Below are 288358 nucleotides of genomic sequence, written 5' to 3' on the forward strand. Positions count from 1 at the left end.
CTGGGCACTGCTGGGAGTGTTAGGCACCCACCCCTCCTGTGTCTGGGCACTGCTGGGAGGACTCTGCACCCACCCCTCCTGTCTCTGGGCACTGCTGGGAGGACTCTGCACCCACCCCTCCTGTGTCTGGGCACTTCTGGGAGTGATAGGCACACACCCCTCCTGTGTCTGGGCACTGCTGGGAGGACTCTGCACACACCCCTCCTGTCTCTGGGCACTGCTGGGAGCACTCTGCACACACCCCTCCTGTCTCTGGGCACTGCTGGGAGGACTCTGCACACACCCCTCCTGTCTCTGGGCACTGCTGGGAGGACTCTGCACCCACCCCTCCTGTGTCTGGGCACTGCTGGGAGTGTTAGGCACCCACCCCTCCTGTGTCTGGGCACTGCTGGGAGGACTCTGCACCCACCCCTCCTGTCTCTGGGCACTGCTGGGAGGACTCTGCACCCACCCCTCCTGTGTCTGGGCACTGCTGGGAGTGATAGGCACACACCCCTCCTGTGTCTGGGCACTGCTGGGAGGACTCTGCACACACCCCTCCTGTCTCTGGGCACTGCTGGGAGCACTCTGCACACACCCCTCCTGTCTCTGGGCACTGCTGGGAGGACTCTGCACACACCCCTCCTGTGACTGGGCACTACTGGGAGTGTTAGGCACCCACCCCTCCTGTGTCTGGGCACTGCTGGGAGGACTCTGCACCCACCCCTCCTGTCTCTGGGCACTGCTGGGAGGACTCTGCACCCACCCCTCCTGTGTCTGGGCACTGCTGGGAGGGTTAGGCACCCACCCCTCCTGTGTCTGGGCACTGCTGGGAGGACTCTGCACCCACCCCTCCTGTCTCTGGGCACTGCTGGGAGGACTCTGCACCCACCCTCCTGTGTCTGGGCACTGCTGGGAGTGATAGGCACACACCCCTCCTGTGTCTGGGCACTGCTGGGAGGACTCTGCACACACCCCTCCTGTCTCTGGGCACTGCTGGGAGCACTCTGCACACACCCCTCCTGTCTCTGGGCACTGCTGGGAGGACCCTGCACACACCCCTCCTGTCTCTGGGCACTGCTGGGAGGACTCTGCACACACCCCTCCTATTTCACAATATGTACGCTTAGAACATACACGTGTGTGGGTTCGCTCCATGCATACGAGGTGGGGGTACGTGTCGTACATACACGGTTGGGGTGGGGGTACGCTCCATGCATACGGGGTGGGGTTACGGTCCAGACGTACACTATTGGCATGGGCGGTACGCTCCATACGTCCGCGGGTGAGGGTACGGGTCGTACTTACACTGTTGGGGGTACGCTCCATGCATACGCGGGTGGGGTTACGGTCCGTACGTACACTGTTGGGGTGGGGGGTACGCTCCATACGTACGCGGGTGGGGGTACGGGTCGTACTTACACTGTTGGGGTGGGGGTACGCTCCATGCATACGCGGGTGGGGTTACGGTCCGTACGCACACTGTTGGCATGGGGGTACGCTCCATGCGTACGCGGGTGAGGGTACGGGTCGTACTTACACTGTTGGGGTGGGGGGTACGCTCCATACGTACGCGGGTGGGGGTACGGGTCGTACTTACACTGTTGGGGTGGGGGTACGCTCCATGCATACGCGGGTGGGGTTACGGTCCGTACGTACACTGTTGGCATGGGGGTACGCTCCATGTGTACGCGGGTGAGGGTACGGGTCGTACTTACACTGTTGGGGTGGGGGGTACGCTCCATACATACGCGGGTGGGGGTACGGGTCGTACTTACACTGTTGGGCTGGGGGTACGCTCCATGCATACGCGGGTGGGGTTACGGTCCGTACGTACACTGTTGGCATGGGGGGTACGCTCCATGCGTACGCGGGTGAGGGTACGGGTCGTACTTACACTGTTGGGGTGGGGGTACACTCCATACATACGCGGGTGGGGGTATGGGTCATACTTACACTGTTGGGGTGGGGGTACGTTCCATGCATATGCGGGTGGGGTTACGGTCCGTACGTACACTGTTGGCATGGGGGTATGCTCCATGCGTACGCGGGTGAGGGTACGGGTCGTACTTACACTGTTGGGGTAGGGGGTACGCTCCATGCATACGCGGGTGAGGGTACGGGTCGTACTTACACTGTTGGGGTGGGGGGTAGGCTCCATGCATACGCGGGTGGGGTTACGGTCCATACGTACGCTGTTGGCATGGGGGGTACGCTCCATGCATACGCTGGTGAGGGTACGGGTCGTACTTACACTGTTGGGGTGGGGGGGTACGCTCCATACGTACGCGGGTGGGTGTACGGGTCGTACTTACACTGTTTGGGTGGGGGTACGCTCCATGCATACGCGGGTGGGGTTACGGTCCGTACGTACACTGTTGGCATGGGGGGTACACTCCATGCGTACGCGGGTGAGGGTACGGGTTGTACTTACACTGTTGGGGTGGGGGGTACGCTCCATACGTACGCGGGTGGGGGTACGGGTCGTACTTACACTGTTGGGGTGGGGGTACGCTCCATGCATACGCGGGTGGGGTTACGGTCCGTAAGTACACTGTTGGCATGGGGGTACGCTCCATGCGTACGCGGGTGAGGGTACGGGTCGTACTTACACTGTTGGGGTGGGGGGTACGCTCCATACGTACCCGGGTGGGGGTACGGGTCGTACTTACACTGTTGGGGTGGGGGTACGCTCCATGCATACGCGGGTGGGGTTACGGTCCGTACGTACACCGTTGGCATGGGGGGTACACTCCATGCGTACGCGGGTGAGGGTACGGGTCGTACTTACACTGTTGGGGTAGGGGGTACGCTCCATGCATACATGGGTGAGGGTACGGGTCGTACTTACACTGTTGGGGTGGGGGGTAGGCTCCATGCATACGCGGGTGGGGTTACGGTCCGTACGTACACTGTTGGCATGGGGGTACGCTCCATGTGTACGCGGGTGAGGGTACGGGTCGTACTTACACTGTTGGGGTGGGGGGTACGCTCCATACGTACGCGGGTGGGGGTACGGGTCGTACTTACACTGTTGGGGTGGGGGTACGCTCCATGCATACGCGGGTGGGGTTACGGTCCGTACGTACACTGTTGGCATGGGGGTACGCTCCATGCATACGCGGGTGGGGTTACGGTCCGTACGTACACTGTTGGCATGGGGGGTACGCTCCATGCATACGCGGGTGGGGGTACGGTCCGTACATACCCGTACCCATGCTGTGGAATGCTTGTGCGGGCCGTACCCAGGCCTTTGCCACGTGGGTACGAGCCGTCCCGCCATTGTTGGGGTGACGTAGGTGTGGGCGTGGTACGACTCGTACCCACGCTCTTAAGGCGTGGGTACGGGACGTACCTGTATTGTTGTGTTGCCGGTTCGCGTCGTCAAGAACTTCCGTTGTGGCGGTGGCTGACTTAGCTGGACACGCCCCCACCCCCTCGTAGTGACCAGGGCCTGAGGGTCAGGTATGTCCAGGGCATGTGTGCTGTGTGACTTTGGTGGGGGTTTTGTGGCCTGCCCCTGGTCCTGCCACCCCCCCCCTTTCCCCCCTCCCTTTGTTGTTCTAACCTTCTGCGGCATCTGCGTCGGAACCTGTAGAGGAGGTCGACTGCTATGAGGGCCGGGATGACACGTAGGTTCGGGTCCAAGTCTGTCCGTCGCGTACAGGTACTCCTTGTTCGCGTCGTCCTGTCTGTCCGTCGCGTACAGGTCCCCCTTGTTCGCGTCGTCCTGATTTCCCGGCAGTTTTTGGCAGCTGGAAAATATTCACCGTGCGGGATGACGTCGGTGCGAATCGTGATTCCTGGTTTGTGAATGGCAGGCTGCGTGCGTCCCGACGTCACGTCGGCGCTTTCCCGGATCGCATTTGTACGTTTATTTTCGTCGGTCGGTGTTTTTTACGATTCATACGGAAATAGTGTTTCCGTGCGAATCGTAATTCCATGTTTGTAAAGTTTTACAACCGGGTACGAGTCGGACGGAGAAAACGCTCCGACCGACGGTTCGTACCCGGTTTTTCCAGGATTGTAATCGGCACCTTATTGTATTGCGAAATGTATGTTTTAATTTTTTTTAATAGTTAAATGTTTTAATTAATTATAGAATGGTTATTTTATTATTTTACATTATTGATATATGTATATATTTTATTTTTATATAATTTAAAAGTTTAAAAATTAAATAAAGATAATAGTTAATAAAATATTTTAAAGTAAATATATGTATAAATTACTGTTTGTGTGTTTATATTTCTTAAATTAAGCTTATTTTCATATTTAGTTAAAATATATATTACATTAAATTAATTTTGTTAAATATTATATTAATATTTTATATATTTAACATTTAGCAGCCGATTCCGATCCTGGAAAAATTTCCCCCGTCCGAATTGTATCCGAATTTTTTTCCGTACGAATCGTACAAGTAGCGTACAAACTGCCAAGTACGATTCGCATGGGAAAAACTCCATATGAATCACATCGGGAAAATTTCCCCACACGTCCTCGGGTCGGAAATTGTGTCCGACACATCCCCGGACGATTTACCGTACGAATCGGAAAAATGAAGTCCGACCGCGCAAGTACGATCACTCCCGTCCTTTCGATTTCACAACTGTATGGAAAAAACACCGTACGGACCGAACTCCCATAGCAACCATGGAGACATGTGCCCGCATACGCGCCGAACCCCCACATGTGTATGCATGGAGCGTACCCCCACCCATGTATGCATGGAGCGTACCAACTCCCCACCCGTGTATGTACGGACCGTACCCACACCCCACCCGTGTATGTACGGACCGTACCCCCACCCGTGTATGTACGGACCATACGCCCACCCCACCCATGTATGTACGGACCGTACCCACACCCCACCCGTGTATGTACAGACCGTACCCCCACCCCACCAGTGTATGTACGGACCGTACCCCCACCCGTGTATGTACAGACCGTACCCCCACCCCACCAGTGCATGTACGGACCGTACCCCCACCCGTGTATGTACGGACCGTACCCCCACCCGTATATGCATGGAGCGTACCAGCTCCCCACCCGTGTATGTACAGACCGTACCCCCACCCGTGTATGTACGGACCGTACCCCCACCCCACCAGTGTATGTACGGGCCGTACCCCCACCCATGTATGTACGGACCGTACCCCCACCCGTGTATGCATGGAGCGTACCAACTCCCCACCCGTGTATGTACAGACCGTACCCCCACCCGTGTATGTACGGACCGTACCCCCACCCCACCCGTGTATGTACGGACCGTACCCCCACCCGTGTATGTACGGACCATACCCCCTCCCCACCAGTGTATGTACGGACCGTACCCCCACCCCACCAGTGTATGTACGGACCGTACCCCCACCCGTGTATGCATGGAGCGTACCAACTCCCCACCCGTGTATGTACGGACCGGACCCCCACCCGTGGATGTACGGACCGTACCCCCACCCCACCAGTGTATGTACGGACCATACCCCCACCCGTGTATGTACAGACTGTACCCCCACCCGTGTATGCATGGAGCGTACCAACTCCCCACCCGTGTATGTACAGACCGTACCCCCACCCATGTATGTACGGACCGTACCCCCACCCCACCAGTGTATGTATGGACCGTACCCCCACCCATGTATGTACGGACCGTACCCCCACCCCACCAGTGTATGTACGGACCGTACCCCCACCCGTGTATGTACGGACCGTACCCCCACCCATGTATGCATGGAGCGTACCAACTCCCCACCCGTGTATGTACGGACCGTACCCCCACCCGTGTATGTACGGACCGTACCCCCACCCCACCCGTGTATGTACGGACCGTACCCCCACCCCACCAGTGTATGTACGGACCGTACCCCCACCCCACCAGTGTATGTACGGACCGTACCCCCACCCGTGTATGCATGGAGCGTACCAACTCCCCACCCGTGTATGTACAGACCGTACCCCCACCTGTGTATGTACGGACCGTACCCCCACCCCACCAGTGTATGTACGGACCGTACCCCCACCCGTGTATGTACGTACCGTACCCCCACCCGTGTATGCATGGAGCGTACCAACTCCCCACCCGTGTATGAATGGAGCGTACCCCCACCCGTGTATGTACGGACCGTACCCACACCCCACCAGTGTATGTATGGAGCGTACCCCCACCCATGTATGTACGGACCGTACCCCCACCCGTGTGTGTACGGACCGTACCCATACCTCACCAGTGTAACCCTACACCCAGCCCCCCCTGTATGTATGGTGCGAAACACCACCACCGATGGACGGTGCGGACCAACACCCTGCCCGTGTTCGTACGCACCCTAGCCCAGGCCCACACACCAGCACCCTCACCCAACATCGCGCATGTACGAGTCGTACTAAGCCATAGCAAAGGACAGCACTGTACAACAACATGGCCCATGTACGCACCGTACAGACGCAAAAAACACTCGTACTGAACCAGGACAAACCAAAAAAACACAAGGAGAGTCAATTCGAGGCACACAACACCACAAAACATATCCAACAAGGCCAAATACATCCTATACACTGACCTGCAACTGACAAACAGATAAACAGAGGCCCAAACCACTACCACTCCTTATAACACACCCACCCAAAGTTCAAACACAGACACACCCACAAATGGACCAATAAAAAGGCCCAGCACACACAAACCATGATCCTTTGCAACAGATCCCCTACTGCCAGACCACAGAGACAACGCACTGCACCATACTACATACATCAATACACCTTACACTTGCACTCCTTCACACAACCACCATCACAAACACACCCTCATCACATTCACACACACACACCTGCACAACCACACTCACACACCCACAACCATCCACACCCACACCCCCACAACCATCCACACCCCACACCATGCCCACTAACAAGAATCCAAAGTTCACAAAGGAGGAGCTGGAGGTCCTTGTCGACGAAATCGTCAGAGTCGAGCCACAGCTCTTTGGAACATTGGTCAGACGGACCAGCATATCCGAAAAATCTGCCATGTGGGAGAGGATAGTCAATTCCGTGAATGCTGTTGGGGCCACCAGAAGGACCAGGCATGAGTGCCAAGCCAGGTGGTACGATCTGCGGAAGACGGTCCGCTGCAAAATAACAGATGACCACAACCAGGCCAACATCACTGGAGGAGGTCCGTCCCGCAGACCGGTACACTACCATCCCTGGGAGGAGAAGGTGATGGCCACGCTGCCGCCGGTGGGAGTAGACGGAGTAGAAGGAGTCCGAGAGCCTGGTGAGTACACAAACAACTCACCTCACATGGGGGGAACGCCATATACAACCCAAATACCAATCATGCACGCAACCCCCCCAAAGCCAGCACCGTACACAACCACACTCCAAAAACACACACATGCCACTAGCGCCTCCATGCCCCAAGCAAGGCCATGCCAAGTCACAGGCCACACAAAACACCAACACAAGACAGGATGTCCCCGATGCCGGGAGGGTGGGCCTCAAAACTAACATAGAGCAACTCTGAAGCACACAACAATGCCCTCAGCCCATATGGCTTAGGGCACAGCCATACAAACAGTGTGTCCCCACACAGTACTGTTTTGCATGCTAATGGTGGCCGCGTTGCAGGACGACATGGGTATGAAGGCACAATTTGCACATAACAGCAGCTAATGAAAATGCATCACACTGAAAGAGTGTCAGCACACACCGCCACAGCAGCAGCGCTCAGACACTCCGCCCAATGGGTGCCGGCAGAGAAGAAACAAACCCACATGAACAAGCCAATGGCCTTTGAAAGACCTGCAATCTGTGTGTGCCCAGGAAGCTGGGCTGAGGTGACAAAGGGTGACACACAGAGGGAGGGAGAGGGGCAGAGAGAGGGACAGAGACAGAGGTGGACACAGGGAGACAGACAGAGGGAGGGAGGAGGCTGACAGAGGGAGGGAGAAAGGGAGGCGGACAGAGGGAGGAGGCTGACAGAGGGAGGGAGAAAGGGAGACGGACAGAAGGAGGAGGCTGACAGAGGGAGGGAGAAAGGGAGACGGACAGAGGGAGGAGGCTGACAGAGGGAGGGAGAAAGGGAGACAGAGGGAGACGGACAGAGGGAGGAGGCTGACAGAGGGAGGGAGAATGGGAGACAGAGGGAGACCAAATCACCCTTCGGTGGTGTGGCCATGTCCGATCGTCAGCAGGTGGACTGTGTGCATGTAGACAAGGTTTGGCACTGCGTGAACCCCCCCTTCAACCTTTGATAAACACTGGGCCATGTGTCAATCTGTGCACGAGTACATCCGTGCTGCAGGCACAAACAGAACCTTACACCCAGTATACCCACCCACTGTGTTTGTCAGAACCCTGTCACAAATTTTTAAGTTACCTACCTGCATTCTCAAATAGCATGGAAAAAACACCATTTGGCCACGTACAGTGCAACACGTAAGGCGGCTCTGCATGGCTTGCTACGCCCGCTCACTACACTGCTGACTGCGTTCACAAAAGATGCATCAAGTAAGATTGTGTCACACATAGGTAAAGTGTCGAAAGCTGTGGCCAAGGGACATACCCATGCACAAGTGCACTGTGAGAGGAATGCTCGCCAAATCCAACCACCCAGAGGAACTGTGCCTAATCAAAAATGAATGAACATGGATGTCGCATGTAACACAATCAACACTGTCTCTCTCACACACAGGTCAACGTCGTCGATTTCCCCCCAACACTGGGGGGGAAGACTCACAGGACCAGGCTCTGCGTGAAGAGGACCCCACCGGCAGCGACGACTCTCACCACTCCGTGGATGACCCAGACCAACCTGGCCCCTCTGGTGTCCAACCACCTGCAGCACCTGCGTCAGGTACAGCTGTGCCAACCACCACCCCCATTCCTGCCACATCCCAGGAGACACCCAGGAGCCCTGCCCGCACACAACAACACAGCCAGTCTGTCCAGGAGGGACAAGGTGCTCCGGGCACCCAGGAGGAGGCAGGCGACACCGCAAATGCCATCCCTCAGGGGTCCCGGAGACCCGATGTGCCCACAACGGCACGCCAGGCGCAAGTGGGCAGGGGTGGTGGGAGTGGAGGACAGCGGAGGCGCGAACCTAACCAGTTGGCTCAGGAACCGGTAATGTCAAACGTCCACAACATCCTGGACGCATACCGGCGTGACTCCAGAGGCATCGACCAGGTAGTGGAGACCCTCAATGAGATGAAGACCCTGCAGGTCGAGCATCATGCCAGTCATCTACAACACCATGGACGGATGGAGGCAAGACTGGCTGAGCTCCTGGCGGTGCACAGGGACGTGAGCCAATCACTCTGTCAGATCGCCCAAAGCCTGGCAAACCCTCCCTGTGCCACCAGGCGTAGGCCAGCACCAGAAACAGGGAGGGAGGAGAAGGAGGATTCATCTGACGGAGCGTCCCTAGCATCGTCAAGGCCTGCTTCTGAGGGTCCCCGCAGGAAGGTGGGTCGTCCACGCAAAAGACCGTGAGAGTCAGCGGAACATCACCATCTCCCAGGTCACCTGGCCTGGCACCTGGCCCTCTGGCCCAACAGCAGCACAGCAGCAACTGACATTCTCTGCCACATGGCCTTGCTGGTCACTGTCTGACCAATGTTGACAAAGACTGTGGCACAGACTCTGATGACTTTCAATGGCAGGATACCAACTCCCCCTGTGAACTTTGGATTCTACACTCCCGCCAAGCACCTCTTGTCACACCCCCAAACACGTACCCCAGCACTAATAAAATTCATCACAATCACAAGATGATGCCGTCAGTTTGCATTATTCCACTACATGTGTGTGTTGTAAAGTCAAACCATGCCTGATTTCAGAAGTAACTCCAAACATCCATACCCTGGGGTCTGAGTCTGGCACAGGACACACATGGGTCACAATGTACCATCCAAGACAGACATGGAGCATCATACTCACCCGTGATGGGCCCAACCAGCTGAGGGGGTGCCCGCACAACTGTGCCTACAGACCTATTTAGAAGAGCAACAGTCATGCGCTGAGGTCAGGGATCATGTGGAGTGTCCTGGGGTGGGAGTCCCAGGTATGTGTAGACACGTGGCAGAACCATGTCCTGCATGCTTGAGTCAGGTGGATGTGGAGAATGGTGGGCCAGCCAAGGTTGGATGCATGGAGATGGCACAATTGGGTGTTGGATCACAGTGCCACAAGGTTGTGTTGTGGTTGTGGGCTGCATCCTGAGTGTGTGCGTGGATTGAGAAGGTCATCCTGCAGCTGGCAGTGATCCACTCCCCCCATCTCTGTTGGACGTTGATGTGGCCTGGTCGCCGGATGTAGTAGCAGAGCTGTGCAGATGCACCCTGGATGTGGACAAGTATCATGGGATTTCTAGTGCACATGTCCGTAGAGTGCAGGGTAGGATTAGACACGGATGTCGTAGTTGACCTGGAGGATGGTCTCCCTCTTGCCTTGAGGTTGATGGAACTGGGGATCTTGTGCGTAATGCAGAGTGTGCTGCCGCATGAGGCACAGATGCTGCTGATCAGCATAGCACATGTCAGCAAGCAATCCATGATGAACACCAGCTCGTTTGCGTGGACACTGGGTGCCCTTGCTGCAGGGCCTGCAGCAGCATGCGCCATGTCAAGAAAACAATGCCACAAGTAGCACACAAAGACAAGGATCTCAGGAAGGAACTATGCAAAAGGTGTATGTCAAGGAAGGAATGTCTAGTTCAACATGGCACACACACACACAATGGATTCACATGCAGCACAGTGGCCATCGTGGAGACTGACATGCCACAATACCTACACAGCCATGGACATCATGCACAATACAGAATCTAATCCCTGACAAACAGCTTGCATCTTGCTACTCTACACATAGACTCATATGCACCATCTCTGAGAACAATGCCAGACATGCCGCATGCACAGTGGCAACAGACCACCATTGACAGAGATGAGGCACCTTGGAGGCAGAGGGACACCTTTATTACTCATGTGTGTCGGAATGCTAATGCAACTCTGTCAACACATACACAGGTCATGTGGATGAACACGTGGGACCAACACTGGCACCCCCCTTACCACCACAGATGCTGGAAATCCATGGCACTGGCAGACAAGTGACGGGTTACAGCTAAACACCCCCTGCTGCTCACGGAGAGGCTGCTATACACCATTGAGCCCCTAATGGGGAATTCACACACCATGTCAACCCGGTGCAACCCGTATGTTTCCGAGGGCAGTGTTACACACATTGATGGCTCCATCACAATCCACAATCCCATTACAGATGACTGTCACCAAGTCTGACCATCAATTCAGGTGAATTCAGCTCTATGTCATGTGCCCCATGGTGATTCTACATGTATGTAAAGTATCCAAACATGAACAGGAGCAGTGCACACACATTCAAAACAAATACCACTCCCAAAAAGCCGTGCTGCATCCCTTACCCGAAGGAGATTTTCGAACTTGTCCGTGCATGTAACGCTGATTCAGCACATGTTGCTGTGTTCATGAGGAATAGCAGGAGCACAACAATGCCACCAGCAGACAGCATGCACAAGTACCTGTGGATGGGAGACACTCCAGAAGTCAGCCAAAAGAAGCACATCCGCATGCATGTGCATGTACTCGACACGTATAAGATTGTCAACATGCTAGGTGACAATGATGACTCTGGAAAAACATTCTTCTATTGCACCATCACTCGAGTGACACATCCAAACACACCTCTGACTCACTTGGCAGACATGCAGATGGACACACACATTGCAACACTTGCCACACACGGCCCAATGCGTGCACACTCAGACACTGGAACTCACCACTAAGCAAAGAAGTTGCGTATGAGCCGACTCCGCATGTCCTCTACCGCCTCCTCCTCCTTGACCAAGCCCTTCATCCTCCACGGGTGGATGGTCCTGCTCATCTGGATCCAGGATGAGTGGCACAGCTTTCTCCACTGCCATGTTGTGCAGCATGCAGCACACGAGGAATATCTTGCAGACCTTCTCCGGTGCATATGGGAGTGCGCCACCGGTCTTGTGGAGGCAACGGAATCGGCTATTCAGGAGGCCAAACGTCCTCTCTATCACTCGCCTGGTCCGCCCATGGGCGTTGTTGTAGCGGTGATCGGCAGCCGTGCTGGGGTTGCGGAGAGGCGTGATCAGCCATGGCATGTTGGGATAGCCAGCGTCCCCTACATGGAAACATCATGGACAAGAGTGGGTCAGGAGAAGCAGTAAAACAGGAAGATGACGTTAAATACAGGACTGCCAAAGTATACCCACCAACAATACATGCTCGTTCGTTGCGCAGCTGCAGCATCATTTCAGGCACCCTGCTACGCCTCATGATGTAGGCATCGTGTGCTGATCCTGGAAAACGAGCACAGACATGTGAAATCACCATGTTGGCAAGACACACCACAAGGGCATTGATGGAGTGGTAATGCTTGCTGTTCCTATACGCTACCTCCTGTGTCTGTGGTGGTACCAAAGCCACATGTGTTCCATCTATGGACCCAATGACATGGGGCATCCCTCCCAGGGCATAGAACTCACACTTGACACCTGTCAACTGCTCAGGAGTTGGGAATTTTATGAACTCATCCAGGTGATCCAACATGGCCTCTAAAAAATCATACAGAACACGGCTGAACATGGTTTGGGACATGCCACCGACATGGGCAATGGTATGTTGAAAGGTACCCGTGGCAAAGAAATGTAGGGCTGCCATCACCTTCATCTTGGGTGTCAGTGCAGTAGGATACCTGTGTAGCGGTTGGAGGTGTGGTGTCAGCCGTGTCGTCAAGTCCTCAATCAAACGTTGGGGGAAGCGGTAGCGGCGTATACAGTCATGTTCCCTCAGGTCAGCCAAGTCCGGAATTGCTCGAGGGAGAGGCGGAGCCCTGCAGTGAATTAGAAGGGACAACGAAGAGTGAGTACAGTACACCACCAATGTCAATGTACTGAGCACATGCTCAACAGGCAATACACATATGCTACATACAGAGTCAGGTCTGTGCAATATGCCCTGGACACGTATGCCAGGCATGTGACACTCCTACCAAGAGCCAGCTACAAACGATGATTCTCAACCTCAATATGCCATGCCATGAAACTAGCTGTGGGCCAGTGTAAGTGAGCAGGCAGACGCATTACAGGAGTTACAGACATCCAAATATGTGCAGAAGAAGGATGTTTATTGTACAGACAGGTTGCGGAACACTAGAGGCACAGGTCACATGTCATAGAATAAGGACAGACCACACACCTTGCTATGAAGGATTACATGTCAAGACTGATCACACATACATTGATAGTATGCAGATATGTCCTTGTTTTGAAACTCCATGTCGATGCTTACATACACACCTTACGTCGGATTACACATGTGTGCTGGTGTGCGTAACAGTATGCCATGCCCATCTACACACAGACACATGTTGGTTGCAGCAACTGCAGATGCATTTGACCAAACACCTACAGCAAACCTATGGGAACACATGACACACACATGACATAGCTACAGCGTGCAACGCGGGCATTCACTTGTCAGGGTTAACATTCCGTGTACCTGGCATCAGGGGACATTTGCGGGTGTCGGTGACTGTGCCATGCCAGTGACGCATGGCCCACCAAGTCTGTACTACATGCACACATGTCAAAGGAGTGAAGGGGATGTGTGGCACATAGGGCACCATCACACGTGACATGTGTACACAGCTCATCATACTTTAATTAGCTTCGCCAGCACTCCCATAGTGATAGGGACCCTACACACGCGTGTACGGTCTGTATCACTATGGCGTACGCATTCGCCAGCACTCCCATAGTGATAGGGACCCTACACACGCGTGTACGGTCCGTATCACTATGGCGTACGCATTTGCCAGCACTCCCATAGTGATAGGGACTCTACACATGCGTGTATGGTCCATATCACTATGGCGTACGCATTCGCCAGCACTCCCATAGTGATAGGGACCCTACACACGCGTGTACGGTCCGTATCACTGCATTTGGGGTGCCCTAGGGCCATGGAACGGACCGTACCTGTGTGTAAATCTTGAAATAACATAGGGGACACATGAGGGACAAGTATAAGGGCCTAAATGCATGCTGGTTGTCATGGAGACCGAGTTTAAAGTTTGAATTATTGCATCAGGTGGCCAGCAGAAGTCGGTTGGAAACAATATACTTTGTTGCAAAGTGGTTGTTGACTTGACATCATGCTCAATTTTTAAACCATGCAAAGCCACTCACTGGGGTAGGTTTACAGGGATTGGAGGAAACGTAGGATGCTAATGTGACTGACCAATCACTCTGTACTCCTGTGAATGAAACAGGCTAGCAAGGCAGATATAAGGCAGCCAGGTCCCATGAGAGAGCACTTGCCTGCACATCCTTTCATTCCACAACACTGCTGCTGCTTGTGATTCCTCTGGCACCATGTCCAGGTCTGTGGAGAGGGCCCAGCCATTCACCATGGAGGAGAACATTGCGTTGGTGGATGTCATCCTCCCACAGTACACCATGCTGTATGGTCAACCAGGGGAGCAGAAGAGTGCAGACTCCACTAGTTTAGACTGTGCCCCTGTTTTGTGACTTCTGGCATTGTGTCCCTGTGTGACAGACATGCAATGTTGTTTGGAGTGGGTCACAGGGTGGGGAAGGCCTCATGTCTCCCATGCAGAGCATGCTGGTGTTCCTGTGTGCACTCCTGCTCTCGTGTGCACTCGTGGTCTGGTGCCACCCACCTGGAAAAAAGCCGTGGTCAAGGCTCTTCTAAAAAAATCTAACCTTGACGCAGCTGAGCTGGCCAATTTTAGGCCCATTTCTCTGTTGCCAGGTCTCAGCAAAATTGCTGAGAAACTTGCTAACCATCGACTGTCCAACTTTCTTGAGTCAAATGGTCTGCTCCGAGACTCGCAGACCGGCTTCCGTCCCGGCCATGGCACCGACACGGCCCTCCTGGCGGTCGTTGAGGAATCGAGGCGCATCTTAGATTCGGGAGGATCAGTGGCAGTGATCCTCCTGGATCTGAGTGCGGCATTCGACACCGTTGACCACCAGGTGTTGACCCAACGGCTGTCAAAGGTGGGTGTGGCAGGTGTCGCCCTGAAATGGCTCTGCTCATTTCTGGAAGACCGTTCCTATCAGGTCTGGGAAGGAAGCAACAAGTCTCCATCTATTTCTCTCCAGTGGGGGGTGCCGCAGGGCTCGTCCTTGAGCCCGACATTATTCAATGTCTATATGGCCCCCCTGGAGGATGTGGTGACCCCTTATAACATCAAAATCATCAGCTATGCTGATGATACTCAGCTTGTGGTCGCCCTTCCTCAACTGGTGGAGAACCCTGACTTGTTGTACGCATGTCTGGCGGACGTCCACACCTGGATGAGCAGTTCAGCCCTGAAGCTGAACGGCTCTAAAACAGAGATCATGCTGCTTGGAAACAAAGTGCCACCACTGTCACCTTCATGTTGGCCAAGCTGTATGGGTGACTTTCCAACCATGAAAGAGGAGATCAAGAGCTTAGGAGTCTGGCTGGAGCAAGATCTTTCCCTCAGAACTCACGCCAAAAGAACTGCGGGAGTCTGTTTTGCCCTGCTGCGGGCTGCGCGGAAAATCCTTCCGCTTCTTCCTTTTCCATCAAGGAAGTTGTTGATTCAGGGTTTGATAACATCTCGCCTTGATTACAGCAACAGTCTGTTTCTGGGAGCCCCTGAATCGACTTTTAACAAGCTTCAGCAGGTGCAAAACGCGGCAGCTAGACTCCTTATGGGTATCCCCCGAACAGAATCCGCCAGACCCGCTCTCAAGGCACTGCACTGGTTACCGGTGCGGGAGAGAGTACAGTTCAAGGCACTGTCCATCGCCCATAAAACATTCCAGGGCGGCGGGCCTCCTCTTTTAGGGAGCCTGGTAGTACCCTATAAAGCGAATAGAGCACTGAGGTCTGACCAGAGGTGTCTGCTCCAGGTCCCGAGAGTAAAAAGATCACGCACGGGAGGGAGGCGATTCTCTGTGCATACAGCAATGCTCTGGAACTCCCTCCCATTAAAACTCCGAGCTGAGACCTGTACCCTGCGTTTTCGCAGAGGCTTGAAAACACATCTGTTTCCCCTGTGAGTCGCTATCTTTATTCCATGGTCCCACGGTTGATGCACTGTTCATAGCGCCGGGATGCCCCAGGGTAGCTGTGCGCTTTATAAGTCTTAATAATAATAATAATAATAATAACTCCTCACTTGCATTGTGCTTACTGTGACAATCAATGCATGGTGCATGCCACATTCTGCCTGGCTACTCCTCCTGGGAATGTTGTTGCTACAGTCCTGATGTGATTCTGTGGTCCCCCCAGTGTGACAGGTGACAGTACCCATAGATGTGTGTTTGTTTAGTGTACCTGTGCTGTGAGTGTACAAATGATGTGTTCGACCCCTGGACATTGGTGTGTGTGTAAGTCCCCTGTCATGTGGGTGAGTGCATATGGGGAGTGTTGCACACCAGCTGCATGAGGGATGGATATACCCTGCCCATGTGATGTGAGCAGGGAGCAGTGCTGTGTGACTGCGGTGCTGAGCCAGCCCCACACCTGTGACACCCCCCAGTCCAGTGGCACATGGGCAGAGTGAGGTTTGTACCCGCAGTTGGCAATGGCAGGTGATTGTCCTGTGCCTGTGTGTGTCTGTGTACTCTGCTGAGGTAGCGTCAGTGGGCTGGGACACGTGACTGCTTTGAGGTGTTGTACATAATCCTTGTGTAGCTTGTGATGCACAGTGTGATCCAGGATCATTGATTGTGTGGCACCCCTCATGCCACCTGTGTACCTTCAATGCCACTTAGTGCATTTTGCCTTCCACAGTGGATGATGTCCCTATGACAAATGTGCAATGAGTTGCCTGCATACCATGGCCTGTTCCAAGAAGACAATTTGATAATATGTGTGTCTCTGTGTCATTGCTCAGTGGAAATTAAAGTATTCTCACTTTTGCATCCTCACAGGTAGGCGTCCATGCCAAGGGTGAGATATGGAAGCCGTCAGTGCCGTGGGGAATACGGAGGCTCGGAAGCGGCGCCTAGCCCAGGTGAGGAAACGCTGGCAGGATATCCGGTGCTGGACGAGGAGGATTGCACGGGTCCTGCTGGGGGACTCACCTGAGAGCCGGAAGAACCGTGGGCGCCGGCGTCTGACCCACATCCAGAAGCGTGTGCTGGCGGTGGTCTTCCCCGACTTGGATAGGCGCTTACTGGAGAAGCAGCAGCAGGAAGGGGGTAGGTACATGTGTGTTTGTTGTGTCTCACCAGCTTTTGGTAGTGCGCAGTTGCATGGATACACTGCCAGGGTTTACATGCGCAGTGCATAACCAGTTCCCCAAAGTAAACCGGTGCTGTTCTTCCTCCCTTCCCCTCCTTGCCATGTGTTCCCTGGTCTGTGTGTAGTCACTCTTGCACAAGGTAATCTAGGCTGGCAGTAAATCCAAGTGCCCAATGCTTGCAGCATCATGTGTGGGGGTGGAGTGTGACAGGTTTTGGTACCTTGGCTGTGCCCTGGCCAGTTCAGTCATTGTGGGGTCCATGTCAGTTGGCACTGATGCTGAGTCCCAACATAGGAGTGTGTCTTTAAAGTGTACTGCCTTCCAGCATGCATGTCCAATGTTGTGCCCTCTGACATGATGTCCATGAGTGGGATTAATGCATAGTGCAGGGACGGTTGCTTCAGTTGCAGTCATATCCATCCAGGACCATGGAGGTGTGTGGCCACTACCCTGCACTGGGGCACCTTTTCCTAGGTATCATGTGTGTCATCCAACTATGTGGACATTTTCTGTGTCTTCGGCATAGGTTGGGCTCTGTGGCATTGTACCCTGGCCTCATCTGTATTGACGTAAACTGTGCTACATGTGTCCACTGTTCTGTGTGACCCAATTTTGCTTGTGCATACTCACAGTGGGCAGTGCCTGTGTGTCTTGGAACGACAATCTGATGATGGTTGATTGTCAATGATATATGTGGACAGGCGCACCAGGGGTAGTTTGTGTACAATCAGGATTTAGTGCAGGCCATGTGTTTTTATCCCAGAGTAAGAGGTGTAAGTACTTCCTCTGTCACAATCACATTGTCTCAGGTAGGGGGTGCTTTGTGCGGGCAAGGCCTACATGTCCAAATCTGAAGTCCCCCTGCTAGGTCTGGCCTGTGTGTGATGTTTGTCTGGACATACACTCAAGGTGCAGTGACCCAGTCATGTTGTGCATGTTTTTATGTATTGGCTTTGCAGCATGTGCAAAAAGTTAATAGACATGGTTCCTGCTCATCCCTTTTTTGTCAACGCTGTGTGGTACAGATGCTGTGCACGATTGTCCCCAGAGCCTGGCTCCTCTGTCCTATTTGATGACAAGTAATTTGCTGTTGGGTCATGCTCTCCATTGTTTCTCAGTGGCATGGTGGGTCAACCAGCTGGGTGTTGCAGATGTTACTCATGTTGCTTTTCAGGTTATGCACTGTGACCTATGTCGATTTGACTCATGTGACATATGTATACAGGTGTCTGATCATTTCCTGTCTCTTCACCTTGCCCACAGCATCGTCGGGGGACTCCGAGGGAGACACTGGCACGGACCGTGAGGAGGGAGCAGGCACCAGTGGCAGCAGTGCTGTCTTGTCTGGCACATCAAGTGGCACGAAGGCCCAGGGGAGTGAGGCGGAGGACCTGTCCAGTTACACCACCGACTATGACGCTGACGGGTGCGAGGCTGAGCTCCCAGAGGGGGCGGAGGCTGCTCCCACAGCTGACAGCAGCCCTCGATCTCTACCCGCCCCCTCGATTCCCATCACCGGCCTCCCACTTGCTCTGGTCCCTTCCTGCCGTGCTAGGTCACCACGTGTCTCCTTCTTGCCAGGCACCGCACCCCCTGCCCCTGTCTCCACTGCTGCCGCCAATGCCGAGTCTGGACATCCTGCGCCAGTTGCAGGTTGGTCAGACTGCGATGCTTAATGTCCTCCATCGCCACACATGAGTGCTCACCCAGATGGAGGCATACATGGAGGGCATCTCAGCTGCGCAGTCTGACCAACGGCAGTTGCTGAGGTCCATTGACTCGACACTGACTGCAGCAGTGGGTCTCCTGCAGCGCTACGTCCCCCCCCCTACCCCTGCAGCATCCACACTTCCCACTCCCATGCCTGTCCAAAGCACACCCAGACGTAGCCATGCACGCACCCCACCAGACAAAGGCACCACACCACCAGGGACGGCCAAGCGCACACCTCCTCTCACGCACACACAGGGGGAAGTAGGCACACCCACTGGGTCGGGGGGCAAACGTAAGACACGCAGCCACAGTGGGAGTCCACATTCATCCCAACCCACTGCCTCCAAATCCACTCCCCTCAGCTCTCCTGGCCAGGATTCCACCAAAGACTTCTTTATGGCCGCTCTGTCCCTGAGCCCCAAAGTGACACCATCCCGCAAGCGGTCAAAGGAGTCCCCGGTCAGGGTGGTTGTGTCCCCCCCCCCCTGTCCACACCCTCCCCCAGTGGCGCTGCGACCCATCCCTCCGACGCCCCCCCCTCCTTGGGGCCTGTGGTTCCTTCGGGTGCAGGGGAGAAGCTGGGGGACCTTGCAACCGTGTGCAGCGCCATTCTGACCTCCACCTTTGGCACTGCCCCACCCCCTGTGGTGGAGTCCTCCGTCCCTGCACCCACAACACCTACCCTTGCACCTCCAGTCCCTGCGGTGCCTGGTCCTTCCCCCCCACATGATGCCCCCCCTTCTGTGGATGAAATGGACATGTGTACTGTGCAGGCAAGTTAAGGGAAACACGTCCCGATGTGTACCCCTCCAGGACTTTGCTGATGGCCTGGCCCATGGGCCTTGTAAATAGTGGACATTTATACCAATTTATTTTGACTGCTGAATAAAGCATTTTGTTTTTTTTTTGCACACTACTGCTTTTCTGGTATTGCTGTTGGTGGTGCTGCTCCATGTTTGGGGTGGGGATAATGTGTTAGGTGTCTGGCAAATGTAGTGGTGTGCTGCTCATGGGATGGACCCTGGTATCTGTGTGCCATCATAAGGTATTTGCAGAATAACTTTGTTCATGTATGCTCTTACTGCATGGTGACATTGTCCCAAGGTGTGTCCCTTCCTCTGTGGACCCTGACATCTTCCCTGCAGGGTGTTTCCTAAATGTTGTGCTGAGCTGTGTCTACATATCCTTGGTGTATGACGGATCCTTTCTACTTTGGCCATGCATGCTGGGCAATGTCTCCACCTGCATCATTTGTGGCATCCTTGGTGGTCACTGTACTTGTGTGTGGAGTATATTGAAGTTACTTCATGTGGACATGTTCCCTTTTACACACTATGCATGTGTGTACTCCCAGCCTCGCACACATGTTACGTGTTCTGCAGGGTCTTTGAGCACCTGACTGACTATTGTGGGCATTGTATCTGTGGGTACTGCACCCTTTTTTTCCATGGGCACTGCTGGGAGGACTCTGCACCCACCCCTCCTGCGTCTGGGCACTGCTGAGAGGACTCTGCACACACCCCTCCTGTGTCTGGGCACTGCTGGGAGGACTCTGCACACACCCCTCCTGTGTCTGGGCACTGCTAGGAGGACTCTGCACACACCCCTCCTGTGTCTGGGCACTGCTGGGAGTGATAGGCACCCACCCCTCCTGTGTCTGGGCACTGCTGGGAGGACTCTGCACACACCCCTCCTGTGTCTGGGCACTGCTGGGAGTGATAGGCACCCACCCCTCCTGTGTCTGGGCACTGCTGGGAGTGATAGGCACCCACCCCTCCTGTGTCTGGGCACTGCTGGGAGGACTCTGCACACACCCCTCCTGTGTCTGGGCACTGCTGGGAGTGATAGGCACCCACCCCTCCTATGTCTGGGCACTGCTTGGAGGACTCTGCACCCACCCCTCCTGCGTCTGGGCACTGCTGGGAGGACTCTGCACACACCCCTCCAGTGTCTGGGCACTGCTGGGAGGACTCTGCACACACCCCTCCTGTGTCTGGGCACTGCTGGGAGTGATAGGCACCCACCCCTCCTGTGTCTGGGCACTGCTGGGAGGACTCTGCACACACCCCTCCTGTGTCTGGGCACTGCTGGGAGTGATAGGCACCCACCCCTCCTGTGTCTGGGCACTGCTTGGAGGACTCTGCACAAACCCCTCCTGCGTCTGGGCACCGCTGGGAGGACTCTGCACACAGCCCTCCTGTGTCTGGGCACTGCTGGGAGGACTCTGCACACACCCCTCCTGTGTCTGGGCACTGCTGGGAGTGATAGGCACCCACCCCTCCTGTGTCTGGGCACTGCTGGGAGGACTCTGCACCCACCCCTCCTGAGTCTGGGCACTGCTGGGAGGACTCTGCACACACCCCTCCTGTGTCTGGGCACTGCTGGGAGTGATAGGCACCCACCCCTCCTGTGTCTGGGCACTGCTGGGAGGACTCTGCACCCACCCCTCCTGCGTCTGGGCACTGGTGGGGGGACTCTGCACACACCCCTCCTATGTCTGGGCATGTACGGTCGGGACATACACGGGTGTGGGTACGCCCCGTACATACACTGGTGGGGTGTGGGTACGCTCCATTCATACACGGGTGGGGGTACGCTCCATTCATACACGGGTGGGGGTACGCTCCGTACATTCACGTACCCACGATTTGCAGGCCTGGGTACGTACCGTACCCATGCCTTCAGAGCGTGGGTATGTGTCGTACCACGCCCACCACTACGTCACCCCAACAATGGCGGTACGGCCCGTACCCACGTTCTAAAGGCCTGGGTACGGGCCGTACCAGCATTGTTGGGGTGATGTAGGGGTTGGGTACGGTGCGGACCCCTACGGCACACCAACAATGCTGGTACGGCCCGTACCCAGGCCTTTAGAACGTGGGTACGGGCCGTACCGCCATTGTTGGAGTGACGTAGGGGTACGCGTGGTACGACCCGTACCCACGCTCTCAAGGCCTGGGTACGATGCGGACCCCTACGGCACCCCCACAATGGTGGTATGTACCGTACCCACATTCCAAAGGCCTGGGTACGGGCCGTACCAGCATTGTTGGGGTGATGTAGGGGTACGCGTGGTACGACCCGTACCCACGCTCTGAAGGGCTGGGTACGGTGCGTACCCCTACGGCACCCCATTGGGGGTCTGCACCGTACCCAGGCCTTCCGAGCATGGGTACGGGTCGTACCACGCGTACCCCTACATCACCCCAACAATGCTGGTACGGCCCGTACCCAGGCCTTTAGAACGTGGGTACGGTCCGAGCCACCATTGTTGGGGTGACGTAGTGGTGGGCGTGGTACGACCCGTACCTACGGTCTTAAGGCCTGGGTACGGTACGTACCGGTATTGTTGTGTTGCCGGTTCGCGTCAACGTCCACTTCTGTTGTGGCGGACGCTTGCGTTGCTGGACACGCCCCCACCCCCTCGAGGTGACCAGGTCCTGCAGCTCAGGTTTGTCCAGGGCATGTGTAATTTGTGACTTGGGTGGGGGTTATGTGTCCTGCCCCTGCCCCCCCCTTTGCCCCTGGGTGTTATTCTGACCTTCTGCGGCGTCTGCGTCCGTGCCTGTAGAGCAGGTGGACTGCTATGACGGCTGGGATGACACATAGGTTCGGGTCCATGGCTGTCCGTCGCGTACAGGTGCTCCTTGTGCGCGTCGTCCTGGTTTCCCGGCAGTTTTTGGCAGGCGGAGAATTTTATCCGTGCGGGGTGACGTCGGTGCGGATCGTACTTCCTGGTTCGTGAACCGCAGGCTGAATGCGTCCCGACGTCACGTCGGCGCTGTCTCGGATCACATTGGTATGTATTTTTTCATCAGTCGGTGTTTTTTACGATTCGTACGGAAATGGTGTTTCCGTGGGAATCGTACTTGCATGTTTGTAATGTTTATTTCCCGGGTACGAGTCGGACGGAGAAAATGCTCCGACCGACGGTTCGTACCCGGTTTCTCCAGGATCCGAATCGGCACCATATTATTTTATTTTATTTATTTTTTTAATAGATGATTTTTACATCTATATTTTTAACTTCGCTATTTTTGATTCAATATTTTTTTACTTGCTTGTTAAGGTATTGGAGTCAATATTTTTGTAGTCGATATTATTTTTTCGATATTCAGACATCGATGATTTTAGCATGGATGTTCTGTCAGTGAACCATAGAAAACTTTACAGAATATATCATGACTGTTATGATTTATTGGCTAGTATGTAACTTTTACATGTTTTGGTTATTTTCTTTATTTGTAGGAGGAAAATGGAAAACAGAAATTGTGAACAAGAAAACCACCATGTGAGAAAATATTTAGAGGTGAAAAGGAAGTCTTGTCTTGAAAAAACATGAAATACTTACGTTGCGGAAAGGGAGGTTAAAACTATTAATTAGAGAATGATAATGTTTGTATTGCATAGTGGGGCATTTGTGATCTTGCACAAGCTTGTGCTGTGTAGGTATACAAAGCAGCAATAATGAGCTTTGTTAAGAGAAGCACGATTGTTGTCTTTTTCAGCTGTGAGTACCTAAGCAGGCACAGTGTATCTAGGTTGAAAAGATGTGAAAGGACATGAAAAGCTCTATAGTTCAGCAGCACAAGCTAACTCTGTTCGAGCTAGCTTTTGTGAACTCTTTTTAAAAAACTGTACACAGGAGACACCTTGCTTAGACTTTTTTGCTAGGTGGCGTCAAACCAAAAAACTGCCATACAAAAGACTTTTTGCCAGGCTGAGGTGACTGAGGTGGTGTAGCTACAGCGGGCTGCTCATGTTAATGTGATAAAGACATTATAAATTAGTAATGCTGTTTTTTTTGTTTGTTTTATAATTGGTTATATAGGTTATTATTATAGTTGGTGTTGTACTTTTGTAATGTTGACAAATACTTTTTTGTAAAGAAAAAAGTTTAAAGTTACTACTGATATTTTTTTTAATAGTTGTTATAGATTTGAATATTATTACAGTATTGTATTGTTGACTAAAACTGGCACCTCCTTCAGGGAGTGCAGAAGTGCTGCTGCATGTATATATTTGATTGTATGATAGAAAAATGCATGCCTCAGCAAAGCATGCCTACACCACGCTGTCTCAACCACCAGCGCGTCTTTACTACGCATGCCTAAAATGTCATTGTAAAGGCATGACTGGTCAAGGCATATGTGGTAAAGCTCACACCCCAACACCCCTGAGCCCTAAAAACTGGCCCGAGAACTGCAATCTCTCCATCTCATCCAAAAACACTACCCAGACCCCCTGCCCTGAGCCCTAAAAACCGGCCCCTAGCCCTGCAATGCTCCCCACCCCAGCCTAAAAACCTACCCCAAACCCTGTCCCCGCCCTGATTCCTAAAAGGGCCCCAGTCCAAAAAACGACCCAGGCCCATATCCCCCCGCCCTAAGCCCTAAAAGGGCGCCAGCCCAATAAACTACCATGACCCCAGCCCCTGTCCTGAGCTCTAAAACGGTTCCAGACCAAAAAACGACCCAACCCCTGCCCCCCCCAAACTAAGCCCTAAAACGGCCCTCAGGCCAAAAAACTACCCCAACTCCTGCACTCCATTCTGAGTCCTAAAACGGCCCCCAGCCCTGAAAACTGCCCCTTCCCCCACCTTGAGCCCTAAACTACCTCCCCTAAAACTTCCCCCTCCCTACTGAAAAATACCCCCCTCCTCCCCCAAGCCCTACTTACAAAGCCGCATCCAGGTCCTTCCTCTCCAAATCCTTCCTCTTCCTCTCCCTGCCCACCTGGTCTCTGGAACTAGACTGCTGACCGCTGACTGCCTTAACAATGCATCTGCATGATTCAGGCATATACATTGTTAAGAGCAAGCGGTGTTCCACTTGCGTAGTAACCACATGCGTGGCTTATCCCGTGTGGTTAATGCCGTTTCCCATGTATATATATTTGGAGACTGTATGACACTGACAGGGAGTGGGCTTGACTTTGAATTTCCTGTCCATTTAACATGGCTATCACTTGAAGCCTAAGTTGGAAACTCATGGGACAGGTTGTGTTGCCCCCGAGGGATTTGGTGTTTCACTTTGCTTAATCTGTGACTATTGGAGCATCACGATTGATTTAAAATTGAGTCTGTCTAAATGTTTGTCACATGCAATTATGTTCAACAAGGACTTGGTAAATTTGCCGAAGTTTGACACATCATGAAAAGGGACATTATGGGACATGTAGTCCCTATGGGATACTAGTCGTAACGTTGAGGCCGCTATTTTAGTTTTGAGAGTGCAGATTATAGTTTTCCAGCCTCTAATGATGTATATCAGTCTCATGTTTCATTCCCCCCAAAGCATGTATCATATGTATATGTGTTGGCACAATCGGGTAGTCAGATTCGGTTTCCGGGCATGTATGAAAGGGCGAGGGTTACGGACTTAACCCGCAAGTTATTTCAAGCCACAATCTATCAATTTTGGTGAATGTTGTCTCTCTCAAGGTTACAAGTGTTACACGCAGCATGTTTTATTTTATTGTATTGCATTCTATTTGGTTTGCATTTCCTGAAGGGGTTTCGCCATACAATGGATTTTATTTTTATTGTTCCCCTAGCATCAAAGTTTTAAAATACGAGCTGGCGATATTTTCTGTGTGCATTATAGAGGTTTGGATATATCATAAAGGACTATGTGGTCAATGTGGTTGCACTATGCATTCAATTTGTATTATTGCTTTGAGTGACTACATTATTCACTTACCATTTATACTGTTCTGTATGTTATGGTATCTTCCTAACATTCCAATATGGATTGAGATGTGTTTTAGGTGTAACACTGTACATTGGATTAACCTCGTCTATATATGTGAAATGCCTTTTATGTCCATTACTGTGATGGGGTATATATTTCTTAGTGTTAATGGCGCTCGCCAGATTGAGAAAGGCTGCTGTGACAGCCGAAACGCGTCTCTTCAGTAGTGGGGGACGTGGGAGGACCGATGAAATGAAAGAAGCTTTTACCTTACAGCCCTCGTGTGCGTGCCTTCTTCCAGTGTGGAGTAGGAGTTGGTTTGGATATATATACGTATATATATATATATATACGTATATATACCAGGAGTCAAAATTAACCACATTATTAATGGAGGATGCAGGGTAAAATACAGCAAAGTGCCCCGCCAAGCTTAAAGTCCAGCCCAATACGTTTCATGCTTGCGCACTTCCTCATGGGCTCAGGGCAAGATTACGCCAGTTATATCCAGCACCAAATCAACGATGTCTTGTACCCCGCCCAAATAGGCGTGGCCAGCCCCGTGGCCTTCTGGTACTCGTGGTGCTTTCGATGTCCCTCTAGTGAGTCGTCGCGCCACACTCCTCAAAATATCAAAAATAAAATGCCAAGTCGGTTGCCGGGTACTGTCGCTGCTCTCACCCGTCCGTTTATACCTCCATCTGTCTCCCCGTCCTTTCATCTGCAACGTCATGTTGGTGCTGCTGCAGGGCTGCAGAATGCAACAGAGCTCCTACCGCGGCTCAGGCGGTGCCGCTAATAATCCAAAACACAGTTTGCCTGGAATGGAAGGGCCCATACGAGGAGTCAAAATTCACCACTTTATTAATGGAGGTTGCAGGGTAAAATACAGCAAAGTGCCCTGCCAAGCTTAAAGTCCAGCCAAACGCGTTTCATGCTTGCGCACTTCCTCATGGGCTCAGGGCAAGACGAGTGCGGGCAACGGCAGTTATATCCAGCACCAAATCAACAATGACTTGAACCCCGCCCAAATAGGCGTGGCCACCCCGTGGCCCTCTGCTACTCGTGGTGCTTGCGATGTCCCTCCAGTGAGTCGTCATGCCACACTCCTCAAAATATCAAAAATAAAATCCCAAGTGGGTTGCTGGGTACTGTCGCTGCTCTCACCCGTCCGTTTATACCTCGATCGGTCTCCCCGTCCTTTCATCTGCAATGTCATGTTGGTGCTGCTGCAGGGCTGCAGAATGCAACAGAGCTCCTCCCACGGCTCAGGCGGTGCCGCTAACAATCCAAAACACAGTTTGCCTGGAATGGAAGGGCCCATACGAGGAGTCAAAATTCACCACATTATTAATGGAGGATGTAGGGTAAAATACAGCAAAGCGCCCCGCCAAGCTTAAAGTCCAGCCCAACGTGTTTCATGCTTGCGCACTTCCTCATGGGCTCAGGGCAAGATTACGAGTGCGTTTTTTTTTTCTCTTCATGTGCCGTCCCCTCTCAGCACCGTGCATAGCAGCTAAATTATAATGCTGCCAAAGGGGGAATGAAAAGTTTTTAGTTATACCCTATGCTCTTTTCTCTCATGAATGGGAAGATAGGATGCCAATGTCTCCTCCACCATTTTTTCCTGACTAATACTGCACGCTGAGTGGAAAATGCGTGCTGGAAAGTGTCTTCTCCTCATGGCTATGCACTAAATACGTAATTTTCTTTTTTAAAACCTGGAGGGAGCACCTATAATGTTTATCCATATGCTTTTGGTTGATTCTTCATACTAAAGGACCTTTTGAACATTGCTTCATTCTTCTTCTAGTTACTGAAGTATTTTAACGTAGTGCATCCGTTCAATACAACCCTTGTTACTTGCCTGTGGATGGTCATTCTGCCTGCCTTTTTCTCCTTTGTTGTATGGGCCTGACTCGCCCTTTTGTTGTGCTCTCCTCTCCTCACCAAACCACATCAAGATGGCGAGTGACCCCCATTCCTCCTCTAGCTCATCCTCTTCAAGCACTAAACCAAAGAGACATAAGAATGATCCACCTTCTCCTATACTTTCCTCGCAAAATCCTGTTCTTGATTTCATTTTGGAGGAAGTACGTGGTCTCCAACCTTTTATGTCTGCGACTAACGAAAAGTTAAAACAATTGAAGAACATTGGATTGTTATGGAAGGAAAGGTGATGGAACTTGAACAACGTGTTGGTAACCTCCAGGATGTTTCTACCAAAATTCCTTTATTGGAACAAGAGATTCACAAACTTAAACTACATACTGAAGATTTGGAAAATCGTAATCGTAGGAACAATCTTTGCCTCTATGGTCTGCCGGAAAATATTGAAGGTCCAGATATGTTATCCTTTTTGAAGAGATTTCTGCCTGATCTCTTAGATCTTCATTCCTCAACTCCACTCAACATACAGCGTGCTCATCATCTGGGTCGTCTTCAGCTTAATTCAAATAAACCACGTGGTATCATAATGCTATTTCTGGAATTTACTGAATTGATGCATGTCTTGAAGGCGGTTAAATCCAAACGTCATCTTTCCTGGTCAGGTCACAATATTTTTATTTCTCAGGATGTCTCTAATGCAATGAATGCCCATCGCAAGGTATTTTTAACTCTCCGACCCCAGTTGAGACGCCTGAACATCCAATATGGCATTCTCCACCCTTGCCTTTGCAAAATCACACATGAAAAAAGATCACGTTCTTTCGACGATCCTTCTAAACTGATACTCTTCACTCAATAGTATTTCTTCTCGTACTATGGAAAACTAATGTTTTAGCCTCACCTTAGTTCTAATGGTTCTCTGGTTGTTGTTGATCTTATAATTGTATTTATTATTCTATCTAATATTAGCTCCTCTTTTAAACTATTCAGATGCCTTCAAATGTTATTTTTCTTTCTTTCTTCTTTTATTATTCCCTCAAATGTTTTCTCTTCACTCTTTTCTTCCTATTACTGTCTCTCATTTACTTATTTCTGAGGCTTATTGTTATTATTTATTTACTCGTACCGCTGTCTTTGCTTTTGTCGTCACCTTCACCCCTTCCGTCTTGTTGCTTGTTTATCTTCAGATCTGGATTCTTTTCCTTGATCTGCTTACTTTCCTCATTTTTCTGTTTTTCTCTCTTTACTCTCTTTCTCTCTTCTTCTATCATCCTATTGTCTTTTTACTTTTTTTTCACGGTGCATTTTCATCACCAATTTTTTGTCTTTATAAATGTCTTTCATTATATTTCTTTTAGGACTTATCTTTCTTTAATATGTTGATTAATACTTGTGCCTATTAGTGTTATTTGCCGTTGTACATTTTGTTTTTTGTATTTATCTAATAAGTGGTGTTTTTTTGTTTCCAGTTGTTCTCCTGTAGTGTATCATCTCCATTCATGTCCTGTCCTCCCTTCCCTCCACTATGGGGCCGATTCCGATCTGGGTCGGAAAGCTCTCCGACCGAGCCGGATCCGGAGTGTTTTCCGGCCGAGCCGGAGTCCTGCAGCCCAACCAAGCGAGTACGATGCGGCCGTATGCTGCCGGACTCGGCTCGGTCAGACTCCCATAGAAGTCAATGGGAGCCGTTCGTACGAAGCGTACATGGGCTCCCATTGACTGAAAGGGTACGTCTCGCACAAGGGCGTCCCCTACAGTGGGTACGCCTTGGTGCCATCCGCACCGTACATGCCTGTGTTGGGGAGACCCTTGGGTCTCCCCCTGTGTCCGAGTCGTAGGGCTGTGGGTGACAGGGGGTCTGCAGCGGACCCCCAAAAGCAACTTCCCGTACGTTTTGTGAGCCGGACACTCCGGCTCGCACCAGCTGTCCGACGCGTGCATCGTACTGGCTCGGTCGTAAATCGCATCCATTGCACGCCACGGTTAGCTTACGGCCGAGACGTACGGAGCGGTTCGGACCCGGGAACGTCTCGGTCAGTAAATTTCACGTAGCTCGCATCGTACTTGCCTGCTCGTACAGCTGTACGAGTCGGGCGGAAAACACACGTACGGCTCGTAGTTTTTCCGGCTGGATCGTGTTCGGCGCCCTTCCGACCGGGATCGGAATCGGCCCCTATGTGTAATGTTGTTACGTGGAATGTTCATGGTCTTGGAAACCCCATCAAAAGACAAAAGATTTTTTTACGTACGAATCGTACAAGTACCGTACAAACGGTGAAGTACGATTCGTACGGGAAAAATACATACGAATCGCCTTGGGAAACGTCTACGAGACGTCCCCGGACAGTTTTACGTAGGAGTCGTAAAACTGAAGTCCGAGCGCACAAGTCCGATCCGTACCGGCGTTCCGAATGCACAAGCGTATGGAAAACGTCCCGCACGTAGCGAACTGTGTACGACCCCTACCCCGGGTACACTTGTGCCCGGGGTACGAGTCGTACGGCCCCCCCGGCCCCCAGCCCCGTATGTACACGCCGTTCCCCGTGCCCCGTATGTACGCGTCATACCCCCAACCCCGTATGTGTGCGCCGTACCCCCAGCCCCCCCATATGTACACGCCGTACCCCCAGCCCCATATGTACGTGCCATACCCCCAGCCCCCCGTATGTATGCATAGTACCCCCAGCCCCGTATGTACGCGCCGTACCCCCAGCCCCATATGTACGCGTCGTAGCCCCAGCCCCGTATGTACGCACCGTACCCCCAGCCCCCCCATATGTACGCGCCGTACCCCCAGCCCCGTATGTACACGCCGTACCCCAGCGCGTACATACGGGGGGCTGGGGGTACGGCGCGTACACTCCAAATTCATTCTTGGCCTGATGCATTGCGGAGCAGTCTGCTCCCTACTCATAGGCGCATTAAATGTCCACAGTATATTACCTTGACATTTGGCAGTATTAACACAACAAACGGAGACAACATCAATTGCCGTATTTTCAAAATCATCTTTATTTTACGTTAGCCATATATATGTATACAGTAAGAAAGTGGATTATTAGTTGCGAGGGATGGGAGTCGTTCTCAAGCAATAGATCCACAACTTTCCTTTACTGGGAACCAAGTACCCCCTTATGGCACTTGACTCAGAGATCGACAAGACCTGCAGAATCCCATTAAGTTCTGTGGCTTAATCTAAATAATGTACTCGCCTACATCGAACTTGTATGTCTGCACAATGAGTACAAATTTCTTTGAACTGGATACGTCACATCACAAAATGGCGGCCGCACTATACAAGTGTTTGATTAAAGCAAGCTTATTTTCTGTCAACCCGCCTTCGTCAAATACAATTTTAGAAACTGAATTTAATTTCCTGACTAGCATCTATTGGCAAACTTGCCTTATTATACTAATCAATGTTTTCAGGAAAAATTGATTGCTTCTAACCACTCCCAACTGAATGGTAACCTGCTTCAAAATGGCATAATAACTTTCTCTGCAGGTTTAGCAGCCTCAGTCTGATCTCAAGAGGTGTACCATCAGGCTTACAAATATGTTTTTTTAGTTTCACTTTTTGGTATACTTGGTAGTTGCAATGGCAAATCATTTACACGAATGTTCTCCTTGAGACTGAAACATAAGCAACTCAACTTTAGTAATACACCTTGCAATTGTATATGTGGTTTGAACATGGCACATAAAACCAATTTGACCAACTAAGAGCAATTGATTAACTTATGATACACTATTATAGGATATGACTTGCCCTGCTTGACTTGGGTAAGATGTCTGCATGATAACTAATTAACCAGATACTAGGCAGAATGGCAGTGATCAATAGACTTAAATACTCTCGATTCCAAGTCACATCAACCTAGCACACAGTTAGGGTATTTTGGTACATTTTCAAGGGACGAGTACACAGTATAGGTTCACATTAAGGCAACGCATGAATCTACAAAAGAAATAATTAGCATCACAGAACTAACTGAACCCAAGTACAATAAGGACACAACATACCTTGCAATACTACATTTGTCTTTATCCCACAAATCCAATATGCCTGAAAAAGAGACTATAACCAATCTCAAATGATCCAAGGTGGAACCGCCCAACCCTGATTTGCCAATCTAAGGGAAACATACATTAACAATACAATGGATGTGATCTTAGAAAAACTAGCAGAAGTACATGACCTTGCCAAATCAATGAAAATCAACACTGATTTCATACAACTATAAATATTGGCTATAAGAGCAGATATGAGACATATAGTAAAATCGCCAAAGCTGAGGACAGAACCAGCACCCTTGAGGACTCTGAAATTAAAATAAATAAAATGCCACCAATGCCACAAAACTCCCACACCAGCAAGGAGAAAGTCGGGATTTGGAGGATAGGAATTGCAGAGGGAACCTTAGAGTCTTCAGAATTCAAGAGGAAACAGAAGACTCTGCAGGTTTGTGCATTACATTCCTGAAAAAAATGGACCCCACAAGTAACCAGCTTCCGCTTCAAGAAAGAGCTAGAAATGGAAATAACACACCAGGATCCATTTCAAACACTGAAGAATAAAAGAAACCCTAGACCAATCATCTGTAAACCCTTACGATACCAACATACTAAAAGGAGTTTTGAATACATGAAGAAAAACAATTATATAAATTGAAATGGCTCTAAAGGTTTCATATCTTAAGACCATTCCATATCAATAGTAGACATAACAAAGAGCTTCATAACCTTCAGGGTGAAGCTAAAAAGTATGAACATACAATTTTCTTTTCCAGGTCCTAGAGTCCAAGGAGTATACCGAGATGAAACTTCAGATCTAAAACTAAAATGTAGTACAACTTAGGTGCTGATTCTGATCCGGGTCGGAAAGCACTCCGACCGAGTCGGATCCGGAGTGTTTTCCGACCGAGCCGGACCCTTACAGTCCGACCGAGCGAGTACGATGCGCACGTATGCTGTCGGACTCGGTTCGGTCGGACTCCCATAGAAGTCAATGGGAGCCAGTTGTACGACGCGTACATACGCTCTCATTGACTGAATGGGTACGTCTCGAATAAGTGCGCCCCCTACAGTGGGTACGTGTCGGTGCCATCCGCGCCGTACATGCCTGTGTGGGGGAGACCCATGGGTCTCCCCCTGTGTGCAAGCCGTACGGCTGCGGCTGTCGGGGAGTCTGACGTGGACCCCCGAAGTCCGACTCCGGGAGCTTTTGTGAGCCGGACACTTCGACTCGGTCGAGCTGTCCGATTCGAACATCGTACTTGTTTGGTCGAGAATCGTCTCCATTGCGCGCGTCGGTTTGCGTACGACCGAGTCGAACGGATCGGGTCGGAGCCGGGAACGAGTCGGTCGGAGAGTTTGCGCATCCTCGCATCATACTTCGTCGTCCGGACCCGTGTACGGATCGGTCGGAAAAGAAGCATCAGAAACGGATCCACTACGGCCGAACCCGATTCGGTCCCTTCCAACCGAGATTGGAATCGGCCCCTTAATCTCTAAACAAAAGATGTTATTAAATTTCTCTTGGAAATTTCACACCCTACATAATAGGTCATACAGCTGCGTAACTAATTTAGCAATTTTATTAACAATTGCTACATATTCTAACGTAGATGTCACCTTTTGCAGCGATAACAGTTTTTTCTAATGACCTTCCAACAGGTATTGTTCTGGCCAATGTTTAAACTATAAATCCAAGAGGCCCCATTTTCAGTAACTTTATTTTACATTCTAATTTTACCCTAAGTAATAAGCTAACAACCCTCAGAACGCTAGTTTTATAGCCTTACACCTTTTCTATCAACATGGTGAGGACACCTTTAGCGTTGCGTATAAGTAGAAGAGAAGTAGATTGTGTTTGTTCTGGTTTAAGTTATAGATCTGAGTTTAATTTTCACATATGAGGTGATGCTTGCTATGAACATAGTTGATGTTTATTTGACGGTTTACTCTCATGGGACTGAGTTGGCTCCCTACATCGCCATTCCCATAAGGCATACTTTGGGGAGGGTAGGGATGGGAGGCTGGGAACTGTGGATTTTGTGGGAATATGTTTTGTTTTTATAGCTCTGTTTTTCAGATTATCCTTTGTCCCTCTCAGGCATGAAGGAAAGCACAAACACATCTGATGGGTTCAGGGACATACTCCCCCGTGCATTAGAAGTAAGGCTCAATTCTTTGTTGCAAATGTTTATAAATAATGATGTCCACAACAAAAAATAACTTAAATATTATACCCTTAACCACAACAGCATGAACCATCCTTTTAAAAAGAAAAATACATGGACTACTTCTGTAAACTAAAAGGAGACATAGTTATGCTTCAAGAGACAAAAATTGAGTCAAATTTTTCAATGATGTTATATATTCTCCCTAAAACAATCAACATAATGAAGCAATCATCATATTTTAATGAATTTCAAAGATTAACCTGATTACTACCTCTATAGATGAGGAAGGCAGGAGGTTTATTAGCAAACTCCACAAAGCGGGTACAGATATTTTTGTGATTAATATTTATGCCCAAATAAAAACCACCCTACTTTCTGGGCCAATTTGCAAAAGAAAAAAAAAAGCAATTTCAGAAGATACTTTAATAATTTTAGGTGGTGATTTTAATCTTTCTATGGATTGCACAATTGGCAGACAATCCAACTGCAACACCGCCCACCAACAGCGCATAAAGAAATGAAGAAGTTGTGTAAAAAATGTAACCTAATGGATTTCTGGAGATTACTGATGTGTGAGAATTAATGGAAAACCAAAACTGAGAAATCACATTGAAGGAAACCAAATCATGAAAAACCAATTTTAAGAAAAGACAATTTGAAGAAAATACAAACAAATCAAAAATGAAAGGAAAGATTTAAAGGAAAGATAATTTTAAGGAAAAATCAAAAAATTCTAATAAAGCAATAAACTTGGGTGGAGTTTAGGACTACTGTGGAGTTCAGGGAAGGGTAATGTTTAGGGTAATATGGGGTTCTTAGGGGTCAAGAATAATTGGCGTTCATCATAGAAAGGGGTTTTTAGGGTTCAGAAATGGGTGGAGCGTAGGGGTGGTGAGTGGTTTTTAGGGTTCACAGATGAGTGGTGTTTAGGTGTGTGAGGTGTTTTTAACGTTTCAGGGATGGTTGGAATGTAAGAGTGTTGAGGGGTTTTAGGGTACATGGATGAGTGGAGTTTAAGGCTGGTAGCACCTGGGGTGGTGAAGAGTTTTTAGGGTTCAGGATGGGGTGGAGTTTAGGGTGGTGAGGGTTTTTTTAAGGATTCAGGGATGGATGGAGTTGAGATGTAGAAAGGAGCTTTTAGGGTTCAGGGATGAGCAGTTTAGGGTGAAGATTAATTCTTATGGGTCGTGGATGGCTGGTGTTTAAGGGCAGTGAGGGATTTATAGGGTTCGGGGATGGGTGGAGTTTGGGTATGCTGAGGTGCTTAAATGGGTTTTGGATGGGTGGGAATTAGGCATAGAAAGGGGTTATTAGGGATAAGGAATGAGTGGAGTTGTGGTAGTGAGTGATTTCATGGTTCAGGGATGGTGGGTTTTTGGGGTAGAAAGGGCGTTTATGCTTCAGGGATGAGTGCAGTTTAGGTGTGTGATTGGTTTTAGGAGACAGGGATTGATGGTGTTTAGAGTTTGTGAGGTGTCGGCGATGGATGATGTTTGAGTGTGGTGATGGGTCAGCAAATTAAAAGTATCTGAAGTAATTGTTTGACAACAGAAAAGATATAAATATGAAATAATGTCCCCTGAAATAAATATCTCCGTCAAAGCTTTTTCTGAACGTAAGACCTGCAACCATTGCATTTACACTTAAAAAATAAGCATTAATTTCCCTTACATACCGTAAGTTATACAATAACATACCAGACCCCTCTCATACTCTCAGGGACAAATGGCAGGCAGACTTGGGACAGATCGAGGCTGATGACTGGCAAACTGCCCTGATGTCCCCAAGAGAGGTGACCATAAGCTATCGTTTTCGGCTGATCCAACTAAAGGTTTTGCATAGAACATACCACACCGGGGTGACCTTAGCTAAAATAGGAACCAGACAGGATGCACTTTGCCTGCGTGGATGTAATCAAATAGCCACATTTTATCATATACTATGGGACTGCCCACTGATCCGACACTAATGGGAGAGGGCTACAGAGAAGCTACAAGATGTGCTAGGAAAACCACTCACTTTAACACCTTTACTGGGGATTCTGAATGTATGGGACGTGACTGACCTAACGGACACAGAACAACAATTAACTACCGTGGGGTACACATTAGTGAAAAGGGCCATTGCTATGAAATGGGGGGCAGTAGAACGTCCACTGATAATAGGGTGGGTGGCGGAAATGGGACAGATGTATGGTAACTGAAAAAGAGGTCTGCAAATCTAGAGGCTGTCCTAAAAAGTGGGACAAAAAATGGGCTGCCTGGAATAAATATCGGGGAGAATTGTGTATTTCACCAACGGTAGAACTGGAAATGTCAAAAAGGGGGGCCACAGAACTGTAATGTTGGATTGAAATACTGTGCACGGAATTGTTTATTTCTAATTCTGTAAAGGAATGTATATTGCTGTGATTCTTCAGAAACAAAATGGACAAGTACTTGGGAAGGTAACTTGGAGCAAAGTTTTTCGCTGTCACCTGTTGTAAATTGATGAAAGAGAATAAACAACTGTTGTAAGAAACCCCTCACCCACCTACCTAGTAGGTGGCATGCTTCATCATCGGGGCCCAACTGGATTGCCTAATGCAACCCAGCTGTGCTACAACGCCTGATTTACAGCGGAGCAGGTTGTTAAGTGGAAGGAGAGTGACTTAATATGTGACGTGGAACTATGTGATAAAAATGTCTCTGAGAAATGCCCTTTTGACAACCGTTATTTATTACAAGGGTCCCAGGACATAAGTAAAAATATAATCGGGATCTCTACTGAGGTTTGTTATTAGCCTTGGTGTCCCTTAATAATGAGGTCTACTAGTTTCAGCCTTCAGATGGTTCTTGAGGCTTTCTTCAGGACCAAAAAATTAGAGAGTGGCCTAAAAATAGGGGAGGCCACATGTGATGTGAAATATCCGCACACACCCTAAAGTGTGCTGTGAGTGAGTGCCGCTATACCTATACACAATGCTCAAGCGGACCCGATCGGTTGTGTATAGGTATAGCGGACCTAACCCCCTGGTCAAACGGTCCAGAGGGGACGTTACTAACCAATCGGATACCAGAGGCATAACGACCTCATATTCTCAGTACTCCCAACAAAGGGCTTGGTGAGTAATCATCGCTAACCACTACACTCACAGCACACTTTAGGGTGTGTGCTGATATTTCACATCACATGTGGCCTCCCCTATTTTTAGGCCACTCTCTAATTTTTTGGTCCTGAAGAAAGCCTCAAGAACCATCTGAAGGCTGAAACTAGTAGACCTCATTATTAAGGGAACAAACCTCAGTAGAGATCCCGATTATATTTTTACTTATGTCCTGGGACCCTTGTATTAAATAACGGTTGTCAAAAGGGCATTTCTCAGAGACATTTTTATCACATAGTTCCACGTCACATATTAAGTCACTCTCCTTCCACTTAACAACCTGCTCCGCTGTAAATCAGGCGTTGTAGCACAGCTGGGTTGCATTAGGCAATCCAGTTGGGCCCCGATGATGAAGCATGCCACCTACTAGGTAGGTGGGTGAGGGGTTTCTTACAACAGTTGTTTATTCTCTTTCATCAATTTACAACAGGTGATAGCGAAAAACCTTTGCTCCAAGTTACCTTTCCAAGTACTTGTCCATTTTGTTTCTGAAAATTCATTGGGGAAAAGGAAAAGTTACCCTTTTTTTCCTCGCTCTCTCTTTGTTTACATTTATTGCTGTGATTCTGCATGTGACAAAATTCAAGTTAATAAAATTATTATATGAAAATTTTAAAAAGCATTCAAAAGTCAATTTCAACCAAAAATCCATTCTATGAAAAGTTTTCTTAAAAAAGGTAAATGTCATTTATACTGAAAATTTCCATGAAACAGTTTAGATGAAATGGTTTCTCAGTAATGGTATTGCATGAAATAGTTTTTCTCTAAAATCACAAATAACTGGAGATTACATCAACCGAACACAAGGAAATACACTTTTTATCCCGTCCCCACACAACTCCTATTCTAGAATTGACTATATTCAAATCTCTAATAACTACATACACACTGTAGACCAGACAACAATAGAACCAAGATATATATCAGACCTCTCTTGCATATCTTTATCCATAACAGGTATACTGGCTAAAGTGAAATCTAAAACACCGAGACTGAATGATGAAATTCTAGCTATGCCTGAAAACATTGAAGCACTTAATATAGCTATTGAAGATTATTTAAACGATAACTTCAATCCTGACTTTTTGCCTCTATTTAGGTGAGAAGTTCTTAGAGTCATAATTAGAGGTAAATTGATTTGTATCAGATCAAAAATAAACAAATCAACAAATGACAACTTGCTTATATTAGAAAAAGAGATTAAACACCTAGAAGTCCTACACATCAGTTCTAGAGATAATACATGTCTTTACCTACTCTCAGAAAATATGAATTTGATAAAATTATAAGCACAAGGTCAGGTATATGGCTCAACAAATAGGAAAAACCTTAAAATGTGTGAGTCAAATAAAGCAGGAAAAATGCTGGTGTAATACTTAAAATTCAAACAAAGTAATAATGTAATCATATCTAATAAAGACAAATCAGGGACAACTTCAACAAAAACACGATCACAGAGACATTCAAAGATTTCTCTCAAGGGCTGTACTCAAATAAACTCAGAGTCACAGTAGGTGGCTGTGCAAAGTACTTAAAAAAGCTGAACCTCCTGACATTATCAAAAGAAAACAGAGCAAAGCTTAATTTCCCAATCTCAATCTTAGAGATTGTGGAGGTCATTAAAAAATTAAAAGAAGGGAACACTCCGGGTCCTGTTGGGTACTGCACTCAGTCCTGTTCTCTAAACAAATCTGCTCACATTAAGTGAAAACCCACTTCATTCTTTTGATCAATTTGCAAGCTCAGGGAAGGTTTGCAGTATTCCAGCAGAAGCAATAATGACGGGCATTCCAATGCAAGATAAGGATCCTACGCTCACTAAACATTACAGACCAATTTCCCTCATAAACCTGGACTGTAAGATTTCAAAAATGTCAGTGAAAAGGCTGGACTGTGTCTTACATCACCTTTTTACCCAATTCAGGTAGAGTGTCTAAAAAACTGTGAGCCTTATTTACAACAAAGTGACTCACCGTGGTGCCGCAAGCCATTTTGCTGCGCTGTACTGAGTCACTTACAAAGCACAGGGATGTGTCACATCTACAATGATATGACGGATCCCTGTGCTCCCACCTGCGCTGGTACACAGTTGGCTGCCATGTGCCAACACAGGCACCGTTGCACCATGGTACGAGGATGCTTGCGTAGCGGGGAGATCGTTTTTGTGCAGGAACAGTCACCTTCCTGTACAAAAAACAATCATGAGAGGTGATTTCCTCTTTCTATGCGTGTTGCATTCTGCAACATGCATAGAAAGAGGAAAAAACATGCCTCCCTACAGCTTCCCTGGGGAGGCGTAGCATACTGACGCATTTCCAGGTTTACGAATTCTCGTAAATCTGGAAATGCGGCAGAAGTCATAGGTGTTGCATGGGAACACCCACAGCTATGCCCATGGCATGATCTCTTTCAAGCAAAGTGCTTAGTGTAAAGAGGCCGTATATACAACGACATAAAAAGCCATGCAGGGTAGCTTTACGTGTCCTTGTAAATATGGAGCAGCAAGATGCGAAATTGGTGCGTCACAAAAAGTGACACACCGACAGCGCAAGCGGCTTGTAAATAAGCCCCTGTATTTCAAGTGGTAACACTAGATTGTTATGTACCGCAATGAATAACGTACTATCTTTTCCTTTACAGTGGCCTTTGCTATAGATGCTGAAAAAGCATTTGGCAATGTTCCCTGGATTTTCATCAAAACAACTATTCAAAAGTTTGATCTAGGTAAAAATGTCATTAAAATTGTTATGTTTCTTTTTGCAGAACTTAAAGCAAACATTAGAGCAGCAGGAAATATTTTAGACCCATTCAACTTGGGACAGGGGATGCAACAAGGACGTTCCCTCTCCCTAGCACTATGCTTACTGGCTTTGGAGCCGTTATTGGAGAAATATAATAGTTAAAAACATTGTGGATGTCAAATTCAATCACTTAATGAGAAAAGCCGTGGCCTATGCGGACAATATTTTAGTGATCACTGAGGAAACTGGACAATCAATTAAAGCCCTAATGAATACTATTGATGACTTTGCATTGGTATCACGGTACAAACTTAATAGAGATAAATCGGAGGTAAATCGATAAATCAGAAGTAAAGCCTTTAAATCCTTTTGCAATAAAAGAAGTAGGAGGTGGTTATGGTTTGTCCTGGCAACCTAAACATCTAAAATATTTAGGCATTGAATTTGAGGATAACCTGCTAGATACCATAAAACACAATGATTTAATAATGCGTCCAAAGATAACAGAAGTCCTTGAGGGATGGTCATCCAAGTTCCTTTCATGAATGGGCAGAATAGAAACAATAAAAATGATGGCAAACCCTAAAATCAATTACTTTAATAAGTGTGGTCTCATTGGTTCTATCAGAAGACTTACTACTAAAACTAGATAAAGCACTTAATACATTCCAGGGGCAGAATAAACACTAGAATCTCCTTGAAAAATTAAGACTACCTAACACATTATAGGGAGTTAATCTACCACATAAAAAAAATAACAAATCAGCCTTACTCTTCAAGCATGATGGATTACCCAGCCAGTTGACTACTACCCTTAATGGATAAAATTTTTACATTCATTGCTCAACCCCCTGTGCTCACGCTCATCTCACCATACACAAAATGTACTGATCTCATTTGAAGTTTACTATGGATAATATGAAAGCCGCTATTCTAAGGATAGATGCTAAACTGATACTAAATTGATTAATTCAAACACGCTTCCAACTGGCGTAACTCAAAAAACAAACTAGAAGGCACCTCCCCTCACTGGCTACCCTGGTCATCCCGAGGGATCCTTTTGTTAAACACACCTAGGTAACAGTAATAATTGAATAACTTTTGCGAACTTACCAGACTCACACCACTTAAACAACATTGGATTGTATACGTTCCTAAAAATAACATGCTAAACAAACTCAAAAACTGCAATCATGATCCCTCCATTCTCAGATTTAAATGTAAAATCAACATGCCTTAGCACAAACTAAATCCATGATTTTACATAGAACTTTCTGAACACCCCAGCGTCTCTATAAACTGGAACACAAAGGAAGCCCCGCCTGCTGGAATTGTAAAACAAACATTTGAGACCTACCACATGTTTTTTACTCTTCACTCCTAGTTTTTTACTGGCCTCAGATCTATAATGTAGTTATTTGACTCAAAACATGCAGGCAGCAAAATAGTTCACTTTTAAAATCACTGGCCCTACTGACCATAAAATTAAACAAGCATTTACAATGCATTAGGTCTCCCATTTGCGAGAGTTAGACCTATTGTCGTTGTAAATGTTTTCCATGTATGTGTTTTGGAGTGGAGTTGATGTATGTGGTGTGTAGTGCAAGTATGTAGTATGGTGTGCAGTGGAATTATGTGGATAGTAATTATGTGTTATTTAGGGGCCGATTCTGATCCGGGTCGGAAAGCACTCCGACCTAGTCGGATCCGGAGGGTTTTCTGACCGAGCCGGACCCCTACAGTCCGACCGAGTGAGTACGATGCGCACGTATGCTGTCGGACTCGGTTCGGTCGGACTCCCATAGAAGTCAATGGGAGCCAGTTGTACGACGCGTAAATGTCCTTCCATTGACTGAATGGGTACGTCTCAAACAAGTGCGCCCCCTACAGTGGGTACGCGTTGGTGCCATCTGCACCGTACATGCCTGTGTTGGGGAGACCCATAGGTCTCCCCCTGCGTCCGAGTCGTAGGGCTGCGGGTGTCAGGGGGTCCGACGCAGACCCCCGAAGTCTGACTCCGGGAGCTTTTGCGAGCCGGACACTCCGGCTCGCACAGGCTTTCCGACGCGTGCATCGTACTGGCTCGGTTGTAAATCGCATCCATTGCACGCCACGGTTAGCTTCGGACCGAGACGTACGGAGCGGTTCGGACCCGGAAACGACACGGTCGGTGAATCTCACGTAGCTCGCATCGTACTTGCTCGCTCGTACAGCTGTACGAGTCGGCCGGAAAACACGCGTACGGCTCGTAGTTTTTCCGGCCGGATCGCGTTCGGTGCCCTTCCGACCCGGATCGGAATCGGCCCCTTAGTGTATAGGAGTTATATGTAGTGGGATTGTGTGTTATGGAGATTAATTATGTGGTATGATATTTTGTGTTGTTGTGTGTTATGTAGTGGAGTTTAATTATGTGGTGTGCCGTTGAATTGTTTGGTGTGATGTGGAATTATGTAGCGTGTATTGTATGTATGTGGTGTGTTATGTAATAGTGTTGCTGATTTGTTTTGTGTGGTTTCTTGTTGAATTGTGTGGTGTGTGATGGAAATGTGTTGAGTTGATTTGTGTGGCTTGGAACTGTGTGGTGTTGAGTGAAATTATGCTAATTTGAATTATGTGTCATGATGTGGAGAATGTATGTGGATTGTGGCTATATGGTATAGATTAGTTTTATGTGGGGGTATTTATGTGACAGTGAGTAGAATGTTGTTATGTGGAGTTGAATGAAGTTGTACTAAGTGGCATTTTGTGTAGTGTCATTATGCTTTTTTTGCCTATTGTATTTGTAGTTACGAAATCAAGACTGTAGCACCCACCAGTGCATTGACTCTGTATCTTTCAGGGCTCTGCAGTAGTAGCAACATTCCAAGTTGAGGAATCAAGAAGCAGACATATTTCAGATGAACTGTCCTACCTGTGATGTCTAAACTGTACATGGTCTGTGTAGGAGAAGAAAACAACGAGTGACTGCCACTAATTGAGAAAGAAGAGATCACTGTACAGGATGTTTGTTATGATAAATTATCTTGTTAATTCTGTGCTCTCATGTAGTCACAGCTGTGAAACAAAACTGTGGGCATGCAGACACATAAAGCCGGGGACACAACTATTCCTCAGTGGCAGTGGTACTGAACTACAGTACAATCTCTGCCACACTACAAGTGGGGGAGGCACAGATGTAAACTGGTTGTGTGCCATTTAACGGTGGATCCAATGTTCAATTGGATCCACTGTTCCATGCCATTCCAGCCGGTCATTGCCGGGGTGGAGGTGGGGGGGCACCAGCACTTACTTTTGTGGACCGGAGCAAGATACAGAAAAACAAACCATGTGGAAAGAGGGAGGAAGACAAAGAAGGAAAACCGTTACAAAGGGAGAAAGCAGAGACCTGAACGAGTGAGATAAAAAGACAGAGGGTGTATGATGGATTAAAGAGACTGAGGACCACCAGCCATGGTACTCAGCGTGCAACATTTAATTGCAAAGGCCACAGGCTTCTGAGGAGAGCTTCAGGAACAGCATTCTCCGATTTGCAAATTAACCACTGGGTGGCACGTTGAACTAGACCAGGATGTTCATCAACGAGCACTCTGCGTGCTGATACTGTTGAGCTTATGTTAATTGTACTAGAGGCTGAACTACAACTCCCAGAATGCAACATGCTCTTTGTTTAAGAGCCAGCGGAAGAGACAGTGTCACATGGCAAGAGATCAGATGGCTGCTATGGTGATGAATGGATGGTACGAGTTAAGCAGAAGCAAGACATTCTCTCTGGCTATCCCGCCCTAGCCCCCTTTGAGCGGTATACAAAGGTTACTCTTTTGATAACACAGGGGTGTACCTGCAGCCTCCCTGTGCTGTAGAATGTGGCAGATGGGTATCTGACCAGGATCCTCTCCCTCAGCAGGTTACTGCCATAGGCGAAGTACAGGAGGTATCCCTGGCCATGGCACAGACCAGCAGCCAAAGGGTTGGAAGAAAGGAGTTGTTTGCACCCATATCCATGTCCGCAGGCCCGACGGTGCACAGTGCCACCAGGCTGAGGAACAACAGAAGAAGCATCGTAGATGCGCATGCATATAACCTGGGTCCCATCTGCCCTGCGACTGAAGTGTGACTCAAGGACTGTGACGAAGCACGAAGGCCATGCCCCCTGAAACTGCAGTGCAGGCCCAGAGATGGCATGAGCCAGCTTCTTTAAAAAACTGACAAAGCGACGACAATATGGACGACTTGCTGGGAGCAGGGCCCGCCTCTGACTGCAGAGCTCCCAAACACCGATGCTGAGTTAACGTTTGAACAGAGAAATAACGATTCCCATTTGAACACGTTTGCTGCCTTCCTCCTAAATAGTCCTTGTTTAATTCACCTAAAATGCAAATGGAACTCTCACTCTGTCAGACAGAAAACCCCATTGTGCTGTTAATTATATCATTGCGCATGACGTGCATCCGCCATCTTAAATTGGTGGAATATTAATTACAAATCATAACGGTAGAGATTTTCCTAGTGTATTTTCAGTGTGTGGTCACAATTTTCTTTGCATGGCAGCAGCGGGGGGGGGGGATAAGCACCCTTGTGCACAGCAAATGTAATCAGAGAAGAACATAATTTACAGCCCAGCTGCAACCCGAGAACTCTGGTCAAATGCCCACAGTGAAACATGAGAAGGCACTAAAATACAATTAGTCCCCAGAGGAACACATAAAAGGAGACAGTACTTGGCCGGTGCTCCATGGCAGGAAAGAGGAAACACAAAGGAGGGAAAAGAGGAAGGATTGCCCAGTAGTAAGCAAGCATTGTCTCTTTCCACTTTGGAGTATCCAAGTTCTGACATTTGAACCCATCACCAAGAAACATAATTCTTATTACGCTATGTCATGAATATGTATGTTCTAAAATATTCTGTCATTGACAATATTCAAATCACTCCTTGTGTTCTCTGCTTTGTCTTATTACAGACGGTTACTATGTATTAAAATATAATATAATTTATTGAACAAAAAAAACCTGTAAGGCAATATCTGCATCAGGTTAACAAAGAATATAAAGAAAGGATGTTCATATTTTAATGTTCAAAGTTGTTTGACCAAATGATATATAATTAAACGTCAAATTAGAAAAAGAAAGACCAACAATGTCCACAAGATGGTAGCATTGGACAGGAAAATGTCTTGGTGCTGATCTTTAAAATGCTATAATTCTAGTGAAATTGTGATAGCGACGCCAGAGTGCTAGTAAATAAATAACCCTGGTGGAGACACAAGCGTGAGCCCGGGTGTGTGTTTTTTCAGAAGATACTCCAAGTTGAACCCTTGTCAGACATTATTTGTGCCCGGTGATTGGCTCTAATTGTGAGCAGGCTTTTTCAAAACGTATTTACTTTCTATCACACAGTGGGTTATATTAACTGGTTCTGATCGTCTGCCTTTTAATTTGTTGGCGCTGTATTTGTATCTCACTATGCCTGCGGCCTGTTCCTTGGCTGATTATCTCGGTGCGTTACCGCAAATCTACTGTGGTGGACACCTACCACTAAACTATGGGGAAAAACACAAAATGAGTGTGCTAGAAAACGCCTTTCTGTTTACACGTGTTAGCTAAATTTCTACATTTTAATTAGACACATGGATGCCGTGTCTTGGATGTTTTAAGATGTCTACGCTGCACCTTAAAACATAAGTACCAGGAAACCACAATATTTGCACTGTGACTAGAAGAGAGAACTTGCGCTTTTCCTGTAATATTGCATGTATTTGCAGGGACTGTGCTTCCAATAATGTTCGGAGTAAAGCAGCAGTCGAGAGCGCCACCTTCTGTTGGATTCTTGAAACATACACAATACGCCCATGTACTGATTTATGGCATTAGGAGCAACCGTATGGTTAGAGTAACAGAGCGAATTCGAGCTGGCAGTTGAGTGCAGCACAGTGCAAACTTTATTACACTGGGCTTTACCTCCTCTCCAAAAACTACTACTATCTCACTTCATGTTTGAAGTTTCATTCCACCTCCTATGGAATGCTCGTGGTTCAATGTGCGATGGCCTATTTTACAACTAAAGTTCATTTAATCATCACATATTGGCTATTGTGTGGTTGTGTCACACATACATGCATTGTCTACAATAAACATCCCTTTTTGATATGTTTTTCGCTACAGGGCGTTTTTTTAGTCAGAAATCGTCTGCGAGCCACACACGTACTCATCTACGAAAATTAAAGATGGGCTAGCCACTGAAAAGCTGGAGCCAGGTGTAATGGATGCTTAACCCCGCCCCAGCGGTAGAAACATGCCCCGTAAATGCACCCTGCTTATCCTCTGCCCAGGCGTGGCCAGAGGCTGTATAATAAACGGGCAGGGACCGCTGGTGGTGTTCCGGCCCACACTCAGCAACCTGTGTGTGTCTGTGTTCCTTGGCTGGCATCGCCACACTTAGGCCGCAGCACGTGGGCCCTGTAATCGAACACTGAGCCCCTGTTGTGTTTCAACTTTATGGGCCCAGCATGCACATGGGCCATCAGCTCTAATAATATAGATAGACCAGGCATAACGTAGTGGGTGCGAGCCGGAAGTCCTGTGCGACCTCCGCTCCTTTATTTAAGCTCTCTGGCCAGAGAGTGATACAATGTGTGGGGTTCCTTCCGGTGGGGGTCACTGGCCTAACAAACCACTAGACCGCTACATCCCATCCCAAATCGGATTGTAACAAAACGTTCTCATAGCTCAACATGCGAATTCTGCAAGTCTCTGGTTCGGCCTGGGATTAGGCCGGAGATCATACCTCTGTGGTTTTACGCGTTGGCTAGCAGCTGGGCTGCTTGTCTCAGGGCATCCCGAGCTGGGTGTTGGTTCATCTTCGGGCTCCCGACGAGCTGGCGCAGTGTCTCTTCCGGCTCCTTCTGTCGGGTGGGGGTGAAACTCTTCTTGGTAGGTGTCGCTACTTGCCCGTTGGTGGCCAGCCGGCACATCAACCTCTGGGGCTTGGACCCTTTTGAACCACAACACGTTCCGAGTGATGGTCTCTCCTCCCTTCTCTGCCGTAACCGCGGTTCCTCAGGTCTTCGTTACAGTCCATAGACCCCGGTTCATACGCGGTGCGGAATTTGCCTCCGCTCCAGCGGTTTCTTACCAACACCGTGTGTCCTTGTATGATTACTCGGAGACGGGCCCTCCTCTTTCTACTGGCTTTATCATTGGTTGATGATCTGCGATCTTGCGTGCTTTCTGGGTCATAGGGCTTTGGTGCCCAGTTATCAGCCATGGGTAGAGCGTCTCTCCGAGGTCCTGCCAGCATCAGCGACTACGGTGCCCTCTGGGTGGTGCAATGCGGGGTGCTTCTGTTTTCCCGCAGGAACTTCTGGAGTGCTGCTTTGGGATCTGTTTGGTCGGCCGGGGCGATGCGGAACACCTTGTTTATGGTTCGCATAAAGCGTTCCACTTCGCCGTTCGCTTGAGGCCATTGGAGTTATGCGTGGTGCTGTATCCCTAGCTGCGCCAGAAATTCCTTGAATTCTCCCCCTTGGAACGGGGGCCCATTGTCCGTTTTGATGACTTGTGGTAGTCCAAATAGTGCGAACGCCTTTTCTAAAACTGGCTGCAGGTGGTTAAACGCTGTGGATGGGAGTATTTCTACGATGGGGTACTTGGTGTAGCTGTCAGCGATGACGGCCGTTACTCTCCCGTCTGGAAAACTTCCAAAGTCTAGGCTCACCCATGACCATGGGGACGGGGATGGTTCTTCCGTTATTATTGGTGCCAGAGACTCCTGACTACTGGTGAGCTGACATGCTCGGCAGCTCTTGACGACCCTCTCGACTGCTTCCTCGAGCCCAGGAAACCACACTTTCTCTCTCATTCAGGATTTCATTCTGTTGGTCCCTTGATGGCCTTCGTGTGCCAGGATAGTTGTCTGTTCCTGAAGGTCCGCTGGGACTACAGTTCTTGATCCCCTCAGGATTATTTGGTTGTCGGCCCCGCTTAGTTCGTCTCGGACCCTCCAGATTTTACCTAACCGATTTCGATCGGTCTCGGTCCATCCGCTGACATCGTGTAGGAAGTGTTCCCACGACCCTTTCTTCAGGGCATCTACCACCCGCTGAAGGACTACATCGTTCTCCGTGTGTCTCTTGACTTCTTCGATGGTAAGAGCTTTGGGACAGGCCCACTGGGAGATCATGTTTATGTAGTCTTCTATTTGCTGCACCTGGTGGGAGTTACTGTCAGCTGGGGTTGAAGGGTGTTGCGAGAGAAATCATCCGGGTTCTTGGCTCCCGGTCTGTATACTAGGTCTAATTGGTAGTGCTGTAGTTGTATGGCCCAGCGTTCAATCCGGGGGGGTGGATGTAGCGAGGTGCCTTTGAATAGTGACAGTGACGGTTGGTGATCTGTCACGACACGGAACGGATGTTCGCTGAGGTAAAGATGAAAATGATTACACGCCTACTTGATGGCGAGTGCTTCTCGCTCAATTTGTGAGTATCTGGTTTCGTTAGGTGTAAGCGCCTTACTCGCAAAGGCTAGTGGGACCCATTTCCCAGGTTCTGCTTCTTGTGTTAGCAGCGCACCTAGGCTGGCGTCGACTATCAGTTCAGTTGGCTTGGCGGTGTCAAAATATGCCATGGTTGTCTTTTCTTGCAGTGCTGCCTTTACTTTACGAAAAGCGTCTTCTTCTTTCTGACCCCATGTCCACACAGCATCTTTCCTTGTCAGTGCCCGCAGGGGCTCGGAGATACTGGCAAGGTCGGGAATGAATCGTCCGCAGTATGTTGCCATACCAAGGAAGCTCCGCACTTCCGACGTCGTCTTAGGGGCCGGGGCACGTTGGATTGCCTGAGACTTCTGGGGGTCTACCTTCACTCCTTCCTGGCTGAACACATAGCCAAAGAAGTCTATGGACTTCTTGAAGAACTGACACTTATCTTTGTGGAGGGTTACTCAATACTCAGCAAGTCGATGGAGAGTTGCTCGCAGGTGCCGATGATGTTCTTCAATTGTTGCAGAGTGGATCAGAATGTCGTCACTGACATTTAGGGCTCCCTGAAGTCCAGATAGTATTTCCTTCACTGTATTTTGGAAGATCTCTGCCGCTGAGGAGATGCTAAAATGTAATCGCTTGTAACGTCGGAGTCCTAGATGAGTCGAGAAAGTTGTGATGTACCGACTTTCTTTGGCTAGCCTCAGTTGGTGGTAGCCAGCGTTAAGATCCAACTTGGAGAACCACCGGGAACCATTTTAGGTCCGCTAGGATGTCATCTACGGTGGGTATCATATGTCTCTCCCTCTTGATGGCTTGGTTGGGCATGTGCATATCCCTGGTTGCTTTGGCTTCTCCACTATCACCATCGGTGACACCCACGGGGTTGGTCCTGTTACTTTTTCTATGACGCCTTGTCGCTCCAGTTCTTCTAGTTCTTGTTCTACGAGCGGCCAGAGGTGGAATGGTATTCGTCGGTGCCGTAATGCTATGGGCGCCACTGCTCTATCAATGTGGAGCTTCACAGGCGGTCTTCTTCCACGTTGGCAAATGTTACAAGACCTAAATCTTCCGCGGTGTGGCTCCCTACTAATATGTCCGCCTCTCGGTCAACCACGTGGAACGTCGTGGTAATTTCATGATCTTCGGCTTTCACCTGGACCGTCATTTTGCCTTTCAGGGGCAGCGGCGTTTGGCTACCATATGTGAAGATCTTCACCTGTGACGGCAGTAGTGCTGGCCTTGGGTTCAGCTGCTTGTATTGTTGGCACCCCATGACGTTTACTGACGCTCCTGTGTCGATAAGCGCAGTCACGGGGGATCCAGCGATCTCAATAGCGCAGGTTGGCTGTGGTCGTCGTCTTCGCTTGAGGTCGCTGGCAAACGAGATCATGTGACATTCTCCTTCTTCATCTGTTGACGAGTCCTCGAGATACTGCCTGCATTGCATTGCTGGCCTGCTCCCCCTCACGGTTTCCGGTTCTTCTAATGTCAGGTGCCTGACTGCTTTTGAAGGTGGTCTTCGGCCGGGGGCTCCTCTGTTCCTCATGCCTCCCCGGCACACGCTTGCGAAGTGGTTGGGGATATTGCATTTCGAGCATACTTTGCCTCGTGCTGGGCATTCCTCCAGCGGGTGTTCTTCTCTTCCGCAGTATCCGCACTGTGATTTCCGCGCGATTCTGGGTGGCCACTTGCCTCGGGCTCCTTTCTGTTGCGTGCGTATCGCGTCCACTTTCTCAGTCTTTACTGTCGCCGGCTGCTCTCCTGGTTGGATCAGGGCAGCGTCCATGGCTGTCGCCCTGACTTCCAATAATTCATGTGATCGTGCTAGCACCAAAATGTCTTCCAACGATATGCGTGGCTGCCGGAGTATGAGGGTCCGCAGGGTTTTGTTGCAGCACCCCTGGATCACCTGTGCTCGTACCTCTTTGATTTGATCGTCTTCGTTGCATGTGCTGGCTAATTCCCGCAGTCTTGCGTGGAACGCGTCCATTGACTCTCCTTCTCTTTGCCGTGCCTGGCGGAGCTTAAAGCATTCGTAATCGGGGTTCAGCTGAGGGTCGAAATGAGCATTCAGGGCCCTCACTGCTGCGTCGTAGTCTGTTGGAGGCCCTGTGTTAGGGAGGTGCGCAAATAATTTGTATATCTCGTCCCCTGCAAAGTGGAGTAGCAGGGAGCGTTTCACAGCTCCATCAGTTTCCCTAGTGGCGATAAAGTAGCTGTCCAAACGGCCAATTCAGACAGTCCACCTGGGAGGCGCTGTAGCCGGGTCAATCAGCTCACTGAACGGGGGCAGCGCGTTGATCTGAGAGTGTTGAGGAACTGGTAGTGCCACCGGGGTCACCGCCTGTGGAGCTGCCTGTTGAGACGAAGACGCTGCTGGGTTGGACATGTTCCTGGCAGGGTGTGGGACTCCTGCGCTGATCTCTTGTCTTTGCAACACTGTTTTGCCCCTCCGCTGGTGTTTCTCTGTGTTTTAGACTTGTGCAGCAGTCTGTATCTGTGGGCCATGTAGTGGTGCTGGAGGACTGTGGGCCATGTGGTGGTGCTGGAGGAGCAGCTTGGAGCACTCAGGAGACACTGCAGGGCAATCTGGCAGTCCAGTGTGCAGGTTTATATTTGCTTTGAGGTTTCTTACTCCCAGGAGGATCTTAGCGTGTGCGCGCTGATAATTGCATTCCTCGCGCCGACTTGCACTGAAAAGGGGGCGGGGCTTCGCGCCTGTGTTGCTTCTCACCCTGCCGAGCTCTACCAGAGAGGACCGGGAGCGTCAGCGTGACAGGGCGCCAAACGCACACAACGGCTGCTGCACAGTGGATGCGCCTCCTCACCTCCAGGGCGCCGCGGTGCACGCGTCCCATGTAGCGCTCTCACCAGCAGCGCCAAGCTCTTCTCGACGCGGGTAAGCGCCACCAGGCCGACGGGTCGGAAGCACGGAGATATGCAGGGTGTTGCAGGCGGGTCACGTAGGGGGACCCACGTTCGTCGCCAGTGTTGTGTTTCAACTTTATGGGGCCAGCATGCACATGGGCCACCAGCTCTAATAATATAGACCAGGCACAACGTAGTGGGGGCGAGCCGGAAGTCCCGTGCGACCTCTGCTCCTTTATTTAAGCTCTCTGGCCACGCCTGGCCAGAGAGTGATACAATGTGTGGGGTTCCTTCCGGTGGGGGTCACCAGCCTAACAAACCACTAGACCGCTACATCCCCCACTACACTTGCAACGAGGGTCCACCACGCCTGCTGCACCACATCGTCCACGCTCGGAACTCCAAACGGTGTGCACCTCCACGCGCCTCTGCCCCCTCACGCCGCGACGTGCATTGCAGACTCCCTGAACTGGCCCGTGCTGACCCACCTCCGGTGCACCGGCCTGTGGCACCCGAGCACCCCGCTGCTTGCCCGCATTTCAACACCCAAGTCTTTCTGCCCTGCCTACATCCAGCACTTGACATGCCTGAGCCGCACAAGTCTTGCTTGTTTGCCTGCACACCCCGACAGGCACGCTTGTGCCGAGGGAGGCCTGGTGAGAGGCCCTGTGAGGCCCCGACCAGCTCAATCTGCCTGCCTAGCAATCTCCCACCACTCCTCAATCTGCCTGCCTAGCAATCTCCCACCACTCCAGACAAAAAACATAAACAGACAAGAAAGAAGTGTGAGGGTGAAGTATACTGCAAGAGAGGACATATAATTAATAGGAGACTAAAACACGTCAGGGGTACAGAAGAAGGCAAGGAACCCCAGGGCAATTCGCCAGCTGCAGTAAGATACAAAGCACACACACCCTCAAAATCTGACACCATGCAGCATACACCCTGCACAGGGACAAAGTGGAGCGCACTAACCCCAGCTCACCATGGCAGATGATGCCAACGCTGCAGCACAGCAAGGCCCCCAAGAGGGACAGTTGACCACACAACACATATTTGTAGATGTACTGCAACTTTTTAGCGAGCTCACTGATCCAGCCACAGTATCACCACATCACCACACTGGAAGACATGGGTTGGAAGGCTGGAGAACTACTTATTTGCAACACCCGAGGTGGATGGAGCCCACAAATACTTTCTTCTGCTTCACTATGCAGGCGAAGAAAAAAAAAACTTTTCGAACACCTGCTAAACACAGGTGCAGCCAATGACTACAATGCTGCAGTCAATGACTACGATGCTACAGTGCGCTCACTCAATGTGCACTTCGATCCACAACTGAACCCGAATGCTTTAAACTTCGTCAAGCCAGACAATGAGAAGGGCAGTCCATAGACAAATTTAATGCGTGTCGACGTGCACTTCCAACCACATGCATTGCAGATGACCATCCTAAAGAAATAAGGGCGCAAATTATTCAGGGCTGTAGGAACAAGACTCTGAGGCCTCATTCTGAGACAGCCCAACATCAGCCTCAATGACATCCTTATTATGGTTCATAACCTCTCTGCAATACAAACAGCTGAGATGGGCGTCGCCATCAAGCAGCAGCCTAAAAAGATCCCCACGGTGAAGATAGAGCATGCAGATGCCATCCACACAAAGGGATGGATGAACAAACTCATGGTTCAATCCACCCCTCAGCAAGGACACCGCTGAAGATGGTGTGCATGGGACGAGCACCCTCTGGAAAAATGCCCAGTACAGTACATGCTCCAACTATAGTAAACTAAACCATTTCACCACCGTGTGTAGAGGAGGGCTCAAAGGAAGAGGCACTAGAGGCAGGCGAGTCCTTATCAAGGCCATACAGCAACTGATGCTGGATGATTCAGAATCACAGAGCGCCACCAAGTCATCCCAATGACACCAACATCGACTGGAAAACTCATCACCTGATGATGACGAAGAGGAAACGTTCCTCATTTCATTTACCAATGACCTGAAATGGCATTGGCGGCTGCAGCCCACATCCGTGGTACAAATCACCAGATCTGACGTTAAGGCCCACATCGGCACCGGCGCCTCAGAAAATGTGAAGGAAATTCAACAATACCGACACCGAGACCACCTCTCTCTCCGGCAAAGACCAAGGTCTTCACCTATGGCAACCAGTCCCCGTCGCCCTTGAAGGGGAGGATTGAAGGAAGTGGCCCGTTTAGGGTCACCCGGGTCACTCACGACCACCTCTCAGCCTTCCATACCAAATGAAGAGTCAGTCAGCCAGTAGAGAATACAAACCAAGTATATGTTTATTCAGATACACTTGAGTGGAGCCCCGTCTGCCCAGTCGCTTAGGGGTGCTGCAGAGAGAACTGACTTCAGCAAACATAGCGATACATTATGTACATTTCAGAACCAAGGAAGACCTCCCCGTAATGGAATTTTCCAGGCAGGTGCAGCTAACACAAAGAAGTACAGTAGGATGGGTTTTGATTCTGAGGCCGGGCACACAGTATCTTCTACCCAAGGTCATTCTCTGCGTGCCTGCCGCTAGACTGGTGAGAGAAGACCTCTATCTAGTGGGAAAGGTATGCGCTAATAAGAACAGTGTATTCATTAGCAGAGCAAGGCCTAACCTTGGAGAAATTAAACTTTCCACAGCCTGCTTCGCGAGGAGACAATAAACAGCTAATGGCATGATTCAAAATAGCGGCTAAACATAAAATGATGCAGCGAATGCTAACTTACATAAAACAATTGCACGAACAGGATGGCAAAAACATGTTCATTTCATCATGATGACAGTACAGGTTCAGTCAGAAGATCAAGAAATCACAACCGCGTTCCACGTAGTCGACAAAAAGGCCAACACCCTCATCGGCAGTCACACAGCAGAGTATCCAGGCCTTGTTTCCTTTGCAAGAAACATGACAGCTTGCCAAGTCGAAGGGCGGCTGAGCCAAAGGACTAGGGGGCTTGAAAGCCCCTCCGATCAGACAACACATCGACAAGTCTGTCAAGCTAGTTGACCTTCGACAACGGTGAGTACCGTTTCACACACGACCACTGGTGGAAAAAGAACTAGACAAGCTTGAAAGTCAAGGTGTCATCGAAAAGGTGTCTGTGCCGACACCATGGGTGTCCCACATGGTTATCGCAGAGAAACCGAAACAGCCAGGGAAGATACGTTTCTGTATCAATATGCGCCTCCCTAACCAAGCCATTAAGCGGGAGAGGCACGTAAAGCCTAAAATGGATGACATCATAGTCGACCTCAATGATTCGAGATGGTTCTCCAAACTAGTCCTTAACGCAGGATATCACCAACTGCTCCTCTTTGAAGAAAGCAGATATATCACCACGTTCTCAATGCACCAAGGGTTGTGCCGGTACAAAAGATTGAACTTTGGCATTTCTTCAGCCAATGAAGATTTTCAGGATGCTATCAGAGAGATACTGTCCAGCCTCCAAGTTGTCATGAACGTCAGTGACAGCATCTTAATATATTCTACAACTGTGGAGGAGCGCCACAAACATCTGTGAACCACTGTAAAATGCCTGTGGGAGCACAGCGTCACACTGCACAGAGAAAAATGTTCCTTCTTCCAGAATCCATCAAGTTCTTCAGATATGTATTCAATTAGGATGGGGTGCAGGTTGACCCCCCATAAGTCGCAAGCTATACAGCAGGCCCCAGCCTAACAGCCTAAAAGGTCCGTAGCTTCCTGGGGATGTCCACCTACTGTGGCAGGTCTATCCATAATCTGGCTGCCATTGCCGTCCCTTACGTGCACTCACCAAATCTGACATCCCCTGGAGATGGACTGCTGCCTAAGAAAGTATTTTCTTGGTGGTAAAGGCAGCTCTACCAAGCAAAACCACCATGGCCTACTTCAATCTAAAGAAGAATACCAAACTGTTAGTTGATGACAGTCCTGTTGATTAGGGGTGGTACTCACCCAAGAAGTGGAGCCCAGAAGGTGGGCCCCATTGTCCTTTGCCAGCAAAGCATGACGCTGACAAGTTACTCCCAAATCGAGAGGGAGGCACTGGCCATTATGTGGGCCTGTGGACACATCCACCTGTACCTCTGTGGGAGACCATTAAGAGTAAACACTGACCACCAATCACTCGTCCCTCTCTTCCGTGGCTCTGCCCCACACCCTCCACTATAAATTGAGGGCTGGGCTTTCCAATTGCAGCACTACCACATGGAAGACATTTACCGACAGGGGTCCAAGAACCCAGCAGACTTGCTCTCACGCTCCCGCCACCACTGGCCGGTGAAGCCAGTGACAACATAGATGCCACCGAAGCATATGTCAGCCTGGTATCATAAGGGGCTTGCCCCCAAGCACTAAACCTCCAAGAAATAAGAGACATCACAGCGACAGACCCGCTGCTGGAGAAAGTATTGAACGCTATACAGGGCCGTTTGTGGCACAACTTTATACACAGTGCAAACGGGTGGCAAGGCCCACAAAAGGGAAAGCTCATAAAATGTGGCCAGTGCGCAACGAGCTAAGCACCACACCAGATGGACTGCTTCTGAGAGGACAGCGTCTGGCAATCCCAGAAAGACTGCAGCACTGAGTGACAGAACAAGCTCATGCCGGGCATCAAGGAACAGTGAAAATGAAGTCCCGCATGAGAAAGAAAGTCTGGTTCCTGGGCCTCAAAGTAATGGCTGATGAGATGGTGAGGTTGTGCCTCTCATGCCAGCTTACCAGCTCTCAAGAAGCACCCACATCTGTCATGACAGAAGAACCATGTACCACCCCATGGTCCAAAGAGAACCTCGACCTAGGGAGTTTATCCTGATGGGAGAACTGTAACGCCCTGAACGTCTCAGGATCGTTTAACAGACACGACAATGAGGACGCAACCACTTGTGAAGGGTTAGTTCTTTTAATGAAGGCAAATAAAATACAAAGAACAAACAAAAGTTATAGTCACTGGAATCCTCCAGGCTAAGTACGTTACCAGCCCACAGCACGGATGGTCCTAACCGTCCTCTGCATATACGCCGGTCCCGGCGTATGCCAACAGAGGGCAGAAATGAAATGGCCGACAATGCCAATCGGTAGGCTGTGAGGGGCACGAAGAGTGTTGGGGAGAATCGAGGAGTCAGGGAAACACCCAGCCGGGATCTCTACCTGAAGGGAGCAGCCGCTCAACCTCTTCCTCAGACTGCACCGGGACACGGAGTCACCTCCTGGTGATGCGTCACCGATACCCCAATCACAAGCAAGAAGACTAAACCGAGAGCAGCCGCTCGATCGATCCTGTGGACTTCCGAGTCTGTAACGCGGCAAACACCTCCTGGTGTGCGTTACAGCTGGCAGTCCCTGTGTCTCTGGTCGGGCTGGGAGTTACGACTCCAACCAGCAAAAGCGCCACTGCGCTTGGACTCAGCCGAGTCAAAAAGCGAAGCTCAATGGTTGACCGGTAGAGCTTCCGGGTCCTTCACAGGTGACGATGGGGCAAGACACGGCCCAGGGAGTAACGACTCGACCTACCTCCGTTCTTGCCTTACTGGAGCACCACTCCGGAACACTGCTCTTCACGAAGCAGGTACGTCGGTGTAAACACAATATCCGACAGCCTTGTACCTCCCGGTTCCTCCCTTTATAGGGCGTGTTTTCCTTGAGTTATGTAACAGCTCTCCTGTTTACATAAGGGCGTGTTTCCCTTGAGTTATGTAACAGCTCTCCTGTTTACATAAGGGCGTGTTTCCCTTGAGTTATGTAACAGCTCTCCTGTTTACATAAGGGCGTGTTTCCCTTGAGTTATGTAACAGCTCTCCTGTTTACATAAGGGCGTGTTTCCCTTGAGTTATGTAACAGCTCTCCTGTTTACATAAGGGCGTGTTTCCCTTGTATGACAGGAATTCTTGACAAGAACAACCATTGCCATGGTTGACGGTTACTCAAAATACCCTCTTGTCGAGGTCGTTGACTCCACAGTGTTCAACAACGTGGCCCCAGTGCTAGAAAGAGCATTCGTGCTTTTTGGGCTACCGGAAGAAATAAAGATGGACAGTGGACTGCCTTACCAGGGATACGAGTTCCAAGACCTAAAGAAGCGCCTAGGGATACGCCCTCACTGAATAATGCCATAATGACCAAAAGTGAATGGGGAGGCAGAGCGGCTCATACGGACACTGAACAAGACCCTCAGAATCACTGTAACCGAAGGGACCAATCCTGAAATCAGCCTTCAAAGATTCTTGAGAGCGTACATTGCACCACTCAACGCTCTCCTTGGTCTCTAATGTTCAATGTCCATCAGCCAGACACGATCCCTGTTCATCCCAAATGGTCCCTACCACAGTATGACCCAATGGGCACCCAGACCCAGCAAGCTCAGACCACTGTGCACACAAGCATCAGGAGGCAGTCTGCCTCACGAGTGATCTCGCCGGGGGACAAGGTGCTGCTCAAGGCCTGAAGGCCGGGATGGAAATTCTGAACACCTTTTGAGCCAGGTGTGTGGACTGTCACTTGGATGAATGGGACCATGATCACCGCCTGCAAAAAGTAACAAACTGGCCACAAGGAACATATCATGGTTCCGGAGAGTAGACCTCCGTAGGAGGAGGAAGAAATTGAGCCCAGTGACACGACTCTTGACCAAGCTGGTACCGGAGCCAACACCGTGGTCCACCCCCAAAATGACCAGAGCTATGGAGTGGCGAGATGACATTACCCACAACAACTGTATCACCTCAAATCCAATCCACCAACCACCAAGCGACAGGGTCAGAGACTTTGTTTGCTGAGTTCATCGCCAAGTTGGGAAGGGATGTAATGGCTTAAGCCCTCCTTCGCAGTAGAAATCTGCCCAGAAATGCACCATGTACATTCTCTGGCTAGGTTTGGCCTGAGGCTAAACAATAAAGGGGCAGGGACTGCTCGTGGTCTTCTATTCCATACTCAGCAACCTATGTGTGTGTGTTAATTGGCAGGCATCGCAGCACTTAGGCCACTCTCTTGAGTAGCTGCGCGCGTAACATAACATAACAGACCGCAGTACATGGGGCCCCGTACTCTAACACCATGGCCATCACTACATCAGACTCCAGGCAGATGCCTTTCTCTGACTCAGCTTGCGGTCCTCTTGGCATCTCGGGTCCAAAATGAGTCAAGCCAAGCTTTCTTGGAAGCGATGTGTCCTATGAGCCACAGCTGCAGACCATGCAACATTGGAAATCAGTGGCGAATCCTGGGTTTTGCTCAGCATTCTGTGAATCCGAGCAAATCTCCCTGCGCCCAAAAAAATGAAACTGTACCATAGTTTCTATGGTGAAGTGCTCTTTTGTCCTTGTGCAGAGTTCTCACTATGTAAAACTGCCAAAAATAAAATGTTGATCCTGCATGTCACCCATGCTCTAATCTCATCCACCAAGAATTACAGACAAATCATTAACCTTTGATGTCAGAAAGAGATACCTGTCTAGAGGCAGAATTGCACATTGTGAAACTGGAAAATCTGGGATCAATCCTGGCTTCCCTGCTTGACCAATTCGTGTGATTTTAGGTACGAGCCTCTGTTATCTTCATTGTCACCTATGAGAGCAACTTCAAATGCGTGAGTTCAGGATGTGCGCTGTACAAAAACCTTTCTAGTGTTTGCTTTAACAGACTACAATGTTACTCAAAGTACAATTAGAATCCCAGCCACATATAGATTGTACATGACAATTGACTTGCCTCTTAGCTCACTAGTGCCATTATTGCAAGGGTGGGGTAATGGGGCAGGAATGCTTCTTAGTTGATGCTTAGATTCTTACTTTTAATAAAAACTTTTTAAAAAAATCCGATGTTCAAAGGCAGAGTTCACCAACCTGCTGTGCGCACCCCCATGGGAGTCCATTGAAGGTTTCCCAGGGGATACAAATGGCGCTACATGTAAATGAGATGGCCTGGAAGTGCACCCTTGTTTATTTGGTGCATTTCCAGCCTGTCTTAAGTTATATACAGCCCTTAAAGTGCATTAAAAAGTATAGGAACTGTGATCCATAGTGCCTTCGAGGAGGCGGGTCAATGATTGTGGTGGCAGAGTCAAAGAGGTGGCTAAAAAGAAAAAAAGAAAATAGTCTAAGTATTTTATTTTTCCACCACCAGGTAACTGCATATAAAATAATGCACAAACAGCTTAATTGAAAAATAAATGCTAGTTACACTAACCATTGGTAAATGTACTCTTTTAGGCTATGAAACCTCCGTTGGCAAATACCATCACTGCATGTCTGTGTGTGAAACCTGAGAGACACATAATTGAACCCTAGTTGGCACAATAGGGAAAAGTGACCTCTGTATTTATAGTGCTACAAGGTCCCAGCCGGTGACCGTGAATATGTAAATTGTTACTGCAAAATATTATTACACACAGTCTAAGCTAGGCTGCAGCAAAATGAAGCAGTGTTCGAGACAAAACAAGTTCTTACAAAATATCGTTTTTTAAGAATAAGTAATCAGACTGTATCTACCGCAAACATTATTATAAGCATCTCAGTTATTCCAGAACTCAGCAGATAACACCCTTACATTACCTCTTAAACAGAATACCTCTTTGTCACCATGAAGCTTTAAGTGGGCCACTGGAATTATGCAGCAGAAGAGGACCAAATTATGCAGCAGAAGAGGACCAAATTATGCAGTAGGCCAACTAAATTATGCAGCAAGAAAAGGTCAATTGTGCAGCGTAGGCACCACAGTTTGTGGTTAGTATTACTTCATTATTTTGTAAATTTTACTAATGGTAACAATGTCAGGGGGAAAATGTCACCTCAGTTGTACCAGTTTAACACCCAGATACCACTATAAGTAGGCAATTTACAATCTTAGAATGTTTTGTTAATTCTACAGATAGTGCAGCAGATGATGGATTACGTAGCAAATACCATAAATCCTTAATTATGAAGAAAATGCTGCTGCAACAGAATCTCATACTTTCAGTGGTCCTGGCTTTAAGTGAGTCAATCAATTAACAACTGGTCAGGAGGCTTGTTTGTTTTATTACCCCAGCACAACCACCTTGCCCTTCGCTTTGAGGCAGAGGCACCTCAATGTCAGTATTAACTGTTCAGGGGCGGTTGTTGTTTTGTAAAATGTGAATCCAGAAGGTGGTAGAAGGAGGCCAGCAGGGTTGCATTCAGGTGCAGACTCCAGATCCTCTCAACGCCTGAAGGCTCATGGTAATGGTCCTGGAGAAAGAGGAAAGGAGTGAGATTCATGGATATTGTCAAAGAGGTGGCCCAGAAGGGAGCACTCTGTGGGGGTTCATTGTCTATTTACAAATGGCTAGATACAGCTTCCTCAGAGCAATACTCCAATGAAGAGGACCGTATAAGTGGCTTTTAAAAAAATTAAAAAAAGAGAGAGAAACATTCATTAGTACAGCGTGTACTGCTTCTAGATGTGTAAGTGGCGACTGCTGCTCAATTATAGCTGTCTGGAGTGGGGGTGGGGGGCATTTTCCTTGATAGCATTAGAGCCCAGGTCACCCTTGCTACTTTTTAACACAAAGGGACAGAAAGTACCAGGTACAGTGACACCAGGCCTCAGCAGTATAAGGAACCAACTAAGCCCCAATAATGCCTTTTTTACTATACTTCCTTGCTTGCTTTAGGGCCCACTGCACACTTGCTGTGCCAGTGTTCCTTTGGGCCTCGCAGCAATGGTCCATGGGAGGGGAAAATTCAAGAAGAGGAAACACCTTTGTTTGGTCTCAGAGAGATGGCAGAGAGGGGGATGTGGAAAGATGAGAGTCCATGTTTTGAATAAAGAGCTGAGGAGACAGCCCTCCTTGCAAGGCAGTAGCTATCGTTAGTAAAGCAGGTGCTCCAGCACTGGAGCCCAGCGGTCTGAGTGGCCCACTGCATCACAAACATGGCTGTGTTACTTTAAAAAGGGACATGGGAGCTTATTTTCTGTTTTAGCATTAGGATCGAGGGCCCCTTTGCAGAAAAAAGGAAGACAACATGTGGGAGCTAATTTTCTTTCTGAAAGGGACAGACTGTTTCAAGACTGGAGTGATGGTCATGCATGGCAGGGAGGGGGTGAAAGAGGGAGAGGAGGCAGTCTGCTACTCAGGGTTGCAGTTTTCATTAGTGCAGCAAGTGTAGTTGCAGTGGGGTCCAGAAGTGCGAGTGGCTGACAACACCCCAATTATGGGGAGCAGTATTTGTGGGTCAAAAACTGTTTATAAGTCTCATATTTAGTGTAGTTTATTAGCTATAGAAAAGTACTCCTGAAAATGATCTCATAAGCCCCAGCCCTTGTACTTAGCCTTGTCCCTTCAGCTCCCCCAATCCTTCTCATAAAGTTTTGGAGGGGGCCCAACTTTAAAACATTTTGCTTAGGAGGGCTTGACAGCAAAAAGGTTTGAAGACCTCTTGTTGTATTTCCCCTTTTCCTCCTCCCCTTTGGTACCTCCCGTCCACCCCCCTCCTTTGACTCACCTTTGTAATCTCCGGGAGCTCACCTTGGAATGTTGGCATTAGCCTGTCCAGAGAGCGGATGGCCTGTAATAAAGTGACTGTTCATCTTGCTTCCCGGTGTCACTTGAGTTTATAATACTGGCGACGATCCTGTGAGGGGGGCAGGACAGGTCCTTTCCCCTTTACGCTTGCTCTCGAGATATTGTGAGGACTGATCAGCTGTGCGTTCTCCTTCGGCGGACTGGTTACGGTGAAGTGTTGAAGTTGGGTACACTTGAACTCTTCAACTTATCGTGCCTCCTATCGGGTGCGCTTCTGTAAGAAGATTGGTGCGCACCACTTGGACGTTTTTGTGTTCAGCCACCCCCCGTAATTCCTCTGTTTGCTGCGCACCTGCTCGTCACTCCAACGTTGGCTCTGGCGAACCTTCCCACCAGCTGATTTTACCTTCTCCTGCGAAGCTTTCCCTCAGCAGCTCATTACTCGCGGATGGTTCCGCATTAGCCGACGGCTTCCTGGCTTTCCGGACGAAGAAGCGGCTGCTGATGCCACCTCACGCCCACCAGCGGGCGGAGTTTCATCGTAGCCGTCCTTCGCTGGGTCTCTGTGCACCTCAGACTGTTCAACATTTGGGGGCTTCCAGGCATCCTCACAAAGACGTGATTGCGGACGCCGTCTCACGCCCACTAGCGGGCGGAGTTCATGGCAGTGATCCTTTGCTGGATGTCGGTGCCTTTTCTGACCAAGTAACATTTTCAGTTCTTTTGCTGATGCACGTATAACTCGCAGCCTGCATTCATTCCTGGGTGTTGGTTTGGCGCAAGTTAATTCATTACTGCCTCCAGCTGGGGGTAGAGTTTCCTCGCAGCAGATTGCGCTGTGTATCCTTAAAAGCAGCTTTATTCAACCTTTATTCATACCAGGAACTCACACTTGAGGTAACCACTGTTGTTGCGCCTTGAACATAGCGCTATGATACGTACTTTGTTTTCCTTGAACTGGTGGTGATTTTTTCAATGTTTTATTATTCCATACGCAAGAGTTTTGCCTGCATTTGAACTAATTTTTCAAGATTATACATTTCTTCAAACCAGCCTGCCCTGGACCTTCCAGCGTGTACTCCACATACCTGTGGTTCTTATTCCTTTTTTTTCTCATATAACACTCTCCTCTAGTTCCTACTAGTATGGGTACTCCAGGAATATGTCAACCTCCTTCATTTTTAAATGAATGTGGAGATCCTGACATTCATTGGAAGGAATGGACTAAACTTTTTGAGTCTTATTTAATTGTTATGGGTGGGGAAAGGTTTTCTGCCTTACGGCATATTCTCTTACACAATATTGGAGTTCATGGTCGCAAAGTGTACGAGACTCTCCCTGAACCAGAATTGGACGAGGAAGATGATCTAGATGCGTATGAAATAACTCTGTTAAAGCTAGGAAACCACTTTGGGGATAAGATAAACGTGGTTTTAGAACGTCACAAATTTTTCAGCCGATCTCAGGGGAAAAATGAATCTGTGAAAAACTACATTGCGGATTTGAGAGGTCTAACTCAAAGGTGTGATTTTGGGGATCTTAATGACTCTTTAATAAGGGACCAGTTAGTAAGATGCACAAGCAACAGTAAGATCCAAGAGAAATTGTTGTAAAAAAATCCCTCTCTGGAAGAAGCTATATCTATAGCTCAGTCTATTGAACACACTGCCAAGTGTATGAAGGAAATAAAAATTTCTGAGGAAGTGGTTGCAGCAGTTCAGGTTGAAGTTCCCACCAAAAGTATTTCGAAAGTCAGAAGTAAAGGAGAGTCATCCAATAAGTTTTCAAGAGAACATTCTGACCTCAAATGCTACAGATGTGGGAGTAATAATCACTTAGCCAATAATCCTTTATTCACAACACCTCTGTTCTATGGTGAAATGCTACTGCGTGTTAAAGAAAGGCACTTTTTAAAATTGTGTAGACACTGTCATATTATGCCATTATGTTTGTTGCATAATTTACAGGCAAAATAAGTTCAGGGCTCGGCTCCAGCATGAGCTCTTAGAACCATAGCCACCCTCTGCCACTGCTCTTCCTGTTAATGTGTTGCCTCACCCCGCTCAAGTCAGAGCACACATGCACAAGGCCACAAAAGCCCATTAAAACAAAACACACATTGGCAAAGCCAAGATGCTTGTCTTTATTGTGGTAACTTGTTGAAACACAGGCATGCCAAATGCAATTTGAATGCACTTGCATATTAAAGGGAAATCTAGGGCCAGATGTACGACCATTGATGTTTGCGACTCACAAATTGCATTAAATTGTGAGTCGCGATTTGCGAGTCGCAAACATCAATGTACAACAGTGTCAGAGACACTGTTTGCGATTCCTATGGGGTCGCAAATTGCATGCCTCATGCATATTAATAAGGCTGTCGCAATTTGCGACCCCATTGGAAATGGTTGGCCCTCCCAGGGATGGTGGCCTGCTGGGGTCCACAGACCACCATTTCTGGGACTGCTTTTAAATAAAGCAGTTTTCTTTTTTTAAATGCATTTAAAAAATAAATATGAACCTTTTCGGTTTCATTATTTACGGACATATAGCGGTCCCTGGGACCACTGGCTGCTCTTAAAAAATATTTGCGCATGCATTCACAAAGGGGAAGGGGTCCTTTGGGGACCCCTTCCCGTTTGCGAGTGCTTTATCACCCTTCTGAGAAGGGTGGTAAACTGCGAGTGTTTTGCGACCTCAATTGCGGTCCAAAACATTCTTACATAGCTTAAGGAGTCGCTATTAGGAAGGGACGCCCTTGGAACGGCCCTACCTAATAGCGAGTTCTAAAACCCTTTTACGCCCGCAAAAAACCTTTGTACATCTGGCCCCTAGTGCCTTTTTGACAAGTTCGATTTTTCTTTTTTTTTAAACCCCTTCAATTAAATTTCAAACAATTTACAAAAACAAAATTATAAAAATGGAAAGGAACGTCTTATAGTAATGTCCATATCAACAATTTATGATTGTATTTCTTCAGCAAACAGTCAGCAGGCCAAGTTCCAATAAAATATTCACATTTTTATTCCAAAATTGTTGCAGATGAATCAATATGTCACATATTCATGAAGTCTTTACAGCCTACGCGTTTCGTCCTCCAGTGGGAATTATCGGACCGGCTGTTCATGGAGGAGGCTTATCGCGGCCTTAGCTGATAATGCAAAACTAGGAACGAATAGATACTGTGGAGCAGTCGATTCTGTGGGAAACTATTAACGAAGACCGAATATTTATGTGTATATATTAAGGGTCTTTGGACTTGAATACCAAGGTAGCTGGAATAGAGTATAAGCAAATACAGTGATTCATAAGCCCTGATGACGTCCGGTATAGGACGAAACGCGTAGGCTGAAAAGACTTCATGAATATGTGACATATTGATTTATCTGCAACAATTTTGGAATAAAAATTGGACTATTTTATAGGAACTTGGCCTGCTGACTGTTTGCTGAAGAAATACAATAATAAATTGTTGATATGGACATTACTATAAGATGTTCCTTTCCATTTTTGTGATTTCATTCTGAGGATTGTGGCCAGGAGCGGTGGGCTACGGAGAGTTGAGTGTCTTCTTTGGAAACTTTGAAGAAAAGTACTGAACAGTGACTATAGTGCACACTTGTTTTGTCCTCACCGCCTTGCTTTTGGTACTATAATTTACAAAAACATATCATATTTTCAGACCGTACAATAGGTTTAGGGGAACAAGCTTATTGACTGTAAAAAGATCTCAATGTGCATCATCGCTAAATGAATGAGAGAATGGATGTAAAGGAAGCACTTTCACACATATTCATATTTACTGATAGTACGTATTTATGACCAATATCCTATCAAACGATCATTATGGATCACTCAACGTGTCATATTGGCCCTATCTTTTCTTTGGCTGACACACTAAAGTATACAAAAAGTGATGGATGGAGTGCTTGAATTAATCTCATCCACTAGCAAATAATTGGGCCGCATCCCACTCCATAGTCATTTTGCACACAATGCCACCTCAGTTTGGACCTAGTTATATGCAAATCACTCTTGACCCTGCTCCAATCAGGACCGCCCAGCCCAAACTGCCAAGCCAGGTTCTCTCTGAACCGGAACACAAGCAGCCCAGGACTGGTTTTGAAACCAAGTTATACTCAGCTGATGAGCCCGTAACTAGGGCAAAACCAATCCTGGGTTGCTCGTGTTCTGGGTTTGTAGCTTTTAAGCCATGTCTCTGACCCCGTCTCCATTGCACTCAAGATCATACTTTGAAATACTTTTGTAAGCACTTCAGCCTATGGGTAGCAGGCTAAATACTTTGCACAAGGCTGTCATTGAGGCCTCGTCACCAGCGGAGTCTATCACACATCAACTAAAGAAATGGGAGTGTGGTAGAAGTTGTAGCAGCCTAGGCTAAAGCACACAACAGCAGGGGGCGGAGGGGCACTGATGCCCTTGTAGACTAGTGGGCAATGCATTGCATTGCTGGGTTGGGTTGGGCAGAAACAGGTGGGAGCACAGTAACGTCACCCTAAAGCTCTTACCCTTTTGTGTGACTGGTGGACCGGTAGCAGTGCAATTCCTGTACAGATTTTGATGCTTCCCGCTGAACCTGTGTCTAAATTAAAACATTTTAAATGACAATTCCAATTCAGCACGTAAACCCATTTGGCTATACAAGAATGACAGACAGGGAAGTCTTACATATTGAAGATTTATTTTCAAATTTTAGTGATACAGAAATCAATTAGAAATAGAATCAGTTAATCAATAAATCAGAGTGCAAAGCTCAGTTAAAGTACACAAAACAATCAAAGAACTCAGTAAAGTCAGCAAAATACAGAGTACAAATGGGAGAGCAATCCGGTATGGATTAACCTCCTGTGATCAGTCGGGACCAACTTCTACCTTTGAAAACGTAGGAAAAACATTTTGATTAATTTTTAACTGCCATTGGTTGGAAAAAAAGCCCCAGTGAGAAAATAAGGCATATTAATGCACAACCTCCGAAGAGAAGGCAGGGGCATATTTTAAGTTTGAAATCCCTCTGGACATGAAGGAATGTGAACCTAGTGACACTTTCAAGATGTCAGTGAAAATGTTAGAACTATATTTTAGGACTCAAATTCACGTTGGGATGGAGAGACACATTTATTTTTGCTTAGCAGCAAAGGGAAACAGAGAAGACTGAAAACTACGTGACTGGATTGAGGAACCTGGCAGGGTGTGTGTTTGGTAAACTAACTGATAACCCGAGGGTGCAGGAAAAATTACTGGCAAACACTCCTATTTGAAAAATTGTTTCTCATTGATTGAGATTACAGAACAGGCCACACAGTGGGTTAAAGAAATGAAAAGTGGTGAAAATAACGTGGAGAGAGTGAGAGACAGCAGTCAATAATAAACCAAAACATGATGAGGCAATGGACAGAGTCAAAAAAGCACTTTTTAAATAAATGTAAGTGTTACAGGTGTGGCAGTAGCAACCATGGCTTCAACAACCCAAGTTACAATGCGAAAATGTATACTTGTCGTAATGGTGGAAATAGGGTCACTATGCCAGAGTGTGCAAAACTTTGAGGACAGGGAAAATACTGAAGGAAGTAGTGTGGACCAAGTTCTGGATGTGGAAGATGGTTTAAATACAATTGTGTTCAAATTACTGATGCCCAGTGAGATGCACTTGAGTGTGGCATTTGTATTACAAAATACCATAGCGTAAGATCGCGGTAGGTGCTTGGTGGAAAGGAGGTGCCTGTACTGGCAGACTCTGAATCACTGAGCAACCTCATAGGGTATCCGAATGGGAACAAGATTGTTGGAGAAGATGAGAACATGTTGAGTGAACCGGATATAAATCCTGTAGCATATGGGGGGTTTTGGTGAATGTGATAGGGAATGTGGATATGAAGATGGCGTTTAAGGAAAGGGCAACTATTAGGAAAGTCTACGTAGCAAAAAGATTTGATAATCTCTTTGGTTGGCATCATCAATGCAATCTAGGCATCACCTTTAATCCCAGTGCATCTGACTAAGTAATGATGATTGCTCGTATAAGTGAAGATGGAGATATAGTTGACCTTTTCTCTGAGGTTTTTAGCAGTTAACTGGGACTGTTGTAAGATATGTTTTCAACATAGAATTGGACTCAAAAGTGGAGCTGAACCTCTACATTACATGGTTCAGAGGGTTCCTCACCTGATTATGGAACCACTGAAGCAAGAGTCAGAAAAAATGAAACGGCGGGTAGGGATTGAGAAGATTGAATCATCTGAGTGACATGACTCAGTTGTTCTGGCATCCAAGGATGAGGGGAAGAACATCTGCATGTGTCTGAACCTTTACTAACCTCCACGACCTTAATAGGAGTATCTCGGTAAATAGGCAAACCTTGACAAATATTGCAGAAGAATTGTTAGGTGTTAAATGGAGCTCAGGTTTTAGGTATAATGGACCTGTCCTCTTCATACCATCAGGCTTAACAGAGTGAAGAATCAAGATATCTTATGTCATTTGTGACACTGCTGGCTACTTTCCATTTTATTTGTATTTTATTTGGTTTGGCCTCCATGGCAGCTTGTTTCCATCATGTAAGGAGAAAAGTGTCTGAGAGGAACCACCAGATCCTATTATTTCAGGATGATATTTTGGTCTACGGGAAGAATGCCTTAGATCATGGCAAAGTCTAGTCAGAAGTGTTAATCAGGATGCGGAAAGGGGGTTTAATAGTGAAAAGAAAGAAATGTCAGTTAACCCCCTTGTGTGCCCATGACGTGCTGGACACGTCATGGAGCACAGTCGCGCTGTGCGCATGACGTGTCCAGCACGTCATGAGGCATTCCCTGGGGAATCCCTCTAGTGAGGGCACCAGAGGGATTGCCTTTAATTAAAAATAGCCTCGGGAGCTGGGGAAGAGCTTCCCCAGCTCCCAAGGCCCCCCCCCCCCCCCCCTTCAGTGTAATGACGATCGGCGTGCACGTCGCGCCGACGTCATTACACTGAAAGTGAAACTGAAATGAGCCAAGAGCCTCATTTCAGTTTCACTTTGTACGTGCTCAGGGGGCTATCTCAGCCCCCTGAGCACGTAGAAAGACGGGAGAGGTATCGTTGGAAAGGGGAGAATCTCCCCTTTCCAATGGTACCCCAGTGGATCCCTGCTTGGGGATCGCCACAGGAGGGCGATCCCCAAGCAGGGATCCACCCACTAGACACCAGGGAGGGGGGAGCGGCCCCTTGGGCAAGGGCCTTTGCTCCCCCCAAATAATTGTGGCATTATTTAGTCTTTTTGCCCCCCCTGGGGGGCAGATAGGGGCAGTAGCCCCCAATCTGCCCCCCCGGGGGGGCAGAAAGCCCACTATACACCAGGGATTTCTTTTCAGATTTGTTTAGGGTGGGGGCTGCCCGAAACGGGCACGCCAATGCCCCCACACACCCACCACCATTACAGCCTTTCTTCCCCCCAGGAGGCAGATGGGAGCTGTAGCCCCCAATCTGCCCCCCCTGGGGGCGCAGAATGCCCACTAGAAACCATGGATTTTTTTGTTTTATTAGTGTAGGGGTAGGGGCTCTCCAAAATGGGCATGACAATACCCCACCCCACCCTCAGAGAAATTCCAGTCTTTCTGCCCCCCCGGGAGGGCAGATGGTGGCAGTGGCCCCTGATCTGCACCCTGGGGGGGGCAGAAAGCCCACTAGGCGCCAGCGAGTACGCAGGCTTTTTTTAACAGTCATACCAATGCCCCCACCCCCACAAAAAATACCCACAGTCTTTCTGCCCCTTTAAGGGCATATCAGGATGAAACCCCCTTCCCTGAGTCCTCCCCAGGGCGGCAGAAAGGCCACTGGGCTCCGGATATTTTTTAGCAATGTGCATACCTGTGGATTTTGGGCCCTAGCGCAGTTGGCACGTAGGCAAACCTAGCAAACCTGTACATTCCTTAAAACTAGACACCGAGGGGAATCCTGGATGGGGTGACTTCACGTAAGCGTAGTGCGCCTCAACAGGCAAGGGTCCTAAACGTAGTGCGCCTCACTACGTTTTGGGCCCTTGCCCGTGGCGGGTCCTTAGGCCTCCCACACGAGTGAGGCACCGTTTTTATCAGTAAACCCGGGGGAACGCTGGGTGGTAGGAAATTTGTGTCAGCCCGGTGATGCCACAACTTTCCCACACAAAAATGTGTGAAAAAGGTGAATTTTTTAGCTAAATTTGAGGTTTGCAGGGCATTCTGGGTAAGGAAACGTTGGGGGATCCACGCAAGCCATACCTCTCTGGAATCCCCCGGGTGTCTAGTTTTCAGAAATGTGGGGTTTGGTAGGTTCCCCTAGGTGGCCGCCGAGCACCGGGCCAAAAACCCAGGTGACCCCCCTTGCAAAACCAGGTCGTTTTGAGGTAGGCAATTTTCCTGTTGCCTCACTACGTTGTGGGCCCTTGCCTGTCGCGGGTACTTGGGCCTCCCACACGAGTGAGGCACCGTTTTTATCGGGAGACCCGGGGGAACGCTGGGTGGTAGGAAATTTGTGACAGCCCGCTGATGCCACAACTTTCCCACACAAAAATGTGTGAAAAAGGTGAATTGTTTAGCTAAATTTTAGGTTTGCGGGGCATTCTGGGTAAGGAAACGTTGGGGGATCCACGCAAGCCATACCTCCCTGGAATCCCGCAGGTGTCTAGTTTTCAGAAATGTGTGGGTTTGGTAGGTTCCCCTAGGTGGCCGCCGAGCACCGGGCCAAAATCCCAGGTGACCCCCCTTGCAAAACCAGGTCGTTTTGATGTAGGCCATTTTTTTGTCGCCTCACTACATTGTGGGCCCTTGCCTGTCGCGGGTACTTGGGCCTCCCACACGAGTGAGGCACCGTTTTTATCGGGAGACCCGGGCGAACGCTAGGTGGTAGGAAATTTGTGTCAGACCGGTGATGCCACAACTTTCCCACACAAAAATGTGTGAAAAACGTGATTTTTTCAGCTAAATTTGAGGTTTGCAGGACATTCTGGGTAAGGAAACGTTGGGGGATCCATGCAAACCATACCTCCCTGGAATCCCCCGGGTGTCTAGTTTTCAGAAATGTGTGGGTTTGGTAGGTTCCCCTAGGTGGCCGCCGAGCACCGGGCCAAAAACCCAGGTGACCCCCCTTGCAAAACCAGGTCGTTTTGAGGTAGGCAATTTTTATGTCGCCTCACTACGTTGTGGGCCCTTGCCTGTCACGGGTACTTGGGCCTCCCACACGAGTGAGGCACCGTTTTTATCGGGAGACCCGGGGGAACGCTGGGTGGTAGGGAATTTGTGTCAGCCCGCTGATGCCACAACTTTCCCACACAAAAATGTGTGAAAAAGGTGAATTCTTTGGCTAAATTTGAGGTTTGCAGGGCATTCTGGGTAAGGAAACGTTGGGGGATCCACGCAAGCCATACCTCCCTGGAATCCCCCGGGTGTCTAGTTTTCAGAAATGTGTGGGTTAGGTAGGTTCCCCTAGGTGGCCGCCGAGCACCGGGCCAAAAACCCAGGTGACCCCCCTTGCAAAACCAGGTCGTTTTGATGTAGGCAATTTTCATGTCGCCTCAATACGTTTTGGGCCCTTGCCTGCCGCGGGTACTTGGGCCTCCCACACGAGTGAGGCACCGTTTTTATCGGGAGACCCGGGGGAATGCTGGGTGGTAGGAAATTTGTGTCAGCCCGGTGATGCCACAACTTTCCCACACAAAAATGTGTGAAAAAGGTGATTTTTTCAGCTAAATTTGAGGTTTGCAGGGCATTCTGGGTAAGGAAACGTTGGGGGATCCACGCAAGCCATACCTCCCTGGAATCCCCGGGTGTCTAGTTTTCAGATATGTGTGGGTTTGGTAGGTTTCCCTAGGTGCTGGCAGAGCTAGGGTTAAAAAACTACAGCTAGGCACTTTGCCAAAAAAGGTTCATTTTTCACTGCGAAATTGAGGTGTGTCCACGATGCGTTTTGCGCCATGTCCTGTCACGGGCACTAGGCCGACCCACACAAGTGAGGTACCATTTTTATCTGAAGACTTTGGGGAACACGGGGTGGGTGGAAATTTGTGGATCCACGCAGATTCCAGAACTTTCCACCACAGAAATGTGGGGAAAATGTGTTTTTTTTGGCAATTTTTTAGGTTTGCAAGGGATTCTGGGTAGCAGAACCTGGTAGGAGGCAGTCAAGTCACCCCATCCTGGATTCCCCTGGGTGTCTAGTTTTCAAAAATGTATAGGTTTGCTAGGTTTCCCTAGGTGCCGGCAGAGCTATCGTTCAAAAACTACAGCTAGGCACTTTGCCAAAAAAGGGTCATTTTTCACAGCGAAATTGAGGTGTATCCACGTTGCGTTTTGCGCCGTTTCCTGTCGCGGGCACTAGGCCGACCCACACAAGTGAGGTACCATTTTTCTCGGAAGACTTTGGGGAATGCGGGGTGGGTGGAAATTTGTGGATCCACGCAGATTCCAGAACTTTCCACCAGAGAAATGTGGGGAAAATGCGTTTTTTTGGCAATTTTTTAGGTTTGCAAGGTATTCTGGGTAACAGAACCTGGTGGGAGGCAGTCAAGTCACCCCATCCTGGATTCCCCTAGGTGTCTAGTTTTCAAAAATGTATAGGTTTGCTAGGTTTCCCTAGGTGCCGGCAGAGCTAGGGTTAAAAGACTACAGCTAGGCACTTTGCTAAAAAAGGGTAATTTTGCATTGTGAAAATGTGGTGTGTTCACGTTGGGTTTTGAGCCATTTCCTGTCGTGGGCACTATGCCTACCCCTACAAGTGAGGTACCATTTTTATCGGGAGACTTAGGGAAATTCAGATTTGTAAAGGACCTGTTATTACCTATTGACTTTCGATGCATTTCTGCCTTCCAAATGAAAGACATTGTGTAAAAAAGAAGTCCTTCTAAAAAATGACTGATAATTCTCATACTAGTATGAGTAGTCCCAAATTCGAAAATGTGCAAATATCTACTGTTTCTAAACTCTATATTTTGTTCCCATTTCAGAAATACATAGGTGTCTTTCATACCGATTTTTCCATGTACACATTTTTACAGAATAATTACTATATACCCGGAACATAATAAAAAACCATTGCAAGTTGCTGCTCAGTTTTTGGCTCTGGGTTCGTCGGCTTCTTGGTGAACCTACAAGTCCTATATATCCCCACAACCAGTAATGTCCAGCGGATGTAACGGTACATTGCTTTCAAAGAGCTGTCATAATTAGAAGAAGTTACAGGTGAAAACGTTGACACAAAAGTTGCTTTTTTTCAACAAATTTTCAATTTATCCTATATTTAACTGTTAGTTTCTATAAAGAAACCTTGATGGATCTACACATATGACCCCTTGCTGAATTCAGAATTCTGTCTACTTCTCTAAAATGTATAGCTTTCCAGGATCCATTATTGCTTTTGTACCCATTTCTACCATTAACTGGAAGGAGGTCGAAAGCACAAAAAATAGCAAAAATAGGCTATGTCCCAGAACAATGCCAAAATTGTGTAAAAAATTTTGGGTTTCTGACAATAGTCTGGTATCCCCTAAAAGCTGGGAAAATGGTGATTTCAGCCCCACAAACCCTTTTTTGATAACACTTGCAGGGAAAAACCCAGATGCTTTCATTTGCAGCCCGTTTTTCCCATTTTCCCCCCAAAAAACTAAATTTTGCTGTATTTTGGCTCATTTCTGTGACCCCTCCAGGGGAATCCACAAACCCTGAGTACCTTCAGAATCCCCATGATGTTGGAAGAAAAGGACGCAAATTTGGCGTGGATACCTTATGTGGTCAAAAAGTTACAGGGGCCTCAGCGCGCACTACCCCAAATAGCCAAAAAAGGGCGTGGCACAGGAGGGGGAAAAGGCCTGGCAGCGAAGGGGTTAAGGGTTGCTGTTCTAACATTTTTCTAACATCTGACAGATTTGACAGACAATGTTTTAAGTACCCACACCTGAAGAAAAATAATAATCCTTCCTGGTTTAACCAAATATTATTTACTTTTAATACAGAATTTTCGTTTGTTGGTTCACCAAATACGACTCCTTCTGAATAAATCAGAGACATTGTTATGGCCCTAGAATGTTCCAAAGCATTTGAACAAGTGAAATTTAAGCTGAGTAAAATGTTCACTTTTGGACATTTTTATGAGCACAAGAAGACAATTTTCACAATTGATTCTAGCCTAAAGGGCCTAGGAGATATTTTGGTTCAGACAGACAAGGGTGAGAAGAATGTTGTGGCTTTAACGTCATGGGCACAGAGGGAGCAGAAATGCATTACTCAGTGATTGAGCAAAAAGTGTTTAAGCTGCCAATACAACTTTTCAAGTTTTATTTATGGGGCTCACCTTTCATTGTTGGAAATGATCACAAACCATTACTGCATGTTTCCTTTCCTTGTAAGGGTGGTGAACATGCCACTCATAGAATTAGAAGTTGGATGGACGAGGTCACTGAGTTTAATTCAGAAGTTCAGAACTTGACAGGACGCTGGTTGTCTCTCCAAATTACTGGTCATGATTAGTGATCATGACAAAGAAGTGCTGAAGGTGTTATAGGTCAATTGTGATGCCTTGAAGAAAGAGGAGTGGAAAGAAGTAAAAAAGTGATTTGTTGTATAAAAATGTCAAGGAATATTTAGTTAAGGGTTGGTGTAATATAAAGAGTCTCGCTGATGCCGACAGACAGTTTGGTTCTGTTAAAGATGAGTTAGGAGTTGTAAAAGATGAGATAGGAAGAGGCGACAGGAGAATTCCACCAGAGGATGTGAGGGAAAATTGGAGAACCTAGCACATGATAATGACCTTGGGAAGAAATTGACTAAAACGAGTTTGAGAGACCAGTACTGCTGGCCCTTCATCATTAGGGTGGTTGAGAGAATTGTTAAATTATGTGTGTTGCGTGCATAGGCTAAAAAGAGTAAGAAGATAAGACAGGCACCTCTGTCCCCTATGGAAGTTCTGGAAAACCTTGGCAGATAAAGTTGGACCTTTTAAACTTCTACAGCCATCTAAACGTCTACAGCCATCTGAAAGATGTGCAATGCTCTTGGAGGTGTAGTAAAAAGAGAGCGAGAGATACCCCATTACAGGAGGGTAGACCCCTATATGTATGTGACTGCCTCTCGCTACCAGAGGATTAGGTCCATTGCCGCAGATGGGGTTGAAACCAACCAGGCCACAAGTTTCCAATCTGCTCCACAAATTGCCCATGTCCAACCTGTCTGGCAAGTCTCACTATAATATGCATAGCTACCAAGTTTTCAACCTGCCGATTTGTGACATCTCCATGTTTTCAGTGTGCTTCTGTGTGACATTTTATGTAGTGAAAAATCAGATGTCTTTGTTTGGCCTAGTGTAAAAGCACAGCTTCCACTGGACCCATTATTCTGTGTGTGACATGAGAAAATACTGCTTTTTTTCAGCCAACAGCGTTCTGCATTCTAGGACATGTAGTTTTGTTTGCCCATTAATGACGGGCTTCTCAGCCTTGGGATGTAAGTGATATTGGCTAACAGGGCAGATTTGCCAGCAGTGAGCATGTATATGATCTTATTGTTTGATGATTTAACAATTAGATTGTGCCTTTAGTAAGGAAGGGTCTATGCATTTCCTATTCTGCAAAAGTGCTAATATTTCCACTAACATGTATGTGGAACAGTGCAAACTGTGTAGCATATTGAACGGTATTGATGAACATGGAAATTGGGTCCTATTCACAAAGGAAATAAAACAGTGTTGATACACATTATTTAAAAAAGGTGGGATATGCCTCTTTTTTGTATGGTACAACTTCGGCAGGTTAGAATTCTGTCTAGTGCAGTAGGACAGATATCCCACAAGAAAACAACTACTTTGGATGAAAACATTATACTTTTAGCATGCTTATCTAGAAAAAAATTGTGTGTTATACTGTGATTATATTCTTTCACACTTCGAGTTATGCTCCAGTTTCAAAACTTCTAACTAAGTAGACCACAGAAAGACTGCTAAATCTAGCAAAGAAATTTGAGGATATTTTATATTTTTCTATTTTCATCAATGTGATAACCTTTTGTTTTTCTGGACCAGTTGAACAACATGCCGTTTGGAAAAATACAGTGCAGCCTCGTGGTTGGAGGTCAAAGACAATATGACTACTTGCTCACAGGATCTCGAGGCTATGGTTTTGTCAGCAGATGCATACAGTCTAGCCTGCTGGGAAAGTAAGGAGCTGCATGCTTTCCTAGTACAAGTGCTTCAAAAAGCCTATCCACAATTCCGCACACGCATCAAAGCAGCTCTGCTCTGACGGTCAGTGTGAGTTTTGGCAAGTCACATCACTGTACTGGGACGAGCAGTGGCATTAGCCAAACTACCACGATAACAGTACTAGCAGAGGGTGCTCTAATGTAATCATGCCATGATCCTCACCCATGACCTATATATACCCTGTGGGCCATTTTTATATGCTCAGTTGATTACAACCCTGACAAGTGCCACACATTGCGTGACAGTATGCTGTACCATAACCTATAATGTGTTAGTCCAACACAAGATATGTGGCACTTGGCATGGCTGCATCCTACCAGGGCCGTCTCTGGTGGAAGCAGGTAGGAACTGAAGCATAAGTATAAGGGGCCCTTGCCTGCGAACCCAGATCTGTATGTGGACTGTGTCTCTTTGCTGTGCCTGTATGTATATGTCGGTTTCTGGCTCAAGGGCTTGAACCTTCTGCTTCTCGCTTTCGAATAGTGCTCCAGGAAAGCTTTAAAAACATTCTTAAGAATACTGACATTGTATGTTTACAGGAGACTTCGCTGTGCGATGAAACCCTAGTCACGGTAGGATTTACCCATCATGTAAAGCCAGCAAGAAAGAACATATTAGGCAGACCGTCAGGTTGACAACTGACGCTGGTTTCCACAAAGATTGCTAGGAATATAGAATCCCTTGAATTCAAATGTAATTGTGTGCTAGGTAGTAGAGTGTTGACATTGAATAATACCTCAGGTTATGAAGGTATATGTATTGCCAATGTGTATATCCAGAAAGTAAAAGGAAATGATTATAAGGTGGACTTGGAATGCTTAAAAAAGGATCTGGAGGGCTTATGTGATATCTACACCAGAGATGTGCTTTTGATATTGGGCGATTTCAATCATAGATTAAACCCCTTAAAGATTGATTTATGGTGTAGAGATTTGTGTTAGGTGCCTACAATATAGAGACTGCTAAGTTCCCCAGCTGTGACACCTCACCCCAAGATGTGGCGCTTGGACAATTGTTGGGTTCTATGGGCTTGGTCTGCGTAAATGGAAGAAAGGATGCAGATCGGCCTGCAAAGCGCACCTTTACAATAGGGCAGCAAATGTGTCCGATAGATTATGTGTTTATACAGGCTTGGAGTTTTGATCTAATCAAACATTTTGAAGTAGTAAGGGTTGAAGGTAGTGACCACTATCCACTGCTGACGAAACTATACGTAAAAAGGGCTCCTCAGAGACAAAGAGCCTTACAAGTACAGGTAGAATATCCAAAGCGACTTACAACTCGTATTACAGAAGAACATATAAAAAAACTAAGTGCATTCCAGTTGACATTCACATTAGAAAATGTATTACCAGAGGAGGATATTACCTGGTATGAAGATATAATAAGGCAATTGGTAGAATGTCTCAGGATAAAAATTAAATGTGGTAAACTTGAGTTAGCAAGTAAGGAAACATTACACAGTAATAACAAGCCATGGTTTGACGAGGATTGTCGCAAAGTAAAAGCCAGCATTAGGCAAAAGGAAAGAAGTCTTAGAGGTAGATACAATGATGAACTGTTACTTAACCTTCAGAAACTAAGGTCAAAATATAAAACAATCATTAGAGATAAAAAAAAAGAACCTATAAGGACAGATGCTGGGTGAAGTTACTAGAGGCAATTGAAGACAATAATGTGAAAGGCTTTTGGAAACTAATACGAGAAAGCACTGGTAAAGTTGTAGGGTCCTTGCAGTGCTCCGTACCTGAGGATAAGTGGGTCGATTATCTAGAGGAAATTTATGGGAAGTGGCCAAGGATGGTGGAAATAAACACCATCATATGGCCAGGAGTAAGGGAAGAAGTAAAAGAGCACTTCTCCCCTAGTCACATTAGAAGTATAATAGCCAGGCTAAATTTAACTCGAGCCGCTGGCCCAGATAACTTGCCGGCTGTCATTATAAAAACGAATCCTGAGTGGTGGTCAGAGTTTTTATCGAATATGTTCCAGGGGATAGTTAATACAGGGGTCATGCCAGATAGTTAGAAAGGGGCAATTGTAAGACCAATACATAAAAAAGGCGATGTAAATTCCCCTAAAAACTACCGTTTAATAAATCTCTTGGACATAGGTGAAAAAGTATTTGCTAAAGTAATTCTGGGATTACTCAAGGATTGGACAGATGAAAAACAGATAGTGCCCCCAGAACAGGGAGGGTTTAAAGAGGGACACTTGACGGTTGATTACTGTTTTGCTCTCTGGTCCATCGCGCGGAAGTCAATCGAGCAGAGGGGCAATTTGTTCTGCTGCTTTGTGGACTTCCGCGCAGCATTCGATCTTGTGAACAGGGAGCAGCTGTGGTCAACTTTGCTAGGATATAATATCCAAGGTGATTTATTGGCCTTGATCCAAGCCCTGCATACAGAAAACTGGGCCCAGATAATCTTGGATGAGGATGGAGGATTGTCTAGGAGGATACAGATCGGTAATGGGCTGAGACAGGGATGCGTACTTGCCCCCTTACTTTTTTCCCTGTTTATAGCTGACCTGCCCTTAACATTAAGAAAGGTTAGAGGGACTAGCCCGAAACTAGGAGGAAACCATATCTCCTGTTTATTATACGCAGATGATCTGGTAATTATGGACCGGACGGAAATTGGTCTACAAAGAAAATTAAACATGTTTAATGAATACTGTCAAATTAAAAAAATTAGTTGTGAACATGGAGAAGACCAAAATCCTATGCTTTGGAAGAAGAAAAACAAAGTTCTCCTGGTATCTGGGCACAGAGACGCTGGAAAAAGTAACAGAATATAGATCTCTGGGGATGTGGTTTGCGGGTAGCCTGCAATGGTATACCCACCTTGATGCATTAAAAATGAGGGCATCAGCTTCCGTGAAGGGATTAAAAAGATTTAATAGTGCATATGGAGAAATGTCCTATAGGCCAGTTTTAAAGGCCTATCTAGCAATGGTCCCTCCACAATTCCTGTATGGCGCAGAGGTCCTCTATTTAAGTAGCAAAAATGGATGGGACAAAGAGGAGGGAAATATTCTTAAAAGCTTGTTCTCGCTGCCTAGATCATCTATGGTTCAAGCAGCAAGGTTAGAATTGGGAATCACCTCTTGGGCTATAACAGCTTGCATGCGTTTATTACGTTTCTGGCAGTGTTTAGGATCAGGTGAGGACCAAAAAATCTCAGAGTGGTGTAAAAATGAAATATCCAACAGTGAGCTGACCTGGGCAAATGAGACAAGAGCCTTAATAAACGAAGCGTATGGTGTGTTAAAGCTGTTAAAGCTAAAGTTGTGCCCTCAGTCCCCCCATTTAAAGATAGATAAGAAAGAACTTAGGTCACTGGGAATGGAAGTGTCTCGAACACATGATCAGGGGTACCTCTTACGGAAAAGCTCAGTATAGACAGATTACCTAGTTGTCTGTTATGGCGTGAAGTGCTAAGATTGAGAATTGGGATAAACCCCTGTTACGCGAATAAAGGGGTTAAAAACTTAATGATAGATAGCAATGGAAAATGCACCTGCACTTTGGGTACTACCTGTGATATTTTACATATTTTATTAGATTGCTTGACGATGTTAGATATACGAAAAGAGATTTTAGGTCCGATTTTAAAAAAATATTATATTAAAAACAGGAAGCAAGCTGTAAATCTCTTAGTGGGAATGATGAACTTAGATATAGCCTGTGCCATTGGGAAATATATAAATAAAGTTAAAGTGTTCCTCAAATGTAAAGAGTACTGATGAAATCTAGATCTTTTAAGCTATCAGGAGAATGAGTTATTAAAGGATAGAAGTATTGGGCAAGACATACCAGAAGGTTTATGTGCCTTAAGAATGGAATAGTTGGTTTTAACACATTTTAAGATGATATTTATCTCCTATTTTAAAGAAAATTTGTTTTATAGGCTTGCAGAAGATGTATTACATATTCTATGATACTGACTTGCTTCTTCTTATTTGAATGAGATGATGTTTATTGTATACTTTTATGGTTGTAAAAACCGAATAAAGTTTTATTGACTGACTGACTGCTTCTCGCTTTCGACCTATGAATTCAACTGTATTATTTATAAGTTTGAGTTTTCCTAGTGGGGCTTAATTTGAGGTGAGCACACTTTTTCCTATAAACCTTTTTTTTTTTTTTGCAGTTTTTATAGAGCGCGAACTCGACGCACCCGAAGGTATCACAGCGTTTTACATGAGCACCAGTTGCATTACTTCATTGATTCTGTATTGGATGAATCTTGTTTAGATTTCTGTATTTCGATGCTTCAGACAGAGAAATGATAAATTAAAAACTCCGCCACCACTCAGTCTATCACACTACAAACTTTCACCACTAACTCACCCGGTTCTGTTTCTTGGATTATGTTGTTAAAAACTAGCAAACAATGCATTGTTTCACATTGTTTATCGCTGGAAATACCGCTTGGAATCAGAGCGAATCGTGGGCATTTTTCGTGTTTCTTCACTGCGCATGCCCTGTGACGGTTCACTAAAATGCTTACCATAAATTAGCCTAGAAACTTCCTGAGACTGCGCATGCCCAGTAGCTGCAAGGTGTCTGCGCATATGCTGTGGTGTGACATGTTCTATTTACGCATGTTGTGAACTCTGTTAGCGCCGTACATTATGCATAACGTTTTCACTGTGCGCGTGCTCTGTACATTAGTGTCTCCCTGACATGTCTATGTTGTTCCGGGTTTTGTAAGGGATTTCAATTCGCTGCTTCGTTGGCCGGGTTTTCGTTGCTTCGGTTTTTTTCAAGGGAGCTGTTTCTCTACGTTCCAATGATCTGTGTTCTACCGGAACTTTCCTGAACCTACCCCTCTGAGTTGTCATCTCCAGAATAAACTCGGAATGCGCGGTGAAATGTCCCAGCGTCTAGACAAGGTGAGTGAGCTTTTGAACTTAACCAAGGGAGAGTCCGAGGCAGCAAGCTGAACGGGAAAGTGATGTTAACGACTAAATATGAAGGTAACTCGCAAAGAGAGATGGGCGATTGTAAAGCGCACCGTCTGCACTTAGTATGGCTTCACAGCGCTTTTGGGTAGTCCTTTGAATGAGTGTACTGCAAATATTTTTGTTTGTCCTTTAAAAGGACTTACTCCAAAACTCACATAGCAACTTCCTTACATTCACTCTTAAAAACAAAAAATCTTGGCACCATGTAACTTCAAGTAATTCCACCAGTTAAAGCCTAGATTATCTCCCAACCAGTCACTACATTTTTCTTTCAAGTAGCAGACATGCTGGTGATAAGGCTTGTTGTTTCATATTTGTGTAGTGTTCTGTCTCTCCCTTGGCATCACAGCCAGGCGCACAATGGGCTCAAAGGGCGTCAGCCCCTCCCCCGTCGTGTGTGTCAGCCGGGGCTGAGACAGCTTCCCAGGCTGGCGACCGTCTTTATTGCAGCCTCACCCGAGTACTTCACAGGTCTTTCTTTAAAAGACTATTTACTTGTTAACGAGGCTTTATTGTGTTTTCATCCCTTCTTAGAGCCCCTGCATCACCACTCTGCCTATTGCTGGAAGAATTAGCATCCCTCCCCACCCCCCCCCCCACCCCGAAATGTGGCTTTAGTTGCGCCTCTGATCACAGCATAGAAACTCCCGTCACTTTCCGCCAGAGGCACCTGAATATCAGCATTAACCGTCCAGTGATGGTTGTGTGTTTATTAACAAAAAGTTTGGTAGATTTAAAAAAACATGGGCATGCTATAGATCTCCCCCACTTCAATCCCTGGTTGTATGTGAGCAAGGAGGCCCAAACTAAATTGCTTACCCTTTTTTCTTGAGTTTTGTACAGGTGTATATATTTCCCGGTTTATGCATATACGTTGAAAGTATACGGTTTAACAGTATGGGCACAGGCTCCCACTGTAACCCAAATCTAATCTCAACAGTCTGATTTCCGCACATAACCCTTTGAAACAGGCGCTGCCCACAATACAGTCTACTCTGATACAAGCTTGCCCTCTCCTCCAGTGGCGGTTCCTCTGCTATAGCGGAGCGTCGCCCCACTGCTTTTAAGCAGTGCAAATAAAGGAAACATTAACTGTGATTTATTATCATTTTATATTTCTGTGCTGCTTTGCGTGTAGGCGGGCGGGGCTGCTCTGCTCTCAGGGCAGTGAAGGAGTGGTTTGCCCACTCCTAAGTGCACATGACTGTTTGGCCGGCCCTCTAGGACTGGCCAAATAGTCATGCGCACTTCCCTCTTCTCCACTTATAGCCTGGGTGAAGAACATGCCCTGGCCCCCATTCCCTGGCTGACCGTCGAGCCACATTTCTCAGACCAATAACAACACTGCACTGCAGCGTTGTGATTGGTCAGGGGAGCCTGGCTGATCTTCCTATTCCTGGAGTCCGACGGTGGAGAGCAGGAGCAGAGACCCTGCAAGGTAAGTGCTTATTTAAAAAAAAAAAAATCACGGCTGCCACTGCTTACCTCTCATTTTACTTACTGGTCGCCGGTTGACGAAATCTCTCAAACCCACAACCTACGTCCCTAAACCTTTAGTTTTAATGTAATGTTCTGCCTCTAAAAGTATTCAGTTCATCTTGGAATTTTTGTTGGGCATTGCACTTGTTAGGTCCTGCAGACTTTCTAATAACTCATAAAAACTTATTGAAGTCATTTGTTTTTATCTTGAGTTAGGATAGTTGACATTTCTATATTTTAGTAAGCCTGGTGACATTTGAGACTTCCCGGTGGATTTATGTGCAGTATTAATGAGTTTTTTTTATTTTTATTTTCAGAACTCCATTATTCTTTTGTGTTTTTTTTAGCAATTGTGTTTTGGCCTTTATTTTACATATTGTGGTATTATTTTTGACCATATATTTTGAATAAATAAGTAAAAACTGTTTTCAGCTATTGTTGGGAGTTGTACATATTAATCCATATTCTATGTATGAGTAAAGCTGTGACTGACCTTCTAAAAAATGATGTACTGCAAAATGTCTGCCTATTTTATGTGATTTTATATTACCCGAGGTCAACCCAAAGGAGAAGGCCTAACCTTAAGACACTTCTCTATGGGTAACCTAATGCATGAACTCATCGCTCACATATTCTAGTCCACGTCTGATGCCAGCACCTTTCTAAATGACTTCAGTGTGTTTTTTGGAAAACTATGTGAACATACATGCTCCAGCAAAAACACGCATGCGCAAGTCAAAACCTTCAGCACTTTGGTACTCTAAATACTTTGGTGATAGTAAATGCTCCATCTTCAAATATGAAAGAAAAACAAGAAACCTTAAGATCTCATAATACTGAAGTCTTTCTGCACAACAAGCAGACAGCTCAGCACATTAGCCGAAGATAAGTACTATACCAACACCCTCAATTAAGTCACCAACAAAAGCAGAACAATTTTCAAGGCAATGGAGCACTGCCTCATTTCCCTTCCAGACCCACCTATTCCACTCTTCACAGACAAGTGCAATGCCATCAACCTCTTTTTCTAGAAAAATAAAGAAGATCCGACAGCACGTAGACAACATGAAGCATGCTTCTCCTCTTGCGCCCAGGCCTTGTCATAGAATCCCCCACTGGTCATCCCTTCAAGTCATACTTCTCTAAAATCTCATCAACATACTCAACTCTTAAAGGCCACTTCCTTTGAAGGTGTTGTCTTGCCATCGTCCTACAACAAACCTGTCTCTGGGGAAATTCACCCCTACTCACCAATGCCAATGCCTCATTCACCCAAGACCTCTTCTCAGAAGTGCTCAAGTTAGGCTAGATCATCCCACTCCTAACAAATCCTACATTAGACCATGATGACCTCACCAATTATCGGCCTATCTCTTACCTACTCTTCATCTGCAAGGTAATTGAAAAAGCACTCTGCACTCAACTATTAAGATTACTGCTATGAATCTCCTGCATGAAGACTAGTCTGACTTTAGATCATGCTGCAGCATAGAGACACTACCTTACACAGCGCAGACAGTGCCCTACTGATAATAAATAAATGAAGATGGCTCTTGTCTCTTTTGCTAGACCGTTCATCTGCCTTCGACACAGTCAAGCAGCCTATCATGATCTACACCCAGGAGTCGCAAGTGGGATTCATTGGCAGTGCCCTTCACTGGTTCTATTCCTACCTTTCAAATGAACGCCAGTTTGTTCACATGGGCACATCCAGGTCCCAAATGATCCCTCACACCTCCAGGGTTCCATACTGTCTCTTGTCATATTCATATATATGGACCCCCTTGAGCCTCTCCTCGCAGATACCAGCATCTAGATTCACAAAAATGCAGACAATACACACTCCGTGTGAAAGTCTTCTGTGCTCCATACATCCAATGCCTCAAACACTGCCTGCATCTCATTTAGACCTGGATGTCCAGCATTTCCTTGAAGTTCAACACAACCAAGACAGTATTCATGTTGTTTTATAAGAACAAGCAATAAATACTCCAAACCTGGCTGAATGACATGAACCTTGACAGCTGCAAACCCCAACATGAGCCGAATGCCTAGTCACTTGGATTCAACTGGCCACCAACCTCACCCTCAAAGAACACAAAAAAATCGGTATGGTACTAACTCTCCCTTGTAAAGAAATTGAAACTTTTTTCCAGAAGGTGGCTTCAAAACTGCTCTGCAAGCTTCGTACTCTTGAATCTGGATGCTCTTAACACCTTGCTCCATGGCCAATCTCCAGATCTAGGGTGTCTAATGATGTTACAATTGAAATACGGATATCCAAGTACATCTAAAATTACCTCAACCAGTCCCTCCCCCAACACTCCCTGACGTGCGCATAGAACCCAAAGAAATTGTATGTCCTTAATTGCAACCATCATCAGTGTCATCACCAAGTGTAACTAGTTACTTGATTGGATCTGTGCGTGGAACTCCAAAAGCTAAAATAAAAAGTCTGTCTGCCTTTTAAAAGTTTCACTCTCCACGTCCACATGTTGAACGTTTTAATTGAAATCACCACACTAGATGCACCCCCTATAAGACCTCCAGAGGAAAAATGTCTCCTCTTTGTCAAACTATTCTTACCCCTCTGGAGCTCATCAGAAAGCGCAAACTACGCTCCCACTTTAAATGGTTGTCGTCCTGAGGGCAAGGGGGTAAACGTAGTGTTAGCATAGCACATGAAGCTGCTATGGAATTTCCAGTGCTACTTTGCAGAGACTGAACAGCAACTTCTACTGCTGTTTGAACTCTCCATGTACCTTAATCTGAATGTCTCCCTTAGCAGGTACCTGCTGATTAGAATGTGTTATCTCTTCCTCTTCAACAGAGTATTGACAACCTGGTCGTTATGAAGCCAAAACCGGTGATGACAAGCTTAGTTTGCAAAGCCACTCATGTCAGTGCCTTCCATAGTGCACTTCCAAATGCCAAAGTGTCAAGAATTCCTGTCATGCGAGGGAAGGAAAACGGTAACCAGCGAAAACGGACATCTCCCAGGATGCTTAGCGGTTGAGAGGTTATGTAAACAGGAGAGCTGTTACATAACTCAAGGAAAACACGCCCTTATGTAAAACAGGAGAGCTGTTACATAACTCAAGGAAAACACGCCCTTATGTAAACAGGAGAGCTGTTACATAACTCAAGGAAAACACGCCCTTATGTAAACAGGAGAGCTGTTACATAACTCAAGGAAAACAACGCCCTATAAAGGGAGGAACCGGGAGGTACAACGCTGTTGGATATTGTGTTCAAAACCGACGTACCTGCTTAGTGAAGAGCAGTGTTCCGGAGTGGTGCTCCAGTAAGGCAAGAACGGAGGTAGGTCGAGTCGTTACTCCCTGGGCCGTGTCTTGCCCCATCGTCACCTGTGAAGGACCCGGAAGCTCTACCGGATAACCATTGGGCTTCGCTTTTTGACTCGGCTGAGTCAAAGCGCAGTGGCGCTTTTGCTGGTTGGAGTCGTAACTCCCAGCCCGACCAGAGATACAGGGACTGCCAGCTGTAACGCACACCAGGAGGTGTTTGCCGCGTTACAGACTCGGAAGTCCACAGGATCGATCGAGCGGCTGCTCTCGGTTCAGTCTTCTTTGCTTGTGATTGGGGTATCGGTGACGCATCACCAGGAGGTGACTCCGCGTCCCGGTGCAGTCTGAGGAAGAGGTTGAGCGGCTGCTCCCTTCAGGTAGAGACCCCGGCTGGGTGTTTCCCTGACTCCTCGATTCTCCCCAACACTCTTCGTGCCCCTCACAGCCTACCGATTGGCATTGTCGGCCATTTCATTTCTGCCCTCTGTTGGCATACGCCGGGATCGGCGTATATGCAGAGGACGGTTAGGACCATCCGTGCTGTGGGCTGGTAACGTACTTAGCCTGGAGGATTCCAGTGACTATAACCTTTGTTTATTCCTTGTATTATTTTTGCCTTCATTAAAATAACTAAACCTTCACAAGTGGTTGCGTTCTCATTATCGTGTCTGTTAAACAATCCTGAGACGTTCAGGGCGTTACAAAATATCCGACCTTAATAACACTAACTGTCTCCCGGTCGATAACAGACATGGCAACACTTGATGATGTGCTGGCTGCTTTAGCGACCGTGCAAATTGAATTGGCTGCCTCCAGGCAAGAAACAGCCGATGTAAAAGCCAGACTGGATGCTATCCAATTGGACCCGCTCACGCCCAGCACCTCCCTCACGAACCAGACCCCTGCGGTAGGAGTGGAAATGCCGGTAGCCGTCCCCTTGGCAACACCAGAGAGGTACAGTGGGGATCCTAACACAGTGCAGGTATTCCTCACACAAGTGGCGCTACATCTATCGTGCAAACCAAGGGCGTTCCCCACGACTCAGGCTCGTGTGGCTTTCCTTATATCCTATTTGGCTGGAAACGCGGCACAATGGGCCGTACCTCTGGTGAGCAGGGACGACCCCATCTTATGTGATTGGGGTGCTTTTCGCGAGGAATTCCTGAAGGTCTTCGACAGAAGGGCTGACTCGTACACGGCGGACCGTGAAATGCTTGAGTTGAGACAGGGATCCAACGACCTGGTGCAGTATCTCAACGCGTTCCGAAGGCTGGTTGCGGAAACCAAGTGGCCTGTTGCTAAACAGACGGCGCTCTTCCATCACGGGCTGTGCGATGAGCTCAAGGACGCCGTGGCTCATATTGACCCACAACCCAAGACATATGAGGGCCTTATCAAGCTGGTATTACGGCTGGAACATAGGCTGAGTGAAAGAAAGGGGGATCATGGGAGAAAAGCAAAATCCCTTCCATCCTATGTGACAGTGGGAAGTCCTGAAACTTCCACCGCATCCAAGGGAGAACCCATGGACATCGGCGCAATACGAGCGAGCCTCACAGCCACGGAGAAAGAGTCACGCCGTAAACAAGGATTGTGCCTATATTGTGGCAAAAAAGGCCACTACGTACGTGAATGCCCTGCCAAACCGAAGATGTCACGTTATCGGGCCAACCGGTCGGTAACAGCCGTGGTGGACGTACCGGCGGAAAACTAGAGGACTCCCAGACCAAAGAAGGGGCGTCTCGGAGTCACTCATTCATCCCTTCACTTTCCAACTCGATCACTAAGGGACAACGACACCTGTTTCTCACGGTGCACGTGGGAGTGCATGACCAGTGGATACCCGTTGTGGCCATGGTGGATTCAGGGGCCACTGGCATGTTTATGGACCACAACGAGGCATGCAGGCTAGGGCTAGTGCTTCTTCCCAAAGCTGTACCCGAAGACGTCTATGCTGTAGACGGAAGGCGATTGGTGACGGGGCCCATCGGGCAGCACACGGGGGTCCTTCTGATGAGATGTGGGAGGAACCATTTCGAACAAATCGATTTTAACATCATCCGAGCGCCCCAATATGGCGTCATATTGGGATTGCCGTGGCTACAGAAACACAACCCCTCTGTGGATTGGCCAACACATCGCATCGAACTGACGTCACCGTATTGCATCCTGCATTGTGGAATAGGAACGGAAACCCTTGACGCAGATGAGAGCAGGAGTCAGACGGTGGCTACAGCGGCAGAAAAAGATGTGGCTCTCCCCCAGGCTTATCACAGTTTTGAGGATGTATTTGATGAGGTGAAGGCGAAAGTACTACCACCACATAGACAGTTTGACTGCCAGATCGACCTGGTGCCAGCGTTCCCAGCGGCAGGCTGTATGCCCTGACGGAGCCTGAAAACGTGCATCTCCGGGGGTACCTGGATAAACTCCTCAAGCTAGGATTCATCCGCCCGTCCAAGTCTCCGGCCGCCTCGCCACTCTTCTTCATCCCGAAGGCTAATGGGGAGCTGAGAGCCTGTGTGGACTTTAGGGCATTGAATGCGATAACCGTAAAGAATCGGTACCCCTTGCCTCTCATCAGTGTACTCCTGGAACAGGTCAAGAAAGCTCGTATCTACACCAAGTTGGATTTGAAAGAGGCATACCATCTGGTGCGCATGAGGGACGGAGACGAGTGGAAGACCGCCTTTAAGACCAGGTTCGGCCTTTTTGAGTACCTCGTCATGCCGTTCGGTCTGTGCAACGCCCCGGCAGCCTTTCAGTACTTTTTGAATGAGGTATTCAGAGAGGAGTTGGATATCTACGTGGTCGTATATATCGACGACATCCTCATCTATTCGTCCAGTGTGGAGGAGCACGTACACCACGTCAAAGCCGTGCTCCAAAAGCTGAGGGAAAACATGCTGTTTTGTAAACTCAGCAAGTGTGACTTCCACGTCAATTCCTCGGAGTGATGCTGAGTCCAGAGGGACAGGAGATGGCAGAACGAAAGATCAAGGCGGTGAAAGAATGGCCGGTGCCCCAAAGCGTGAAGGACGTCCAAAGTTTAATTGGCTTCGCCAACTTTTACAGGCGGTTTATAGATGGATTTTCAGGATTGGTGGCCCCAATCACACAGCTACTGAGGAAGTCCAAGGAGTTTGTCTGGTCCCCTGAAGCGAACAAAGCCTTTGAGGCCCTGAAAAGCGCCTTTGGTAAGGCACCGGTGTTGGCTCACCCCGATCCGGATCTCCCCTACGTAGTGGAAGCGGACGCATCGGATGTGGCGCTGGGGGCTATCTTGTCCCAACGCAACCACGACACAGGGGTGCTTCATCCCGTTGCGTACATGTCCCGCAAACTCAACGACGCCGAACGCAACTACCATATTGCGGAGAAGGAGCTTCTCGCAATCAAGGACGCCTTCACCGAATGGAGGCATTGGTTGATGGGGGCAAGACATGTGGTATCGGTGTACACGGACCATCGGAACCTACAGTTCATGACGGCCACAAGACACCTTTCTCCCAGACAGCTGCGGTGGATGATCTTCTTTGCGGGGTTCAACTTCCGCATCACATATCGGCCGGGGACGGAAAACCGGAAGGCGGACGCCCTGTCCCGTCAATCTGCAGTTAAGGTACCATTGCCTGCGACTGAGCATTCCATCATTTCCCCGAGGATGGTATTGGGGGTTATCCAACCGGATACTTTCCTGAGGGGAATAAAGAGAGGGATCAGGTCATTCGCATGGCGGAGGTGGCTCCTCAGTCACAGAGAATGGCAGCTGAAGGACGGGATACCCCTGAAGGGCAGGTGCCTATTGATACCCACGCCTAGGCTACGGAAACAAGCATTCATCTGGTGCCATGACTCTCCATGCGCAGGTCATTTGGGCTTTGAAAAAACGGTGGCTAGCATGGGACGGCATTTCTGGTGGCCAACCATGAGAGTGGATGTCAGGAGGTGGGGACAGGAGTGTCCTACGTGTGCTACCATGAAGGCCGACCATGGCCGAACCCAAGGGCTCTTACATCCACTTCCGACCCCGGATAGACCTTGGGATAGCATATCACTGGACTTCGTGGTGGGCCTACCGGTAGACCAGGGGATGACGGCAATACTGGTGGTGGTGGATTACTTGACGAAAATGGGGCACTTCATCCCCTGCAAGAGAGTCCCTACAGCCGGGGAATGGCGTCACTACTCCTAAGGAATGTGGTACGACTGCATGGATTACCTGGGGTGATCGTGTCGGACCGGGGGTCGCAGTTTACTGCGCAATTCTGGAAGACTTGGTGCACTGCGCTGCATGTTAAGACCGCCCTGTCCACCAGCTACCACCCTCAAACGGACGGCCAAACCGAGCGCCTGAACCAAACGCTCAAACAGTATCTGCGATGTTTTGTGGACCAGGGCAGGGAAGAATGGGTCGACTTGCTATGGGTTGCAGAGATCGCCTATAACAACGCCACTCACAGCTCCACACAGTCATCTCCGTTCTATAGCAACTATGGCCAACATCCCAGGTTCTTGCCATTTCTACATCCGTTCAGAGAGGACAGGATTCCCGCCACAGCGGACAGGGTGGCACACATAAGACACGTTGAGGGCGCTCAAGGGCTGTCCTAATAGAGGCCAAGAGAAGATACAAGGCTGCGGCAGACAGGAAGAGAAGGCCCGGGCCACTGTACCGCACTGGAGACTACGTCTGGATATCCACAAGAAACATGAGGTTTCGAAAGAACAGTGTGTTCCATCCCAAGTACATGGGCCCCTATCGAATTACCAAGTGTATGGGTCCCGTGAACGTGAAGGTGTGCTTGCCCCAGTCATTGCGGATACACCCTGTCTTTCATGTATCATTGCTCAAACCAGCACCCTCCAAGCCGTCTGGGACACCTAGGCCGGTATGCGTGGAGTCGGAGGTGGAGTATGAAGTGTCGGGCATACGGGCGTCCCAATGGCGCAGGGGGAAGCTGTGGTACCTGGTTGCGTGGAAAGGCTATGGCCCGGAGGAGCAGTCATGGGAACCGGCTGAAGGGGTTCATGCGCTTGGTCTCCTTGTTCCATCGGCGTTTTCCTGCCAGCGCTGGACCCGTGGGGAGCCACTGAGAGGGAGGATGTACTGTCAAGAATTCCTGTCATGCGAGGGGAGGAAAACGGTAACCAGCGAAAACGGACTACATCTCCCAGGATGCTTAGCGGTTGAGAGGTTATGTAAACAGGAGAGCTGTTACATAACTCAAGGAAAACACGCCCTTATGTAAAACAGGAGAGCTGTTACATAACTCAAGGAAAACACGCCCTTATGTAAAACAGGAGAGCTGTTACATAACTCAAGGAAAACACGCCCTTATGTAAACAGGAGAGCTGTTACATAACTCAAGGAAAACACGCCCTTATGTAAACAGGAGAGCTGTTACATAACTCAAGGAAAACACGCCCTTATGTAAACAGGAGAGCTGTTACATAACTCAAGGAAAACAACGCCCTATAAAGGGAGGAACCGGGAGGTACAACGCTGTCGGATATTGTGTTCACAACCGACGTACCTGCTTAGTGAAGAGCAGTGTTCCGGAGTGGTGCTCCAGTAAGGCAAGAACGGAGGTAGGTCGAGTCGTTACTCCCTGGGCCGTGCCTTGCCCCATCGTCACCTGTGAAGGACCCGGAAGCTCTACCGGATAACCATTGGGCTTCGCTTTTTGACTCGGCTGAGTCAAAGCGCAGTGGCGCTTTTGCTGGTTGGAGTCGTAACTCCCAGCCCGACCAGAGATACAGGGACTGCCAGCTGTAACGCACACCAGGAGGTGTTTGCCGCGTTACAGACTCGGAAGTCCACAGGATCGATCGAGCGGCTGCTCTCGGTTCAGTCTTCTTTGCTTGTGATTGGGGTATCGGTGACGCATCACCAGGAGGTGACTCCGCGTCCCGGTGCAGTCTGAGGAAGAGGTTGAGCGGCTGCTCCCTTCAGGTAGAGACCCCGGCTGGGTGTTTCCCTGACTCCTCGATTCTCCCCAACACTCTTCGTGCCCCTCACAGCCTACCGATTGGCATTGTCGGCCATTTCATTTCTGCCCTCTGTTGGCATACGCCAGGATCGGCGTATATGCAGAGGACGGTTAGGACCATCCGTGCTGTGGGCTGGTAACGTACTTAGCCTGGAGGATTCCAGTGACTATAACCTTTGTTTATTCCTTGTATTATTTTTGCCTTCATTAAAATAACTAAACCTTCACAAGTGGTTGCGTTCTCATTATCGTGTCTGTTAAACAATCCTGAGACGTTCAGGGCGTTACACAAAGGCAGCAAAGCAAAGCAGCGTACAGCAAGTTTGTAAAACAAAACCTTCTAGGACCTCAAGGTCTGACAAAAAAATTTAACAGGCCTTTCCTCCTCAATCTATGCTAAACATTCAGTCCCCTTGAATTTTTAGGTCTCGCTGGCTATCGCGTAAGCGATCGCTCAGCGAGACTTTTGTAAAGGGGCTCCCAAAAGTGCTCCCAAAAGCGGATTGCATGGCGAGCACGCGGATTGCATGGTGAGCACGCGCACAATCACGTGCATCGTGCCGCCATGCAATCCGCTTTTGGCATCGTACTTCAAAGGGTCCGCTCCCCCGCCTGGAATGCGCTCCCCCACCCCCGCCAGGCGCGCGCGCCACGCTCCGCCAGGCTTGTCTTGTTTTTCTTTGCATGGATGACCCACGTTGCTTCGACAAACAAGGAGAAAGAAGAAATGCACTTAAGAAAAGTTATTTACGAAAAAATCTGAAATATCCACAGTAAAACTACTAGAGTTTCGATCTGCATCTTATGCTCTGCCTATCTAGATATTGTTTTTGCCTGTATGAATCTGAGGTTGCAGCTTAGTGCATCATTGTTCAAAGTGTTTTATATCCGTCTCGATCATACATGGTGTACATCGATCACTTTTACAAATCGGAGTTATTGCCTGCTCGTCACTCATACCACATCAATATATTCCCCAAGCACATTCAAACAATATAATATGTTTTGTTCACCTTCTATTACTTGGAAAGAGCACTCTTTCTGTGAGGTCAGATGTATCCATGTTCTGTGCGGACTCTCGCTTCTCGACCCTTTACTGATTCTTCAAGGTCGAAGTGAGTTGATGAAGTGTCAGCGCCAGAGGAAGAGTCACGTGTCCAGATGTTCGTAGGACAGCGGTGGAGAGGGGTGCTCTCTGTGCTTTGGCGTTATCTACTCTTGTTTGATCCGCTATCGTGTTGGTGCCAGTTAGCTCAGTCCCACCAAGGTATTTAGTTTCTTGCACTCCCAACATAAGCTTAGTTCTTACTCGCTGACAAAGGAGCAGTGAATTCAGCACACAGTGGTTGAGGGAAAAGTGGGTCCTCTGTCTCGCTGCTCAGCACTGGCTCTCTCTTCTGCTGCCAAAGTCAGCGAGAAGCTGCCATCGCTGCACAGTACGCAGGCTCCAACTGGTACTTTACTGATGGGGAATGTAATTCTGAAGGCTGCACAGTAGTAGAAAAAATGCACTCTCATGGGAGAGCGCTATTTTCTCTCTTCGACACACAGTGGCAGCAACAGCTGCTTCACCAGGGATAGAACCAGTGCTGTAAGACTAAGGAAAGGATTTTGGTTTGTTTCTGGCCATTGCTGGACCAGTACGTCACAGTACAGGAACATTCCAGTTCTCTCAGAACTTAGGTACATTTTCAGCCACTTGTGGGCTGTATCGTAGCCTTTGACCTTGTACAGTGCCCCAGTGCCATTTTTAAGTGGAGTAGAATGTAACCTGGAATGCAGAATGTGGAATGTGTTTCTGGATGAACTGGCTGGCAGTTGGTTTTGTGCCTGCTGCTTTGTCGGTCTCATTGCTTGGTCCTCAATCATTTGTAAAGCTTGCGGTGTCTTTGTGTACTTCCTCTCTCCCCTTCCAGTGGCGATGAGGAGTGGGCTTTCATCGTGGATTGCATCCATTTCAGAATCGTGTGACCATTCTACCGGTCATTGGGGCAGCCCCACCGTGGCATGCTTCAGTCATCAGTGAATTTCCAGGGTGCTCCTTCATGTGTTGCTGTTCTTGGGGGCGGTTTCACCCAGTTGGGGCTGCTGAGTAAGAGGGCGTTAAGTGGCCGCTTTAGTACCACAGTTTGGGCGTTACACCTGCGCTTACGCACACTTGTTGGAGCTCGATGCAACTTTGGATTAATCTGGTTTGGCTATCATTGAAATACATCCAGTGGCATTATGCCAGTGCTTACGCATGCACGTTTTGTGCATTTGTGCACAATGCCATTTTAGAAAGGGCTAGCTGCCTCATCTCCGCATTGGTGCAGCCTGTGTGTCACATGCGTCAAGTGTATAATTTAGAAGCATTTTGGAATAGGTGCTCCACACCGGTGATGTGCACACCAGAATCTTTTGAGGTACTTTCTTTAAGATGGTGCAGATCTATCTGTCTATGTGGATTAGCACACTTATTTGTGTTTAATATGCACAGGGATTTGTATGCTACTATAGATCTTCAATTGTCAAGCTTCAAGTTTTTGTTGGTCAGCTTATTTACTGTGATACGCGCACTTCTACATTTAGGTCACGTATACCTGTTAATGGCATGATGGTTCGCACACCACAAACAGTGTCTGTTATACGCATCATTTTGCTTCAGTGTGAATCTACACCATTGTCATTTTTTAGATTGAATTGTGCGGATTGCGTGGTCATTTGCACACCATAATTGCATATTGTTGCTGTGTGCAGTTTCATTTTATTGTTAAAGGGGGTGCTGGTATGCAGCAAAATATTATCCCCCCTCAGGCCTTTTTAATTACACCGGGCTTGCCATAGGTTGACTGGGAATAATTGAAGGAAGTGATTGTGGCCTCCTTGGTGGCCATTGATTGTGAAGAATTCACATAAAAGAAGAAATATGCCATTATGAGACACTCTATAGGTTCTGAGGGCAGGAACATTTGAAAGCACTTACAAGTGTGAAATGGGGTGGGTGAAGGGGATGTACTGGATGAGTATGCTGCTGCCATTAAAATGCTTGATACCCATTTTAATAAAAATAAAAATGTGATTATGGCAAGGCACACATTTTTGTTAGACATCAATTAACGGTGGAGTCTATTGAGTGTTTTATGTTGGTGCTTTGAGACTTTTAGCAGCTTCTTGTGAGTATAAGTCATTTGAAAATGAAATAACAGATCAAGCGGTAAAAAAGACTAATAACAAAAGGATACAAGAGAAATTCTGAACCACAGACAATTTGACCTTAGAAAAAGCTGTTGAAATCACAAGTGACATAGAATCCTCTTCTGCCTATATGAAGCAAATGTCGCGGAGTACACATATGCATGCTTTGCAGGGTGTGGCTGTTGTGAAACACAAAGGAAATAAAAGTGAGCATAAACGCAAACTTTTTAAGTGTTACAGATGTGGTAGCAGAAATCATTTGGGGAATTCTTCATGTTGTCTTGCTTTTGATAAAGTGTGTGCCAAATGCAAAACAAAGCAAGCATTGGCATAGCCAATAGGTCTCGCCTTTGGGACCTTATAAGTGTTTAGCCATGCAACATTTGCATAACTAAACACTTATAAGGTCCCAAAAGCGAGACCTATTGGCTATGCCAATGCTTGTTCCTATTTTGTTCCACTAAGCTACCAATCAGCTTAAACTATGCTAACTTGTTTTCCAAATAAAAAGAAAAAGGGCTAGCCACAGTTGAAATGGGCCAGGCTCACAGACACCTTAAACAAAGCAAGTCCTGCCTAATGGGACGGAAAACACAAAATAAGAAACGCCTGCTTCAATAATATAAAAGCTGTCCCGCCTCACACTTGGTCCCAACGTGCAAGTACTTATACAGCACGAAGATATGCTTCCACCAAGGGCAGTCTTCACCTACGGAAGATGCAAGCAGAAGGGAAGAGCTTGCAGTGGTAAGCTGCCTGAATAACCAAATGGCAAAGGCGATAGGAACTTACACTGATCAACTCCAGTGCAGCAAAAAACAGAAAAGAGTCATCCGGACTGTAAACTGCTGAAATCCACACAAAAGTCCCCAGCAGGAAAACACCATACATTACCAACCCAAAAGTAATACAGCGAATACTCCTATAATAAAGACGGTTAAGTATCTAGCAATATGTGACATTTAAATGGAAGGCGCACTTTATCTTTTTCCATGGCAGCAAAGCAGAAGTGTTTAGTGCTGCAGAGCTAATTATGGGTGTGCTGCCGAGTATCGGTGGGCTCTGTGTGATGTCATAATGACCTAATTACAATGCTGTTAATAGTGATGGTGTTTTAAAGCATCCATGCTGGATTTTGTTTTCAAATACAAGTTGTCTTTTCTGCTACAGTTTAAACAGTAAAGAAGATAAGTCATAATTTAGCCTCTTGGCTTTTCGTATAGTCCCTCCCGGTGGTGAGAAGTCATTGCTGAATTTGGGTAGTTCAGGAGCAGTCTTTAAAAAATGATGAGTGTCCTCAAACCGTTACTACATTCTAAAACAATAATCCACTCCTCAGTTCTCGATTAAGGATGTCCGACCCTCTCTCCTTCCCCTGAGGATTGACTCTATGGCGGGCACATCGGTGCTTGCTGCTAGTGGGCTTCAAGGTAACTTTGAGTGTGAAGAGAAGAGGAAGAATGGCCACACAGACCGTGAGAGGGTCTTGTGCCTCTAAGATTTCGAGAAAGGTATAGAGCATTGGTTGAAAACCCTTTTTATTTTTTTTTTATTTTTTTTTTCCAGTTCAAAAGAAGTTAGAAGTTTCTAAACCTCCTTGACTTTCCTCTTGTTGTTATTATATTAACTGATTACTTTGCATTCTGTAATATGATTTTTTACATAAACTGTAGTCTTCTTTTATCAGCACCGATCAACATGTATACCCTTGTCTTTTTTTATATTTTATTTATTATTATTTTTCTTTATCTTAACTTTTGTCAAATTGGTTGAGAACCTTCATGCTGGTAGAAGGTTCAGGCTGCGTTTTGAATCTCGACCACAGTCACAGAGGTGAATGGAATGTTAGTAACTGACCTTGAAAATTACCACATCAACCATAAAGTATCAGTTTTCAAGATGCTCGCTGGAAGGTGGTGGCACCAGAGCACCTCATAGACCATCTCAATACCTACTCACTTAAGCAATGAGGACAAAAGAGGAAGCAACTCCGGAAGAACCGGACACTCAAGGGCCTCTACCATTGTGGGCAGCGATTTTAGACCCAAGACTGTAGACTGAAGGCAACTACCTACCATGCAGCCTACCGAGAAAATTACAGAGTGGCAGAATGGCCAGTCCTGCCATGCCAGTGCACATGTGCTACCTGCAACTCTAATTAAAGAGACTCCTTTGCTCAGTCCTTGATTGAGCACACTTTAAGCGTGTGTGCTCTTGCAGCAACACTTTGCTAACATGCACCATCACTGTAAAGTGCTCCTCAGAGTTCTCACGTTTTCCATGTCACGTGAGTCAGGTTCAGATTGTTGCTTTCCATTCTACCTGTCAGGGTCTTGGTTTTATAATGTGATAAACAGTACTCGAAGTCCCAGAATGCACATTAAAAAAACTGGACTGAATGGACTACCTGTGCAAGGCCTCTGAAACTTTAGAGCTGTGGCACCTTAATACTCATCCCCTACTGCTTATAAGTGAGGTATCAGCCCGCTAAGAAGTGCACTGTGTGCGAGGCTTGAGAAGCCAAGCAGCCCTAGCACTAGACTGAGTGAGGGTTTTGCGCATCCAGGAGAGAAAAACAGAAAGTGATGGTAGAGCTAGTGCTTAATTTGTAGACCACTAAGTGCCAGGGCTCTCGACGGGAGGCCACTTAAGCTTGCACCACACATTGCCTCTGTCAGCTGGCAATGACAGTACAAATACAGCTACTAACCATCACACACAGCTGTTGTTGTGCTAATACCGAAATTAGCCAGACAGTGCCACCAATTGGCAAACTGTCATAAGCCCCGGTGCTGGCAATTAGGTGCCGGTGCTGAACACCAGAAACCACTGGCTCAAATTAAGCACTGGGTAGAACCCCACTCCCCCTTTAGGTGGTATAAGCACCATCCTACCTACAACACTTCCTGCTTACTAGGTCTCACCTAGGCAGTGCTTGTGCTGTCTCTTTGAGACCTGCTGTAGCTAGGATACAGGCTTGAAAAACCCCCATCTTTTTTCATTGATTCCTGCTGCTGTCGTTTAGAAATGCTGGCTTTTCCTTGGTGAATACACTTAGTAGTCCCTCCTTTTGGAATTTTGTATCCTCCCATAAGGACCGGCCCTCTTGCATGTGTTGTTAAAGTTCAGGTTATTTATGTTTGGAGAACTTTTTTTTATTTGTTGGTCTACCTCTTAGCTCATTAACTTCTGATTACTTGTGCAATGAAACTTTGTCGCATCGCTTTATCTCTGTGCCTCCCCCTCACCCCTCCCATAACCCTGCTCATAGGCCCCCACAGCCGCTCCGAGGCCACTGCTGTTTGGCTCGTTTTTTTTGTTACTTTACAAAAATCCTTATATCATTTTAAATGAGTCACTTTATATAGCGCAGCTATCCTTGCGCTTGGGGGGGAATAAAACAATAAGCCCACACCAGGCTCAAACACAGATTCCCAGTCGGCAGCTCTCACCGTTGCGCCTTATCCTTGCATTAGCCATGTTAAAGGGTGAAGTACCATATGAGGCCAAAAGAGGTCCCAAAGGGCAACTCCTGACAGCCTGTGGTACTGCACCCTCACAGCACTGCTTGTTTTAACGTGTAGTCTGTACTGCCATTTTTACTACCACCACTATGGCACCATTGAAGGTGTTTTATATTAGTGCTGTTTACTTTGTTGAAGGGCTTTACAAAGAAAAAACTAAATCTGAATAATTTGTAAACGATTCTCATTTGTTTGTATTTGTCCCCACCCTTATACACTCTTCCATTCCTCCCTTTCAGTGCTCAGTTTCTCTTTAGTTAGCTTAGCCCTCTACAAATAACCAAACATGCAAACGTGAGGTTTTCTTTTAACTATGCTTGCAGAACATTGCTTTTGTAAGCAGTTGTACTTTACCATTTCTGGGAATAATATGTACAAAGGAGTTAACTCCTTTTGCAAATGAAAGCCGTGGTGCAATGCGTTGTCTGAGCAGATTAAATGTTTCAGAAAGTTACTGCATTATATTGCGCACACTTCATGCGCTTCCTAAACTACTTGCACTTGTGAGTACACTGAAGTTTATGATGGTACTTTGCCTGAAGTGAATTTGTAATTATAGTAGTAATGGCCCCTTAAGGATTGACTTTCAAATAACTCGTCACATTCGGAGTATTCTGCATTTAGCCTGCAGTTTAGGGGGATAATTCATGGCATAGTCTCGTCGAATCTCTTTCGTCCACGAGTACCTTTGGGTGGAGGCAGTGTCTCCTCTCAAAGCTGGTACACGCTGCTTTGGGCATTACATAAACTTTGCATTCACCTTTGAATGAACGAGACATTGGTTGAAGGCAGTGCTGCAACAGAGAGGTATAATTGCCCTTTTTTGCAATGTTCATCACTTCTCTCCCTTTTTAAATTTGAAAATCCTGGCCTTAGTAAGTGGATTAGTCTGTTGAACATATTCATCTTTTGCAATAAGATGTGCTCTGTAGATTGCCTTGCCCTGGGGCCAGGGTGACATCAGGTGTAAGCATGTGACTAATCTTTGGCAGTGACTATATTAAAAGTAGCCGTTCTTAAACCGTTTTCTTATTTGCTCTGTTACAAAACCCTCCAGCTCATAATCCAATGCCAAATGCTTTTTTAAAAAAAAAATAGAAACCACCTAACTACCTGTGCCTTCCATATATTGTTCTAATAGGAAGGTCTGTTATTAAGGTTTTTCTGCATTCTGCAAATGATGAGAGACTGTCCTGCTTTCCAACTCCAATAATAATGGAGCAGCCACAGTCCTTTTACTGTAAATCTCCTGAAGCAATAGGAAGAAATTGAGTCTGGAATATCAGCCATAGCCGTTGCTTTTTTTTCTCAACTAGTGCGCCATGGAGAGCCAGGTTAGGGTGATATGTTTCTGTTAGTCTACTGCCTCGTTGTTATTTATTTTCCTAAAATTGGCTGTAGCTCATCTTTTTCAGTTGGCACATTTCACTTTGAAAATATTATTTTTTTAATCTCCTAAAATGCAGTAATGTTAAACATTTCTTCCAAATTGAGCAATGGACAAAATGTATGCACAGTTGCCATAATGCATATTTTTCATACTAATAGCATTATACTTTGCACATTAGAAAGACAATTGTATTTATTTTACATATTTAGATTGCCCTGTATTACTTGAAGTATATAAAACAGAAGAGCTTTTCAAATAACGGGTACTTCATGCTATACAAAATTCTACAAACAAAAACACACAACGGAGTTCTTCATTTTATTAAGGTGGTAAAGGTATATCTATTGCATACGTAAAAAACATTGGTATTTACACTGGCAATAGTTCCAACTCCAACAAATGCGAGACCTTACACCTGCCTGGACCGGGACGAGAACATGAGCATCAGACCTCTGCAGTACTTGGGTCTGCTTCATTGATCCCCCCCTGCTCTCTTTTGTGCCGAGCACAAGGTGAGAAGGGCACATAGCTAAGGGAGACAGGCTGTGGAACTTGACCATATCCGCCTTGGAAGAATTCCCCAACCGAGGTTTGTTCCCAGTAAGGGGCACGAGTCAGGTAAGTGGTAACCCAAGATTAAGGCAGCCAACCACAGGACTGATCTGGTGGCTGAGGCAGGACTAAGTCTGGGCTGTCGGCTAGAGCCTCCCCGACCACATGGAGGTTGTTTTTTAGGTCTCTCCTAGCATTGCAGCGCATGCGCTGCTCGCTTGGCGAGTCCTAAAGTGAGAGAGGAGATTTCAGAAGGGGACTTGAAGCCCCGCCCATCACTTTCATTGGGTCACGTCAGCGTTTATGCTAAATGCTGGCTTCCCATTGAAAATGATGCTTTTGGGCCACTGCCCTTTCTCCGTTTCGTCCAGCCCATCCATACTGGCTCGTCTGCTTCACGGCTGTCGTGAAGCACTTTCTTATCTTTAGGGGGGGGGGGGGGGTCTTTTTTTAATTAGCATGGCCTTTGCGAGGTCATGCTAATTAGAAACAGATGGCCCCCCTAAAGATAAAGTGTGCAGGCACTACCCTGCCTACTGAGGTCTCCGCACTTCAGCGTCCCCCCCCCCCCACACACACACACACACACATACACACACCCACACGGGGACATTGGGGATCCCTTAGCAGCATGACGTTGCCATGAGATATTACTTTGGTATCACTGACAATTGAAGGATTATTTTAAAATTACCGATTTCTTGTATTGTAATCCACGTAGTGACCTGCTCAAACTTGCCGTCTCCCGCCTCAGCCGGTTCTCATCAAATATGTTCCTACATCACGTAATTGCATTTCATAAAAGATTGTTTTTATTTGAATGAAGACATAGGAAATCTATATTTTACTTTTCATAGTCATACATGTACTAGAAAATAATGCGGCGTTCCTTCGTCTCGGCAGCTCAATACAACCGCACTCAGGGGCACGGCGCTGAGTGTCCATGAGATGGCGCCAGACTCCACGGTAAAGAGCCTGACGGACCTGTGACCGAGCTGGTGCCTCTGCGGAGACCACCCCTTGGCTTCCACCCGCCCTCCCCCCTGCTACCGCTCCCTGCAGCCCCACTGCTGCACCTTCTACCCTTCTGCCCCTGCCCCATGCTGCACTGCTTCCTGCAGCCCTACTGCTGCACCTTCTACCCTACTGCCCCGCCCCCATGATACAGTGCTTCCTGCGACCCTACTGCTGCACTTCATTCCCTGCCGCCCCTCTGCTGGCACCTTCTCCCTTCCTGCCCCTCTGCTGGCACCTTCTCCCTTCCTGCCCCTCTACTGGCATCTTTTCTGCTGCCCCTCTGCTGGCACCTCTTCTGCTGCCCCTCAGCTGGCACCTCTTCTGCTGCCCCCTTGCTGGTACCTCTTGTACTGCCCCCTTGCTGGTACCTCTTGTACTGCCCCCTTGCTGGTACCTCTTGTACTGCCCCCTTACTGGCACCTCTTGTACTGCCCTTTTGCGGGTACGTCGTTCCTGGTTATGACACTCTTGTCGCCTCTGCCTTGTTGCTGCTCTGCTGGCGCCTCCTCTTTACTGTCTCTCAAATAACGCCTCATCTACCCCCAGCCCCGGACCCCAACCCCAGCCCCGGCTGGCACCTCTTCCTGCACTCCGTTTTGTCATCTGTTACCTGCTGCCAATGTCCCAGTGCAACTTCCGCTCTGCTGGCACCCCTTGCTGCAAACCCTACAGTGGCACCTCTTCCCTGCTGCCCATCTACTAGTACCAATTTTGCTGCCCTTCTACGGGTGCCCTCGTCTTTGTGGTCATCCTTCGGGCACGTCTTCCCTGCTGCCCGCTCCTGGCACCTTCTTCCACCCGCAAATGCCACTTCTCCCTCCCCCCCCCCCTCTCTTCTGGTGCCCTCTTCACAGCTTCCTTTTCCCTCCGTGTTTGATCTTGGCATGGCAGAATGCGTTTCTCTTTGTCTTGCAAAATCAGGTGTTATTGGCATGAACACTTCAGGTGAAAGCAGGACATGGTATCTTTGACGAGCACCCCCACCTGAGGGAACGCCACCCCCTCCACACTGCCCACCCTCTGTTCAATAACAGCCTCCCACCTCCCCCTTTTCAGGGAGGACGAGGTCTCGGCTCCTGCGCCGCCCCTGCTCGGGAGACGCGATGTGAGATAGCGCCTCAACTATTTTATCCATTGTGTCACGCTACACAAAAGTGCCATTCTGTTTGCCGACCGCCTCTAGGCGGTGGCCGCTCGGGGTGCAGCTCATAGAGGTGATTTGGGTGGAGGATTCAAGGCGGGCATCGATGTGCGGGAATCTGCGAGGATGCTTCGGCCGTGGCACTCGGACAGGAGGTGGGATCGGATGGAGTGTGGCGCATGACTCCCTGGCGCCCAAGACAGTGCAAAGTGTAGCGCCAACATTTACAGTGCGAAGATCTCGGCGGAACAACGGAGCGCCGAGAAGCGAGGATGCAAGGCGCCCAAATAGCAAATGTCTTTGAATTGCAGAAGGTGTACGTTTCCAGGCCCAAAAAATAGTAATAGAAGCACCTTAAACCCGAGCGTGGGCCTGTCCCAGCGCGGCGCCTGTCCATGGGATTAGCCTTCTTGGAGCGCGGAAAACTGGGTAGCGGGAATCAAGACAAATTCCCGTACCTTTTATATCCTCCCTTCGTCACAGACCAACTATCACATCAACACATTCACTCGTACAATCATCGGTGGGGCCCATAACACCAACATTCACACTCTGCTTCTCACTGGCCTGTGCTTACAGGAAGGAAATCTGTTTCCAAGCGCTGACATGAAAAGAATATCTTTAACCTACAGAGAGAAAATTATGTATATTTCTAAATCTCCATACCTTATTTCTCAACACATCATAAATCCTAACATTAGGATACTCCTTTCACGTAATCGATGGATCAATTTAGTTGTTTTTGTATTTGATGACTTAGTCCAGTTAAACCTTACCCAAAATTCTCTTATCTATACCCTTTCAAATAAACAACCATACACATTTTCTGGATAATCAATTGATTCGTTTATCTAAATAATGCAAGAATTTAGTTCCATCTAATACATTTCTTAATCATTATATGATTCACGGAACACCATATTTACCTATTCTGGTTATCAGTCGTCCTCTAAGTCATCAATTTAGTCGTTAGCCGCTACAGTCCCAAAGATCGGGTCTAGGACCAGAAACGTGCAAATATCGGTCAGTGCCCATAAATTATCAATCGTCCATAGTTCATCAGGAAATTTGGGCAGCAATTCAGTCTGTCAAAGATTCAGGAACACTGCTGTCACGTCACTGTCGTCTCCATCAGCATGGAAATATGCTATTCTGCATCTGAGCGGGCTTCCTCTCTATTCTAGCATCTAGGGTATACAAAATGTTATTACCCGCTCCATCAATCCCCCCTTTAGTGATTATATCACCACACCATCAACATTTTGTATTTCTTTTTATGGAAATGGAAGCGATTTCTTACTTTTATTCATAACTCAGTTTCTCCTGTCTCTTCTCTTTTCGCTGTCTTATACATACTCTCCTTTACTTCTTCTAATTCTATTTCTTCAAATTCCCTTTCTTGTTTCTTATCTTTTCTCCTCAAATTTTCTCTTTTTAACTTTTTCTGATTTGAATTCCTTTTATGACAGATACACCCTAATCTCATTATTAATACTAAGAAAATCACACATGTTAATGGAAATAGGATCTTACCTATAAAGGTACTACCTAAGTTCACTAAAATCTTTAATAGCAGATATTTTCTTTCCAACCCTCTCCCAAACACCTTCAACCTCCAGTGGTGCAATTTCGTCATGCAGTTCAGTTATGTTTTTAATATAAATTTTCAAATCTTTATTTTCATCTGGAATGTAAGTGCAACAATGTTGAACTTTCAGCATTCCACAGACTCTACCCTCTTTTGCCAATATTATATCAAGGGCAAGTCTATTACCATGGCACGCATGGCAACCATTTCAGTGTTAACCAATAAAAATCCTTCAGCGGTGCTTGTTGACAAGCGATCCACTACTGTTGAAAGCCTTCTAAGTTTGTTTGCATTCAGAGATATTCCCACTGCTGGTATCAATGCTCCAAAGATATCACCCACAATTTCTGACCAAGATTCTCACTTTCTACGTGCTAAATAACTACCTAAATTATGTACACCATCTTCTCCTCTTTCCATATGAAAAATCTTTGGGGAAAAACCAGGCCTACATAACACGTGCCATACCAGTGGTCTGGCAAATGATAATACGCCTTATTCCCACAAATAAAGTATACTCCAGGAAAAACTGGATCCTTTCCACCTTTAAATCCCCATCCACCCATGATTCGGTATGTATCATGGCACTCACTATTACCTACAAAATAATTGTCATATGCAGTCTGATTCCTTCTAATACACATTTTCCCCTTCTGAGGCCAATCTAAAGCCATAGTTGGAGTAGCTTCTCCTTTCAAGTGTTTTTCCATTTCTAAATTCTAGACTGTCTTTTCCACTTTTCCTTCAGACGCCTTTCTTTGCATTTTCAATCTCCTTTCTTCAACCATATCCAAGAATGTCTTTTCTTCTTTCTTTAAACTACAAGTCAAATTATTTTTAAATATATATTCTAATGTTAGTTCTTTAGTTTCTAAGAAAAATTCACCTAATACCTTTGCAGGTTTTACCTTATTTATTTTGTTAATTGATGGTACTCGTGAAAATATGTTATCTACATCTGAAAAATAATATTCTAGCTTCCCTGTTTGATAAAATAAACTAGCTATTACACTACATGTTATTCCATAAGTTACTGGAAGGTGGTGATAAGTCACTCCCTCCGATACTGATGCAGGTAACAGCATACAAACGTAGCAGTCCCTTACGTCCATTGTCTTTACATATTCATATAATAGTTTTGAAAATGCATTATCAGAAAAACGAATTATAGACTTATCTTTATGTAAATAGCTTCTATCTATTCTAGTCGGTTCTACTCTTTGAATCTTTTCTATATTATATTTGGTTTCACTATGTCCTTCTATTGGATCTATAGTAACCTTAAATGAAGTTATGAGAGCAAGTATACTCCATAGAAGCATTAGTAATCCTGTACAACAACAACACGTTTTACACCATCTTTTTAGGAATGTACATCTACCTTTTCTACTATCTGTGTTTGCCATTTTTGTTAAAACGGACAGTGTCTTTTGACTTAGCCTCTTCTACTTCACAACTAGTTTTTCTAACCCAAGGCTCTAAGCACCTACTTGGTTCTACCAGTTTTTGTCTTTTTCATCAAATTTTATTGTTTTTCCACTAGCAGCTTCTTTATCTCATTCAGTTTGGCATCTCATCATCTTTCACCTTTCCTTCGTGATCGGAATACAGAATGTCCTGAACATCCGCTTCTTCTCCAATATCAGACAAGATAACTCTCAGGATTTCCGATTCTTCGTCCTCCTCAACCACTTCCGGTACAGTCACCTCTGGGTTTCCTTGGCTATCTGCCTCTTCTTTTATTTCAGGCAGGGCCACATACGTCCATTCCGGCGACTTATACTTCTGGTTAGGTTTCCTTGTTCTTCTGCATTCTTCAATTACAACCTTTTCGTCGTCTTTTGATTTTTCCTGACTCGTTACTTCATTCACCTGTTCAGCCCTTGGTGAATTTACTCATGTCAGTCGATATCTCAGTCTTTTTATTTTATACCATACGTCCTCTTTTGCTGCTCTTTTCAGTTTGCCACCTTTATCATTCTTTTCAGTTCTTCAGGCTCTCTTTCTTAGAACTCGTCCTTCAGGTACCTCATCTTCTCTTTCCTCTGATTCTGTTTCAACTTGCTTTTTACTTTCAACAACTTCTTTTTCCACCACTTGTTTTGTTTTCCCTACTTCTGTCCCTCCTCGAATCTCCGGCACGCAATCTTCCTGCTGACTACTTGTCCCTACTTCTAACTGGATGTTGGAGTTCCCTACACCTCCTCGGGGGTCTTCCGCAGAAATCTTTCCCTCTCTCGCTATATCTGGCACCTGTCCATCTAAATGTGTTATTTCAGGTGGAATTTCTCTCCGTCTTTCATTCGGAACTTCTCTTTCAGCAATTTCTTTAATTGTCTCTTCACTGTCTCTTTCTTTGTCTTTTCCTGGTCTTTTCTTAGAACATTGAGTTCCTTGTTTAGTCTCTGAGTCTGAACTGGTATCAGAAATCTGTAACCTTCTTCTCAGGGAAATACTTCTGGGAACGAAAGTTAGACTTTACTCTGATTCCCCCCTTTCAGGGTTTTCTTTTGTTTTTGTCTCTTCGTCATCTGATTCAGTGCTGGATTCTGATTCGTCAAAATACTCCTTTTCTGTGCTATCCACTGGATTGGGAATTCTCAATGTGTGACTTGCATGAATCCAGTTTTTCAGTCCAGCACACTTTACAGCTGTTGTTGTGATCAAGATAACTTGTCGTGGTTTTCCCCACCTTGGAACCAAACAGTTTCCTCTTCTGTGTACTTTTATTCTCACCCAGTCCCCTGGGCTCAGATCATGGGCTTGCTTCTTTTCATCCGCTCCAACCTGATGAAACACAGAATGAACTGCATCAGCTAGGCCTTTACAGTAATCCAACACCATGTCATCAGTTATAGGCATCAGCTTGTTGACTGGGATGAACACATGCCTCATCGCCCTACCCATGATCATTTCATGGGGGCTCAACCCTGTAGTTCTGTCTGGAATTGATCTAATAGTCATGAGTACTAGAGGCAAGACATCAGGCCATTTCATACCTGTGGCTAAATACATTTTCCCTATCCTGTTTTTGATAGTACCATTCATCTGTTCCACCACACCAGAAGCCTCTGGGCGGTATGCACAATGTAGCTGTACATTCAATGCTTCACAAATCAATTTTATATTCTCATTATGGAAATGTCTTCCTCGGTCTGATTCAAGGGTTACTGGGAATCCGAATCTAGGGATAAATTCCCTCAACAGTAATTTTGCCATTGTTATTCCATCATTTCTCCTTGTTGGGGATACTTCCACCCATCTAGAAAATAAACAGACCATAACTAGAAAATACATCAATCTGTTACAGGGAGGCATTTCAATAAAATCCACTTGCATTCTGGTAAAAGGCCCTCCTTCTCGACCTATTGTTCCTAGATTCACTACTGTCTTTCTTCCAGGGTTGTATTGCTGACATATTAGGCATCTTTGACAAAGACTTTCTGCTACAAGTCTGAATTTCGCATTGTACCAGGTCTGCTTAAATGGCCTGATCATAGCATCGCTCCCTATATGTCCCTGACCATGATACATCCGTGCCATGGCAGACATCATGCTATCAGGCATGACCGGTCTTCCATCCCGATAGACCCACACATGATCCTTCTCTCTGGGTGCGCATCCTGCTTTAACCCACTGCTTCATTTCCTCGTCTCGTGCTTCTTCCTACAATTGCCTCACTTCCTCCCAGGTACCTACAGTGTTAGTAAACATCAAAGAGCAAGAAATCACCTCTTTCTCCTTTGCCCTGTTTATAGAATTCTGATTACGTGCGCAGTATTGAGCCATATCGTTGGCATACTTATTGCCAATGGCGATGTAATCACCACTTTGACTGTGGGCAGCACACTTCACAACAGCCAATTGCCTAGGCAGCTGTATCGCCTCAAACAATTTTCCAACCACCTCAGCATTCTTAATGGGAGTTCCACTTGATGTCAAAAACTTTGCAGCCATATTTGACCAAAGTCCTGTACGACTCCAAAACCATACTGGCTGTCAGTTATCACAGTCACTCTTTCACTCTTCCCAATCTTGCATGCTCTAGTCAAAGCAACAAGTTCAGCTACTTGGGCCGATTTTACTCCTTTCGGGTAGGATGCTTCCATTACTGCTGCAACTGTGCACACTGCATATGCTGCATTCAACATTCCATCCTCTGTTCTCAAGCAAGACCCATCTACAAACCTCACGAAATCGCTCTCTGATAATGGTACATCTTTTATGTCAGGACGTGGTTTGGTACAAAAATCGAGTACATCCAGACAATCATGAGCTGCTTCATCTCTGACTTCCACATTCTCAGCATCAGGCAGTAATGTTGAAGGGTTTACATTCAGGCATCTCACAAGACTTACATTCGTTGCACCTAATATGACTTTCTCATACTTAGTCAGCCGACTATGTGTCATATACCGAGTGCGACTTCTTGTTAAAAGGATTGCCACATCATGAGGTACAAACACTTTCACAGGATATCCCATCACAATTCCTTCACTCTGTTCCAGACTTCGACAGGTAGCAGCCACTGCTTTCAAACACCCAGGTAAAGCTACAGCTACTGGGTCCAGCATTGATGAGAAGTATGCAAACGGTCTCCTCAGTTTTCCATGCTTCTGTATTAAAACAGAAAGCGCACATCCATTTCTCTCACTGCAATATAACTCAAACTCCTTCTCATAATCAGGCATACCTAAAGCAGGTGCTTCACACAATCCATCTCTTAAACGTTTAAAAGCTGCTAATTCCTCCATGTTTAAATCAATGGGATCTTTCACATCACTTCTTGTCAACCGTACCAAAGGCTTTGCAATCAAAGAGAAGTTGCTAATCCACTGACGACAATATCCAACCATTCCAAAAAACATTCTCACCTCTTTGAGTCATGGGGGCTCTCATTCCTTTTATGATTCTGATTCTGTCTATTGTTATCTTTCTCAGTCCTTTTTCACTGTTATGGCCTAAATATTGTACTTTCTTGCAAAATTGTAATTTTGATGGTGACACTTTAAGCCCTCCATCAGCCAGACGGTTCAGCAAGGCTATGGTGTCTATTTCACATGCTTCACGGGTTTTCGACGCCACAAGAAGGTCGTCAATGTATTGAACTAACACTGAATTTTTAGGCATTTCTAAATTCTCTAGGGATTTCTTTAATTTCTGATTAAATATTGAGGGGCTTTCTGTATACCCCTGTGGAATTCGGCACCAATATACGCTCGCCAAAACGAAACGCAAACATTTGCTGTCTGTCATGGTGCAATGGGATGGAAAAGAAAGCATGGCATAAACCAATCACCGTATTCCATTCTGCATCATGGGGAATCTGATACAAAATCACAGATGGATTTGGCACAATGGGACAGCAAGATAAACAAAATTGTTGTATCTTTCTCAAATCTTGCACAATCCTGAACTTTCCATTAGGCTTTTTCAGTCCCATAATCGGTGAATTACATGGACTACTCATTATTTCTCTCAGAATGCCTTGTCTTATCATCTTTTCGATCACGGGAGTAACTCCTTCAATTATTTCAGGTGTCAACTTATATTGAGGGACATTTGGATAGCTTACGCCTTCTTTCACTGTTATTTTTACTGGATCTACGTTTCTCCTTAGTCCCACGTCTTCTCCTATGAAATCCCAAACTTCTGCTTTCACAGACTGTTTCAATTCTTTAGGTAATTCATCAGGGTTAAATACAGCATAGGCTTCAGTAACCTCATTCTCCCTGTTTGCCATGGTCATTTTATACAACACATCTTCATCAGGAGTTTCAAAAGCTATCCCATCAGGAGTACAGAATATGGTGCAATTCATTTTGCACAGCAAATCCCTACTTAACAAATTCACAGGACTTGTGTCGCACACGACAAAGCGGTGCATTTTGGAAAATTTCCCTATGCTAACTTTCACTGGTTCTGTAAGGTAAGTTTTAATTTGTCTGTTGGTTACACCAACTACTTGGATCGTTTCATCCGAGAGAGGAAGATTCTTAACATCAACTGACCTAACAGTTGATCGAGTAGCACCAGTATCGACTAGGAAAGTAATACTTTCGTTATTTATCTTCCCATCCACAAATGGGCTTGTCTGGTCTACCTCTAGAGTTGCGCCAAGTGCGCACTCTTCTTCCTCCCTTCGGCACCGTCAATAACCCTCTTCTGAATCACTCTCATCGCGTTGTAGCCAACACTGCAAAACTGCGCTAATGCGCGGCAGCTTAGTTACCTGTTCTTCGTTGTAGAATCCTGTCTCAACACTGTATTTCTGTGAGTTTTTGCTTTGTGGAAAAGGCGGTTTTGGCACCTGATTCTGTTGGGGAACAACCTGCTGCTGTCGCTGCGGTTGACCACTCGCCTCATTCTGAACCTGTGGATTCAATGATGCGTTTTCATTATTAGTACTTGGGGTAAATTTACACTCGGATTTCCAATGCCCTATTCTACCGCAATTATGACACGGAAATTTCTTTTTAGCTTCTTCTATATGAAAATTTCCTTTACCTTTCCCAGGAATGTATTTTTGTCTGGGGCCTGTATTATTCGCTTGTTCCGCTAACTGAGATTCCTGCCTCTCTGCTACCCTTTACTTGTGCCCACATAGCCTTCTCTTTTAATTTTCGCTGTTTTGCTTCAATCTCATCACTGAACTATTTCGCATGTCTCAATACTTCATCTATTTTCTTATTTTGCCAATCTACAGTATGTTTGATCATTTCACTAATCTCTGGGCGTAGACCATATACAAATCTGTATACAAAATGACTCCAATCCTTTTCACTCAAATTTTCATCACCACGGAAATGTTTAAAAGCCAAAATCAGCCTATCGTAATATGCATGTACTGACTCTTTACTTTCCTCATGAGTTCTGTCAATTTTTACCCTATCTGTCTCTTTAGGAGGTACTTTATTTTTCAAAAAGACAATAACCTGTTCATATTTCTTCATTACCTTGGGTCTGGGGCTCCGGTCTTTGGATCCCTAGGGTATTCTTGTGTAGGCCAGTTTATCATCAATTTACACTCTGTCCATAGATCTGCTGGCACTATTATGTCAAACAGGCTATTCAGATCAATCCACAATACTTTAGACAATTTCACAAATCTGTCCACTTGCCTATACCATTCGACAGGCTTTTCGCGTAGTCGAGGGAAATCATTTGTAAATGACAAAATATCTTGTCTAGTCCATGGAACATGCACATATCCTCCTCCTGGAATTTCTCTCATGGGACATTCTGTTACTACCTTTTCCTTTTCTCTCACCGGGAATGCTAAAAATGTTTCTGAGGCATCATCCCTTTTTCGATACCATCTACTTCTCCATTTATCTGCATCTCCCCACTTTCTCAACAAAATAATTATCTCCTTAATCTGACTTATCCGCCCTGTGGTGTTCAAATTTTCAATATCTTTCTCAGTGAAATCTATTCGATATGGTTTTTGTAAAGCCTTCATCTTTTCAATATCTATACCCATTTCATTTGCCACTTCTTCTAATCTTTCATGTAGATTTTTCGCTCTCCAGGTTATACTTTTACACAAGAATAGTAACTCCTCATCCTGATAAGCTTTTAATTTCTCTGTAGGGATGGTTCCGACTATTAACTCTTCCAGTACCATTCGTAATTTTGGCATATCTATCGATTGGGATTCTTTGTCTTTTCTCTGCAAGCTTCTCAACCAATCACTCAATTCTTCTGACAATGGACCTATTGGTTTCTCTACATTACTTCGTTCTGAAGCCTTTTGTGTCTCTAATATTGACTCCATTGTCGTTGTATGTCTTTCTGCTATGTTTGGACCTACAAATGGGTTATTCGAAACATTTGGTTCGATCATACTCCTTGTCTGTCTCCATGGATTTTCATTTTGGTTCTGCTTTGGCTTCTCAGTCTGTTTATTGCTATTATAGGGAACTGTTAAACAATGCTCGCTATCTTTCTGTTTATCAAAGATAGGCATCACAGGGCATATAGTCACTGGAACGGTTACAGCTTCAACATTTTTAGTTAATTTTCTTATCTTTTCAGTTAATTCTAAAGTTGTTTTAGCTAATTCTGCCGAATTTTCACCATTTACCTTATTATCCCATTTTCTCATTATCCTCTCTAACGGTATTATTTTATCCTAATTCTTGGGGAACTGGTTCAGTCTTAATAATTCGTAAAGTTTCCCTCATCGGGGCACTTGGTGTCAGCATTTCTGATTCTGGTTGATACGGAGGTGGATTTTTTATAAAACCTGTCATCAAGAACATCATCCTCTGATTCATTCACTCCATACCCTCTTGACTCAACATTATGTCTTTTTTTCTGTGCACTTTCTACCTCCAACTTCTTCAGTAGTTCTTACGGGATATAGACCTTCAGTCATACTCGCATTCCTTCTCATTTTATCATCATGAGTATCATGCCCATATACTGCCAAACATGTACCTATATCTTCCGCCACTCCTCTGTCTCTCTCTGTCATGCATCTCATCTTCCCATTCGGTCAATGCTTCAAACTGTGTCAGCCTAGGTCTTGGTTCAAGGTTCATCATTCTTTCTCTCAAATTCCTGAAGACTGCTAAATTAAACGAACCATGTTCTGGAAATGCCAAAACTCCGTCATTTTTATTGTATTTTACCCAATTGTCTAACCAAATACAAGTATGATATCCATATTTTGCAACCATGAAGGATGCAGACGTTTTCGGTGGAGGAAGCAGTTGTCCTTCCCTAGTTACAATTTGTTTGTCCTTTTTTAAACCATTTTTTTATTTTCCCAAACCAGGACTTTTTCTCCTTCTCAGGTGGATCGTAATACATTATTTCGTCTTTCGTGTATTGCTAGTCTCTCCTTATGACTGTACTGTTGTTCTCGACCAATCGTAGCGCGACTCACACCAACGCACCAATCCGGAGCGTCTACGTCACCCTGTAATTCTCCACTCCTAGCGCGGCGTACACTAATGCACCCATCAGGAGCGTCTACGTCTCTAGCTGACTGGCCAATCCCAGCGCGGTCTTTTTGACGTCAGCAACCGCTGCCGCAGCTCCTACTCCTGCTCCTGTTGACCCCTCCTTTACAAAAATTTTCTCGGTAAGCCTTTTTCGTTCTTCAAATTCACAAACCTGTTAGTAACAACATAAAAACGCCACCATTGTCCGCTTCGCTAACCAAAGAATAGTTAAAGACCTTTTTCACAAGAATTCCGTCTTTCCCGAGAGCAGCGTTGACCTCTGCCCTACTACGGAATCGTCACTTCCGTTGATAAAGTAGCACATCCCTCTACCTTACCCTTCTAACAAGCATTAGCTAACTGTTTCTCCAGAATTAAGACACCTAGTTGGAGACCCAATGCTCCTGAGAAATAAAACTAGAGTTTTGCAATTAACCCAAATGCTATTTCATTCAGGTGCTTTCATACGGAAAATGTAGTTCATTCACACAGAATTCTGCCTTTCCCGAGAACAGCGAACAGTCTGTCCTACTACAGAATCATGACACTCGTTAACAAAGTAGCACTTCCCTCTACTTTATCATTCTAGCAAGCTTAGAGAACACCTATTACCTTGCCAGTGATGAGAGTTATCAGAGCTCCTTCTGGACTTCTGGTACCTAAGACCAAAATTTCACAGGTGACCTTCGCTACCATACACTTCTTTCATACAGGAGATATCTCTAATGGCAATACACGACGATGTCACCGAATCGAACCCAGACAATGCGTCGTGCAACTTCACTTGTTACACGTTTCCCCTGTGTACAAGGCAACAACAATTCCGTCTTTCCCGAGAGCAGCGCTTACCTCTACTCTACTACGGAACTGTTACAAACTTCCGACTTCCTACATCCCAGAAGCCGTGCAAACAACATAAAACTCAACGCGACTCGACATAGAGTGTTAATACATAAACCAATACTAATCAATAAGCAAATCAATAAGCAATTTACAAGCAATAATCACCAAACCATAACTCTGCTACCAGAAAAACTGTTGGAGCGCGGAAAACTGGGTAGCGGGAATCAAGACAAACGCCCGTACCTTTTATATCTTCCCTTCGTCACAGACCACATATCACATCGTCACATTCACTAGTACAATCATCGGTGGGGCTCATAACACCAACATTCACACTCTGCTTCTCACTGGCCTGTGCTTACAGGAAGGATATCTGTTTCCAAGCGCTGACATGGAAAGAATATCTTTAACCTACAGAGAGAAAATTATGTATATTTCTAAATCTCAATACCTTATTTCTCAACACATCATAAATCCTAACATTAGGATACTCCTTTCACGTAAACGATGGATCAATTTAGTTGTTTTTGTATTTGATGACTTAGTCCAGTTAAACCTTACCCAAAATTATCTTATCTACACCCTTTCAAATAAACAACCATACTCATTTTCTAGATAATCAATAGATTCGTTTATCTAAATAATGCAAGAATTTAGTTCCATCTAATACATTTATTAATCATTATATGATTCACGGAACACCATATTTACCTATTCTGGCTATCAGTCGTCCACTAAGTCATCAATTTAGTCCCAAAGACCAGAAACGTGCAAATATCGGTCAGTGCCCATAAATTATCAATCGTCCATAGTTCATCAGGACATTTGGGCAGCAATTCAGTCTGTCAAAGATTCAGGAACACTGCCGTCACGTCACTGTCGTCTCTGTCAGCATGGAAATATGCTATTCAGCATCAGAGCGCGCTTCCTCTCTATTCTAGCGTCTTTTATAATAAAAGTAATGACAAATTGCAACATTTGCTTAGTTTGGGCTCTTCTAATTGGTTGGTTGAGATCGTCCGTTTCGGTTTCTCACAGTCTGTGATGTCATCTTGTCAGGCATGATCCATCCGGTTTTATAAGTGACTATTGTCAACCGTCTTGGCAAAAGTCCCGTCGTGACCTTGCTTGGGTACAAAGCGTGTAGGGTCATCTCGAGGCTACTGGTACAGGAACGTAGGACATGCGCACTTGGTCTGAAACCTCGTGGAATGGTAATCGTCACGTTGTGCGTCTCAGTCGGCCATTTTGTCTTTTAGGCCCAAAGGGTAACTTATGCAAAACAAACACAAAAAGTAATTAAAACATTGAAATAATGAAGTAAATGTTAAACCCTCACTAATTCCCCTATGTGCTTGTAATTGACTCTAGCATATGGCGACATTTAAAGCGTTCATATTCACCCAGTGATGTCATCTGGTGCAACATATGATAACGACACAACAGCAACATATATCATTATTAGTATGCGTACAGAGGTTAATTATAATTTATTTTAGCCATGCAAAATGCAATCCCACGTATTTTCCATTCATTAGTAATGTTGATTAAACTCTTCTCAAACACATTAATTGTATTATGATTAATAGATTATTCTAATTAATATGAACATGCAGAATGGGGGGGAGGGTATACAACATTTTATATTGCCCTCTCCATCAGCCTCTAAGCGCTATAATGGAGATTTAATTTATTTGTTTTATTGTACGTGCATATAAAGCGCCGCGTGACCGCGAGGTGTGTAACAAAACACTTTGAGAGTATCCCTTTTAAAGTAAAATATTATTAACTGCAGAAATAAACGATAGACCTTGCAACCTTGGGGACAACATCGACAATTTGAAGATCAGACACTGCAAACCGAGCAGCCATCTGTGCTCAAGGACTTCAGCTCTGAAGGGTTTTCCCCAGTGTTCCACAATGATGTTCAGGGTCTTACATTTGTGTTCATGTCTGCTGTTTCTCCCCCTTGCTCTTGTAATTAAGTCTCCTTCCTTTGTGTTTCAGCCTGTATCCCCTTTTCTTGTGTTTCATCCAGTGCTTGATTTGTAAAATATTAAGTGCAGGTGCTCAATTTTATTTAGGAGACCACACCCACTTCCTACTGGCCCCACCCACTTCCTCGACTGGCCCCACCCACTGTGCCTAACAAAACCTAGAGACAGCCTTAGCTAAAGCAAAGTGGAGATCACCCAAAAATGTTAGAGCTGGAATCTGCTCGAGATTCACCCAGCGCCATCATTTGGCAGCTCTGTTTACAGTTTAAGCAGACACCTTGCACTTTGATTGGATCTGGCATATCCCCTGTGCCTAGAGCCCACATTCTCATCACCTTACAGAATTTGGTGAAGCAGGAAATGTTTTTCACCTTCTGTACAACGAAGGAAAGGTGCATACAAAGCCAGGCCGTAATACCTGCAGACAAACCGCTTCAGGAATATGGCCCAAAACAGTTGATCCCCCAGATATCCCTGAATACATTTTCATGTCCACCAAGCAGCAGACACAAAACCGGGCCTCCCTGAAGCTGCTGCTTCTAGAGATGTGACCCAGTACACATGGGCCGAAGTTGGACATCCCTGGCTTACAGACCTGCAGAATGACTAGTCCGTTTTCCTTCTTTGCTGCTGTCATAAGCCGGTCGCGGACCCAGTACATATGGGCCTAAGTTGGACGCCCCTGGGTAACAGACCTGCAAAATGACTAGCCCCTTTCCTCTTCTAGATGCTGTCATGACCCCAGCACAGACCCAGGGCACATAGACCTAAGTTGGACACCCTTGGCTTACAGACCTGCAGACTGACTAGCCCCTTACATCTACTTGCTGTTGCCATAAACACTTGGAAGAAGCTGTCCTTCAAAGGTACACCAAAAGCAAGAGTGGTGTTGAGAAACAGATTTTGTACACGCCAGTCCCTTCGATCACCCAATCTCTAGGGCTATAAAATGAGATTGACTTGTCTAAAATGGCATGGGCAGGCTCCTGAAGGCATTCCTCCTTGTTACCATATGACTGAACACCTTCAGTCTCTTCACTGGTCCCCAGTGCAAAAGCGGTCAGTGCTTACAGCTCTCTGTATGAGTCACCAGGCACATTTAGGAAAAGAACCTGCAGATATCAGGTCTCACTTCATTCCTGACAGTCTGGCATGGAAAAAGATTAAGACTTGGTTATTCCCGTAGAGTTGTCTCTCCCTTTTTACCTTTACAGTATAGAGCGACAGGACGCCCTTTCAGGGTAGCTGTGGCACTATACAGGTACATTGTGATAATTCTTGGAGGCTTTGTTTGGGTTTCATAGTGCTTTCTCTCCCATGTTTGGGAGTCTTATCTACCCTCGGTATTTTAAGTGAAGGAAAAAAAGGGTATAACAAAAGGTGGGGGTCGCTTGCTGTTGCCATCTCTCCTGTGCACAGACGAATCTCAAACTAAGGATCAGTTTAATACAAAAACAATGCATCTACCACTGCACTACCAACTCCTGCCTTTATAAAACCAGCATTGGCATAGCCAATAGGTCTCGCCTTTGGGACCTAATAAGTGTTTAGCCATGCAACAGTTGCATAACTAAACACTTATAAGGTCCCAAAAGCGAGACCTATTGGCTATACCAATGCTTGTTTTAACTGCTGCAATCTATTGAATCCTATAGGAGAACATCAAAGTGATCGCGATTGAGATCAAACATCAAAGCGGAAGTGAAAGTAATCGCGGTAAAGCGCGCGCCCGCGCACATGCACTGTGGCTCTATGCTGGCCTGGTAGCACTTTTTGGAGCCCTCACAAAATGTCTCGCCAGACCAGCGCATGCGCTGGGTCAGGCGAGACCTAAACAATGGTCAATGCAGTTTTACATCTTTTACACTCTCACGGTTCTGGGAGCAATTGAACAGGAACGTGGAATAGACCATATGCCCTCTACTAACTCTCTTAAACTAAGCTGTGAGAATGGCTGATTTGCAAGCAGCTGACCCCGTCATTCATATTACTATAGACAACTCTTTTCAAAGAGTGCTGCAGCCAGGTTATAAAACTGTACAAATTTGAGTGCATTTGGAAATCGAAGAGTGTCTTTCCTAAACTGCGGCTGCCCTCACCTTTTCATTGTTTTGAGCTCTTGGAGAAAGCGGTATTTGACAGTTGGTATCTTTTCTTGGAGTACATGATGGGCTAAAAAGAACTAACTGCAGATTTTACTAAAGGAGGCTGCGATCAGCTGGGCAAAGGTGCCAGTATGCACGTTTTCTGGGAAAATCAGAGAAACAAGGCTTGGATATACAGGAAAAGTATATGTGTACAGAAATTCGTTTTGGCGCGCTCATATTTATGAATCTTCATGCTCTCAGCTCACCAGTTCTTGCATGTTCGTCTGACTTCCATAATCATTCTGATTAAAACTTTTTTGAGAACTGCATCAAACTCACCTTTTGTGCCTGCAGCTGCTTGAATTCAACTCCTGCATAGGGAATTATTAATCCTCTGGCATTGTTTTTCGCTGTTAAAAGGCTCTGACTGCAGCAAAGCATTCAATTCCTCCTCAGTGCGAGCCTGCCAACCACTAACCGGTTACGAACGCCCCGGAGAGTTCATAAAAAAACTGGAAACACATTTTTTTCCATGTAGCCTCAGCTGGGCCTCTGGACAGCTGCATGGCCAAAATTAATACCACATCTAACAGGACTCAGCGGCACGTCGTGAACTTTCCCAGCTTGCCTTGCCCCAACATAACTATCAGCCCACCCTCAGCTGCAATTATCCAAACGGAAGGAGCATGACGACGCTCTGTGGTAAAAGGCATGCGTGACTGCTGACATCACTAACGTGATGCAGTCATCATGCCTGGACCTGGGTGGGCAGTTTTCCGAACGGAATTAGGAACAGGACAGGTACGTACATTTATTTTTAATAATTACTGGGCCCAGGGGAAAAAAATTCTATAGACCCGGCCCTGAAATATAAGTGCTGGTGCTAAGCACCGGAAAGCACCGGCACAAATTAAGCACTGGATTCATCCTGTCTCTAATATTGTCCTTGTGCTTCAGCCTGTGTCTCTCTATCCCTTGTGCTTCAGCAGGTCTCTCTTTCCCTTCTGCTTCAGCCCGTGTCTTTCTTACCCTTGTGTTTCAGCCTGTGTCTCTCTTTCCCTTGTGAGCTGTTTCTGTGACTGATTAAAAGTATTGTTCTGGAAACCATGGCCGGTTTAAACGCTCCTAAGCTGATGCCTTCTAATAATGACCACTATTCTGACATCTTCAGCTCGGGAACAGAAGAGGAAGGTGCAGAGTTGATTCCTTCAGAACAAAAAAGAAGATACATTAATAGGAAGATGTTACCAAAGATGATGGCCAGAATAAGACAGAATACCTAGAAGCTCTACTGAGCTAGGGTTGAGACAATTCCAACAATCAATATCTTTGGGATTTCCTATACATCAACTAGTTTTTGATGTGGTGAAAATAGAGTGGGAGAATCAGGACAAAATTAACGTGCCCAGATTTATGTCCATGCATGAGGCACTATTGGTGGATTTTCTTGTGCCCAGTTCGGTCAGACACTCTTCAATGGCAGAGTAAAGTATTTTTAGAGACCACACAGATACAAAAGCTGACTCAGCACTGAAGTAGTCATATGCATGGGCTCATACAGCAATGTGTGCTGGAACATATGGAGCGTATACCTCAAACTCAATGATCACTGACTTCAGACGTCTTTTTAAGGCTGCTCGGGAGGGAACCAGTGTGTTCCTCACTTCTGGAGGCATTGGAGAAGCAGGAGGAATTTGTATCTGATATCTCATTTGACATAGTAAGGGCATTGGCCCTGGGAGAAGGGGCAGCCGTTTCTGCCAGTAGAATTCTTTATCTAAAGGAGTGACACACAGATGCAGCATGAACATCTGTGGCTTTACATATGCTATTTGAAGGAAACAAACTGTTGGTCCTGATTTGGAGGAGAAGTTATACACAATGTTCAAGGAGGCAATACATGCCTTATCATTTCGACAGAACCTTGGGGTTCCTGGCTCCTTTGCCAGCCTTTATGGAAAGGTCAACAGCAGTAACAGCTTTCGTTTGCTAAGAGTTAATGTAAACAAGAATTATCATCAAAATTACTTTATTTCGAATTTAGAGTATAAATTCATAAAAAGTCACAAACAGGCACAGGTTTAAATACACATCCAAGATAAAAAGATCAAGTCCCATCGATATGTTTAACAATCCATGTCCATTCTGGATTTCAAGGTAGATTTTAAAAAACGGACAATAAAATATATATACAATCCGTGTTCAATAGTTGTAAAAACATTAAAGCACATTTGACTTGAGTGAAATTCATTTTCTTTAAAATTGCGATCAAGAAGGATTTTCTTGGGACTGAATAAAGAGTGCAAAAAAACATAAAGTGTTCTAAATTTTGCGGCGATTGTCCATTACAAACACATCCTGGTAACAGCTGACCTCTATTTCCCCCTTTTGGTCTAGCCAATAAAAGATGAAATGGGTTACATCTGAACCTAGTTAACAAAAATTTTTCGTGTGAGGTAAAGGTGGACAGCAGGTAAGGTTCAGCAGTGGGGGTCGTAATTAAGGTGAGATAGGTCCGGACACTTGGTTTCATAACTTCGATCCCCTCCCTTTCTTGCCTCCTATGATTCAAGAAAGAGGTTTTGATTAATGGGATATCGTTCTTAAGGATTTCTTCAGGCTTGGTAAATAGGGAACCCCTTCCCAATGAGTCAAATCCCTTTTTAATGTAATCGAACCAAGGGATTCGTGCCATATTCTCTAAAGCCAAGCAGTCCCTAAGTATAGCTCGGGTCAGGGGAATATCCGGATTGAGCCAGCACTGTAGCCAAAAGATCAAAGGGCGCAGTGTTAGTTGGTCAGCTATGTAAGGTACTCCCAGTTCTTCATGAGCCACCAAGTTTGGAGTACTTTGCGGGACACATAGTAATCTTTTTAGAAACTTATTTTCCTCGACCTGTAAAGGTTTAATCACACCACGTCCCCACAGCTCACAAGAATCAAGTACACCAAAAAGGTAGTGGGTGTCTCTGTCCAGAAACCAGTGTTCCTGGGTATGCTGAGGAGAGCTAAGTCCAGCCAGTGGGAGGAAAAACTAGATCTTTCCAAGCATTATGGGAGAAATTTACTTCGGATGTGTTTTTTTTTTTCTTTTTTCTTTTTTCTTTTTTCCAGGGTTTTATATAGCGCAAACTTGACCCGTAGGTATCTGGTATCAGAGTGCTTTAGATGAGCACCAGTTACGTTACACAAGGACACATTCATTTTTGTTAGGTGCGAGGAGATTAAGTGATTTGCCCAGAATCACTGGTTTTTGAGCCTCATTGCTGAGACTCTAACCCGGTTCCCCAGATTTCAGATCGACCGCCGTAGCCCGTTAGGCCACATCCTCTCCCCTTTCACAGTTCAGATTGATAATTGACTTAAGAGGACTGCAGCAAATGGATAAAGAGAATTCCATTCAAGGTGGAGATGTTACAGAGGATAATTCCCTTGATTCCAAACAATTGTTTCCTAATCACGATGGACTTAACAAATGCCTACTTTCACATTCCCATCACAAGCAAACGTCAAAAATACCTCAGGTTTTTTTGCTTTCGGAAAGCTTTATCAGGTTCAGGTATTGCCTTTTGGGATCAAGTATGCCCTAAGAGTATTTAAAAAATGATGGCTTATTTAGTGGCACTTTTACATCTGTAGGGCAGGAATAGCTTTCTGTACCTACATGACTGGCTCCTTCGTACACAGTCAAAAATGCAGTTGTTGGAAGGATGGAATGGAATGAAGGGCTGTCTTGAACATTGTCGGCTGCTGATCAACATGGAGGAGTGCAAACTCAACCTTTTCCAGGACAGAATATTTATAGGAGCCTGGTTAAAGGTGATGCTTACCAAGCAGAAGCATCAGCAAGGTCGTGGCTGTAGGCACAGGCATACATGGTGTTTTGTGTATTCTTAGTGCCATGGGCAAGACTTCATCTGAGATTGTGGCGGTCGGAGCGGAATCACAGAGGTAATCCCACGGTGCCAGGCTCTTTGATGAATGTGTGACTAAAAGACTGCTTCTCCCGCATGACTATTGAAAAATAATATCAGAGGAATATCCACTGAAGAAAAAATCAAGACAGGTGAGTGCATTAGGCCTCATGAATGTGCATGGTGTGCGTGCACAGTAAAAAGCAGGGATACACAAAACGTATCCCTGAGAAATGCCCCAGACCAAATTGGGCTCCCAGAGAGGGCCGAAACATGTTGGCACAGAAGCAGGGGTACAATTGAATGATTGAATTCAATAAAACCTAGTAAACTCGCATTTGTATTCATACCCCAGGTACCCTCTGAATAAAGCATAGCCTTTGGGTATACCTTGAGGTATTTTTTAAATATCACTCATCTGGATCCCTGCTTATCCAGTTTTGCTTTATCTGGGAACTCCCATTCCATCTATGGTTGAGTCCGCCCGCTTAGTATCATCTTACCCAGGTGTGGATAGGGGCCAATGATGAAGCATGTCACGATAAGTGAGTGAGGCGTCTACTCCAATATCTTTGGATACCCCCAACTTGCAGGACAGAGCAGAGGTAAAACATAACATCCTGACTTAACAAGAAACCTAGAGCGTCTTGATAGTACTTTTAAGGCATCAGTTGCTTGTGCGTATAAGCATTGTAGGCACAGGGATACATGGTGTATTGTGTATTCTTAGGGCCACGGGCAAGACTTCATTTGAGATCGCTTGTGTCGCACCTACCAAATATTGGAGACTCTCTTCGATGGAGTGGGAGGAGATTCCAGTGACAAATGTGATCAGAGGATAACTGCAATGGTGGTTGAAGCCAAAGCCCTTAAACAAGATATTCCCCTTACAGTAACTCCAGAGATTGTGATCACAACAGATGGCAGCTCCAGAGGATGAGAGACAACATTGTTTAACAAGCAGGCCCTGGGAAGATAGTTGTTTGAGTGTTCTTTTGCTTTTCTAAAAAGATAGTGCGAACTAGTTCCGAAAGTATCAGAGCACTTTTACATGAACACCAGTTGCGTTACAGAGGGACACATTCGTTTTTGTTAGGCACATGGAGATTAAGTGATTTGCACAGAATCACAGGATGTTGATCGTCCCTGTCGAGACTCGAACCCGGCTCCCCAACTCGAAGGTCGACCGCTCTAGCTGTAAGGCCACATCCTGAGGTCATCAAACTGGAAAGAACTATCTGAATGTTCCAGGCAATGACACAGTTCAAGAAGGACATTGTCAGTCATCATGTGGTCATCGGAACAGACGACTACACCGCAGTGTTGTATCTAAACACATGGGGGGGGGGGGGGGAGTAACTAAGTTCAACTCTCATTTTGGTGTTATTGAGGATTGGGACTGGGCGGAAGGTCATCTCCTTTTCCTGAAGGCACTTCAATCAATCAATCAATCGATCAATCATGTAATCAGTAGATTTATATAGCGCAGCTAATCACCCAAGAGTGTATCCAGGCGTATGAGGGTCATGATGGATCGGGTGACTGAATCGAACAACCAGGTCTTAAGTGCTCTTTGGATTTCCAGTAAAGAGGTGGATGTCAGTTGTTGCAGAGGGAGGTTGTTCCAGGTTTCGATGCAAGGTAGGAGAAAGAGCGTCCTCTTTTGATGCTTTGGTAGATGCGAGGGGTGTGAGCGAGTGAGAGGAAGCTGAGCGTAGTTGTCTGGTAGGATGGTGGAAGTTCAGGCGGTGGTTGATGTAGGCTGGTCCTTGGTTGTGCAGTGCTTTGTAGGCCTGGATCATCAGATTGAACTGGCATCTCTTCTGTATAGGGAGCCAGTGGAGTTTTCTAATGTGGGAGGTGATGTAGATGTGGCTGGGGAGGTCAAGGATGAGTCTTGACGGTGGAGTTCTGTATGGTCTGGAGTCTCTAAAGAAGGTGTGTTGTGGTCCCAGCATAGAGAGCGTTGCCGTAGTCCAATCGGCTGGTGATCAGGGCCTGAGTGACAGTACATCTGGTGTTCAGGGAGAGCCATTTGTAGACTTGTAGTAACATGTGAAGTGTGAGAAAGCAGGCAGAGGAGACTGCATTGATCTGAGACTTCATGGTCAGTTTGTTGTCCAGGATTATGCTGAGGTTTCTTCCGTGGTCGGTCAGATTAGGTGATGGTCCTAGTTCCTAGGGCCACCAGGACTTCTGTTTTGTCTGTGTTTAGCTTCAGGCAGTTGTCCTTCATCCTGTTGGCGACACTCTTCATGCACCTGTGGAAGTTGGTTCTTGTGTTGGTGGGATCTTCTGAGAGATCGAGGATGAGCAGAGTGTCATCTTAGTAAGATATAATGTTTAGTCAGTGGAATATGACGATGTTGGCCAAAGGGGTCATGTAGGTATTGAAGAGGATGGGACTGAGGGAGGATCCTTGACGGACACCACAGATAATGTCCTTGGCTTCGGAGTTGAATGGAGGTAGGCAGACCTTCTGCAGCCTTCTAGTGAGGAAAGAGGCGAGCCATTACCTTGGATACCGATGTCATGCAGTCTTCTGATCGGGTATGATGCAATACGGTGTCAACAGCTTCTGAGAGATCGAGGAGGATCAGAGCCGCTGTTTCTCTCCCGTCGAGGAGTGCGCTGATGTCATCGCGGCCCCTATCAAGTCAGTCTTGGTGCTGTGTTGGCGCGGAATCTGGATTGGGAGGTGTCTAGGAGAAGGTTCTGCTCCAGATATTTAGTGAGTTTTCAGTTGATTTTCCAGGACTTAGGAGGGGAAGGGGAGAAGGGAAATGGGACGGTAATTCTTGAGTCCGCTTGGGTCGGCAGATGGTTTCTTGAGGGGTGGTTGGACTTCTGCAAGTTTGCAGTTTTTGGGAAAGGTGGCTGTGGCGAGTGAGGAGTTGAAGAGGGCAGTAAACTTGCTGCTGATCCTCTGCAACTTCCAGGTTGAAAATGTGGTGCGGGCAGGATTCCTTGTGTGGTGGTGTCCTGGGGGCTGAGCTGGTACGATACAGTATGGTTATATATTGAGCGTACTTACACTTCATGAGGTCTCTTGGCGCCTTGATTAGCAAGCCTGTTGAGCAAAGAAAAAGCAGCAGGCAATATTACTAGTTGAGTAATTCAGTTTTGAATGTTTTTCCAAAATCTTTGCAGATTGTTCCCGTTATAGCTAAGGAGATTTTATTCCAAAATCAGGCTTCTGTGACCAGAAAAAGCTATGCCACCCCATTTTTCATATTTAAAGTTTGAGGTGTTAAAAAGAAATTGATAATGAAAAGACAAAGACCACCTTGAAGTATACTTCCTAAAAGGTTTCAGAAGAAATCTCAGACCAAGGCTGTGGATCATCTTAAAATACAAATGAGCTCCCCTTTCCCATTCTCAAAACATTCTCAGTTAAGATATGTTTAAAAAAAAAAAACACAAATGAGCTGTTTCAAAATGGATATTTTTTAGGTTAGAAGCCAGTGCAGCTACCTTATATGATGAGATGTCAACTCAATCTTCTTTTTAAGATTTCAAAATAATTCTGACTACATTCTTTATAATTTATAGTCTTTTGAGATTTCTTGTTGGTTAAGTTGTAGTAGGCTGCACTGCAGATGTTGATACAACATTGGATGAATGCATTGGGCAACTGTTATACTTTGAGACGTGGGCAAAAATGGGAAAGTGTCAAAAGATCTGCATCTGGTACATGCAAGAGTTTGTGGTCAAAGAGATGTTGGTGATCCAAGTCTAACCAGAAACCCAAGTATCTGACTATTGGACATGCGCCTCAGGAATTCAGCAAGCATTTTACTTCCCATTGTTGAGTTTGTTTCTAATGATTAGGGTTTCTGATATCACTGGATTAAACTTCAGACAGGTTTTACTCCTCCACCAGCATGGCTTCTAATGTTGGGGATAAATTGTGATATCTGAGGATGTCTGTCAAGTTAAAAATCAGGTGGGTATCACCTGCATCACAAAAAGTAGTTGATTTGAGTTGTATCAAATTTGCCAAATCTTAAATAAAATGGTAGATAAGGAGGAGCTTTGAGGTACCCCAGCACTAAGGGTTATGTTTGTTCCAAGACCCTGATATCTTGCATACAGAAAAACATTATTTCTTATGTGTAGTCTGGCCAGTTTTACAGGGTGAATCTTGTATACTTTATTTCACCATAATTACAGATAAGTGGAATTTCTACTTTTGTTTCTCACAAGGTTGTTAAGTGACCTTTTAATGGATGTCTCCACTTGTATCTTCCAGTTCGAATGATTGATGAAGCTGGGGTTGTCCCCTCAAAAGCCTCTGCTGGCCTGAATCCTTCTGTAGTCTTGCCTGCGTTTCCACCTATAATTCCCTTGCAAGTCAAAAACTATTTTATGAATATGAAATCGGACTTGCCGCATAATCCTTGCCCTGCCAGAAGATTGCAACTTTATGCATAAAGCTTTTAACCAGATATTGAAACCAGGAGTCTATCTCAGCCATTGAAAGGAAGATCTTGTCATTCCTCTGCTAAAGAAACCAATTGGGGACCCAGAGGACTTAAAAAAAACTTCGGCCCATCTCACTGCTCCCCACCATGGCAAAAATGCTGGGAAAATATATTAACCAGGAGTTAGTCAAATTTATTAACGCTCACAACCTCTTGGGTCCGTCTCCGAATGGTTTCAGAAGTAGACACAGTACCGAGACTGCGCTTGTTGCCACAGCAGATTTAATCCGTGGCCAGGTTGATCAGGGTGATGTGGGCATCTTGCTGATGCTGAATTTGTCTTTAGAATTTGATACTAAATCACCCGCTCACTTGGTACAACGACTCCTTCAGGTGCGAAACGAAGTCGGCTTGACATCGTAATCAGGCCCTACGTTTTTTCCCAACTTTAAACAAGGAACCTCCCTGTTAAACATGTATGTTTAAAAAGATCCTTTAAGGGGTAAACTCTGCTTAAAAAATAATTGGATAATCCCAAAAGATCGAAAGATTTAATATATGACCTTACTGCAAAAGAAATTAAAACCAGAGGGTCGAGGACGTAAGAGGAAGAAAACTTTCCTCTCAGTAGCAATTTCTTCACTCTTAGTTTGTCAACCTCCCTGGTCCCCCTTTCTCACATCTCTCACTGGCCACATACTCTTTTGAGCATACATGAGTGTGCAATATTCATTAATTGATGAGGAAAAGAAACCTCAAAGTAAAGTCCAAGTAAATTCAATGTATATTTGGCTGGCCTAGCCCATGGACAGGGGCACGGCGATCCCTGTCTTCCCAGTTGACATTGGTGTTTCTGTAGTGTTTTTACCTACAAGGCAGGATGTTGTACATGTACAGATACAACACCAGCGAGTAGTTTGTTCTGCATTGTACTTGACATGATTTCTGAGTGTGACTTGATATTGTACTTTCAGGTTCCAAGTACATTCCATGATGTTGCCGCCTATTTCTCTGAAGAGGAGTGGAGCCTTTTACACGAATGGCAAGAGGAGCTTTATACAAATGTGATGAAGGAAATTCACCAGGCCTTGATCTCATTGGGTAACAATGCAATTCTTATGTTTATAGCAACATTTTATGATTTTTTAGTGTTAATAATTGTATTGTATATTAATGTTTAAAATACAGATTGTTTTAATAGATCTTTTTTGGGGGTGTTGTCAAGAATTTTAGTATTACAACCACTAAATGAAAAATAGAAAATTATATGAGCTCAAGGTAGAGAAATAAAAATGCAAAAGTACTTTTAAGCAGACCTTGACTTCGAATGACAAATTAGCTGCTGTGTCATTGATCCACTAAAGAATGGTCCAGTATAATATGTAGATGTTCTGGTGAACAAATTGCATGTGCATTTGTCTGGCATGTTACTAACAACGTGTACCTCTTTTTTCATAGTCCCTCCTACACAGTCTGAGTCCATGTCTGAGAAGGGCAGCCCTGCATGTGCTTTATGTGGCCCCTAGCTGTGGGTCGTAGATTTACTTTTTACTGACCTCTCACCTCTGACTTCCTCTTCGCTCACTTCCTAGACAGTCGAATACCTTCTAAAAGCCTGATGTAGCTGTGCTTTGGTTCCTGGCTAAGATCCATTCTTTTCATTTGTTTGAAACACATTGGTCTTTTTTTTGTTTTGTGTTTTTTTGCTTCCAAATACTGGTCTTCAAAATGTTTTTCCTCCGACTATGGCAGTCTTTCTAGAAATGTTTGTGGCCCACAGACTCGGGTTTCAGTCACTGATGACTTGCTGTACAACAGTGATCTCACCATTAGTAAATGTTGTTTTGTCAGCCTTACTTAATTTTTGTTGTTAATTTTTGATCGCTACCATGGCTTCTAAACCTCATTGTTGTGCAGTCACTACATTAATGCAAAGTGTAGGTATCTGCTTTGAATTCAGCAAACAAAGCTATTACCATCTTTATTTTTTCAGTTGGCGCACCTCGACGGCCATCTTTCATAAGGGCGTAAAGCGCTAACCATCTGCTTGTCCACATTTAAGGGCTTTCCGCATTATGTGTATTTGCCTTTATCAAAAACCCACTTAATTTCCTAGTATTTAAAACATAACAGGTAGCCTCCCAACTGATGATCCCAAGTTTTATGGCGAATGCACCAAGTTTTTGGTTCATGTATTTCATTTTCACTCGGTTACTGACTGTAGCGGTAACTCAAATGAAGAAGTAACCAAAGTCATGCTTATTTACTTATTTTAAAGTTTCATAGACCTCACATGCGTTTTCACCTGGTGGTGCCTGAGATTTCAACAAATTTGCCTATGCCTTAGTAGACTTGTTGGTCATTTAGAGTTGGTCACTCTTGACCTATTGTGCACACTCATGTTCATAACCTCGAGTTGTAGAAATGTAAAGCTGTGCCCAGAAGCAGAGCTTTTTGCCATGTCTGGCCACTGCTACACTTTGTGCTCTGTCTGCATTTCCCATTTTCAACCTTATTTACCTTCACCAGAGGGGACTCTAATTGCATGTATCTGTGCGGGTATGACTGACAGCTTTCTATTTTATGATGCCTGTGACTCACAGGTCATACATGCAGTTTTGCAAAAAGTTATTTTCCTTTCAATAGGTGGCTATTATGACAAATCCAACTTTTTACCGAAATGCAGTTAAATGTTTTTATTTCGATAGCATCTCACAAGGAGGAACTTGAAATTTAAAAACGGAGAGTTCTTAGGAATTCAGATTGGTTATATTTGCGCCCCGCTTTTTTTTAAGACACACATTTTTTCCAGGGTGTGCTCTTGCCACACTGGGCAGACCTGAAATCATAATTTTTGTTCGCCTAGCACTTTTCAAGTCAAGTTGGGGAAATGGTTCACAAGGTGACTTAAGCAACATTAAAATCTTATTATTATGTCAAAAGCCATAATAAATGTTCATACTGGAACCACAACAGATGTCAGTTAGGTAGATGAACTGTACAACGTTAGAATCATTGGTGGTGTTTTTTTGTCATAACTCGTCAAATAATGTTTGCTGTAGAGAGAAGCGTAACTTAACAGTTGCTGGCAGTCATTCCCTCACTGTCATTGTGTATTGTACTCAATATAATATATCATGAAAATTCCTTCACTGTATCCTGGTTAGTTAAATGGACATGAGTACTCATTTAAGCACTTTCCCGAATCAATTATTTTTCCAGGGCATTCCGTGCAAAGATGTCTATTGGATTTCTTGGATGTTTACTGTAGAACACACAGCTCTCTTCTTTACTGTACATTCTGTTATCTTCTCACTTACAACATGGTACCCTAGAAATGCTTACTTGTGCCATCAGCAGAGGTACAGTAGCTCCTGCTTTGTGAGACAGCAGAGACTAGTGGAATGGATGTTAAAAACTTATCAGCAGTGGACGGGCAAGATAGTCCACAATGTTATTTAGAGAACTTTAGGGGAAGGAGAGGAGACCAAATCAACTCTCTTTATCAGAGCTAACAAAAGTGTTTTTGACTACTGTCTGCGTACCTTGCATATCTTTGTATGTAAGTTGTTGCTGATCATCAAAAAATATATGATTAGAAGTATTGCCTGAGAAAGAGTGAGCTAAAAACACCGGGCTAGCTCCATCATGCCATTGTTTGGTTCTTAAGAATTTCTATACCAACCCTTTGGCACTCTTTGGCTCAATGCTCAAAAAGTGGATACCCTGTATGTGCAGGCTCTTTACCCACAGTGGCCAAGGCCATTCTAAAGACAAAGACTTGCAGTTCTCATAGGAGGCCGGAGGTAGAAAATTGTACTTTACGACAGCGACTTCTACTTTAGGATGGTCCTTTGTAAGAACCGTAGTTTTCAAGATGCACAGTGCTGGCATTTGCGGTTGTGTATTGAATATGCTAACGTGGAATTGGTCACAAGGCTGTTGTTTGGGCCAAACAGTCTTGCATGCCACACACTTCTTAGGTTTTGGTTACTTCCTGCAAAATATCTGTTTTATCTTTATAAATAGTCTTGACAAGGTCATACTTTCCATTGCAAGTAATTAGTATGGCAGATAAACTGAAGTTCGCTTCCTCTTTCCAGCAGGTCACACTTAAGGCTACTGAATTCTTAACAGCAAAATGATTTGCAATCTACATTTCATACAAAACTAAAAAATTACTGTTACCTTGAATATAGATCATCATGTAATAGCTAAATAATCCTGTAAGCGTTTAAAATAAATATACATTTTAGCTTGGTAGACTGATGACAGTTGTCCTTTTAGCATGGTCTCACTGAAATTATTTTTAGGATGAATTGCCGATACGTTCTACCATCATAATTTTACTTAGTACAATAAAAGTTATTGACAGCTGGATCATTTCGATTTGCAGATTTGAATAACATGGGATGAAACTTCACTTAGATTCTCTTTAGTGGGAATAGGTCGCTTTTTGCGAGCTAGAACTAGGCGATAAAGTAAAGCATGGCACTGAATCAAAATTAACCTTGTCGATGTTAGAGTTCTGTACTGTTTGTTCGATAAAGTTAAGGAAATTTGAAATATCAGATGTAAAAAATGAATGGCTCTAAAAATGTTCCTAAGAGTAATTTCACACCTTTTACCAGCTTCTGGCTTGTAAATTTTTTTTCTTTTACTTGTCATATCAAGTACAATTTCACACCCTAAAAACCATATTGATCACTGTTTCTTGTTCTTTGTTGCTTCTGATGGTATGACATTGCTAGCTTTGAGATTTGTCATTTGCTTGTTTTGAGATTTATCTAATCTTATTTTTTCTACGCCTTGGCTAGGTAGTCCTGCACTTTGTTTCTATACATATATCTCCGTGCTACTGTTGACTTACAGCCTACATTTGTCCCACATTAACATTTTTGTTGTATCTGTCTATTCACCAGTGCATATAGTTTCACTGCCCTGTGTCTCTGGATAGTACCAAATGATGTGCTTGGAAGTTGTGCTCTGTCATTCCGCATTTGGAGTCTGATTTAAATCATGGCGGTATAGATTCTCCGTTACAACGGCAGTGGAGTATTTATACCGCCAAGACTGTGGTCTGCCTGCTAGATTTATATGCCACGGACCTTAAGTTTAATCACGGTGGAGACTACCCCATCGCCACCATTATTAAATCCCTCCAAAGGCCCTGTTAAGTAAGGGCCATCTGACGCAGACCTCTAATTCCGTCCACCTAATTTACATGGACAGAATTAAAGGTCTTGTTTTCACTGCCCATCACCACCAGGAAAACCCTTGTTGAAAGAGGCACTGAGAACTGCTAAATGCTCCCCTCGCCATGGGACATGACTCCCCTTGCAAGCATTTTCTTGTTTATTTTTAAAAAGAAAATCCTGCTTTCGGGTTTTTTTTTGGGGGGGGGGGGAATAATAAAACCGCATGGTGCACAGCTCCATCATGTTGACAGAGCCGTGCACCAAACTGTAAACCGCAATGACGGGAACCATTGTGACGGCAGTTCCTCCCAATGGTTTAGAAATGACTGCCAGCTTGGTGGTCATTTCTAAATTTGGCAGACGGCACCTCCGTCAGATTGACAGAGTAATGTACTCTATCTCACTGATGGAAAAACAGGCCACCCGTCAGAAAATAAATACAGTTCTCAGTTTGATGCTAGCTCTCTGATAAATTGGTTTATTGTAGAAGGAGCAGTAGATTAATGTTTTGCTTTTGTTTCTTTTAATAACAGGTCCTCTTATTGCTGCCTCAGTCTTTTCATTGCGAGCCAAACAAAAAGAAGATCTGTGCAGCATGGACCAAACTGCCATCCAAAGATGGGATGGAACAAATTGTTCCTCAAGTAAGGAAAATATGTGCCTTGCTTTTCTGGTACTCAAACAGTAACTAGGGTATAAACAACTACGCACAAATACAATGTCACAACAGCCACCTTTAAAACAGAAATGTGTGATGCAATTTCCTTGGCTCAAACAATCTATCTCAAGTTGGCTTTAGTCAGGGAAAATGTTTGTACATTGGGATATGAGTTGGGGGATCAGTGAGCATACAATTAGGGGATTGTTCTTCTATTGAATGGAATCCACGGGTCCTTCCTTACTACCATTGAGGGATTTGAACACAATAGCTTTAAAATTCCGATATACCAAAAATGTATGAGACACGATGGCTCCTGCCAAGGTCAAAGAGCAACTAATATTGGAACATCAATAGCATTCTAGTACCCTAGCTCCCAGGAATAACCGGCCACAAGGAACAAATAAAATCAGACGAGTTATACTGGTATTCACCTTTTTTTCCTGTCTGTTTTGTTGATTGTCATCATTTTCTCTTTCTAAAATTTAACCCTGGTCTCTCCCTTTTTGTCTCTTTCCATCTCTTGTTTTCTATCTTGTGTCAGACGTGCCTGTGCTTTCTGTTTTTGTCTTTTTCCCCTCTGGTCTCTGTAGCTGCCATGGGTGGCTCTTCTGTAATGGCGGATGAGCGTCGGCCCACTCGTCAGTTAGTCACAGAAAAATAAAATGATCATTTTAAAAATAAAATGATAATGAAACAATATAATTTTCTTTTTCTTTGACCAGCTCTGACATGCGTACAGGACGGGCCGGGCTTGCCAATGACAGGCAGGTGGTGGCACTCCTAATTGCGCATGTATGTTTGGCCGGCTGTCTTAGGCCGGTCAGACAGACATGCGCACTTCTATTTCTCCAACCCAGCTGTGTTCACAACCTGGTTGATGAAATGCCGCAGGCTCACAGGCAGTGTCTGGGCGGCACACCAGACTGCTCAGACTAATCCTGGCGCTGCTCTCCAAGCAGGAGAGCAGCATCTGGTTTGGCCGAGAAGCCTCTGCCTGCCCAGAGACAGCTGGGAGAGCTCTGAGGCAGTCGTTGGCGTCGGAGGCTGCAGGGAAAAGGTACGATTTTAAAAAAATCCTCGTCTCCCCACCCCACTTTCGTGTTATGTTGGCCACCACTTGTAGCTGCTGTTTATCCACTTATTTGGGAGGCAGGTTATTTGATCCGGATGTGTTTTCACACAGACTCAGAGACACATTTATGACCGCACTAGGAACCAAACATAACTGAGTATTAAAGTCATTTTGTGGGATGGTGCCAAAGTTGTTTTCTTTTTAATGCTATTTGTATCACCCATATGTGTTTTGTTGTTCACTGGCACTAAATTCTAAACACTCATGTAACATACTTTATTCACTCCACTACTTCTACCATAGCACAAATCTCAAAGGCTGACATAAGATTACCCCTATTAACACAAAAAAAAAAAATGAAATTGTTAAGATGTTCAAATGTAATCTAAGTGGAATTTCTTAAGAGTATATGGAGGTAACTGCAGCATAATAGCGTTGCATGTGAAACACTAACTCTTGACCTATTGTCCTTTCTATAGCAGGTGATACAGTTACGAATCCAGATGCAATATATGGGACAAACCAAAGCGAAAATGTGCATCTAAGAAATCTGCGAGAAGTACCTGTACAAGAAAGAAATGATTGTATCAACACAGGTGAGAAATTGGTGGTTTGCTTGCACTGTTATGATTCAAGACGAGATAAAATACTGTTAACTAAAACAAGTTGGATGGAAATTATATGGCAGCACTTTGAAGAACATCACCTATTAAACAGAACCTCAGAAAATAAATCGCGTAATAACAATTGTATTCAAGAAGAGTTACAAGTTTTTTTAAATTGAGAGTTCAATTGATTTGGTTTACTTTGACTCGAAGTGCATACGTGCTGAGGGTCCCTCTACCCCAAAGGTGCTGAGCCCTTTCTGTTTTTTTAATTTAGACCAGTTTGTGGTTATTCCTACATAATTTTTTTCCCCAAACTAAATATCCAGTCTAAATGTACATCAGTCTTCTTTCAATAATGTTGAGTATTGCAAAGGTGTCAGGAGTTTGTAATTTCCCTTGGAGGGGTTGAGTAAACAGCCAGAATGTGGTAAACGTTTGTCTTTTTATGAAATATGGCAAAAATGTTTTTTCCCCCCTCAAAATGGCATTAACGAAAGGAGTGAAAAAATTAAGAGCCTCATTACGATGGCGGAAGGCCTGCCACCGGCAGCCTGTCCGTGGCGGGCCCTCCGCCATCGTACTGCAGTTTTCCGCCCACCAGATTACAATGGCAGGTGGAAACGTGGCAGTCCGAAAGACCGACCGCCAAGGTTCCGACAGGCTTTCATTTTCCGACCACCTGTCGGAGCAGCTGCATAGCTCAGCATTGCGGCGGTGCCTATCCGGCACCGCCGTCAAGATTATGATATCCCTTTCTGCCCTTCATTTCGTGGCGGTCAATCCTCCACGAAACGGCAGGTGGAAACAGGTTTGGGGACCCATAGCGGGCCCCCCTACATCCCTGGGCCTGGGGCAAGAGCACTGGGGGGCACCTGTGGTGCCCCTCTACATTTCCCTGCACCATGTGGCAGGCACCGCATGGTGCCTGCCACATAGTGCAGGAAAATGTGAAAGGTGCGTTTTTATCATTGCGGCGGGTGGCGCAGTTAGCAGCACCCGCCGCAATGTTAAATATGGCAGGTGAGACCTCCGTGGTGGCGGTCGCAATGTAATTGCTTATGTGGGACCGCCCCCTTCTAGGCGGGCGGTCCCCATCCCCGGTACGATGGCGGATGAGAGACGTCCGTCCGCCGTCATAATCAGGCCCTTAGTTTCTAAATGCTTGCCATTTGTAACAGAAAGAGGCATGCAAATGATGAAATCGAAACCGGCGAAAGTAAATAGGAAAAAGAGAAACGGGCACCATGATTATCATCTGTGAACCTTTGCACTGAAGGCCAATGTATAAAAGTAATATACTGATACGTTCATCAGACTCTTGCGGTCCCAGACATATATGGTGTTCGACATTAACTAAAGTCCCGCTATACCCCCAGCCAAAAACTGAACTATTGCTTGCAATGTTTTTCCCATGTGTAACTATCATGCATCACTTCTAAAAGATAAAATGATGAATAAAAAATGGGTATGATGGAAAGTTATGTATTTAGAAATTTACCCAAGAGTCTGAATTTAGGGTTAGAGGTTAAATCACTATCAGTTTTGATTTACCCATAGTGTTAAATGTTTTTGAATGTGTTTTTTCAAAATATATGTTGTGTGCACATTGACTTGTAATTGGAAGCCAAAAGAACAGAGTAATGTAATTGATAATAACAAATATCCAGCCATTTTGCATTTCTGCAATTTTCCCTGATAAGCATGGTACCCCAGCTGTATAGGTTGGTCTATCACACAGGACTGAAGAGACCTAACATCCTGATTATGTGCAGAGGGAAAATTGTGTTTGGAGTAGATGCAGGTGGCACCTAAAGAAACCTAATTGTCCCAGACACTTCTGAAAACCAGAGACCTCAAGGAGCTCAGGGTGATGTGGCTTGCCTGGAACATGCTACTTTGCCGTAGCCAAACTGCTGTGCAAACTTCAAACTTTGTATGAAATCACGGAAAGATCTGACATTTTCTGTAAGGGAAAGTTCAGGAATCTGTGGGGAACAACAAATTCCTGCTGACCGGCATAACCACATGTCTCCCAGTAAAAATAATAACCCTCTTGTTTGGGTAGGCTTATCAGATACAGTATTCGGTCCTGGTGTCAGCAAGCAGCCATTTAATACTTCGACCCTGGGCATTTGTGAAAAGTAAAGATCCAGGAAAATCTTGGCTTGCAGATAGTAAGCAACAAGCATTTGCAATGCAATAGGTCTCGCATTTACGCAAGTTTGAGCTATTGGCATAGTAAATGACTGCCTTTTTTTATGTTTTGGTTTTTAAAACATAAATAAAAGGCATTGTCATTTACAATGACAATAGCTTAAACTCGCGTAAATGCGAGACCTATTGCATTGCAAATGCTTGTTTGTGCATGCTATGGAGCCACTGGCCATCACACTAAGACGACTGGATGGTGGGACCTGGGGTATCCTACTAGATGACATAAGTCAGACAATGTCCTTATATGCTGAAGACATCGTGATATATAACACATAAAATTATCTAAATCTTGCTTATTTCCACTGCACCATAATGCTGCTCCGGCATGCCTGAATCAGAGTGGCAGCACAAACGAATTGGGGAGAGTCTCCTTCAGGTTACCGGGAGAGTGAGATCTACGATGCTGACGGGCACCTCCTCAAAGGGAATCACACCAAACCAGAGTCCACCCTCAGGGCACAAAGAACCTTTTGGAGGACTCTTCCGCTCTTAGGCGTGGGCAAAGCCACTGGAATTATGCCATGCTGCAGCCGTGGTGTTTTCCACATAATTATGGTTTTGATGTTTTTGCCACATAAGCCATCATCTACTGCCTAATTTTCAGATTTTTTCTAGCTCAAATGGGTCAAAAGTTACTAAAAATGATAAGTGTTGCTAAGCAGTGTATGATCTTTTGTAAACTGTGAATGGCCACTTTTAGTTGCTTATTGAAGTATTTAAGAGCTAAACTGTTACTAATGAGGAGAAACATTTGGCCAGCCGCTCTCTACATGTAAAAACAATAATAATGAAGTTATGGGGACACTCCCTCAACCAATGGGTCTTGGTCTGCACCCTTCCAGTTAAATGGCACACTAGTGATCCGAGGCGGCCTTCATTTGTCCCTGCAGCCAGTAATAGAAGCACAGAAGCGGTTTGATACCTTTATGTCTCAAATGAGTTGCGCTTAAAACCAATGATCTGATCGCCCTAGCAGTCACCCAGATGAGTTTGTGCGTCGCAATTTGTACAAATATTTTAAATCATTTTAACCAATGTATTAGCAATATATTTGAGTAGTCCAGTTTTACATGATTTTAACCATTATTTTTGACTGTATATATTGTTGATCTCTGATGAGATCTAAATCAATAAATTGACTTGACTTGAAGTGAGCGAGCCAACAAATTAACAGGGAAAGACGAGCCGAGGGTCCGTTCTTGCTCTACAGAGCCCAAGCACAAGCAATGTTTGGTATGTAAATCACACCGCATACATCATGTTAGAATATGATAATTTGTCTTCAAAATTCATGGAAGTGTATTTCTTTAACAAACATTTTATCTTATTACATCATGTGATTTAAAAAATATTTATTAAAATTGAAAATTTTGAAACATTAACTTAGAAACACTCCAGCCCCATCACTGATGCAAAGCATGCTGGTGAACAAAGCGGCAAGTTAGTAGTCATATATGGCTTGGATGGTGACTACATTATTAGTATAGATGGAGCACCATTCCCCAGATCCCCCATTCCCCCCCCCCCCCCCTTACTCAGCACACGGACACTCGTCCCATGAGACGCCTCTGCGCTACATACCTCGCAACGTTGTATTCCCCTCCGACGCGGAACACAGGCAGCAGCAGATGAAGTCCCCCCACATTTATGCTTTCTTTAAGGCTCAGGGTTTGGTTTGGTTGTCCTAGTCTTTTAATTCTCTACTGTTCCTTTAATTCTCTACTGTTCCTTTAATTCTCTACTGTTCCTTTAATTCTCTACTGTTCCTTTAGTTCTGTACTTTTCCTTCAGCTGTTCCTTATGTTCTGTACTGTTGCTTTAATTCTGTACTGTTGCTTTAATTCTGTACTTTTCCTTTAATTCTGTACAGCCATCACATTACGGAAGAATGTTTGCATGCATAAAGCCACACTATACGCTGACAGTACTACTGCCGACACCGCTGATTGATAAAGGCACCTGTCGTACCGTACTGCATAAAATGTCAAAAAGAATGGTTAAAATAATATATAAATAGATGGCACATTGTAGGTTATTAAATAAAACACAACAGATTTTTGCACAGCTGAACTCGCATATTTGAAGGTGCTCACACATGTAGCCATGAACTGTTGCAGACAGGTTGGAGTTGTGGCAGGGCCACTCAGCATTTTATCCTCCTTGAATGGATAAAATGAGTAGCTGTGTGCAGTGCAATGGAGTCAGATTTTCGTTTCCGTTCTATGATACTGAACAACTGTAACAGCATGCATTACAGTAAAACTTTATCAGCATTACAGTAAAATGTCATCAGTATGTACACACAGCATTGCGCTGTGACCCCCGCACGTTGGTTAGGGGTTCTAAACAGAGTTTAAGGAAGGAGTAGATTGCATTTAGGGCAGATCTCATTGATTGGTAATGAAATAGTCAGTCCTGGGCAGAAGGGGCTGGTGTCTGGTTTCACGCGCGGATGCCATAGCTCTACCCATAGTACCGTCGTCCTGATCGGATGTCCTGGGTGAGGTGTCCTCTTGTCATTCGTGTCTGTTACGTTCCACTTTCACGAAGACTTTATAATGTTTTATCTGCGGCTTAGTGGGGCTGTAAATAACAGGCTACTCAGCGGTACCCTGCTTGTGGACATTGGAAGGATGAAAGGCTGAGTCAGCCCTTCCTGGATCTTGACCTGTGCCCCGGAGGTTCACTAAAGTCTTCGCTAGCAGGCGTTTTTACCTTCTGATGTGTCCTCCTTGCCCTGGCGTTGTCAAAGGACAGTCACAGGTGCCTGCCCCCAAGATGCGCCCACTGATCTTTAATGATTCGTGCCGAGGAACCTCGGCGCGTGAGGGGCAGATGACGCCCTAAGGAGGAAGACGTGGGAGAAGGGACCCACGTGGACTACCGGCTGGAAAAGGAGGCATCGGGCTGCTTGAAAGTGAAAGCGGGCATTGCGAGGAAAGCATGTAGTGCCCGCAGTAGGAGAAACACATTAAAACAAGCGCGGCTGCGAACGTTAAAGCATTTGGAACATAAGCCACAACAGATGGCATCCCAGCGTGCCGCTGCTGGCTCCCGAGAGCAAAACGCTCTGGGAGTAAACCTGATCCAGAACAGATGGCACGCTCCCGAGACCGCTAGGCCATGGGAGTGAAAGTTTTGTGGAGAGGCGGGACATGCACCCGTCTTTGGCCATTTGCGTGCTTTCAATTATTGAAAGCCACACACAAAGGCCAATGGGATATGTGGGAGGAGGCACACACTAGGCTCTTGGAAGTCTGAAGTGATTCTGATAGCCCTCTCCTAGAGCAGCGCATGCGCGCTGCGCTCTAGGCGAGACTTAAAAAGTGATACCCTGCTTTGATTCGGTTCCTGAGGGCAGGGAAAAGACTATAAGTAGCAACGCCATACTCTGGCAACCTCCGAATTCCAGCATCCATTGAAACATACATATTGTCTCAGAAAGGTATAGCCCAGAAATTGTCTTATTGTTCACATATATATCTTTGTATTGTAAATTCCTAAAGGTGAATGATGTTTTTATTTGAAGATTTCAGTATTTTGAGACCTGCTATAGTGATTAAGACATTTTGTTTGTTCAACTAGAAGGAATGTCATGATGTTGGGCTTTTACGAATTTGCAATAAAAAGATACATATCTGAACAATAAGACACAATTTCTAGGCAGTACATTTCTGAGACAATATGTATGTTTGTATGTGTAAGACCTGGGGTCACCAAGCCCTAAGGGGGTAACGTGACTCGAGCGGCTGGGCACCCAAAGGCTTCTGTGTAAAGCGACCATACAACACACGCAACCTCTGAAGTAGGGAACGCACACGATAAGGGACACCACACTGTAGGGTTTATGCAATAACTCAAGTTTATCCAAGCAGATAGGCATAAAAACAGATCAGTATAGGTACATGCACTTCATCAGATGTAAATGCAGTTCATTATATGTAAATGCAATTCATAAGATGTCAATGCAGTTCATTAGCGGTAAATGCAATTCATAAGATGTCAATGCAGTTCATTAGCGATTAGCATTTGTTTCACCCATCAACCATAACAGTGCTGTAGGGAGTACCTGATACAATCTGGAACAGCGCTCTAGAACCCAGCGCTACTCGTGATAATCGCGCCGTGAATCCTGGTGAGCAGAGCCTGCGGACACAGCGTTACTCGTACTAATTGAGCTTCGAACACTCCAGAGCAGAGCCTGCGAACACAGCGTTACTCGTAATACTGGGGCCTTGACCACTTTAGAGCAAAGCCTACCAACACAGCGTTACTCGTAATAATGGAGCATTAAGCACTTTAGAGCAAAGCTTACCAACACAGCGTTACTCGTAATAATGGAGCATTGAACACTTAAGAGCAAAGCTTACCAACGCAGCGTTACTCGTGATAATTGGGCATTGAACACTTCAGAGCAAAGCCTACGAACATAGCGTTAATCACAATAATGGAGCATTGATCACTTCAGAGCAAAACCTGCGAACATAGCGTTAATCACAATAATGGAGCATTGATCACTTCAGAGCAAAGCCTGCGAACATAGCGTTCATCACAATAATGGAGCATCGGGCACTTCAGAGCAAAGCCTGCAAACATAGCGTTACTCGTAATAATTAATCATTGAACGCTTCCGAGCCCAGCCTGCGAACATAGCGCTACTCGCACTAATCAAGCTTCAAGTACTTCTGTGCAGTTCGTGGGGCACAACGCTGCTCGACAGTCTCGGAGACGAGGGGCAATCCCTCGGCGGGATGTCAAAGTCTTGAGTGGACAGGGGGGACTCCCACGGCGGGGAACCAGGGTCTCAGGGTGCGGTGCTGCTCCCGGCCTGTAGGGGGCGCACCGGGTCCGGCCCAAGCCTCCCGGGCTTACCTTGATCTCGACGTCTTGAGGCGTCCCAACCAGCTCCGAACTCCGCAGTCGGTCCTTCCGCGACGGGGGCAGGCTACGACCTCCCACACCTCCACCAGCAGCTGCGACGGCAGCGACGGGGCCCCGGGCTTCTCCGCGGGCCTCGACACGATGAGGGGTGATGATGCACACTTCAGGCTTCCGGGCCGCAGCGGTGAGCGCGCTCTGGTCCCCGCACTCCAAAGGAGGGGGTCAAATTAAGCGGGAGAGCTCCGCGCTCAACGGGGATGGATGCCGGGGATCCCAGGCCAGGTCAGGGAGCGCAGGGGTCTCAGCGCTGGTACCTGGTTGATCCCGAGCACTTCTGCAATCAGCTTTCGCATAAAGTTTCAGTTGTCAGTTCTGGCATGCAGTCTCAGCATTCAGTTGCAGCCCGTCGTCGTGACATGAGGTTTCAGCATTCAGTTTCTGCATTCAGTTGCTACCTGAATTCTTGATGGCGCAGATGTCTCTGGCGCCCTTGGGGGGTCTTGTTTCTGGGGGGTAGGGATTGAGTTGGCGACTAGGTCCTTCGTAGTCAGGCTGGGCAGAGGTTCCCTGGGTCCTCCTACTGCTGGGCAAGATCAGTGGGCTTTACAGGATCCCTCACTCACTTAAGAGGCAGCACCTAAATCCTGTCCCTCTCAGAGGCATAAGTCCCTGGCTAGGCCCTACCGCCTAAAACTCCTGCGTGGATTCTCCAGCTCTGCTTTACCCCACTGGCCAACTAACTAGAAAAAGTTCCCTCCCTCACTTAAGTAGCCCTAGGTCAGGTGACCTCTAGCCAAGGTGGCAAAAGTAAAACCACACCTCCCTTCTAGAAGGTTCCAGCACATTCCAGGAGCTTCCCCATTCTACCTATGGGACAAAAAAGGCGGGCTGGTGTTGCAACATTGTTGTGGGGTTCCAGCCAGCTCCTGGCAGCTAGGGTGCTAGACCACTCTGCAGTAGCAGGGGCCTGGGGCAGCCATCTTGGGAGAAGAGAGCACCTGCACCTTAACACTGATTGGCAATGAAAAGGCGCCCGGAGACCTAAGTCCAACATCAAAATGAGGGTGGAAAAAATGAGGCGCGATCAAAAATAGATGGGCAGACCACCCTAGGGCTGACCGGTCCAACACGCGTCCCCCAGCTGAAAGAGGGGAGAGCTACCCAACCTCTAGGGAGTTCTCATCGCTAAGGCGGAAAAACCTGGAGAGACCGTCAGCATTGGCGTGGTCAACTCCGGGCCGATGTTCCACCCGAAAATCCATCCCCTGTAGGGAAATGGACCACCTCAACAACTTGGGGTTTTCGCCTCTCATCTGCATGAGCCAGCGAAGGGGGCGGTGGTCGGTCTGAATGAGGAAGTGAGTTCCAAAGAGGTATGGCCTCAACTTCTTCAGAGCCCAGACCACCGCGAAGGCTTCTCTCTCAATGGTGCTCCATCGCCGTTCCCGAGGGAGGAGTCTTCTGGAGATGAAGGCCACCGGTTGATCTTGGCCCTCGGTGTTGAGTTGCGAGAGCACCGCACCTATGCCGTGCTCTGAGGCGTCGGTCTGTACAATGAACTCCTTACTAAAATCTGGTGTTGCTAGTACTGGAGCGGTACACATCGCATGTTTCAACATGTCAAATGCCTCCTGGCAAGCAGCTGTCCATATAACCTTGCGAGGTTGCTTCTTTGAGGTCAACTCTGTCAAGGGGGTTACGAAGGTACCATATCCCTTGACATACCGGCGGTAATACCCAGTGAGGCCGAGAAAGGCTCGAACCTCTGTTTGGGTCTTGGGGGGCTCCCAAGCCAAGATGGTCTCTATTTTGGCCTGGAGGGGTTGCACCTTACCTCCGCCCACCAGGTGTCCCAGGTACACGACAGATCCCTGTCCAATCTGGCACTTGCTGGCTTTAATTGTTAGGCCAGCGCGTTGCAGCGCCTGCAATACCTCCTGGAGGTGCTGCAGATGGTCCTCCCAGGTGCTGCTGAAGACAGCTATGTCATCCAGGTAGGCCGCTGAGAAGGACTCCAAACCAGATCGTACCTGATTCCCTAACCGCTAGAATGTGGCCGGAGCATTTTTGAGCCCAAAGTGCATCACTCGGAACTGAAAGTGGCCCTCGGGGGTGGAGAATGCTGTCTTCTCCCTTGCTCCATCGGCCATGGCAATCTGCCAATATCCGGATGTCAGGTCAATGGTGCTGAGGTACCGGGCTGCACCCAGCCGGTCCACCAGCTCGTCTGCTCGTGGGTTGGGGTGAGCATCTGTCTTTGTGACAGAGTTCAACCCCCTGTAGTCCACACAAAACCGAAGTTCCGGTGTGGTACCCGGTGGGGCCGCTTTCGGCACCAACACCACCGGACTAGCCCACGGGCTGCTGGAAGGTTCTATCACCCCCAGCTCCAACATCTTGGTTACCTCACGCTGGATGCTATCCTTCACTCGGTCAGAGAACCGGTAAGACTTGTTCTTCACCGGGGGGCTGTCCCCTGTGTCCACATCATGGGTACACAGATAAGTGATTCCAGGCATGAGGGAGAACAACGAGGCGAACTGTCCCAGGACATGGCGGCAGCCCCTCTGTTGCTCTGGGGTCAAGGATGGGGAAAGGACTACACCTTCCACCGAACCATCCTTCTCCTGTACCGCTAGAAGGTCAGGAAGAGCTTCACTCTCTCCCCTTCGCTCCCATCCGTCACCATAAGGAGAGCAAGCTCTGATCGCTCATGGTGTGGCTTCAGGCGGTTGACGTGGAATACCCTCAGGGGCTGTCGGGGGGTCTTTAGATCCACTACGTATGTGGTCTGGCCTCGTCGCTCCACAATGTCATACGGGCCAGTCCACCGGTCCTGGAGGGCACAAAGCTCCCCAGGTTCCATGACCCACACCTTCTGTCCAACTCGACGGTCCGAGCGTTGCGGTCGTACCACTCCTTCATAACGGTCTGGCTAGCCTCTAGGTTCTCTGAGGCCGCCTTCCACAGCTTGGCCATCTGGCTGCGTAACGCCAGCATGTAGCTGACAATGTCACGGGGAAGCTTCTGCGAAGTCTTCTCCCACCCCTCCTTCACTAAACTGAGGGGACCCCTAACGGGATGGCCATAGAGCAACTCGAACGGGCTGAACCCGACTCCCTTCTACGGTACCTCCCGGTAGGAGAACAACAAGCAGGGGAGGAGGACGTCCCATTTACGCCTCAAGCCCTCTGGCAGGCTTCGGATCATTCTCTTCAAGGTTATGTTGAAGCGCTCTACGAGCCCGTTAGTCTGGGGGTGGTAAGGAGTGGAGAATCGGTAGGTCACTCCACACTCCTTCCACATGGCCTGCATATAGGCCGACATGAAATTCGTGCCCCTGTCCGACACCACGACCTTGGGAAATCCCACTCGGGTAAAAATCCCCAATAGTGCCCACGCCACCACCGGTGCAGTGATGGTCCTCAGAGGAATAGCCTCTGGGTACCTAGTGGCGTGGTCCACCAAGACCAGGATGAACCGGTGTCCCGCTGCGGTCGGAGGGTCCAACGGCCCAACAATGTCTGTGCCGACCCTCTCAAAAGGGGTCCCGACCACCGGGAGCGGTTCCAACGGGACCTTCAATTTAGTCCCAGTCTTGCCACTTGCCTGACAAGACTTACAGGTCTTACAAAAGGTGTCTGAGGCAATCCTCATCCTGGGCCAATAAAAATGTGGGACCAACCGCGCAAAGGTTTTGTCCTGGCCCAGATGTCTGGCTAAGGGTATCTCGTGCGCTAACTCCAGCAGGAAGGCCCGGTAACATTGGGGGACCACTATGGCCCTCGAAGATCCATGTACCGGCACCTTGGGCTCACTGTATAGGAGGCCATCCTCCCAATACACATGATATCCCCCCATCTCCTGACTGGCCACTTGGGCTTCGGCCTGTCGCCGCATGCCTTCAAGCATGGGGCGCGCCCTTTGTGCCTGACAAAATTCCTCCTGGGTAGGTCCTCCTTCCACATGCCAGTCGGCAAGTCCCCCATGGCAACGACACCCACCTCCGCGGACTCCGGGGGCACCTCTGCGTCCTCCCCATCCATCTCACGGGGCGTGTCCTCTACCACCTTCTTCTCGCCACACTTGGCGTTGGGTTGGGCCATACTTCCAGGCTCCAACCCGGGGTGAGTTCCATGCCGGGCAGCCATGGACCGCGTGACTACGCAAGTCCACCCTGGTAATCCCAGCATCTTGGTATGAGCTCGAAACTCTACATCTCTCCATTTGGTGTGCTCCAGGTCGTTCCCTAGCAAGCACCCCACAGGCAAGGCAGGGCTCACCGCAACTCTTAGTAGGCCTTTGACTCCTCCCCACTCAAATGGAACACAAGCCACTGGATAGTGACTCACACTGCCGTCAGCCAATACGGCCGGATGGAACTCCTCGGGGACTACTTGGTCTGGGAACACCAGCCGCCTCACTACGGTGGTCATGCTGGCACCTGTGTCCCTCAGAGCCTCCACCTCCTCCCGGTTAACTCTCACCCTCTGCTGATATTTAGCAGTGTTCGGGGGCAGGGACACTACGGGGACCACCTCTCTATCCCCGAGTGAAACCAGGGTCAGGCCTGTCCACTCCCCTTCCCTATCTAAGGGCAGCTCCACCCCAAGCGCTGCACTACTTACCCCGGGGCTCTTCCCGCCCGGTGGGGCTGGGGGTCGCTTGCGACACTTGGGATCTCCTTTGTAGTGTCCAATCTCCCCACATTCGTAGCACCTCACAATCCTTGGCTGCTGACTCCTGTCAGGGTAAGTGGGTTTTGTGGAATTGGACGGGGGTGGGGTTCCTACTCCCTTCCCAAACTTATTTTGGGGGCCTTTCGAGAACTCCACCTTTTTATCTCCCGGCCATCTCCCCCGGGGCCCTTGTGAGACACCCGGGTGCTCACCCAAATATCTGCCTCCTCCGCAAGCTCACGGGGATCCGTTAACTTGCGGTCCACCAGATGCTGGCGCAGCTCCGGAAAGCACTTATCCAAGAGGTGCTCCCGTAAAAAAAGATTGTACACCCCTTGGTAGTCCTGCACCTCGCTGCCACGCACCCAACCATCTAGTGCCTTACGGGCATTGTCAAAAAAATCCACCCACGTCTGTGTGGACAGCTTATGGCTGCCACGGAACTTCTGCCTGTACCTTTCGGGGTTAAGACCAAATTTCTTGAGTAAGGCCTCTTTCATGGGGGCATACCTGACCTGATCCGCCTTGGCTAAGTATAACAGGGTGTCCCGGACATTGGGAGGTATATAGCGATACAGGCCCCCTCCCCAATTGCTCTCGGGAACCCCATGGGCGGTCAAGGCCACTTCATATGCCTCCAATTATTTGGCAATATCGTCCCCCACTGTGTAGCTGGCAATGACTTCTTTCGGTAAATAAAATTTTGACTCCTGGGACTCTCTTGGTACGCTGTCACCATTGTCCTTATTGGACGCATTTATCTGGAGGGCGCGCAGCTCCAACTCCTTCAGCTGAAGCTCGTGCGTCCGCTTCTTTTCCTCCAATGCCCATCTCTTGTTTTCTCTTTCTCGCTCTCTCTCATGTTCCAATTTAGCTAGCTCCCATTTTAACTGTCTCTCCTCCCTCCTGTCCTCATACTCCTTTGGAGACGCGCTCCTACTAGACCCTGTCCTACTACTGGCCCCAGACCGTCTCCCTGGGGGCACATTTTCAGACACATCTACATTGAGTATGTCTAGTACTTCCTGGGCGCTCTCCTCCTGAGGTGCATCTGGCGCCTCCTGTCCCTCATCCTCTCTCCCTTCTGGTTGGGCCTCTACCCATGCCCTTAAGGCGGTACGGAGTTCCGGTCCTTAGGCCCTCCGCACCCCAGGCACCCCCATCCCCTGCCCAAATTCCCTCAGTTGCATTACAGTGTACCCCTCGAGGTCAGCTAACCGGAACTCCATCGTGACAGGTGGGGACCTAGATACTAAGGAAGAAAATTCTAGGATATGGGTGACAGTTGCAAGCTAACCAGGATTTTACACCCTCAGTCTGGACAGTGGAATCAATACATGCAGCAATAACAGTTGCAGAGCTTAAAACAATAGGCGTTTAATTGTGGCGCCCTCCGCTTCACGGGAGGGTGCTGTATGGTCACAGGTCCTTATCCCACCGCTCGCCACCAATGTAAGACCTGGGGTCACCAAGCCCTAAGGGGGTAACGTGACTCGAGCGGCTGGGCACCCAAAGGCTTCTGTGTAAAGCGACTATACAACACACGCAACTTCTGAAGAAGAAACGCACACAATAAGGGACGCCACACTGTAGGGTTTATGCAATAACTCAAGTTTATCCGAGCAGATAGGCATAAAAACAGTTCAGTATAGGTACATGCACTTCATCAGATGTAATGCAGTTCATTATATGTAAATGCAATTCATAAGATGTCAATGCAGTTCATTAGCGGTAAATGCAATTCATAAGATGTCAATGCAGTTCATTAGCTATTAGCATTTGTTTCACCCATCAACCATAACAGTGCTGTAGGGAGTACCTGATACAATCTGAAACAGCGCTCTAGAACCCAGCGCTACTCGTGATAATCGCGCCGTGAATCCTGGTGAGCAGAGCCTGCGGACACAGCGTTACTCGTACTAATTGAGCTTCGAACACTCCAGAACAGAGCCTGCGAACACAGCGTTACTCGTAATACTGGGGCCTTGACCGCTTTAGAGCAAAGCCTACCAACACAACGTTACTCGTAATAATGGAGCATTAAGCACTTTAGAGCAAAGCTTACCAACACAGCGTTACTCGTAATAATGGAGCATTGAACACTTTAGAGCAAAGCTTACCAACGCAGCGTTACTCGTGATAATTGGGCATTAAACACTTCAGACCAAAGCCTACGAACATAGCGTTAATCACAATAATGGAGCATTGATCACTTCAGAGCAAAGCCTGCGAACATAGCGTTAATCACAATAATGGAGCATTGAACACTTCAGAGCAAAGCCTGCGAACATAGCGTTAATCACAATAATGGAGCATCGGGCACTTCAGAGCAAAGCCTGCAAACATAGCGTTACTCGTAATAATTAAGCATTGAACGCTTCCGAGCCCAGCCTGCGAACATAGCGCTACTCGCACTAATCAAGCTTCAAGTACTTCTGTGCAGTTCGTGGGGCACAACGCTGCTCGACAGTCTCGGAGACGAGGGGCAATCCCTTGGCGGGGTGTCAAAGTCTTGAGTGGACGGGGGGGGGGGACTCCCACGGTGGGGAACCAGGGTCTCAGGGTGCGGTGCTGCTCCCGGCCTGTAGGGGGCGCACCGGGTCCGGCCCAAGCCTCCCGGGCTTACCTTGATCTCGACGTCTTGAGGCGTCCCAACCAGCTCCGAACTCCGCAGTCGGTCCTTCCGCGACGGGGGCAGGCTACGACCTCCCACACCTCCACCAGCAGCTGCGACGGGGCCCCGGGCTTCTCCGCGGGCCTCGACACGATGAGGGGTGATGATGCACACTTCAGGCTTCCGGGCCGCAGCGGTGAGTGCACTCTGGTCCCCGCACTCCAATGGGGAGGATCAAATTAAGCGGGAGAGCTCTGCGCTCAACGGGGATGGATGCCGGGGATCCCAGTCCAGGTCAGGGAGCGCAGGGGTCTCAGCGCTGGTACCTGGTTGATCCCGAGCACTTCTGCAATCAGCTTTCGCATAAAGTTTCAGTTGTCAGTTCTGGCATACAGTCTCAGCATTCAGTTGCAGCCTGTCGTCATGACATGAGGTTTCAGCATTCAGTTTCTGCATTCAGTTGCTACCTGAATTCTTGATGACGCAGATGTCTCTGGCGCCCTTGGGGGGTTCTGTTTCTGGGGGGTAGCGATTGAGTTGGCGACTAGGTCCTTCCTAGTCAGGCTGGGCAGAGGTTCCCTGGGTCCTCCTACTGCTGGGCAAGATCAGTGGGCTTTACAGGATCCCTCACTCACTTAAGAGACAGCACCTAAATCCTGTCACTCTCAGAGGCATAAGTCCCTGGCTAGGCCCTACCGCCTAAACCTCCTGCGTGGATTCTCCAGCTCTGCTTTACCCCACTGGCCAACTAACTAGAAAAAGTTCCCTCCCTCACTTAAGTAGCCCTAGGTCAGGTGACCTCTAGCCAAGGCAGCAAAAGTAAAACCACACCTCCCTTCTAGAAGGTTCCAGCACATTCCAGGAGCTTCCCCATTCTACCTATGGGACAAAAAAGACGGGCTGGTGTTGCAACATTGTTGTGGGGTTCCAGCCAGCTCCTGGCAGCTAGGGTGCTACTAGAAAGACCACTCTGCAGTAGCAGGGGCCTGTGGCAGCCATCTTGGGAGAAGGGAGCACCTGCACCTTAACACTGATTGGCAATGAAAAGGCGCCCGGAGACCTAAGTCCAACATCAAAATGAGGGTGGAAAAAATGAGGCCCGATCAAAAATAGATAGGGAGACCACCCTAGGGCTGACAGGTCCAACAGTATGGATGTTGAAATTCGGAGGTTGCCGGGGTATTTCTTTGCTATTTGCAGAGACCTGCAAACAAGAACTATCTTTGCCTGGAAAAAATGTATGTATTGGGTGCGATTCCAATGGTTTTTGGTGTCACAGGAAATGGCTTTATTTTCTAAATGTTTTTATTAATGGACATGTTGATATCTGACCAGGATATGGGATGGGTGGGTCAGGGAGTAGATTGATGCAATCATGCTGTGTTTCAACAGTAGAACACAGTGTTCAAAACAGTGCCTTTAAAACTGCATTTATCCTCCTGCAATTTTTTGCCTTCAGTCCATTCAGCTTTTCAAACGGTTAGGTATTTGTACCTCAGGGCAGGGGTATTTAGACTTTAGTCTCTAGAGCCCCCCTATGGAAAACAATCTTATGCCTCCTCCCTCAAAATGACATAACCCTGGAAAATGTTTTAACAGTGTTTCATGACTACTGCAAACATAGCTTGTTGAAATTTAAGTTACTTGTTTAGAGGTAAAATCTAACACCGCACATCAAATATGATATTTAGATACTTGGTCCAAAGAGTTCATTAACCCTCTTGAGGGATCCTTACCAAATCAGAGAAGTTCTTAGCTGCCCCTTGCATTCACTCAGGAAACTCTCACAAACACTCAACTTCACCCTGAAAACTCCTCTACTGTTTGAGTATCACCCAACTGAGGAGAGCTTCAATGCTCCCTTATTACCTCTCTTAGTGCATCAGAGATCTACAGCCCCTCCTCTGTCGCTTTTGTATCCATATGATCCCCTCACTAGCTCCAGGAAGCCAATTATCTGCCCATCTCAGCCCACATGACGTAGTTTCATATCACCCTGTGCTTCCCAGCCACCGAGTTCCCAGACACCAGAACTGACCGTGCAGCTCAACACTTCACTAATCTGCAGTGCCAATTGGAACACCTTGTGTCATAAAAATTCAAAAGTATAACCCTACTCAAGGAAAAAAAGTTTAACATTTGCAGGAACCTTATTCAAATAAACTTGTTACAACAGTCTTGAATTTTAGAAACCATAATAATGGTTCTTCTGCGCAAAACTGAGTGTAACCAGCAGGTCGTAAGTTCAAATCCTTGTAAAATAGGCCAGTGCACAGATCCTGCAAGACACTAGTTCTAGTCATGGGAAAAAATATCAGTGGGTTATGCACCTGGGGCATCTGCATGGGACCAACTAGTCATAAATTTGAATTCTTACAGGACTTAATTCTTTGGACCTAGGTAAATGAACAATACTGAGTTGAGTGGCAATATTATTAAGTGCAACAAAATTGATGTTTGGTGTTCTTGCTTAAAGTATACATATATGCTTTAAGTATAATTGACTGGGCATGCTTCATTTAGCCTGTGTGTTTATTGGAGACATTACTAAATACCTGTTTTCCCGATATCAAACATAATGTCTGCACTTTTTCTCTTTACTAGGGGAGCTCCTAAAATGTTTTTCACAATTCTGATGTTTTGGGCATTGTATGAAGTGACAAGGTCATATTTTTACTTGATGACCAGCTGGTATAACCTGAACATCTCCTCTGGAATATGTAAGGACTGCAGTGTAGAGAGGGGTGGGTGGTGCTTTCCGTTTTGTTAACTTCAGCTCTGTTTATCAACACAAAGCAGAGTTTGTAGCATCTGCATCAACACTGCAGGAATGTGAACACCAGTTTTTTTTTTAATTTGAGGCCTTGCAACATCTGCACTTGGCCATCGGCATTTCCTGCTGCTTGAAGACCACTGCCATAGGCTAGTCTTTAAGTCGCTCTCCATATCCAGAGGACCAGGATTAAGCAGTTGCTGCTGCTACTAACAAGGATGGCGTCTTAAAACATAGAGTTTTCTTTTAATTAATCTAGAATTACTTTTTGATTAACTTGCCCGTGAATGATAGATTAGTCAATTGGCCATAACCAAAGGAGTAAACTGTTAATTTCAGTAGAGGTGGTAGAATCTGTCCAATCTTCCTTACTTTGTGATGCGAGAGAACCATTTTCTGTTTTAAGGAGATGTGTGACTGTGTCTCCAGCGAGGGGTTCATGGTTGAAGAGGGGATGAGGTGGCATCGTCGGGTTTTGGAGGCCTGTGAGAGTGAGTGAGTTGAAGACTGTCCAGTGTGGTGAGATTTGAAGGCTGGATCAGCAGTACTGTAAATGTGTACAACTGATGTCAGTATGCTGGCAGGATTATTAGTTTTGGTATGCATTCCATGGTTTGTATTCCACGTCTTGAAATTATGTGGATATTAAGGCTGTCTCAACCAGGTGTTGCAGCTTTGATGAGTGCTCTCCTTCCATGTGAATTATCATCGTTGGCAAATTAGTAGATGTTATTTTTAGCTGATGAGACAAGGTTTCTACTAATGGAGATAACAACTTTTAGTTTTGTAAGGTCTTCTTGGAGCACAGTTCTTCACCATCATTTTATTGTCTGAGATTTAATCATTTGGTGTCTGCAAATTCTTGAGAGTACTTCAGTGCAGGCTAACTTCTGGGCTCTGGATGCTTGTTTTCAAGGGTGTGTGGATGTAAATGTTGCCTTGTAATGTGAAGTAGTTCAGTGCACCTAGTTGGGAATTGACATTAGAGATTAGTTCTGAGGAAGAAGCCACTGTGATTAGGTTTTGATGGAGCAGCTCAATGGGGAAGTTTATGTTTTTGGTTCCAGAAAGAGAAAGTTCAACCGTGAAAGTGGCCTCAGAAAGTAATTGACTTAGGGGATGGCATGTTATCCGTAGGGAAAGGAAACACCTTTATTGGGACGGACGGATGATCAGTTGCACACCACCGCAATCAGGCTTCAAGTTGGTATTCCAAAGATATAATAAAAAAACAAAGGGAAACACATATATATTCAATTTTTAAAGAATTGTTTTTAAAAACAGAGCATCAGATCGTACTTCTTCGGCAAGGCAACGCTGACTATCTAGTCATGCCCACCCATATGTGTTATTCAAATTCATAAAAAATCAACCAACCCACGCCAAGTCTGGAGCCCACCAGCCTAGAGTCTTAGGATGGGTTAACAAATTATAAAAAATGTGTAAAAATGTGAGGTGGGTCAGAAAGTGCCTCACGTAATCAACAGCCATGGAGCTACCGGTTGGTACTCACCAGTTGGCTCACTCTGTCATCATTAGCACTTTCCTGATAAAAAAGAAGTGACTTAACTCTAAATAATGTGAAAAATAAAAGAGTGAGGTATTCCAATGAAAGTGATATCTATCTAACATCTAAGCCCCATAGTGTAAGGGATGTAAACTATACTCTCCTAAAGTTAAAATTGAGTTGTGGACACCTGTCACATAAATTCTTTAATTTTTAGATGGTGTTCGCACGCAGTTAAAAAATAATGGCATGTTTAGATCATTTTGATGTCAACTGCCGACATGTTTCATTGCCGATAATTTTGTGGCAATTTAATCAGGGCACAGGGACTCAACTCCACCTCGAGAGTGCACCGGACCTGTAGGGGTTGATAATAAAAAAAGGAGAGCGGCAGGATAGGGCCAGAGACATTGAAAGATGAATAAAAAAATATAGACGTACAACATCATATCTTGACAGCAACATTTCCAGTCACTATTCTTTGATGTAAATAATATAGTAACATTATCAGGCAGAAGCCAGTTTGACTCCTACCAACAACTAACTGGAAGTGGACGTGGAGAGTAACGCCACACCGACCACCAACACAACCAAAAATGCACACCTGGAAGTAAATATGTGAACGTTACCATCAATAGAACAAATCTTCCTTATTTCTAATCACAGTGCACTATTTCAGTATTATGTCATAAGTTCGTAGTGGAGGCCTATAAAAGAAAAGATCCCCGCATGTTGCAATCTAGTAATTATGAAACACCCACTGTTAAGGTAATCATATTTTCATCCCGTTTTTATATTCTGCTGCCACTCTGTGTTGCAAAATCAACTCACCGTTGGGGCAGGTGCTCGCGGTTGGCATGCAATCAATGGTCACAATGGAGTCTGATTCATTAAGCGGCATCTTGGCATCCCCAGACCCTGAAGGACGATTGATAGACATACAACTGTATATCTTGATCTGGATATAACAGCAAGGGATCAGAAACTTCACACAACAGTCCATCAGAAACCAACGGATATGAATTTGTTGCTGCATTATCGATCTTTTCACCAGAGGGCACTTCAGGATAATCTCCCAGTGGGCCAGTTTTTTTCGATATATAAGAAATTGTTCTGAGACTGGTACTTTTGTTAAACAGTCAGACATATTGGCAAAACACGTGGCAGAAAGACCGTACCCTCCTCCCCCAAGGTGGTGAAGAGGGCACAAAAGAGCCATGAATATCCCCTGTGATGCCTAGTTAGAGAGGAATGCAAGAACTAATAACAAGTGTCTACCTGTGGTTTCTACTTTTGTTCCTTTATCCACGAAGATTAGACAAGTCATCAGGAAACATTGGCACCTATTGGATGTGGGAGCTAACAAAATGCCCCAGCCAAGATTTGCTTTTAGAAGGGCTTGCAATCTCAGGGAACTTTTAGTCCACTCTTGACAAAACAATCAGCAGAAACAAGAGACTGGGGTGCTGTCTGGACATCTCCCTTGTGGAAATTGTACAGTGAGCAGTTTGACTCAGGCCTCTAAGAATATCTCCCTTTTGGATGGAAGAACTTGGTTTCAGAATAAATTCAGTAATTGCAACACCAACAATGTAATCTATTGTTTGACGTGTAGCTGTGGGCTTCACTGCATTAGCCTAACTTCAAGAAAGATCAAGATTAGGGTCTAGGAACACATCAGTACACTTAAAGCTGGGAAACTCACCACACGGCTTGTCCGCCATTTTCAGGAGGTGGGGCACAATTGTAGAGACCTTAGTTAAACTATACTGGAGAGGGTGACAGAAGCAGCACATGCCATCGATAATTTGCTTGTTTGTAAGGAGGCCAGTTGGATTTTCTCTGAGAAGTCTGATCAGGAGGGGTTGAACAACTCGATTTAGTGGCATAAGATGGTAAGATGAAGATATTTACACCTATCCTGATCAGACGGAGGTCGATACACATACATTTCTGTATGTGTTAAGCATAGATTTGTGGTAACTATTCTTTTTAAGACTGCAGTAAACTGGTACAGATATGTAACTTGTTATCTTAGGGTCCATAGATTAGATGACACCAAGATGAAAGAAATCACAATATCGTTCCAACCTAGATTGACTACCCTCAATGCTGGAAGAGGGCCTTACGTTTGGCCCGTAATGGAAATTTAGATGTTTCTGATGGAACATTGTTTTTATGTTTCGGAATTAAGGTGCATAACATCTGACTATGAGTGGGTATTGTAACATCCTGCTATCACTTTTGGAATTGTGGACGAGAAGAATGATTGAGAGTATGTAATCCTGACGTCAAGGTGGGGACGAGTTTGCAAATCTGATGAGATATTTAGATGACTGTCCACCCTTGGGTCTCTGGTTTGCCCGGTTTTGAAGTATTTATTAATGCAAGGAAATACATCGCTTGAATGTCAGAATAAATAGATGGGGAGATGCTTAGAGGTTTCTATGCAGGGGCTTCGTAAATGTATACACATTTTTGCAATATACTCATTGAGTATTGCCGTCACTCTAAGATAGCGCCCATGATCAGCTATCCGTATTAAGTAGTGACACCACTCCAAGATGGCGCCCAGGTCTAAACCTGTTGTGTCCTGGGTGAATCAATGTATGCGCCATTGGAAAAGGTTTCCTGGGCTGAGGGGCGTGCCCGCAAACACCTTCCGGGTCTGGGGACGCCAAGATGCCTCTTAATGAATCCGACTCCAGTGCGACCATTGATTGCATGCCAAACGCGAGCACCCGCCCCGGCGGTGACTTGATTTTGCTACTCAGAATGGATGCAGAATATAAAAACGTGATGAAAATGATTACATTAACAGTGGGTGTTTCATAATTACTAGATTTCAACATGCAGGAATCTTTTCTTTCTATAGGCCCCCACTATGAATTTACGACATAATATTGAAATAGTGCCCTGTGATAAAGAAAAAGGAAGATTTGTTCTATCTATGGTAACATGCACATATTTACTTCCAAGTGTGCATTTTTGGTTGTGTTGGTGGTTGGGGGGCCGTCCACTTCTGGTTAGTTGCTAGTAGGAGTCCACCTGGCAACTACCTGGTAACTATACTATATTATTTACATCAAAGCATGGAGACTGGAATGGTTGCTGTGAAGATGTGATGATGTACATCTAAATGTTAAATGTATCTTTCTATGTCTCTGGCCCTATCCTTCTTCTCTTCATTTTAGTAACCACCCCTACAGGTCTGGTGCACTCTTGAGGTGGAGTTGATTCCCCGTGCCCTGATGAAATTGCCACAAAATTACGGGCAATGAAACATGTCAGCCATTCAGGCTAAAATGGTATAAACGTGCCATTAATTTTTCACTGAGTGCGAACAGCAACAAAAAATTAAAGACTATGTGTGACAGGTGTCCGCAAACCATTCTTTACTTGAGGAGAGTATAGTTTACCTACCTTACACCACCGGGCTTAGATTTTAGCTATCACTTTCATTGATACACCTCACTTATTTTTCACATTAATTAAAGTTATGTCAGGTTCTTTTTTTGTCAGGAAAGAGCTGATGATGACAGAGTGAGCAAACTCGTGAGTACGAACCAGTAGCTCCATGGGTGTTGCTTACGTGATACACTTTCTGACCCACCTCACATTTTTTACGCTTTTTTTTATAATTTGTTAGTCCATCCTGAGACTATAGGCTGGTGGGCTCCCGACTTGGCGTGGGTTGGTTGATTTTTTTAAAAATAAATTTGAATAATGCATATGGGTAGGCATGACTAGATATATAACGTTGCCTTGCCGAAGAAGTACGATGTGATGCTCTCTTTTAAAAAAAAAAAAAACATTCAAATTGAATATATATATCTGTTTGCTTATAACCAGGCCTTTGTGTTTTGAAGCTTATGAGTGGCGGGCGTCCTGGTTCTTTTCCCTCTTATGCTCCTTTTTGTTAGATGATCCCAAAGATATATACCAAAGGTCTTAATCACCCGAAAAACATACCATCTAGGGTAGATCTTTAGTTACCTTCAAGAGATACCTCAGATCAGGAATCTCCATCAGAGGTTGAGGTTGGGCGAAGACCTGTCAGTTTTGTAAGATCGCCATACGAGGTACACCCATTTCTTGTGAATGAGACCAACATCAGTTAGACATCATGGAGAATTTTATTGTTACTGGAGTGAAATGCTGTAGATGAGTGTAAGAAGATTATTGCACAGATACTACCTGAATTCACTGCCGTACTTAGGTTGTCAGTCAAAGTCTTCAATACGTAGCCCTTTCCGGCTCTGGTCATAGTCCAGCCTGGTAGTGACCGAGCTCAATTTGTGCTTTAGAAATAATTTTTTTGTTTTGCTACAGCATTTTTCTAATAATTAATCCAAGTTTCGTGGATTTGAAATAGGCAGAAAATGTAGCTAAGTTTGAGCGTGGATTAGTTCACTTTTTGCTTTTTTCAGCTAGATTGTACTCTAGATCCATTTTAGAAGAGGAGTTTACCAAATTGTACATTAGCTGAGCTGTTATGGGGACTAATTCATTCAGGAACTCACTCTTAGCAGGTGTCCAGAAGATTTCCTTTTCTCCATCAGGTCAAGCATATCATCTATGAGCAAAGGGTAAACAATGCACTGTTTTATTGTCAGAAACTGAATGTGTTTCTTCTCCATTTATTTTCTTTCAAGGCTAGGGTCTTGTATAATGTTGAAACACACGCACGGGCAGTGCCAATATATAGATCAGCACCAAGTGTATAATCAGTGTCATGGAAGTCAATTTACCAAAATGCCAGGGGTAGCACAAGTGACATCATACACCCTTTGACCTTCACTTTCACTCACTCACACACACAAATGTTTACACATAAACACACATACACACTCTCTCATGTAAACACACACTCACCCGCAAATATGCACACAGCATACATATAAAAGCATTTTTTACTCGCCACAGCTGCCAGAGGTCATATTTCAGCTAGTTGTACTCGCTCTATTTTTATTATACTAATAGTGATATGATTCACCATTATTGTAATAAAAAAAATGACAGAAAATTATGAGTCCAGCCCCAACCGACTTCTATAAGGACAAGCTGACTCTGTTCCTGTCACCGGTTTTGCCACCACTGAGGCCAGGGATCGAAAAGGCAGTGCTAGGGGACGCAAGGACATGTCAGAGGTCACAGCTGCTACCACAGACGACCCCTGATCACGCCCATGACCGAAGTGTGCTTTAGAAGCATATTGAAGACGTATAGCAACTTTTGAGCAAAAAGTCTTTAATTTCAATAAGAGAAAGATTGCGCGTTGTTTGCCATGATTTCTGTTGGTGCTTTGGGACTGGCAGAGCCTGCTGAAGCCCTGTTCTCTACCAGAAACATGTTTCAGTTTACACAGATCATGTACTTTCTTAGGTCTCGCCTACGCAGCGCGCATGCGCTGTATAGAAGAGCCTTTAGCTGCCGCTCTGCTCATTTTTAAGCACACACTCGTGCTTGTGGTGGAATCCACCTTGCAGGAGCGAGCATCGGCGCGCATGCTAATTGGCTGTTGCTCGCTCCCGCAAGGCGGATGGTGCCACAAGCACGAGTGTGCTTGAAAACAGCTGCATTAGTCATTCCCTCGTGCACGGCTCTCTCTCTCTCTCCTGAAACCAGCTGCTGTTACACTTTTAGCATTAGTCATTCCCTTGTGCACTCTCGCTCGCTTCCTCTCTTTTTTTTTTTGTATTCCCCCCTCATTCACTCTGTCTTTTGCTCGCACTCTCTCTCGCTATTTCTCTTTTATTTGATTCCCCCCTCATTCATTCTGTCTTTTGCTCGCACTCTGTCTCTCGCTTTCTCTTTTTTTTTTTTTTTTTACTCCCCCACAGGACAGGGCAACAGCGACATGATTTACTAACAATGCTTAAATGTACTTTTGCTCCTTAGCATAAAATGCATGCTCATGCATTTTGTTATAGTTTTAAGCGCTTTTGAAAAATGTATGGAACTTTGAAACCATGCCAAAGCTGTGGTTTAAATAAATCTTCAACTGCAAGACAGCAGTTAAACAACCCTTTAACAAAAAAGACCAATTTTTTTTAAGTTGGAGGCATTGCTTTGTGCTGTCGTGTTTGTAAAAGTCTCGGGGAGTTATGTATACATTATGCTTTAAAGAAAATAAAACCGTCTTAAAATTCAAAATGGAGGAACAGGGTATGTCTTTTTCTTTTAGCGTTATTTCTTTATCTTATTTGTGCTTTTTGCTTTGGGATTTTATCATTTTGTCCTTTGCTTTCCTGTGAGAGTGTGCAGATTTGTGTATAAAACATTTGCCCATCTGAAGCGTTTAGACAATTTTAAATATTTTTAATCTTACTGCAAAGTGTTTATGAGTTGGGGTAAAACGAACACTAATTTCTATCTTAAGGTCTATATCTTACGCGAGACATAAACACCAGTTTTAAGAATTTGCAAATAAATTCCTTAGTCGCCCATGCCTATCCAAAAAAATGCATCCTTGTGTTACGTAACTGGTACTTATGAAAGGGCTCCAATACGTTTGTGTTGAGTTTGCACTATTTAAAACTTGATAAAAACAGAATACTGCATCAAGTGCAAACATGGAGATAGCGCCGCTTCACCGCAGTTACATTAGAATGCTGAGGTTAGAAGTGTCAGCAGGAAACAGACCAGCGGCACCAGTGTGGCACAAGCCAGACATTGCCCTCCTCCTTTATTCCTGTTTCCCCTCAGTGGAGACTTTTGTTTACGATCACTTGCTAACACTCCCATCCCCCCTAAGCCTGTCCTTTCTACTGCCAGACCTTTACCACACTGTTAAAAAAGGGGCTTCATTTTAGCCAGAGTATAGCTAAACGCGCATAATAAAAGCCTCTAAAACAAGCATTGGCATAGCCAATAGGTCTTGCCTTTGGGACATTATAAGTGTTTAGCCATGCAACAGTTGATTTTGCACCAAGGATATTGTGCTGCATAATTAAATACTTATAAGGTCCCAAAGGCATGACCTATTGGCTATGCCAATGTTTGTTTAACCTGAGACAGCTACAGCTTGATGCTTTTTCGGTGCAGACACAGAAATCTTCTGCAGCATGTAAGGTGCTGATAACTCATCCCCTTACCAGAGGGTTTCACATATCGTCCTATGGCACCATCATTCAATGAGATGACAGATTTAAGGGATGTATAAGAGGAATAAAAACTAAGTCTTTAAGCTCTAAAGAGGAGATGATGTTGGGGATACTGAAACCATATTCACTTTACTGCCTGCTCCAGTGTGTCAGGAATGTTTGGTGCTAAGCACAACAAAAGCAAGCTGATATTAAGCTACAAAATCAATTGAGATTGAGATTTTAGTGCCACAATCTTTAGTAAGTTCTTAAAAAGTCAGTAGGCACAAACCAAATCAATGTAAAAAATCACCTATTCTGCAACACTTCTCCTACCAGGAACAGAAGAACAAAGTTATTTTCACTGTGGAAATACTTCTTAACATCAAAGTGCACAAAGTCACACAAAACCGAAATCGGACAGGAAAGGGGTCAAACAAAGGACTTCAACTTCAAGAGAGGCCAAAGTGACTTTTAATAAAGGCCTTGAAATAGTTTAGTGAATTTTGGAGCCTTGTAAATAGAGCTTTAAAGAGAAGACTCCTACCAAAGGAACCAACACCTAAAGGATCTTTAACACCTTCCATGCTCATGACGAGCTCAGCTCGTCATAAGTCACAGTGGAGCTGTGCTCATGACGAGCTGAGCTTGTCATAAAGACCGCGGCCCGCCCACGCGCAATAAATTCCCCGCCTGTGCGGGAGAATTAATCAGTGGGCGGGGTTGTGACGAGCTGAGCTCGTCATGAGCACAGCTCCACTGCGAGTCATGACGGGCTGAGCTCGTCACGAGCACAGCGGCGCCGCGCCCCTCCCTGCCCCCGCACTGTGGAGGAATTACCCCCACAGGGAAGGGCTTAATGGGTGTTGAGAAATACCTGGAATAGAAAGAAGTGACCTCCGGCGTCGTAGAAGAGGAATCTTACTCACGTGATGATGAGGAGTAGATTGTGGTTGAAATGGAGAAGATTAGGTAAGACTACAGACTCCAGTCCCCAGAGGAGGAGAAGTAATCCTCTGGCACGTCTCACCACGAGGAGTACCTGATCTTTTTTTATAAGTGCGCTACAAAGAGCTCCAGAACATTTTAAGAGTTGTGAGAAAAGGAGAAGAAATCAAAAGATTTCTTGATTGGATGAAACCGTGCACATCTAACTTGGTGAATCGAAGGACAGAAAGGAATTACAAGCCTGCACCTCAGGTCCTCATGTATATTAAGGTGCGAGCAAAAGTAGACTAGGTTGCTCCTGTAATCTCTATGAAAATAGGATCTATCGCACCGACTATAGGAACAATTCCTTTGGTCTGAATGCCCTGAAGAAGCCCATAACGGGTGAAACGCGTTGGCTGTACTTATCTGGTTGTACTTGTCTATGCATCGTATACCTGTGTAGAAAATAGGCCTCAGCTAAGCCTACCGGTGCAAGGGGTTCGCCCTTCTCTGCACAGAGTCTTCACACTATTAGAAAGAAGTTGGCACAGAAACTGAAATAGAAAATACATAGTTTATTAAACCTCATGAGGTGGAACCACATTCACCCAGCACCCTGTGGTGCTGAATGAAGGTAGCACACAGAGTAGAAGAACCATGGGTCTTTTATACCCACACAGGGGCTCAGGAAAAGGGCGGTGCAAGCATACATGAGAAGAGTTACATACATAGATGGTCATACAGAAATGCACCGTCAACAGTAAAGGAGGAGCTAGCAGTTGCTGACTCTGGTAGAAACAACCTGATAGTTACAGACTAAAAACAGATGCATGGACAGTTGGATATTCCTGCGCATGTGCAGGGTAGCAGAGTCTAAGTATAGCCAGTCCTTTAAACAGAGCACAAGGGAAGACAAAATGGCTGCCAGAAATACAAAATGGATTCCACAAAATGTACAGGATAGCCTCTAAATACCAGATGGATTCTGCTAACGCTAATTTAATCGCAGCCAATTTACGACAGACGACCCTTTTAGCGTTAGCTGAAGACATCTCCCATAATCCAGTAGGAAAAATGAAAAATATGCATATTAATTTTTAATAATTTTTTTTTCTTTTTTTTTTCATAAATATCCTAATTCATTGCTAGGTGGGCATTTCTCATTCTAAATATTGTTAAGCGGGTATGTATGAGGTATAAACAAAAGTACAAAGGGAACAGAGAATTGGGTCATACAGATGGCAGGAGAGAGTAATTACTATTATCAGAAACAGAATTATTAGCTTTCTAGTCCTAAGCAAATCCTAGAACCATCCAGTAAAAACATTTTCAAGGCTCCTATGCATTTCAGTTACCATCAATTTCAACTTCAAAAACATTTTCGCTAGACTTTTCCAGTGTTTCCTTTATGAGGGCTAGAGTATCTATCATTATACCCAATACAAACATTAAAGCAGTCAGACATATTATTTACAAAAATGATCCTGGATCCAGAGGACCAGGAGAACTACACAGGACCATGAGAATTAGGACGAAGAGCTGCAAAGGGTTGCTCCTCCTCAAAAATGGGACGATCAATGGGGTACATTTTCAACAAAAAGAAAAAGAAGTCCTTGGGAAATTAAAGCCGCTGTACAACCAACCAGAGGGGAGTCTTCTCCCTGTGTCCGTTTGAGCCTCACAGGCAGGCTCTTGTTGTTCCCACGGTGGAGCTGCACAACTCGCAACTCAGGAATCATGGCCTAGTTTCAAGGGAAAAGTTTCTTCTTTCAGGATAGGGCAATCACCCACCAGGGCAAATGCGCTCAGCGATCCTGTCCAATGTCTCAGGCAGTGCACCAGTTTTCTTCATTTCAATCTAACAGGCACCAGAGACACAGCACCTGTACCCTGAACTCAAGTCCTTCCCTAACTCCTGTATTGCTCTGCTGGCACACTGCTCTTTCGTTGGGGCCATAGATCTTGGCCAACAAAGGTGAAAACTTTACAGCCACTTTAGGACCAGGATTCAGAGGCCTGATGCTAGGATCTCTGAAGCAACCCTTGTTTCAAAGGGGGTTACCTCAAGCAAAAACTTTCTCGCCTTCCTGGTCGGTCTGTGACTCTCGGCTGGGCATCAAAAGCTTGATCCACGATTTCTCCTTTCTGATTTGTGACACCGTCTTTCGCCCAAGATAGTAGCAGGGGTACTCTCATCACAATGCTTCCGGCCTTCTACCTTCACTGAGGTCCTGGTTGCCAGTAATGCCTGTGCTGGTTACCTTCACTTTGACTTCAAGCTGGACTGGTGCTGACTCCTCAAGCTGGATCTGATGTCCGCGCCCCTCTGGCAATGGTTGTAAAGCAGCAAATATCTATTGGTGGACAGAACAAAAGGTCTTTAGACAAGGCACAGAAATAATCTATCAACAGAGAGGATAGTCTCAGAATACTTCCTAGTCTAGGGACGCCCCATATATTAACAAGGCAACCACTTTCATATATGTGAGAGTAAATAAAACAACAGCCTGAACCTATTAAACTGACAAGAGTAATACGTCACCCAATGCCAAGCAGTCAAGGAAGTCTGTGTTCATTTCTAAAGACCCTCAAGAAAAAGGAAATGTTATACACGTTTACTCCTAAACATTGCATTATTTGTACAGGACTGCAGACACTTCTAAAATTATTTTTCTTAATAAAAGCACCTACATTGTATACTCAGGACCATGCTCTCATGTTATAGGAGCAACAGGAAAATCTAACACTGCTAATTTAACAAAGATTCTTATTAGATAAAGAACTAAAAACTTCAACATAATGGGTACACGTTCTCCAGTGGAACATCTTGTGACTAACAGACTCCTATAAAACAATATTTTCCTCAAAAATGTTTGCTAAGGATCACATAGACCTCTTCCCTGCATTCTACATTTTCACAATCCAAACTATGCAACATTAGTTCGAGTAAGGACTGTCAGTTTATTTACACAGACTAGCTAATAAAACTAGCAATGCCCTTGCAAAACTGTATGTAGCATGAGAATAACAAACCATAGTGGTGTTGTCACCTGAGAATTTGCAAACAAAAACTACCCACAGCTAGTTCCCCTTAAAGATCAAATAAGGAAGCAGCAACCGAGACTACTCATCCTCTCATAATTCCATCAGAGAGGATGGGTAGTAACATAGCAAAATATATTTATTCGTTTTATTAATGCTAATAATGTTTAAAACCAGTATTACTGAATAGCCAATTAAATGTCTCATGAGAAATTAAGGAAAATAGAGAGAACACATAAATTTGCCTACCCTTAATTTGTAGGAGAGCTAGCCTCCTCTCCCCAGTTTTGACAGTAAGAAACCTGTACCAGGTTTCATTCTGTCAACACTATCAACCCCAATTTGTAGCAACTGGGCATAAACAAACTCTGAGGAGCCAAATAGCACATTTCAGCTAGCCAAAGAACATATTCCTGTAGCAAATGTACTAGTGCAACATGAGGCCGCATGAATTCAAACTGAATCCCATTGCTTCCTGAATTCAACCCTAAAAACATTTATACTATATATATATATATGGCAGAGCCATTGTCTTTTAAAGAGAGGTCACATATACTATGTTCATTGAGTGCACACGTAAAAACTTGCTTGTGCCAAAAAAACAAGGTAAGCAAAAACCTCTTTCTTCCCCTGCCATTTCGTCTTTCAAATGTCGAAATGTCAAAGCTCATGTGAAGCCGAGCCCTGCCAGGCTTCTAAATGTAGGAGTTCGGCCTTTAACCTATGCAGCTGTTCCATCTTGTATGCAAGGTTGTCATGCGGTGCTCCCAAGTCAAAGTGACCCTAGAGACCGAAGGCAGAGCAGCAAAACCCACTCTGTGTGTCTACCAGCAATTTCAGAGGTAAGCTTAATAACTTCTGCCAGTTTTGTACATAGATATATTTAGAATCAGGGTGCTGAGTGCTTGAGCAATATAAATGTCAGCTATGAAGTTTTATGCTTACATATGTGCATTTACTTGAGTCTAAGGCAGTTTAAAAGCTGCTCTGACTGGAGAAATCGCATTTAAATAGTGAATTTTTACTCAATTTTGACTTTGATTGTTAGGGCACTTAAAAATTAATATCCTACAATGTTTTTGCATAATAGTCATCCCCAGAATGTCCTCTACATATCCCAGAGATGTGGCATCAGAAATGTATAATGTATGCCCTTATAAAAATGAGTTTTGTACGCCTGGATAAAGTGACATTTTCACATGTAATTGACCCCCTATTGCTGTATAGCACGGCTTAAATTCAATTTGGATGCTAGGAGGTCACAGCATCATGATTCAGGCATTATGAATAGTAAAAAACGAATTGTTTTTGCACCTATTTGAAAGAACATTTTTTATATAATCAAAATATATATTTTTTTAATAAGTCTAATCATTTTGATGAGTCCACATATGAAAAGCAAGCTGCATCCCTTGCCTATCATATGGAAACGCAATCAGTCACAGCCCTAAGAACAGAAACTTAACTTAAGTCTGCGCCACTGTTAAAAGACAGTCATTATTATTTAACATCAAAAACCACTCTTATCCTTATTTAAAAAGGCATTAACAAAAGAAATCCCTACTGTCAATCTGTCCTCTGTTTATCAAAAATAATGAAACTATATTTCTAACTTTTAAAACAGCAGTCTGAAATGCCGCATTTTACAACGTGTTTGACTTTAGCTGTTCTCTGTGGCCGGAGTCCGCAGAGAATAGAAATAGTCTTGCTGACACAGCTGTTTGACACGTAAAGGCGTCAAATTCACACGCCTTTCAAGTCAACCTTTCAAGCCAACACAACTCTGTCGTTCTGTATAATGTGAATGCCTTTGAATACCCTATACAAAAGATAAATGCTGTGACATTTTGTATCTGAATTTAGTCTATTGTAAAACACACAATTTCGTTTTTCTCTTTACACAGGTCATCTTAATTTTAACTTTCTAAAGGTAAAACTCTTATCTGATAATCCATGTTAGCTTTGCGCCACAATTTCCACTGAGAAAATTAATTTTCAATTGGAAAATCGTTTTTATATAGGCATATAGCCCTTAAAATTTCAAGCAAGGGCATCATTTTACTTTTTGTCTAGGATTAATGCAACAGTTTTAAAAAATAAAAACAGTTTTCTATGGAAAGTCTAACTGGTCTTTGCACAAAATAGGGCCGAGGAAGGCTCCTTGAGTTTCGTTCCTCAGCTGCCCTGTCTCATCAGAGAAGCTAAAAATAGCCCCTCAGCGCAGAACCGGGCCACAGCGAGTGCTCCGGGCCCCCACCTCTCTCCAAGGCTGTCCTGCTGCAAGCATTACACATTTTCATGTCAGTGAAGCTTTCTAAGCAGTGATTTCACCTCCTGGTTCACTCCCCTATTTTTAGCCCCCACCTTACAGGCTGCAAGGTCAATATCTGCCTTGCACAGCCCTGAAGCTGTCAAAGACAAAAAGCCTTCCTAATTTTATCTAAACTGCAATAATTTGCAATATGGAAAAATTTATTTTAATATACAATTTCTTTTCAAGGGTCATAAGTTTAGGTTCAATTCTCAGATTAGCAGGTTCAGCTTAAATTAGAACCTACAACCCTGTGGACCCAGCACATTGAACCACCAAGAACACAAAGCTGCATAGGAACAATTTGCAAATTCGAAATACCCACAATTTTGTCAAGCTAAACTTTTAACCGGTCCCTAATTATTCTTCATTAATACTTTTGTACATTAAGGGTGTCATCAAATCACAGGGGTTGCTCTTTCTCTAGCTACACCCCTCTCAATTTCCTTTTGCGACTTATTGATGGTGATGAGACCAAATTAAATTTACTCCTTAACAATTTCACTTCTCAGAATTCTTTCACATATTCACAGTCATTCAATCACACGTTTTTTCCAGTGCTAGCAACATCCAAAACACAATTTACCACACCATAACATGTAAACACACATTTAACCCACAGATCAACACTTAAGACAGAAACAAAAGACAGCCCACAGACTGTACTTAAACCAAACCATTTGTAAATACTAGTTGCAAGTCATATTCACCAGATTTGGCTGGCAGAACACCAAAAAAACGCTCTGCATCTCATCACTTATGAATGTTACTAAGTGCAAAGACCAGGATCCTTTTATGTACATATTTAGTTCCTCGGGGTACTAGTCACCACTTACAAGTATTTTTATTCCATAATGCGCTGTACATTATAGAAGAAAGACCATACTTAATATACATATCCCTATTAGGCGTCCCCTCCGGGGAGGGGGGGGGGGGGCTTTGGTGCTTCATCAAGTCAAATTTTGGTACCATTCCAAAAGCACCACATCCTTTGAAGTGTGCTAAGGACAGGCATGCCAAAAATAGTGCAGAATATGCAATATTATAATCAAAGTAGCACTTAAGGTACCTTTAGTACGATGTGCCGTTCAAATCAATTCAGTTAGAGAAAATTCTCCTCATTACCTGCCTATGTGAATTGCAAGTCACATATGTCAAAACAAACCAAGTTGGCCCACACAAAATATACCATACTCAAAGCCACAGTAAGCGTTACTAAACTACCTTACCAATCACAGGCATCAAAACCAACAGCAAGCGCCGCAGACACTTACCAATCACTTGGTGTCCAGATTCATCCTGCCAAGTTCTAAAATCGACCAAATGGTCACTGCACGGTGAATCAACAGAAGAGATCTCAGTCGAGGACCGGTGCCACCTGGATGGTCAGATCAGAAAGAAAGGAAAAGCCGCCGTGGATGCCAAGACTCTGGTCTTATCGGGCAGTGATCACGTCCAGAGCGAGATTCCAATCCTTCGTCGTGACCAATCCTTTGGGCATCCGAGTCACCGATGAGCCCCACGTTGGGCGCCAATTGTAGAAAATAGGCCTCGGCTAAGCCTACCAGTGCAAGGGGTTCGCCCTTCTCTGCACAGAGTCTTCAGACTATTAGAAAGAAGTTGGCACAGAAACTGAAATAGAAAATACATAGTTTATTAAACCTCATGAGGTGGAACCACATTCACCCAGCACCCTGTGGTGCTGAATGAAGGTAGCACACAGAGTAGAAGAACCATGGGTCTTTTATACCCACACAGGGGCTCAGGACAAGGGCGGTGCAAGCATACATGAGAAGAGTTACATACATAGATGGTCATACAGAAATGCACCGTCAACAGTAAAGGAGGAGCTAGCAGTTGCTGACTCTGGTAGAAACAACCTGATAGTTACAGACTAAAAACAGATGCATGGACAGTTAGATATTCCTGCGCATGTGCAGGGTAGCAGAGTCTAAGTATAGCCAGTCCTTTAAACAGAGCACAAGGGAAGACAAAATGGCTGCCAGAAATACAAAATGGATTCCACAAAATGTACAGGATAGCCTCTAAATACCAGATGGATTCTGCTAACGCTAATTTAATCGCAGCCAATTTACGACACCTCTGAAATAAAGAACCAAGAAAACCGAAAGACCTCCTCTCGCTCCATATCATTTTTGCTTGGCACTGTGCCTTATACTTTGTTTGAATATTTACATTGCCTCTCAGAGTCTTTCTGTGTTCTATTTAGAAAATAAATCAATAGCAACCAAACCAAATTCTTTGTCTTCACCAACCGGTCCAAAAATATCCACTGCTACAACTTCCCAGGGAAGACTGGGGATTAAACCCTCACTCATAGGAGGCCTCAAAGTCTTTCAAGAAATTTGTCAGCCGAACAACAAACTGAACAATCTCTTACAAATCGCTCAACCTCCTTGTCAATTCCTGGCCACCAGAAAATGCCTTTGAGCACTAATTTTGTCCTTATTACTCCAAAATGGCCTTCATGGCACAATTGCAACACTTTATTCCGCAAGGTTTTAGGCGAAATTATTCTATCATCTCTCAAAGTTAAATCCTTGTCCACAGATAATTCCATTCTCACCTCCCAAAAAGGTTTAAGATCACTGGTTATACTGTCTTTCCTAGGCCAACCTTTACAAATATGTTCTGACACAGCTTGTAAATCTTTATCTTTATGCTGTTCTTCCAACCATTCAGTCTTAGCAATAGCTGCTGTACCAGAATCATGTACAACGGCAATGCTATAATTTCCCCAAGGATCGTCCACACATTCTTCCAGTGGTACAGGCAACCTTGACAAGCAGTCAGCCACCACTTTATCCTTGCCAGGCACATAGATGATCGTGTACACATATTCTTTCATCCTCATGGAAATCCTAGCTAATCTGGTGGTGACCCCAACACTACCCTCGGTGGTTAAAATCCTCACTAACGGTCGATGGTCAGTGCGAATAGTGAAGTACATAAGGAAAACAGGCGAGAGCCAGGCAGCACGGCTTCCTTCCAGGACACCGGTAGCAACTGGTACCCTGGAACGGAACCCGTGAAGGAACAACAAGAGTATTCCATGCCACACTCTGCCCCAACACTCCAAGGTGCATTAAAAGTAAAACACAATGCAAGGTACAATACAACACTGCATTTGCACGATGTTGTCAAAAGAGCTAGGCATACGCTTTATCGAGCAGGAATATTGGTAAGCACATTTTTTTTAAATAGAGAGTATGCTAGATTCCAAAGTTTTATTGTCCACTAAAAAATTACTTCTCGATTCCTCGCCTTTATAACCAGCAATACTGCCTCTCCCCGTGATAATGGAAATCGAAATGTTGAGGAATCATGTCACCAGTTGTGATGGTGTCCTGTGGCATAAACTCTTGGCTAGTGTTGCATCTGCGCTCGGCCACTCTTGGCCAAGATGGAGCTGGCTTTCGTTGGATACAAATGAAAACTGATTTGAGGTATGGCCTCTTGGGAAAGGTCACGACTGGTAAGGTTGATTTTGCCATTAAATCATTTGAAATGCTAAACCACATCAAGCTACCCACTAGGTTGGGCAACATTGCAATTCTTGCAGTACTTGAGAGAAACGGAGGAAATCAAAGGGTGTTGATTAGTTACCTTGAATTAGGCATTTCAGTTCAATACAGATCAGACTGTACTACAAACTGCTTGATACTTTTTTCCAGTCATGTCATGTGTGGCTTTGACTTACTGGGCACACCTTCATTTTTTCCTTGTTGTTGACCTTTTCTTTAGAATTCCCATTTCTTAATACTGACAATTGTTTGAGGAAGGAGGCAGGGTCAGCTGCAATTCTGAATGATCACTTCGATATTGAAGAACCAGACACCAGAACTGGTCCCAGCTCAGGTAAGCAACCAATGTGTACACCTTCTTACAGTATTGTTGTTAGCCCCTGAGAGACCTTGTTTCTCAACATATTGCATATGTGCTAGTGTTACAACAAAATGGAATTTGATTAGTGAACAACCTCCTTTTAGCAAATAACAAATGATCTAAAGTTGTAATAATTTTTCAGGTCTACCTTGATGGCACAGCAGTCTGTGTGACCTGTTGTTGACAACAAACAGAGCGGGCTTTGAGTCATCCCCCACGATTCATTGGCTTGTTTGGTTCGGCCTCCTTCACCCATTGTTCTGAGATGGTGTCTGTTAAATCTTGGATTCGCCAAGACGAATATATATCCTTTACCTCAGTCTATTGCAAGGATGCTCAAAGTACGGCCCGGGGCCACTTGCGGCCTTTACTTGTGACCACTGATTAACAGCTGCACCAGGCTGCGGTTTACCTGGCTAAGTACTTCCATTCAGAATGGTATTAAAGAAGTTGGCAGACATTTATTTACTCATTATGTAAAGGAAAAGACGCACAGAAGGTGTCCTGCACCAGTTATCTTTAGGAATAGCTTCATGTTTGAAGACAAAGTGCAACAGATGTAAAAATATGAAAGTCTGTTCAAATTTCAAAAAAGTGTAATTCTCTAGCATGTGGAAGTGTTTTACCTCAGTACATCAGGTGACTGAACTCAATGGCATTTATTAGAAGTAATAATTTTCAAACATGAATTTAGAAACATTAATGCCACCCCATCTGTGGGGACAATTGTAGTGTCGCGCGCCTTTAGGTAACCAAGCAGCAAGTCATTTGTCATATGCACCCTATGTGGGCTAAATTCTTATTGTACATCGAACAACATTATTTTATAATAAATCAAACCAGATACGTTTTTGTACAGCACACATGCTGAACTTGTATTTTTCAATGTGGTCTCAAATGTAATAATGAAGAAAAAGGAGGCAATCTGAAATTAAACAATTGCCTAGGATTTTTTATTTAATTATTATTATTTATTACACTTCTAGAGCGCATTATCACCTTATAGATATCCTGGCACTGAAGGCCATTACATAGACAAGAAGCAAACTGATATCAAGAGAGCAGAATCAGTGAACACGGAGTTACACGGGAAAGAACCAGGTTTTTAAGACTTTTCTGAAGTGCAGTAGATCTGTTGCAGATCTTAGTGTCGCAGAGTTTGGTCAAGCAGGGAAGCCAGGATTGATCCCTGGGTTTCCGGTTTCACACATGCAATTCAGCCATTTGATGAGTATCTTTTATTCATTCATTTACGTTAAAAGTTAATACTTTGCCTGCAAGTATTGATGCATGAGGTTAGACCCTGGGTGGCAGAAAAACGATCCATGATGGCTTGGGTCTTTTTTTCTGCACAACATCCAAGAGAAGCTGGGCCAGAGCCAGGTATCTGACTTCAGCTTGACAAATGCCTTTAATGGCTCACCCACCGCTATCACAAAATGGCAATTAAGGGGGCAAAGTCATAGAAAGGGCATGATTTGACCATGAGTGTAGGGAAGTAGGATCTGCTTTCATGGTTAACCCCACTTTTTTAGGTGTCAGTATGTTTTTATTTTTATTAGTTTGACTGAGATCCTGCTAATCAGGACCCCAGTCACTGTGCTTCCTCACTGAATTGACTATGGTAAGTACTTCTGTACCTCCACAATTGGCTACTGGTGTACCCTTATCAGTCCCTAGTATATGGTACCCAGGGCATAGGTACACCAGGGGTCTCCTATGGGCTGCAACATGTATTGTGCCACCCTTGAGAGACCACTCAAACTGTGACTACAGGCCTGCCATTGCAGCCTGTGTAAGCTGGTGCTAGCACCACATACAACAGATATACGTTTTCTTATATCTCAGGTCACTACACTTAAAACCTTTAAGCCACCCCTAAGGCAGGCCTTTCCATCCTGAAGGCAGGGTGCTGGGTTCTAAATGTGAGGGTGCCACTGCATCTCCAGGACACCCCTACAAAACCCGGAGTCGATTCTCCAGACTTTGTAAGTGTAACCAGCCATGTTTATACATATTTTGGCTATCCGACATTATGCGGTGGCTAACTGTATAGTGGCTGTGCCGAGCCTGAACATATTTGATATCAAACATATTGGAATCATACCCCAACACTGCTACCGGTGTTGGAGGTATGATTCCATGCACTGGGGGGGCTCCTCCGGTAATCCCCCAGTACTCCCAGTAACAGCCTTTCAGGGTCTGCCAGCAAGCTAGTGCTGCTGTCGACCCCAGACATTCATTCTGCCTTCCTGCTGCTGAGCTGAGCTCGAGCAGGGAAAGGTAGAACAATAGGTTTCCTGTCACAGGGAGGTGTGACCAACTCCCAGACAGGATTTAGTGTGTTTGGATGGGGTGGAAGTGCTTGCCAGTGACACCAGACTGCTTTGAAGGGCACATTTGGTGCCCTCCTTGCAAACTCAGGTTTGAGCTAATTCAGGGAGTTCTTGGCCCCCGCTCTGGTGCAAAATTGGACAAAGGACATGGAAGTATCCTCCCCTCTGTCTAGCGCCTCCTCTGGGAGGGACCCCTGAGATGTCCAAACATTTTTCCTAGGGTATTTAAGGGCTTACCTGGGGTGGGTCCGTAGATTCGTCATGGGACAAGACTCAAGCCTGAAACCACATCACTCTTCAACCGTCTGGATACTTGGACTTTGCTTGACTTTATCTGGAACCGAGACTGCATCAAGGAAGACTCCTGCTGCTACTGGTCTCGCTGTTCTGCAAGTGGCTGTGCTTCTTCCGGGGTCGTCAACAGACCTGTGGGCATCAAGGAAACCTGAAGTAATCTCCCTTGGAGTGAAGGAGTCACTCTCCTGCATCTGCAGGCACCGCAATGAAGCTGACGGGTCTGCTGCTCCTGACGTCCCACGGACTTCAAAAGGTTCAGCAATACAGGTGGTGGTTCTGCAACTCCCTCGAGGCCTGACCTGTCCTCTCTTCAATTTTGATGCCAGTATCACTTGTCAGAACCACTGGGACCGAACCCATGTGCACCGCGTTGACTTGCCATTGCCAAGGCTTGTTGGCTCTGCACTCTAGAGATCTCCGGGCTTCAAGAAGCTTCAGCATCTCTTCCTGCCAAGATCAAAATCCTCACCTCATCCTCTGCACCGTGGGCCTTCATCTTTGGTGAGCAGCTCCTGGTCCTCTTACGACTCATGTGCCTTTGGCCTCTGGGCCTGCTCCAGTGGGCTCCCCTGCTTACTCAGGGCCTGCTCTGACTCTCCCGCTTGTGGTGAGTCCCTTGGACCTTGCTGGTCACAACGTTGCTCCTTCTTCGCTTTGCATGCCTGTGCAGCTGCCAAGGCTTGTTTGTACTCCTGCCAGACACCAACACCCTGGTTCTCGACTTCCGATATGGGAAAGCTTGTGCATGGCTCCTGGTCTTCCTCAGCGTCGCCTGTTCCCCACAGCTGTAGCGGCAAGGTCGCTGTCAACTCTCCTGAACCATACGACATTGGTGGGCATTACTCTTCCGTGCCTCCTGGTCAACTCCGAGTGGCTTAGACTCTGTCCCCTCTACTTGTAGGTTCTTCACTTCAAGAATTCACCCTTGGATTCCACTGTACTCTTTCAAAGTCTTCTACAGAGGCATCTTTCCTGAAGTACTCCATTGTGGTCTACGGCGGCTTCCGACGTCACTTCACACCTATGCACCCGGCTTCTCCGGTGTAGGTATCCTGGTTCGAGTGTGTGTGTGTGTGTGTGTGTGTGTGTATATATATATATATTTTTTTTTTTTTTTCATGTCCATTGAATGGCCAATTTGCACTTTAAAAGGCGATGTCAAAAGGCAGGGAGTTGTCATGTGGTCAGTTGCGGGATCGCCCGAAACGCGTTCTGGCAGAGCTGGCAATTAAATAAATAAATATTGCACAGATTATATATATATATATATATATTATATATATATATATATATATAAAATCCAAGTTGCCCTGAGGCTATATATATATATATATATATATATATATATATATATATATATATATATATATATATATATATATATATATATATATATATATATATATATATATATATATATATATATATATATATATATATATATATATATATATATATATATATATATATATATATATATATATATATATATATATATATATATATATATATATATATATATATATATATATATATATATATTCCAAGTTGCCCTGAGGCGAGAACGAGCCTCCAGCAGGGTGGTTAAGCACCAGGAATGTTTTCAACCAGCTTGCTTCTTCCGGAAAAAAGGATTCTCTTCCTAACGCGTTTCAAAGCCTGGGCGGCTTCTTCATCAGAGGAAAGTCACGTGAACCAAAGAGTGCTGCCCCCAACACTTATACGCATGCAGTATGTAAATCATTCTCAGGTGAGTATAGTCCAATGCATGCTGGTGCCAGTAGTTCATGATAACGGGCGCTTGTATTCCCCCAGTGGGTTCTGATATCACGCGACCAATAACAATCAATAAATGCCTGAATAGGCCTCTGGACCAAGCTGTCTGGTTCTTTCGTTTTTCTGCTCCCTGCTGTGCCTTAGTCCCAAGCGAAGTCTTTCACTCGTGAGGCCCCACAAGCCCGTGGGGGCAGGTTCTCTGCGGCCAGGCTGCCGCATTCAAATACAAAATCCAAGTTGCCCTGAGGCGAGAACGAGCCTCCAGCAAAAACGCTTATAGATATTTATATGCTATTTTCTACTGAACAGATTGACACCAGACCTGCAAAAGGCACTTCCCTGACCTGAGGAATACCTCTCTGCCAAATTTCAAGTAATTCTGTTCAGCCGTTCGGGCTGTACCTTCGACTAAAGGTCCTATGGAAAAATGCATGGGGAAAACGCGTTTTGGGACCCCCTATTTTCTCGGCCCCCGCTTGACGAATCACCCAGAGACTTTCAGGGTAGGAGCTGAACGGAGCGCCCCATTCGTTTTGAAAATTTTGCGAGGATTCGTCAACCGGCGCCAAAGTTATTCAAAATAGAATTTTCAGATTTCCTATGGAAACTCGGTCCTAACTATAATTATCTACTGGCGACCGCCAGTAGATTATATATATATATATATATATATATATATATATATATATATATATTCACTTAAAAAACCATAGGTTTCACACATGTTATAGTTAGCTGGACATTTCCCTCGTGAAAAACCTTTGAAATTCCCCCGTTATAGTTAGTGCAGGCAACTATAACTCACGCGACCGCAATCCTCTGCTGATGATGTCAGATATTACATCACTGTATTTAGACACTTATTTACCCATGTCTTCTTCCATAAATTTTTAGCTATACATATATTACAAATATTTATTTTTCAGAAAGACACATATGTAATCAGTGATGTAATATCTGACGTCATCAGCAGAGGATTGCGGTCGCGTGAGTTATAGTTGCCTGCACTAACTATAACGGGGGAATTTCATTGGTTTTTTACGAGGGAAATGTCCAGCTAACTATAACATGTGTGAAACCTATGGTTTTTTAAGTGAATTTGCAAGGTTTTTTAAATGCTAATTCCTAACTATAACGTGTGTGAAACCTATGATTTTTAAGTGAATTTGTACGTTTTTTTAAATGCTAAGTTATGTATTTAATAATATTTTTTTTTCAGGTTTTGCACCGTGCACGCACTGTGGGCGCTCGGTGCGTTTCGCGCACCGAGCACCCACGATGCGTTGTGTGTGCCGTGCGTGCACGGTGCGCTTTTTCGGAAAAAAAAAATGTTTTTTTCACCCTTGGGGGTCCTTCAGTGACCCCCTGACAAAGGCTAGGGGGTCAGGAACTGTCCACCCTGCCCCCTTTTCACGTTCTCCACCTTTGTTTTTCACTGCCTCAGACTGCGAGAGACAAAATGGCGGCCGACACTTCCTGATTTCGACCGATTCGAATGTTTACTGACATCTAACAACCAATCAGAATTGCGCTCGCGCACGGTGCAAGGCTATAGATATGTATGTACTTTTAACTGCAATTTTCTCAGGAACTAATGAACAGATTGACTCCAGATATGCAAAAGGCACATCCCTGACCTGAGGACTACCTCTTTGCCAAATTTAAAGTAATTCTGTTCAGCCGTTTGGGCTGTACCTTGGACTAAAGGTCCCTATGGAAAATTGCATGGGAAAAACGCGTTTTGGGACCCCCCTTTTTTCTCAGCCCCCGCTTGACGAATCCCCCCGAGACTTTGAGGGTAGGAGCGGAGCGCCCCACCTATTTTGAAAATTTCGTGAGGATTCATCAATCGGCGCCAAAGTTATTCCAAATAGAATGTTGCGGATTTCCTATGGAAACACGGTCCTAACTATAACTATCTACTGGCGACCGCCAGTAGATAATTATATATATACTGTGTGGTTCTTTTTCGTTTAGCCTATACTATATGATTAGAACTGGTAAAACAAGCGGCTTAACACTCTTTCTGGATAAGCCTGAAGGCTGCTCTCCATAGCTACCATTTAGAGGGCTTTCTATGGTTGTCTAAGATCACTAAAATCACCATAAGGGTTGCCTGGATTAGTGCAAAGTTCTTCACTTAAAATAAGTGTGCATCATATAATTAGTCAGCCTCCTACAATGAGCAAACAATCTGATGAAGTAGAAGTATCAACACCACATTGCAGGTCTCCTTGTTTCAAGGTCCATACATTTCCCAGACACCACATTTTAGTGAGTGGGCTATGAGGCTGTGTCCTCTTTCAACACATGCATAAAATCAAATGATAGTTGTGATTACAGTCCTCTTTCCTCATCACATACTTACTACCAGTGTTTAGTTTAATGTATTCCTTTCACTGTAAGAGAGAAGTCTGAGATTAAATTAAAAAAAATGTATTTTTGTTCCTCAGTTTCCATCTTGCGCATTATACAATGACAGATGTGAGTAGTTCTGCTGGTGATACTCACGAGACCACTCTCACCAAGGAAATGGCACTGTGTTGTTCAACCTGGCCAGACTTGCAGAGTTCCCAAGCAGCATACTTTGGCAAAGTGCTAAAGCCTGGATTAATTGTTGTCTCCTTGTGCCATGATTAAAACCTACCCACTGTACCATGTCTAGCAGCCTAGGTTGGATGTTTGTATCTGCCCACCTCAGAGAATTGCACACCTTGTTGTGGTTTGTTTGTCAAGCACTTTTTATAGCACTCACTACCTTAACTAGGCCCATTACTCAGCATTCTTAATGTTTACAGATAAGTGTCTTGAGGGATAAGGAGATTGTGAGGACTAAGATTCAATTTTATTCCGATATGCGGTAGTGCGATAACAACTTAGATACAGCATCACAAGGTATTGCCAAATCTTCCTGAAACTAAGAACTTAATTTAGAGGCAAGTATGGAATGAATCTCCCAAAATAACTCCACACCATGTACATGTTTCACTCCTGGCTGGCAACAATGCGGCCCTCATTCAAACCACAGACCATTCTTTTTGTCCCATGGGAAAATGTTTGTGTTAGACCCGGGATCCTGGTTGGCTGAGGTAGGTACATCAGGCCAAGTAGGGACCCGTGTTCCAACATCAGGGAAAGGAAGGTTACCTTCTTAAATAGTCCCGCTCACCACCTCGGTAGCTTGGCATGAGCAGTCAGGCTTATCTTCAAGGAAAATGTGTAAAGTATTCGCAACCACGCTCACAATAATCCAGTGATGACACCACAAATAGACTGCACACAAGTTTTATAAAACGGGTATAAACTTTATGTAAAAAGATATACGATAAGACCACACGATATAAAACCAACATATGAGGTTGTGTAATATTTCTCCTGGCCGGTTGTAATGCCAGCGAGCGATGTCAATGAACACTTCTAAACATTCTCCTGTACTCCTAATATAATGTCATACAGTTCGTAATGCTAGAATCAGGCACTTTTTCAATTTAAAAATTCTGTAATGCATAACGTAGCAATTAAACACTGCAATGAAAAGAATGCAATGCGTAATGCAACAATCAGGCACTTTGCAAGGTAAAATAATGCAATGCGTAATACAACCACCAGATATGTTGTTCTGCAAAAATAAGGCAATGCGTATACACTAATCAGGTAATTCTTTATGCAGGAATAATGCAATGCGCAATACGCTAATCAGGTAGTTATGCAGAAACAAGGCAATGCATCATACGACAATCCGGTAGTTTGTTATGCAGATAAAAATGCCATGCGTCATACACTAATCAGGTAGTTCGTTATGCAGGAATAATGCAATGCGTAATACTCTAATCAGGAACTCCGTTATGCAGAAATGATGCAATGTGTAATATGACAGTCAGGTACTCCATTCTGCAGAAATGGAATACTACGTAGTACACTCAGGCCCTGATCACCGGGCCTTAGGCTGTCTCTCCGCCTCTCCTTCTGACTTTTAGTCAGCCTCTCACAGCTGCCCCCAACACAGTACGATGTAATCCCAAAGTGCAGCTTCGTACTCCGTCCCCTGTACTGCAACTCCCTTGGCAATACGGGCCGCGATACGAGCCAAAGCAGAGGCTCGTGCTGCCAACACGAGAGAGAGGCCGAGAGCGTCTCCCTCCGAGCCCTCGACCCACTCCAGGAATCGACACATGTTATCAGGGGGGGGGCGGGGGAGGGGGCGAACTCACTCTCCTCTGTTCGTCCAGCGGCTGGGCCTCCAATTAAGTTTTGTGAAATGGCAACAGCCCGGGCCGGCAACTCAGCTCCTCCGGAACTGCCGGTCCGGGCCGCTTCAGTTACGAAGATCTCAGGCTGCCACAAAGCACAAGCACACGCACACAGCATCGCTGAGTCTTCTTTCACTCCGGGTGCACGATCACTGGGCACTCCACACACAGGTCTCAGGCTGCAAGAAGATCACACACACAGCGTCGCTGAGACTCACTTTACTCCGGTGCACACGATAACAAGGCAAATCTTCATGAAGGTCTCACGGTGCACAACGCACACGCACACCGCGTCGATGAGACTCACTTGGATTTCGGTGCACACGATACCAAGGCAAATCCTCACGAAGGTCTCCCGGTGCACAACGCACCCGCCCACAGCGGCGATGAGACTCACTTGGATTCCGGTGTACACGATCACTGGACAATCCTCACAAAGGGGTTCAGGCTGCACAAAGCACACGCACACCGCATCGCTGATCCTTGCTTGGATTCCAGGTGCCCACGATCACAGGGCACGCTTTACGAGGGTCTCAGGCTGCAACAAGCACACACACACAGTGCCGCTGAGGGTCTCATGGGAAACATTTATGTTCCTGTGTTTCCGAACAGGGAGCCAGCTCACCTCAGGCCCTTGGGAATAAGTTACTTCAGGAGTCGGCACACAGCAAAGTCCCTTTAGCCTTTCCTTGGTTGAAACAGCAAAGTGCAGGCCAGCCTCAGATCACACAGCAAGGGTCAGTCCTATACTTCAGTCTCTTCAGTTGTTTCTTCCTTGGCAAAGGTCCTCTTGACCACGAAGTAGCTCCAGTCTTGTTCACACTTGATCAAGCCATTCTCCAAAGTTCAGGGCTTCAGCTCTCATAGTTATACCCCTCAATGGCTTTCAAGTTTTTGTGGTTCAGGGGGCACTGACCCCTGTTCAAACCAGTTCTGGGTGCCTCCCTGCCAGTTACACCTTTCTTCCTTTGATTTGTGGGGGTCTGGATTCTCAATCACTCAGCAGGAGATGAGCCAATTGTTTTATAGCAGCAACCCAGGCCTCTTCACCTCTAGGGGCTTCTCCTCCCCCTACACTCCAGATGCAGGTCAGCCTGTTGCTGTCTCACCTCCTCCCCTGGGTCAAGACATTCCCCCAGATCCTATTGCTTTCAAATCCAGACAGTCAATCCACAGCCAGGCAGAGACACACAGAAATGTCAGAGCACAAAAACTCAGCCACTTCTAAAAGAGTGGCTTCTGAACACACACTGCAAAAACCATTTACATAAAAAGATATGTTATTACATTGGGAGTTAGGCATACTAAACTTCACCTTTCCACCTTAAGCCTTTGGGAAGATAGGCTGGAAAACGTATTACACAGCCTTCCTATTCTGTCCTATGGGCAAGATGGCCTTTCAACAGTGAAAAATGAAATGGAGATTATTTCACTGTCAAGACATGACACACACCTTAGTACATGTCCTACCTTTCACATACACTACACCCTATCCAGGGGGTACCCTAGACCTACCATAGGGGTGTCTGATGTGCATAGAAAGGGAAGGGTAAGGCCTGGCTAGTGAATGCACTTGACAGAACAATATGGCAGTTTAACAAACTGCACGCAGGCCCTGCAATGGCAGGCCTGAGTTCCCTTTTTAAGGCTACTTGTGCGGGTGGCACAAATAGTGCTGCAGGCCCACGAGTAGCATTTGCATTACCAGCCCTGGCACACATAGTGCACTTTACTAGGGACTTTACTAGTAAGGCAAACATACCAATCATGGACAACCAATTACCATTACTTTATACAGGGAATACTTACACTTTGACACTGTTTAGCAGTGGCAAAGTGTCCAAAGCATCTAAGTTGGGAACACCATGTCAGAAAAAAAGGTCTAGGGGGGAAAGCAAAAAGTTTAGGGACTTTAGCCAAAAAGGGCCAAGTCCTACAGTTTGCGAGTACCAATGATCTATTGGCTCTTTGGTGTATTATTCATCATTATAGGAATTGTTTCTATTGTAGAACACCAATGACTATTTTAAATCTAAAAGGTACACTCAATCATCAAACATTTTGTTAAATTTAAGTGTTAGATGTTCACATGCAGCAATTGCTGTAACATGGTCAGTTCTTTGAGTTTCTATTAATGTACTTGTATAATGTTTTCTGTTCGATTGAGTTGTTTGGTAGTAAAAAAGTCTGGAATAGCAAGTATGTATAATTTCCCATGTGCCAGGATTGCTGATTTGTTTGAAAGTGCTTTGTTGCACTGCCTCTTCAAAACATTTTGACATATTTACTTTTCCGCTCCAATGGGAGTCCGGTCATCGCCTTCATCTCCACCTCCCTAGATCCTTGAGCTTGAACTTGGAGGAGAGGGGTCAGAGGAGAGAGACAGTCCCTCCATGTTGTAACTTTTGTGTGTGTGTGTGTGTGTGTGTATGTGAGGGAAGTGTAAATTGTTGTAGCCTGCCTTCTGCCTGTTACCTGTGTAAACGATTACACTGCTGCTATATATACAGTAGGAGAGAGAGAGAGAGAGACTGACTTTGTCTGCTGATGGTTGTACCATACCCAATCTCTGCTGTGAGAAAAGTTTGCCCTCCTCCTGCTGTTGCTACCTGCTCTTTGTGCTGGAGGTGGGCACTGCTAAAGCCTGTGAAGGGCCGTGTTATGCATAGAAGGGAAGCTTGTAGTGCTGCTGACTGTTACGTATATGTTCTATGTTGTTAGAAAGCTGTACATTGCACTGACTGTGCTGAAAACACTTTTTAGTATGAGAGAAGCGGACACAAGCTGGAGAGACTTTGCAATACTGCTGCCTTGCTGTACCTTTACCTGAGGTTTGCTACCTCTGGTATTGTTCTGCACATCAGGGAATTTTTTGCTTTTACTTTGTTCAACCTGTTCTGCGAATGAAAGGGGGCTTGATTTCCTGATCCACGCACTGTATCTGCTATGTGTCTGTCATAGTGGAACTTGCACTTGTGGGAACCTTGCATGGCTCCTCTGCAGCACCTCTTGTGTGTCTGAAGGGATCTTACGCTGCTAGTGTCCATATGACTTGTCTCTCAATAAGGCTGTAATATTCTTCAATTTTTATTTTGATACCAGACCATTCCATTTCCACTTCAATTGTTTCATTTCGTATAAAAGAGGAGGAAAATAATTTGACTGTGGACCACCAGGCCAGCAATCAAGGAAAAGCAACCAACAGTCCGATGGGTGAGTATCTAGTGATTTCCAGCTTAGCATAGCAATATATTGAAAAGATTTCTGCATTGAACATCACCTTTTCCCAACTAAGGAAACAGGTGGTGTGTGTCTTGCACCCCTACAGTAATATCTGTATAATCCATCCTTAGGCCAACCAGTTCTGATTGTCTTGATTTTTTTCGAATCATATGGAAAAGTTCCAAAACAGACATACTGACTTCTTCCTTTAAAGGAGTGTGCCGAAAGGCTTCCAGATACCTATGCAAAAACATTGTTTATGCTATGCTTCTCTTGCAGCCATATTTGTATGTATATATTTACATCTGGTTATGTCAAGCTCAGCGTACACCAGGTAACTTCCTGGCGCTCTTGCGAAAGCAGGAGGATCCCTGTGAGAATAGCCCAACAACCCAAGGTTTTCTTTGACTCTGCCATAATTAATAAGCAAAAAAAGTAGATTTGATTGCCCTACTCTGTCAAAGATCTGAAAGAAGCTATCCAAACCACCGACAGATGGAAGCTGCTATCTCCTGCAAAGATCTGTTGGCACCTGTGGATGAGGAACTTTTGGTTCATGCAGGATTGGAAGTCATTTATGGCACTTTGGCCTTGTCAGTCTTAGGGTAGGGCATCCATTCATGCCATCGTCCATTTAAATATTGAGTATCTTTTGAGATCCACCTAGAAATTCGTAAACCTCTGGGCTCTAGAGGATGTCAATCAGGGTTAGTATTTGCAAATTTTTGCCGTATACAGAAGTACATAACATACTTATGACTGCCTTGGAGGCATACCTCTTAGGTCTGTATTCTACCACAAAGACCTTCAGGATGGTGTCTGTAACCCCTGCCTCCATGGATCCCCTCCTCACCAGTGGGTACCCTGCATTTTTCTCGCCAAGGAATATCTATTTTCAACAGTCTGCACCAGGAGTGGAAGATTAATTCTGTGATTAATCTGTCCTGTTTATTCTTGCTCTCCAGGATTTCCGTTTCTCAATTCTGAATCCGGTTTGAGGAAAGAAGACTTTAACTTGAATTTGAGTCATCCGAATGAAAAAAGAAAAGAAGCAAACAAGAGTCCCAGCTCAGGTATCCTAGAAATATTTCAAAGTTACCATGAAGCTGGCATTTGACAGCGGCAGCACCTTCTTTCGTTAGCATTGGCACCTAAACATCCACTGCACTAGTTTTATCTCTCTATTCCGTGCTTTGAGTGATCAATAGAAGTAAATTGGCATGTGATTATTTGGGTATTGTACATTCCCTGCAAGGCATTGTTCCTGTCTGTTCTAGACTGCAGTAACCAACAAGAAAGTGGTGATAGGATCACTTTAATGAATCTCAGTTACTAGCGATCTCTTGGACATAGGGTGAGGTAAGGTGATGCTTGAAGTGACAACATCAGTGAGCATGGACCGGGCCCAGCTGGGAAAACTGTAAGGACTGGACAGCTGGATGAGGTGATGTATGCAGTGAAAAGAAACCAATAAAATATTTGCGTCTTGGTCAACTTTGTCAGCATCATTCAAAGAGAACACACATAGGCTGTTGTAATTAGGCCAAATGTTTCTCGGTAGTATACAGTACTTTTGGGATGTCCGAAAGAACCTTAGTTGTGACATGCTTTTTCACAAGAAAATTAAAGAAGAAGAAAAACTGAGGTTAGGGAATTTAGCACAGGCACCTTACCATAATGTTTCATTTCTGAAAATAAGTCGCCCAATACCTGATATTTATATCCTTACTTAAAGCCTTCTAAAAGGCTATGCCACTGATGTGTACCTACGGATCCCGACTTCCTTGGGTCGGGCGTCTATTGTTTCGTCATTCAGTATTTCAAAGGACAAGCATATTGTGCCTTGAGACCTTCTTGTGGAGATGTTTATAGACCTTTGCAGTCTGACCAGCATTTGGTCCCTAGCTGCCTGTGATGATACCTCTGTCGAATGTTTAGGCATATTATCGTGCCTTTGTCTCCTATTTTTAACAGATGTAATAATAATGCCCTGCTGAACCTTTCGTCTTTGAATGTTATATGTAATATAGTTACAGTTCACTTTATCTTACAGGACACAAAACTATTCCTTTGGTTGTTTCATTACGCATAAAGAAAGAGGTCGACACCTACTCTATGGATTATCGAGACAGTGAGAGGATAGAAAGCATCAACAGTACAAACGGTTAGTAAACAGGAGTGAAATACTCCTCGTACATAGGTCACTACCACTGCCAATTTATTCTGATCTCCACAACTGGGACTGCTCAGGCAATGCATAGCCAAAGGTGCTCCGTTCGCCTCACGGATTGCTTTGCCCACTGCTTTGACCAGTTCTCTTGTTGGGGCTTAGCTATAAACAGATGCTCTGTCTTTGATCATCAGCGCACAGGACTGAGACGCTTCTTCCTTTTGAAATGTGATTACAATCATGGATATGGGCATTATGTATTGTCATTTTTAATAATCAGCAACAAAATGTGTGCATGTCTCTTATGTCTAATTCAGAAAATTCTGGCATGACACCACAATGTTTTCTGCATTAACTTTACTTACATTAAATGAGAAAAATATTATGGGACTGATTTAATATGTGGTGGATGGTGTAAATTACTCTATCGCCCTGACTGTGTACCCGCCTGCCAAATTAAGAAATGTTTGTCAGCCCGACAGACATTTCTACCATTCACCAGGACCACTGTGACAATATATTGACATTTTGCCATACAGCTCGATCAAACAGGAGGGAGCCGTACAGTAAAGTTTCACAACTTTTTTTTATTTTAAAAAAACCAAACCCCAAAGTAGGATTTTAATATATATATATATATTACCTACTGGCGGTCGCCAGTAGGTAGTTATAGTTAGGACCCCTTTTCCATAGGAAATCCGCAACATTCTATTTTGAATAACTTTGGCGCCGGTTGACGAATCCTCGCGAATTTCTCAAAATAGGTGGGGCGCTACGCTCCGCTCCTACCCTGAAAGTCTCGGGGGGATTCGTCAAGCGGGGGCTGAGATAAAAGGGGGGTCCCAAAACGCGTTTTTCCCATGCATTTTTCCATAGAACCTTTAGACAGGGCTACAGCCCGAACGGCTGAACAGAATTACTAGAAATTTGGCAGAGAGGTAGTCCCTAGGTCAAGGAAGTGCCTTTTGTAGGTTTGGTGTAAATCTGTTCAGTAGATTCTGAGAAAATAGCCTTTAAATCAATATATATATCTGAGCCAGCTTACGGTACGCTTACCGTAAGCTTACCGTACGCGTACGGTGGCGTGCGCGAGCGCGATTCTGATTGGCTGTTACATCTAAGTAAACATTCGAATCGGTCGAAACCAGGAAGCGGCGGCCGCCATTTTCTCTCTCGCACTCTGAGGGGGGGCTGTAAACAAAGGCAAAAAACATATAAAGGGGCTGTTTAGACAGCGCCCATGCACATAGCCATGTTAGTTGAGTCCTCAAAGATCCCCTAAGGCCAAAAACGGTAAATTTTTATTTTTTGAAAATTTCGCCGATTACGCTTACCGTACGCGTACGGTGCGCTTACGCTAAAAATTTTAATAAAAAAAAAAAAACACTCTCTGTGCATGGCGTATTATTGTCATCACTTACACATTAAATTTAACAGATTACCTATCACAAGGAAGCGCATAATATGTCCTCCATGTGCGCACGGTGCGCTACGCGCACCGCGTGCCCACCTTGCGTGTACGGCACTAACTGCGTAAAGTGGGCGCGCGGTGCGCGAAGCGCACCGCGTGCTCACGCGCACCGTGCGCGCACGGAACGAACTGCGTTAAGTGGGCGTGCACGCCACGAATGGTGTAAAGTAACTTAGCATTTAAAAAACCGTACAAATTCACTGAAAAAACCATAGGTTTCACACACGTTATAGTTAGGAATTAGCATTTAAAAAACCTTGCAAATTCACTGAAAAAACCATAGGTTTCACACATGTTATAGTTAGCGGAAATTTTACTGATAAAAAACCAATGAAATTCCCCCGTTATAGTTAGTGCAGGCAACTATAACTCACGCGACCGCAATCTTCTGCTGATGACATATGTGTCTTTATGAAAAAAAAATATTTGTAATATATGTATAGCTAAAAATGTATGGAAGAAGACATGGGCAAATAAGTGTCTAAATACATATTAGCATCAGCAGAGGATTGCGGTCGCGTGAGTTATAGTTGCCTGCACTAACTATAACGGGGGAATTTCATTGGTTTTTTATCAGTAAAATTTCCGCTAACTATAACATGTGTGAAACCTATGTTTTTTTCAGTGAATATATATATATATATATATATATATATATATATATATATATATATATATATATATATATATATATATATATATGAAAAGCAAGAGGGGTCCCTCAATGAGGATATCTCTACCAGTAGGGGTTACAGCACACCATTGTCGGTAGCATCACGGCAGCATTCATTCAAGCCTCCATAGCCATACGCGTTTCAAGCATTGTGCACCGCTGTGGACGGAAGGGGGCCTCGTTGTGGGCATGGAATAGGTATCACAGCAGCTTCTTTTTCACGTACTCTCACCTATTTGGGGCATATTTTTGTATTTTTTCCACATGGTTTAACTGCTTGGCTGCACTCGGCGCCCACTGGGGTACATGATGAATCCAGAGTCCTCGTGATTATTTAACTGGACTACTTTGACCAGGATGCTCAGCGCCTATTGTGGCGGGACTTTCTTAATAAATACCCAGGATTCCAAACTCTGTAGTTGCATGTCCTTTCTTCAGCCACTGACGAAGAGCGCACAATGCTTGAAACGCGTATGGCTATGGAGGCTTGAATGAATGCTGCCGTGATGCTACCGACAATGGTGTGCTGTAACCCCTACTGGTAGAGATATCCTCATTGAGGGACCCCTCTTGCTTTTCATGTTATGCGGCTGGTCCAGCCGCGAGGATGTCCCGCTGCTTTAACGAGCGGATCCTAGGTGCACGCAACCGCGGCACCGCTGTGGACGGAAGGGGGCCTCGTTGTGGGCATGGAATAGGTATCACAGCAGCTTCTTTTTCACGTACTCTCACCTATTTGGGGCATATTTTTGTATTTTTTCCACATGGTTTAACTGCTTGGCTGCACTCGGCGCCCACTGGGGTACATGATGAATCCAGAGTCCTCGTGATTATTTAACTGGACTACTTTGACCAGGATGCTCAGCGCCTATTGTGGCGGGACTTTCTTAATAAATACCCAGGATTCCAAACGCTGTAGTTGCATGTCCTTTCTTCAGCCACTGACGAAGAGCGCACAATGCTTGAAACGCGTATGGCTATGGAGGCTTGAATGAATGCTGCCGTGATGCTACCGACAATGGTGTGCTGTAACCCCTACTGGTAGAGATATCCTCATTGAGGGACCCCTCTTGCTTTTCATGTTATGCGGCTGGTCCAGCCGCGAGGATGTCCCGCTGCTTTAACGAGCGGATCCTAGGTGCACGCAACCGCGGCACCGCTGTGGACGGAAGGGGGCCTCGTTGTGGGCATGGAATAGGTATCACAGCAGCTTCTTTTTCACGTACTCTCACCTATTTGGGGCATATTTTTGTATTTTTTCCACATGGTTTAACTGCTTGGCTGCACTTGGCGCCCACTGGGGTACATGATGAATCCAGAGTCCTCGTGATTATTTAACTGGACTACTTTGACCAGGATGCTCAGCGCCTATTGTGGCGGGACTTTCTTAATAAATACCCAGGATTCCAAACGCTGTAGTTGCATGTCCTTTCTTCAGCCACTGACGAAGAGCGCACAATGCTTGAAACGCGTATGGCTATGGAGGCTTGAATGAATGCTGCCGTGATGCTACCGACAATGGTGTGCTGTAACCCCTACTGGTAGAGATATCCTCATTGAGGGACCCCTCTTGCTTTTCATGTTATGCGGCTGGTCCAGCCGCGAGGATGTCCCGCTGCTTTAACGAGCGGATCCTAGGTGCACGCAACCGCAGCACCGCTGTGGACGGAAGGGGGCCTCGTTGTGGGCATGGAATAGGTATCACAGCAGCTTCTTTTTCACGTACTCTCACCTATTTGGGGCATATTTTTGTATTTTTTCCACATGGTTTAACTGCTTGGCTGCACTCGGCGCCCACTGGGGTACATGATGAATCCAGAGTCCTCGTGATTATTTAACTGGACTACTTTGACCAGGATGCTCAGCGCCTATTGTGGCGGGACTTTCTTAATAAATACCCAGGATTCCAAACGCTGTAGTTGCATGTCCTTTCTTCAGCCACTGACGAAGAGCGCACAATGCTTGAAACGCGTATGGCTATGGAGGCTCGAATGAATGCTGCCGTGATGCTACCGACAATGGTGTGCTGTAACCCCTACTGGTAGAGATATCCTCATTGAGGGACCCCTCTTGCTTTTCATGTTATGCGGCTGGTCCAGCCGCGAGGATGTCCCGCTGCTTTAACGAGCGGATCCTAGGTGCACGCAACCGCGGCACCGCTGTGGACGGAAGGGGGCCTCGTTGTGGGCATGGAATAGGTATCACAGCAGCTTCTTTTTCACGTACTCTCACCTATTTGGGGCATATTTTTGTATTTTTTCCACATGGTTTAACTGCTTGGCTGCACTCGGCGCCCACTGGGGTACATGATGAATCCAGAGTCCTCGTGATTATTTAACTGGACTACTTTGACCAGGATGCTCAGCGCCTATTGTGGCGGGACTTTCTTAATAAATACCCAGGATTCCAAACGCTGTAGTTGCATGTCCTTTCTTCAGCCACTGACGAAGAGCGCACAATGCTTGAAACGCGTATGGCTATGGAGGCTTGAATGAATGCTGCCGTGATGCTACCGACAATGGTGTGCTGTAACCTCTACTGGTAGAGATATCCTCATTGAGGGACCCCTCTTGAGATATATATATATATATATATATATATATATATATATATATATATATATATATATATATATATATATATATATATATATATATATAATTTTTTTTTTTTTTTTTTTTTTTATTAAATAAAAAACACAATGCCCCTTTTGCGATGGGAGTCACCTCCCATGGCGAGGTAGGCATTTTTAATTTTTAGTGTCCCTTGCATGCTAGGGTTTTCCTCGCGGTAACATTCAGTAAAAATGGCTGTATGTCCACCCATCTAAAATGGGCAGGTGTTCATATAGCCATTTCTCCAACAGCCCTTACTCCATCACGCCGTCTTAGAAGGTTGGCCATGGAGGAGACGACGTAGTCTCTGCCATTGCCAAATGATCATCCCTCAGCATTATAATTCGGTGGGCGGACCATTATATTGGCAGTAAGGCTACTCCTTCCCCATTGTGACAGAGTATGTTTACCACCAATATATAAATTAGGCCCTCTGTTTCTGTGTCAGATTTCCTTTCACGCTAAATTCAGAATACTACAGGTTTAAAATGATTGTTGCGTCAAGTTCAGTGAAAGGTAACACTTGGCTGTGTGTTTTTTACTGTTGCCTGGTTTAAATAAGAGGTGTATCTTTTTATTTTTTCAAATTGTCTATCCTCCATCATATAGAAGGAATTATGTTGGCACTGTTCACAGAGTGATTGATTTTGTTAAAAATCTTGCTTAGACAAAAAATGCCTAGTTCATTGTGCGGTGTTGCAATACTAATTGTAGAAGCATGAAAACATTTGGGAAGAAGGAAAGATTATCAGCAATATAAACACCAAATGTGTAGTATATCCATTGATCAATACCCAACCACTCTTGTGCCTCTGTTAAGCACTCACCCACATGCTCCTGCATGCATTTGTTTGCATTCCTGTGTGTACCATAGTGCTTGTGTTTGCATAGTTCCGGCAAGTGCATGCGTGCCAATATAAATGTTTTTGTGTGTGCATGAGTGGCGAGTTGGGCTGTATGGGATGGATGTGGTACACTGTATGTGTATTTATGTCCATCCTAAAGCCAAACTATCAGTTTTTAAAAATATGTTTTGATATGAATGTATGCAGGTTTAGAAAAGAGCCTCTTTCTTTTTAGGTCTTGCCTGACCCAGCACATGCGCTGGTCTGGCGAGACTTTTTGAGAGGGCTCCAAAAAGTGCTACCAGGCCAGCCTAGACCTACAGTGCATGTGCGCGGTCGCACGCGCTGCGCTTGACGCGAGTACTTTCACTTTCGCAGCCGCTTTATTGTTTGATCGCGATCACTTTCGCGGCCACTTGGCATAGCCAATAGGTCTGGACCTTATAAGTATTTATTTATGCAACTGTTGCATGGCTAAACACTTATAAGGTCCCAAAGGCGAGACCTATTGGCGATGCCAATGCTTGTTTAATAATGTGCACAAAAACGTGCTGTCCTTTTTATTCTCACTCCGTTCAGATTTATTTTCTAAAATGTTGTATTATGTATATGGATTAGCAGAAATTTACCTCATCGGATTGATGTACCCAACATGTAGATCCGAGTGCAACTAGAAAGCGGCAAGTTAGAATCCACTGTTTTTCATCCCCCCTGCATCAATTAAATGTTCACAGTTCAGTAATTTCAACACTTCTTGCCAACAAGACACAATTAATTTGATAGTGTACACTGCATAAATGCTCATTGTTATTATATTGAGTTTTGTTATCTGTGCACTAAAATGCTAACTAGAAAAATTTCATTTACATCTACAGGTGGTGAAAACATAAAGAAACAAAGTAAAGATCTTAATTCTGCTCTTTGCACACAAAAATCACAGCCTTTTAAAGCACCATTAAGAAAAACAAACCCAAAGGTGCTCCAGAGCCCTGAGAAGGCTATACGTTCTGCAAACCACCTGTGGCCACAGGAAAGTCTGGAAGCTACACAAAGTGCTCCGTGGGAAATGGGTATCAGTAATGCTCCACATGTGGATTTACATCATAGCATCAACAAAGTTGGGGACTCAAATAAAAACAGCTGTGGGCAAAATATGAACAATATAATGTTTACGTCAGGCCTTCTAGAGACCCCACAAAACCAGAGCCCATACGCAAGTACTGGGTACGAAAAGCACTTTAATCAGCAATCAGAGTTTCTTAGATTGAGGAAAACACAGGCAGGATTGAAACCACGAGAAAGACCATACGCATGTCCATATTGTGAGAAAAGTTTCAGTCTGAAGGGTGATCTCAATAGGCATCAGAGGACACATACAGGTGAAAAACCATATACATGTAGTGACTGCCATAAAAGCTTCAATAGGAAAGATAATCTCAATGAGCACAGAAGAATACACACTGGAGAGAGGAAAAAAAATGAAAAGAAATTCCAAATGTCACAACAAACTTGAAATCCAGAGGATTCAATACTACAAGCTAGGATGCAGAAACATCTCTAAATCTCTAGATACTTACCTGGACAGCGGGATCTGGCTGAAAACTAGAGAGTGGCGCTAAATATGCTTGAGCACTGCAGCGGGCTTTGAAGCAGCAAGACAGATCTGTTTTGCCACTGTGACTTATTGTGAGCGGACCGTCATAATAAGCCTATTCTTTTTTTTCTCTCCAGAAACGTTGTATCGAATAGATCTTTTAACATACTTCAAGAACATGCCCTGAAAGGACACCAATCCTCATTCTTACCAAGCTATCCACATAATCAAATGTGAAACAGTCTGCTTCCAACAGGGTAGATCATTAAACAGTGAAGCCAGGAGACTTAAGACAAAACTATAAAACAAAATAGACACACTGAAAAGAATGCAGGGCTTGAAAGTTAACTTATCCTCTTTAAGTTAACTAACTTCAAAATGCTATTTTGTTTTTAAAAAATGGACACAAATTATACTTGATTTTTGAAAGATAATGTAGCTTTTGCAACTGCGTGTGCAACCAATGCTTAGCTACATAAAAGTACACAGATTAGTTTGTATTGTGTGTCCGGACCGGAGGCTCCCATTATGCTTCCCAATGTTTACTGCATATTTTCAACAGCAGCCAATTACAGTCAAGAAAACTCAAACTGCATTTTCATGAACAGTATGATCACGTCAACATCTCATGTTCCAATCATCATGAAGCCAATCCTTTAAGAGTCAATGCCACCATTTTGGATCCTCTTTTTTACTGCTGCACAGTCAGTTAAGTACCTTTTCAGTGTGATGATCCTTATGAGTGTATTTTTTGGGGCCATGATACTAATTTATTTTATTTGAGAGTCCCGTAGCTATTGTTGCACCTGTCCTAAGGCATCCTACTGAGGGTTTGTTTATGTCTATGTGCTCGTCATGCAGGCGTCTTTAATGAGCTGTTTGCCATTTGTTAACCTCCTTTGCCTTTCAGAGGGAGTGCATTTTGTCTCCTGTACACTAGCTGTCAACAGTGACGTCACCATTTCATTGTGGAGTGGGACCAGGGAGTGGGACACGCTGGTCCTTTGAGATGGGCTTAGTTCTTTTTTCTGTTTCCATGAACGCTAACGGTCCATGGACTCAGCGAAGTGTGAAGTTCAGTTTGAAGGCATGGTAGCTGCTCGCTCATCGCTAAAAGGACTGAGACTCCGGAGGTAAACCCATCGATGGTCACTTTTACAAAAAAAAGATTCTAGAGACCCCGAGAAGAGTGAAGACAGAGCTTGGTACAACTGCCAAGACAAACTCCTAGATATGTAAGGTCCTCTGACTAAAAACCTTGAGCTTGCCTATTAGGCTCAGGATTTCGATACTCCCTTAGTGGGTTGGACCCAATATGCTGTTTGTCAATTGGGGAATGTTAAGTATGCTATTTCTAGGGAAGGCAGACAATCTATTCTGATGCGTATTGACCCGAAATTGAATGATTTGGCGTCTTCTCAATCCAGGCCTGTAGCCGAAGGTCTCCTCTTCAGGTGGGCCATTTGTAAAAGACCTGGCCATGTTTATGCCAACTACAGTACTCTAGATAAGGCACAGTGATCCCTTAATAAGGTGTCCAGGCAATCCCTTTTTGGCAGGGTCAAGCGATTCCTGGGGGCGCTCATCAGGCCGTGGCTTCTATAAAGGGTTCCACTGAGAATATTCACCCCGTGGTCGGGGAGGATGGTAGGATCCTGCCTCTGGCAACACGTTCTTCCTCTCTTGATCATGAGGAGGCAGAAATGGTTTCCATAGAGGGAATCACAGAGGAGCTCATGGAGCCAACCAAGACTCGGGAGTTACATGTGAGAGTTATTCCCCTTTCCGAGGTGATTTCCAGGGGCAGGATTCGCTTATTTCTACAGAACTGGCAAATTTTGTTGCAGGACACATGGGTCCTTGAGACTATTCAGGAGTACAAACTGGAATTCTACTAAGCCCCTTGTCAGCTCTGTCCACCTCAAGAGATGTATTTTTCCTAAATTAACAACATTTAATCTCCTCAGAAATTCAGGTACTCTTGCAGAAAAACGCAATTTGCAGTTCCGACCCACACCCCAGTGGGTTTCTCAGTACCATTTCTTGGTAGAGAAGGAGAGTGGCGGCTTGCTCTTGGTCTTGAACTTGAAGGACTTTAATGCCTAGTTTATCTACTGACAGTTCAAAATGGAAGAAATCCATCTCTCATGGGACATTCTTCAAGAGGGTGACTGGATGTTTCATTTGGATCTAAAAGACGCTTACTTTAGAACTTCAATTTTTCAACCCCACCAGTGGTTTCGGCAGTTTGGCGGCAAGGGCGGTGCTCTGAATTCAAAGCCTTCCCCTTCAGCCTGTCATTAGCCCCCTTGTGCGTCACCTGATAGATGAGGCCGGTGGTGGAATCTCTGCGAGCAAAAGGAGAACATCTGATAATTTATCTCAATGATCTTATTCTAATGGCTCAAGATCGTCAGACTCTGCTTTGTCACCTAGCATTGAATATCACCTGTTGAAAGACCTCGGATTTATTATAAACCAGCAGAAGTCAGTCCTACTTACCTCTTGATGTAAAGAGATTTAGGCTTCCAGATAGACACTGTTCGGTCTCAGTTGGTTCTCCCTCCTCATAAGATTCGAGCGATAAGTAGAGTGTTGAGGCCTGCTATGAACAGTCCAACGATATCATTGAGATCCGTAACCAGGACCATAGGTTTTTTGGCGTCTTTGATACAGGCCATTTTTCCAGGCCCTTTTCATAACAGGGCTCGCCAAAGACTCTTGAGTCAACAGCTTCAGAAATCGTCTGACATATGCAGACCAAATCCGCGTGTCAGACGAGGATAAGAAGGAGATGGCATGGTGGTTTAACCACAAGGTTTCTTGGGATGGCAAGGCGATCTTTGGCAATTCCCTGGAGATCATTATAGCAGATGGGGCTGAGGAGCAAGATGTGGGCCAATCTCCACGGGTGACGGATGATCGCAAATGCACCTCCATATCAATTGCCTCAAACTCCTAGCGGGTTTCTTTGCCATCAAGAGTCTTTACCCCTCGAAGACCGACTGTTGCATTCTGCTGAGGATGCACAACATTTCAGCTGTGCATTATTTTAATGAACTGGGCGGGACGAAATCCCTATTATTGGCAGAGATTGCAAAGGATTTTTGCCATTTTTGCCTCTGTCACTGTATTTCGGTCATGGCAGATTATCTCCCAAGTCAGGAACTTGCTAGCAGATTGGCACTCTCAATATCTCATGGGTTACAGCGATTTGAGACGTCTTCCGAAGAGTTTTTTTTATGCTCTCAAACAGCTGTGGGGTCCATGCAAAGTGGATTTGTTTGCATCCCACTTCAATTGTCGGGTTACAATTTCTTCAGCTGGCGCCCGGATCAGGAGGCGCAGGTGATGGATGCCTTTCTCCAGGACTGGTCTCAGTTCCTGGGATTTGCATTCCCTCAATTCATAATGATCTCCAGGGTTCTCTCTCAAGTATGATGTCAGAAAGTGTAAATCATTCTAGTGATTTCGTTGTGGAACGCTCAACCATGGTTTCCAATGGTTCTGGAAATGTCATGTGCTCTTCCCTTGCTGATTCCATTCTGTCAGAGCCTATTGCTGGAGATAGTGGGACAGCCTCACCCGTTGATCCTGTCGGACCATTTCTTGCTAATTGCATGGAAGGTTTGAGGGAGGGATGGAGTTTGGCAGGCATTTTGCAGCAGGCTGCTTTCTAAGTCAAACAAGCCTGGTCTTCTGGCACCCACAAATGTTATGCTTTGGCATGGAGATGGTGGTGTGGGTTGGTGCAATGAACAGACTGCTGATCCCATGGGGGCGGATTGTTGCCTGGTGATCAATTTCTTATCTTCCTTAGCAACCTCTGGGTTGGCGTACAGGCCGATAAATAACTTCAGGTCTGCAATTTCAGCTGGTCATCTCACTGTTGATGGTAAACCTGTCTGCGAACATCCAGTGGTTTGCAAACTCATGCGAGGTATTAAGATGTCCAAACCTCAACAACCACGGTATTCAGTCCTATGGGACTTAAATGTAGTTCTCGATTTTCTTGACAATTGCTCAGATAATCTGTTTCTCGCAAATAACTTTCGGCTAAGCTCACAATGCTACTCTCCTTGATTTCATTCAAAAGAGTTTTGGATGTTCGATCTCTTGATCTTTCTGGTTGAGTTTTTTCCCAGAAAGTGTTTTCTTTTCTGTTTCTAGACTAACAAAATCGAATTCCAGATTCGATTCATATGTGGCTTTTCCGAATAACATAACATTTTGTGTTGTTCCATGTCTCAAAGCATAGGAAGCATGTACTAGCGAATTTAGATTAGACCCTAGGGGTCAACTGCTGATCACTTTACAAAAGCCATTTAAGACAGTGGCAGAGACCACCTTAGCCAGATGGATGTACTGACTTTTGTCACAGGCAGGTATAGATACTTCTTTTTTCGGTGGTCACTAATCTAGGGGAGCGATGGCGTCTAAGTCATTTGCCTTGGTCTCCTGTCTGGATGACATCATGAAAGCAGCAAAGTGGTCCAGTGAAACCACTTTCAGGATTTTTTTTATATAAGCTTATTGTAGATGTTGCGTCAGTGGTGGTAGCACAGCTTTAAAGGATTATAATCGGAGCCTCCGGTCCTGACATAGAATAGAAGTTTTTTTAGCTTACGCGATAAAAATGTTCAATCCTATTAAGGACACGGAGGTGAGGATTATCCCACCTGGCATGTTTGTATATGGATGTTTATTGATTTTATTTGTAGCTACTGTAAGAATACACAATCTGCTTACATTATGTGTTGCCCACCCTCTTTAATGGTATATGTAGTCTGAGAGTACAGAGTTTATGGCATGTTGTTTTTCATCTGCAGGAAACTAGCCGAAGCGTACTTGAAGCAAGACGGTTCCAGGCTTTTGCCGGTAAATGACGATGGACTGGTGATGGGTCCAATCCTTTCTGATGTGTCGCTGTCCCCTCTCATGAGGGCATGTTCTGTCATGGAGCATGTGGATGTTGGAGTGAACAGGTTGTGTTGGAAATCAATTAGCACTCCTTTTTAGGTTTTGGACTTGATGCAGTTACAACATATTATGATTCTGTATTCCAAAATGTTGGTTTTTGCATTATGTGGGCAAAGAAAGAGGATCCAAAATTGTGGTGTTGAGTCTTAAAGTACTGGCTTTATGGTGATTGGAGCATTTGATCTTGATGTGATTGTAGTGTTCGTTGGAAATATGGTTTGTTTTCTTAACTGTATTTGGCTGCTGTTAAAAATATGCAGTAAAGATAGAGAAGCATAATCCTCACCTCCATATCCCTAATAAAACTGAGAATTCTCATTGCATAAGTTAGAATTTTTTTTATCCAGCCTCCTCCTGACCTTTTTCAAGTGTGATGTGTTCAGCAAAGTTTATGAAGTTTTTGAAGTGTCAGGAGAGAGTAAAGAGAATCTGGTGGTACATTCTCTGGATACCGACAAGGCATTCAGTTAAGCAAGATGGTATTTTTTTTTTTAATTTCTAGATTTAATAAGCTATGGACCATATTTGCAGAACTGGTAAAAACTATGCTAGCCACTGGGATCAGAAAAGGCAATGACAGCTGGGAGGTGCAAAGATGTAGATGCAATAGTAATCAGATGCCTACCCTGGTTTGGTTGTATGACATTACAACGTGGTGAAAAACCTAGCATGCCTTTACCACACATTTGTTACCCTGCACATTTTTAACCATGCACTAAAAGTCTATTTAAGGTAATATTATGAATATATATATATATATATCTCCAACAAAAAGAATCGCTTCAGCTCGAGCCGCTTGTTGATGGCGGGCCATGACGGGTTAGCAAAACCCCAATATTCCAATCGTACATTGCATTACTCCATCGACAAGAAACAACGCTTCACGGCACCAAATGCTTTTAAGGCAGAGTTTTTATTTGGCAAAAAACAACTCTACGCGTTTCAGGAAACTTGTTCCCTTGTTCACGAGTGTTAAAGGTAAGTGAAACAAACAAATAAATAGATAACACCAGTCATGTGACCTGTAACTTCCCTGTAATGAAAGGTGAAAGCAGACTTCGCCACATGTTAGCGAGTTTGGAAAAAAGAAAACATTTTTAACAATCCACATTGCATGTCTTCTCGTATAATTATTTCTTCTGGCCCAAAAAGAACTATTTCCTTCAAATTATCGGGCCCATGAGTTACCGTCACTCGTGTTTAGATCGGGTCCGATTCCTCGATCTCTTTTTGTGCTTTTTTTATGTTGAAAAAAAACTTTTATCAATCAACATTACTTAACACAATACGTTTCAGACACACGTGGGCCATAATATATTGTTTCTTTATACCAACCCCTGTTTAAATCATATTGTGCATTTTGTGCCGATATCTTTTGAACAATCAAAATTATTTTTTATAAAGAATGCACCTGTGCGCATGTCTCCCTGCAAGTTTAGTGGTATCCAAGATTGGTTTTCACCCAAAAATTCTAGCCCCAGTGGGCAAATGTTTTTACGAGGTCTAATTTGCCTCATGATTATATACTTGGATAGTAATCTTCATACTATTCATCACATAACTGAATAACAGCGCTTATCCTTATTCTTCTTGTGGTTCATCTCGACTACAAATCATTGTTTCACAAGATGGTGGCAATCTGCAAAAAATACACATAATAAAACAGTGTCACTACTCTAGTTCAATACTATTGATTAAAATCACACAAACATAATAAATGAGGCATATACAACATCTGATGAAAAGAGAAGAAGGAGAAAGGGAAAATCCAGAAACTCTAAATAATAATCAATCTTAACCCAAATGTACAGCAAGTTCTTCGTCAATATTGTGCCCCAGAGGTTTCACTGTCTGATATTCAATTATCATCCTCGACTCTAGTCGTCTTAATTCGAGGACCCTGTTCCCACCTCTCTCTCTTAGAGGAACAGTATCCAAGACACAGAATGAGAGCAGACTGGTGCTTTGGAGGTGTTCAGCTTTGAAGTGTCTGGCTATTGGGTATTGTTTATCGTTCTTGGTTATGGCCCTTGTGTGTTCGAGGACTCTCTTTTTGGCAGGATGGATCGTACTGCCTATATAGTACTTGTTGCATGGGCATTTCAAAGCATAGACCGCATGATCCGTATTGCATGAAACATGCTTAGTTATCAAGAAAGGTCTAGCATTCTTGGATAGAATAACCGCCTTGCAGTTTTTACTATACTTGCATCCCTTGCATTTCTGGCAGGTATAGAACCCTTGGATGGGGTTATTATTTTTCGTTGTCAACGGCCTTACCACACTTTGACAAAGTGTATCTTTCAAGGATCTAGCCTTTCGATATGTCATCTGAGGGTAATGCTCAATTATAGGTTCTATGTCTTTGTCAGTCTTGAGTACATTCCAAAACTTCGAGAGACATTCTCTAACCTCATGTGCCTGGTTGGAATATGTGGTAATGAATCTGATCTTCTTCTCTGGACTAGCGGTCTCAGGTTCCGCCGATTTTACTTGGAGAAGTGCTTCTCTAGTTCTATTCTCAACTTCCTCATAGGCTTTAGAGATGTCTTTCATATTGTAGCCCCTTTCAAGGAAGCGTTTTGTCATGATCTCCTTTTCAATTTCAAAACCTTGGTCATTACTACAGTTTCTTTTAGCTCGTAGTAATTCTCCTAACGGAATACTCCCTATGAGATTATTGCGGTGGCAACTCTCTGCATGTAATAAACTGTTGCCAGCCGTTTCTTTTAGAAAAAGTTGACTTTCTAATCGTTGGCCTGATACCGTTATTATCAGGTCCAGAAATTCAATAGTTTCTTTCTCGATTCTGTTGCTGAATTGAAGATTAAAATCATTTTTATTGATGATGTTAACAAACTGATTCGCCTGCTCTATACTGCCATTCCATACCACAAAGATATCGTCTATATATCTTGCCCATACAACAACACATTCTTTGTACAGTGGTAAAGCGATGGCGACCTGCTCCTCCCACCAGCCAAGATATAAACCTGCAAAGCTGGGAGCGAAGCAAGTCCCCATCGCTGTCCCAAGTATCTGACGATAAATGATTTTATCAAAGATGAAAAAGTTCTGTGTGAGACATTTAAAAATCATATCGATAATCATTTCTGTATGAAAAAGATGAGAAATTGACCTCTGCTTCAAAAAATGACGGCAAGCCCTAATGCCTGCCTCATGGGGAATGCATGTATATAGGCTTGTTACGTCCAAAGTTAATAACAAGAAGCTTTCTTTCCATTCAATCTAGTCAATCAACCTCAAGAAATCACTTGAGTCCTTGATAAAGGACGGGAGTTTCTGAACTAAGGGTTGCAAGTAAAAATCTACATACCGTGATGTGTTCTCTAGGCAACTGCCCCTAGATGACACAATTGGTCTTCCTGGGGGGTTGACCTCATCTTTATGTAATTTTGGGAGGAGGTAAAAAGCTGGGAGTTTAGGATATCTGCAATTAAGGAAATCATATTCCTCTTTCTCAAGCAGCCCTCTTTCCTTCCATTCACCCAATAGTTCTCTGTAATCATTGTTGGCTTGTACATATTTGGCTTTGGTGGTGATCTCATAATTTTTTAAGTCGCCCAGTTGGCGAAGCCCCTCTTGGAGATACATCTCCCTGGATAGGACCACCACATTCCCACCCTTGTCAGAATTTTTAATTACAATTTTGTCATCGTTTTTCAATGTTTCGATTGCATTATATTGTTCTTGACTCAGGTTGTAATTTCTAGAAGTGTTTTTATACCACTCTTTTTTACGAACTTTGTCAAATTCATGTAATACTCCTTTCTCAAAGACATCAATTGCCTCATTAGATATTTGAGGAAGGAAAATAGACTTGGGTTTGAAGCCACTGGTACAGCACATATCAACCTCAATGTTGTCATTGATCAGATTAAGATAAGGGTCATTTATCACATTTTCATCATTTTGTAACTCATGCATATTATGCAATAACTCAATATCACTAATATTCAATAGGCTCGGTACACATAACTGTTTTACATCAGGATTAGTTACTTTTGTAGCAAACCACTTTTTTAACTTCAATTTACGAATGAAATGAAAAAGATCAATTCGGATCTGTGTAAAGTTGAAATTAGCACTAGGGCAGAAAGAAAGACCAAGAGAAAGTACATCAATTTCCGCTTGAGTTAAAATCCGACCTGAGAGGTTAACCACCGTTCTTTTGTTGTTCATTTTGATTTTTGTTGGCCCCTTGTTCTTTTTCCCACTGGGCTGTCGACTTCTCTTGTCGATAATTTTGTGTTGTTTCCTTCTCCTCTCACGCCGCGACCACGTCCTCTGTAGCCGCCGGCACCCTGTTTGAAGTGAGTTGTGTTTCTTCCTTGTGCCATAAGTGTAAACTCGTTTAAAATTTTGTTTTTTGCTCCTTGATGTTCAGAGATGGCCGAGGCATCACTTTCATAGTTATCACTCTCTCCCGTTTCGCTTTGTTATCCTGTTTTGTCCAGTTCTTCAGGAGTGGTCATGACTATGTGGACTTTTTTCTTGGATTTAAGAATAGGAGCTGGTGTTTGAGCTCGTAAATGGTCGTATTTCTTAGCAAAAGTCAGTATTTGTCCTTTCTCATAATCCACTTGGTCTCTATGATATTTTCGTTGTTTTTTCGCCTTAATGTCTTCTTCAATTCTATCAAGTTTGGTTTGCATTTTAGTCATGTCTAATTGAAACTCATCCGCTGTACAGATCGCTTTCAGTTTGCTTACGATATCATCAATTTCAATTGCCAGTCTATCACAGTCTCTGCCGGCATATTTGACAAGTAAGCCCAACATTATTGTGGAACAATTATGGCTATTACCTGCCCACTCATCCACCAACTCCGGGTCAGGGTTGTTAAATGTCGGTGTTATGAAAATCCTAAGTCCATGTGGGATCCTACCCACATCGATATATTTTTGTTGGGTGGTTGCCTCCCACCACTTCGTTTGTTCGGATTTTAAGGCTTTCCATAAAGAATTCCATAATTGTTACTTACTCTGGGTTTCATTTCTATCTAGCACAGTCCCAGCACTGTCTCCCTCTTCGATGACGATGTCATTTTCAAACATATATATATATATATCCACAACATTTCACAACCAATCTTTTAGCGACGGACAAAAGGGTATGGAATTTTAGTGCCTCAGTCTTCTTTAGTATTTCATTGTTACTCACTCCTGCTCGCTATTATGCGTTTCGGTCACTACACGTGACCTTGATCATATATATATCACGCCCCAAACCTGTCATTCTCCTTAAGAGTCGGGCTCCAACACAGCTCAGAATCAAAGGTGCACAAGCAGTTTATTGTTAGAGCATGACCCCTCAGTAATTTGTTTTGGTCGTATAACAGTTTTTTTATATATATATATATATATATGTCTGTGTGAGTTTTTAATTAGGTAAAAGATATATAGCCTTTTAAGTTACTGTTGCAGGGCTTCTGCTCATGCACAGAACTATGCGCAGGAACTCAGTGAATTGTGGTGTACCAAAAAACTCACCTCAGAACCCCTATCCGACCAGCATCAGTGTCCCATTCGTTATCTGTATTCTATCGGAGGTCCCAATGTATAGACAACCCAGAACAAGCGACTTAGAGTACTCTCAGGAATGGTGGGAATCAGAAATACCTGTTCGTTATTATTCTCATATCAGTCCACAACAAGAGTAAACAGAGACACGGTAAAGTTTAAAAGGTTTATTTTATAAACTACGTGTCCTAAGATGCAGTACTTTGGTTAACATAAGCAGACAAATGATTAAAATTAAAACCATCAGCATTGTTACAATACCATAGAAAATGAAAGGAGAAATCATAGTACAAATGACAGTGGAATACAGCCACCTTCCTTTCGCTAGTAAACTCGTATTATTAGGCTAACAGAAGGTCTCTAGGTTTGAATTGGGAACCCCATACCGTAAAGATCAGCTTAGTTGAATCACATCCCAGGATCCGCTTTGCTCTGCTCCTGGGAAAGTTCTTCTCCAGAATGTGTATGTGAAGCATGCAGCCTGCAATATTAAAAGCACTCGACTTTCAGGTATTTGCAGCTGTGTGCGTGTTATGGCTAAATAGTGGGCCGATCAACCTGAACTCAAAACCATGCATTGTCTGGCGACCCAGACTGTTTATTTACACAATGTTCAGACCAAGGGCGCAGCGCACGTCTAGGGATGTGAACAACAAACAGTTCTCATGTGAAGAAAAGGCAAGCAAGCAGTTTTCAAATAATAACATGTATCTGCAGTGTCGTGTGCAAAAGGAGCAAAAGTGGCAAGATGGCTCTCTAACATCTAACGCGCTTATGCTAACATAGCAATGTATGTATCTAAATCGCCGCCTTCGCTACTTTACCCTTGCGTCCCAATAACACTAACCACCCCTAAACCCTAAAAACACCCTTGCACCCAATACCTTTACCCACCCCTAAATCCTAAAATCACCCAATATATTTGCCCACCCCAAAACTCTAAAAATACCCTTACTGCCAAATACTCCTACCCACCCCTAAACATACCCTTACCACCCAATACCCCTACCCACTCCGAACTCAGGCATAGCAATAGCCCCCGCAGTGCGGGGAGCCCAAGCTCCAGGGTGCCCTCTCCGGCACTGTGGATGGGCGGTGGAGCTCCTGGCCTTAAACCTCCTGATTCTGTAGAGGGGAGGGCAGAGGCCCTCGTTTTATTATGCCACTGACTATCCCCAAAAAACCGATACCACCCAATACCCCTACCCACCCTAACCCTAAAAATACGCTTACCATCCAATTTCCTTATCTGCCCCTAAATCATAAAAACTCCCTTTCCAATAAAATACCCTAACCCACCCCTAAACCCTAAAAGCTACTTTACCACCCAATACCCTTACCCACCCCTAAATCCTAAAAATACTCTTACCGCCCTATACCCCTTCCCGTCCCTAAATCCCTATACCTACAATCCTGACCCAGTCCTAAACCTAGAACCCTAAATATACACTCTCTCTTTCTCTCTTTTTCTCTCCCTTTCTCTCTCTCTCTCTCTCTCTCTCTCTCTCTCAATGCGTGGTAAACAACTTGTGTGGTAAAGGTACTGCATGGTATTTCCCACGTTGTGAAGGATGTTTTCCCCTGGTTTATCAAGGACATAATGTTGAAAAAATGGACCAATAAAATAATAGTTGCTACAAAACTGGGCAATCTATTAAAATGAAAGAAATATCAGTTGCTCAACCCGTAGAAACTTAAAAAAAAAAAATCTTATTAAACAAAAAAACGACATCCCAATCACAATTTCGGCAGAGTCATTCACATTTACATGAATGTGTACACATTCATCACTGTTATACAATGAACAGTAATACAACAATATAACGATCACTTTGGAGTTTCAGGATCTTCCAGTGAAAGAACAGCTGGTAGTTCACAAATATTGCCACGGTAGTTATTCCACTTGCAACCCGTAGAAACTTAAGGTGCCAATAACTATGCAAATTTCTACATAAAGAAGCTAAGACTGTGCGACACCAATAGTTGTAATTAAATATAAGTCAACAAATGTGGCATAATAATGGTAACTTCTTTATATTGTGCTTCATAAATAATATGTGTTTTTGCCATTTCCAAGCATTTTAAAGACAAGTTTTACTGTGTCCTATTTTAATAGGCACCATTTTATTGACTAGCAGGATAAAAGCTGAGTTGAGCTTGTGGGGATACAAATTTATGAGTTGCAAGTCACAGTGGCTGTAAGAAGCATGTGGGCCAACGTGCTGATGTACGTTGACTTATCTTGTGCATCTGCCGGCAGAATAACTGTAAAATGGGTACTGATTGAATTCAGGTCAATTTCAAGATGCAGTGTAAATTCTGAAAGGTTCATCATAACTGCACTTCAGCATAGCTGAAAAAAGATGGTTTGTGCACATGAATGAGCGAGCACTTCCCACAGATATTACAAAGTATGCCAGCGAAACAATGAGCATAAGGTCACCTGGAAACTTGTGGGCCAAGTGTTGGAATAGCATCTGGAATGTGATCCAAGAATTACCTACTCTGTCTCATACAATGTTCTTAGCTAATATTCATTCTGCCAACAGAGTACATCTTATTTTTGTAATTTTTACATGTATTTGTTGATTGTTTACCCTTTGATTTATTATGTCTCACTTTGCAAAGTGTGACACTAAATTGAGAAATAAATCTATTCTACATAAAAACTGCAAGGCCTGCCTAGATTTACTACTTATAACAGTGGCTCTTCAACACTGCATTGAGCAGGTACCTTTAGCTCATAGTGTTTACAAATTATCCAAGAATGTAATGTGTTCCTTGCAGGGAACATATGTGTTTAACCCATTCGCTGCTAGGCCTTTCTCCTCCCCCTCCATCCCCCCCACGTGCTAAGCCTTGTTTTTGGCTATTTTGGGTAGTTTGCGCTTAGGCCCCTGTAACTTTTTGTCCACATAAGGTGGACAAATTTGTGCCCTTGTCTTCCACCATCATAGGGATTTCAAAGGTACCCAGGGTTTGTGGATTCCTCTGGAGGGGACCCAGAAAGAAGCCAAAATAAAGGTACATTTTGGTTTGAAGGGGGTGGATGCGGAAAAAGTGCTGCTGAAGAAAATATCTGGTTTTTCCCCTGCAATTAGTATCAACAAAGAGTTTGTGGTGCTGAAATCATTATCTTCCCAGCTTTTAGGGACAAGCAGACTTTTATAAGAAAACCAAAAATCTTTACACAGTCTTGGCATTTTACTGGGACATAGCCTATTTTTGATACTTTTTGTACTTTCAACCTCCTTCCACTTAGTGGTAAAAATGGGTGTGAATGCAATAATAGATCCCGGAAAGCGATACATTTCTGAAAAGTAGATACAATTCTAAATTCAGCAAGGGATCTTTTGTGTAGATCCTTCAAGGTTTGTTTTTATAGAAACTAACAGTTGAAAATAAGAAAAATTGAAAATTAGTTAAAAAACAGCCATTTATGCCAACGTTTTCACCTGTAACTTCTTGTATGTATGATAGATGTTTGAACACATTATACCATTACATCCGCTGGACCCTTCTGGTTGTGGGGATATATAGGACTTGTAGGTTCACCAAGAACCTTAGGAACCCAGAGCCAATAACTGAGCAGTGTCTTACAGTGGTTTTTCATTCTGTATCGGGTATATAGCAATTAGTTTGGTAAAATATAAAGAGTGACAAATAGGTATCAAAGACACCTATGTATTTCCGAAATGGGAACAAAATATAGAGTTTAGAAACAGTAGCTATTTGCACATCTCCAAAATTGTGAGCTATTTTTTACACATTGTCTTACATCAGGAAGGCATTAATGCATAGAAAGTCAATAGGTAATAACAGTTGCTCTACAATTCTGAGTTCCCCCTAAGTCTCCCGATAAAAATGGTACCTCACTTGTGTGGTTAGGGCTAGTGCTCGTGACAGGAAACTGCCCAAAACGCAACGTGGACACACCACATTTTTACAGTGAAAACTCTCCCTTTTTTTTGCACAGTGCCTAGCTGTGGATTTTGAACCCTGGCTCAGCCGGCACCTAGGGAAACCTAGCAAACCTATACATTTTTGAAAATTAGGAACTCAGATGAATCTAGGATGGGGTGACTTGAGTGGCTCTCACTGGGTTCTGTTACCCAGAATCCTTTGTAAACCTCAAAGTTTGTAAAACAAAAACACAATCTCTTCACGTTTCTGTGATGGAAATTTCTGGAATCTGCGTGGGTCCACTAAATGCCACCCACCCCGCATTCCCCAAAGTCTTCCGATAAAAATGGTACTTGTCTTGTGTGGATAGGCCTAGTGCCCGCGACAGGAAACGGCATAAAACGCAACATGGACACACCACATTTTTACAGTGAAAATGGACAATTTCTTAGCAAAGTGCCTAGCTGTAGATTTTGAACCCTAGCTCTGCCGGCACCTAGGGAAACCTAGCACACCTATACATTTTTGGAAACTAGATGGGGTGACTTGTGTTAATCTCACCACTTCATTTTCCCAGAATCCCCTGCAAACCTCAAACTTTGTAAAAAGAAAAACCACATTTTCCTCACATTCCTGTGATGGAAAGTTCTAGAATCTGTGTGGATCCCCAAAAATCCACCCTCCCCGCATTCCCTCAGGTCTTCCAATAAAAATGGTACCTCACTCGTGTGGGTGGCCCAAGTACCCGCGACAGGCAAGGGCAAAGAAAATATTGAGGCGGCATAAAAATTACCTATTACAAAACGACCTGGTTTTGCAAGGGTGTCACCTGGGTTTTTGGCCCCTGGCTCGGCGGTCATCTAGGAAAATCTACCAAACCCACACATTGTTGAAAACTAGACACCTAGGAAGTGCAGGGAGGTATGGCTTGGATGGACCCCCAACGTTTTCCTACCCAGAATCCCCTGCAAACCTCACATTTTGCTGGAAAAACTTATTTTCCACATATCTTTGTGTGTTAGCACCATGCGGTGTTCCCCTCAGTCTCCCGAGTAAAATGATATCTCACTTGTATCGGTGTCCAATACACTTTCATTGTCACATGAGGTGTACAAATGAACATGTTATGTTTACCACATTTGATATTGTTGAAGAGCTACTCACTCTATGACTGTCATATAACAACAACTTTAACTGTGATTAAAACAATACCAATCTACACATGTAGCAATCTATGTATATGATACAATGATAGTGGTGTAAAAAATACCACCAATTCAAATCATGTGTCAAAAAACCTTGGCTGTAATTGAAACAATACCACTCTGTACATACATAAAAAACATATATATAGAACACTGGTAGTGATTTGAGGAATACCACCAACGCGTTTCGGCAAATGCCTTCTTCAGGATTTTCTTTACCAGTGAGTGCTAAAAAATAAATCAAAAGAAAAAGAAAAATCGATATAAATATATAGAAGAAAGGACAGTTGTCTGGAGATTTATTGCACTAATATGATATATTTTATGTATACATCTAATAACTGATATTTCTGAAGTACGGTCTGAGAACAATGACCCCGAACAACCCTGTGAAATACTTCCAAAGATTTAATATGTTATCTCACACAGAGGCAATTTATTTTATGTTATTAGTAATTCAATCCAGGATCTTTTATCGAAACTCTTATTATGGGAACAAGGTAATCAAAATTAAGTAGAAATTATGTAACTTATTTAGGTATGACCCTATCTTTTAGTTTTTGGGGTTTCAAATGTGTGTCAGCCCGGTCTTCCCAAAACTTTCCCGCACAGAAATTTGAGAACATTTTGCTTTTTTCTGCTAAATTTGAGATTTGCAGGGGATTCTGGGTAGGAAAACCTTTGTAGGTCCCTGGATTCCCCAGGGTGTCTATTTTTCAGAAATGTGTGGGCTTGGTAGGTTTCCCTAGATGGCCGCCGAGCCCGGGCCAAAAACCGAAGTGACTCCCCTTGCAAAACCAGGTCATTTTGTGATAGGTAATTTTGAGATCTCCTCAATACGTTTTGGGCTCTTGCCTGTCTCGGGTACTTGGCCCACCCACACGAGTGAGACACCATTTTTATCGGAAGACCAGGCGAAATTCTGGGTGGTAGGAAATTTGTGTCAGCCCTGAGATTCCACAACTTTCCCACTCAGAAATTTGAGGAAAATTCGATTTTTTTTCATTTTTTATTTATTTATTTTAGCTAATTTGAGGTTTGTAGGGGATTCTGGGTAGGAAAACGTTGGTGGGTCCACGCAAGCCATACATTCCTGGACACCCCAGGGTGTCTAGTTTTCAGAAATGTGTGGGTTTGATAGGTTTCCTTAGATGGCCGATGAAGCCATGACCAAAAACGCACTACCAGCCAAGAGTCAGTACACGCACACAACCATCCACCCACACCACCAGCCAGGCGCCATCCATGCACACCGCCAGCCAAGCGCCCCTACGTATAAATAAAACAACAACATCCCTGGCTCCTAGTGGGCTTTCTGCCCCCCGGAGGGCAGATTAGGGAGTATTGCCCCCATCTGCCTCCCAGGGGAGGCAAAAAAGCTGTGGCAATTTTTTTTGCGGGGTGGAGGCTTGGCATGCCCCTTTAGGCATCCCCACCTCTATGTATAAAAAAAAAAATCCCTGCTGCCTAGTGGGCTTTCTGCCCCCCCTCCCCCTCCCTCCGGGAGCAGATATGGGGCTATTGCCCTTTCTGGCTCCTGGAGGGCAGAAAGATTGTGGGATTTTTTTTTTGGGGGGGGGGGCATTGGCATGCCCATTTTGGCAGACCCCACCCCTAAATTCAATGAAAAAAAATAATCCCTGGTGACTAGTGGGCTTTCTACCCCCCACTCCCGGAGGCAGATTGGGGGCTACTGGCAGAAAGACTAAGTTTGCAGGGGGTGGGTGGGGGCATTGGCATGCCCATCTTGGGCAGAAAGACTGGAATTCTGTGGGGGAGGAGGTGGGGGCATTGGTATGCCCATCTTGGGCAGCCCCCACCTCTATATTCAATGGAGGAAAACCCCTGGTGTCTAGTGGGCTTTCTGCCCCCCTGGGAGGGGGCAGAAAAACTGAATTCACCCTAATTAATATGGGGGTAGCAAAGGCCCTTGCCCAAGGTGCCGCTCCCCCCTCCCTGGTGCCTAGTGGGTGCCTATGGTTTTCCAACGATACCTCTCCTGACTTTCTAAATAGCCCCCTGAGCACATAGAAAGCGAAACTGAAATGAGCTCATTTCAGTTTCGTTTACACTGAAATTACGTCAGTGCGACGTGCGCGCTGATCGTCATTTCAGGGAAACCACACTGCAAGCCTCAGGAGCTGGGGAAGAGAGCCTGTGGGGGGGGGGGGCCTTTTGTGAGGAGGGAGCCCTATGATAAAGCATGTCACCTTCGGGTTAGTGAGGGTTCTCATCCTTAACAGCTAAATGCTACTCACGTACAAATAGTGTGTGCAACTGTCCTTTTGGGAACAGTACGTTTTTGGTAGGATACAATGCTCCTTTAGAGGCCCTATGTGTGGTTATACTCTAGTAGTGTATTGGCATTCCTTCAGGGATTAAGGCTTGGATGTTATCCACCTCCTACTTAACAGCGGTCAGCAATTGCTGCTCACGCAGAGAAACTTCAGGGAGCCCCACTGCTCCTATTCCATTAGTGCTCCCAGTGAGCTCAGACAACAACATGGGCATTCTTGGGCAAAACCTCATTTGAAAAGAGATATTCTTGGTTGGTAAAAAAGCAGCAGGGAGTGACTCAACCCAGTGACTGCAAGATTCATACGAGAAACTCTGCAGTTATGTCCTATTTAAAGAACTCTGATCTTTAGTCTATTCTATATAGTCTATGAGTTCTCTTATAAGAGACTGATGCCACCTTCTTGATCTTCTCACAGGCCTTTAACCTTATCAAAAGGTTATACTCTTCATAAAACTATATACACTACTTTAGAGAACCATGAAGAGCCTCTACTCTTACTCAAAGGCCCTAGTTACATTGGGCATCAGCAGTGCAAGAAACAAATTGATCATCAACAACTGGGGAGTCGAGCCAGGTTGATTCATGGCACCACTACTTTTTGATGTATTCATTGGTGACATAGACTTAGATACTGGTAACCCCTTAAGGCGCCCCCAAGATTGATAGCATAAAGATACCTCTGTTCTTCTACGCCTCTGAATCCATCCTCCAGGTTTGGACACAAAACACATTACAGGTTCCGCTCAATACAGTGGAATGTGACTGCGAAAGAAACCCGTTCAGGAACAACCCAGAAAAATTGCAGGTTATGGATTCATTTTGGCTTGTATGTGGAAATAAATCGAAAGTAATGAGCATCAGTTGATACGCCCTCAGTCACTTTTTCCATCTGTGACTATTAAAAGTGTTTATCTTTTCATGCTCCATGCATCTGACACTATTCTTAAATCCTTTTCCGAAGACCTCGCCTCTTCAAACCACCTCACTCCTTTGGCAACCTTTACTGTTGATTAAAGTAAATTACACTACTTCATCATTTGCTTATCTGTATTATTTTTTTTTGTTTAACTCTGTTTTATTCATTTTAAAGATTACATCCTCGTGAAAGACCACATACATTGTACAAATTTGACCATACACCGAAGCATCCATCAACGTCAAAGAGATATTACAGTTGAGTAGCGATATATCAGATATACATATTGATGGCATTGTAGACTCAGCTGCAAGCTGAACCTCGACAGACAGTACATGTTCAACAAATATAACAGCCATCATACATTATTGATGTGGTTTCATTGGCGTTTTGTGCAAGAGTCTTTGCGGCTCATTCAGTTCGGGCAAGTGCACAGATGTTATAGATAAAAACAAATAAGAAAAGCTCAAAATTAGCAATAGCAGCATAAACTGACTTCCAGATGTGTGCTCTTCACCCTGCCCCCCTCCCCTCCTCAGCGGCTCCCTCCCCATCCCCATCCCACAGCTCCCCACAGGTCATCATCACCACCCACCGCCCATATCGCAGCTCGTGTCGTTTGGTGTGCGTGCACTTACATGGCATTGCTCCCCGGTCGCTCCTCCGGGTCATTTCCCTCAATGCGCATCAGAGCCTGAAGTAGTCACTCCCATTGCGCTGCTATAGGTGTCTTCCATAGCCCCAACGTTTCCGCCCGCAGGATGGCAATTCCCTTTGCTTTGGCCCATGCTAAGAGCGAGTACCTTCCATTTCTTAGTTAGAAGCTGCTTAGCTACCACCAACCCTAGGTGAAGGAAGCAAGAGGAGACTTTTGTGGTCGGAGACCTGCGGAAGTGGTGTAATAATTAAACAGGCCATTCAAAGGCTATGTTGCGGCCCGTGCAGGTATGTAGCGCCTCGCCGACAGCCTGCCAATAGGTGTGTAGCTTGTAGCAGCTCCATAGCATGTGTACTAGTCCAACCCCCAACTCCGCGCAGCGAGGGCACATCGCATCTGTGCGATGAAAATATCTGTTTATCTTTTCGGGTGTGAGGTATGCTCTGTGGACTATAAACAGTTGTATTTGTCGGAACCTCCTGTTTCTGGGAATTCGTGTTGGGCTCTTTAGTATCTTTTCCCATTCCCTGTCCTCTAGCTGTCGCTCTAGGTCTGCTTCCCATTTGTGGCACAGTGGGTCCAGAGTTATCGCTGCGTGTGTACGAAGGGATGCCGCAAACCATCGAATCAAGTGTCTACCACATCCCATAACATGGAGGTACTGTATGGTAAGGTGCTGGCTCGGTTCCTCTTGCATATCTCCCCATCTAGAAGTTAGTGTCGTGATCAGCGAGCGGTGTCTTAGGAATTATCCCGGTGGCAGCCCCACTTCGTCTACCAGGGACTCCTATGGTATGAGCGTGCGATCTCGGTACAAGTCTCCTAGTGTCTGTATGTCTGCTTCGTGCCAATCCGTGAGTTCAAGAGATGTAAGCACCCCAGGCCCGCTGGGGGAGCCCACTAGTGGTATGGCCGGTGCATAGAGGACTAGCGCTTTAGTGAGGTATAGACAGTGACGATAGCATCTATAAGCCACCGATAGGAGGAGTGGGGTAGGTATTGGGGCTTTCGAGGCTGAGTGGAAAAGTTTGGTAATATAATCCAGAGAGAGGGGAGGGGCTAAGGTTGCAGTATCTTCACGACCTCTGTCCGCAAACCAGCGGGCTATCCACTGCAATTGTGCAGCCAGGTAGTAGTGTTCGAAACAAGGCGCAGCTAGGCCCCCTTGATCGGTGGGCAAGTATAACTTTGCTAGCGCTATCCTGTGACGTGCATTGCCCCAGAGGAAGTCCCTGAGCAGTTTAGTGAGTGTGGTGAAGAAGGCCGCCAGGACGTAAATAGGTAGATTAGCGAAGTAGTACAGGAGTCGAGGGAGTATCACCATCTTGGATAGTGCCACCCTGACAGTGACTGTCAGCGGAAGCGTTTTCCAAAAGTTCACTTGTGAATTAATGGCTGTCACTGCTCGTCCCAGATTACTGTCAGAGGTCTGTCTGTTGACGATATATCTGAATACCGAGATAGCGGAAAGTATCCGCTTTCCACTGCACCCTGGTGCCCTCTAAAATATAGCCCGAATCCTGTGCGTCTCCCCCGAATGCGTAAAGACAGGACTTGTTGGCATTCACCGAAGGCCTGAGAGAGCGGCTAAGTTGCGCAGTGTGCGCGCCAAGTGGGCCGGTATATTTCCTACATCTCTCACGAATTCTAAGGTCGTCCGCATACAGCGATACCTGATGTGTCGCATCCCGTAGAGGTATTCCATCACCCAGCGTTGCTCGCAGGGTTGCTGCCAGGGGTTCGATTGCAAGCGCGAACAGAAGAGGCGACCGAGCACCCCTGCCTGGTGCCCCTGTGTATTGGTATGGCGTCGGAGATGTATGGCCCTAGTCGCACTCGGACTGTGGGATTTTTATATAGTAGGTCAACCATCTGGAGGAAACCCCAACCTAGTTCATATCATAACAGCACTGCTGCTAGGTAGCTCCAAGCAGTCGAAAGCCTTCTCAAGGTCCAACACCAGGCATCCCGCCTTGGGCCACTTCCTCACACTGTCCGAAGCCACCCTGAAGAACCTCTGCAAGTTCAATGATGTATTACGTTTGGGCTCAAACCCATTTTGGTCTTTATGGACCTACTCGGGGGCCACCGGCGTCCACCCCTCCACCAGCACTTTAGCGAATATTTTATAGTCCACATTAGGGAGTTCCAGTGGTCTGTATGATCCTAAGTTTTCGGGGACCCTGTCTGGTTTTAGCAGAGACACCAGGTAGGCCTCGCGCATCGACAGGGGCAATGCATGTTCTTCTAGGGCGGTAGAGTATAGGGCATGCAGTCGCTGCGCCAGAGGCTCCCGGTAGGCCTTGTAGTATTCAGCAGGCAGGCCATCTGGTCCTGGTGTTTTCCCGGTCGCCATTGACCCTATCGCCTCTCCTATTTCCTCTAGAGTGAGGGGACCATTAAGGGCCTCTTGGTGTGCTTCTGAGGCTGTGGGCAGTAGAACAGGTTCTAGAAACCTCTCCAGGTCAGGGCTTGAGCAGCGTCCTTTGGTTTGGTACAACTGTGAGTAATGATCTGACATTACTTTGTGTATCTCTCGATGTGTGTATACTAGGGCCCCCTCTGGTGTGCAAATGGCCCCGATTGGAGTAGGACTACCCTCTTGCTTCAGCAGCCAGGATAGTAGGCGAACTGCTCTGTCCGCTTTGGCATGAGTGTGAGCTGTGTGGGCAGTGTAGTTGTAGCATCTTAGCTTTTCCATGAGTTCCGCGTGTTGCGTCCTAAGGCTTTGCAGCGGGCTGGATTGTCTACCTCCGCCCTCCCCCTCTCGTTCATACTGGAGTAGCTGCGATTCTAGGCGAGTGAGCGATAAAGCCAGCTGTTTGCGTATGTTCCATGTGGCACCGAGACAGTGGTCTCTGACACCGATTTTGTGGGAATCCCATTCCACCAGCGTGGTACTTGCCGTCCCCTCGTTGAGTTCAAAATACTCAAGAACCATCATCTCCAAGGATGTACAGAACTCTGGGTCTTCCAGTGCGGATGGCTGGAGACACCAAATGGGTATGGGAGGGTGATCAGGCTCCCAGGTCAATCGGAGTTTCATGGGGTTATGGTCAGTGTGTGTCCGCCCCAGATATTCCGCTGCCTCAACTAGGGGGATTAGTGACTGAGAGCCCATCACCCTATCTAGCCGTACGTGTAAATCATGTACTGCCGAGTAATAGGAGTAGATACGATCAGTAGGATGGAGGACACGCCAAAGGTCCAGTAATGCCCAATATGATAGCCAGTCTGAGAGCGCCTGTGCATTTGACACAGCTGTCGTTGTCTGGAGGGGTGGGAAGGATCTATATGTGTATACATCAAGTACTGAGTTGAAATCCCCACCTACCAGCCAGGGGAGTCCAACGTAGGGGGTCAGTATTGCGGACAGTTGTGTTAGGAACGAGGGTTGGTCTGTGTTTTGGGGCATATATTGAGCCTAGTAGTATCTGTTGGCCATTGAGTGTCCCCTTCACTAAGGTGTACCTGCCTGCAGGATCTGTCACCGTATCCGTACAATTGAACGGGGTGCCCGCTCTCGCCCAGATTAATGTGCCCCTCGCGTGCGCCGAGTATGTCGTGCTATACACTTGTCCCCTCCAGCGCTTGCACAGTCTGTCTAGTACCGGCTGAGTCATGTGTGTTTCCTGCAATAGGGCAATCACGGCCGAGTGCCTCTGGAGGTACACAAATATGGAGTAGCGACGCGCAGGCATGTACATGCCACGTATGTTCCATGTAATTATGTCAGCTCGTGCCATTTCTGATGGAGTTAAGTAACAGGGGTGCCAAGGGCGGGGCTCACCATAGGGCACGGGGGTCAGGGGCTTGTGCAGTGGCGGCTGGTGACATTTGAAAGTGGTGAGGTGTAAAACAATTGTTGTACTTCACTGCAGCGAGCAAGCGAGCCAGAACCACCTACAGGGAGTTCTCCCCACAAGAAAATTTTGAAAATAGAGTGGGCAAATGGTGCATTTTCAAGCAAACCAGAAAGTGTGAAGAACAGCTCAGTCAGTACTACTGTTTAGAGTTGTGGGAGTTAAGAAACCTTATAGAAGTTTGACACATAATGAGAATGCTCTGGGAATATGGAACTAAAATGAACAATAATTTACTGTTCCAGCAGTAGCACAACTATTCTTAATCTTATTGGATAGAACCACAAGCTAACATGTACAATACCATGATTGACAGGGTGATGAATTTACTTGGACACTGGCGATTTACTTGGACACTGGCGCTTAGGGAATGTAGCTCATCATTTTATCATACAAATGACAATAGGGTGCATAGGGTGCTGTCTCTTTCCAGCATAGGGTGCAGGAATTCACCGTGGTGGATATATTTGTGTGGGATTATGCTTACAGGGTATTTCTCGACTTCCCTGAAGGCTTGCTGTTAAGGCTCCAGAAATTACAGCATGCAGCGGCTCAGGTACTTATGCACTGGAGGGGGCAGCCACGTATCCCCAGCACTGGCGACCCTTCAAGGACTCCCTGTCAAGAGACTGGTGAAATAGTGAGTGATCTGAAACCAATCAGGCTTTATAAAGATCCCATATTTGAGTGACATGTTCAGGTGGTTACACAGATCCTTGAACTCTCAATATCGTTCCTTTGTGGAGTCTGTACTTTAAAAAACGTAAGTTGACGTGGCCAGACCGTCTCAGTGCTGCCCTTGAAGGACTGGAATAGGCTGTCTCTTGCGTAAGGGCAAAAAGATCACCTCAAGTTCTATAAAGTGCTCAAAAGCTGTCTCTTTCAAGCCACTTATTAACCTTCAGAGCACACATGGTCTGGTCTTTCTTCATTAGGCAGTTAAGCACTTCAGAGCACCAAGAACGTGCTGCACAAATGTATTAGCGAATCACTGCTGCTGTGTGCTACATTGCAGTGTAGTGCAGTGTTATCTATTTAGTGGCCTCTTGCACAGAGGTGCTGTGGAGCTATTTAAACCCAGTAAAGAGTCCGCACTGAGCTTGGTTGAGCTTTGTGCCACTACCCCTTGTCCATGCCACCCCAAGCAGACGGATGCCCAGCGCCTGCACTAGAGAGGGCAAAGAGGGAGGGTGCATTCACCAGTGCCAAGGCACCTTAACACAGCTGTACAGATGATCAGGGCATTTACAAACTGAAAACGTAAAAAAACAAATAACTTGAAGAAAAGAAAAGCAGGCGTGCGTAATCAATTTACAGCTGACTCTCCCCACTTGCTCTTCGCCCATCAGGGTCATGGCTTCTTCCCTATCAGTTCTCCCTCCCTTTCACGTTTCTTCTACTACTCCTTCGCCCACTATCGATCCATCACTCCCTCTTTCTTCTCATCTCATCATTTTCTACTCACCTGGGCGTACCTGGATACAGAGGTGACTACCCAGTGTGTCCACTACAAATGAGGGGCAACGAAGCGCACATTACTGTTTCAAATGAGTGACTAACCTAGGTCACAGGAGTTTTGGTCGGGCACCGTGCAGATAAGGCTCAAAGTTTACCCATATCCACGTACAAGTATCACTAGCCTCTGTTGGGAATCAAACTTCCCCTAGAAACATGCAAACTAAACACTGCCTGACTACAGGTTCGATACATTCTAATCTCTTACGAGGAACAGGCATGGCACATACAAATAACATTCCAGACACACATTTCGCATACATGGTATAGCAGACACATGCCAGGCTCACAACAGTGTCCCGTTTGCAGGCTCGATGCCTCTTGAGAGCCAGGGTGACCTTGGGAAGACATTGCTTTTGAAAGAGGAACGCCAGGCAGCGATAAAAGAAATCAGAGCTGGGAGGGGGTCTAACGGTGATCACCGGGCCCATTTCATAACATGTTTCACTGCACACTCATTGGTGGAGGAACTGAACAGAGGAGCACCACTTTGCAAAAACCGACCGATATAAAAACAATGAACCTTTTCTGTTCTCTTTCTACTGAGAACAGGCGGAGATTTTGCAGCGTGAAAAACATGCACGCAAAGAACAGGAAAGCCAGCGGCACTGCATGGCATGAATTCATCTCTTAATATGGGTATCGTACCCCAACTAAGTCTATCTATGTCTTCTCTTTACCTCTCCTTTCTCTATTTACTTGTTTACATTTCACTCGCTCTGTCATTCTCGGTCGCTCACTAGTTATTGTTCTCTCTCTCTCTCCCTCCCATTATCCTCTCCCCTCTCTCTTCCTAACTCCCTCTTTGATCACTTACCGTGCCCTCTCTCTTTCTGCTCTGTGAATCTCGGTTGAACCTCTCTGTACTGATTGTGTCTACATAAACCTGCCTCCATTTTATTCATGAACTGACTCCCACGTACCGGCTCTATCTGATCACATAGGGCTCTTTATCTATCTGTTTATGCAGCCACTCTTGTGTTTTACCTGGCTATTTACTTGCAAATGATTAGAGCACATTATATTCCTATACCGTTCCTAGAACATTCTATTCCGGGCCCTCTGTCTAATGCCCACTGTGAAGCCTCTACCTACCCTGTGCCCTTCTGTAATTGCTGTTTTTTAAAATAATTAACATCTACCGAGGCAACATTGAAATGCAAAGTATAACAAAGGGGGACTTGCAATACAAAAACAGCCGTTCAACATAGTATCTCAAAACAGGGATGATGGGATTCATTCCCCAGACTGGCACATATTTTGCAAGGAACTATTTTTAATAAGGAAAAGGTCCAATCGGAAAATGATAACGGGTCAGTTACGTACAGTTGAGATTCCCTTGTGTGGCGCCAGGGCGACGCATATGAATGGTAATTATGCCCCTTAGTGAATATGCCCCGAAATGGACACAAGTCCCATTGCTTCCAAGACCCTCTTGTAGGACAGGATTTCAGTCACTCAGCACTAAACCTTGGGCGCAGTTGGAAACTTCTTGCGGTTAATGATCCTTGACAGATCCCCAGTTTCTGTTTACGCAGGTTTTTATCATCCTGCGGGCTTTAGGGGCGCTTTGCAACAGAACCGGAGATCAGAGCACATTCTTTTTTTGAAATTGAAAATCAATTCATCGAGTTTTAATAAATGTAGTTACCCTCCTACTTCACTTGAATCTCTATTTCAGATATCCCAGCTTAACACCGGAAAAAAACATGTTTAAGGACTGAAACAAACAGCCCACTAGTTAATAAGATGTACTTTCAAAGAATGACTTCATTATGATAGACCAGTGTTGAAAAGAATCCTACTTATGATTCAGTTCTACAAGCGAGTTCCTGGGAAAGGTCTTGAGCTCATGAATAAAGTCTGTTACCCGTGACACGCGTTACCTGTAGGTCTGAGGGGATTGTCTTCTCTTCGGTGATAAGCGTACACTATACACACCCTCCCACAAAAGCCCCATGTTTTAAATTTTTCTTAAGATTGATGCTTTGTGTGTGTTATGCACTCTGAACTAAAGGCCTCTAGATGCGTGACACCGCAGAAGGGTTTGGGGAGTTTGAAGTGGAATGTCTGGAGCAGAGTAACTACAAGTATATGATTTTGTAGCAGAAACGCCCAAACGATCAGGTTGCAGGTGAGTAGCTTTGCTTTCTCGTTCTTCATTCTCATAAGATGCTCACAGTTTAGTATTGGGTAGTACTGCACTAAATGCTAGGTATTTGTATGTATTGTGGCCTTACGCTGTCACCTGGCCCTGTGCAGACGCACTGGGAGAGGACAGATGCATGCCTGCCAGTGTATCTTACCACTGCAAGCTCGTGCCTTACATGGAACATCCAGGACACCCCGAGCGAGAAGGGGGAGTTTTTATCGACAGAAATCCTACCTCTGATCAAAGAAATGACATGTCCGTTCGCTTGGATGTGGAGCAGGAGGTGATAGACCGAAGTTCAGAAGTTACTTGGGAAGCCCCTTGTTATCGTTCGCTTTGCTTGTGAACATGGCTCTTATAATCTTACAAACGGTATTACATATTCATTCCTTAGGTATCCTTTGCTTTTCTTTGCCAGTTATTTACTTTACTGTGTGATTTCTGCATGGTCTGTGTTTGCATTTATTTCATTTAAAGGCAGGAGACGGTGAAGGAGGGGATGTATTTGAACGTCGTGTGAACACTTGGGTTTTATTAGTTTGAGTAAATTCCAGCGACGGCCGGAATGCTCGAGGGAAGGAGGGTGGGGGGGGGGGGGCGGAATTCACAGGGGAAGAAAACAATTAAAATAAAACGTACCTGAGTGCCGGGGTACCGCACCGCCTCGGCTCCAGGCCAGTCACGCTGTTCTGGGGGTCCACGTGTTCCTGCTGCAGGAAGCAGGCAGCTTCCCTCCCCTACGCTAGGCAAACCAATCAGAACGCTGGTAGGAGCAGCTGGACAGCGCCCCAGGCGGGACATTTTCTCTGCATAGAGAAAAATGGAGAGTGGGCGGGCCTGCTCGAGGGCAGGGGGGGAGTGGCTTACCCACTGTTGTGGGTACTGACTGTTTGGTCGGCTCCAGGGCCGACCAAACAGTCAGTACCCACAACAGTGGGTAAGCCACTCCCCCCACCCCCACCCCCCTGCCCTCGAGCAGGCAGGCCCGCCCACCCACAATCGAGCACAGAGGCACTTCTGCTTTCTTGCAATGCGAGAAGGCAGAAACATAAATGGTAGTTTTTACCGTTTATGTTTCTGCCTTCTCGCACCGCGATAAAGCAGTGGGGCGACGCCCCAATGGGAGAGCCGCCACTGGGCATGTGTGAGCGTGTCGGAATGCTGCAACAAAATCAACAACAGTAAATGAACTAAAAACAACATAACATCTGGGGCAGACATTGTGCATTGCCTTTCCAAACCTCTGCAACAGTTGAGTATTACAAACTAGGTCAGTGTGATGCCTGTTGGGGTGCGCGCACTAGTGTTATTGTGTTATGGCCACCCCCTTACTTCCAGTATGTGTGGAGCACCATCTATTTAATCGCCTGAGTCATCACACAGGACCGGTAGCGTGTTGGCCCAGTTTTTGAGTCGATTGTGTGCGTGCCCTCTGATAATACGTGTGTTGTGGCTAACGGTGGGCATATTGCTATCATACCAACTCAGTGCAAGGTGCGTGCAGTATTTAACCCAGTGGGCCCATCTCCCCACATATCTGCTAGCAATATCCTAGATGTCAACAAACAGAGTTCTACTTGCGTGAGCTCCTTATGTCAGAGTCTATCTCGTCGGTCCTGCTTTATATAATGCCACCAGCAGTTTGTGGGGTTATCACTGGTAAGTTGAGCTCTTCGGATAGCCACCAATGTATGTCGTGTGTAAAAGTCCGGCCTTTCTTTAGGATGTGGGGATCCGAGAGTTGTGACTGCTGCCAGGGCGCCTTGTCTTTCCTTCCTTATTTTCTCCGGACTCGGTGCTGCAGTCCCCGGCTTTGCGTTCCTCAAGGGTCCTCGTCTTCGTCGTCGCCTGGTTCTTCCATTTGCTTATCTGTATTATTATATGATATCCGGTTTGAAAGGCCATTGGCCGAAAGTGAAATAAAATTTCAGCCAAGTTCCATATATCACACAATTTCTGCATCTCCTTTACAAGAAAATTAATTCCTTGGATGCTGTGAATGACAAGTATAGGAACTCGGGAGAGATAAATGCGGGCTTTAGGCATGTACGTTCTATACTTTCGTCAATATTCAGCCTAATAAATGACGTACGGGAATAGTTCTATTCCTTGTCTGAATGTCAAGTGGCAATTAAGCTGGCCCAGCCAAGTCAGTTGTCTGTTTCGAATAGCTTCAGGTGTTCATCTGAAAATGAACCTCTTCTTTCAGACGTCTATGATTTGATCCTTTCCTTCAGGAAGGAGAAATGCTTTAATTTCAAGCACCTCAGAGGGCAAAGCCAAAACTGGAAAAGGCTGCCTAGTTACTGGTACAGCATATTAAGATTGTAATTCAGCATATGCAAAATTTGAGAACCAGAATCTTTGCAATACCTTGATGGTTTATGGCTTGAAATAAGGGATCAGGTATTGTGACTAAAGTTGTTTATGGTAGATCGCGTGCAGTACCTACCCAGAATGCACACAGTAGAATTAGCTGAGGAGGAAGAGACGGTAAAAAGAGCATCTCGTGAGAACTGACTTATGCAAAGACATTGTAAAACAGAAGTAGCAAATAAAACAAATGATCAATTCCATGAAAGCAGCTGGAATCAGACGTTCTTACAGGAGCAAGCCGAGCTCAGAATTGTGAGAGGCAATATATGTATAAAACGTCATGCTGTCCTTCTTTGTAATAAATAGGCCAAAGAAATGTGTGATCGATGGGGATAGGTTAACCTTTCATATGAGAACAGGCTCTGCTCTAGATTACCACAGTTCTTTCAGTATTGTCATATGAATGCTGTATTAGAAAAAAGCAAGTCGGTATTACTATTAGCGCACTGTGGTGGCTTGATGGTTGTTGTCGGTCACCTATGGAGGAGGAATCATAGTACGATGGGCGGATGTATTTTTGTTCTATTTTATTTTCTTAAGCTTTTATCATTGGCACCTAGTGGGTCTCAGGAGCCATCCAAGGCTCTGGAATTTCAACCACTGAGGAGACTAAGTAAGAATGAGTCAATGGGCAGCCGATTCCAATAAACATACAATTGCTGATATCCGTACCCTCACTTGGGCCTCTGCGAAGATCAATAGTAACTCAATAATAGTTCCTTCTGAGAGTCCGCCTTCCTGCAAAAAGGTAGTCTCTCCAAGAAGCCCTAGAATCGTTGTTTGAGGTTCAAAGCCATTCCTGGAATAGAACTTACCGTTATCAGGGTGGGAAAGCTGCATGCTCTGCTGATTTCTGTCAGAGATCTGTAATCAAAAAACTAGCTCCTACCTTAGCTCGTTTTGTTCTCTTTAACTAGGTTTTTGACTGCTTTCTTCAGACCTGCTACTGTCTTGGATCGCTTATCATGTAGAAACTTCAGATTGTGTTATTTTCGTTTTGAGTATTTTCTTGTTTTTACTATTACCTATCCTTTGACAGTCCTTGAAAGTTTGCAGTTTTACAGCTATTGAATCACTTGGCATTATTTGGTTTTGTTATTTCTCTTCGTTGCGCCTCTCCTACGGCACCCCTGGGGAGCCGTAGGCTTTTGACGCATTCCCAGGTTTATGAAATCTTGTAAATCTGGGAATGTGTCAAATACCATGGGTGTTATTTGTGAACACCCATCATAACGCCCATGGCACACCACCCTATCAAAGGGTGAGGCAATCAAGCGACTTGTGCTGCGTTGCCTCAGTCCATATCTACATTGACATGAAAAGCCAGGCAGGGTGGCTTTACGTGTAGATGTGGCCCTGCAGTGTTCTCCACTGGACCGTCACTAAAAGTGACGTTCCCACGGCGCAGGGGCCTTGTAAATGAGGCCCTTAGAGGCATTATCATTATATAGCCTAGCGCAGCAAGTCATCTGGCTGCTCTGCGCGAAAGGGAATGGGCAGGATGCGCCATCCTTAACATTGTATGGCGCATTCCTGCCTTTTCCCAGTGCTGGCGCTCAATGTGCTGCCTAGCACCTACGCAGGCGCTCTTGCACCATGGTGTAAGTCTGACTGTGTTGTAAGCAGAATTGCTTTTGTACAAGAAAGGGCCCCTTCCTGCACAAAAACTATCCCCGGAGGCATTTCCTCTTTCTGTGTGTGTTGCAGAATGCAGCACACATGGAAAGAGGAAAAATGAGGAGAAATATACATAGCTCTTCTCCTTACGCCTCACCTGGGAAGGTGTAGCAGTTTTGGAGAATTTCCAGGTCTACCACTCACAGTAAATCTTGAAATACGTCAAAATCTATGGGTTTTGCGTAGGAACCCCCACACACCACCCATGGAATGCCTGCCTGGGGCAGATTAATGCAAAGCAGCAATTTGCGTCGCATTACTCTGGATTTATCAGGCCATGCAAGATAGCCTTGCGTGGCTTGATTAATCGCATCTTAAGGGTTGTGTCACTTTTGCACCCCGTTCAGCGGTGCAAAAGCAGCGCAACCCTATGATAAATATGTCCCTCAGGGACTATCTAGTCTCCAAGAAATTTGATGTTATCTTGTAAGACTACCTGCCTCACACCTGTAAAAACGCGGAGAGAAACAGCTTGCATTGTCCTCAGAAAGGACCTTACACTTTTAGCAAACACAAAGAGGGTGCATGCAAGCATGATCGCCTTTAGGGGCTGTCTATATAATTGTATTGTATGGCAGATAATTGTATATAAGGAGCTGACAAAGTGCTATAGAGGCAGTTTGTCTTTGCTCCAGACCGTGCTAATGTTCTACGCTGCATAAGTCTGTGTTGACCCAGAAGTCCAGTGTGTATGTTTTCATTCTTTTAGGAATTTTGATTCCTGTGGGCCAGTTCAGTAATTTTTGACACTGATCAATTCTAGACCGTATGAGAATGATGTTTAGCTTTTCAGCAAGAGTTTCAGAAGGAAGTCCATTTTGCCACTCTTTTTTCAGTGTGCCATATTGGCAGTGCTTGCTTAAGAGCAAGATCATGGGCCTTGTCCTAATGAAATGTAACTATTTGGCATGCGTTTCCATCAGTAAGTATATACAAGAAATGTAAAAATTGGAGGAGACGTAATGAGAGTGTTTGCATTCGTGAAAGATAGTCGGTACAGTTGCACATTGGAACAATAATGCCAGGAAATCCTGAGGAAATTAGACCTGATGGATACAGGAATCAAAATTGGCAACGGCCTCCAAATATCAGAGTTGTCTGCTGGGCATCAGGTGTCACTAACAGCCATTTGTTGATGCCGGATTGGAAAGCAGAGTAGATGGAGAAAGCTTCTTTATTAAAAATTCAGTTTTGGGGAATTTCAGAAATTGAGTATACATCTGAAAGAGTAATACCCCTACCCGTTTAATAAGCTCATGCTGGTTTGGTCACACAACACCTGATGGTTATGGCACACGCAGCAGGCATTCCTCCAGAGAAGTGTATGCTAAGTTCGGGAAGTATCAACCAACATTAAAGGTAAGAACGCAATCAAATTTCCTATCCAATTTAGAGAAAGCAAAAAAGAATTTAGTAAGCATAGATATTTTAAAATGGTTTATATCAGGCAAGGGGAACCAGTGATGATTTTTAAGGTTTCCAGACAAAAAGCACCAAGAAACCAAAAAAACAAAAACAAATGAAAGTCTGTATTCTCTCTAGCTCAGGACCCATTCACGATTCAGGCCAACATCAATATAGTGGGGGCTGTGAAAGCCAAGAGATTACCACTACTCAAGAGTATTTACATTAGGACTTCTTTACGTTTCACAAATCTACAGCAGTGCAAGCCAGGTTACTGATGCCAGAGAATGCCCCACAGAGTCAGATACATCATCGTTGAGCTCCTGCTGAAGACTACAGTTTTGGAGTCAATATTTCCGAGTCGGACAAAGCAGGATTTGGCAGCCACTAAGGTCAGTTCACCACGAGGGTAACTTCGTTGCCTGGTCCCAGGCAAAAATACAACTTTGAACTTACTCACTTTTTTGCTTCTCAAAATCATCCAGTGGGGCAAGACTCCACAAGACCAGATATCTTCACTGCAATATCCCCTAGAAGCCCCCTTCTTTGCAGCAAAAACCTTTGAGCAGGACAAATCTGAAAGTCTTTCCCATTGAGAAGGCACTGTCCTGCAATAAACTCAGCACCTTGTCCGGATCCTCCAAAGGTATTAAAAGTGAATAAGTCCCAACGTTTCTTTCCGGTAGGAATGTCACTCTTTGTCTCTCCTTCTTCTTTCAACTCTTTAAGGCTGGCTTCTAGGCACCAAGGCTCTCGCCAGCGTGGCCTCTATCAGGGTTCTGTTCCAAATGATCAGCTGAGCCTTCTTCAGACCAAGAATCTTTTTTGTATTTCCTATCCTTGTCATTTCATGAGGAGGCCTACTAGTAGTTCCTAGGAAAGCAGTTCCAGTCATTGGGTGCCAGCAGAATTCTACCATCCCACAGTCTTCTGTGCCCACTAGTCAGGCAGAATCTTATTTCTTCTTGGCATTATTCCCAGGACAAGAAATGATCTTGGGGGGCGATGGTGAGGTGCCGTTTTCAGTCTGTGCACTAGCCAGTGAGTGGAGTATTCTCTAAATCCATTTCTGGCATCTTTCTCGCAGAAAACCCACCTCCTTTTGCAGCACTGTCCCAGCCTATTGAAAACCTTTCCAGATTTTCAATATGGCCTGAGCTGTTTTCTCTTGGGCCAGAGCCACATACGCCTCTTTTGAAATAAGGTTACTTCCCCTCGCCCTTTGCTGGAATCAGTTTTCTCTCCTGCTGAAAGTACAGACTCTGGGAATCAATCATTTCAATGCCTGAGAACGCTATTCATGATCTACACTTGGAAGGAAGAGCTGATGTGGCATTCCTTTGGTTGGCCGTTTGTTCCTGTCCAGCTCATAGGTGACTCATCTCCGAAAAGTGGTCACGGTTGACACAACTTCAGCCAACCTGTTTCCAGATGCGGCTCCATTGTCTTGATGGAGGTGAGTAGTTGACACCAATTCTGGGCGAACGAATCACCAGAGTTTATAAGAAGGATCCCTCCAGTGCCGCTACAAGAATGTTGCTCCAGTGGCAGTTTCCTCTTTTCAATGTCCTGAAAATCCCTGGTGCTTATATTGTATTGTATTGTAATTGCATTTATATAGAATTTACTACCCTTCACTAGCCGTTAAAGTGCACGCTACTCTGCAACTCGATGTTAGTGGTTAATCCAGTAGTTTCTGTTGGTTATTAGAATTATTTACGTGCTCTCAAGAAAAAACATTCCATGCATTTGCTCCAGTTTCTTTGTGGTAGATTACAATTAATACCATTTAGGTGTGAATATTAGTTACGGATATGTGGTTTCAGGCAAATGGTGAGATAAATAGGCTGGTGGGGATTAGGTAATTTTAGGTTGCGGGGATAGACGGTTTAAAGAAGAAGAGGTTGTGATCTGTGAAATGAGGTGTGAGCTATTTGCAGTTTTACAATAAGAGAGATTAAGGCATGAGACTAAGAGGAGGCTATTATCAAAATAGAAAGCATGCTGAGTATGTAACGTAAGTAGAGGGACACTGAAGCAAGAAGAGAAGAATCAATGAGAAGTCAAAGACTCTTTTTCATGCTGGGTTTTAGAAGTATTGTGGGAGCAGGTTTTATGAGACAGCAAACAATCTGAGGATATAAGCTGTAGAAAGAAACAACATTATATATAGTGCTCCATGTCTGGGACAGACAGTTTAAACATGCGACTCCAAGTGTAGAGATTATATAAATCTTAAAGGCCCAGGACTGCTGTGTGCCAATCCTAGGACTGAACTATTAAACACAGTCTGGAGTAATCCCGAGCTTAGTACAGGGGCTGTAAACTGCACAATGGGATGCGGTGCAGATGCCTTGTTTAGGAAAAGTTTCATTTAAAATGTTCCCCCACTATTCAGCATTAAAGGTTGTTTTGCTCACTTGCGTACTAGAAATTAGTTATTTGGCACTGACTAAGCCCGTTCCACCATGCACAGTAAGTTGTATACCTTGTTTTATTACCTAATCCCATTCTAGACTATTTCTGCACTGCAGAGCAGCCTCAGAAACAAAAGGGACCTAGGGCCAGATGTACGACCATTCAAAAGTGAATGTACAACAGTGTCACAGACCTGACACTGTGATTCCCAATGGGGTCACAAATTGCATGCCTGAATAATATTAATGAGGCAAGCGCAATTTGCAGCCCCATTGGGAATGGCTAGCACTCCCAGTGACGGTGGCCTGCTGGGGTCAGCAGACCACCATGTCGGTGACTGCTTTTTAAATGAAGCAGTTTCTTTTAAAATGCAGCCCGTTTTCCTTAAAGGAAAACGGGCTGCATTTAAAAAAGAAAAATTAAACTTTTCAGTTAAATTTTTTAAGGGCAGGCAGTGGTCCCTGGGACCTCTGCGTGCTCCTAAAAATATTTTCGAACCATTCACAAAGGGGAATGGGTCCCCTTGGGATCCGTTCCCATTTGTGAGTGGTTTACCACCTATTTGAAGTAGCTGGTAAACTACCCCTTGGCACACCCCTTCCTAATAGCGAGTCGCAAACCATATTTTGCGAGTCGTAATAGGTTACCGACTCGTAAAATATGGTTTGTGCATGGGGCAGACCCAATTCTGCGGTCGCAAACGGTCCGAATTCCCCAGAATGGCTGCTGTTCAGCATGGCTTAAAGTTAGTAGGGTAAAGGAGAGTGGCATAAAGTGGAGTTTTGTAAAGTGGAGTAGAGTGTTATGAAGTGGTGTACAGTAGAGTTGAGTGGCGTGGAGTATCATGGAGTAGCGTACAGTGTTGTGGAGGGAGTAGAGTGTTGTAGAATAGAAGGCCGCAGAGTTAAGTGGTGTCAGAGTTGAGTAGAGTGGAATCGCATAGACAGTCATGGAGAGGTGTAGAGTGGAATTGCGTAGAGGGTGCTGTGTAAAGTGGAGTAGAGTGTTGTAGAGTAGACTGGCGTACTGCGGAGAATAGCATAGAATAGAGTGGCATAAAGTGGAGTAGTGTGTCAGAATAGAGTGGAGTAAAGTGGCATAGAGTGCAAGTGGTGCAGAGTTGAATAGAGTGGAGTAGAGTAGAATGGCCTACAGTGAAGTGGCGTAACGTACAGTGGTGCACAGTAGATTGGCATTGAGTGCATTGGTTTTGAGTAAAGTGGTGTAGAGTGCATTGGCATAGAGTGCTGTGACAGAGTAGCATAGAGTGCAGTGGCATAGAGTAGAACAGTGTAGAGTAGATTACCGTGGCGTAGATTGGAGTGACCCAGAGTGGAGTATAGTGGTGCAAAGTGGCATAGAGTGAAGTGGCATAGAGTGGAGTAGTGTAAGGTAGAGTGCAGAGCCATAGTGCAATGGTGTAGAGCACAGGAAAATGGCAAAGAATTGAGTGGTGCAGAGTAGAGTGCAGTCATCAGAGTGCAGGGTCGTAGAGTGTTGCAGAGAGCAGTAACGTAGAGTACAGTGGAGCAGAGTAGAATAGAGTGACGTAGAGTTCAGTGACATAGAGTGCTCTGGTGTAGAGTGAAGTAGCGTGCAGTGGCATAGAGTTGAATTTTGTGGAGTATAGTTGTCTAAACTAAAGTGCAGTGGTGAAAGTAGTTGGCGTATATGCAGTGGCTTAGGGTGCATTGGTTTTGAGTAAAGTGGTGTAGGGTGCATTAGAGTAGACTGCAGTGGTGTAGAGTGCAGTGGAATTGAGTAGATTGTTTCAGAGTAGAGGGGAGTGGTGCAGGGTAGAGTATAATGGTACAGGGTAGAGTGGAGTAGTATAGAGTATTGGTGTAGCGTGTATTGGCATAGAGTGCAGTGTTGGAGAGTGATGTGACCCAGACAAGAGTAGAGTGCAGTGTCATAGGGTGTAGTGGTGCACAGTAGATTAGAGTGACGTAGAGTGCATTGACATATAGTGCAGTAGAGGGGTGCTGAGTAGAGTGCAGTGGTGCAGAGTGCAGTGATTACAGTAGCGTAGAGTGGAGTGGTCAGAGATGAGTATAGTGACAGAGTGCAGTGGCGTAGACTAGATTGTTTCAGAGTAGAGTGAAGTGGTGTAGAGTTTCAGAGTAGAGTGGAGTGGTGCACGGTAGAGTGGAGTAGTATAGAGAAGTGGTGTAGAGTCCCTTGGCATAGAGTGCAGTGTTGCAGAGTGGAGTGGTGTGGAGTGGTACAGAGTGAAGTGACCTAGACTGGATTGGTGTAGAGTGCAGTGGCATAGAATTCAGTTGCAGAGAGTACAGTGCTGCAGAGTAGAGTGTTGTAGAGTGCAATGGTGTAGAGTAGAGTGCTGCAGAGTAAAGTACAGTGGTGTAGAGTGGCATAGTGTTCAGTGGCGTACAGTGCAGTGGTGCAGAGTAAATTAGTATAGAGTGCACTTGCGTAGAGTGTATTGGTTTTCAGTAAAGTGGTGTAGAGAGCATTGGTGTACAGTGCAGTTGCACAAAGTACAGTGGTAAATAATTTTGTGGAGTGGCTTAGTGTTTATTGGCACAGAGTGAAATAGAGAAGTGTAGACTTCAGTGGCATAGAGTAGATTGTTTAAGAGTAGAGTGAAGTGGCATAGATTAGAGTGTCCGAGCTTGCAGTGGTGCAGAGTAGATTAAAGTGGATTGGCGAGGAGTACAGTGGCGTAGAGTGGAGTGATGCAGAATAGAGTGTCAGAAAGTTCAGTGGCTGAGAGTGCAGTGGTGCAGGTTAGAGTACAGTGGTATTATAGTGGAGTGATGGAGAGTAGGGTTGGGAAGACTGCATTGGCATAGAGTAGAGTGGTGCAATAGCAGTGAGGTACAGTACAGTAGTGCAGAGTAGAATAGAGTGGCGTAGAGTGCAATGGTGTAGTGTGCAGTAGTGTGCAGTGGCATAGAGTAGAATGTTGTAGAGTATAGTGGCGGAAAGTGCAGTGGTACATAGTATTTGCTATAGGTACAGTGGCTTAGGGTGCATTGGTTTTGAGTATATGATGTAGAGTGAATTAGCATAGAGAGCAGTGGTTTAGAGTAGACTAGAGTGCAGAGGCATAGAGTGGCGCAGCATAGAGTGGCGTGGCGCAGAGTTACATAGAGTGCAGTGGCATAGAGTAGATGGTTTCAGAGTACAGTGAAGTGGAGGGGTGCAGGGTAGAGTACAGTGACATAGAGTAGTGGCGGAGAGACAGAGCAGAGTGGCACAGCATTGATTACAGTGGTGTTGAGTGGTACAGAGTGTATTAGAGTGGCATAAAGTGCAGTGGCATAGAGTAGAAAGTTTAAGAATAGAGTGAAGTGGCATAGAGTGCAGTGTTGCAGAGTGGCATGGGCTGGTGTATAGTGCAGTGGTACATAGTAGAGTGGGGTAGCGTATAGTGGCATAGAGTAGAATGGTGTAGAGTAGAGTGGCACAGAGTTCAGTGGAAGAGAGTGCATTGATGCAGAGTATAGTGTCTTAGAGTGCAGTCGTGTAGAGTACAGTGGCGAAGAGTGCAGTGGCATACAGTGGTGCAGACTAAAGTGATGTAGAGTGCAATGGCGTAGAGTATAATGGTGTTCAGTGGTGCAGAGTAGATTGGCATAAAGTGCAGTGGCGTAGAGAGCAATGGTTTTGAGTAAAGTGGCATAGAATGCAGTGGTGTAAAGTGGTGTAGACTGCAGTTGAAGAGTAGATTGTTTCAGAGTAAAGTGAACTGGCGTAGAGTGTCTTAGAGTGCAGTGATGTAGATTAGAGTGGCTTAGATTTAATTGTCGTAGAGTTCAGTGGCAGACAGTGCAGTGTTACAGAGTATGCGGTCGTATGATTCAGTGGTGTACAGTAGAGTGGTGTGGAGTGCAGTGGTGCAGAGTAGAGTGGCATAGAGTGATTTTATGTAGAGTAGATTGGCGTAGAGTGCATTGGTTTTGAGTAAACTGGTGTAGAGTGCAGTGTCGCAGAGTAGGGTGGCATAGAGCAGAGTGGTATAGAGTGCAGTGGTGCATAGTAGTGTGGAGTAGACTGATGCAGTGTGGAGTGGTGCAGAGTAGAGTTCAGTGGTGTGGAGTGCTGCAGAGTAGAGTGGAGTATGCATGGTGTGGTAGTGTACTGCCATTACAAAAAGCACATCTTCAATTGAAATAACATTACATTTTCACTCACATACAGTCTTACTGATAAAAGTATACAGCGCACAAACGATAATGCGTGGAAATGTATTCACCCAATTCATTAGTTTGATCATCCGCACAAGTCATTTACAGACATTTAAATTTAGTTGTATGCTAGAAAGAAAAATAACACCTGAACAGCCATCCTCAAACAAGTCCCCACTAGCCAGCATGATTGTCACATAAATCCTCTCACTTTGAAGTCAGAGAAAGGAAAGTAAACACCAAGCTCTCTGGGAGACACAGCCTGACATTTGACCTCTGTCTTTGAATGCACAACAAATGTTACAAGTTAAAACAAGATTTAAGGAGCTATTTATAGAAAACGAGTTCATGGAAAAATACAGTAAACAAGGTTTGAGCAGCGGGAGGGCAAACTCAAGCTCGACAGCCTAAAGCAAATAAATCCAGCAAATAGAAATCCAGAAAATTTGAGTTACAATCAACAAAGCCAATGGTAAGCAACTGGCAGAATGTATTCCTTGGTCAATTATCTGAATGCCCCCAAAATGCCATTAGCAAACAAGACAGCTGCGCAGTCTGGTAGGCTGTGACTTTAAAAGTGTTGATTTTTGGAAAAAATCCAGACCCAACCACTAGATGGCACTATAACACAGCCTGTGAATCTGGAACAGTTTCACACTACTAACAGACAAGTCCACTCTGATTTTGTTGATGAGTTTAGTTTGACGCTTTAGAACCCAACAAACGAACTGTACCTGCCAATTTACAAATGAATTTCACCATGTAAGGAGGCGGGACCTTGGAGGGGGTAGGGCCCAGCGCCGAGAGCTACAGAAGAGGCCCTCTGCCCCTCACCAAGCCCATCACCCCTCTCAATAACAAAAAAAGAGTCATTGAGGCTGTCGCCTAAGTAGTGTAGCGCTCTAGCGTTCCTGCCGCGTCACGGCAGGGAATGCTGGGAGCACTATTGGCCATGTTGGCCAGTACGTTCAGAGCCGGTGATTAGTGCACGTTGCTCCCGGCGCTCAAATATATATATATATATATTAATAAATACTTAAACCTTCACTGTCGTCCGTCTCTCTGTACCCAGTGCCTCTATAAATTGGCGACAAGGCTGGGGAGAGGCGGACGCACCGGCAGCAACGCCCCTACATGGTCTGCCTGCACACGAGGACCGTTGTAGGCGCAGACACAGAGCGCGGCAGAGGAGCAGCTGCAGCGCCCCGCCCTCGGATCGGGAACAAACAAAGAAGCGGCGAAAAAGGAGGCGAGGGGCCAGGAGGAGGTGTACACCACCCAAAACAGAGGGAGCAGCACCTAAAACCGTGAGTGAAGCGGCGCCCCCCCACTCAAGCAAGACCAAGCACCTGGTGGCAAGGGGCTCACACAGGAGCACAGGCAACAGAGTGGCAGCAGGAAGGGGTCCCACAGAGGGTTTCTCATACCTCCAACCCAAGACAGAGTGCCCAGCACCCAGGGACCAAGGCTCTGGTACAAAATAGTACCTAGCCCCGCAGTAAACACCTCATAGAGGCCAAAGCAGGGTGCTGCATAAGTCAAGCCCAGAAAGCACAGGGAGCCTGCGGCCAGCTTTCCCTCACCGGTTTACCCTGAACACCCCAGAGTTGCAGTGGGGCCACGCGCATCACTAATAGCGCCACTTGAACCGGCACGGGTGGAGCAGCGAGCTACAGAAAACATTGACCCTGGCGCATCAAGGACAGGCCAAGGGGGTAGAGGATCTTGTGTCTCCGGTGAGAGCTACTGGCTCGCGTGAGCTAAGCGCACCAGGGAGCCCACCGCCCAGGACGGACGAGGAGCCACAGAGACGGCAAGCAACCATGTGCGCCCAAACCTTCTCCCTCACGAATCCGGTTCCCTTCTTACCAAAACCGGGAGAACCAGCCATGAGAAGGGAAGATTGGAAGGAATACTTCCTGAACTACCTGTCTGCGCTGGAGGACGAAGGAGACGAGGTCTTCCCGAGCAAGCGGAAAAAGAAGATCCTGCTACACAATTTAGGACCAGAAGGCATCAGGGTGTACATGAACCTGGTAAAAAAGACAAGGCCCGCAGGGGACGACGATGTATTCCAACACTGCCAGTAGTATGCACGGCGATCGACCGCTTCAACTTCTTCGAACGGAAACAGAACGTAGGAGGAGAGTTGGTGGATGAGTATGTGGCGGCGCTGAAGAAGTTGGCGACTACGTGTAAGTTTGGGGGACTCCATGACGACCTCATAAGAGACCAAATCATCATGCACATGGTAAACACATCCATACAGGAGAAGTTATGGGTCAGCGGCGACGCACTACTCAAGGAGATTGTAGCGATGGTCAGGAAGGCGGAACTTTCCAAGAGGTGTGCAGAGGCTGCTAAAAAGAAAGTTGCCAGTAGAGCCACAGTGAGCAAAGTTACAGAAGCCAGCACCCAACACAGGGAGGGTCAAGACAGCTCACTAATACAATAGGAGCAAAAGGGGGAAGAAAACAAGCACGGCCGCCCCCCACTCAATCTACTATAACAACCAATGGCCTGCTATACAACACATCAATTCATATATTAACTGATCAATGGGATTTCAAATCTTTTATGATTCCCTAGTGTATGTTTCCTATCACACCTCATATGTTCGTGTTGTGTCAATTAAAAGTGTCAGAAAAACCATCAAAGCACCTATTCCTCCCCAAAAACTTTCAAAAACAAGGTGAAAAAGGAGAGAAAGGAAACTGAGCAGCTCACGGTAGTAACACCAAGGAGGGTCTTGCTGGTTGGTACTCACCAGTATACCCACTTATCATAGGTTGCTCTTATTCCATGTGAAAAACACAGAGATTATAATATCCTAATATATAATTTCAGTGTATAAAAGTGGTGAAAAAATAATAATAATAATAGTGCCATGTGTATTTACATGTGTCCAATGAACCCCAGTGAGAACATAAAAGATTTTCTCACTACTAAAAAGCAGTGGTGCTTACTAGTTTATCATAACTTTATTGAATACTGTAAGCTCCCACAATAAAAACCAATCAAACCATACCCAGTTCTATAGTGCCAACATGTTTCGTTGCCGACTCATCACGCAACTTCTTCAGGGCTAAGGGGTTCCAAATCACCTTCACAAATGGTGCACCTACGACTTCAGAGGGTTGCGAAGTCTCCTCATACCCGCAACCGTCTTCAAAGTGGCACACGTGTCTTCTATTCACATGCCCCTGGGGTGACTACCAGATAACTCATCCCCCCTGCCGCGTCACTCCGGCGTATGTGCAGCTTCCTCCAAAGACAGCCCCCGAAAAATACCACAAGAACGGCCACGAATCAAAGACCCCAAGGAGAGGACAAGAAAAGCTGCTACAGGTGTGGAAGCGGGACACACGCGGCCAACGACAAAAGGTGTCCAGCCTTCAGAGCAAAGTGTTTATACTGCAGAGTAATGGGGCACTTCGAGAAAGTGTATCGGCGAAAACCCCGGAAGACGGCAGTCAAATATGTCGCGCAAGACTCAGAGACGGAGGAAGGAGGGGGTGAGGAAGAAGAAGACAGTGTACTCTGCATCGATGACTAAGTCTTAGGCATAGACTGCAGCAGGAGGCGCAAACCGTTGAGTGAACTGTCCATCGGGGGAGTTCAGGTCTCCATGGTTGCCAACTCGGGGTCCCCATAGACCATCATACAACGCAGTATTTGGGACAGAGACTTCGTGGAAATCATTGACACGCACCTCCTTCCCCCGGACATACATCCAGTCACCTTCACAGGAGAACCTATCCCCATGGTGGGGTATTGTCAGCTACAGTTTGAATTCAAGGGGCGCAAGGCGGAAGGGAAGCTATACGTGGCGGCGAAGGGACCCTCGGTGCTAGGGTGGGTGGATCAAGGAGAACTAGGGATCCAACTCAACCCAGGAGGCGTCACGCAAGTGTTGATGACAAATGACCCACTAACGGATGAAAGCAACAAGTGGAAGACTAGCTTCCCAACGGTCTTCGGAGGCACCATCGGCAAGTTGACGAAGTTTACTCACAAGATATGCCTCAAAGAGGGAGCCCAGCCAGTGAGCCACAAAGTACGTAATATACCGTTCAACTGTAGGGAGGCAGTGGAACAAAAACAGCAGCGCCTGAAGGACAATGGAGTGATTGAACCCATAGAAAGCGCAGAATGGCTGGCCCCCCTGGTCGTAGCCCGGAAACCAAATGGGAAGCTGCACCTATGTATAGACTTGAGGGAGCTCAACAAAAACATAATAATTGATAAGTTCCCGCTGCCCAGGATAAAGGAAATGTTAGCCCTCACGAAAGGAGTCAAATGTTTTTCCACCATAGACTTGACCTCAGCATATCACCAAATCGCGTTACACCCTACATGCAAGAAACTAACCTCATTCATCAATCCGTTCGGGTGCTACCGGTTCATACGCATGCCCTTTGGTCTAGCCTCCGCGGCGGCGGTATTCCAAAAACTGATGCATAAACTCTTCAAGATCACGGAAGGAGTTCAATATTTCCAATATGACATCCTAGTCATGAGAAAAACAAGATCGGACCATGATGCCAAACTACACAAAGTCCTGCACATTCTAGCTTGGAATGGGCTCACAGCGGAATGGGACAAGTGCAGGTTTGGAGTGACATCAGTCACGTACCTGGGCCATGAGATAAGCGACAAAGGAGTCACACCCAAACAAGCAAATGCGGCTACGACAAGGGACGCCCCTACCCCGAAAAGCAAGGAGGATGTTCGTTCCTTTCTTGGTATGGCGGAATTTTATAGTAAATTTGTCACAAAAACGCACAACATGCGACAATTACTGAAGGAGAAGACAGCTTTCGCATGGTTTGAAATGTCCCAAGACGAATTCCAACAAATCAAGGAGGACATATGCGACACAGTACCTCTACATGGCTTTGACCAAACAGCTCTGTCTATCCTCACCACGGATGCGAGCGATAGAGGGTTAGCAGCAGTCCTGATGCAACAATCGGAAGAAGGGGAAATGTCGACGGTCAGTTTTGCGTCACGCTCCATAAGCGCTAACAAAGAAAAGTTCAGTGTAATAGATAAAGAAATGTTGGCGGTGATCTGGGCAATGGAACGCTTCCGTCAGATTCTGTGGGGATCTAAGTTACTACTTCGGACGGATCACAAGCCTCTGGTGAAGGTGCTCACATCTAGCGGACATGCGAGTGCCACACCCTGCATAGCGAAAATGACGTTGAGGTTGTTGGACTACGTGTACGACGTGGAATACATCCCGGGCTCCAAGAACAAAGTCACGGATTTTCTCAGTCGGGCGGCGACAAAGGAGGAAGCGCCGGCACCAACGGACGAGGATGACTACACCATAGCCTTCACAGACGACCAGGAAGCGGTCATAAGCGCACAAGAGTGGAGAGAAGCATACGACAACGATACAAGCCTCACCACTCTTAAACAGTTCATAATTGCGGGATGGCCAGAGAAGAAACATTTAGGAACAGAACACCGCAAATTCTATGAAGTTCGGGAGGAACTGTCTGTCCGCGACAACAGTGTCTTTATACTGCGAGGGGACAAAGTGGTTCCACCCAGTTTTGGTGAAGCGATTGCTCACAATATTGCATGAAGGACATCTAGGCATAGTAAAGACCAAGCAGAGAGCCAAGCAAGCTTACTGGTGGCCGGCTCTAGACAGCCAAGTGAAGAGGCACGTCAGGGATTGTGGTAGGTTCAGCAATGCAGACAAGACGCAGACCACTCTGCAGCCTCCACTGGGAAAATTTGCCAATCTGGTAAATCCATGGGAAGAGTTGGCCGTGGACATCCTAGGCCCCATTTTGAACAGAGCGTACCCAAATACGCAATTGTGCTAGTAGACAGGTACTCAAAATGGCCGGAAGTAGTGGTGTGCGAAAATGTGGACACAGGCGGTACTGGCATTCCTCACGGCCACATTCCTGAGAGAAGGGATACCAAGAGTCATAACCTGTAACAATGGGCCTCAATTTACGTCTGACAAATGGAATGCATTTATGGAACGGAACAGAATACAGATCAAGCACACCCCAGTATATCACCCGGCTGGGAACGGCTTAGCAGAAAGGTTTAACCGGGTTATCATGGGGTCAGTACAGGCAGCAATCAATGCAGGGAAGAACTGGGAAGCTGAACTCAAATGTACAGTATGGGCGTACCGGATCACCCCCACCAAGACAGGATACGGTCCGTTCAAAATACTAAGAGATTGTGATCCCTTTACACGGGACAACGTAGCATGGAAGCGACGAACGGTGCAAAGTAATGGTCTCCAGCGGTGGTGCGGAGCAAATTGGAAAGGGCTCAAAAGATCTACACAGACCACTACAACAAGCGACACAACGTCCAGGAGGCATCACTGGAAAAGGGAGAATGGGTCAGAGTGAAGTTGGCTCAGCTGAGAAGGAAGGGCGACAGCAAGTATAGCACACCGTTGCAAGTCCAGGAAGTCTACCCGAGGTCAGCCCGATTAAGCGACGGGAAGATATGGTCCTTGGACAGAATGGCAAGGTGTAATAAAGTGTTGAATTGGACCAGGATAGGAGACATGCGATCTGAAAGAGAAGATGAGGAGAACCAGGAGGGAGAAGAAATACCTACAGAAATGGAAGCAACCAACATCGATTGGAGGAACATCAACATGGAGGAGAGTAACACCAATTGCACTCCTAATAATGGGGCGGACAAAAGTATAAGAGAACAAGGGGAGGTCCACGGAGAGTGCGCTACGGCAAAAGGAAGCCAGACACAAAACCACTCTGTACCCTGTAGTAGTAGTGACACCAGGGAAAGCACGCCCGTGAGACACACATGCGCTGGCAGGGCAGTGGTGCTCCCCAAGAGGTATCGAGAGTTTGACATGAAGATGTAATCGCCCTCCGCAAGAACTATCATTGGACACTGTACTGTTTGTTCGTGTTGATGTGGTGGCAATAAAGGGGGAAGATATGTAGTGTAGCGCTCTAGCGTTCCTATCGCGTCACGGCAGGGAATGCTGGGAGCGCTAGCGGCCATGTTGGCTAGTACGTTCAAAGCCGGTGATTAGTGCACGTTGCTCCCAGAGCTCAAATATATATATATTAATAAATACTTAAACCTTCGCTGTCGTCCGTCTCTCTGTACCCAGTGCCTCTATAGCCTATGTCCGGAGGTAGTGTTTTCCACACCTCGTAATAGACATAGCTGCAAAGAAAACAAGCCAGAAATCCACTGTTTACTGTGGTTTTTCAGCTCCTTTTCATTGCCCCCATGTGATTTCGGCTCCTCACCTGGTGACTGTGTGGTTGCAACCTCTTGTAGCGGCAGCCCTGACTCTCTGGTACGGTTGGTGGAAAAACAGGGGGGACTAGGCCTCGCCATGCATCGCTGCACAGTAGACACAATGACCACACAGTCTCTGAGTATATCGGCGGACACCCCCTGTGACTTCAGGCCCATTTATTTATACTCTCACCTGCGCCAAGCCTTGAGGTGCATGCATACATTATTACCCTGCTCATAGGGGTTGAGTGGTACCCAGAGGCGCAACTAGAGCCAAATTCTGGGGGGGAATGAATCTTTAAGCAATAGGCAGAGTGGAGCTGCAGGGGCTCTTAGAAGGGGTGAAACAGCGGCTGTGTACATGCAAATGGTCTTTTAAAGACCTGTGAAGTGCTCGGGTGCGGCTGTGTGTGTGCCCGGGAAGCTGTCTCATCCCGGGCTGCCACACACGACGGGGGGCTGAAGCCCTTTGAGTCCAATGGGTGTTGCGCGCCTGGAGGTACCCTACATCCCTCCCCATGTTAGTGGTTAGTCATGACCACCAAAAGAGTGATAACAGGGATCACAATATATGGGTCGGGTACTTCTGTGGACCAGTACTTTCTCATATTGAACAAAGTCATGAAAACAAGAGTTCGGTCGGGTTGGGCCATAGGTGATATCGTTGGCTGTGTAGCCAACCTCTCAGGTCCTCCTTACTGTTCACCTGCGGCGCAGGCAGGATGTCTGGAGATATTGTTCCCCTACCAGTACTCCCTGAGTGGCCACCTCCTTCACGCAGGGCAACGCTGGTCCTGTGTTGGGTAGATTGGGCAAATCAAGCCCCTCTGCCCAGTCCACATTCTCTCCTCCTTCCATCACCTTACCAGGGTCGTTTCCTGCTGGCACCTGCTCAAACTAAGAGGCATTTCAGGCGACTACATCCCGCCCTCTTGCAGCAGTGATCATGGTGCCTTTCTGCTCCATGACCCACCGCTGACCCCTCTCGAAAGGGGTTCTGAACTTTTATCCAGGATGCCTGGCTCATAGAAGCACTGTGGCCCCCACCTACAGTTTGGGATGGGTGGCCCACCTGGCCTGACTGGCCCAATCATTAGCGGTTTTGCCTGGTGGCAGAGTCCAGGGATTCAGACTTCCACCCTGACTCAATTGGGGTACTGTCTCTCACTGGTCTCCTGAAAAGCGAGGCCATAGGCAGACGGGATGTTGTGCTATGAGGAGTGTTTCGGTAGCTTCTCTGAAACTGGTGCAGGTGCCATTCCAACTCCCCATACTGGGACAGCCAATGCCTAGGGTCTTGTTCAGGGTTCACATGAATCGCTCTGCCTCGTCATTAGCTTGGGGGCATTATTCGCCTGCGGGATATCCCCAGGAACTGGAAGTACTTTTGGATCTCTTACTTTGAAATGAGGGATTATTGTGAGCCTTAGTCATGAGGGTGGCCCAAATGTGGCAAACCTTTTTCCAAGATTAGCCAGAGGCTAAAGAAAGCAGAGAACAGGGTCACCTCCATCAACGGGTACTATGAGTAGCTGTCTATAATCACCACCATATGCTGCCCATCTGGGAAGTTGCGGAAGTTCATGCTCCACAGCACAGTGCTGGCTTCCTCTGTCTGAATCATACCAGTGGGGTGCCAGTGATTTGGCACGGGTGACACGCCTTGATTTTCTCCTTTACCATTGAATCCACCCTCATGAACCATACTTTCTCATGCAGCCTTGCTCCTTAGGGGCCTTGATAGGCCAGGTCCGCCATCTGTTCTTAGAGTGCCTGAGGCACGATAATGCGCCGTCCTCGCCTAATGACCTCTTCTATAGTGGTGTTGAAGTCCTTGCTCATCCTCCAGAGCTGAAATGTCATCATCCGATCCACCGGATTCCACTGCCTCACACTCTCTAGGAATCTCCTCCATTGGTAATTCTGTAGTGCCTTCTGTAGGCAGCTGTCTTCTATGGTGGCTTCCTTGATCTCCTCTACAGATAGGTTTTTGGGGCAGGCTGCCTGCAGAAGCTTGTTCACAACCCCTTCGGCTGGTCTACGGCCTGCTTACGTGGAGGGTGCCTGGAGAGCTAATCCGCTGGGTTCCCAGCACCAGGTCGGTGGACCCCGGTAAAATCATAGATCTGCAGCTGCACTGCCCACCCTTCAATCATGGGCAGGGGATTCCTGGACGTGCCTGCAAACATGGTCTCCAGGGACTTATGATCTGTCACCACATTAAACTCTCACCCACATAGGTAAAGGAAGAAATGCTGGCCTCAGTCCCCAACAACACTCGGCTGTTGTATGCGATGGGTACCCATGCTCTTGGGGCCTGTTCTTGGAGGAGCACTACCTTGGCACCTACAGGGCTGGCATCCACTGCGAGCTTGGTAGGGCGTAAGTCTGAACAATGCCTACTTCAAATGTCTTTTGCTCCTGTTCAGTCCACATCTACATTGCATCTGCTCTTGTCAGCGCCCGAATAGGCTCAAAGGTGGTTGCCAGGTTTGGTATGAACCTTCCACAGTATGTCGCCATCCATAGGAAGCTTGAAACTTCTGTTGGTGTCTGCAATTTTGGGGCAAGCTGGATGGCGACTGCCTTCCATGGATCGACACGCAGTCATTCACTCTAGAAGACATACCCAAAAAACTCAATGGTGGACTCAAAGAAGCAACATTTGTTCTTGTGAAGGGTCAACCACCAGTTTCCTGAGTGTTGCTCGAAGCCTACTGCGGTGCTCTGCGAAGGTCGCATAGTGGATGAGGATGTCATGGCTTATGTTAAGTACGCTATCCAGTCCAGATAGCGCCTTGTGGATAGCATTTTGAAAGACCTCCACGGCTGAGGTGATGTCAAAGTTGAGATGCTGATACCTCCTTAGCCAGACGTGTGGAGAAAGTCGTATGCACCTGCTTTCAGGGTTCAGTTGGTGGTACCCTGCATTTAGACTAATATAGGGGAAATCAACCTGCCTAAATCTAGGATATATATAATGCCCAAATAGGGTCAATCAATATTGGACAACACTGGGCTAACACTCAAATAATCATAATAATTCAAAGTATAAACTAGATTACAATTTTTTTTTTTGTTTTGTTATAGTTATCATAGATCATTAGATTTTATCGAGATTCACAGAAGAGGTAACAAAAATAGATAAATAGTATATAATAAACATATATATATAGGTCCCACACAGCAAACTAATACAACACGACAACATACAAAATTCCATAATAGCATACACATTCACACATCACTCTCAATTCAAAACATTCTAACAATCATACACATAGTTAAAACAGTCAATAGTCATGTTCATCACCTCTGTTAGAGCGGTCCTGAAACAGTAGGTACATCTCATCACCTACAAAGCAGAGATTTTTGTACTGTGTCATCTGTTTCACGTGTGGCGTGAAATTAAAGTAATTGTAGGGCCTGCCGACCTAGGTCTTCCAGTGGGGTGCTGATGATCGCCATGTCGATCAGCTCGATGAACAGCTGCAAGACGGGCAGTGCTGCACGGACAGCCAGACCAGAGGGTGGTGGGTGTTGGGCTGCCAAGGGCAGCTGCTGATCATCAGCCATCGTTGGGTCGTTGAGTTTCTTCTGTGATCCGAATTCTTCTTTTTTTCTTCCAAGTCGTCGCCAAATTTCTTGTGATTAATACTCCGTGAATCATTATAGGTTAAGATATTTTATTTAGCTCAAAATAACGAAGCCAACACAGGAACGCAGCTTCGCACAGCTGCACTCCACCGGTGAAATCTCCAACTGATCACCGATGACACTCGGGGATTCCGAGCGTCATCAGTGATGCCACAAAGTGCACGCTACAATACGTAAATTAATTCTAACTTAGACACAACAGTCGTGTCACCGAAAGAGCTCACCACTTTCAAAGCACTACGCTGACCATGCGCGAGTGGACGATGACGGGCACCAGGGGATATGAGAATCCGAGTAGTGTGCTCACCACTTGGCTACACACGCCTATTCCAGGTTGAAACTGTACCCCAGAAGAGAGCGATGGGATAGAATGTTCCAGGCTCAGGGGGAGACTGCCAGGATGACTCCCTCACAGGCGTTTCAGTTTTGTGGGTAGTCGCTGACTGGCTACTCCGTTGCACCAGGAGACGCGTCGGAGGATGGCAGGCTGAAGACTATGGGGCACAGCAGGTGACACTAGTCCCAGCAGGATTGGGCTGGCCAGGTTCGCAGCCAATGCCTCATGGCCAATACCTCAAGCATGGTCACCGCGTGGTCACCACTGTGGGACAGGAGGGCTCTCGGGTGCTTACAGGAAATCCACCTCCCTCTGCAGCGTGGTATTGCCAGCTGGGCACTACTCGGGTGGGCAGAAAAAGAGTGCATGTGCGTGAGGTGCGGCACACAGCACAGCGGGACCCCTCTGCCAGTTGTTGTGACTTCTCGTCGCAGCAGCCCTTTCCCTCTGGTACAGTCAGTGGAAGAACTGGAGGCTGTGTGGTAGTAGGCCTCGCCAAGCATTGCTGCACAGTAGACCCAATGACCACACAGTCAATCAATCACAGCATTTATATAGCGCGCTACTCACCCGGAGGGTCTCAAGGCGCTTGGGGAGGGGGGGTCCGCTACTGCTCGAACAGCCAGGTCTTGAGCTGCTTACTGAAGTCGAGATGGTCTTGGGTCAGGCGGAGGTGGGTCGGGAGGGAGTTCCACATCTTGGCGGCGAGGTAGGAGAAGGATCTTCCTCCTGTGGTGGCTCTTCGGATGCGGGGGACGGCGGCGAGGGCGTGGTTGGTTGATCGAAGCTGGCGTGTGGGAGTGTAGAAGTTGAGGCGGCTGTTGAGGTATCTTGGGCCTTGGTTGTGTAGGGCTTTGTGTGCGTGGGTGAGGAGTCGGAACGTGATTCTCTTGTTGACCGGGAGCCAGTGCAGGTCTCTCAGGTGTCCGGAGAAGTGGCTGTGTCGGGGGATGTCCAGGATGAGTCTTGCTGAGGCGTTCTGGATTCGCTGGAGTCTCTTCTGGAGTCTGGCAGTGGTTCCGGCGTAGAGGGAGTTGCCGTAGTCCAGTCGGCTGGTGACGAGGGCCTGGGTGACCGTCTTCCTGGTCTCGGTGGGGATCCACCGGAAGATCTTACGTAGCATGCGCAGGATGTTGAAGCATGACGAGGAGACGGCGTTGACTTGTCTGGTCATGGAGAGGGAGGAGTCCAGGATGAAGCCCAGGTTGCGTGTGTGGTCTGTTGGTTTGGGTGCGCTGCCCAGGACGGGGGGCCACCAGGAGTCGTCCCAAGCGGAGGGCGAAGATCCCAGGAGGAGGACTTCCGTCTTGTCTGAGTTCAGTTTCAGGCGGCTGTTCTTCATCCACTCGGCTACGTCTTTCATCCCCTCGTGTAGGCTGGCTCTGGCGGTGGCGGGGTCGTTGGTGAGGGAGAGGATCAGCTGGGTGTCGTCGGCGTAAGAGATGATGTTGAGGTTGTGTTGGCGTGCGATGGCCGCAAGGGGGCTCATGTAGACAGTGAAGAGGGTGGGGCTGAGCGAGGAGCCTTGAGGAACGCCGCAGATGACTTCGGTGGCTTCTGATCTGAAGGGGGGGAGGCGGACTCTCTGAGTCCTTCCGGCGAGGAAGGAGATGATCCATTCTAGTGCCTTCTCTTGGATTCCGACGTTGCTGAGGCGCTGCTCTAGGGTGCGGTGGCAGCCGCGGAAAGGTCCAGGAGGATGAGGGCCGCTGTTTCCCCGTTGTCGAGCAGGGCTCGAATGTCATCAGTGGCAGCGATGAGAGCGGTCTCGGTGCTGTGGTTGGCCCGGAAGCCGGACTGCGAGTGGTCGAGGGATCCATTCGTCTCGAGGAAGGCGGCCAGCTGCTTGTTGACGGTCTTCTCGATGACTTTGGCCGGAAACGGGAGGAGCGAGATGGGGCGGTAGTTTTTGAGTTCGTGGGGTCCGCTGATGGTTTCTTCAGTAGAGCGCTGAGTTCGGCATGCTTCCAGCTCTCCGGGAAGGTCGCTGTGTCGAAGGAGGTGTTGATGATGTCCCGCAGGTGGGGTGCGATGACGGAGTCGGCCTTGTTGAAGACGTGGTGAGGGCAGGGGTCGGTTGGAGATCCGGAGTGGATGGAGTTCATCGTGCGTAGAGTTTCCTCGGTGTTGATCGGGGTCCAGGTGTGGAGGGTGGTGGTGGGGGGTGCAGGTGCTGTCGTGGGGTGCGTCGGCTCTGTGCTGAAGCTGTTGTGTATGTCCGCGATCTTGTTGTGGAAGTCGGAGGCGAGGGAGTTGCAGAGGTCTTGTAATGGGGTGATGTCGTTGTTTCCGGCGCTGGGGTTGGAGAACTCTTTGACGATGTTGAAGAGTTCCTTGCTGTTGTGGGCGTTGTTGTCCAGTCGTTCCTTGAATGCGGTTTTCTTGGTGGTGTGGATCAGTTGGTGGTGTTTTCGAGTGGCGAGCTTGAGGGAGGTCATGTTGTCTGGTGTTGGGTCTCTGCCCCAGGCTCTCTTGAGGGCACGGCAGTTCCTCTTGGAGTTCTTGAGTTCGTCGGTGAACCATGGTGCTTTCTTACTGCCGGGTCTGCTGGGCGGGGTCCTTAGTGGGGCGAGGTCGTCTGTGCAGTTGCTGATCCACTTCGTGAGGTTGTTGGCGGCCTGGCTGGGGTTCGCTGAGCTGGCGGGGGGGGTCCTGGCTCAAGGAAGCAGCGAGCTGGTCGGCTGTGATCTTGTTCCATCTTCTGCGTGCAACCTGTTGCTGGTGGTGGTGTATCGTGTTCTTTCTGTAGCTGAAGTGGACGCAGCTGTGGTCCGTCCAGTGGAGTCCGGTGGCGTGGCTGAAGGAGATGTCCTTGCTGGAGTAGAAGACGGGGTCGAGAGTGTGTCCGGCGTAGTGGGTGGGGGTGGTCACCAGCTGCTTGAGACCGAGGGTGGCGAGGTTGTCCAGCAGGGTGGTGGTGTTGCGGTCGTTGTTGTTCTCCAGGTGGAAGTTAAGGTCCCCGAGGAGGATGTAGTCAGCGGAGGTGAGAGCGTGCGTGCTGATGAAGTCGGCGATGTCTTGTGTGCGTGGTCCCGGGGGTCTGTAGATGAGGGTGCCTCTGAGGGTGGTCTTGGGGTCGGTGTGGATCTGGAAGTGCAGGTGTTCGGCGGTTGTGAGGGTGTCGTCGGAGTTGCTCATGATGCGGATGGTGTTCCTGTGGATGATGGCGATGCCTCCTCCGGTCTGGTTGCCACGGTCCCTCCGGATGATCTTGTAATCGTCTGGGATGGCGATGGCGATGTCGGGCGCTGAGGAGGCATTCATCCAGGTTTCCGTGAGGAAGGCGACGTCTGGTGATGTTGTGTCGAGGAGGTTCCAGAGCTCCACGGCGTGTCTGTGGACGGAGCGGGTGTTGAGCAGGATGCACTTCAGGTGGTTGCTGCTGGTTCTCGGCTTGGTGGGTGCGGGTGCGGTGCAGGTCCGGATGCAGGAGAACTTGCAGGAGTGGCAACTGAAGGGTCCGTGGGTGCGCCTCGGGGTGGCTCGGTAGCATCCAGGGATCCCGCCGGTGTTGAGTGCGATGAGTTCGGTGGCGTCGTAGGTCAGTCGGGTCGTCTTGCGTCGGTGGGGGCCAGGGGTCCTGGCACTGGGCACGGTCCGGGCGCAGACGGGCTTACCTTTGGCGCGCCTTCGGCGCACAATCGGCGAACCCGCTGCGCGTCAACGCTGCGCGTACGCACGGTCGCCATTTATGGCAAAGTGGGAGGGAGGGAGGAGCAGCTGGGAGGTGGGAGCGGGGAGGGCACAGAAGGAAAAGGGGGCGTGGCCGCACGCAGGCGGCGGGAAGCGGGGAGCGGGGCGGGGGGCACAGGGGCAGAGAGGGAAACGGCACAGAACAACAATATGGGAGACAATATGGGAAACAGGCAATCTAAACAAACAATATGGGGGACAGTACAGTATGATGTAAAAAACGAAAGAAAGGAGACAGAGTCAATCACAAGCACGTTACTACGGCGGGGGGCGGGGTCGTCGGGGCGGGCTCAGCGAGGCTGAGGTCAGCAGCGGGGAGGAACGCACACGCTACAGCTGGTGGCCGTGCGGCGTGGGGGTGTCCTGAGGGCAGGTCACACTCACCTGCGCCGCACGGTCGCCATGTATGGCCAAGTGGGAGGGAGGGAGGGAGGAGCAGCTGGGAGGCGGGAGCGGGGAGGGCACAGAAGGAAAAGGAGGCGTGGCCGCACGCAGGCGGTGGGAAGCGGGGAGCGGGGCGGGGGGCACAGGGGCAGAGAGGGAAACGGCACAGAACAACAATATGGGAGACAATATGGGAAACAGGCAATCTAAACAAACAATATGGGTGACAGTACAGTATGATGCAAAAAACGAAAGAAAGGAGACAGAGTCAAGCACGTTACTACGGCAGGGGCGGGGTCGTCGGGGCGGGCTCAGCGAGGCTGAGGTCAGCAGCGGGGAGGAACGCACACGCTACAGCTGGTGGCCGTGCGGAGCGGGGGTGTCCTGAGGGCAGGACAGTCGCTGATTATATCAGTAGAATCCCCATGTGGCTTCACAATCATTTATTGTGAGTTGGCCGGTCTGGAATTTTTGGGGAGCTGTGACAGCGAGGTCTGCCATGATGTGAGTTTTACCCACCTAAACTTCGTTCGCATGCTCTACTTTTTTTCACATAATGGATTAGGTTTCATTTTCTTAGCCTATAGGTATATCGGTGTGACAGCTAGGTCGACAAGAATGTGTGTGTATGATGTTTGTTTTCAGAATAGCTTGTGGCATATATATTTATGTTAAGAATCCTGCATAACTTGTAGCCAATATTTAATAGTTGAAGATATTACTTTGTGGATGTGTCTAGTCGCAAAATTTGGAGTATGTTTTATTTTTAGAAACCAACATAAATTGTGGTTTGTATACTTGTGTTATATGCATAACAGTTGGGCCAAAGGGGGGGGAGTTTTCATGGATTCATAAGTGAGATGTAGGGTGGGGAGAGTTGTACCATAACTATATCTGTAATATATATCATACTACATAAAATGATATCTTTATTCAACAAAAAATGATATGCAAATACGCAACCCTTTATCCACTCAATTCAGTTAAAATCATAAGGTTTAAGACGAAAATTGTACACATTGTGGAGATCCCAACCAAAAAGCAGGTGCTGAGAGAAAGAGAATAGCCAGCTACCTTATACCCAACACGGGTGCGCAGCATGAGGAAGCAACATCAATCAGTACATTATATAAGCCTCAGTGCAGCTGAGCCTGTTATTATTTTACTAGATAATTATTACTGCAGATTGTATTTCACCTGAGGCAGGAATAGCAGGCTGCTGAGAAGAGAAGTTCACAAAATGAATGTGGAAGTGAAAATTAAACAGAAATCAAAGCCAGTCATTCACACAGATGGTTCTCCGCATATTTCACAGTAATAGGACACAGCCAGTATATTTGAATACCCTTGATGCCTTAGCATTCTGTTACTTCCCTAAGAAATAGATATTTTAGCTGTTTATAACCTCCGCCAGAACATTTGCTATACATCAGACGAGTTTCCTTTTTATTTCAAAGAGATTTTATTGTGACTTTTGCATAAGCCAAACACAAGAAAATACCAAGGAAATGTAAGTAGCATAAATAACAATGGGAAACAAGAGTACAAAAAGAAAAACAAATCACACATGTGGAAATATATAAATGACAAAAGAAAATCAGTGAAGTAGGATTGTGGGAAACCATATACACTGTCAGGGTAGTGAAGCAATGTCATGGTGTAGGATTAAAGCACTAGCAGTGAAATATACATCCGAACTATATACCTTATGTGATCAAAATGCCTTTCCGTGAGAAAATATTTGAAGACATTGGCTCATTCATCTTGAAATATTTCAGTTCGCTGAGGGTTCGCGGGATGAAATATGGGTGTAGGCACACTGTGTGAATAGTGTAGCAGGGAGCTAATCTACAAATGTTTAAATAACAAACAGTAGGAGGGCTAAGGTGCAGATTAAGGTTGAAGCTTCAGGAGGGGTTTACTGTTAGCAAATTAGGAGTCAAGAGTTCCCCATAAGGGTCATTGTTGTGTTTTCCATGGGTTGTGTTGCATTGCGATATTGTCTGCACCTCTCACATGTGCGATCCAGTTCAACCTTGACTTGAAGGAGGTGGAAGCAGCATTTTTCCAATTGGTAAGTGTAGACCTACATGCAGCGGTTAGTAGAATGTCTAAAAGTAATACATCATTGGGGGAATAATAATAAAGGCATTTGTTGAGCGCGCAGCTACCCCAAACGGGGTGTCCCGGCGCTATAGCAGACAGAGGGCAGGGGGAGGAGTCGTGCAGAAACTAGTCAATCCGACTAAAGAGCCAGGTTTTCATGGACTTGCGGAATTCCTGTTCAGACTGTATTATGCGTAGATGGAGGGTAGGTTGTTCCAACATTTGGTGGTGCCCACCTCAAATATTCTGCCTCCCATTCTAGCTTTTGCAAACTGAGGAGTGGTGAGGAAGTGTTTGTTGTTAGACCTTAAAGATCTAGATTGTTGATAGGGTCGGAGTCTCCTCCTTAAATATACCAGCCCTCTTACTTTCCTTGGGAACCCACTCAAGGGTCGAAAAACCCCTTAATGATGGAGTTAAACTCACATATAACCTGAAAGCCAAATAATGTTGAAAGAAATGTAAATATTCTATCCCAAAACGTGGTAACTGCACTGCTGTGATAGATCGTGAGTTAAGTCACCCTTTACTTTAATACAGTTCCAGCAAGTTGGGTCTTCTTTGCGGCCTAATTTATGGAGATGTGAGGGGGTCCAAAATATTCTATGTAGGAGCCAGAATTTGGTCTGAAAGAGTCCTGGGATAATTTTGTGGGAGCAACTGATTTCCATATCAAATCCCATTCCTCCTGGGAGAAGGACTTATATTCTGCTGTGCTGCCCTACGCCAAATTGAAAGGACAGGAATACACCATATTTACGAGATACAGTGCTTTCCTATCCTTTCATCCAGCGCTGACACACAATTTGGTGCCTAGCGCCAACGCAGGCACACTTGCACCATGGTGCAAAGGTGTCTACAGTGTTTACAGGATTGTTTTTGTGTAGGAAAGGAGACCTTCCTGCACACAAATAATCCATGGAGGCGTTTTCCTCTTTCTATTTGTACTGCAGAATTCAGCACACACGGAAAGAGGAAAAATCAAGGAGAAATTCTCCTCATTATGCCTGCCCTGGGGAGGCATACAGTTATAACGCATTTCCAGGTTTATAGATCATTATAAATCTGGAAATGTGTCAAAACCCAAGGTTGTTGCGTAGGAACTCCCATCTCAACGTCCATGGTACACCTCCCTGACGTAGTGTAAGGCAACGCAGCGACTTGCATTGTGTTGCCTGACGCAGTGTAAAATGACACAGCGACCTGCGCTGTGCTGTCTTACAGCATATTTACAAGGCCATTAATAGCCACGCAAAGTGGCTTGCATGGCCTCATAGATATGGGTCTGCATTCTGTGCCGCTGGAGCCTCATAAAAAGTGACACAACGGCGGTGCATGTGACTGGTAAATAAGCCCCTTGGTGTCCAGACCTTTTGGCCACACTGATCAGTCTAGGAAGGGAGGGGTCTTGCAAAGATGGTTTAGCTTTAGATATGCAGGGTTTAAGTTTGAGAAAATCATAGAAGTCTATATTCTCTAGATTGTTTTGGCTCTGGAATTCTTTGAAAGTGAGTGGGTAGTTTCTCAGGCCTAAATGCTTCAAAAAGTGGATACCTTTGGAGGATCATAATTTCCAATAGAGTGGGTTGCCTCAATCTTAAATAGCATGTTATTCCAAAGAGAGGTCAGGTACGAGGACTTTATTGGGCAGTCAAGGCATCGATCTAGTTTTAATAAAGTCAGTTAGATGTTTTAAAACATTTGTTTGGCTGTCAGGGAAGGGTTAATTTTAGTGGACAGTAACATGATGGTGTGAGTCTTTCAGGATTGCTTGTTCAACTAGGAGCCAGGCTAGTGTGTATTCAAGTGGTGGACAGAACCACATGGATCCCTATTTCGTAAGGAGAGCGAATTGGTAGTTTCTAAAATTTGCCATGTTTACCCCATCTAGGGTTACAGGAAATCGAAGTTTATTTTACCAAATAAAATTGCTTAATAGTTTGTCTAGTTTGTGGTGGAAATCATCCATAAGAGTGAGTGGGAGCATACATATGAGATAATTTACTATAGGTGTGACCATCATCTTTATTGTCTCGATGCGTCCCCACCAGGTAATGAATTTAGGGTTCTAGCTGTCTGGAGTTTTTGTACTTTCTGTTGGGTCTTCTTTTCATTATGTTTTAAAGTGTCCATTTGATCTGATCCAAACTCTATCCCTAAATACTTATGTCAATTAGTTTGCCATGCTAGTCCAGCGTCTTCTAGTAATTCTTTAGAGCAAATGTTATTCAGGCATTTGACTTCAGACTTATCTCTGTTGAGGTTGTAGTCTGCAATCAGAGCATAATTGTCTGTGGTGCTAATAAGTGCTTTGATAGAGGGGCAGGAATTTTGATATCATCCGCGTACACAGTTACATTTATTGTACTGTCAGTGTGAGTAACACCGGAGATTAACTTATTCTGGATATTTTAGAGAAGAGGTTCTAAGGCAAGGATGAACAGGGAGGGAGAGAGTGGACACCGTTGCCACGTTCCTTTTTACAACCTAAAAGATGGAGAAAAGAGACCTCCTGCTCTCACTATTGTGCTGGGGTTACGGTAGAGGGCCATAACACAGTAGCGGCTCGCACAGGTAAGAGCGGGAGGTGGTGAGGTGGGGCATGGTCGAAGTCGACTGACGACGCGATAAGTAATATTAAATAAATAAAACCACTTACCTTGCGCTGGCCACATCGTCGGCAATACGGCCAGTGCAAGGTAAGTGGTTTTATTTATTTATTTATGTAATATTACTTACCGTGTCATCTGTCGACTTCCTCCACCACCCCCAACCCCGCCTCACCGCTCTTACCTGTGCTTATCGCTACTGCCATAACCATTTTGAGAAAGTCTTCACCAAGATTGAACTTGGTCAAGGTTTCTTTGAGAAAGATCCACAGGACTTTATCAAATGTCTTTTCAGTGTCTAGTGTAATGGCCACGGTTTCAAAGGTTGTATTCTTGACTCTTTCTTGTACATGGCATATCAATGGAGTGTCATCATTATACATGCAGCCTTTCCTGAAGCCAACTTGTGATCCAATAATTTGTTTAGGCAAAAGTAGCTCTAGTCTTTTGGTTAAGATTTTGGCATATATCTTATCATCCGAGTTGATTAAGGAAATAGACCTGTCATTTTTTGCTAAGGGTAGATCTTCACCATCCTTATAACCGCAATGGTGGCTTCTCTTGAGGTTCCTGTAAGAGAGCCAGAGTCTGCAGAGTTGGAATACCTCTACCATTGTAGGGATTAATGAGGTGCAAATGTTTTTTTAAAGTTTGCTGTAAAGCCATTCAGCCACAAATTATGTCATTTGAGTGATTTAATTGCTAGCTGTATTTCTTCTGTGCTAAGGGCAGAATTGAGCCTCTGCTTATCGTCTTGGGATAGCTGTGGCAGGTTCAATTTATCTAGGTAGGCTTTACAGGAATCTGTGGAGGGTCAATAATTTTCCTGGTATAATGATTCATAAAACTCATTGAACACGTCTAGAATATTTTTAGGGTTTGTTGTGTATTGTTCAGTTTATCTTTGATTGCATTAATATTGTTGGGGTTTTGCTTGTGTTTCAGAAAGGAGGTGAGCATTTTCCATGCACGGTTTGCCACACAGAGTTTCAGGCACTTTAATTTGTTGATCCGGACCTCTGCATTCTCACCTAGCAGTTTATTGTATTTTTGTTTTTTGTTCATTAAAAGTGTGGGGGTGGCAGCGTCAAGGTTCGATATGTGGAGTGCTTCAAGTCTCTTAATTTCTCATTCTAAGGTACACATCTTATTGTTATGTTCTTTGTATAATTTTGCCTGAATATCTATCAGGGTGCCCATGATTGTTGCTTTTACTGCACCCCAAAGGTGGGTGCAGAAATATCGGGTGTCTTATTTTCACTGATATAATTAAGGAGAATTGATTCTATGTGTGATCTAGATATGTCGTCTTTTATTGAAGCGTCATTAAAGCTCCATATTTTGTCTATGAGTTTGGCATTAGCCCCTATCATTGTGAGGGATATGCACAAATGGTCAGATACTAGTCTAGGAAGAATATCTGTTTGGTCAATAAGGTGGGCAAAGGTGCCCGATATGCGAATGTAATCAATTCTCGAGTATGAGGTATGGGGATGTGAGAAAAGGTATACTTTTTGGTGTCAGGGTGTTGTAGCCTCCAACAATCCTTCAAGTTAAATCTAGTGCAGATATTTAGTAAGGTCTTGTGAGACTTTGAAGAGTGGAGGGAAGATTTTGATTGTCTGTCCAGAGTTAGGTCAAGGGAAAGAATTAAATCCCCATCCACTATCATCTATTTATCTCCGGGGATGTTTTTAAGGGTGTCGAACAGGGAATTCCAAAATTCAGAAACATCAGCGTTTTGGGCCATATAGGTTAATAAGGTGAGGAATATATTTTCTATTCTGACAAAGTTTGGTGATTGCTAGCCTACCATTGTCGTCAGTGGCATGAGTTCATAGTCTCAGCTTGGATGTTTTTTAGGTTATAGTTATAACTTCTTTTTATTCACAGCAGGGGAACAGATGACTTTGCATGTCCATTTGTTGTTAAGGGAAGCAGCTTCTTTCTCGACAATTTTAGTGTCTTGTAGTAATATAAGGTCAGCCTTAAGTTTAAACATATAGTTTTCATTTTTTTTTACATTTAACAGGGTGGTTAGGTCCCTTCAGACTATAAGTGGAGAATGGATTAGCCATCCTTATAGAGTGATTGATTGGTCAGACCTAGTGCATCAGAGTTACTGAACTGTAAGGAGAAGGGAACACAGTATGTCATTAATAAAGGTCGGCATATTGTAGGGAACCTAAGACCTATTTAAGTTTGGTGGGTGTAAAAACGGGACAGGAATAGAGTGGAATGGTAAGTAAGCGTACATGATATGTGCAATAAGGCAAGAATCACACAATTCTTAGTGCAATGTGACGAGAGTAGAAACCAAATGCAGGGAATAATCATGAGATAAGAAAAAAACAAAAACCCATCCAAAAACACCCATATTCCCCTCAACCCCTCCCCACCCATAACAGGTCATTTGGAGGAGACAACTTGTGAGTTAAGGAAGGTTATAAACTTAGGTCATAAGTGATCTATGCATGAACAATGGTCTTAACCTTGAGCACAGGTATAAGACATTGTTGGTATTCTGAGTAGATTTTCAGCAATACGTCTCCTGAAGAGCAGCAGAATTAGTAGGCCAGCAATGGCACCATTGCATATGCGTAATGCAAGACGTAGTGATGGGAGGTAACTTCTACTTGAGAACGTAGTATTATAAGGAAATGGCTTACAATTTTAGAGAGATAGTTGCTAACATGTCCGGGCTACAACAATGGCAACCTATAGTAATCCTTAGTATATATTAATAAATAACCGTGATAAACATTATCTAGTATGGGTAGACAGAGTTGGTAAGTACTACTGATAGCAACAAATTAAATGATTGCAAAAGCAGACATGAGATAATTGTTCAGTGACTTGTCTGTAGACGAGCGAGAAATCAGAAATAAGTGTATCAGTTCTAAAAGGCACCTAACTGTGGACTGCATAATATGTAGCCCTGAAGGGTCTAGGATGCACCATAGAGTTTAGCGGTAGCAGATTTGCTTGCCAGTCCCCCTGAACAGCTCTCCCTTTCCCCCTTCTGGTAGAAACCATTGTAATACCAAATGCACACATCTGGTTTTGAATTCACTTCCACGTGAATGGAGTAGGAAATCCTTTGTACTTGTCAGAACTTGAGGTGGCCAGCACCAGAAAGTCAGCTTGCGGTCTGATATAGGCAAAACATGAACAAAGACTGAATTCAAATGTGGGGCCAAAGAATGTACACCTACAACATGGACAATATTCCTTTGCATACATGTGCATAATAATTATGTTTATAGATATTCGTTAGGTCTGTTTAACAAATGTACATATTACTTATGGTTATGTTATTTTATGTTTAACATGTATAGGTCACTGCATAAGTAATTGCTTCACTTTTGAATTATTGGGGTGGCCTTGGGTTCTAGAACCACTCCTCCTGGCTCTTCTAGCATTCAATTTAAATACCCACTCCTGATGCATAATAGGACGGCAGGCCCCCTCCCTCGAAGGCTGAGCGACATAGAATGACTTGATAGAGAGCTTATACCCCTTTCTTCCCCGCCCTGTCAGCAACTGGAAATCTAATTTGTAACGACTTTGCTTGAAGGTCGTGGTGAGCTCAATTATTCCAACCAACCAACCAAGGTTCCCAGTGAGCCAGTCCATGAGTATTGCTCCTTCTGAACTCCCAAACCAACCCTTGTGTTCAGCTGTCATTGACTCTACGCTTTGTAACATGCCTATCTTTGATCCCTGTGATATCAGGTCCATTGGTCCAGAAAGTAGCCCCCTGTCCTCTCTCTCTGAATCCATAATTTTTAGTCAGGCCAAGGAAAGCATTGATTATAATAATTTTCAGTTCATTTTGTGGAATATAGTAGGTCTTAGATCTAAAATATCCTTTCCGGAATGGAATCTCCTAATGGACAAATATGATATTTGTTTTTTTACAAGAAACAGGGTCCTTTGATCCTGTCTATAGGTAAGGTTAACTTAATTTTTTTGGACCTGCCATTCCTAGTTCGAGGGGTCGGGCAGCAGGGGGTTGGTAATCTGGATCAGGAATTTCTTACATTGTACAGAACACCAACTCAGGATCAATTCTCCTGACTTACTAGGCAATCAATTAGTTTTAGTTAATCGCACTAAGGTAACCATTCTTAATATTTATGCTAGTAAGGGTCAGTTACAAGTACCCTTCAAGCTCTTGATCATGCTCTTGACTCATTCTCTCGACAACATTACCTTGGTGACCAGAACACCACATTTGAGCCATTGGATGACCAAGACGTGTCTATAGCAAAGGATGAGGGTGTGGCCTGGGCAGTCCCTCGCCTCAAAATTTTACCCATTCATACCTGGGCTCATTCTGCAATCTACATAAAGGCACTTAGCTTTGAGCATGGCTTAAGAGCACTTAATGGTCGTACACAATCTGACACCAAAGATGCCCACAACTATAATAGGCCATCCCAATCAAGCAGTTTGGACTACAATATGGTTGATTTGAGGTTGTGGTTAATAGTCATTGATATGACAGTTCTCAAAAGAACTGATAGTGACCACAATCCCCTATCTGCAACCTTTATGGCCTTTTGTGAATTCATCAACTTAGGCTGCGAACCACCCGCACATACTAGGGAGGTCGCCCTTGCAGGGGACAAATGCATCTGAAATAGCCCCAGATTGTTTAGCACCCACACATTTTTGCTGCGTTTCAAGATGACCTCAACGCAGCTCTTACGCAGATTGAAGAGGCCTGTGATAGTGCAGATGACCAAATGGCCACGATCCATGAGGTATTTTTAAAGAAAATGTTATCTCTCTTTAAAACCTCCAATGTATTGTTTAGGAGAATCAAAAAACAGAAGACTCTACTCATGGTATAATAATGAATGCCGTGTCATCAGTCGCCTATCAGTTAAGGCCGTACAAACCAAAGACATGGTCCGTATACCAACTCTAAGAAAAGCATTCAAAAAGGCTATCCCACAAGCTATAAAAGATTGGGATGAACAGAAATAGAGGGACCTCTTGGACACATGTTCCATCTGTGATTCGTCCAAATTGTGGGCTTTAGTGGCCCAGGATTGCCCAGGAGCTACACAGTCTCTGGCCAATAATGTGGCCGCCTATGAGTGGGTAAAATAGTTTGGTAATCTATATGCTGGCAATCCTGCAGACCCTTTAGCATCAATGGATTTCATACTACCCCAGTCAAAATTCAGTACCATGCCGATGTTTCAAATTGCCGATATCTTACAGGCCCTGAATTCTGTCTCACATGGGCGGGCAGTGGGCCCGGATGGTATTCCAGCCGTTATGTTTTTTAACTAGCATATAGCCCTGGTCCTTCAACATCCTAGCCTTAGGCAATGTAATTGCAGCAGAGGCCCCCATTCCCGATATACGGAAAGGTGCTATGGTTTTACCCATATTTTAAAAAGGTGACCGTTCCTTACCATCCAACCACATAGATTGTATCCAGAAAATCTTTGGCCGTTGCCTACTTAAGATACAAAATTGGATGGATGAGAACAATACCATTAGCCTTTTTCAAGCAGGCTTCTGTGCTAGAGTTTCAACCATTGACCAGGCTTTTCAATTTATGTTAATTTACTGGAGAGCTGTGCTGGTTAATTGAGGAAGTCTTTAAGTTGTTTGTCGACCTAAAATAGGCTTTTGAATTGATTTCAAGAACCAAACTTTGGAGTATCCTGGTCGATTTGGGAATGCCCCCTAAAATCTTAGCTCCCTTAATTTGCTTGCATGAAGATAATTAAGCATGCATATGATGGGGAGGGGATCAGACCCAGATGACAGAAAGAGTACTGATCTGTAAAGGCGTGCGCCTGGGCTACGTGCTAGCACCCACTTTATTTTCACTTTTTATCAATAACATTGGTACCCTACTGACACAATTGGAAGCAGATGTTCATCGTTGGCAGGCTTCAAAAGACCGATTCCTTTGCATATCTGGGAGTTACCTTTGCAGAGGGTATGTTTTGTCAACCGCATATTAGTAAGCCAATACTAGGTTAACGTTAAAGTGAATGGGGTAACCCAGTATACCGCAGAACCTGGGAAGTCAATCGATATAGGCAACAATTGGTTCTGTAGTGTGTCAAATACTAAATGGATTGGTACTCAGGAAAGCCACCTATTTGGCTAATTAACTACACACAAAATTATGTACAAATCTTCCCGACGCGGCAGGGTCTGGAGCCCAATTGTCCACGGACTCGATAATTCTCGCTTCGGTGCCTACTCTAAGCATGAGTTCACACTATGCAGCTCTGGGCAACAAGCTTGCTTAATCTCCACAACGGCCCCCCGCGGCGGGATGCCTGGCTTTCACCTTGGGGAAGCCCAGTACGGGTTATCTCACAGGGAAAAACCAGGACGGGTTCCCAATGCAAGCGCCGAGCTGCCCAAGGGTAATTTGAGCGCTATATAAGACCATACATACATGCATACATACATATATCTAATAAATTATTGACACTAGTTAAGGAAAACTATGGTATATTAACATTCATATACCATAGTGCATACACTAGACCAAAGGCCATTGATTTCATATATACAGTGCGAGAACGAACAACAATCAGTACATAATACACAATGGGTGCTTGGTGTCACAAATGTAAATAATGAGATATACAAGACGTTACATAACAGTACAAAACAAAAAGATTTCTGCAATGGTGGTGTCCAATAGTATGCTCAAATTGATTCAGGTCTATATCCTTATTATTAGGTTATGGGGGTATGCTTGATCACAGTGTGGAGCACCAGAAAAGATCGTCGACATTTCAACCCAGTTAAGTCATGTGCTCAAGTTAGGCATCACCGCAGGTCTTCTTCAGGATAGAAGAATATGAAAGGATGGCCTTCAACGGGAAAGGGTATGGTTTGAATCCAATGTGGTTTCCTTAACCCCTTGTATGCCCATGACGAGCTGGACTCGTCATGGAGCACAGTCGCGCTGTGCCCATGACGAGTCCAGCTCGTCATGAGGCATACCCTAGGGAATCCCTCTGGTGCGGGCACCAGAGGGATTCCCTTTCTGCACAAATAGCCTCGGGAGCTGGGGAAGAGCTTCCCCAGCACCCGAGGCCCCCCCCCCCTTTCACTGCAATGACGATCGGCGCGCCGACGTCATTACAGTGAAAGTGAAACTGAAATGAGCCAAGAGACTCATTTCAGGTTTCACTTTGTACGTGCTCAGGGGGCTATCTCAGCCCCCTGAGCACGTACAAAGACGGGAGAGGTATCGTTGGAAAAGGGAGAATCTCCCCAGTGGATCCCTGCTTGGGGATCGCCACAGGAGGGCGATCCCCAAGCAGGGATCCACCCACTAGACACCAGGGAGGGGGGAGCGGCCCCTTGGGCAAGGGCCTTTGCTCCCCCCTGTGTATTTTTGGCCATTTTAGTCTTTTTTTCCCCCAATCTGCCCCCCCGGGTGGGTAAAAAGCCCACTAGACACCAGGGAAGTTACGTAAATAAATAAATAGGGGTGGGGGCTGCCCAAAACGGGCAGGCCCATGCCCCCACCTCCCCCCCAATTACTACAGTCTTTCTGCCCCCCCCCCCCGGGGGCAGATGGGGCATTGGCCCCTAATCTGCCCCTCCGGGGGTGCAGAAAGCCCACTAAACACCAGGGATTAGTTTGTAGTTTTATTTTTAGGGCGGGGGCTGCCTGCAACGGGCAAGCCAATGCCCCCACCCACCACCATTACAGCCTTTCTGCCCCCCCTGGGGGGCAGATGGGGCACCGGCCCCCAATCTGCCCCCCCGGGGGGGGCAAAAAGCCCACTAGACACCAGGGAATTGTCAAAAAAAAAAATAGGGGTGGGGGCTGCTCAAAACGGGCAGGCCCATGCCCCCCCCCCCCAATTACTACAGTCTTTCTTCCCCCCCCCCGGGGGGCAGATGGGGCATTGGCCCCTAATCTGCCCCTTCGGGGGGGCAGAAAGCCCACTAAACACCAGGGATTCGTTTTTAGTTTTGTTTTTAGGGTGGGGGCTGCCAGCAACGAGCACGCCAATGCCCCCACCCGCCACCATTACAGCCTTTCTGCCCCCCCTGGGGTGCAGATGGGGCATCGGCCCCCAATCTGCGCCCCGGGGGGACAATAAGCCCACTAGACACCAGGGAATTGTTAAAAAAAACAAATAGGGGTGGGGGCTGCCCAAAACGGGCAGGCCCATACCCCCACCCCACCCCACCCCCCAATTATTACAGTCTTTCTGCCCCCCCCCCCCCCGGGGGGCAGATGGGGCATTGGCCCCTAATCTGCCCCTTCGGGGGGGGCAGAAAGCCCACTAAACACCAGGGATTTTTTGGGCGCAATTGTTTTTAGGGTGTGGGCTGCCCGAAACGGGCACGCCAATGCCCCCAATCTCCCCCCCACAATAATGTCAGTCTTTCTGCCCCCCAGGAGGCAGATGGGAGCTGTAGCCCTCAATCTGGCCCCCCCGGGGGCGCAGAATGCCGACTAGAAACCATGGATTTTTTTGTTTAATTAGTGTAGGGGTAGGGGCTCCCCAAAATGGGCATGACAATACCCCACCCCACCCCCAGAGAAATTCCAGTCTTTCTGCCACCCCGGGAGGGCAGATGGTGGCAGTGGCCCCTGATATGCCCCCTGGGGGGGGCAGAAAGCCCAGTAGGCGCCAGCGAGTATGCAGCCTTTTTTTATGCGTGGGGGTGGGGGCTACCCAAAATGGTCATACCAATGCCCCCACCCCCACAAAAAATAGCCACAGTCTTTCTGCCCACCGTAGTGCGCCTCAACAGGCAAGGGTCCTAAACGTAGTGCGCCTCACTACGTTTTGGGCCCTTGCCTGTCGCAGGTACTTGGGCCTCCCACACGAGTGAGGCACTGTTTTTATCGGGAGACCCGGGGGAACGCTAGGTGGTAGGAAATTTGTGTCAGCCTGGTGATGCCACAACTTTCCCACACAAAAATGTGTGAAAAAGGTGATTTTTTCAGCTAAATTTGAGGTTTGCAGGGCATTCTGGGTAAGGAAACGTTGGGGGATCCACGCAAGCCATACCTCCCTGGAATCCCCCAGGTGTCTAGTTTTCAGAAATGTGTGGGTTTGGTAGGTTCCCCTAGGTGGCCGCTGAGCACCGGGCCAAAAACCCAGGTGACCCCCCTTGCAAAACCAGGTCGTTTTGAGGTAGGCAATTTTCATGTCACCTCAATACGTTTTGAGGCCTTGCCTGTCGCGGGTACTTGGGCCTCCCACACGAGTGAGGCACCGTTTTTATCGGGAGACCCGGGGGATCGCTGGGTGGTAGGAAATTTGTGTCAGCCCGGTGATGCCTCAACTTTCCCACACAAAAATGAGTGAAAAAGGTGTTTTTTTCAGCTAAATTTGAGGTTTGCAGGGCATTCTGGGTAAGGAAACGTTGGGGATCCACGCAAGCCATACCTCCCTGGAATCCCCCGGGTGTCTAGTTTTCAGAAATGTGTGGGTTTGGTAGGTTCCCCTAGGTGGCCGCTGAGCACCGGGCCAAAAACCCAGGTGACCCCCCTTGCAAAATCAGGTCGTTTTGAGGTAGGCAATTTTCATGTCGCCTCAATACGTTTTGGGGCCTTGCCTGTCGCGGGTACTTGGGCCTCCCACATGAGTGAGGCACTGTTTTTATCAGGAGACCCGGGGGAACGCTGGGTGGTATGAAATTTGTGTCAGCCCGGTGATGCCTCAACTTTCCCACACAAAAATGTGTGAAAAAGGTGTTTTTTTCAGCTAAATTTGAGGTTTGCAGGGCATTCTGGGTAAGGAAACGTTGGGGGAGCCACGCAAGCCATACTTCCCTGGAATCCCCCGGGTGTCTAGTTTTCAGAAATGTGTGGGTTTGGTAGGTTCCCCTAGGTGGCCGCCGAGCACGGGGCCAAAAACCCAGGTGACCCCCCTTGCAAAACCAGGTCGTTTTGAGGTAGGCAATTTTCATGTCGCCTCAATACGTTTTGGGGCCTTGCCTGTCGCGGGTACTTGGGCCTCCCACACGAGTGAGGCACCGTTTTTATCGGGAGACCCAGGGGAACGCTAGGTGGTAGGAAATTTGTGTCAGCCCGGTGATGCCACAACTTTCCCACGCAAAAATGTGTGAAAAAGGTGATTTTTTTCAGCTAAATCTGAGGTTTGCAGGGCATTCTGGGTAAGGAAACGTTGGGGGATCCACGCAAACCATACCTCCCTGGAATCCCCCGGATGTCTAGTTTTCAGAAATGTGTGGGTTTGGTAGGTTCCCCTAGGTGGCCGCCAAGCACTGGGCCAAAAACCCAGGTGACCCCCCTTGCAAAACCAGGTCGTTTTGAGGTAGGCAATTTTCATGTCCCCTCAATACGTTGTGGGCCCTTGCCTGTCGCGGGTACTTGGACCTCCCACACGAGTGAGGCACCGTTTTTATCGGGAGACCCGGGGGAACGCTGGATGGTAGGAAATTTGTGTCAGCCCGGTGATGCCTCAACTTTCCCACACAAAAATGTGTGAAAAAGGTGATATTTACAGCTAAATTTGAGGTTTGCAGGGCATTCTGGGTAAGGAAACGTTGGGGGATCCACGCAAGCCATACCTCCCTGGAATCCCCCGGGTGTCTAGTTTTCAGAAATGTGTGGGTTTGGTAGGTTCCCCTAGGTGGCCGCCGAGCACGGGCCAAAAACCCAGGTGACCCCCCTTGCGAAACCAGGTCGTTTTGAGGTAGGCAATTTTCATGTCTCCTCAATACGTTTTGGGGCCTTGCCAGTCGCGGGTACTTGGGCCTCCCTCACGAGTGATGCACCGTTTTTATCGGGAGACCCGGGGGAACGCTGGGTGGTAGGAAATTTGTGTCAGCCCGGTGATGCCTCAACTTTCCCACACAAAAATGAGTGAAAAATGTGATTTCTTTCAGCTAAAATTGAGGTTTGCAGGGGATTCTGGGTAAGGAAACGTTGGGGGATCCACGCAAGCCATGCCTCCCTGGAAGCACACGGGTGTCTAGTTTTCAAAAATGTATAGGTTTGCTAGGTTTCCCAAGGTGCCCGTAGAGCTAGGGTTCAAAAACTACAGCTAGACATTTTGCCAAAAAAGGGGCATTTTTCAATGCGAAATTGAGGTGTGACCATGTTGCGTTTTGCACCGTTTCCTGTCGCGGGCACTTGGCCGACCCACACAAGTGAGGTACCGTTTTTCTCGTAAGACTTTGGGGAACGCGGGGTGGGTGGGAATTTGTGGATCCACGCAGATTCCGGAACTTTCCACCACAGAAATGTGTGGAAAATGTGTTTTTTTTGTCAAGTTTTTTAGGTTTGCAAGGGATTCTGGGTAACAGACCCTGGTGGGAGGCAGTCAAGTCATCCCATCCTGGATTCCCCTGCGATATTGAGTTGTGACCACGTTGCGTTTTGCGCCGTTTCCTGTCGCGGGCACTATGCCTACCCACACAAGTGAGGTACCATTTTTATCGGGAGACTTAGGGTAATTCAGTTTTGTAAAGGAACTGTTATTATCTATTGACTTTCGATGCATTTCTGCCTTCCAAATGAAAGATATTGTGTAAAAAAGAAGTCATTCTAAAAAATGACTGATAATTTTCATGCTAGTATGAGTATCCCCAATTTCAGAAATGTGCAAATATCTACTGTTTCTAAACTCTATATTTTGTTCCCATTTCAGAAATACATAGGTGTCTTTCATACCGATTTTTCCATGTACACATTTTTACAGATTAATTACTATATACCCGGTACATAATAAAAAACCATTGCAAGTTGCTGCTCAGTTTTTGGCTCTGGGTTCGTCGGGTTCTTGGTGAACCTACAAGTCCTATATATCCCCACAACCAGCAATGTCCAGCGGATGTAATGGTATATTGCTTTCAAAGAGCTGTCATAATTAGAAGAAGTTACAGGTGAAAACGTTGACACAAAGGGCTTTTTTCTTCAACTAATTTTCAATTTATCCTATATTTAACTGTTAGTTTCTATAAAAAAACCTTGATGGATCTACACAAATGACCCCTTGCTGAATTTAGAATGTTGTCTTCTTCTCGAAAATGTATAGCTTTTCCAGGATCCATTATTGCTTTTGTACCCATTTCTGCCATTAACTGGAAGGAGGTCAAAAGCACAAAAAAATAGCAAAATTAGGCTATGTCCCAGAAAAATGCCAAAACTGTGTAAAAAATGTTGGGTTTCTGACAAAAGTCTGGTATCCCCGAAAAGCTGGGGAAATGGTGATTCCAGGGAAAAACCCAGATGCTTTCATTTGCAGCCCGTTTTTCCAATTTTTCCGAAAACCCCCCAAATTTTGCTGTATTTTGGCTAATTTCTGTGACCCCTCTGGGAGAATCCACAAACCCTGAGTACCTTTAGAATCCCCATGATGTTGGAAGAAAAGGACGCAAATTTGGCGTGGATACCTTATGTGGTCAAAAAGTTACAGGGGTCTAAGCGCGCACTACCCCAAATAGCCAAAAAAGGGCGTGGCACAGGAGGGGGAAAAGGCCTGGCAGCGAAGGGGTTAAGGAAGTCTCTCCTGATTCAGAGGCTGTGCAATCTTTTATCTAGGCATAATGTAGGTTGGCCAGGTATGATTGATAAATAGGGCGCCTTGTAGCTCGTGTGCATAGGTATGGTCACAGATCCTATATTCCTCGAACCCCGGAAGGGATTCTCCATTGCACACAAAGATATGTCAATAAGGAGCGCTGTGCGGTCACACCTTGCGCCTTCAAAATTTCCGAGTACCATTTCATTAAGTATTTGACACAATACTAGGTTAAAGCAGATTTCTAGTGTAACATTCAAGGATTTTGAGACATCCTACTCCAAACCCATCCCTCCAGCACTTAAAATCTATTAAGTGAAGGGTCTGGGGTCAGCTTTGTACGGGGCTGAGTTGTGGGGGGTTTTCAAAACACAATGACATTATAAAATCTGAGAATAAATTCCTTAGGAACTTGACATCTCTCCCAATTAATACTCAATTATATCCATTATTTTGTGACCTAGGCGTCACTAAGGCCACGGACAAAATTTGTCTGTGGCCCTTGTTGTACTACAGGTGCCTGTGGACCACTCCTGAACTGGCCCCATCCGTTGACAGTTTAAAGGATGTCATGAAGGCTGATTACTTTAACAAAATATTATGGATTACAAATACGAAGTCAGTTTTGTATTTATTAGTTGCTTCATGATTTATGAGACCAACCAAACTACTGTATTTCCATCCAAGGCTGAGATGAAAATGAAATACTGCTCACTTGTGGAGGCTGAGAATACTCAAAAGTCAGCCATCGCTAAGTTATCCAGTGATTATATGGATATAAAGTCCCTTCGGGCGGGAGTTATTTTGGAATGTGGTGACTGTCCCACTGCATAGAAAACTCAATTTTCTGTTTCGCACAGGCACTTTACCGCTCAGAACGTTTACATCCGGTTGGAAGGGCGTAGGAGGCACCTCTTGTCCCATTTGTGACCACCAGAAGGAAAGTGTTTCTCATGTCTTCTTTGCCTGCCCTGGCTATTCATCCCCTCAGCATAATTGGCTGGTACCAATTTGTAGGTCAATAGATGTAGGAGCCATCAGGAAGCCCTCCGTATTCTCAGATCAGATTCTTGCACGGTAATGGGTATTTCTGTTGCTAAATTCTTGTGTGCAATGTGGGTGCTTCGCAGAAAAGCTCTGCATGGCTCCCTTGTTTGACGTCCCACATCCTTGTACGTTTGATTAAAATATTTTATCAATATTTCGGTTTTAATGACTGTCTCATTTTTATAATCATGTGCATATATGTATGCTTTTATGTTTGTAGGCAATAATCAATGTATTTTTATTCTGTGATGTATTTCGTATAGTGTGATGAATTGTACTTTTATGGTCCAGGTGGCCGAAATAAAATGTTTTGAATTAATGAATGAATTATTAAAAGAAAAACAAAAAAGTTAATTAAAAACAAATTAGCATAAAGTACAGCAACAGATGAAAGTCTGAGTTTATTAAACACTACTTATATCTAGATAATTTATCTTCCTCATACATATATACTTTCCATGTACTTATGTATCTTTATATTTATTACTTCACTCCTAATTCAGCATCTCCAATGCACTACCCTATATCTCACCCGATACCTCTCTCAATATATCCTCTACCTCCACTCTCTGACTCATGCCAAACCTTTCTGTAGTGTCCACTCCTGGTCCTTCCATCCCCTATCGACTTATTAATGCATGTCAGCTGAAGGGCTCAGAGTCAGATGAGGGGTCAGCCCTGAGGTGTCATCTTGGGTTAATGGGTGAGTGATCACACTTCTGACAAATACCACTGATTCTTCTAGCACACTCGCTTGGTTAGTGATCTGACGCATATGGACTTGATTGCAGTGCACAGAGGCCGTTCCCTGCCGCACACCGGGGTAACATTGGTCACAGGCTTAAGGTTTCTTTTTGCTGGCTCCCCTGCCAATACTCTTAGCTAGAAGGGAGGGCCAGGCATGCACGAGACCGTAGTGAGAGGAGCCAGGGTCACACAGAGACATGGGCGAAAGAGGTGAGACATTTTTAGCAATCTGGACCTTCCACTGGACTGCACTGCTCTTGCTGCAGGGTTTGTGTACAAGTTGTCCACACTTTCTAGGAAAAGGGGGTGTAGTTGGGTGTGCCCTGGCAATATGAGATCACAGCTCACAAGAAAGACAGAGGCCTTCTCATTAAGCTTCTACATAAAACAGTCAGCAGTAACATCCTTGGGGTAGAGTCAGGCAGGAAATGAAATGGCAGGAAGGGTGCAGGGACTTTCGGTAGACTTCAAATGCGTATCTGTTGCTTTCTACAGTGCCCATCCCTGTAGGGCAAGTTCTCTCCATCTTGTGCAGTATTCACTGAAAGAACAAGTACAATGAATCCCTGTCCCTATAAAGTAAATAACAACAGACCCACCCCACACTGCCAAGCTGGATCTGCCCCTCACGCCTGTTCCCCCTAGAAGCCCACCTTGCCCCATCCCTCCCTCCCGGGCTGGCTGCACAGCTTCCCCTTCTACAGGCCGCTGAGCTCCTCCCTCCAAGGAAGCAGTGCTCCAGCAGAATTCCGGTCTTCAGGTTTGTGCTTAATCTGGCAGGAGAGTTGGCTGCCAAAGGCACCAATCCGTCGAATCAGTAAGACTTTCTCCTCAACACTGCTTTCTATTTAAAAGTGCTTCAATTCAAAAGACTCAAATAGCAAGACCGTATATCAAATCGTGAGTAAGTTATTGGTAGTAATTTAGAACCTCTCTTCACGGGGGATTTAGAGCACCAGTGTGCAAATTATCTACCCTAAAGATTGATAACAGAGGGGAACAATACTCAGGCTAATCTGCTGACCTTATCCGTGATGTACAAAATGTCCGTCCAAGCATAAAACTAACAACATCCCTATGGAGGCCAATTGCAACGCGCAGATGAAATAGCGAGGCTATGGGATTTGTCAGAACATTTGCAAGGGACAGGGGATGTGGCCTTACGGCCAGAACTGCCGCCTTTGGAGCTGGGGACCAGGTTCGAGCCTCAGGTCGACTCCACATCCTGTGATTCTGGGCAAATCACTTAATCTTCCCGTGCCTACCAAAAACACATTTGTCCTCGTGTGACCTAACTGGTGCTCATGTAAAGCGCTCCAATACCTTCGGGTCGAGTTCGCACTATATAAATATGCAACAAACAAAAAAAAGGTTCTACTGCCATTTCAATCATGTAACGCCTCCATACAAGCTTTAACACATTAATGTCAGGCCTCTATCAAGAGGGACCAAACAAACTTTCCAGTGTTAAAAAACATTAGCGAAACCTTTTCAAGAAACAACAAAACTGTTGCAAGACATAAAATGTCATGGCTCAACCATTGCTTACCTGACTGCCTAGCAACCCTTTCTGACCGTCCAGAACCGGTCAGTTTCCAGCAGGGTCTTTATAAAGGTTAGACCCCGAGAGACCCTGCTTCTCCTGCCTGGGAGACTTATGCCAGACAGTTCCTCCTTACCACAGGACATAGGGTGCATGTTAGAAATGGGGGTCTCTAGTTGGCAATGGCTGGCCACTGTCCAAGTAGGGACCCTTCTTCCTAAGTCAGAGTAAGCAGCCTACACCCTTTGACAACCCCTGCTCAACCCTGTGGTAACGTAGCACGAGCAGCTAGGCTTATCTCAGAGGCAGTGTGTGAAGCATTTATGACCATACACAGTAATACAATGAGGAACACTACAAATGGACACCACTCAAGTAGTTATGAAAAATAGGTATTTTTATATAGACTTAATCACAAGACCAATAACAGTAAAAATCCACAATACTATAAAAATATAATTACTTTAGAAATGCTGCAAGGAAAAATAGTTCAGGATGCACAAACTGATGTTTACTTCAAGGCAGGGGTCTCTGCGACCCTTTTACTCACAAAGTATCTGGTTCCTGGAGCAAAGCAACAAAAATGTCGCTAAGGCGTTGTAGCGATAAATTCCCTCACGCTAACCAGCGATGCGTTGAATCCGTACCGCAAGGGAGGATGATGAGCTGGGTTGCGGGAAGGACAAAGCGACAAACTTCCTCACGCTAAGCCGGTGATGCGATGAAATCCTTGCCGCGAAGGGAGGATGATGCACCGAGCCTGTTGCGTGTGCGATCTTGCTGCGTTGACAAAGATGGCGCTCCGCGAGGAAGCGACGATCCGGATTCGATGCGGGGAAAATGGCGAACGCTCGGCGTCCGCGCTGCGATGATCCTGTTGCGATGATTTCCAGATAGTGGGGGTTTTCAGGCCCGCAGACAGGTGCTGCGACGATCTTTGGATAGCGGGCGTTTTCAGGCCCGCAGACAGGTGCTGCGACGATCTTCGGGGTTAGCGAGCACTCGGCGACAGCGGAGCGGCAATTTTTCTCACGCTCACCAGCTGCAGCGGCTCGTTAACGGAGGTTAGCAACGATTTTCAGCGCTCTCTTCTCAGCAGTAGAACTAGAGGCCCTGGAACACACAGGAGCCTCACCTGCAGATAGTAATCCTCGCTGGGAGGAAACAGGAGGCTGATGGTGGAGTCTGATGTGCCTGAGACTCCAGCAGGAGGCTAGCTCTCTCCTAGCCCTTGGGTGATTGCTGTAGCACAAAAATAAAAGTCCAATCAAAGTTCTTTTCCTCTTCTTGAAGTCCAGTAGTAACAGCTGCAGGCCAGTCCCAGAAACAGCACACAAGCACAAGGACAGTCCTTCTCCTGCAGATTCTTGTAGTCCCACGGACAGAGGTTCTTCTTGTTATCCAGGAGCAATACCAATTGTAGGGGTTTGTGCACAAATATTTATACCCCCAAAGTCTTTGTTCTTAGGGATCCCAAGTCTCTGAACCCAGCCAGAACCAGTTCTGCCCAGCCCTGGAGCACTTTGTTGATCAGGCTGCATCCTTCCTTTCAGAAAGAGGGGGTCTGCCTCAGACGCACAGTGGGAGGTGGAGCCAGCATTCACCTTGCCAGGCACAGTCCTATTCAAGTGCAGGAGCTACCCCTCCCCTCACACCAAGGCAGGTCGCTCTATTCAACCCAGGTCTGACTCAGCCTGCCCTGTCCCTCCAAAACCAGACAGCCAATACACATCATAGTAGAGCAAACTGGAAGGCTTAGGCAAGAAAGTACCTATACTCTAAAAGTGGTAGTTTCAAACACAGAATATAAAAATAACCTTTACTAAAAGATGTATTTTAATATTCTGAGCTCAGGCATACTAGATTCGTTTTTCTACCATGTTCTGTGGGTCAGTTAGGACTATAGAATGTAATAGCCCAGACCTCCCATTCTGGCCTATGGAGAACAGGTAGCCTTACAGTAGTGAAAAACGAAATGGGGTGTAATTCACTACTAGGACATGCTACATACATCAGGGCATGTCCTACCTTACACATACAATGCGCCCTATCATAAGGGGGACTTACAGGATGCCAAGGGAAGGTTTAGGGGCTCGGAAGTGGGTTCACTTCACAGCCAAGATGGCAGTTCTGGACTGCACGCAGACACTGCAGTGGCAGGTCTGAGACATACTTTACAAGCTGCTTCTGTGGGTGGCACAAACCAGTGCTGCAGGCCCACCAGCAGCATTCGGTTTACCAGCCCTGGGCACACACAGGCCACGCTACTAGGGACTAACAGGTGAACCAAATAAGCCAATCATGGATGTACCAATTCATATGTCATCTTTACAAAGGGAGCATTCGCGCTGTGGCACTGAATGGCAGTGGCACAGCGCCCAGAGCATCTATAACCAGCAAAAACAGAGGAGACACAGCGAAAAAATGGAAGGGAGACTCAAGCCAATGGTGCCAGGTCTAACAGTGCACCACAGCCTCTTAAAGGTGGCGGTATCCCTGTCCCTTAGAAACACCAGTGCTAATATTACAATTGTTTCTCCTTGCCCGTGAGAAATTCTTGCACAAAAACGGCCAAGCATACCCTCCAAAAGCCTTTAATTCCACAACGTCTGCACATATTTTGATGTGGTTTGGAGCATTTTACTTCACCTCTCTGTTAAAGGGCCAATCAAGATGGTCACAGTCGTTTGTCCTTCTTCCACAGCTGTGATCTCCTTTTTAAATCTCTCCTCAGCGAGACATAAAGTAATCTGTATGTTGGCTCAAACTCCGTGGAATGTCTCCTGACCCTTGCGATTTGTTTAAGTCTGGCATTGCTGTTGTTATCTTTGTTTCTGTTGGCTGTTGATCAGATGCATCATTTCCGTTTTTATCGAAAGCAGCACCGACCAACTACTGTTTTATTGCGCTGTCTGCAGTGGCGGCTGGTGACATTTGAAAGTTGTGGGGCGTAAAATAAATGTTGTACTTCGCTTAGGCGTGCGAGCGTAGCGAGAGCGCCTGAACAACCTACCCTCCATTGTTTCTATCTGTCTCTTCCACTGTCAGTCTCATCATTCCAATACCTTTCTCTACCATCTCACTACCTGTCTCATCATCACATAATCAGTCTCCTCCATCTCCACTCTCTTTTCCAACATCAATACCTGTCTGTTCCATTACCACTTCTGGTCTTTTTCTGTCATCAAAATTTGTCTCATTAATTTCCCTATCTTTTCCAACACCACTTTCTTTTTTGCCTGTACCTGACTCTTCCACCATCACTCCGCCACAATCATTGCATGTTTCTTCCTCAAATACTAGCTGTCTCTTCCACCACCACTTCTTCGGCATTGCATGTCTCTTCCAAAATCACTGGCTAGCTCTTCCAACTTGGCGTTGTATCTTTTCCACCTCTGCTACTATTTCCACCACCCCTCTAAAGAGTTTTCTTTTTTGAATTGGTAGGTCACTGTGTGTCACCTCATGCAATATGAGACTTCAGCGAGCCCCAAAGATAAATTAATTTCCAAAGAAGTCTGATTTGGGGTTTAAAGGGTTACTAAAATATTGAACCCTACCACCTGCCTTCAAAATGGCTACTTATGCGCGTACTGGCTTTATTGGTTGGAGAACAGGGGTATCATGTGGAGTCCATGTGGGATTAGTGCCTGCTGTGCTTAATTTGCACCAGTGGTTGCAGGTGGTGGGCGCTGGCTTTATTTGTGGGGACTGCAACTTATTTATTATCAACAGGCTTGGCCCAGAGCAAGGGTGATAAAGTCAAAAAAGGGAGAAAGACGGAAGTAAAGCACGGTAAGAAAACAGAGACAAGAGGATAAAGCAGGGATGCAAAATAACCCATCAGTGAGTTAAACAGACAGGAAATACTGGGTGGTGGAAGGGAGAGACATTAGGTGGAATCAAGAATAGGCAGCATTTGTAGTGGGCAACCCCAGCATGTGGGCGAGCTGGCAGCAGGTTTCTACAGGCACTTTTTTTTGTTTGTTTATTTTTGCAGTTTTACATAGCGCAAACTCGACCAGAGCGCTTTACATGATCACCAATTGCATTACAAACAGACACATTCATTTTGAGATTAAGTGACTTGTCCAGAATCAAAGGAGACTGCCGGCAGACTCAACCTGGACCCAAGGAACCACTTTTCAGAGAGATGCAAAGATGCCAAAACAAAACTAACCCATATTCCACAAAATCACCACTGACCTGTTAAATCTGATTTTCACAACCTCAAATAGAAACAGACTTCGTAAAATGTATTTCAAGGCTTCAATTACTACTAACCAAGCCAGTCTTGGCATCAGAGCGCAGCACATATATAAGTGATCAGACATTAGGCCCTGTACACACAAGCTGTGTAATAATAGCTTAAATGCGCTCATCTTAAATAAATACAAGTGTGAGAAACTGTCCTGCCTGTTCACGTCCCGCATGACATGCAGACCTTCGGCTGTAGCTCACAGGGAGTAGGGAGACGAGCGTGATACCCTGAGCTCCTCTCCGCTGCTCTCACACTCGAAGTCCCCATGCCTCTGTGAGACCCCCCTCGGAAGTGAGCTAATGTCCGACGCACCGGAACATTTTCACCAATGTGTGTGTTTGTCCATGTGCCTGATCCGCGTCCGGGGGTCCCTCCTGCAGTGCAAAGTTGCTCCAAACCTTTTATTTCTGTTTTAGGGCAGTGAATAGCCACCGGGCAGTAAAAGTGCTGACCCCGCACGCGCTCAATGAATACTGCAGTAATACGTTATTATTGTATTAATCAGTGATCACGATCACAATAAGCAAATAACAAAAGAACACAATTAAAATCATCAGTCGTGGTTCGCGGGGGGGGCGGTCGCGCACGGGGGGGAATGAAATATTAAAAAAAAAAAAAAGCCGGTCCACGGGTCCACGCCACCTCGCTCTCAGACCTCTGATCGCCTGGGCGCCTTCACTAACGGTACTGGAGGAGGGGCCTGCCAACCCCTCTCAGCCAATCCTGGCGCTGCCAGCAGCGCCAGGATTGGCTGAGGGCACACCTTACGCTACGCCTGCCCATTAGGAGACCGAGGGGCTCCTAATGGGCATGCGCAAGGCAGTAAAAACACAAGTACGCATGACTGGGCACGGAGTAAAAATTAATCTCCATGCCCACTCATGCGCACTTGTGCTGCCTTTCCCTGGTTGTGACAATGCATGTCAGTCAACATGACGTCGGACCGCCCACGGTCCGACGTCATGCTGACTGACATGCATTGTCAGTTAGTTCTCCCCACCCTCGGCGTCTCTGAACTTAAGTAAACTAAGTTCAGAGACACCGAGGGAGCTGCGGGGGCTGGGGGGCTACGCCCCAACGCCCCAATGGACGATCCGCGCCTGGCTGTCTGGCTTTGTTAGTTTTGTTTAGGGACTACTTGTTCTTACTGCTATCCACTTTCGGTGTATTCCACTGCCACTTCCATCAGTGAGCACTGACCGGCAGACCTCACATAAAACTGCAGCGGTAGAAACAGGCGAGAGAAGTCAGAGCAGACCATACACGCTTCTAAAAATCGAAGAAGAAACAGTTTTGCAGTAACTGGTAAAACTATGGCACAAGTTTTGTTTTGTAATTAGATCCGATGAAATTGAGTCAGCAATGCATTAGTAAACGTAAGGCAACACAGGGCCCTGTGCCGCAGCAGACTGCCTCTTTTGTGCGCACGGCTCTGGACGATCTCTGCTGCTAGAGAACACTGATTACGTCTGCAGCAGTATGGGGCAGCAGGTATTTCACTTTGTTTTCCGCTTGTTTTTCTTGTGTCACAGCGATATCAATGGCTATAGTGTCCATCTCAGCTGCCAGTATTTTATTTTTGGGGGGGTTTAAATCTGTTCCGTCCCCCACTCACCCTCCCACCATGCACCCACCCTAACCCCTTTATCCCTTTTGCTTCTCAGCGCCCCCCTCCCCTGCCCTCCTCGTGAGCACACAGGGAGTGCGTTATATTTATTACACAGCAGTGTAGGGCAAGCGTTTTCACTTTATATTTAAAGAGTCTCACGTCGAGTCTCTTTTCCAGAGCCCCTCCCCTTCCACCCCTCACAACATTCACCCGCCATGAATTAAACGAGGTAAATTTTAGCTGCTATCTGCTCAGCCCGTGTTTTAGGAATGGTTGCCTTTTCTCTCTTTTAACGCTATTTTTTTCTTGTTCTGTTTTAACCTCTCTCCTCCGCCGACTTTCCCCTCCTCTTTCATAGTGCCAATATCGGCAAAAGTAGTCAGTATACATGCAGCACAATACATCAAAAAACCACACGACACCTTCTTAGTGGAGAAAATTGCTGCAGGTTTATTTGCATAACAAATATGCCAACATGGTGGGTTATCTTACGGGCGATCCAAGGGCAGGCCAGCCCTTATGCCGCCTGCCCATCTGATGAGCCAAATTACACCGTGGCCGTCGCCAATCGGTGTTTACCAATTCTTGGGACTGGCCACCCCTCCCGTCAGTGGACCACCAGTCCACTCCCTTACTCACGCCCCCCAAAAAGGTGGGTGGAGCGTTCCAGGCAGCCCCCGGCTGCTCAGACCCACAACCGGCCGTAGGACTAACGGGGCGCCGTAGTTTTCCAAGGGGACAACGCTAAGACATCCCTGGGTATCCTTGGCTTAGCACCATACTGTGCTGCTGCATGAAGTACCCCTTGGTAACTTGCAGACTCTGGATCGCCCTGTAACTCCTCCACAGCTCTGGGGGTGGCCACCATCACAACCAGGGCCCCCCACCAAGGTAGGCCTCTTTACTTACAACTGCTGATACCAGGCGTCTCCCAGGTCCAGCCAAAACAAGTCTTAGCCCATACAGGACCGAAGGCCAGCATGCCCCTTCTTGACAGCTGCCCCCATCCTTTCAAAACTCCCCGTGGATATTTGAGTGAATGACCTGAAACCAATAATTAGGTGTTGGTTCAGTGTTAGCATTGCCTGGCTGAAGAGCAATTCCTTAGACAAGTCACTCCTGCCAGGAAATGCCAATGCGGGTGGAGATAAGAGTTGACAAGCTCGCCTTGCTTCCTCTTTCACTCAGTTATCTGAGTCTAGCACTAGTCAGAGTATGTCCATCGCATTCCGTCAGTCACCTCCCTGTGTGAAGCCTTGCCCTCCCCAAACTTCTGCTAGTTTCCCAGGGAGCAGACAGGACAGAGGGAAACCAAGTATAAATACCCCTGTTTTTTTAATACTGGGAATGCCAAGTGTTCTTCTAATACTTTGTAGCCCAATTGAGTTTAACCCAGGCGTTTCCCCCAGACATATGGACCATATCGCCCTAGTTGGAAGACAACTTCCACAACCTGCATAGCTGCCAGCCAAGGCGATAGGGTGGGAGAAATTGCACCTGTTCTTGTTACTCGACTCAATGGTACTTGTTTCGACGACCTCAAAATTGAACTGCTAGGTGGACCGACCAGGATCTGAACGTGTGACCAGCGGTCGAACCCAAGCCCCTTTCCGTTACGACGCTCCACCTGCCTGTGAACTTGCATCACAGGGCCGACTTTAGGCTCCATAACCCATACCTGGACATGCCGGAGTTAGAGCACACATCTAAACGGCCTGCCAACCGGCTAACCCCTAACGTTGCAGTCCGACTGTTCGCTGACGACTCCCAAGGTAAGTTAGCTTAACTGAAGCAACTGGTAACAAGCCAGCCATATAATCAATATAACCTAACTATGACTGCAAAATGTGCTCTGGTAGATGTCCGTATAAGTGCTCCATCCCCTCCATAACAGCACTAACAAGGCAACCCGTACTCTCTTGGGAATAGCACACACCCGCACCAGCTGACCGAGAGTGCCTATTCACGTTTCGCCAACGGCCTTACGTTTATAACTGACGGTATACCAGGATTATGTTGAAATTTAGCTGGTTCTACAGCTTAGAGCCCGTTGCACCAACACTGGTACGTCTTGGCCTAATCTGATTCTGGCTGCAAAGCTTTATGACCTTGCCAGCTCCCATCCCAGGCGAAATAAAAGAAGCTTTTACTGCTACCCCTGTGAGCCGCTCCAGGTGCTAATGATGGTACAACTAGCACCGCTAAACCAGACAGGGAGTGATCCTGAGAAAAGAGGTTGGACCACCACCACCACCACCATACCCCGCCTGTGAATCAGTAATGTTCACTTTGCCATCTGCAGAGTGCAGCCACAATTTGCCGGCATCTAACCTGTGCAGTATCCTGTTCTGTGCAGTCCCCCACAAGCTTCCACTGGGCATCTCTGCCTGATGTAAGTGACCTAGGTACAATGTCTCCCTGCCTGGCAGCCTGCCAGTGAAAAATACATCACATAACCCATAAGTACCCTACCTGCCTTTGCGATTTTGCTACATTCTTGCCTGGCTTTCCTACCTGCCCAGATATACCCAGCAAAATTGGCTGCACTCGGCCGATTGACCCGACCAAACATCAAACCCACCAGTTTGGGCCAGATAACCTGCCCCCAAACTCTGCGGAAACAACGAATAAGCATGATATGACATAAAGGAAGGGGATCCCTGGTTGTACTTTAAAATTTCATACTGCCCAACCAGATGTGCCCCTCGGAAAGGTACCACAATCGCTTTGGATTTGAGCCTCACTCAGCACAACCTTTCATCCTGGACCTACCTCCAACATGACGTGTAATTGAGCGCGCTGTAACCTTGCTGGCTCTGACAGAGAAGTGACAAGATGATGCATGCTAACCTGCCCCCAACTCCCAGAACACCCAGTGTGCGAGCTAACCACCAATGTTCTGCAAATGTTTGCCAACCCATATAATGTTTACTTCGCCTTGATCGAGATGGGGCAGTCCTGTCCAAAGGAGTATGTATTGAACCATATGCGTCCTGTAAGTACCTATGAATTGAGTACAACCGATTAATTCCTAGTACCTGGTGTTTTTTATTACTAAAAGCAGGTCTGCCAGCAACAACAGGCATCCTCAGCTTACATTAGGAGTGTTGGATTAAGGGATCCAGTGAGAAGGAAGATATGACAGCATCTCATCTAACCAACAGTGGTGGGAACCCCTCCTGTTAATTCTAGTACAAATCGTCCCTGTTAACCTGGCACTGCCTGATGTGTGACCTAGGTACATGGTCCCCCTGCATGGCGGCCTGCCAGTGAGACAAACACCAAATACACGATAAGTACCACTACCTGCCTTCGCTAGGATCTTGCCTGGCATTCCTTCATGCCCAGCTATACCAAGCGATAATGGCTCTCCTCAGTCAATTGACCCGACCACACTTCAACCCCACAGAGACAGGATGCGGCCTGTAACCTGTCCCAAACTCTACGGAATCAACATATGAGCAGGATCATGTGCGAGCTTGCCACAAACGTCTGTAAAGGCCTACCACCCCGTCAAGTATTTACTACCTTTTGCTCAAAAATGGGGGGGGGGGGGGGCAGGGAGGGGCAGTCCTGTCTGGGGATGGGTGTATTGGAGGACATGTGTCCTGGAGTACCATTATTTGAGTACAAATGTCACTACCTCATAGTACCTGGTGTGTATAATACTAATACCAGGTCTAACAAATCAATCAGAAAACTATATGCCATCCATTCGCCTCTCGGCACAGGGCTTGTTGACACCCCCGCATAAAAACCATGTGTGACAAACAGGGAGATTAAAGTCAGGCTAACCCCAATCTTACGAGGAAAGACCCACCGCACAGCTGTGCTCACATAACAACCATCCCGCATCAAACAGACACGATGGAAAGACAACAGGAGCCTCACACTCTACACCCGCGGATAACACCGCAAGTAACTAATCGATTAACGTTCGAATAAATAACAACGGACATCCTTTCAGCATCTGAAGCCATAGCCGATTCCGACGTGAACTGGGACCCCAAGGCCTTTAGCATTGGTGCAGACCTCGACACCTATGGTGTGTGTGATCTTTGCCCACTATAGTGTGAGCCGGGCCCCGCGATGCATACTTTCTTCATAATCGATAAAGCACACGTAAACCACCCTAGCTGCTCCTTGCCGCTGGGTCATCCTACCCTATGGAGCCCTTCTGAAAGACCCGGGAACACTGAATCACCCTCAACACTTAAGCTTAAAACTTTGCTTAGCATAGGTGCTGAAGGCGAAGTGTACACCTTCCACCTGATCCCGGACACAGGACCCCGCTAATATAAAAACACCAACAGAGCAGAGGGAGCCCTGCGCAGGCTTCAAGGATTGTTTAAGAGTTAACTAATCTGCAGGGCTATCCAGCTTGCTCAGGCAATGACTATGGCAAGCAGACCGGCCACCAGCACACCGCGCATTGACTAGGTGTTCCGCTCACTGAAAAGCATGACTGATCACCATTCATGGCGCTAATCTAACGCGCATTGAGAATTACATCTTAATTATAAATGTAAATGTATGTGAACGCAAAGGTGTTGAAACGTTAAACATGAGCTCCAGTTACATGCCATACTGATCACATGTCATTGCATCCCTATATTAACTACAAAGGAACACTACCTACAAAAAGCCCATCTATTGGCTAACCAGCTGAACCAACAGAAGCGGATTAAAGCAGGGTCACAAGCGCACGTACCGTGGGCCCAACTGGAAAGCAACAGCCATTATGATGCCTGACTGGTGATGTACAATCCTTACGCTGGCGGTGAAGCCGACCACCTTCTAGCCGGCTGCCGCTCAGAGCCCCCTCATTGCCTATGAGACCCTGAAGCACAGACCGTCCTTACACCACTAAGGTCTTGGAGCGCTGGCCGTTACTGCACGACTGGAAAGTGCGTACCACAGCGGCTTCGTTGACAGGATATAAACGGTTATCAGCCCCTCCCCCTGCAGTCTTCAATATACTAAAGCAGGAAACCGGAGAAAGCTGAAAATGAGCAAAAAGGAACCTGGGCGACGCGACAGCAACTTAATTATGCATGATCGTTTCTGTAGCGCGGACACGGGCTCCAAGCTCATTACGAAAGGTAAAGCATTTTAGCGATGAGTCCACATCTATGCTGATACTGAAATATGTCAAAATTCCCCCAAGGCGGGTGCTGACCCAAGCAGATTAAACCTCTCGCCTCACCTATGAGTACTGCACAGCCAATCTAATCCCGCAGTGCTGCCCAGAGGACACAGTTGACAATCTCAGCAATGGCACCCTGCAAATTTATGAAACGCGCACCCCATCGCATTAATCTGGGATTGGCAGCCAAATGACAGACATAACATCAACACCATATATTATAGTCGAATTAATCGCCGACTGTGAAGCGAAACGCACGTGGCCTCCCAAGGGACAAGGCACACCTCAAGTCATTCCAAAACCGCAAAACATCACCGGGGTGCAGGGCAGGAGCATTTTGCACCCGCTACCCATGCTCATTGTTTGGGGAATCGGGAACACAAAAATAATGACCAGTGTTCCACCGAGTGGGTAACTGTGCCGAAAGCACCCAAGGCCTACCCTAGGACAAAGCTGGTCCTCTTAACAGGAAACGTGCCTTGCTTTGCAGGCCGAGACACCTTGTGTGTGCTTGCACACCGTGACCACACATGAGTGATGCACCCGGTGTCCCCTCTTGTGTCGCTGCAACCATAAAACCTTGTGTACACCTGTCCCTGGTGACACCCCCTGAGTACTTGCACCCGGGTCCCCCTGTGTTTGAGGGAGCTATTCTGTGCCTAGGTGATGTGCCTCCAGACTAGTATTTTGCTGTTTGTCATTGCATGCGGATATAATACAGCAAGAACATCATACCCGACCCGTCAGGGTTGTTGGCTTTGTCAATGGTTGATAGTTGCATAAGATAAATAAGCAGCAACCGAGCTTGTAAATAATATTGCAAACTTTAACTTGAGCGCGCTGACAGACAATATTGCTAATGATGCAGCAAGTACATCATACCTGCCATGAACCTTGTGTTTACCCGTTACATTGTAAGCTTGTGAGCTGCAGTGCTGCATTTGCCTTTGGCTACTGGGGGGGGGGGGAGCACTGACTTCCCGATTATAATTGTTGGCTGCTATTGCTGCTGAACAATCGTATAATCGCATCTTACTGCTCGCGTAATTTGTAACTGCTGTTACCCGTGTCAGTCATTCTACTGTGGATGGCACTGGCAGGGAAAGGGACAGCCTTGACAGAACATTGACTCGGTGCAACCACTTCCGCTTCCGACCCAACAGACCATACCAAGGAAGAAGCGCGTCAGTCAGTCAGTCAGTCACCCATGCAGGCAGACGCAACGAGGAGATGAACAGCATGTCACTAGTTGGGGTTGATCCATCCTGCGTTCAAACACAAACAAACACGGCTGGGATCAGTGGCGTCGCGGAGCGCGCACATCACACAGACTTAAACATGCCCGAATTTATCAACTGTCTGCATGGCCTGAGGGGTTCATCTATTTTTATTCAAATGCTCCACATCACATAGGCTTACACCAAGTACCCCATAACAGCAGGGGTGTTCACATACATAATAAAATCACCATAGTGCTTTGCACTTACAATACTACATCCTCCCAACATACAGAATGTGAAACACACCCTAACGGTTTTCTACGATTCAAAAACACCCCTAGTTCCAATGTGGTCCAGGACATCTCCGCCGGGTCCCAGCAGGCAGGGGTGAGGGGGGGCGAACTCTCTAGCGCGAATTCGACCCGAAGGTATTGGAGTGCTTACATGGCACCGTATTTACATTGCACAATCAGGCGGGGCGCCTCCCCCCCACCCCGCCTTTTACGTCCCGGACGTCTGATGCGAAGACAAAAGGAAAATACTGACTCTCGCACCCTGGTCCCCCGCTCCGAGGTCGGCAGCGCTGTGCACGAAGCAGAGCTACCGGGGAGTCGAACCTGGGGACTCAGGCATGCACCGCATGCGCTCTACCATTGAGCTACAGCCCCGTAGGTGATGACGCTGCCTCCTTTCCTTACGTGATCGGTGCTTTGTCGCTGAGAAGTGCCGTAGTTATTTGTTGCCAACATGTGATAATAGCGCGAACTCGACCCGACAATTTATTTTATCTTATTTAATGCGTTTTTATATCGCGCGGACTTTACCCGAAGGAGTCAGAGCGCTTCTAACAGGATCAGTAATGATACATGAGGAGAAATTACGAGTGAGCCTAGTGCACAAGCAAACGTTGCGATACAAGAGGTTAATAGAAGGCGTAACCTCGCTCCATATTTACAATCCGGAATGGAGAGAAGTGGATGGGGACGCGACTTCGGGCCTGACCTAATCGGCGGCGGCAGAAGCCGCGATCGCAGCACCCAGTCCTCTCGAGAATTCACAGTGCCGCTCCGTGTGGGGGGGGGGGCGGCGGTGAGGGAGTCGAGCGCTACCCTGCGCCACACGAGGGGATCCAGCTCCCGGGCAAGGATTACAGGAGGGACACGGGAGCGCTCCGCCCAGTACCCTGGCCCGGGGCGACTTCGCCCCAAGAGTTGCAGTGTGGGCGACTCCGGACGTTAGACCGCGCCGTCTCCTGGTTCGGCAGGTGGGTGAAAGCGCAGCGGAAGGCAGGGTTGGGGGGAAGCAGGATTAGGGGGCAGCCCGAGTGCGAGCTGGTCAATGCCAGGGGGCGCTCATGCTGGGCGCCGCCAGAGTTGCTGCCCACCGCGATGCACATCCGGGAGGGGACCCCGCTCGCGCAGTGCCATCCCAGACCCCCGCTCCAACCCCCGACAGCCATTCAGCCTAAACTGGGCTGCCCAGCCATGCCGCACACCGATGGAGTGCATGGGGGGGGCTGAAAGCACTCACCGCAGGAAGACAGCATGTTGAGACCGACCGAAAGGCGAGACGGGCAGCGGACAAGAGGCTGCTCAGTCAGTGTGTCTTGTTTTCGCCTGTCAGATTCCATCTGACAGCGGTGAGTTTTTGGATACCGAGGCGATAGCCTCATTACTCCACATTCATTTTTGAGTTTTTTAGTCGCTGTTTCGGTTGTCTTATTGATGTGACGCTTTGTCACTGTTGAGGTTGGATCACAAGGTCAGCGCTGTGAAAGGCCGCAGGTTGCGGTCAGTATGGTTTGCGGAAGTGTCAGCAAGTTTAGTCGCAGAGTCTTGTATTCGTCTGCCAAATGTCTTCTGGCGGTGATGAGCGTTTGATGGCTGCCGTCGCGGTTGCCTTCTGACAGTGATGAGTTTTGGGTACCTGCCGGGGCGATTTGCCCTCAGGCAGTGATGGGTTTTTGGATGCTGTGTTGTTGTTTCAGTTTCACAAGTTTAGCGCTTCGATGGGCCTCGGGTAGCGGTCAAATGGGTTCGTAGAAATGTCTGCAAGTTTCCTGATCAGTGGGTTATCTTTTTGATCCAGTCCTTTGTAGAATGTCATGTTGAGTTTGCGGAGGTGGTCGTCCAACATCTCAACGCCTAGGTCTCTGTGGAGGTCTGCTGTTCTTGTGAAGAGTGGAGCACCTGCTGCAATCCGTAAGGCCCTGCTCTGTAGTCTCTGCAGGTCTTTCCGAAGCTGCGGGCGGCAGCCACTCCAAACTGGTGCAGCGTACGTCATGGTTGGCCGAATTATTGCGGTGATTACTCGCACCTTGCTCTGCAATGGCATCGACTTGGTCTTCAGGAGTGGGTATAATGCAGTCAGTTTTGTTGCTGCTTTCTGGTAGGTCTTCTCTATGTGGTTTCTCCTTGTGAGTTTAGAGTCCAGAGTCACCCCCAGGTAGGAGCTGCTGTTTTCCCATTTGATCTCGTCCCCGTTGAGGAGGATCGCTGGGTGTTTTCTGTTCAGCTTCCTGGTGAATAGTGTTGCTGTGGTTTTGCTAGTGTTCAGGGTGATCTGCCAGTTGCTGTACCATTCGGAGAGTCTGCTGAGTGATGCCTCAAGGTTCTTAGCCACTTCCTGTTCGCTGAAGGATTGGGAGATGACTGCTGCATCATCGGCGTAAAGAGCCAGATCTGTCTTCTTTAGGTCCGTGGGGATGTCGTTTGTGAATATGTTAGAGGAATGGTCCTAGGATTGATCCCTGGGGCACTCCAGCGAGGATTGGGCGTGGCGTTGAGCATTCGTCTCGTACCGCCACGTGAAAGGTCCGTTTTGACAGGTAGCTAGACAGCAGTTTAATCAGGTAGCTTGGAAACTTGAGCTCGATAAGTTTGCAAAGCAGTCCCTCATGCCATACTCGGTCGAATGCTTTGGCTACATCCAGAAAGACTATTCCAGTGGACTTGTTGATGTTGAATCCATGGCTGATGATGTCCACAACTCTGAGGAGTTGGTGATTTGTCGAGTGGTCTTTCCGGAACCCAAACTGTTCTTTGGCGAGTAGGTTTTCACTTGTCGCAAAGTCCACAAGGCGGGCAAGGATAACTTTTTCGAAGAGCTTTGATAGGCCAGATAGCAGACTTATAGGGCGGTAATTTGCAGGATCTCGTAGTGGTTTCCCAGCCTTGGGGAATACGATGACTCTTGCTTCTTTCCAGGCATTAGGGAAATACTGGTGCTGCATGCAGGCGTTGAATATCTCAGCAAGGTGATCCACTGCAGCGTCTGGGAGCATCTTGATGGCTTGGTTGACTATTCTGTCCTTTCCAGGTGCCTTGCCGTTTTTTAGTGTCTTTACCAGGGTCGATAACTTGCCTGTGGAGCATTCCTCAATGTTTGCAGCTTCGGTTTCTGGTGGGTGCTCCCGGTGGTGCTTAGCGACCTCTTGCTCAACTTGTGCTGCCAGTTTGCTAGCCTGGTTAGGCCTGAAGGATGCCTCCAGCGTGTCAGCAAATACCTCAGCCTTGTCCCTGTTGCTGCATGCCAGGTGAGTCTTCCCTTGTATCGGTGGGTTTGGTTCCTTCTTCCCGGTCAAGCGTCGGGTCATTTTCCAGAGAGAGTTATCCGAGTCCTTTAAGTTAGCCGTAGCTGCTTCCCACTTTTCACCTCTATGCTGGCTTATTTGCATCTTCAGCTGTCTTGTCAGCTCGTTGTATTTCTTCAGCAGGTCGGGGGTGCGATTCCTTTGCCACTCTCTCCGGGCTCTGTTCTTGTCAGCAATCGACTGCTTGATGCCCTTCGGGAGGTCGTAGATAGAACAGCGTTGGAGTTTCTGCTCAGGAACGCTGCGCTCGATGGCAGTATGGACTGCAGCTGTGAAGTGGTGAACCGACTGGTCAATGTCTTCAATGCAGCGTAGAGGGCCAGGGGCCAGTGTCTCCTCCAGGCTTCTCTTGTATAAGCTCCAGTCTGCCTTCTTGTAGTTGTGTCTGGTGCCCTGTTGTTGGTCTTCAAGCACGTCGCCAACTGTGATCAACACTGGGTTGTGGTCGGACGTCAGTGCAGTTAAGGTTTCCAGCTCCATAGACTGGGAGAGATTCTTCATGGCGACGATGTCCAGAACGTCCGGTTTATGCAGTGCAGAGCCTGGGTAGTGTGTTGGTTGAGTTGGGCCAATCAATCAATCATCGCATTTATATAGCGCGCTACTCATCCGGAGGGTCTCAAGGCGCTGGGGGGGTCCGCTACTGCTCGAACAGCCAGGTCTTGAGTTGCTTCCTGAAGGTGAGGTGGTCCTGGGTCAGGCGGAGGTGGGTGGGGAGGGAGTTCCATGTCTTGGCGGCGAGGTAGGAGAAGGACCGTCCCCCTGTGGTGGCTCTTCGGATGCGGGGGACGGTGGCGAGGGCGTGGCTGGTCGATCGGAGCTGGCGTTTGGGAGCGTAGAAGTTGAGGCGGCTGTTGAGGTATCCTGGGCCTTGGTTGTGTAGGGCTTTGTGTGCGTGGGTGAGGAGACGGAAGGTGATTCTCTTGCTGACCGGGAGCCAGTGCAGGTCTCTCAGGTGTCCGGAGATGAGGCTGCGACGGGGGATGTCCAGGATGAATCGCGCTGAGGCGTTCTGGATCCGCTGGAGTCTCTTTTGGAGTTTGGCGGTGGTTCCGGCGTAGAGGGAGTTGCCGTAGTCCAGACGGCTGGTGACGAGGGCCTGGGTGACCGTCTTCCTGGTCTCGGTGGGGATCCACCGGAGGATCTTACGTAGCATGCGCAGTATGTTGAAGCACGACGAGGAGACGGCGTTGACTTGTCTGGTCATGGAGAGGGAGGAGTCCAGGATGAAGCCCAGTTTGCGTGCGTGGTCTGTTGGTTTGGGTGCGCTGCCTAGGGCGGGGGGCCACCAGGAGTCGTCCCACGCGGCGGGTGAGGATCCCAGGATGAGGACTTCCGTCTTGTCTGAGTTCAGTTTCAGGCGGCTGTTCTTCATCCATTCGGCTACCTCTTTCATCCCTTCGTGAAGGTTGGCTCTGGCGGTGGCGGGGTCGTTGGTGAGGGAGAGGATCAGCTGGGTGTCGTCGGCGTAGGAGATGATGTTGAGGTTGTGCTGGCGTGCGATGTCTGCGAGGGGGCTCATGTAGACGTTGAAGAGGGTTGGACTGAGCGAGGAGCCTTGAGGGATGCCGCAGATGACTTCGGTGGCTTCAGATCTGAACGGAGGGAGACGGACTCTCTGTGTCCTTCCGGCGAGGAAGGAGATGATCCACTCCAGTGCCTTCTCCTGGACTCCGATGTTGCTGAGGCATTGTACTAGGGTACGGTGGCAGACAGTGTTGAAGGCCGCAGAGAGGTCGAGGAGGATGAGGGCCGCTGTTTCTCCGCTGTCGAGTAGCGCTCGGATGTCATCGGTGGCTGCGATCAGGGCGGTCTCAGTGCTGTGGTTGGCTCGGAAGCCAGACTGCGAGGGGTCGAGGGATCCGTTCGTTTCGAGGAAGGCGGCCAGTTGCTTGTTGACGGTCTTCTCGATGACTTTTGCTGGAAACGGGAGCAGCGAGATGGGGCGGTAGTTCTTGAGGTCGGTCGGGTCGGCCGATGGCTTCTTGAGTAGGGCGCTGAGTTCGGCGTGCTTCCAGCTCTCCGGGAAGGTGGCGGTGTCGAAGGAGGTGTTGATGATGTCCCGCAGGTGGGGTGCGATGACAGCGTCGGCCTTGTTGAAGACGTGGTGAGGGCAGGGGTCGGTCGGAGATCCGGAGTGGATGGAGTTCATCGTGCGGACGGTGTCTTCGGTGCTGATCTGAGTCCAGGCGCGGAGGGTGGTGGTGGGGGGCGGTGGTTCGGTCGTGGCGTTCGTCGGTAGAGAGCTGAAGCTGTTGTGTATGTCCGCGATCTTGTTGTGGAAGTAGGAGGCGAGGGAGTTGCAGAGGTCTTGCGAAGGGGTGATGTCGTTGTTTCCGGCGTTGGGGTTGGAGAGCTCTTTGACGATGTTGAAGAGTTCCTTGCTGTTGTGTGCGTTGTTGTCCAGTCGTTCCTTGAATGCAGTTTTCTTGGTGGCGTGGATGAGTTGGTGGTGTTTTCGGGTGGCGAGCTTGAGGGCAGTCATGTTGTCCGGTGTTGGGTCTCTGCGCCAGGTTCTCTCGAGGGCTCGGCAGTTCTTCTTGGAGCTCTTGAGTTCGTCGGTGAACCATGGGGCTTTCTTGCTACCGGGTCTGCTGGGCGGGGTCCTCAGGGGGGCGAGCTCGTCTGCGCAGTCGCTGATCCACTTCGTGAGGTTGGTGGCCGCCTGGCTAGGGTTCGTTGTGCTGGTGGGAGGGTTCATGTTCAGGGAGGTCGTGAGCTGGTCGGCTGTGATCTTGTTCCAGCTCCTGCGTGCAACCTGTTGCTGGTGGTGGTGGATCGTGGTCCTACCGAAGCTGAAGTGGACGCAGCTGTGGTCCGTCCAGTGGAGTCCGGTGGCGTGGCTGAAGGTGATGTCCTTGCTGGATGAGAAGACGGGGTCGAGTGTGTGTCCGGCGTAGTGGGTGGGTGTGGTCCCCAGTTGCTTGAGTCCCAGGTTGGCGAGGTTGTCCAGCAGGGTGGTGGTGTTGCGGTCGTTGTTGTTCTCCAGGTGGAAGTTGAGGTCCCCTAGGAGGATGTAGTCAGCGGAGCAGAGGGCGTGCGAGCTGATGAAGTCGGCGATGTCTTCGCGAAATTGTGTGCGTTGTCCCGGGGGTCTGTAGATGAGGGTGCCTCTGAGGGTGGTCTTGGGGTTGATGTGGACCTGGAAGTGAAGGTGTTCGGCGGTTGTCAGGGCGTCGTCGGTGTTGGTCGTGATGCGGATGGTGTTCCTGTGGACGATGGCGATGCCTCCTCCGGTGTGGTTGATGCGGTCCTTTCGGATGATCTTGTAGCCGTCTGGGATGGCGATGGCGATGTCGGGCGCTGAAGAGGCGTTCATCCAGGTTTCCGTGAAGAAGGCGACGTCTGGTGACGTAGTGTCGAGCAGGTTCCAGAGCTCGACGGCGTGTCTGTGGACGGAGCGGGTGTTGAGCAGGATGCACTTCAGGTGGCTGCTGCTGTTGCTCGTCGAGGTCTTGAGCGCTGCTGGAGTGGTGCAGGTCCGTATGCAGGTGAATTTGCAGGCGCTGCAGCAGAAGGGTTCGTGGGTGCGTCTCGGGGTGGCTCGGTAGCAACCCGGGATTCTTCCGGCGTTGAGTGCGTAGAGTTCGGTGGCGTCGTAAGTCCGGCGGGTGGGCTGGGGTCTGCGGGGGCCAGGGGTCCTGGCACTGGGCGCGGTCCAGGCGCGGACGGGCGCAGACGGGCTTACCTTAGGCGCACCTTCGGTGCTCAGTCGGTGCTCCCGCTGGGCGCGTCCGCTGGGCGCGTCCGCTGCGCGGTCGCTGAGGGGGCGACATAAGAAGGGAGCCGGGAGGGCGGGTCAGCTGGGAGGCGGGGGCGCGTCCACCAATGGACTGGCGAGGGGGCGGGGCCGCAGGCAGGAAGCGGCAGGAAAACAGGATCGGGTTGAGCGGGCGGCCCTGCGGCGGCTGGGGCGCCGCTCTCGGCGTCGGTGAAGAACTAGCACAGCAAGGGGCCCTGGAGCAGGATCGCGGAGGAGCGAGGGGGCAACCAGGCCAGAGGCGCAGTTGTCGCTATCCAGGTGCGTGCGGGGTCCCCTTAAGAGGGGAGCCGGGAGGGCGGGTCAGCTGGGAGGCGGGGTCGCGTCCACCAATGGACTGGCGAGGGGGCGGGGCCGCAGGCAGGAAGCGGCGGGAAAACGGGTTCGGGTTGAGCGGGCGGCCCTGCGGCGGCTGGGGCGTCGCTCTCGGCGTCGGTGAAGAACTAGCACAGCAAGGGGCCCTGGAGCAGGATCGCGGAGGAGCGAGGGGGCAACCAGGCCAGAGGCGCAGTGGTCCAGGACGTCCGGGTTATGCAGTGCAGAGCCTGGGTAGTGTTTTGGTTGAGTTGGGCCAGCCACTACAAAGTCCTCCTTCTTTGAGTGGGCAAGTAGAGCGTGTCCTTTGCTGTTTACCACGCGAGAGTTCCAGCACTGGTGCTTGGCATTTAGGTCTCCGCCAATTAATGTTGGGATGCGGGGGTCCAATAAAGCATCCAAGTCCTTCGGGCTTAGCTTGCCTGGGGGTGAGTAGGCGGTAATCAGCCGTAGGGGGCCTGCAGATGTCTGGATCTGTATGCCAGTTGCTTCAATGCTCCCCACTGGTGGTAGTGAGATCTCGTGGTGCTTCACTTTTGTGCTGACAATCACCGCTGTTCCTCCGCCCTTGGCTCCGGTGGTGCGATCTGTGCGGTACACCCTGTGGTTTGCTAGGTTGAGCTTCTGGCTTCCTTGGAGAAGGGTCTCTGAGATAAGCGCTATGCTCACATCCATGGTTTCCATCAGGTGCAGGAGTTCTGCAGTTTTCTTCTGAATGCTGTTAGCATTCCACATCAAGAAGAGGGAGTTTCCTTTAGATTTTGCTGCCATTGTGTGTGTTTTCTTCACCGTGGAAAAGTCCGGCGATGAGATTCGCCACCATTGTCACCAAAGGGTGGACGTTCATTTCTGCGACTGTTTTCGCAATCTTCGTGATGAGTTCCTGCCAGTTGATGGCTGAGCCTATTTCACAGGATGGTGCTGGGGCAGGTGGTCGTGGTGGCGTTGGTGTTGGTGGTGGTGGTGGTGGTGGGCTGTTCTGTTTGGGTCCTGTTACTTCTGCGTATGTTCTTCCATCCACACGCGCGTCGCTATGGCTGTTGGTTGGATTGCCAGTTGGGGTCCTGTGAGCCAATGCAGATTTGGAACTCTTCCTTTGTCCCTGGTCTGTCGCAGTTGAGTGTGGGGAAGTCTTTTGTGGTTGGGGTGGTTTGCGCGGTCCATCCTTCTTTGCCTTCTGCAGGTAGGGACAGCCGCGGTAGCTTGCTGGGTGGGGTCCTGTGCAGTTAGCACATATTGCTGGTTCGGTTTCACGGTTCCTAGTGCATTGGTTAGAGGTGTGCTCGCCTCCACAGCGTACGCACTTTGGCTTCTGGTGGCAGAAAGCAGAGGTGTGCCCCAAGCGCTGGCAGTTGTAGCACATGACCGGTCCTCGTTTCCCTCTAGGTGCTTCTGTGGTGACAGTGCAACTGCAGAGCCGTGTGACTGATGAGAGGTCTGCTGGCTTCCCATCCTTGCTTGCCGACAGGGTTACCAAAAAGAGGGGGAACTTCTTGTTCTTGTCCGCTGGAGAGACGATCTGCGTTATATTTTTGACTGGGAGTCCAAGTTCCGCTAAGTCCTCAGTGATGTGCCCAAGGGATGCGTTTGCCGGGAGCCCGCGTATTACAAAGCGCTGAGCTTTTGCAGTGGTCAGTGAGAAGGTGTGGTACTCCATTTTCTGGTCTGTAAGCATGCTGGTCACGCTCCTGTAGTCATCCGGTGTGGTGAGCATGATCTTGGCATGGTCCTGCCGGGGCTTGATTGTGAAGGGCGAGATGCAGTGTTCGTCCAGTAGCTCCACGAGATCCTTGTGGGTGGCCAAGTTCTTCAGGATGATGGGAGGGATCCATTGTCGCTTTGGCGGACCTGAAGAGGTCCCGGGTTCAGATGCCGTGTTGTCCTGGGCGTCATTGTCCTGGGCGCTCTGGAGAACCAGGTAGCGGTTTGAGGTTGGAATCGTGTTGTGTGTGGGGGGTGCGCGGGCAAGCTTTGATGCTTTTTCTGGCGAGTTAGGGCACGATTCATGTCCTCTCTTTGCCTTGATCTTCCATTCCATGTCGTCTTCGGTGTTGTCTGGTTGAGCCGTGACGTCGGACTCCATGGTTGGTGCTGCTTGGTGGGGGGAGCTAGAGGGCAAGGGCCGAGCTTTTGGGGTTCAGCCGCACAGGGTATGGACTCTCAGTCCTGGGAGAGAGGGCGGAGCAGGTCGGACCGCGAGTCTCCCGCCGAGAATCGGGGCGCGAAAGGGTTTCAAGCAATCACGCAGGGTGCATTAATGATGAGTCTCAGTACAAAATTAATTAATCAAGCAGAGCGCATAGCAGGTAAAATGCAATCTGAGTAAAAATCAATCAAGCAGGGCACATAGATGATAAATTGCAATCTGAATATGAATCAATCAGACAGAGCACGTAAATTGCAATCTGAATGTAAAATCAGTCAAGCAGAGCGCATAAATGATAAAATGCAATCAGGGTAAAAATCAATCAAGCAGAGCGCATAGGTGATAAATGCAATCTGAATAAAAATCAATCAGGCAGAGCACATAAATTGCAGTCTGAAAGTAAAATCAGTCAAGCAGAGCGCATAAATGAGAACTTGCAATCTGAAGAAATCTGAATAAAAATAAGTCAAACAGAGAGCATCAATAATGCATTGTAATCAGATTATAAAAAAGAAAATCAAGCTGCAGCAGTTTAAGCAA

At 46.3% G+C, this 288358-nt stretch overlaps 1 protein-coding gene across 2 annotated transcripts; it reads left to right on the forward strand.

Annotated features, from left to right (window-relative positions):
- The first annotated feature begins 80290 nt into the window (after positions 1-80290).
- LOC146857716 (uncharacterized) lies at positions 80291-203994 on the forward strand. 2 transcript variants are annotated; one of them, XM_085648307.1, is made up of 9 exons: positions 80291-80615; positions 127047-127173; positions 131804-131914; positions 133483-133599; positions 169413-169526; positions 181315-181425; positions 182400-182507; positions 183488-183598; positions 190084-203994. In XM_085648307.1, exons 1-9 carry the CDS (start codon positions 80583-80585, stop codon positions 190719-190721), a joined length of 1470 nt encoding a protein of 489 aa, XP_085504433.1. In that variant the 5' UTR covers positions 80291-80582; the 3' UTR covers positions 190722-203994. The 2 variants fall into 2 exon arrangements, with proteins under 2 accessions (XP_085504433.1, XP_085504434.1); XM_085648308.1 differs by having other exon boundaries at positions 80431-80615; positions 133486-133599.
- Positions 203995-288358: the final 84364 nt, after the last annotated feature.

The sequence above is a fragment of the Triturus cristatus genome, chromosome 3_2 (assembly GCF_964204655.1).
Source record: "Triturus cristatus chromosome 3_2, aTriCri1.1, whole genome shotgun sequence".
Taxonomy (NCBI): Eukaryota; Metazoa; Chordata; class Amphibia; order Caudata; family Salamandridae; genus Triturus; species Triturus cristatus.

Coding starts and splice junctions, on each gene's coding strand:
- LOC146857716 (XM_085648307.1), top strand. CDS start 80,583: ATGCGCGGTGAAATGTCCCAGCGTCTAGACAAG. Junction 127,174..131,803: donor CCAGGCCTTGATCTCATTGG/GTAACAATGCAA, acceptor TTTTAATAACAG/GTCCTCTTATTGCTGCCTCA. Junction 169,527..181,314: donor CAGAACTGGTCCCAGCTCAG/GTAAGCAACCAA, acceptor TTTTGATACCAG/ACCATTCCATTTCCACTTCA.